The sequence below is a fragment of the Rattus rattus genome, chromosome 13 (genome assembly GCF_011064425.1).
Source record: "Rattus rattus isolate New Zealand chromosome 13, Rrattus_CSIRO_v1, whole genome shotgun sequence".
Taxonomy (NCBI): Eukaryota; Metazoa; Chordata; class Mammalia; order Rodentia; family Muridae; genus Rattus; species Rattus rattus.
The window spans coordinates 77,785,310-78,073,667 of record NC_046166.1 but is presented as its reverse complement, the minus strand read 5'-3'; the positions used below and the strand labels follow the sequence as shown (position 1 = coordinate 78,073,667).

The 288,358-nt window shown below is 36.2% G+C and overlaps 1 non-coding gene across 1 annotated transcript; it reads left to right on the top strand.

The window, feature by feature from the left end:
• Window positions 1-194,247: 194,247 nt before the first annotated feature.
• LOC116915172 lies at window positions 194,248-194,355 on the top strand. The gene has a single exon (XR_004389833.1). It is a non-coding gene; the product is annotated as a U6 spliceosomal RNA (small nuclear RNA).
• The last annotated feature ends 94,003 nt before the right edge of the window (window positions 194,356-288,358 follow it).

Here is a 288,358-nt window from a genome sequence, read left to right as displayed (position 1 = left end):
ACAACACGAGGACTGTATTTAAAAGGTCGTAGCATGAGGAAGGTTGAAAACCAGGGGCTTATTTAAGTATTCACTTATTTACTTATTCTTTTAGTGGGTGTTTGTTGTTATTTATTTCAGATGACTACTTGGGTTTTACAAAGGTATGGAATCCCTAGGTCTCACTCCTCTAAAATGAAACTTTTTCCCTATCATGTGTTCTTAAACAAGTTCCTAGTCCCTTTTGTCTTGAAAAGCTGAATCATTCTGAATCCCTTAGGACCAGACTATTGGCATTCAAATAAATTTGAAAATTTTTTTATTAAGAAATGTTCGATAAATATAAATACAGAAAAGTTATAATGGATGATGCAGAAAGCTAATGGAAAAGATTTAGTGAACAATTATCCTGAAATAGAGAGCTATGAAATCATAGTGAATATAGACTGATAATGTATGCTACTGAACCCAATAATAACTTTCTAGCACTAAAGGCTTCAGGAAGTAAAGGTATATAAAGGGTCTTGCATAAGATGAATTGTATAAAGGAATTCAGCAACATGGCTGCTCTGTGAAGGGATCATATCCGAAAACCTTCTAGGTTTCTGTGATATGGTTCAAATAACAGAGATGCCCTTAGTACACACCTTTAATCCCTCTGGCTGTAACACAAACATGCTTTATTACACATCTTTATTCCCAAACAATAGCTTCTAATAGAGGGGAAAAATGATGAATCACAGAAATATTTGACAGAAGGAGTCAGAGATAGAACATTCCCAGCTCTCAATAGGACAGAACAGGAAACAGAGAGGACTTAGGAAAGCAGCTCAGAGAGAAAAAGAATGAGGAAGCAGTTTTACCGGGATAATTTTATAGAGACAGGTTACAGGTAAAGACAGAATGAGCCGGAGAATGAGAATGAGTCAGAACAGGTTGCTAGAGTTGTTTCGAGGCCAAGCAGAGAAATTCATTCAGAAGCTGAGAAAAGTCAGTTTGGATCAGGCAGGTTGGAGGGAAATTTGTCCCAGAAGAGTTGAGTTAAACCAGCCAGCCAGAGTTCAGAATGAACTTGAAAGGGTAAGCTTATTCAGCAGTAAACCTCTGAGATAGCAATTACATCTAGACAGTAAAATTCACTTTTATAGAACTGAGTCAAAATGAGGTTGTTATTGTAGGATATAGACTTTTCAGATATGAGTCCTTCCAAGAAATAATTTAGACACAAAGACTCAGAAAAAGAAGGTGATATAAAGGCACAGAGAAGATGACAATCTACAAGTTTAGGGGAACCACCTTGCCAATCTCATGACTTTGGATGCACAAACTCTCAATTTTAATAAAATACTTGTTTTATTGTTGAAGCCAAAAGTCAATAAAACTGTTGCTGAGCAAGGTATATACTTCTACCATTATAGTAACTCCGAAGTAGGAATTAATTTATCAAGACAGTAAATGGCTAGAAACTCATTTTTCAGAGAAGTAAAGTGATCCGATGAAACACACACACACACACACACACACACACACACACACACATACACACGCACTAACATGGACAGAGAACACTAAAGTCAAGTGGCAATGGCCTTTATGATTGGTGGTAGGCATTTAAACATTATTAGAAGTCCTAGTAGTGATGATGATTATGTTGATGATAGCAGCTGCTTATATTGTGCACCATTTTTTGTGTCAGACATAATATTACTTATTATAGTACTTTGTTTGCTATCTACTTTTCTGTTATAGTTGTGAACCTGAAACTCAGAGAAATTAAGTCTTTTATTTGCTGAAACTCTCACAGCTAGAATTTTCACCATAAATGTACCTTAACTCAAGTATAAAATTGTGAACCAACACGATGGCACATAAACCTGCTGCTCCTGAAATGGGTGGTGAATTTATTCAAAGGGTCCAACAACCTTTTTAAGAAAGGTTACTTTTTTTTTTAATATGGCTGGTCAAAGCTCTTGAGTCTATATTAGGTCTTGATATCTTGTGATAGCTCTGAAATCCACTGTAGTCCACCAAGCTATCCTGGAGACTTTAGCACTTAAACCTAAAAACATTCCTCTGTCTTAAATGTCTCATATTGTTATGAAGTTACTTAGTCTCTCCTGCAACCTTGCTCAATCACATAGAGAAAAGCTCACATTAGACTCTTTCTATACCTAACAGTTTTAAAACCAAAGTAAGGAACAGTTGCTAAGGTCTCTCCAAGGTCACAGCCAAATATATAAAAAAGTCAGGAGGGCCACATATAAATTTGCATAAAATATGCCCCAAATTTGCATTCAAATGCATTTTAATCTGCATAAAAGACTATTATCATGTCTTAAGAATATAAATTTTATAATTGTTCTTTTAACGCTGTCATTAATTTTTCTTGTGTAACCACACCTCTTCTTCAATCCTTGCCAGAATTTTTGTGATCTCTGGAAAGCTTTCTTGGGTGAAGTAACCAAGGTGTAATGAAAATTCTAGCATTGCTTACTGGGAGAGCACACCACAGGAATTAGCTACCATTTTTTTTTTATTTTAATTAGTGTGTGTGTGTGTGTGTGTGTGTGTGTGTGTGTGTGTGTGTGTATTGGCATGCAGGTCAGAAGACAACATTTAGGAGCCCTTTCTCTTTTTTGTAAACTGGGATCCATGTATTGAATTTAGATCTTTGGGCTTTTTCAGCAAGCTCCTTTATCCAGTATACTATCTTACCTGTCCTGATCATCCATTCTTTTCTTCACCAGAAAATTCATTACAAGTTTGTCTTCTTTTTCTTGACTAATGCATGTCATCCTTAAGAATTCCTTTCTACTGCTGATGAAGAAAAATTATATAAGACAGAATAAAGAGACAAGAAAGACTTGGAGGTTAGTGAAACAAAAGGAAGAAGCTGAACCTTTTTTTTGTTTGAAGTTTTACAAACAAAATGGGGGTGAATTTTAGGTGCTAGAGTGAGCTGAGAAAAACTGCTAAAAGTATTAATGGGAGATCAATGGGCAGGATCAATCTCTTTATGTTCTTACTTATTAGGAAAGTTAGGCACAGAGACTAGGAAAAAGGATTCTATCTTAACAGCTGTGTTTCTGAAATGGCTCCCAGGTCTGCTACAAAGTTGTTTCTCAATTGTCCATCTGGGAAGGTGCTGGAAAGCAGAAAAAGAATCTTGTAAGATTTCTAAAGTTATTCCGTGAAAAGAGCTGCCAGGGGTGTAGTGTCAGGAATAAATCTAATCACATTTAGGTAGGCCAAAGGTCTCAGTCAAGCAGGCAGAAATATAGGCATTGGTAGTTTTATTTCACAGTCATCTAGTCTCTTTCCACAGGAGGCCCAACCTAAGTTCAGTGCTTACTCCAAGTATCAACATTTGACTCAGTCAGCTCCTGTCTGCAAGCACAGCATAGCATCAGTAATAGTGTCAGGGTTTGGTACCCACCCGTGAGATAGATCCCAAGTTCAGCTGGCCACCAGTTGGCCATTCCTTCTGTCTCTGCTCCATTTTTGCCCTTGCATTTCATTTAAAAGAGGAACAATTCTAGGTAAAAATAAATTGAAGGTAGACTGGTATCTCCATCCCTTCACTGGGGAGTCTGTATAACTACTGGAGTTAGTCTCTTCAGTTTCCTCTTATAAGGTTATTATTGTATTAACAGTTAACAAAGGTGAGTTATATTGTATTAGGCATTATTGTGCCCAGGTTATTGTTTACATTTGGACATAGGAGATATGAATATGTGACAAAGGATGGATTGTGATGACTGCTTTTGGTTGTCAACTTGACTATATCTGGAATGAACTACAACCCAGAACTTATAAAAATACTGTGGAAAGACAAAGAAAAGCTTAGGTTCAGGCATGGTGGTACACACCTTTAATCCTAGCACTCAGGAGACAGAGGCATGCAAATCTCTGAATTCAAAATTTGTCTGCAGTGCAAGTTCTAGACAGTAAAGCTTAGGCCATAAAAGAAATACCTAAAAACAGAAAGCTGATGATTATGTAATAGAACAAGGGGCAGGGTGATCCAGCTCCACCAAGCAGAAGAACTCTGCAGTTCCATTCATACAGCTCTGGCTTTGGAGTCAAAAGTAGAAGGGTTTACTGGGACAATTGATGCTGGTTAGTTGGGACTAGAAATTAGTGATGATTAAGAAGAGACCAGCATCCCTGAGGTGAAGTCTTCTTGGAAGTGATTTCTGAGAGCATAAAGAAGCTGTATTCCAGAGATAGACATCATGCTAGCAGATAGACTTGGCAATATGTAAGAATCACCCAGGTTGTATTGGTTTTGAAGGCATGAAAGGGTCATGGAGAGGAGCTGAGACTTGGCACTGTGAGAGGCTAGAAAAGGCTGCAGGTGAAGGTGCAACCTCAGTTGCTGTTGACTGCCCAGTACTAGAGAGGTCATACAAAGAAGTTTAGGCTTGGAGTCATGAAGAATGCTAATGAAAAGCTATTTGTGAAGCCTAGTTACAGTGGGAGTCCCCATCAAATTGGAGATACCAGTACCACAGGATGGCCCCTAAGAACAGCAACAGCAGTGAAATGGAGTCAACAAGAGCCTAGTGTGCTACAGAGGGCAGAGGTAGAGGTGTGACTCAGCCTTCTGGAGGAGCCCAGACAATCATGAGTGAATCCCAGAGATTAGAACAAGAAGTTGTGAAGTTGAAGTTGCATTAAACACTCACCTTACAGATGCCAAAGCCTTGGGAAACCTGAAAAGGAAAGCTGTTAACACGGAGTACAACAAGCCCAAGAGAAAAAAAATGTGTTGCAATCAACAAAGCTAAAAGGATTTGGACTTCTGACATGGAGGTGCAGAGTTTGGATTTTGCTAAGCCAGTATTTGATCTTCCTTTGGTTCAGTATTTCCTCACTGTAACAGTTTGGAATGGTAATGCATATCATGTGATGTTGGAAGTTTGTGATATATGTTTTGATTTTAATTCTACAGGGGGTTACAGTTAAAAGATTGCATGATTTTCAGAAGGGACTTTGAACTTTGGACTTTTAAACATTGTTGAGACTGTAATAGACTATGGGGGCTTTTGAAGTTGAACTAAATGCATTTTGAATTATCATATAGCCAAAAAACTATGGAGGCCAGGGAGTGGAATGTGGTGGTTTGAATTGGTTAGAGTCATGTGTTTTAATGCTTGGTCCATAGGAAGTAGCACTATGAGGGAGTGTGGCCTTGTTGGAAGAAATGTATCACTGTATGGGAAGCCTTTGAGGTTAACTATACTCAGATTCTGCCCAGTACATGAGAAAGACCTGTGCTGGCTCCCTGTGGAAGGTAGTCTCCTGGCTGCCTTCGGATCAATATGTAGAACTTTCAACTCCTTTTCCAGCACTATGACTGCTTGTAGGCTGCCATGATTTCTGCCATGATGATAATGCATTGAACCTCAATACAAACATCCTGTTAATCATTTTCCCATTATTTTTAAATCTTCTAGATATTCCTACATAGACAGGGGAAGAAAGTCATGTCTTTATTATTTTGTATCTCTTTGTGTTTTACAAAACCACAGTAAAGTTTGGTCTTCTGGCTCTCCATTTTCCAGTCCACAACTCTGCCTGCATTGCTGGAGGCCTGCTGGTACAAGGGACAACCAAATGTCTAAAGACCACTGTAAAAATACAATCAATGACAGCAAGGACAGTGTGGTACCACTAGAGCCCAGCTACCTTACAACAGGAATTTCTGAATATGTTAACATACCCAAAGCCCAAGAAATGACTTATGAAAATGATAAAGGCTTTTAAAGAGGAAATGAATAAATCCCTTAATGAGCTACATGACAATACAATCAAACAGGTGAAATAAATGAATAAAACTGCTCAAGACTTGAAAATGTAAATATAAATAATAAAGAAAACATGAACTGAAACAGTCCTGGAGATGGAAAACCTAGGGACTAGAGAACAGAAACTACAGTTACAAGCATCATCAATAGAATACAGGAGTTGGAAAAGAGAATCTCAGGTGTAGAATATAAAATAGAAGAAATTGTTATATCAGTCAGAGAAAAAGTTAAGTATAAAAAGTTTATGTTACAAGATATTCAGGAAATCTGAGATTTTATGAAAATGCCAAACCTAAGAATAATAGGAATAGAAGAAGAAGATTCCTAGATCAATGCCTGGAAAATAAATGCTTACAGAACACAAAGTACATTAGACCAGAAGAGAAAATCCTCCCACCATATAATAATCAAAACACTAGTTATAGAGGAAAAATGAATATTAAAAGGCTGAAGGGTAATTGGCCAAATAACATACGAAGGTAGACCTGTTAGGATTACACCCAATTTTTCCACAGAGCTTTAAAAGCTGGAAGGGCATGGTCATATTTTTTTTTTCTTTTCTATTTTTCGGAGCTGGGGATCGAACCCAGAGCCTTGTGATTGCTAGGCAAGCGCTCTACCACTGAGCTAAATCCCCAACCCGGTCATATGTTTTTTATCTCTAAGAGACTATAGATATCAGTCAAAACTATTATACCCAGCAAAACTTTCAGTCACCATAGATAGAGAAAACAAGATATTTACTACATGACAAAATGAAGTTTAAATGATATCTATCAGTATATCATGCCATATAGCACAGGGTCAGATGATTTTAGTGTAGCATTTTACCAGACCTTATAGGAGGAACTATTATCAATACTCCTCAAATTATTCCAAAAAAATGAAACAGAAGAAACACTGCCAAATTCATTTTATGTGGTTACCATCACTCTCATACCTAAACCACACACAGACTCAACCAAGAATGAGAATTTCAGATCAATATCTCTTATGAACATTGATAAAAAAATGGTCAATAATGTAAGTATTCACAAAAATTCAAAATTCAAGAATACATTGAAAACATCATCCATCATGATCAAGTAGGCTTCATCCCAGGGATGCAGGGATAGTTCAACATACAAAAATGCACCATTGTGATTTACCATATAAACAAACTGAAAGAAAGGAACCATATGATCATCTTATTAGATGCTGAAAACTACTTTGACAAATTCAACACTTCTTCATGTTAAAAGTCTTCGTGTAATCAGAGATACAAGACACAAACCTAAACACAATAAGACAATATACAACAAGCCAAAAGAAACCTTTATATTAAATGGAGAGAAACTTAAATCAATTCCACTAAACTCATGGATAAGAGACTGCCCATTCTCTCTGTATCTATTAAATATAGTACTCCATGTTTTAGCTAGAGCAATAAGGCAACTAAAGATGAAAAGGAAACAAATTGAAAAGGAAAAAGTCAAGGTATCACTATTCACAGATGATATGATAATATAGATGAGTGGCCTCCAAAATTCTAACAGGGAATTGCTACAGGTGATAAAGACCTTCAGCAAAGTGACTGGATACAAAATTAACTAAAAAAACAAATTAGTAGTGCTTCTTTATTCAAACAATAAAGGAGCGGAGAAAGAAATTAGAGAAACAACACTTTTTACAAAGGTCACAAATAAAATAAAATAAAATGAAGTAAATTAAAATAAAACATCTTGGTCTAATCCTATCCATACAAGTAAATATCCTCTATTACAAAAACTTAGTCTTTGAAGAAAGAAATTGAAGAAGATATCAGAAGATGGAACAATCCCCTATGATCTTTGATCAGTAGGATTATTATGTTAAAAATGCCCATCCTACCCAATGTAGTCTATATATTCAATGAAATTTCTATCAAAATTCCAACACAATTCTTTACAGAACCTGAAAAAGCAATACCCAACTTCATGTGGAAAAACAAAGCAACCAAAATAGCTAAAACAATCTTGTACAGTAAAAGAACTTTTGAGGCATCACCATTTCTGATTTCAAGCTACGCTACAGAGCAATCGTAATAAAATCTGCATGGCATTCACATAAAAACAGACAGGTTGATCCATGCCATCTAATTAAAGACACAGAAGTAAAACTACATACCCATGAACACTTGATTTTTGACAAAGAAGCCAAAAGCATCCACTGGAACAAAAGGACAGCATCTTCAACAAATGTTTGTGATTTACCTTGATGTCTGCATATAGAAAAATGCAAATAGATCCATATAAAAATTCACAAAACTGAAGTCTAAGTGGATCAAAGACTTCAACATGAAACTGGGTACATAAAGTCTGATAGAAGAGAAAGTCTGCAATAGTCTTGAACACATTGGTATAGGAGACAACTTTCTGAACAGAACAACAACAGCTCAGACACTAAGATCAATAATTAATAAAGGGGACCTCATGAAACTGAAATTTTCTGTAAGGCAAAGGACACTGTGAAAACATAAAATGGCAGCCTACAAAATGGGAAAAGGTTTTAACCAACTCTACATCTAACAGTGTGCTGATACCCAGCAACTGATGGATATTGATGCAGACAGCCACAGCCAAACTTGTGGAGCTTGGGGAAATCTTGTGGAAGAGGGATAGGAAGGCTTGAGGGAGTCAGATGAGGCAAGGACTCACCAGAAGAAAACCTAAAGAAGCCACTAATCTGGGCCCATAGAGGCCAATAGGGACTGAACTGGCAACTTGAGAGCATTCATGGAACAGACCTAGACCCTCTGCACGTACGTAATAGGTGTGTCGCCAGGTCTTCATGTGGGACTCCTGAAGTGGAAGGAGTTGGTGTCTCTGACTACATTGCTTTCCTTTGGATCCTTCTCCCCTAACTGGGATGCCTTGGCTAGCCTCAGTAGATGTGACTAATCTTTCTGTAACTTGAAATACCAAGGCTGACTGATATCCAACAGACTTCTTCCCTTTCTGTGAGAAGGGGAGGAGAGCTGGATGTTGGGAGAGGGAAGGGAGAAGGCAAGGACTGGGAGGAGAGGAGAGGTAAATAAACAACTTAGTAAAATATACCACATTAATGTTTGAAAATTTTATCTTGCTTTTTGAATTTGTATTTCCTTGATCATTTGGACATTGTCTTGCCTATTTGTAGCTGTGAATTTGTCAAATGGTAAAAATGGGATTATATACCCAGGGGAATTTTGAAGAGCATATCAATTTAATTTCTTTTCTTCCCAAGTGCAAGCCTCCTTTATGTGTGATGTTTTAAGAAAATGAAGTGACTAACTTTAACATGCCGATCTTTAATATAAGCAGTTCAAAGTATCTCAAAACAAGCAGATTTACATCTCAGTCGTTGTAATGATTCTGAATGCTTTGTTTGCTTTTGCATATGTGGTACTGTTAATTTCTTCTCCTGAAATGAAACACAAATGGAAAGGGGTTATCAGGCACTAACCACTGTCACTTAGCCTACATGGTATTTTGGGCACTGTTCCAAAAAATCATAATCTGTAAGATAATGACACTGCGTCCACTTTCCCCAGCTGTTCTTACGAGTTGGAACAGCTGCTATTGTTATACTTGAAAACTCCATGTTGGCAGAGCTGCTGATGGAGTCTGAAAATGTGGCTTTTTGTTTGTGAATTTCTTCTCCATGACAAAATTATGCTCAGACTTAAAACAGGATTAACACATTATTTTCTGGTTGACAAGAACACCTATGAGAAACTAGAGGCATTCAATCCCTCTGAACACATATTTCCTTGGAATCTGCTTTATTTTAATTGAATGAATCATTTGTGGCATACATTTTTCAGTCATCTTTTCTTCTATGAAAAAAAAGACAATGGAAGAAAAGAAAAACGTTTCAAGGACACAAGCAAGTAACTATGTCATATTGTGAGTCAAGATTAACCAATAATTTCCTGACACATTTTCTAAATAGCGACTTCTCATCAGAATCTCTTCTCTCTCATCTGTTGCCTTTGTGACTGACACCAACCTGGAAAGATATCTGGATTAGAAGTGACTATAAACAATACTGCTCTCCACCAAATGGAAGTTTTTCTTTATGAGGATTCTGTCACCTAACAGGACCAAACAAGCAAAACATTTGCTTCATTAGCATTGAATTATCGCAGCTGATTCTGGAAGAAATTAATATTCACCATCGACACATTTCTGTAAATGACTAAAAATAAAAAAAAATGGATTTTAATCTAAGTGTCTTTTTGACTTGAATAATACTGCATTGAGTATTATTAAAATAAGCCATATAAATCATAACAAGAACAACTCACTTAATATTAGATATCTTAATGTAAGGCACCCACTTTCAGCAGCACTATATCACCCAGTGAGACTATTTGACTGTGGCTTTCCTTTTATATTATCATTTTTTCCCAAGGACTTATTTTTTTTATTTCTTAAACCATTTGTTTAGCTTATTTAGAAAATAGTCCAGTCTTCTCTTTTGTGAGAATAACAGAAGAATCTTGAATAGAGACTTCTTAAAAAATAAAACATATTCTAAATCCAACCAGGGTGGGCACTTCTAATGACTCCTTGTTGTTTAATTCCTTTTTTTTTCTCTCTCTCCTAGACTTTTGGGCTAAGAAGAATGTTCAAACTGCAGTTTGGTAATCCTTCTTAAATGCCAGTTACTTATGCTCTCATTGATGATATTTCAATATGTATAAAACCTTCATTCCATAAGGTTGCAGCCTATCTCCTATCAAAGACATTTATTTTAAAATGTCTTTCCTTTTTGACTTTGGTGTCTACTGGTGATTTTTTTTTTGGCTCAGTCACTCTGGCTTTAAACCTAGGTCACGAGTGCCTGTCAGTTTCTTTCAACGGGCTCTATGCTCCCTAAGTACTGGGATTGTTGTTCTTTATTCTCCTACGCCTGATGCAGCTTCTGACACAACAGAGTTGTTGAATAAACATTTTTGGAATGTTTAGGAATATGTATGTTTTAACCGTTACTTGCTCTGCTACTCATCTTGTGATTAAAGAAATTGAATAGGTGATCAAAGAGCTTGAAAATAAAAATCAAAAGATAGAAAATGTACTGGAAGAGCAATCTTGGAGTCCCAGTTCTCCCTCTTCTGTACAGCACTCCCTTCCATCCCAATGTTAGTAACTGAGGCCATCATTTCTTTGTGCTGACTTCCAGTTTTATACATGAGGTTCGATATATAAAAGTATGTAGATATGTACTCTTATTTTCTTTCTTGTCAGTTCATATAGTACCTGTAACGTACCATAAATGTTTCAATGTTTATGCATTATTTGAAGTATTTGGGAAATAAATATTGTCACATTTAAGTGTAAAATTTTAAAGTCAGAAGAATGACTTGTGAAGTTGTGTCTTCTACCATTCAGTCATACGTTGTAGCAAGTAACCTTGTCTGTTAGGTTTTCTTGCCAGACATAGACATAGTTGGTTATTTTCATCCTTTACTTTAAACCTTGTAAGGTAATGACACTATTTATTCGCTAACCTTTTGGGTTATGTGCTGTTGCTAGACATAATGGTTGCTTCATTTATAATCTTACATGATGTAACTTTTTGCACTTCACAGTGTTGCCACCTCCAAGCTGTTAAGAAGGATGGTGCTAGACAAACAACTTGTCAAGACTAATTATCAAATTATAGGCTTTCTTTTCTCCATAAAAATAATAGTTTGGATGACTCTATGGTTCCAGCTACATATGTAGTAGAGGTTTGCCTCTGGCATTAATGGGAGGGGAGGCCCTTGGTCCTGTGGATGCTTGATGCCCAAGTAAAGGGAGAATCGAGAGAGGTGGGGCAGGAGTGGGTGAGTGGATGGGGGAACACCCTCTTAGAGACAAAGAGAGGAGGGATGGTATGGGGAGTTTGCCGAGGGGAGACTGGGAAGCGGGACAACATTTTAAATGTAAAGATAAAATAACCAATAAAAAAGGTAGTTAGTATTTCACTTACCACATATAAGGCTGAACATCTCAATCACATTTTCACTTATTTGTGCACATTTTCTTCCTTTCTTTGTATTTATATTCACTTGACTTGGTTTTTGGGTTCATTTGTTGTTAACTGTATTAACTAGGTTTGAGCCTTCTCAATGCCTGATGTTTATTAACTAATTTTTTTTTTCTGTGTGTGAAACTGTATTTTCTCTGTTCTTTAGTTTCTAGATAGGATAAAAGATAATATTAAAACCTATTTTATTACATTATGTTATTTAGGGTTATTTTTGCTGTTTCACCCCTTTTTAAAAAAATCAAGGTTAAAAACAAAACAAACAAATAAAAATATCAAAACAAACCCAAAACAACATACACAAAATACATGGATTCTATTCCATGTTACCCAATAACTCCTGGGCATGGGTACCTTCCTGGAGTGTAGTTGGTATACAACACATGTCTCCTGTTCTCCAGACATTGTCTAGCTGTGTTTCTTTGTGTTAATTACTAATTACTAAACAAAGAGGTTTATCTGATGATGTTCACATTATCCACCATGTTTAGCAATATATTATTAGGAACCATTTTATTGATATGTTCCATTAGCAAAATAATATTAGTAGATTTTCCTCCAGGGAATCTATCTATTCTAAAGTTCTTGGCTACTTTAATCAGGTATGGTTTCCATCTCATAGTGTGGCTCTTAATCCAATTCAAAAGAAAAATAATATAAAGGTCAGGAAGAAGAAAGACTAAAATGTGGATGCATCAGTCCTTCTTAGAAGGAGGAACAAAATTCTTACAGGAGGAAATAAAGGGACAAAGAATAGAGCAGAGACTGAAGGAAAGGCTATTCAGAGAATGCTCCACCTGGGGATCCAACCACCAAATCCAGTCACTATTCCTGATGCCAAGAAGTGCTTGCTGACAGGAGCCTGATATGAATGTCGCCTGAGAGGCTCTGCCAGAGCCTTACTGATACAGATTAAGATGCTTGCAGCTAACCATCAGACTGAGCATGGGGACCCCTAAGGGAATTAGAGAAAGGACATAAGGAGCTGAAGGGACTTGCAACTCCATAGGAAGAAGAACAATATCAACAAACCAGACCCCCAGAGCTCCCAGGGACTAAACCACCAACCAAAGAGTACACATGGGGGGTCGCATGGCTCCAGTCACATCAGAGGATGGCATTAGGCTCTTTTCCCAAGTGTAGGCAAATGCCAGGATATTGAGGTGGGAATGGATAGGTGGGAGGAGGATCATCCTCATAGAAGCAGGGGGAGGAAGATGGGAGAGGGGGGAACCTGGAAAGGGGATAATATTTGAAATGCAAATACATAAACTATCCAATAAAATAAAGAAAAAAAACTTATTTACTACATAGCATTTGTGTCACTATTGTAGTACCTTGCAGGTAAATCTCTGATATTATAGGTGGCATGCTTTATAGCTGGGTGAGATTGATGATTACTTTTCTTCTTTGTCATCTTGAGATGACTTTTCTTCTCTGTCATCTTGAACATTGCCTTCTAGCACCATGGATACTAGTTAGAATGGACAAAGCATCTAGTTGGGAACCAGTTTGATTTCTCCATATTCACTGATATGAAAAAGTAGTGTCTTTAGCACTATGGCTTTATTATTTGGTTGTAGAAGATAGCCAATAGTGTTAGCAATAAAGTGTAATCGTTGATGCCCATTTGTGGGGGCCTATTTGGCCAATGACTCAAGAAGATGTAAACTATTCTAGGAACTTGAAGTTTTACTTTTGGCATAGCTATCTGTTTTGGGACATTTTCTCCCTCATTATATTGTGACTCAATTTAAATTTCTTTTGTATGTGTATAATAGTGGTTCTCAAAACATAGGTCATGACCCCTAGGGGATCCAACAACCTGTCTGTTAGGCATCCTACATATCAGGAATTTCCATTATGGTTCATAACATTAGTAAAATTTCAGTTATGAAATAGCAACAAATATTTTTATTGTTGGATATCACCACAACATAACAAGCTGTATTAAAAGATCACAGCATTAGGAAATGTTGAGAATCACTGGTATATAAAATTTAGAAAACTTCTATGTGAATAAGCCAGTATCTCTGGAGTAAAATATCAAGTCATTTGGCTATAAGACTAAGAGTGGTATTAGGCATTAGGTAGGTAATTTTTAGGCTTCCTGAGGAATCTCCACACTGATTTCCATAATGGCAGTACCAAGTTTACACTCCCTCCAGCACTAAATAACTGTTTACATTTTTTCCTCATCCTTTTTCAGAAGGTGCTATCATTTATTGATCATTCTGATGGAGATGGGATGAAATCTCATTGTAGTTTTAATTTACATTTTCTTTATAACTAAGGTTGTTGATAGATTTGAACACATTTTTCAACTATTTGTGTTTTATCTTTTGAGAACTCTATCTCTATATCTCATTTTTCTGTTGAGTTATTTTCTTGAAATTCATTTGTTGTAATCCATTATATATTCTATAAAACCTCTCTTCAGTGTGTAATTAGTAAACGTTCTTTCCTATTCTGTAGACTACTGATTTAATAGAATAACAGTGTCCCTTGCTATATAGAACTGTTTTTGTATATGAGATCCCATTTATTAATTGTTAGTCTAAAGGCCTGTACCATTGCTATCCTGTTTAGAAAGTTCTTTCCTGTGCCAATGATTTCAAGTCTACTGCTAAACTTATTTTCTGTTAGATTCCAGGTATTTCTTTTGATGCTGAGGACTTTGATGCATTTGAAGTTGACTTTTGAGCAGGATTTAAATGTTAATCTATCTGTATTCTTTTACATGCCACACCATTCAGTATGCTGATGGTACTATCTTTTCTCCAGTGCATATTTTGTCTTTGCCAAATTGTAAGTATCTGTAGGTAAATGCGATTATGTCTGACTCTTCAATTCTATTCCATTGATTAACATGTCTGTTTCTATGCCAATACTAAGCTGTTTTTATTGCTGTAGATCTGTTATAAATTAGAATCTGAGATGATAACACTCCAGTAGTTCTTTCACTTCATTTATTATGAAAGGTTTAGCTATCATCTTCTTTCCTTTTCCTTTTTCCTTTTTTCTTCTTCTTCTTCTTCTTCTTCTTCTTCTTCTTCTTCTTCTTCTTCTTCTTCTTCTTCTTCTTCTTCTTCTTCTTCTTCTTCTTCTTCTTCTTCTTTTCTTCTTCTTCTTCTTCTTCTTCTTCTTCTTCTTCTTCTTCTTCTTCTTCTTCTTCTTCTTCTTTTCTTCTTCTTCTTCCTTCTTCTTCTTCTTCTTTTCTTCTTCTTTTCTTCTTCTTCTTCTTCTTCTTCTTCTTCTTCTTCTTCTTCTTCTTCTTCTTCTTCTTCTTCTTCTTCTTCTTCCCCCTCCCCCCTCCTCTCTCTCCCTCCCTCCCCCACCTCTCTCTATATATACATAAGGAGTGGAATATTATTATTTCAGTATCTATAAAGAACTGTGTTGGAATTTTAATTGGGATTGCATTGAGTCTATAGATTGCCTTTGGTAATATGGCCATTATTCACAATATTATTCCTACCAAACTGTGAGTGTGTGAGATTCTTCCATAATCTGGTGTATTTTTTAATTTCAGTTTTATTCTTCAATATCTTAAAAGTTTTTTTATCATGCAAGTCTTTAATTTGCTTAGCTAGAGTTATCTCAAGATTTTTAAGGTTATTTTGAGAGGCATACTTTCATTGATTTCTTTTTTCAGAATGTTTATCAGTCATTTCTTAGAAAACTAACAATTTTCATGTATTAGTTTTGTATTGTGCTACATTGCTGGAAGTATTTATTAGTTATAGACATTTCTTGGTGAAGCCTTTGATTTCCTTTATAAACAAAAGTTATATCATTTGCAAATAAGGATACTTTGATTTCTTCCTTTCCTATTTGTATCCTTTAATCTTGTTAAGTTGTATTATTGCTCTGAGATCTTAAGTACTATATTGAATATGTATGGAGAGAGTGAGCATTCTTGTTTCTGGTTTTATTGCTAATGAGTTGAATTTCCTTCTATTTAAAATGAGATTAGGTGTGGGCTCATTGTAAATTCCCTTTAATATGTTAAGACATGTCCCTTGTATCTTTAGTTTCTGTTTTTTAAGGGATATTTTTATTTCCATTCCATTTATTTGGAGTTCTGTAAACTTCTTGGATGAGTATGGGCATTTCTTTCTTTACTTTAGGGAAGTTTTCTTCTCTAATTTTGTTGAAGATAATATTGGTCTTTTATGTTGTGAGTCTTCCACCTCTTCTACACCTATTTTCCTCAGATTTGATCTTCTCATTGTGTCCTGGATTTCCTGGATGTTTTGGGTTTGGAGTTTTTTGTAGTTAACATTATCTTTGATGGTTGTGTCAATGTTTACTATGGTATCTTCTGCCTCCAAGGTTCTTTCTTCTATCTCTTGTATTCTGTTGGTGATGCTTGCATCTATAACTTGTGATCTCTTTCCTAGGTTTTCTATCTTCAGGGTTGTCTCCCTGAAGTATTTATTAGTTATAGACATTTGTGATTTCTTTATTGTTTCTATTTCTGTTTTTAAATCCTGGATGGCTTTGTTCAATTACTTCACCTTTTTGCTTGTGCTTTCCTATAATTCTTTAAGGGAATTTTGTGTTTCTTCTTTAAGGACTTCTACTTGTTTACCTGTATTATTTATGTCCTTCTTAAAATCCTCTATCATCCTCCTGAGATGTGATTTTTAAATTCATATTTAAATTTGCTTTGGTGTATTTGTACACCATTGTATTTGCTTTGGTGGGAGAACTGAGCTCTTATGATGCCAAGAAGTCTTGATTTCTGTTGTTCAGGTTCCTGTGCTTGCCTCTTGCCATCAGGTTATCTCTGGTTTTAGGTTGTCTTTCTGTCTCTGACAGTGACTTGACCCTCTTGTAATCTTGTGTGTCAGCACTACTATAGACCTGTTTTCTTTCAACCAGATCTGGCTACAGAGATCTGTGGGATTGGTTCAGCTCCTTTTACAGGTAGAGACTGGGAAGGTCCTGTCCCAGATTGCTCCTGAGTTTGTGTGTTCTGTTGCCTTTTGGTGAGTTGCTTGGAACAAAAGAGTTGTTCTGAAAATCCAGCTCTTTCCCCCGTGGAATTTGAGTATAGAGACTTGTGGAACTGGTTCAGGCAGAAACTGCCCCTGACTGCTTCTAGGTTCCTGTATACAGCTGGCACTAGGCAGGTTCCTCTTTGGCCAGGAATGTGAGCAGAAATGGCAATCTCCCTGATCTCTCCGTATTGTTCACACTTCTGAGAGTCCAGGTTTCTCTCCCATGGAATTTGGGTACAGAAAGCTGTGGGACAGTTCAGCTCTGGGTGCGGGCAGAACCAGAAGTGTCCTGTCCCATACTGCTCCTGTGTTTGTGTGTCCTAGGCCACCAGGAGAGTTGCTAGGAGCAGAAGAGATGGTCTTACTTCTGCTCTCAGATGTGTTCGTGCTCCTGGTGACTGGCTTTCAGCTGTGGGTACAGGCAGAAACTGGAAGGTTCTTGCCCTTGACTGTTCTTAGGTTGCTGTGCCCTGAGGGCACAGAGGGCACTAGGCAGGTTCCTCTTGGGTCAGGAATTTTGAGCAAAAGTAGTCGTTTCCCCTCAGCTCTCAGGATTTTCTGCACTTCTGAGAGTCTAGCTCTGCGACCCATGAGATTTGGGTACAAATAGCTATGGGTCTAGGTCTGTATCTTTAGTTTCTGATTGAGAGATGTTTTGGGTATTGAAGAGTCAAAATGGAATGACGATGGGCTAGCATGAATGGGTTGGGACCTAGGCATGCATAAAAATCTGAATCTCTAGATGTAAACAGTTGGAGAGGAGGGGTTCAAAATGACAGCCTTCAGTATGACTAGGAGAAGAGACTGGAATGACTGGGATGCCGGTCAAAGTTCACCTACATAAGTCTTACTCTTGTGTGGTACTGTAGTTTCCTGGTAGAGAGTGGTACTTCTGGTCAGTAGAAAATAAAGGGAATGAAATGTGTTATAAGGAAAGGTTCATAGGGGAAGAATTAGGGGGATCCTCAATCTGAACCAAATTACAGTCCCTAGTGGATGAAGAAAGGCACCAACATGAAATATTAAGAACAGATTTTTGGTGAAATTTTCAGACACAAATTCAGTGTGGGAAAAGCTGCTGCCAAATATGGAGGTTTTTCTTTTTGGGCAGATGAAGACATTCCTTCTATAAATAAATTTCAAATGCATAGTAGTGAAAAGCAATTTTTCAGGGTTTGCTGAGAGAGTGTATCAACCTACAGACATATGTATTAGAGATAAACAAATGTCATTTGTTAATTTTACCTTCTAGAAAACACAGAGGAAGTGTCAAGAAACTATCTATATTATATTTTATGCATTGAATTTTGTTTTTATTAAATTCTAACTTCAGAAGACTTCATTGGGGAACAATTTCCTCTTATAGAAGGTCTGTTTCAGACAGAAAATGGCCTAGAACAGGGCACATAGAGCAACCCATCAGCTCCTCATGCTGGTACTCCTGCTGTGACAGCTTCTGTCTCCCTAGAAACACAGTGCCAAGAGCCACTTGTATTGATGCCAGGACATTCTCTGGAGTTGTGGGTCAGAGAGCACATCCTGTTTATTCATATGCCAGCATGAGGAACCCTCAAATTAATGTTCCAAAGGTTGGTCTAAGCACATAGTGGCCCCGGGCTACCCAGCACATTAGAGAGTGGGAGAAAATGATGCACATAGCAGCCTTTCTGGAATTATCCATTTATGATTTCACTCTTGTGTGGAGAAAAGGATCTAGCGTATCAAGGTAGCAAAAGTCATGGCTTGCATGAGGTGGTTTCAGACACCATCTTGTTCATGCAGTTAGAGGCTTTTATTTTAATTGTAAGGAAACAACAACAACAACAACAACAACAACAACAACAACAACAACACCCTGCAACTTAGCTGCTTCTGCTTCCTCACTATTTTGTTATAATAAGTAAAACACAGGTATTTTATTGATAATTCACCCATACTAATGATTTTAATCAACATATAGCTGTACTTAATATTTTAGTAGCAATAGCTCTAATGGCATTAAAATATTAAAACATAAGCTTGCCCAGTATATTAAAAAACAGTTAAGGGAAATAATTAGCCTGGAGAAAACAATAATTATATCATCTGAAAAGTTTCCAAATATGTCTCTAGAAGGTATTTGCCATTACTGGAACTGGCCAGTTAATGTCCACATGGCACTTTACTCATTGAAACACTTCCAGTCTATAATAAAAAAGTTTGTAAATAAAAAGCTAATTGAGGGGCCGCAGACATGGTTTGCTGCTTAAGAGCATTTGAAATTTTGACAGAGACCCAAGTTCACTTCTCAGCCATGCACATTTGGTAGCTTTCAACCAGTTTAACTCCATCCTTGAAGAAAGAGGCTCCTGTCGACAGGAGCCGGATGTAGATCGCTCCTGAGAGACACAGCCAGAAAACAGCAAATACAGAGGCGAATGCCAGCAGCAAACCACTGAACTGAGAATAGGACCCCCATTGAAGGAATCAGAGAAAGAACTGGAAGAGCTTGAAGGGGCTCGAGACCCCATATGTACAACAATGCCAAGCAACCAGAGCTTCCAGGGACTAAGCCACTATCTAAAGACTATACATGGACTGACCATGGACTCTGACCTCATAGGTAGCAATGAATATCCTAGTAAGAGCACCATTGGAAGGGGAAGCCCTGGGTCCCTAAGACTGAACCCCAGTGAACTAGATTGTTGGGGGAGAGATGCAATGGGGGAGGATGGGAGGGGAACACCCATAAAGAAGGGGAGGGAGGATTAGGGATGTTTGCCCGTGGGAAAGGAATAACACTGGAAATGTATATAAGAAATACTCAAGTTAATATATATATATATATATATATATATATATATATATATAAATTACACAATCAAAAAAAACATAAAAAAAAAGAAAGAGGATCTAATGCTTTCTTTAGGCCACCATGGACACTGCATACATATCCATACATATGGTTACATACACTAAGGCATACATACATCTTAACATAAAATAAAACAAACGAATCTAAAAAAAAAAAAGAATCATAAAACTGTGATGTTCTGTGCTCCAGCCTCAGTCCTTAAAAGTAGAGTGCACCAGGAGAGTGCACAAACATGTTGGCCACACAGTAGTTACTTTCTCTCCAGAGAGACATCTATTATAAGCAAAATCTCTCTTCCTTAGTAAACTTGACAACAGAATACACACACACACACACACACACACACACACACACACACACACACATACATCCAAGTTCTCCTGTGTGTATTCATTGTTGCTCGTCAGTCATTCAGTTATGGTATAGGGGTTTGAGTTTTTCATTTAATTATTTGATCTTTTCAAAGCATTCACTTACATATTTTTCTTTCTATCTGGAAGATTTCAAGAATCTTTTTCTAACGTATAAAAGAAATTCCCTCCCAAACTAAACAAGAGAAGCTTCAATGCTCTGTTCAATCAGTACTTCCCACAGTCTCCTATTATAACAGCTGTGCTTTTCTAAAAGATTATAGCACTGCATATTTATCCCTTAAGCTCCTTTGAGAGCCTCTGAACCTGTAGAATTCTGTTAATCTTCTCCATGTAGATCATTAATATATGCTGAGTACTCACATTGCTAATGAATCAGCAAGAAGGCTAAATAACAAACCCTGAACACCACAGAATACACATTGGCACACACTATCCACTCACCTGATTGCCTTTTTCATGTTGATTACAGAGAGTCAGTCATTTCCTGAGGGTTAATCAGAGGTTCCCATCTGAGTTCTAGTTACCTGGCTTTCTTCCACTTATTTTTTGTGTTATATAAAATTATTATTACCATAAAAATTTTCAGACTTGATTACTGGTGAAGTTAACAGATCTATATTTAATCACCTGCTTTTTCTACCTGAAAGGAATTCTAGTTATTTGTTAGTTAAAATGCTATTTCATTAATTAAGAGTATTCTTTATTCACATGTGAATCAAGTTACAATTCAACAATGATATGTTCCTCACTAAATACTCATGTATATCAGATTTGCAGAAGGCTCCCTCCTTCCTAATGCATAGTGGCATGAATGTTTGCCCTAGAAGCACTGAGGTTTGATTTCCAGTATAATATACATCATCACTTATTTGCTACTTTTTCTTTTTGGTTTTAAGTTCATTTTACTTTTTTTCCATACCAACTTCTCTAATCATTTTCTCAATTACTTAAACTCACCTTCTATCTTCCTACATTCCCCCTCCATTTCTTCATTGTGATAATGCACACATATCACACTCAGAATTTAATTGGTTTTTAATTCTGCATGTGATGGTTTTTCCCTTCATTCTGTCATCTCTTCACTACTTGAGTTCTGTCATCAGTGATTCCTGATACCTTCTTTGAGGAAATGCCTGGTATGTTCCTTATTCATTTTGCAATATATTATTTTCTTTTCTAGATATTAGTTCTGTGTGGGTTCTGAATTCCAGTTTCTTACTAATTGCAGGATTTGTGTATATCCACTTATTTTATAAATTATAGTTTACTCTGTAGATGATATTTCTTGGTGTACATTTAAAAATTTTCATGACATCTGTAAAATATCTGATAACCTTTGTCATGTATAACATTGGTATCATATGTTATTTATTTTGATATCTGTGAGAATATGATTTTACCCTTAATAATATTGTCTTGTTTTTGGCCATCAACTCACATGTTATTCCTTTAATTTTGCCATAGACCAAATATCAATGTCTGTAGGTCTCTCCATCTCCCTCTTCTCTCTCTCTCTCTCTCTCTCTCTCTCTCTCTCTCTCTCTCTCAATCTTTCTTTCAAGTTAACTCATAAATAACATTTCCAAAATAATCCTCAAAAATGAGTATTCAAGTCCCTAGATCAAAAAATATTGTTTAATGTCCAAATGAGTGTATGATACCACTGTCTACTTTTTGTCCAGAGTAGTGACAGAAATCTTTAATTGTAAACAATTCTTTATCCTCTCTCTGACATATGGGTGATGAGAGATCCATTTTGACATCTTCAGTTATATCATTATGATAGGAAGGAAGAATTTCAAAAGATCATGTGTTCTCTTTCCATAGTACATGTTGAATGATTAACTCTTAATTCCAGTCCTTCAGGATATTCAGGCTAACGTGGCTGTTGAATCTAAATGTATCTGACTAATTGCCTTTCATGAAAATACTTTTAAACATAAAGTTTGACAGGTGCATTTGGGGTTAGAGTGAAAGAACTTTTATCAGCAATGTGTTCTAACTATTTTCAGGTATTGGACATTAATTAGCACAAAGTGAATTATAAGGCTGATCACTACATGAGATACACCCTATGTCCTCTTTATTCTTTAGACCCTTATAATATTTAGACAGTTTTGAGAAAATTAATATATATCAAATAAAATATTTTGTTTATACATACATCTGTTAGACCAAAAATTAAATATACCTTACAGAGTCTGATAACTTGCATATCACAACCATTTTCTCAGTAGATAATATTTTCAAACTGTTTCTAATATCTATCAAGAGTTTGCTATTGTTATTAGGTCACTCTGTCTTTCATGTTTACTTATCTAGCAAATTACATTTTTCCTTTTCCTCATCCTTGGTCCCTTGCTATAATATCTAGACATAGTTTGCCAAAACGGCAATCTTACAATTTATCCTCTTGATGCAAAAATCTCTCAAATGATCTAGCACTAACCATTCACCATGGCATTGAACACAAAAGTACTTGGCTCCTCATACCAAAATATTTTTAACATTTGTGTCATGTAAACCCAAACACTATTTATATCTGTTTCTGCATAGCCAGAATCCTTATGAATCTGTATATATACACTTAGGTTTCACTTCTTATGTACCCTTTTTAATCCCATTATTTTCCAATTTTTGATTCTGTCTTAAAATCAAACTTTGTTAAGTCTCTTCAGCTTCAAGTAGCAGAGTTAGAAAATGTTTTCTGTATGCTTAATGACATTTTTTTCCATTAGACTTCTCTTATGTGTTCCTTCTGAATTTCTCAGCAGATTCTGTGAAACCTTTAAGGCTAGCACTTACATTACTTATATCAAAATTCTTATATATACATATAATCTTATGCATACATATATAATATATAATATAACATTTAAAAATGACATCTTCTTAGGCCCTCACTATATTATATATAACAACAATATAAATATATATTAACAATTAAAGAAAAAGAGGCAGTGACATGAAACAGACTGAGGCTTTAACAAAATTTCAATTATATATTTATTATATATAAAGTTATAATTATATAAATGGGATCTTAGTTCCTCAATTATATCTGTGTATATAATTTATATATTATAAAATTTAATTTTATATAATATATACTTAATATATAATTTATACATAAAATAACATCAATTAGAGTAGAAGAGGCAGAGGCCATATTCAGAGAATAGGAATGGACACACTGCTCCCTGCTCCCAAACACTGTGGGAGAGAGAGCTGATCGCCCAGATATGTGGGCAATCCTGAGACTGCAAGGCAGGAGAGACTGCCACTTCTGCTCACCTTTGCCCACATCCCTGGCCCAAGAGGAAACTATATAGGGAGGGTGTCTGGGCACAGGAAGATAGGGGCAATCAAGCTGCTGGAGCCCTGCGGTTCAGACTGTGCCCGGATCTGAACGACCCAGTCAAACAGCTCCCTGCACCCAAATTCCATGGGAGAGAGAGCTAGACTTTCACCTGGGCATACATGCCTGGAAAACCAGAGGAGACTACTCTCTGCCCACATTTCTGATTCTAGAGGAAAACGCATAGCACCATCTGGGCTCCCTGCACACAGTGACCCAGGAGAAGTAGGGGCAGGCCCTTCTGGTTCCTGCCTACAGGGACAACTGAAAGCCAGTGGACAGGAATGACTGCATGCCTGAAAGCAGAATACTCTGTTCCCATAATTGGCTGTGGGAAGGTGGGAAATCAGGTCTACAGCACTCTTGATACACAAACCTGTAGGACAGATGGCCAAGCCTCTGTCAGAAATAGAAAAACAAGGTAATACCAGAGACAACCTGATGGCGAGAGGCAAGCACAGAAACCAAGGAGCAGAAACCAAGACTACATGGCATCATCGGAGCCCAGTTCTCACACCAAAGCAAACACTGAATATCCAAACACACCAGAAAAGCAAGATCTAGATTTAAAATCACACTTGATCATGATGATGGAGGACTTTAAGAAAGACATAAAGAAATTCTGTAGAGAAATGCAGGAAAACACAAGTAAACAAGTAGAAGCCCTTAGAGAGGAAACACAAAAATCCCTGAAAGAATTACAGGAAAACACAATCAAACAGGTGAAGGAATTGAAAATGAAAATAGAAACAATAAAGACAGCACAAAGGAAGACAAACCTGGATGTAGAAAACCAAAGGAAGAGATAAAGAGCCGTACGTAGATACAAGCATCACCAACAGAATCCAAGAGATAGAAGAGAGAATCTCAGGAGCAGAAGATTCCATAGAAATCATCAACACAACTGTCAAAGATAATGTAAAATGGAAAAAGATACTGGCCCAAAACATACAGGATACAATGAGAAGATCAAACTTAAGGATAATACGTATTGAAGAGAGTGAAGACTCCCATCTCAAAGGACCAGTAAATATCTTCAACAAAATCATAGAAATAAATGTCTCTAACCTAAATAAAGAGATTCTCATAAACATACAAGAAGCCTACAGAACTCCAAATAGATTGGACCAGAAAAGAAACTCCTCCCGTCAAATAATAGTCAAAACACCAAATGCACAAAAAAAAAAAAAAAAGAGAGAGAGAAAGAATATTAAAAGCAGTAAGAGAAAAAGGTCAAGTAACATATAAAGGCAGACCTATCCGAATTACACCAGACTTCTCACCAGAGACTATGAAAGCCAGAAGATACTGGATAGATGTCATTTAGACCCTAAGAGAACACAAATGCCAGCTCAGGTTACTGTATCTTGCAAAACTCTCAATTAACATGGAGAAACCAAGATATTCCATGACAAAACCAAATTTACACAATATCTTTCTACAAATCCAGCCCTAGAAAGGATAATAAATGGCAAAGCCCAACACAAGGAGGCAAGCTACACCCTAAAAAAAGCAAGAAAGTAATCATTTTGCAACAAAACAAAGAGAAGACAAGCACAAAAAACATAATCTCATCTCCAAATACAGAGATAACAGGAAGCAACAATCACTATTCCTTAATATCTCTCAAAATCAATGGACTCAATTCCCCAATAAAAAGACAAATATTAACAAACTGGATATGTAATGATGATCCAGCATTTTGTAGCCTACAGTAAGCACACCCAAGAGACAAACACAAGCACTACCTTAGAGTAAAAGGCTGGAAAACAACTTTGCAAGCAAATGGTCTGAAGAAGCAAGCTGGAGTAATCATTCTAATATCGAATAAAAACAATTTTCAACCACAAGTCATCAAAAAAGATAAGGAAGGACACTTCTTATTCATCAAAGGAAAAATCCACCAAGATGAACTCTCAATCCTAAATATCTATGCTACAAATACAAGGGCACCTACATACATAAAAGAAATCTTACTAAAGCTCAAAGCATACATTGCACCTCACACAATAATAGTAGGATATTTCAACACCCCACTCTCATCAATGGACAGATCATGGAAACAGAAATTAGACAGAGACATAGTCAGACTAACAGAAGTTATGAAGCAAATGGACTTAACAGATATTTATAGACCATTCTACCCTAAAAGAAAAGGATATACCTTTTTCTCAGCTCATGGTACTTTCTCCAAAATTGACCATATAATCGGGCAAAAAAAAAGATCTCAACAGATACAGAAAGATAGAAATAATCCCATGTGTTCTATCAGAAAACCATGGGCTAAAGCTGGTCTTCAATAAAAATAAGGAGAGAACGCCCATTTATTCATGGAAGTTGAACAATACTTTACTCAATGATAATCTGGTCAAGGAAGAAATAAAGAAAGAAATTAAAGACTTCTTAGAATTTAATAAATATGAAGGTACAACATACCCAAACTTATGGGACACAATGAAAGCTGTGCTAAGAGGAAAACTCATAGCTCTGAGTCCCTGCAGAAAGAAACAAGAGAGAGCATATATCAGCAGCTTGACAGCACACCTAAAAGATCTAGAACAAAAAGAAGCATATACACCCAGGAGGAGTAGAAGACAGGAAATAATCAAATTCAGAGCTGAAATCAACCAAGTAGAAACAAAAAGGACTATACAAAGAATCAACAGAACAAAAAATGGTTCTTTGAGAAAGTCGACAAGATAGATAAACCCTTAGCCAGACTAACCAGAGGACACAGAGAGTGTGTCCAAATTAACAAAATCAGAAATAAAAAGGGAGACATAACAAAAGAATCAGAGGAAATTCAAAAAATCATCAGGTCTTACTACAAAAGCCTATATTCAACAAAACTTGAAAATCTGGAGGAAAAGGACAATTTCCTAGACAGATACCTGGTACTGAAGTTAAATCAGGAAAAGATAAACCATTTAAACAACCCCTAACTCCTAAAGAAATAGAAGCAGCATTAAAAGTCTCCCAACCAAAAAGTGCCCAGGTCCAGATGGGTTTAGTGCAGAATTCTATCAGACCTTCATAGAAGACCTCATACCAATACTATCCAAACTATTCCACAAATATGAAACAGACGGAGTACTACCGGATTCCTTCTATGAAGCCACAATTACTCTTATATCTAAACCACACAGAGACCCAACAAAGAAAGAGAACTTCAGAACAATTTCCCTTATGAATATCGATGCAAAAATACTCAATAAAATTATTGCAAACTGAATCCAAGAGCACATCAAAACAGTCATCTGTCATGATCAAGTAGACTTCATCCCAGGTATGCAGTGATGGTTAACCATCAACATAATCCACTATATAAACAAACTAAAAGTTGAAAACCACATGATCGTTTAATTAGACTCTGAGAAAGCATTTGACAAAATTCAGCACCCCTTCAGGATAAAAGTCCTGGAAAGAACAGGAATTCAAGGTCCATACCTAAACATAGTAAAAGCCATATACAGCAAACCAGTAGCTAACATTAAACTAAATGGAAAGAAACTTAAAGAAATCACAATAAAATCAGGGACTAGACAAGGCTGCCCACTCTCTCCCTACTTATTCAATATAGTTCTCAAAGTCCTAGCCAGAGCAATCAGACAACAAAAGGAAATCAAAGGGGATACAGATTGGAAAAGAAGAAGTCAAAATATCACTATTTGCAGATGATATGATAGTATATTTAAGTGATCCCAAAAGTTCCACCAAAGAACTACTAAACCTGATAAACACCTTCAGCAAAGTGGCTTGGTATAAAATTATCTCAAATAAATCAGTAGCCTTCCTCTACACAAAAGAGAAACAAGCTGAGAAAGAAATTAATGAAATGACACCTTTCACAATAGTCCCAAGTAATATAAAGTACCTCGCTGTGACTTTAACCAAGCAAGTAAAAGATCTGTATGATAAGAACTTCAAGACTCTGAAGAAAGAAACTGAAGATGTTCTCAGAACATAGAAAGATCTCCCATGCTCATGGATTGGCTGGATTAATATAGTAAAAACGGCCATTTTACCAAAAGGGATCTACACATTCAGTGCAATCTCCATCAACATTCCAATCCAATTCTTCATAGAGTTAGACAGAATAATTTGCAAATTCATCTGGAACAACAAATATCCCAGGATAGCTAAAACTATCCTCAACAATAAAAGGACTTCTGAGGGAATCACTATCCTGAACTCGAGCAGTATTACAGAGCAATAGAGATAAAAAAAATATTGTATGTTATTGGTACACAGACAGGCAGATGGACCAGTGGAATAGAATTGAAGACACAGAAATGAACCCATACATCTATGGTTACTTGCTTTTTGACAAAGGAACTAAAACCATCCAATGGAAAAAAGATAACAATTTCAGAAAATGGTGTTGGTTCAACTGGCAGTCAGCATGTAGAAGAATTCAGATCGATCCATTCTTATCACCCTGTACAAAGCTTAAGTCCATGTGGAACAAGGATCTCCACATCAAAACAGTCACACTCAAACTAATAGAAGAAAAAGTGGGGAAGCATCTCAAACACATGGGCACTGGAGAAAATTTCCTGAACAAAACACCAATGGCTTATGTTCTAAGATCAAGAATTGACAAATGGGATTTCATAAAACTACAAAGCTTCTGTAAGGCAATGGACAATGTTGTTAGGACAAAACGGCAACCAACACATTGGGAAAGATTTTTACCAATTCTACAACTGATAGAGGGATTATATCCAAAATATACAAAGAACTCATTAAGTTAGACTTCAGGGAGACAAATAACCGTAATAAAAAATGGGGTTCAGAGCTAAACAAAGAATTTGCAGCTGAGGAAATGGCTGAGATGTACCTAAAGAAATGTTCAACATCTTTATTCATAATGGAAATGCAAATCAAAACAACCCTGAGATTCCACCTCACACCAGTCAGAATGGCTAAGAATAAAAACTCAGGTGACAGCAGTTGCTGGTGAGGATGTGGAGAAAGAGGAACACTCCTCCATTGTTGGTGGTTTTGTAGACTGGTACAACCATTCTGGAAATCAGTCTGTAGGTTCCTCAAAAAATTGAACATTGCACTACTTGAGGACCCAACTATGCCTCTCTTGGGCATATACCCAAAAGATGCCCCAACATATAACAAAGACATGTGCTCCACTATGTTCATAGCAGCCTTATTTATAATAGCCAGAAGCTGGAAAGAACCCAGTTACCCTTCAACAGAGGAATGGATACAGAAAATATGGCACATCTACACAATGGAATACTACTCAGATATTTAAAACAATGACTTTATGAAATTCATAGGCAAATGCATGGAACTGGAAAATATCATCCTGAGTGAGGTAACCCAATCACAGAAAAACACACGTGGTATGCACTCATTGATAAGTGGATATTAGCCCAAATGCTCAAATTACCCTAGATGCACAGAACACGTGAAACTCAAGAAGGATGACCAAAGTATGGATGCTTCACTCCTTCTTTAAAAGGGGAAAAAGAATACCCTTAGATGGGGATAGGGAGGCAAAGTTTAGAACAGACTGAAGGAATGCCCATTCAGAGCCTGTCCCACATGTGGCCCATACATATACAGCCACCAAACTAGATAAGATGGATGAAGCAAAGAAGTGCAGGCTGACAGGAACTGGATGTATATCTCTCCTGAGAGACACAGCCAGAATATGGCCAATACATAGGCGGATGCCAGCAGGAAACCACTGAACTGAAAACAGGACCCCCGTTGAAGGAATTAGAGAAAGGACTGAAAGAGCTGAAGTGGCTTGAGTATCCATGTGAACAACAATGCCAACCAACCAATGCTTCCAGGGATTAAGCCACTACCCAAAGACTATACATGGACTGATCCTTGGCTCTAGCTTTATAAGTAGCAATGAATAGCTTAGTCAGGGCACCAGTAGAAGGGGAAGCCCTTGGTCCTGTCAAGGCTGTACCGCCAGTGAACGGGATTCTTGGGGGGATGTTGGTAATGGGGAGAGGATGGGGAGGGGAACACCCATATAGAACGGAATGGGGAGGGTTGAGGGAGATGTTGGCCTGGAAACTGGGAAAGGGAATAACATTTGAAATGTAAATAAGAAATACCCAATTTAATAAAGATGCAAAAAAATAATAAGAACCATAAAATCTAATTATGAGGGTAAACCAAAGGGTAGTAATAGAAGATCTATTATAAGACAAATTTGAACAATGTGAGCCAGGAAATATAAAATGGTTTTAGATATCACAAAAACCATAAAATACACATCAATGAGTATATACTGATATAAATAATTGGATGAATGCACGAAAACCTCCTATGTAAAGAGGCACCAGATCATTTTCATTGATACTCTGCCCTCAAGAGGCATGCCTCCCATGCCATGGGCTGTATTTAGAGATTTCCTTCCATGAAGCAGGGCGTGAGGGAATCACTTTACATTGAACAATCACAACTTCATTCAAGTGATCCCTGCAAACCCCAGCAGTAAGGAATTATGTGTACAGTAAATGCCCAAGATACACGGTGACCACACCTCTTGTATGTCCTGCATTCCCAACCTCAAACTCACAATCTACCATGACAAATCCCAGACAAAGCTATTCTAGAAAACTCCTGGTCAGTAGTCTTCAAGTCTGTTAAAGTTATAAAAACAAAGAATGCATTAGAAGATGGCGTGGACAAGAAGGACTGAAGGGGAGACAACTAAACATGATGCGCATCTTCAAAGGAATCCTGGAGCTAGCGCATCAGACAAGCTGTGAGGACCAAGGGAGGGACGAAATTCACCCGATACTGATGTATCAGCATCCTCTGTAATGAACACGTTCTACTTGTGAATATCAACAGAGAACAGAGGAATTTCCATACCATCTTTAGCATCTTTGTCTTTGAAGATTTTAAGCCTTTAAGTTGTTCTTTTGAATAAAATAGGGCATATTTAAAAATAAAAAGAACATCTAGAAACATTTCTCATGGAATTTTACCACAGATTGTTTTAGTGGCTGGATTGTAAGTAATTTTATTTTGCTTATCAATATTGTAAATTAATACTATTGTATCTCGGAGTTTAGCTCTCAGAGATTTGACATTAAACTCACAATTGGAGAAAAAAAAAAGGACTGGAAAGAGTTGGAAGGAGGAATGATGTAACTGTATCTAATTAAAAAATAGTAAAGGAAAACAAAATGTACACAGAAAATATCAAAATGCATGTGACATGCATACCTGACTCTCAGAGGGAAGCTTGTAGTAGTATACACTCAAATTAAAAAGAAGGAGAAGGAGGAGGAGGAGGAGGAAGAGAACAACAACAACAGCAAGGACAAGAAGGATATCAAACAGAAAAAAAAAACTTGTTACAGCCTGAGAAATAACCAATAAAGCAAAGAGACAGCACAGGGATTAAGAGAGACCCTAAGAAAAACAGTATATCTGCTAAGAAGGTTAATAACATTCAAAGTATACAGGAATGTTAGCATTTTGGTGGACAGAAAATATAAAGCATGATTTTTAGTACAAAAGTCTCCAGATTGAAATTTTTCAAGGAAAAGAAAGAAAATAAACAAGAAAAATACATATACATGTCTAATGTGGTTTTGAAAGAAATGCTTGACAACATTCATTCTTATAAAAATTAAAAATAAAACTCAAGCCAATCATATCTGTGAGAGTCACTATTACAAAAATAAAAAGGATAATGTGTGTCAGAGAGAAAATAAATTAAAAGAAATTATACAATATTGGAGTCAGGAGAGATATTATGGAGAAAAATAAGATTTTCCAAAATTTTAAACTAGATTGATTAATTAAAATGATAATAATAAACATTGAAAATGTCATATAACTGTTTTATTTTTAAGTAGATATTATCTTATATAGTTTGATAGAAAAGTGTCTTTTGTATAAACCAAGACATATATATGTTGATAATTTAAGACACCTTATATATAAGTCATTGTTCATGAGTTGTTGGTTTATATTTGGAAAATAACCAGAACATTAGCACAGAAAGAGCACTCTGAGCCAAAAAATGTTATTTTTAACTTTATAATTGCTAGAAAAACAAATTTGGGAGAAAAGCAAATTTGTTAACTGTAACCAACTTACTAGAAGATTTGGTAGACAATACAACAAAGAAAAGCTCACTACATCACTTGGTAAAATTCTAGGAGCTGCTTTGAAGATAAAATTGAAATATTTTTTAATTTTTGATATTTTTAATATTTAGATATATGTATTTTTTAAAAATGTTTTTAATACCCTATATTTGATATATTTTACTTAAATTTAAGAACATATTAGGAAGTTTTGAATATGTCAATTCTAATAAGAAATCTTAAGGAAACTGTAATGTCTGCAATGGTCCTTTAAGAAAAAGTAGAAATATAATTTGTAGTTAAATTTATATCACTAAATGTCAATTAACAGTCCCCTTGAATCTTGGTGATTCATTCTTTAATGAAATCATAAATGTTTCTGTGTAGCAAACCTTACCCTCTTCCCAGGAGGCAGCCAAAGTGTCGGGAGATGGATGTTGGAAGCTGGCCATAGCCCACCTGTGGCAGTAGGTTTATAATTTCTGTGGCAGCAGTGGACAGGTGCAGGTGGGATTCACAGGGCATCTGGCTTCCACATCACGAGGTGTGGACATCTGGAGAATTGTCAAAGCCATAATTAACACACCAGCATCTTCTTACACTATATTCTGTAGCCTTTGAATTCCCAGAGCAGAGCACACCACCATTCTTTATTGAAACCCAACTCTGCAGTACTGAAAATAATGTTGACTTGAAGAACTGTTACTAGCAACTCTTCTTTAGCCACGTGCAAACCCAATAAAATATTTAAGTGCAAACAATTACATATGACTTGGTTAAGAAATTTAAATTCTGAGAATATTTCAATGTTTTAAGAAAAAAATGTGAGAAACCAACTAAAATAATTGGATGTCTTGGAGCAAGAGACCAAAGGGCTAAACTAACTTGAAAAATCATGAAAAATCTAATAATGTATAGACTGTATTTTAAAAAGGATAAGAAAAACAAACTTCATTACCTCTTTATCTCTTTTATGTTTCCCTCTGTGTATATCTGGCTGGCCTGGGACTTGCTGTAGGCTAAGGTGCTTTCAAACTTGCAATCATCTTCCTGCCTTTGAATGTTGGAGTTATGCGTGTGTGCAGTGCATAATATATGCATCTGAAATCAGTGAAAATACAAATCCAGGGACAGTAAAGGGGAAATGCAGAATGAGAAAAGACAAGAGAGCACAAGCAGAATTCACAGAAGCTAAACAATGGCATTTAGAGACACAATGCATGAAGAAGCTGTCAGCAGAAACAACAGTACAGTTTAAATAGGAATGACAAAATAAGTTTCAGGTTTAGTAAGTGTAGCAAAAGCAGACATAGAATGGACTGGTGGAGTTCTGTGAAAACAGAAAACCAGAGCTTCAGCTCATTGCCTTACAGAAAAACAAGAGAATCTCAGTACAGCTAGAGTCAAAGAGCAACACCAAGGCAGAGGCCTGGGGCTAGTCCTGGTGACTCTAGGATCAGGAGATGAGTCTTTAGAAAACAAGTATGTGCTATTTGTTTATTTTATTCTGTTATTTCATTTATTTATTTATTGTATTTTACTTAATCATTTTATATCCTGCTTATTGCCCCTTCCCAATCACCCCTCCCACAACCCTTCCCCCTTTCCCCTACCCCTTCTCATCTGAGTGAGTAGGAGTCCCTTGGATATACTACACCCTGGCACATTAAGTCTTTAAGGGTAGGAGTGTTACTTCAGTCTGTGTTATTTAAACCAGACCCCAAAATCTTACACAAAAGTAAGCTGCTGCTGGAGTATGGAAGGCATTTTTCAAGAAGGCTTATTTATGTGCAAACTAAATAAGCAGCTTTATAATGAAATGCAGCTATGGATGAGTCAAAATATACAAAGCTTTAAAAGATACATGGGAAAGTGGTAGAGGCTGACAGTTTAATTTATCTAAATAATCAAATGATACATTTAAAGTAGATGTAAGTGCAATAGAACCCGGTAAGAAAATGGACATCCCAGAGAAATAATAAGCAATGGGATACAATGGAGGATAAAAGAAAGACATGACTACTGAAAGTCTACCTACATGGTATAATATCAATTTAATATTGGTGAGAACGTAAGCCTGTGAAGTAAATACGATCAGAAGGATTTCAAACTCTTTATAGGCATCAGAATATTTTCTCCAGTTTAAAGAGGTTTGAAAGGGAATGATATCTTCTGTGGGGAAGCAATACTTAGATAGACTTACAGAACCTAGTCAATATAAATTATTTTCTTAAATTAAACTGGAATTTAATACTATTTAAGAATACTTAATTAAGTTTGGCATCATAAAATGTTTCTGTAGGTCATGCTCAACCTCTTTGTTCACTGTTAACACATCCCCAATCACAGTTCTGGACGTTTATGACACCAAGGCATGAAGACATCATTCAGGGTTATCTAAAACAACTTTATTGCTTTTCTGCTGGTCTCCTTTAATGGTCTGCTTTCTAAAGATGGTTTATATTGTGTTGTGATTCAACTCACTCTTTCCAAACACATTTAGTCTTATTATAATTTGTTATGCCTTGTTTGGTTGATATCCCTGGGAGTCCAGCTCTTTACTGAAGGGAAAGAGGAGTAGATCTAGGGGAGAGGGGAGGCATGGGGCTGAGGCTGGGACGAGTGCAGGGAGAGAAAACTGGTCTGGATGCAATATATGAAGGATAAATTAAAAATGACAGTAGACAAATAAGGAAAATGAATAAGCAGAATAAAAATGCAGAATCATAAATAGTAAGAGGCACTGTCAGGGAATTTTAACATCTCTGATAAGAAAACACCATTATAGAAACTTCCTCAAAGGTCTTAAGGTGATCATATGATCTCATTGCTTAAATACCATCTAAAAGGAGTGATGGTGACAATTGCTATGGAGAAGACATCCTGTGGCAACTGGGAGCAAGATGATACAACTTTTGGAAATCTGAGGTCCAAATGTGGGACAAGAGTTTCATCGCTGGAAGAAAAGTTAGATGCAGATACAGAACCAATGCTGGTTGATTCTCACCCTTGCATTCTACATTTATAAAATAGATGACATGTAAAGGTTTATTTTTAATTATGATTGTATGCTGTACTGTGGGGTATGTGTGTGCTGTGTTAGGGTACATGTTCTCTGTCTCTGTCTCTCTGTCTCTGTCTCTGTCTCTGTCTCTCTGTCTCTCTGTCTGTGCATTTGTGTGTGTTTGTGCCAATGAGTTTAGGTTCCCAGTGGAGTCCAGAAGAACGCATCAGATCAACTGAAGCTAATGGTTGTAAAGCCACCAGACATGGGTACAGAGAACTGAATTCAAGTCCTCTAGAAAATGAGGGAACACTCTTAGTTATTAAGCGAACTCTTCAACCTGTTTCCCCCACAAAATACTTTAAATTAACAACATTTTGCATTTGTAAATACTTACCAGAGAGATATTAGAGTCAATATCTCATTTAAATTAAAATAAAAACAATCATTGAAATGACAAGTTAAAATGTGTATTCAAAATCACAGAGTGATTAATAAATATATGGCTAATATATGTGTGGGGATATCAATTCAGCTTGAAAGTGCTACTATTTTATAGTGCTGTCTTCCCAGAGTTAGTCTTTCTTTTGTGCCTTGTACAATTATAAATTTTGTTATGCCGGTGACGTTGCCATTTTTAAATGTTTAGTTGTGAACTTTATTGTTTTAGTAGATAAAAATAAAAGTTATATCTAAAAAAGACCTAATGTATTTAATTATTTTGATGCACTGTGTAGATACTTTTTGAGGATAAAAAATTATGTTTTTAACAATTCCATCTCAGGAACATACTTTCTCTTAAAATGCATTTTGATGTTCTTTTGTGTTCATGACATACTCTGTACATCATTATATTTTGGTGGTTTTTAGATTTAGTTGAAAAAAGTTTCATGGCATTGTCAATATAATGACAAACACAGCCTAGCTATAGATGCCTGTACACAATCAGACCCAGAATTCTATTATAAATAGAATAGATGTCCAAGAAGTCTTGCCCAATCTGTAAGACACAATGTATCTTAATATCTGTTGAAAGAAGGGGTGGGTGTCACTCTTTCTAATGATGCAACTTCCAGAGGGCTAAGGGGAAAAAACAGTTTGGAGAGAAAGAAGGTAAAAAAAAGGTGATAGAGATGGAAAGATAATATATTGTATATATTATATATAATATCAAATATACGGATGAAACTGTCAAAATACAAATAAAACTGAATTAAAATCAATATAATCATTAAATATAATTAATAATAATAATTCAGTACTTAAAGCTGGTGCTTTTTTGTGACCCATGTCAGTGACTTTACTTCAATAAACCATTCTTAAAGATAATAAACCCTGACAGCAGAAGAACTTACTTAAAGTCAAAGGGTACTACTTTTTACTTTTAATTCAACAGAACTGTAACTGTCTCATAATTTTCCTTTGTAAGATGATTAATATAGTTCTTTTTTTACCTACATAGCTTGCAGGGATGCAGTGAGGATTAATAAGATCACGCCTACAAAAGATTTTAGCTCCTTGGAGATGAAATGTAGCAGAATGCTATTTTTACTCTGCCATTCACATATTGCCTTGCTCACTCTTTCAGGACCTAAAGGTAGAATAAAAAAGAAACAAATCCCGATCTATAGTGAAAAATATTTAATGAGATTTTTTTTCACATTTTCCCCATGTTTAATACCTAACTTTTCCAGTGTTTGATATATTGCATTTATTTCCAAGATCATTTTGCATACCAATTTCATGTCTTTCATGTAGAAATTTGGTTGCTTTGGGTTAGGTTTAAAATGGATTCAGATGTGCATTATTTTTATTTGTTTGAAATGAAGTCCACTACTTGGGACTGAATTAATGCCTATTCAAATGTATTAAATTAAGGCTTAATATTATAGTGTTAAATGATAAAGAGCAATATTGGTTAAATTATGAGTTTCTTTGTTTTCTTTTGTTATTATTACTTCTTTTTCAGTGCTTTCTGATTTCATGTTTAAGCACAACCATTGAATTATCTTTCAGCTTTAAGAAATGAAAGATGTCTTTCTTGAGAAGATAAAGAAATTGCTAAAACTTACATTGTAGCTCATTTATGAGATCTAAACTGTAGTTTCCAAGTGTTTATTACTCTCTCACAAGACAGAAAGTAACTTTTCAAACCTTAGACACACAGGGGCAAACAGTTTTCCAAATTGTATTGCTTCACTTACAATTATGTTACTAACTCATCACAGACTTTATTAAATTTCTTAGGATAGATGGTTTTTATATATGATGTTTGTAAATAGTAAATTCATTACGATTATATTGGGAGATAGCTGTGTGCATTTTTATGTCTCTGTCTTTTTAAGAAATGTGCTCATAGTGGCTAAGAGGTTGTTGAGTTAAAACATCCAACTTATTTTTACAATCTTAGCAGAAAATTAAGATAATTTCTTTTTCTTTGTTTTTGTGAACATATGGGTATCTATCTATCTATCTATCTATCTATCTATCTATCTATCTATCTATCTATCTATCTCAGCATGTGAATGCCATGACACACATATGGAGATTTTCACCTCTAATGTCACTACATGAGCATTGAGATTGTAGACTCATGTGGAATCAAGTAATTTTTTATGAATTCCAAAGCTAGGAACCTAAGTCCTCACACTTGAGCTGTAAGCCCTTTAGCTGCAAAATCATTTCCCCAGTCATATACTATTTCATTAATACTATAAGAATTTATGTTGGCCAACATTTATGCCACTGTGTAAAAACACTTGAAGACCAGAAAACGAGTTGTAAGACTGTTTACAGAGAATAGAATAGAAAAAATAAACATTTAAGTTATTAAAGATTGGATGTGCTGAATGGGTGAGGTGTGGGAACCAAGATAATTCTCAAATATGTTTTGGGGGAATAAACTTAGGTGACTAGTGAAAAAAAGAAGACTAAGAGGATTTCCAAGTTAGTCATTCTCTCATTTTGGTGTTGTGATGAAGATTAGTGTAAATATATGTTTATGAGTATTCATCTGAGAAACCAGATTAAATATCCAATAAGAAAAATTCTATTAGAGGAGATGTGTTGAGTGAGTAGATTGATAATCATTAATTAGAAATGGGTGAGATCACAGTGATCATTAGGAAGTCCTGAGAGCCACAGACTATGAATGAATGCAGAAGCAGGACCCAGGTAGCCCACCTGAAAATCCAGATCTAGTGTTAGAATGACATATTAGCAAGCCTGCTTTTAAAGTTTTAAATGTGATAAAAATTAATTTGATGATAAACATTCCTGTTGACCCCTCAAATTGACCTTCACTGTTAGCATAGTCCATGTCATAAAGTACAACTTTTAAGTATATTTATATAAAGAAATTCTATTTCAGCAGGCAAATGTTTCCAAAGAAGAGGGTTTTTGAATAATAAATATAAAATGATACTTATTTTAGAATAATTTCAGCTTCAATATGAAAAAAATTCAGATCTTCTGACTGTAGTAATTTCTCATTTTTCACTTATTTGGAAATCTTCCTGTTAATTTTAGAATTTTGCCAGGCACTTGTCTTTCAATGGCAGACTTTCACACCTACAACCTATACCTATACCTATACCTATAATCCAAATGGAAAATATGTGTTCCTGAGTACCTCAACATATCTCCCTAACACTATACAGTGAAGGCATTCAGGAAAGCAGCTAGCTTGGTTTGGCGGTGAGAAGCTTAGGAAATTTTATTCTTCTCCACATACCTGCATCTTAAAGCAAAATTGACAAACCCTAGCTAGTTTCATTTGCTCTTCAAGAGAATTTATCACACCCTGTGTCTCCCAATACTATTTGAAAGGAAAACTTTTAGAATTCAGAGCTTTCCTTGTGGAAACACCTTACACTTGTAAACTACAGGACTAAAATGCTTTACAAGTTTGTTTTCATATAAAGTTTTGTTTCTGCAATTGATAGTAATTTTCTGTATTTGTAAGAAAATTTGAACTTTTGTCTTTTTCTGATGCTCTGATAGTGTTAAGACTTGCTTGATCTTATGAATTAAAATTTATGGATAGAAACCCAAGTTTGAGGATTATATTTTTGTTCAATGTATATACTTTAGTTGTATTTCTTTTGCGTGATAAAATAGATGGTTAAAATCAATTTATAGAAGAAAAATTTTACTTTAGCTTACAATCCTAGAGGAAAGAGTTCATCATGGTGGGGAAGCATTTCTGCAAACAGCAGGCATAGTAGTAGCAGCACAAAGCAGAGAGAACAAACCAGGAATAGAACAAGGGGTTTAAAGTCAAAGGCCAACCACAGTCTTCCTCCAGCAAGAGTGTACCACCTAAACCTCCTGAAGACCTGCTCAAACAGCATCATCACCTGGGGACCAAATGCTCAAAACTATGGGGGTTATTTTTTGTTTAAACTATCATATACTACATATTACTCATGCATTTTGCCTTTAATGCATATTTTTGTTTATAGAACATTTTCATTGATACATTATTGTTTATTTTCTCTATTGGAATTAGGTTTGAGGCATTGAATGTGGTTTTTAAGTAGCATTAAAATAATCAGTTTTGAACTAGCACTAAGAATCACTTGGACGTATACAGACAGACTTGCTGTATTCTTATGGAATTATAAATTCATATGCAGTTAAAGTGGTTGTCTTTACAGACAGTTCTTAGTTGAAATGTACAGAATAAATGAGTCAGATCACATAATTTAAGATTCCTGTTTCTAAAGAATTTTCCCACTTTGCCAAATAATTCTGCTACAGTGGGAAGTTCGGCCTTGATTGGAGGTTGGGAGGCAGGAGAAGAAAAGCATACTAAGGAATTCTGTTGTCAAACTCCCAGCTTACTGAATATACATGTGTTTAAAGATGGGCATTTTAATCTCCCATAATAGGCACTTTGTATATGGAGGAATAATTCAGTGACTTCTTTCATAAATAGCAAGAAGACAAAACAATGGAGAGAATAACAGGAAAATTTAAGAATTTTTCAGATAGCCTTGTATTGGTAATAATTTGAAATATAAGACGAAAAAGAGAATACATAAAAGAAAAATTTATAAATAAAAAAGCAAAAATTTACCTAACAAAAATTTATGATTTTGATGTAAAAGGCAACAAAAAACCAGTCTGGATCAGTAATTGGATAGCATTAATCTTTCAATTTTATGAAGTATTACTAATTTTCTTTGAAATTTTACATATCCGTTTGTGAGCTTGTGAGATACTCTGGTGCATGTTTGGAAGCTCTGACCTAATATGATCATGGATCAAATTATCTGAATTTAATGTAGAGGTTAGGGAAGCGTTTTTACAAAACAATACCATTGGCAGTTTACCACTCTGGACAAGTCAATGGCACATGTCACCAAGATGATTAAGTAAGTAGGCTAATACACAGTTTAATAATAAAGATTAAACCAAAAGAACTCACTATTTTCCCTCATAGATATATAAAATTCTTTAGAAGAAGCTGATCTAATGAGATAGATCTCATTATTATTTTGTTAGATGATAACCAGGATGACTTTAATGATAAGCCTGAGGAGGGTGCTGAGAAATTTGCCTGCAGGATTTTTTTTTTAATTTCTTCCATATTGAAACTGGGAGAATATGAGTGAAAAGCTCACTCTGATGACAAACTGGACCAGTGACATCCCTGTGGCCAAATCTGATTCTTCACCTTTTCAAAGACAAGTACTTTGGAGCTAAGCATTGCCCACTTATTTGATAATTTGCATGGTTGTCTTTTGGGCCAACAACAGTAAGCAAGCTTAACCTACAATATCTTTTATATATTTTAATCTGGAAATTTATTGAAAAAACTTTTATTGGGAATTTTATGTACATTTCAAATGTTATCCCTTTCCTCGGTTTCTTGTCCATAAAAACCCTCTATCCATCAGCCCCTTCTTCTGTGAGGGTATTTCCCCACTCATCCACTCCCCCCTTCCCAACTCCTCATCGTTCAATTCCCCTAAACTGTGGGTGGGGAATCCAGCCATGGCAGGACCAAGGGCTTCTCCTCATATTGGTGTCCAACAAGGCCATCCTCTGCTACATATGCAACTGGAACCATGGGTCTGTCCATGTGTACTGTTTGGATGGTGTTTTAGTCCCTGAGAGCTCTGGTTGGTTGGTATTGTTGTTCCTATGGGGTTTCAAGCCTCTTCAGCTCCTTCAATCCTTTCTTGAACTCCTCCAATGGGGAACCTATTCTCAGTTCAATGGTTTGCTGCTACCATTCACTTCTGTATTTGGTATGCTCTGGCAGAGCTTTTCAGGAGACAGCTTTATCAGGTTCCTGTCAGCTTGCACTTCTTGGCATCAGTAATATTGTCTAGTTTTGGTGGCTGTATGTATCTGGACTGGAATCCCAGGTGGGGCAGGCTCCGAATGGCCATTTCTTCAGTCTCTGCTCCAAACTTTGTCTTCGTATTTCCTCCTATGAATATCTTTGTTCCCCCCTTCTAAGAAGGACTGATGCATGCACACTTTGATCATCCTTCTTGAGCTTCATGTGGTCTGTGGATTGTATCTTGGGGTAATTCGAGCTTTTGGGCTAATATCCACTTATTAGTGAGTGTATACCATGTTTTTATTTTGTGTGTGTGTGTGTGTGTGATTGGGTTACCTCATTCAGGATGATATTTTCTAGTTCCATCTATTTGCCTATGAATTTCATCAAGTCGTTGTTTGTAACAGCTGAGCAGTATTCCATTGTGTAGATGTACCACATTTTCTGTCCATTCCTCTATTGAAGGACATCTGGGTTGTTTCCAGCTTCTGGCTATTATAAATAAGGCTGCTATGAACAGAGTGGAGCATGTGTCTTTGTTATATGTTGGAGCATCTTTTGGTATATGCCCATGAGGGGTATAACTGAGTCTTCAGGTAGTACTATGTCCAATTTTCCGAGGAACATCCAGAGCGATTTCCAGAGTGGTTGTACCAGGTTGCAATTCCACCAACAAGAGGAGTGTTCCTCTTTATCTGCATCCTTGCCAGTATCTGTTGTCACCTGAGTGTTTTTATCTTAGCCATTCTGACTGGTATGAGGTGGAACCTCAGGGTTGTTTTGATTTGCATTTCCCTGATGACTAAGGATGTTAAACCTTTCTTTAGGTACTTCTCAGCCATTTGATATTCTTCAGCTGAGAATTCTTTGTTTTTGCTCTGTACCCAACTTTTTTCTTCCATTTTTATTAATTTGGATTTTTCTTATTAACATTTCAAATGTTATTCCCTTTCCCAGTTTCCTGTTCACCAGCCCCCTAAACCCTCCCCTTCCCCTACTATATGGGTGTTCTCCTCCCCATACAGCCCCCATTACTGCCCCAACAATTCCCTACATTGAAGGTCCAACCTCGGCAAGACCAAGGGTTTCCCCTTCCACTGGTGCCATAACAAGTCTATTCACTGCTACCTATGCAGTTGGAGCCCAGGGTTAGTCTATGTATAGTCTTTGGGTAGTGGTTTAGTCCCTGGAAGCTCTGGTTGGTGACATTGTTGTTCTTATGGGTTCTGAGCCCCATTTTTAATAGGGTTATTTGATTCTCTAGAGTCTAACTTCTTGAGTTCTTTGTATATATTGGATATTAGCCCTCTATCAGATATAGCATTGGTAAAGATCTTTTCCCAATCTGTTGGTTGCTGTTTAGTACTAATGCCAGTTTCCTTTGCCTTACAGAAGCTTTGCAATCTTATGAAGTCCAATTTGTGGATTCATGATCTTAGAACATAAGCCAATTTTTTTCTGTTCAGGAAATTTCTCCAGTGCCTATGTGTTTGAAGATCTTCCCCACTTTTTCTTCTATTAGTTTGATTGTATCTGGTTTTACGTGGAGGTCCTTGATCTATTTGGACTTGAGCTTGTACAGGAGTGCACTAAAGTATGTGAATTTCTGTGAACGTGTAACTCTATCATCTACTCTTGTTCTGAAGTAATGAAACTGAACCAGGAAAGCTAGGGAGATGACTCCCTCAATGTCCTCTACTGGTACTTATATGTAGTCATGGCCAATTTTCTATAAAGTCACTGAAAATAAAATATCAAAGTCACCTTGTTGACATGCAGGGAGAAGAGATGGAGGGACTCAGTTCTATATACATCTATTTCCACCACACATATCTGAGCCAGTGGCCTCCCTGAAGCTGTAAATGGAGAGGGCTATTGTTGAGGCTCATGATTCTTGCAACAGAGTGATCACCCTTTCTAAGGCTTTAAGGACAACCACAAATTGACCAACCACAAGCACAGTGGATATGTAGACAAGGCCACAGTACAAAAGAGATAAAACTACTTTAAGAAGCTGTCTCCAGGTAGGTAGGAATAATTTCTGAAACTTTTTGTAGAGATGAGCACTTTTAATACTTTGGCCCTATTTTCCTTGTTCAAACAACTGACTGTGAGCTGGTTTTTTAAATATTCACATTTACAGCAGATGCAAGATTGATAGGATTTTCTTTGACCAACATCCCTCTTAAATTTTCTAGTAGAAACAGCAATGTAGTAAGAATTCCACTCAACCTTTGGGAGAATGTCTTACTGGAAGAAATCTGTGTTAAAATTCAGAGGGTGTGAGCTGGAGACTCAGCACTCTGAATCTTGCCTAACAAGGCACAAGGCTATTTCTTTACTGAACACAGATTAATTTGCAGTTCATTAGAGACTCTATTTCACTGAGTACTCTAGGGAAGTCTCACAAATGGTATGTGGATGCGGCTTCTATTGAGGTATCCTCTGGGCCCTGGAATTTTACAGTCTATGCTGCATTTTAGATAAATAAGATAGTTGCTTGGGAAGGAAGCTTCTGGATACTGGTTTCTCCTGGTATTGTACATATACAATGTCCTCTTGTGTAAATAAAATTTCTATATTTTCTGTTCTTCCCTTATGCTTTCTTGGTGCCTGTTTTTTTTCTTTCTGCTTAATGGACACAAACTCAGTGCCTATTGGCTAAAAGAAAATAGTTTTGTAGAGGGATGGAGTGCAAGAGTTGGGGCATCCTGTAGTGCCCCCAAATATACATGTAAAATGATTAAAATAATGTTTTACTATGATGTATTTTATAAAATTTAAAATAAAAGGGTTAAAGAGTTTCAACATAAATTATCAGATACTTTTATGCTACAAATCATTTTCTGCAGGAAAAAAAGTTCACAGAAGAGCAGAATAAAAAAGAAAAGGAAGCAACCTCAGGGTGGTCAGAGGCCCCCAATACATATACAGCAGAAGACTGACTGGTCTGGCTTCAGTGAGAGATCAACCTAACACTCAAGAGACTTGAGGCCCGGGGTAATGGGGAGGTCTGGTGTGGGTAGATTGGGTAGGAGGGTGGGGACTTTCTTTTGGAGACAGAGAGAGGAGGAATGGGGTGTGGGACTGTGGGAGGGTAGACTGGTATGACACAATGACTGGACTTTAAAAAAATAAAATTTAGAAAAAGAAAAAGAAATCTATCTTTAATTATTTTATGAAACTACCATATACTACTGATACCAAAACCAGATATTAAGGATAATATGAAAAAAATCAATACTTATGGGGCATCCTTATGCATTGCCATAGCATGTAATGAATGAAGCAGATTATTCTTCATGAGTTAGTCAAGATTGCTTCACAAATTCAGGGATGGACTAACTTTAGATAATATGAATATTACTACATGTATTACTGGTATGGACATTTTTCAAATGTCTTCTATATGTATAATTTATTAACATATCAAAGGAACATTTAGGATTAGAAATTAAAGTGTCTTCTTTAAAATTCTATTTGTTATTATTTAATGGGCATATTGCATATGTGTGCATGCTTCAGTGTCTGTGTGCACACATGTGAGTTTTGCACAGTACACCTGTGGAGATCATCAGAGAACAACTTGTTGAATTAGTAACATCATGTCTAAGTTACATGAGAAACTACTATTTAAGAAAGTGGATGGGATTCCACTTCTACAGTTAGGACAGTAGGAGTAGGAGAGAGAATAGAGTTACAACATTGAGAAGAGTCCTTGTGAATTGGAAATGTGATATCATGTAAATGAGGTACTCAATACCAGTCTGTACATATTGTGGCCCTCATACCCTCAGTATGCTCTAACTATTGTAATGAAATAAAACTAAACCTAGGTAGCAAAATGTTACCAACATAAATAAACAAAAGAGAGGTGACAAGAGCTTAAATGGAATGTAAACTGAAAATTCTGTCATGAAAGACTGATTGTTGCCTCAGAAAGATTGGCAGAAAATGTGGTGAAAGATGAGGATCTTCATTCAATACAGAAAATTTAAAGGCAAGGAAACAATGTATACTAGAACAAGACAGAGGGACAATGCCGAGGTGTGCCTCTGCTAATGGAAACTCAATTTGATTATAAATAATAGTGCAAAAATACATTGATATGTAAACATCTCTGATGTGTTCAATCAAAGCCCTTTGGAAGAAGAAAAATGTCATGTTTGTCTTTTTCTTATTTGTGACTCATTGACTTTATATAAACACAAATAGCAGGAAGACTATTCTAATGATTAAAAACCAAACTTGAGGCTCCTACAGATAAAGGTAATGTTCATGGGTAAGAATAAGGTAACCTAGAAAATAATTGAATAACCACAATGTAGACTTACAGCAGTATACCATTTTCCCTAGTTGCAATACTCCCAAAAGAATGTTTAATTTTGTCTTTTTTTCTTTTCATAATAATTTCATTTGTTTGCATTTCAAATGATAACCTCCTTCTCTGTATTCCCTCCACAAACTCCCTCATCCCATTTCCCTGTCTCTATGAGGGTGCTCATCTACCCATTCACCCAACCCTGTCTCAATGCTCTAGCATCCCCCCACACTGAGGCATCAAGATTCCACAGGACCAAAAGCTTCCCCTCCCATTGATGCAAGATAAGGCCATTTTCCGCTACCTATGTAGCTGGAGCCATGGATCACTCTATGTACACCTTTTGTTTGGTGCTTTAGTCTCTTGGGGCTGTGGGTGGTCCAGTTAGTTGATACTGTTCTTCTTTTGGGGTTGCAATCCCCTTCAGCTACTTCAGTCCTTCCTCTAGCTCTTCCACTGGGTACCCTCACTTAGACTGATGGTTGCCTGTGAGTATCTGCATCTGTATTAGTCAGGTGCTGGCAGAACTTCTCAGGAAGCATCTACTCCAGGTTCTTGACAACAAGCGCTTCTTGGAATCAGCAATAGTGTCCAGATTTGGTGTCTACAGATGGGATCATCCCCAGGTGGAGTGACCTCTGGATGGCCTTTCCTTCGGTCTCTGCTTTATTTCTTGTCCCTGTACATGTGTTAGATAGGAACAATTCTGTGTAAAAAATTTGAGATGGGTGGGCGGCTCCATAGCTCGACTGGATTATGTGCTTATCTACTGGAGGTGGTCTCTACAGGCTCTATCTCCCTTTGTTGGGTATTTAGGCTAATATCATCCTATGCATCCTAGAAGCCTCTTGCTTCTTTGGCATCTGGGACTTTCTGGTGGCTACTTCTGCACTCTACATATTTCTATTCAGTTTCCTGACCCTCTGTACTTCTGTCCTTTCTAATACCTGATCCTGTCCCCCTTATTTTCCTCACCCTCCTCTCTCCCTCCAAGGTCCCTCTTTCCTCTACCTCTTGTGATTATTTTATTTCCACTTTTATGTAGGATCGAAGAATCTACTTATTAGACTTCCTTCTTAAGCTTCATATGGTTTGTGGGTTGTATTGTGGGGATTCTGAGCTTTGGGGCTAATATCCACTTATCACTGAGTACATACCATGTGTATTCTTTTGTGATTGTTTTACCTCACTCAGATATTTTCTAGTCCCATCCATTTGCCTGTGAATTTCATGGAGTCATTGTTTTCAATAGCTGATTATTCGTACTCCATCATGTAAACGTACCACATTTTCTGTTTTCCTTCTTTTCTTGAGGAACATCTGGATTGTGTCTAGCTTCTGCCTATTATAAATAAGGCTGCTATGAACATAGTGGAGCATGTGTCTTTTTTATAAGTTGGTACATCTTTTGGGTATATGACCAGTAGTTGTATAGCTGGGTATTCAGATAGAAAGAACTATTTCTAGTTTTCTGAGGAACTGCTGATTGTTTTCTTAATGGTGACTCTCCCACTGTAAAATGATGCTTTTCTGGTGAGGAGTATTGTCAGTAAATGAGAATGAGCCTGTTTATGCCTGGAGTACAGGGGAGATTCCAATCCCCTGTACTCAGTGTTTTTGTTGTTGTTTGGTTGTTTGGTTGTTTTTTGTTTTGTTGCTGTTTTATTCTTCTGTGAACCTGATATTGCTTAATAATGCTTATGAAGTTCTTCAGTCATCTAAAAATGCAACATACCTTTTCTTTATATGCCTCGTAGAATGAATAAATATTGACCAATATGTAGTTTTTCTATTTAATTTTATTACTTGTAAGCTAAGATGAAATGTAGCTTGTCTAATTAAGATAATTTAACATTGGAAAATTCTTATGTTTAGAAAAAATTCAACTTTGAAAGATTAACATCTTAGAACTTTAATCTTTTATTTGGATTGTCTGTCTTTTTTGAAAAGATGAACATTTTACCTCAATTCTGAGACTTTTTTCCCCATGGAGACGTGACTATGAAAGATACGTGACATTTATTATCAGTTGGCAAAAGCAAAGGTCTCAGAAACTGCAGAGGGAGCTCAGCAATAAATCTAAATACCTTTTCAACACCTTTCAGGGGCTGTTTTTCTTTGACTATTTTTGTTAGCCCTGCAGCTAACAAGGAAAAATTATTTTAATGCCATTAAAATGTTCTTTGCACTTGAAATGTGAATGCATATTTGTTCTTACTGTTTCTCTGAACATAACAATTGTCTCAAAATGATGTCTGGCTTGTCTTTTCAGAGAAAGGTTAAAGGAGAATAGATTCAAAGCACAGACAAAATTCTATTCTTTGTATTCTTCACTTTGGAAAACAGTTTAGAGTAGTCGAGCTACTTAAAAAAAAAAGAATGTGACAATGACAACATTCTTTAATGTATATTGTTTAACCAGTTGTGGTATTACAGGATGAGCCAAACATTTTCCCCCAATTTAAAAGATACCAAAATAAAATGGTAACCTTTTATTAAAACAAAGTGATAGTGAGCTTTAGAACTTTCTGTTCTTCAGAGAGTGTTATCAGTTTTTAAAAGAGATCATTAGATTTATTTATGTTAGATGTGTAAGTATTTTTTTTTTTTTTTACAGTATGGAATAGAGTTTATTCAGGGCATGGGAAGGGGAGTTGAAGGGGTAGTAGAGGGGTTAGAGAGAGAGAGAGAGAGGTAACCATGAAACACATGGCGGGGGGGCAGAGAGGAATGGGAGAGAGGAAGAGAGCAAGAGAAGGAGGAAGAGTGATGTGTAAGTATTTTGCCTGCAGGCATAATGACCAGGTGGTTCAGAACAGCACATCAGACATTTTGTAAATAGAGTTTCACATCTTCGTAAGCCAACATGCAGATTCTACAAACTGAACCTAGGTCTTCTGGAAGAGCAACAGGTGTTCTTAATCACTCAGACATCAACCCAGTCATCATTTTCTCCTTCATGTTGAGTTAAACATCCTCAAATTTTTCCATAAGTTCATCTAATTTACTGAAGAAATTTTCCACAGTAAAATGTTTTCCATTCTATTCACAGCTCTAAGACTGTCATTTAGAAATATTAAATATCTATCATTTATTTCCCGACAGGTAACTATTGGAAGAATTTTGAAGATGGAGACTCTGTAGGTGGTAAACAGTATTTTCATCCAAAATTGCATAGTAATTATTGGTATTATTTACTATAGAATAACCAATCACTGCCTTTTTTTTTATTTATTTATTTTTTTTTATTAACTTGAGTATTTCTTTGTGTACATTTGGCAAACATCCCTTCCCCCCCCCTTTCTTCTTTATGGGTGTTCCTCCCCACCTCCCCCATTGCCGCCCCCCCCACAGTCTAGTTCACTGGGGGGACTTAGCAGGACCCAGGGCTTTTTCCACTGGTGCTTTACTAGGATATTCATTGCTACCTATGAGAGGTCAGAGTCCAGGGTCAGTCCATGTATAGTCTTTAGGTAGTGGCTTAGTCCCTGGAAGCTCTGGTTGCTTGGCATTTTGAATATGGAGTCTCAAGCCCTTCAAGTCTTCCAGTTCATTTCTGATTCCTTCAACGGGGGTCCTTCTCAGTTCAGTGGTTTGCTGCTGGCATTCGCCTCTGTATTTGCTGTATTCTGGCTGTGTCTCTCAGGTTCGATCTACATCCGCTCCCTGTCGGGCACTTCTTTGCTTCATCCATCTTGTCTAATTGGGTGGCTCTATAAATACATGTGGGGCAGGCTCTGAATGGGTGTTCCTTCAGTCTCTGTTTTAATCTTTTGCCCTCTCTTCCCTGCCAGGTATTCTTGTTCCCTTTAAAGAAGGAGTGAAGCCTTCACATTTTGATCATCCGTCTTGAGTTTCATTTGTTCTAGGCCACTAGGGTAATTCAAGCATTTGGGCTAATAGCCACTTATCAGTGAGTGCATACCATGTATGTCTTTCTGTGATTGGGGTTAGCTTCACCAGAAATGATATTTTCCAGTTCCAACCATTTGCCTCAATAATTCCATAAAGTCGTTGTTTTTGATAGCTGAGTAATATTCCATTTGTGTAGATGTACCACATTTTCTGTATCCATTCCTCTGTTGAAGGGCATCTGGGTTCTTTCCAGCTTCTGGCTATTATAAATTGCGATGAACATAGTGGAGCACGTGTCTTTTTTTTATATGTTGGGGGCATCTTTTGGGTATATGCCCAAGAGAGGTATAGCTGGATCCTCAGGCAGTTCAATGTCCAATTTTTGAGAAACCTCCAGACTCATTTCCAGAATGGTTGTACCAGTCTGCAATCCCACCAACAATGGAGGAGTGTTCCTCTTTCTCCGCATCCTCGCCAGCATTTGCTGCCACCTGAGTTTTTGATCTTAGCCATTCTCACTGGTGTGAGGTGAAATCCTCAGGTTGTTTTTCCCTGATGACTAAAGATATTTGAACATTTCTTTAGGTGTTTCTCAGCCATTCGGCATTCCTCAGCTGTGAATTCTTTGTTTAGCTCTGAACCCCATTTTTTAATAGGGTTATTTGTCTCCCTGTGTCTAACTTTTTTGAGTTCTTTGTATATTTTGGATATAAGGCCTCTATCTGTTGTAGGATTGGTAAAGATCTTTTCCCAATCTGTTGGTTGCCGCTTTGTCCTGACCACAGTGTCCTTTGCCTTACAGAAGCTTTGTAGTTTTATGAGATCCCATTTGTCGATTCTTGATCTTAGAGCATAAGCCATTGGTGTTTTGTTCAGGAAATTTTTTCCAGTGCCCATGCAATCACTGCCTTTTATATAAGTACATTTAGGAATATAAGCCCAAAGACTCTGATTTTTAATTTTTTTTTATTATTTCTTAACTTTTACACATTAATGTTGTTTTGAAATAGTCTATGTTGAGTTTTGTCACCTCCATCACACAAAAAAGTTCTTGCAAAGCTTCAAATACATACCACAGTGAAAGTTCTGAAGCCTTTAAAGCAAAAACTTGCCTTATTTGAAGTTAAGAACAATGCTAGTACTTTAAACTTTAAAACACATAGAATCATCAACATTATCTACTTGAAAGTTTATTTTTTAGCAATTCTATTTTTTGTTACATTGCAGCAGAAATAGTTAAGAGCCTTCACTTTGTTTCCAATATGAGAAAACCCTAAACTCACTTAGGTGACTGTTTTAGTCAGGGTTTCTATTCCTACATAAACATCATAACCAAGAAGCAAGTTGGGGAGGAAAAGATTTATTCAGCTTACTTCCATGTTGCTGTTTCATCACCAAAGGAAGTCAGGACTGGAACTCAAGCAGGTTAAGAAGCAGGAGCTGATGCAGAAGTCATGGAGGTATATTTCTTACTGGCTTGCTTCCCCTGGCTTGCTCAGCTTGCCTTCTTATAGAACCCAAGACCACCAGCCCAGAGACAGCACCACCCACAATGGGCTGGGTCCTCCCACCTTGACCGCTAGTTGAGAAAATGACTTACAGCTGGGTCTCATGAAGGCATTTCCACAACTGTGGCTCCTTTTCTGTGATAATTCCAGCTTGTGTCAAGCTGACACACAAAACTAGCCAGTACAATTGACCCCTTGTCAACTTGACACACAAACACATCACTATTAAGCCTCAACCCTTACTTTCTTATTCATCCCCAAGATCTAAATATCCTTGAGTCACACTGTTTTTGCATATTAAAAGTTCAATCCATTTAAAATATCCAATATCTTTTAAAATTCAAAGTCGTTTTAAAATTCAAAGTCTCTGAACTGTGGACTCCACTAAAATACTTCTTACTTCAAGAGGGAAAAATATCAGGGCACAGTCACAATCAAAAGCAAAATCTAACTATCCAACACCTGGGATCCATTCACAATCTTTTTTTCTTTTTTTTTTTTTTTTTTCTCTTTTTCGAGCTGGGGACCGAACCCAGGGCCTTGTGCTTTCTAGGCAAGCACTCTATCACTGAATAAATCCCCAACCCCCTCACAATCTTCTAGACTCCTCCAAGGGCTTGGGTCACTTCTCCAGCTCTACCGTTTGTAGCAGACACCTTATCTTCTAGGCTCTTGATGCCTGTTCTCCACTGCTGCTGCTGCTCTTGGTGGTCATCTCATGGTACTGGCATCTCCAAAATGCTGCTCTTCCACTGCAGCTAGGCTTTACCAATAGCTTCTCACAGGCTTTCTTCATGGTACCAGGCCTCAAGTCCTTTGCATGACCCCTTCAGTCCTGGGCCATCAATTGCAACTGAGGGTTCACCTTCACCATAGCCTCTCACAGTGCCCTGTCTCAGCTGTTTTTCATGCCTTCAAGACACATACCACCTGGGTGACTCTTACACACTACTGAGTCCAGCAACAGCACAAGGTACAACTGTGGCTATCTCTGGAACACAGTCTCTTTGTGCTATCAGAAAACACTTCCCAGAAGATTTCACCTCAGTGATGCCGATCTCTTCTTAATCACTGCTAATTTCTTAGCTTCAGCTGACCAGCATCAATTGTCCCAGTAACTCAAAGGTTTGCTTTAGTAGTTCTGGTATCTTGTTAATCACAGCTGATTCTTCAGCCCCAGCTAACCAGAACCACAGAATCTTCACAATCCAAACAACATGGCCCGGATAAGAATCTTTAATCTTCCCTCTGAAATTTCACAAGCCAGGCCTCCATCTTCTGCACTGTTCTCAACATTATCTTCCAAGCTCCTACAGAAGTCCTTAATATCCCAATAGCTCTTCTAGCTCAAGGTTCCAAAGTCCTTCCACAGTCCTTGCCAAAACATGGTCAAGTTGTCACAGGAATACCCCACTATGCTGGTACCAATTTGTCTTAGTAAGGGTTTCTATTCCTGCACAACATCATGACCAAGAAGCAAGTTGTGGAGGAAAGGGTTTATTCAACTTACTTCCACATTGCTGTTTCATCACCAAAGGAAGTCAGGACTGGAACTCAAGCAGGTCAGGAAGCAGGAGCTGATGCAGAGGCCATGGAGGGATGTTACTTACTGGCTTGCTTCCCCTGGCTTACTCAGCTTGCTTTCTTATAGAACCCAAGACCACCAGCCCAGGGACGGCACCACCCAACATGGGCTGGGTCCTCCCACCTTGACCATTAGTTGATAAAATGCCTGGCAGCTGGGTTTCATAAAGACATTTCCACAACTGAGACTCCTTTTCTGTGATAACTCTAGCTTGTGTCAAGTTGACACACAAAACTAGCCAGTACAGTGAATAAGATTTTACATGTCCTTTGATAACCTAATTTGTGTCCACTCCAAAAATTTTTTTTAAATTAACTTGAGTATTTCTTATTTACATTTCGAGTGTTATTCCCTTTCCCGGTTTCCAGGCAAACATCCCCCTAATCCCCCCCCCCTTCTTTATTGGTGTTCCCCTCCCCATCCTCCCCCCATTGCCCTCCCCCCAACAATCACGTTCACTGGGGGTTCAGTCTTAGCAGGACCAAGGGCTTCCCCTTCTACTGGTGATCTTACTAGAATATTCATTGCTACCTATAATGAGAGCAAGAAGCAGTGAAATAGTATATACAAAAGAATAGTTTTTCTTTGGAAACATACCAGTTCAATCCCATTGTCAAAATTTATTTTTACTGTTGCTATTCTTATTTTTAAATTTTTATTATATCATTATTCTTTTAGCTTATGGTAGGTAATATATATATAGTGCTGAACTACATTCCTAGCCCTACAATGACAACTTGCAAGAAAAGCTTTTATATCGAAAGGAAATTAATTAGCAACAATAGTGCCCACAACATGTATGCACACACATTAATTAGTTGTGGCTATTTTTAACAGGAGTGCCCACACAGTGTGCCTTGTTGTTGTTGGTGGAGTGATCTGCCACCCTCACAGAGGAGAGCTGCAATGCCGCTGTGGGATTTTCCTCACAGGTTCATCCTATTTGCTGCAGTTGTAGGAATCCTCTTGACCAGACATGCCTGCTTCTCACAGTCATCATTATAACAGATCAGTTTCTTTATGCTTTCTATCCCCAGAATGGTTCTTTGAAGTTTCATTTTTTCCCCCAACTTCAGGAAAAATATTTATTTATGTTTTATTTATTAACCATTAGTTTACATTTCAAATGTTGTCCCCCTTCCTGTTCTCCCCTTCAAAAAACCCCCTATTCAAACTCCATTTGCCTCTAAGAGTAGGCTCCCCCACCATCCATTCCTGCCTCACCCCTCTATAGTCCCTTTCTCTGGGGCATCAAACTTCCACAGGACCAAGTGCTTCTCCTCCCACTGATGCCGGATGAGGCATTCCTCTGCTACCATATGTAGCAGAAGCTATGGACTAACCAGGCATACTGTTCGGCTGGTAGTTTAGTCCCAGGTGCACTGGGGGATCCTGTTAGTCCATACTGTTGTTCTTCCACTGGGGTTGCAATTCCTTCAGCTCCTTCAGCCCTTCCTTTAGCTTTGCCTTTGGGGTCCTGGGACTCAGTCCATTGGTTGTCTGTGAGTATCTGCATCTGACTTAGTTCCTGGCAGAGCTTCTCAGAGGACAGACATACCAGGCTACTGTCTGCAAGCACTTCTTAGTGCCAACAATAGTGATGGGGTTTGGTGTCTGCAGATGGGATGTATCCCAAGGTGAGGCGATCTCTGAATGGCCTTTCCTTCAACTTCTGCTCCATTTTCTGTCTCTGTTCCAATTCTGGATTAAAGAACTCCTCAACTGGCGGTCATATCAATCTACTAGGGATAGTTTCCTCAGGTTTTAATGTCTCCTCTATTGGGTGTTTTAGCTAATGTCATCCCCATTGGGTCCTGGGACCTTCTCTTATCCATGGTATCTGGGACTTTCTAGTGGTATCACCCCTCTGCTACATGTTTCTATTCATTCTCCTGTCCCTCCTTATCTCCTGTCTCTCCTGAGATCAGATCCTAGCCCTCTTTTTTCTTTATTTGGGGGGAGGTGTCTTTTTATTGATTATTTTATTTATTTACATTTCAAATGTTTACTCACTTCCAAGTTTCCCCTCCACAAACTCCCTATTCCATCCTCCTTCCTCTTGACTTTATGTGGGTGCTCCCCCAACTACCCACCCACTCCTGCCTCAATGCCATAGCCTTCCCCTACTCTGTGTCATCAAGCCTCCACAGAACTAAGGGGCTCCCCTCCCAATAGGGAAATCCTCTGCTACAGATCAAACTGAAGTTGGTCCTTTCATGTTTACTCTTTGATTGGTGTTTTAATCCTGGGAGCTTTTGTGGTTCTAGTTGGTTGATATTATTGTTCTCCCTATGGGGCTGCAAGTCCCTTCAGCTCCTAACAGTCCTTCTCCTAACTTCTCCATTGGGGTTCCTGTGCTCAGTCAAATTTTGGCTGCCCCTCTTTTTTCTTCCTCTCCCCTTCTCAGAACCAGGTCCCTCCTTTACTCTGCCTCCTGTGATTATTTTGTTTCCCCTTCTAAGTGTGTTTGAAACATCCACAGTTTGGCCTTCCTTCTTGTTAAGCTTCATATGGCCTGCAAGTTTTATCGTGGGTATTCTGAGCTTTTAAGCTAATACCACTTATCAGTGACTAAATACCATGTATGTCATTTTGAGTCTGGGTTCCATAACTCAGAATGTTATTTTCTAGATCTATGTATTTGCTTACAACGTTCATGAAGTCCTTATTTTTAATAAGCTGAGCAGTATTCTATTATGTAAATGTACCCACATTCTCTCTATCCATTCTTCATTGAGGGACATCTTGGTTGTTTCCAGCTTCTGGTTCATATAAATAAGGCTGCTATGAACATAGTGGAGCACATGTCCTTGTTATATGTTGGAGCATCTTTTGGGTATATGACCAGTAGTGATATTTCTGGGTCTTAAGGTAGAACTATTTCCAATTTTCTAAAGAACCACCAGATTGATTTCCAAAGTGGTTGTACCAGTTTGCACTCCTACCAGCAATGGAGAAGTATTCCTTTCTCTACATCCCCACCAGCATCTGCTATTGCCTGAGTTTTTGGTCTTAGCCTTTCTGTTGGTGTAAGGTGGAGTGTCAGTGTCATTTTGATATGCATGACTAAGGAAGCTGAACATTTCTTTAGGTGCTTCTCAGCCACTGGAGATTCCTCAATTGAAAGTTCTTTGTTTAGTTTTGTACCCATTTTAAAATTGGGTTATTTGGTTTTCTGGAATCTAACTTCTTGAGTTCTTTGTATAATTTAGATATTAATCCTCTATCAGATGTAGGATTGGTAAAGATCTTTTGCAAATTTGAAGGTTGCCATTTTGTCCTATTGACAATGTCTTTTGCCTTACAGAAGCTTTTCAGTTTCCTGAAGTCCTGGGATTGGCTAGAGTTATCCCAAAATATCTTGGTATAACTCTAACCAAGAAAATGAAAGATCTCTATGATAAGAACTTCAAGTGTCTGAAGAAAGAAATCCAACAAGGCCTCAGAAGATGGAAAGATCTCCCATGCTCATGGATCAGTGGAATTAACAGTAAAATTGGCCATCTTACCAAAAGCAATCTACAGATTCAATGCAATCCCCATCAAAATTCCAACTCAATTCTTCTCAGAGGTAGAAAGAATGATTTTCAAATTCATCTGGAATAACAAAAAAACACAGGAGAACAAAAACAATTCTCAATAATAAAAGCACTTCTGAGGGAATCACCATTTCTGACCTCAAGCTATACTAGAGAACAATAGTGATAAAAACCGCATGGTATTTGTACAAAGATAGACAGATCAATGGAATAGAATTGAAGACCCAGAAATAAACCCACATATATGGTCACTTGATCTTTGACAAAGATCAAGTCAAAATCATACAGTGGGAAAAAAGATAGCACTTTCAACAAATGGTGCTGCTTTTACTGGTGATATTTGTTAAGAAAATGAAAATAGATCCATATTTGTCACTTTGTACAAAGATCAAGTCTAAGTGTATCAAGAACCTCCACATAATACCAAATATGGTGACTCTAATAGAAGAGTAAATGGGGAAGAGATACAGTGGCACAGGGGAAAATTTCCTGAACAGAACACCAATGGCTCAGGCCCTAAGATCAACTGACAAATGGAACCTCATGAAACTGAAGTTTCACTTTTTCATCTCATATGTTAGAATTGGTCATATTTGTACAAAACTGGCAACCTGAATACCTTGTCTTTAAGTACCTATAATAAAAAGGAAAGGACTAAAATACAAGGGCCTGAGATAGTACATTGTTGGCCAATTCTTTTCATTCTGAGCCCAGGATAGAAAATTAAATCTAGGAACTGTTGCTTGTTCAGCATATGTTCCACCATTGGCCTAAATCCCAATTCCTGGTTGCCAGTTCTGTGCCCACTATGAAATTGTCTTCAGAATCAGGGTGCTGACTTAAAAATTCAGTTTCTCTACATCTAAGGTTTTAGTTGTAGAAGGCTTGTCCCCAAACCAGTCTTTCTATTTTTCTCTTTTATTCCATTTTTTAAAATACAAGTCAACTGAAATGATTAGGGAATAAAAGAAATAATGGTAATGGGGGAGAAAAAATGTTTATAGAAATATAAGATAGAGGTATATTTATTGGTATCTTTCAATGGTTATAATGTTGATTTCCATGCTTTCCATAACAACATGTTATGAGCATGTTGCCTTCCTTATTGTTAACCACGCAAGGGACAGAATAAACTTATAGCCTAGGGATTTCACAAGATACTTTTCCTTGACATCCTTCGTGGGCAATCAGATTAATGAGATGAAGCTCTTCCTTCACCACTATTGTAGGAAATTACAATAATGTACGAAAATATTACTACATAGAATTTATGCAATATATAGTGTTAAATTTTAGTTGTTTCAGCCAATATTTGCCAAAGTAAAATGTAGCAGATTATTCAAAAATGCTTAGAGAGTTGCCTTCATGTAATATTTTAGAATGTTTGGATTTAGATCCAATGCCTCGATACATATATAGTAGAGGCTGCCTGGTCTGGTCTCAATGAGAGAAGATGCACCTAACCTTTGATTGACTTGAGGTCCTAAGCAGTGGGAAGGCCTGGAGGCATGGGGTGGAGAGATCCTCTTGAAAATGGGAGAGGAGAAATGAGATAAACTGTCAGAGGGTGGATCTGGAAAAGAATAATGACTGGACGGTAATAAAAAAGATTAAAGATAATTTTAAAAAGTATATATATATGTATGTATATATAGTGAAGAATAGAATATATAAAACAAAACAAAAAGAGCTACCTTCATGTCAACTATATTTGAATGACCTTCCCACAATGATTTCCTGCCAAAGAGTTAGGAGTATGATTATAATCCTACCAATTTAGCAAGAAATCAAAAACAATAAACAAAAACATGTGTATTTGATTTGCTATGCCTTCAAACTGACAGTCTTTCAAATTATACAATAGAAGGACTCCTCTCCAACCCTCCAGTCTGGGCATTTTGTTTTTGTTATTTTGCTTGGTTTTGTGAGACAAAGTACCATGTAATCCAGGCTAGCCTCCAACTCTGAATAGTTCTGTCTTCACCTCCCCACATTTGAAATTACAGGTATATACCACTAGACTTGGGTTCAGTTCAGTTACTTGAATTAATTTTAAACTGAGAGATAACAATCCCATATGTAACTTAACACTACCCATTAATTTTAAACAGCTTTCTTTTTGTCTTTTCTGTTGAAAATACTTATTCATAAAATAAGACATTTGAGATGGAAGTAAAAACACTATACACAAGCACTTTGATAGTTTGATAGGGAAGTGTGTGCACATACACTCCTCACACACAGGCATGGGCATGAATTGTAGCTAGTATGTAGGCAGAAATTAGTGAAGAGTAGAATTGTTCATACAGATGATAAATGGTGAGAGCACTGAAAGTTTAGGAGTAGAAGAACCATACAGTGCCATCTCACTGTGCAAGGAGAAACTTTCTCAGGAATTCATTGTGCATCTTGACCTTAAATTTGACCATTAACACACAGGATTATTGGGCAAAACCTTTGTATATAGACATTGTCAATGATATAAAATAAAATAAAAAGAAACTGAATATAAAGTGCTAATAATCTCATATTAGAGAATGTTTAGATTTAAAGGTGAAATAGGATATATATATATATATATATATATTTATATATGTGTGTGTGTGTGTGTGTTTGGTGTGTTGTATGTGTGTATGGTGTGTGTGGGTGTGTATGGTGTGTGTGTGTGTGTGTGTGTGTGTGTGTGTGTGATGTGATGGCTTTGCATATGTTTGTCCCAGACATACATTCACAATCATAGACATTTTCAAATGGTGTCCCAAATCCCAGCAGAGATGCTAAGTGAAATATTTTTAGCCAGAATTAAATTGATGCTTATACACTGATAAATTAATACTTGTATTAAAACATGTAAGAAATATAACAGAATAATTCAAAATGATTTTTAGTAGGCAGAATAAGGTAAACATAATAGAATGGCTCAATCTCCCAGTCAAAAAGCCAATATGATTCTATTTTCTAGTGCATGCTATGTAGACAAGTTTTCTACTTAGGTGTAAAAGTGGTTAAGCTGTTGAGGCTCCTTTTAGAGACTGCTCCTGCACAGAGACAAACAAGCAAACAAACAAACAAAGCCACCATATTAACATACTAACATCCGCAGAGATCTCTGATGTTATGATGTATTAATTTTTCAGTTTTTAAACCAATATATAAGACCATGTTCTAACCCCTCATGCCATACATGTAATTTGTTTGATACTTTGGACCCACCAGTGTGTGTATCGTATTGATGTGGATGAGATGTATGCACCAAGGGATTGTGAAGGAAATTCTGCCCTGACCATCCCTCCAAAAAAATAGACATTACAATGGAAGTTTTCTAAGGTGACAAATTGTAAGATCCTTTTATAACAAGTAGGAGGTATTTGCTTTCCCTATTGAGATTTGCTGGAAGTGCTTACACATATTTTGTGGTTTGGGATGGATAATGTGCTAAATGTTTGAGAAATTCTGCTGTCAGACACCCTTTATAGCTAGTAATTTCTCCTTTCAAAGTTGGAGGTCTCTGGGAACAGTTCTATCTGCAAATTCCTATCCATTCTCCTCTGGGCCAGTTTAGCTCTGACCAACACTATTTCCTTTAGCAGGTCTGCTGGGATTTGAGACATCTTTAGAAAAACGTGTGTGACTTGGACGAACTAGGCCACAAACCTTCACAACTTTATAAAATATGTACAGGATTAAAGCTAGATCTTAGTTTCTTGCTAGATTAAATTCAGTTTTAAAATATTTTTGTTTTTGAAACTAAAATATAATTACATAATTTCCCCCTTCCTTTAATCCTGCCAACATTTTCCATGGACCCAATTACTCTCACTCAAATACATGGCCTCTATTTCTTAGTAATTACATATACATATATTACTAAATACATGAAAGCAACGTATTAGGCTATTATTTGTACTTTATAAGTAAAACATTCTCATGTGCAAAAGAAAATTCTCACAGGAATATTCCAATCATTTTTTGTCATTTTGTTCTTTTTCATATTTTCATACTTTCTCATTATTATTATTAAAATTAGCTGCTTTAGTAAGTAATATACATTATAAGACAGTTCCAATACATATCTAAATTATTACCTTATTCTTCTGGTTATTGAATAGATTGTAATTTCAAAACCTTTCTGGAGCATTTTTAAATTGTAATAGCCAACTATTAATAAGCAATATGTTTACTTCCATATAAGGGAATAAAATAAATACTTTAAGGTTAATTTCTTAGATAATGGTTTCTTATTTTATATTTGCAAATATTTTTAGATTGTATGATGTGCACAAAATGTATTGTTTATCTGGATTGTAACATGTTTGTTATTTTCTATGGTGAGTTAGGAAAAGCTAAATATTTCGGGAAAATTCAAAGATTCAAAATTTAAAGTGAATGGCTTCAACCTAGAACCTTTCTGATCCCTGGTAAAGCCATGACACATGAGTAAATCTATGGCTTATTATTTTATAAATTTGCACTTTTTATTTTTGTACAAACACAATTTCTAGATTATCCTTTGAAATAATAATAATAATTCTATTTATCTTTTTTCCATCTTTATTAAATTGGGTATTTCTTATTTACATTTCAAATGTTATTCCCTTTCCCTGTTTCCAGGCCAACATCCCCCTAACCCCTTCCCCTCCCTTTCTATATGGGTGTTCCCCTCCCAGTCATCCCCACATTAAGTATTTGGTAAAGTAAAAGCAAAACCAAACAAACAACAAAACAACAATCAGATAAAAGCTGAGCAACCATAGCACTTGGAAACTAGAAACAGTGTAGAACCATTTGAACATAGATGATTTATTGAATAGTAATTTGGATGATGGAGTTGATACAAATGTTGCTACCTGGTAGTTTTATATTATTTACTCGCCTGCATAGATTCTGTTTCAATCTCATAGTTGTCATGGACATACAAGGAACAGCATAGTACTAAGTTATAATGATATACAACAGATTCCCATCCTAACTCTGAAAAGCTCAGGAAATTTGGAAAAGAATATTAGATTTAAAACAATGGAAAGTTGAAAAATAGACAAAATCCTTTTGAAATATTTACATTTATTTATGTGAATATGTGTGTCTGTGTTTTGTATATCTGGTTGCCAGGTGCTCAAGGATGCTAGAAGAATGTGTTGAATTTCTCAATATTAAACTAAAGTTTGTACTGAATCTTTCTGATTAGGGTGCTGGGAGCCAACCTCAGGTCCTTTACAAAAGCATCAAGGATGCTTAAACACTGAGCTATCTCTTCAGGCTACAAATAATCAAATGTTTTGCATTATTTTCCTAGTCTAAAACTAAATCTACTAGAAAAATAAACATGAGATACAGATTAAAATGCTTGCAGCCAATCAACAGATTGAGCACTGGGACCCCAATGGAGGAGTTAGAGAAAGGAGTGAAGGAGCTGAAGGGGTTAACAAGCCCATAGAAAGAACAACAATATCAACCAACCAGACCCCACCCAGAGCTCCCAGGGACTACACCACCAACCAAAGAGTGAACATGGGCTCCCATGGCTTCAGGCACATATGTAGCAGAGGATGGCATTTTCTGGCATCAATAGGAAGACACTGTTCTTCATAGTGTGTCAAGTATTTTATAAGCTGAAACCTATAATGTTTGTTAAAATGCTGTATCAAATTCAATTTTGGTTTTAAAATAAAAATAATGTTTCTACCTTGTTAGTGCTATAAGCTTTCTCTGTTTGTTCATATCATTGCTTAGAAAGACTTTTCATATAGTCTGTCAGCTAAGTATTCATACTTTAATTTTTCAAATATATATATATATATGCCATAATAATGTTTGGAATTTAAAAAATATAAAGCAGAAAATGTTATTTTATTTTTTTCTGTGTAGTTAATAAAGCATTTCCATGCATCTTACCATGCTTAATTATCTATGTACATGTTTAATATGAGTAACTAGGCATGACCAATTATAATTTCTCCAAATTGAATGTGATGTAACTATCAAAAATAAATTCTAAACACAAAACTGATAGCAATAACCATCATTCTTACATACAAGTCTGTGGATTTTTCTGTGGTTTGTGTAAACACATTGTTCTATCTCATTACACATCATGTCTGACATAGGCCATACATCGTGCATTTTTCATCACTGTTCAAATTAAGAAAGTATATGCTTCTGTCCGTCTTACACTACCTAAGATAAGTATGTTCACTATGTATTGGACTAAAGTAATCTCATCAACTCTAGTAAGGTGCCTGTGGGCATATGGAAAACAGCTTTGTTAACAGGGTTCATCAGATTTAACTGCATGAAGATAGGCCATTATAGATATCAGTGGTTTAAGTTCAAGCTAGCAACATGTTTCAGTCATTATTTCAGTGTAAATTCTAAGACACACTCAATGATACAGGTGAGCAAAGTATTTCATCTATAGATATTTTATATTCATTGGTAATAAAGTGAAGTATTTGACATGAGAACTAGGTTATCTTTCATATGATTAACTGATGTCTAAAGTTCTTAATTTAGTATTTAGAACAATATTGTAATGCAAATAAATTACAAATATAGATATAGATGTTTTCAGATGAGATTCATAGAATTCACCAGTCTACAGGTGAGTCCATAAACAAAGGAAATAATAATCCTCAGTAGATTTAGATTATTTTCAACTATTTATGTCACATATTTTATTGATCAGACACATGCAAGACATTTTATTTTGAAACGCAGCAGAAATACAAATGCCAGAATGTGGTGAATTTTGGCCAAAAACATTTTAAATTTTAATTAATTCAGTAAAAGACCACCAAAGAAGCATAGTAAAAAACAAGTATGTTTTATCTTGCCATTTTGAAGATCAGAAGGTAAAACTCAATGTAAAATAGTCAATGCTTTTATTTGGAAATTCTTTCCCTTAGAAGGTCCTAGAAATTTCACTACTCCTCTTCTGGGTCACTATACTTCTAATATACTGGGTCACATACTTCTAATCATTTTCCTCTTTCCTTAACTTGAAAACCAAGTGAAGCATCTATCTGAGTCTTCCTATTCCCACATACCCGCCCCTTTTCCTTACCACTTAAGATTTACACTATCTTGACAATGTGCCTACCTGGGTAATTAAGATAATTTTCACCTCTTTATACTTAGAAGATAATTCTATAAGCCACAGCTGTTTGCTGTATAAGGCAGCATATGCACAGTGCTCTAGTTAGGTTTCTATGCCTGTGCTAAAAACCACAACCAAAAGAACCTTTGAGAGGGAAGGGTTTGTCTTAGTGTACACTTTGAATGTATGATGCGTGCATGAGGAAAATATAGGCAGCAGTTCCAGTGTGGAAGGATTCCGGTGGCAGGAACTGAAGTAGAACCCATAGTTGAATGATGTTTTGCATAGCTCATCCCCGTTTGTGCACTTCAGGACCATATGCCCAGGGGTGGCACTGCCCACAGTGGGATGGGCCCTATATTAACAGTTAATCAGAAAATATTCCAAAGATTTGTGTGCAGGCTAATTTTATGAAGATAATTTTCTAAGTTGAGGTTCCCTTCCAAGATAACTTTAGCTTGTGTCTAATTGAAAAAAACAAAACAAAACAAAACACAAAACAAACAAAAATCCAACCAATTAAAATATATAAGTCTAGATAGGGACAATATTGGGGTACTACTTACTCTAAAATATGACATGGGAAGGCTACCACAGACAGCCACTACTACTTCTAAGTAATATAAAAAGCATTAGCAATGAATGAAACATAATTAATATTAAAATGTACCCCTATGTACATCATATGACCTGGTCTTTTCTATTAGAAAGATACCCTGAGCTCAGAGAGACACAAAACCTGTTGGCAGTATGTCTGTTGTTGTCCTCTTCTGTGTCCATTTTCTTCTGTCAGAACTTTCTGTTAGGATTCCAATTTTATTTAGATTTCTAACTGTGAGTTACATATTCAGAATGGCTCATCTATCTACAGGATGGAGTAGAATGAACCTGTCAGAGAAATAATATTACAGAATCTTGGTGTGCATCTAGTACAATTAACATTGTACATCATTGAATTGTGGCTTAATTTGTACAAATTCTACCTCAGAGCTAATTTAAACCAAGTAAAATCATTTTGAGGAGCTTGTTAAAAAAACACAGACATTCTCATTCAGTGTTCTGTGGGGAAGCAATTTGTATTCCATTTTAAACAAGTGTCTGAAGTGACCAGAGGCAAGTACCTGACATAGCCCATGGCACACTTCTCCAATCTGTGTACATGATAAGGGATAATCCTGATACCTTGAAAGTGAGGATGCCTTTGGCTGACAGGATTGATTCCAGACGATTTAAAGATGATCCAGAAATATCTTACTCTCTTCCATGTCAGCTGAGTATACAATCACACACTTCAAACCCACAGTTCTGCCAGATAAAAAAGAAGACAGAGAAAATCCCAATAAAAGCTGAAAAAAAATATAAAAGTGGTCCAATTGAGGGGAGGATTTTCTCAGGTTCTGGAAGGTACCTTGTTCTGGTTTTTGTTGCCACTTAAAGGAAGAATTCCCAGGATGTGGGGGTTCTAAAATTTGGTCTTTACCAGAAGTTGCTGGTGCTACACATGTTGCTATTCTTGCTTCTGAGGTGTTTGAGAGAGTGAAAGCTCATTTTATAAAGGGAGCAAGCATGCATAGCGTTTCTTCTACAGGAAGTTGTCATCTCAGATACAAGAAAATCAATCTGTCTATTGCTCTTAAGCCTTCCCCTTCCCCTTCCTGCTTTCCATCATTCCTTCCTTCTTTTCCACTTATATTTCTTCCCATTTTCTCTCTTAATTCCAGTCAAACTCCTCGGGTGGATACATTTAACTGTTGTTGGTTTACTACATTTCTGAGGACAGAGATTGAGCTGTTTATATGTCCCACTTTGAAACGCCCATATATGATAAAACAATGTCACTGTGATTGGTTTCATAATTATATCACTTTGAACATGTACACTGTTTGTATCTATTTTTCTTATCAGAGACAAAATATTTTCATATTTTAAATTTTTTTGAAGTTTTTGTATATTAGTTTTAATTATTCCAACATTTTATACATTTTCTTTAAGAAATAGCTATTCATTTCTCATTATAAACAAGATACATTATCAGATCTTATATTGTAAAAGTATAAAGCCTTTTAAGGTTATAAAGAAATAAATATTCCACTCCAATTCAATGCTATTGCTTATGCTATGGTATATGCAGGCACATATACTTAACATTATTCAGGATTTCTGAAGTCTTACTTGAAAATATTATATATTGTTTTGATTTCTGGATAAGCCAATTCATTGTCTGTGTACCAGTACTAACATGGGTGCTTGTGAATTGAGAAATCTTTGAATAAAAACCATAGAGTTAAGATAATAAAGTAGAACAGTGATTGCTGATAACTAACTGATTAAGCCATACTGTTAGTAAGTGGACCAAGGATCAAGATCATGAAGGGCTCCATAAAATTCAATGAAGTTTCTACTTCATTATGTCAGCAAATTAAGAGCTAATTTGCCTCTACAATTGTAAAGTGAACCAGGGAGGAGTGAAAACATTCAGGGAATCTATAATCATGAACATACTTCAGGGATCAAATAAAGTATCAGTAGAAATGGAGAGACGTGCACATGTTTGGGACATTGAGCAGTGCAGAGGCCGAATTGATGATAGTAAAATATTAAAGATGGTGACAGGAAAATGTTATGGTTGTTCTGGTTCCTTTTCTAGGATACTAGAAAGCCACCATTATTTAGTATGTTTTGTTATTTAGTATGCAAGCCTTGTGGGTTTTCTGTTTTCTTTCCTAGGTTACTAAATTTGTATGCTATCTTTATTAAGATGGGGACACAAAATGAAGATATGGTGGATTTAAGTAAATAGTCTCACTTTTCATAGATTTGTGAATGAATTGTCCAAACGACAGTCTTCCTATATTTGAGATTTTTAGGCTATTTTCCACAAGAGTCAACTTTTGTAATAACCAATGGGTTAAGCAGAAAGATTCAATATTTTTCTGTGCTTCTTCCTGTGGTTTAAATAACACCATGTAATGAAGTCTCTTTTTCAAGACAGTCTCTGCAGGAGATGAGAAATGTTGACAGCTGTGAAGCCTAGACCCCAGTTGGATTCATGTGTCATCTAACCCAACCAGATTCGAATTGCACTAAACCAGTCTCTATTTTAAATAATATAATAATTTTGTTTTCAAGATCTAACTTTTAAAATAGTGAACCCTGTTTTAATTTTTACTTATTTTTATTGTTGGTGTTGCTGCTGCTGCTGCTAATATTGGTGGTGGTGGTGTATGATCTCTCTCTCTCTCTCTTTCTCTCTCTCTCTCTCTCTCTCTCTCTCTCTCTCTCTCCATCTCTGTGTGTGTGAGTGTGTGTGTGTGTGTGTGTGTGTGTGTGAGAGAGAGAGAGAGAGACAGAGAGAGAGACAGACAGAGAGAGAGAGAGAGAGAGAGAGAGAGAGAGAGAGAGAGAGAGAGAGAGAGAGATGTGTGGGAATCCATTTGTCACAGTGTAGGAGTGCAGACCAGAGGACATCTTTTGGGAGTATTTTTTCACTTTCTACCATGAGTTTTAGAGGTGAAACTCAGGTCATCAGTCTTGCCCAGCAAGTGCTCTTACCTGCTGATCCAGCTCACAAGTTAGCCAGTTTCCATTTTTATTGTGTTCTTTGCCCTGAGCATTTTTATTTCTGTATAGGGTTCTTCTTTTCTCAAATATTCTTGCTATCTTTATTAAATAATTTTGTTATTATTGAAAGGATGATAGCTTTGTATCATAGTAGTTTTTATGGAATTATTGTTTTTTATTTTACTGATTTATATATTGTTCTTATTAGTAAATTTTTGCAACTGACAATCCCATATGTAGGTAGGTATATGGGCAAATCTTTAAAAAGCCAATAAAACAACATGGTACAGATAGCCCAATAATTATGCTAGATGAAATTAAGTAATAAAATTAGGCTGGTTCAAAATTTTGTCAAACTGTTTGGATGATAAGATTTCTAACAGGATAGGGTCAAGTAAGATGGGTGTGTCGCAGACTGACTAATCAGATCTGTGCTGACCAGCTTTCCATTCTGACTCTTAAATTAAGGTTCATACTAAGAACTACTGAATCTCCTGTGTCATTTATTTGTCCAAAGGGTGCTAAGTATATGCTGTGAAAGAACACAGTAAAATAACTTAACGTGCAATTCTCAACCTGGCAATTTAAAGAAATTAAGTAGTTCCTCACTACCATGAAGCCAGTTACTGAAAGAACAGGACCTGTGTCATCTGAGACTCAGAGTGTGCAGATAATTTCCCAAATCAGGAGATTACTAATTGTGTATAGGAAAGGGATAAGTAGGTAATGTAATATGTTAGCAAGTCTAGTGGGTATACTATATTTTTTTGTGTTTCTTGGTGTCCTTTTGTCCTTATCAAGGAAAGAGAAAAAACGGTAAGCTCAACTGTTGAGTTAAGTTGATAGCCAAGTTGATAAAGGGCTTTGCTTGTAAGTATAAGGATATGAGTTTGATCCAACAGAGCTTATTTCCTTTTATAAAGCTTGAAGTTATGACAGGCATTTGCAAACTCAGTAACAGAGGAAGAGACAGGTAAATCCTTTCTGGCCACTCATCTTAGTCTATTAATTACTTCCATACCAATGAGAGACCTTGTCTATAAAGCAAAGTGGATATTAATTAAATAATTACAGCTGATATTGTCCCACAGCCTCCATACAAATGTGCATTTAAAGTTTCACATAAGCATGGATCTGTCCATATGTGAATATATGCAAATAGACAACCTAATAGCATTTTCATGAAGGAAGATGTATGTAATTTCATAGGGTTTGCCTGCAAAGTCTTTCATTGCTTAAACATCATTACAGGGAAGCATCTGACATCTGGTCTTCTGTTGGAATGCCCACTGGGTACTTTATGACCCTATAAATCACAATATGCACTGATCTATACAAAAGTAACACAGCAGTAGTATCTCTGTGAAAGAAGAAGGTAGCAAAGTATTTTACTGGTGCAGACTAAACCAAGGCTGCAGTGTGTTATACTCATTGACCCACATGTTAAGCTCTGCTAAGTGAAGAAGACAAGTACTGTCAATGCTTCCTCTTTCTTCTGTCTGGCTCTGCATGAAAACATTTTTAATGATATATAAGATATTAGAAGTTCCTTCAAGTTGTTTAAATTCTATAGCCTTTCCCTCTTTATTCCACAACTTTGGCCTCTATCAGTATATTGGGTTTTAGGTATTGCAAGGTCTATATACACATAATTCAACACAAAGAAGATTATTCTATCACATTCATGAGTGAATTTTGTAGTTTCCTACAAACTCTGCTCTGTTCTTTAGCAGTGGAATGGTAAGGAAAGAAAACAAAGAACTGAGATAGATCAAAGATGAAGATGAAGGGGTTCAAGACAATTCTGGTTTTGTTGTTGTTGTTTAGCAACAACTATTTCAATGTCTATAATAATATGTGAAGAAATTTGCTATTCTATTTGTGTAACAGAGACTTTAATGCAAAGATCAACTATGGGTACTATTTTCCTTTATATTATCATCATTAAATAGTTAATATCCATCAACTCCTCTCTTTACTGCTTTGTGATAGGAATGCCATGCAATTGGGTATATGATTTAATGTTACAGACTCTGAATCCCTTGGACCATCTGTAAAATTAGAAGGATAAATGTATATGAGTACATAGGAATGAAAGTGTGATGAAGCTGAAAACTGTACTTTTCTGTAATGTAGATTTAAGTCATGCTATAGAAAGTTAGTCACCAGATAAAATGTTAGAGTTGAGAAAAGAAGTTATAAGTGAAATTTTGTAGCACAAAAAATGACTATTACTATTATCCTGTTTGATTTCAAAGAAAGAGAGAAGAAAAAAGATTAAGAAATAAGAATACAAAAGAAGAACGAGGAGGAGAAAGCCTAATAAAAAATGAAGAATATTGAAAATGTTTTATAACCAACAAAAGGCTTGAATACTAAAAGAAAAAGCAGCATAGTGAAGTGGCAACCTGGTAAATCACAGATAATATTTGTAAACCATTTATTCACAAATGGATTAGTAGCAGAAATGATAAGAAATTCAAATACTTTCAACACTAAATACATAAATAACTCAATTTAAATAAATATATTATCTGAACGCAGTATTCAGTGGGAATAGGATTCCATGTTGGAGACTTCTCATGCTCATTCATGTTGCTGGCTGAACTATTCACAATAATCGATTAGAGTTGTATCAATTTAGATGAGTGGATAAAAGTAATTCATCAAGGTATAAAATGTGATCTTATTTGGCCCTAAAATCCTAGGCCCTGACATGGGGAGCAGCATTAGTGGATGTTTATGCTTAATAAGAAAAACAAGGCATTAAAAGACAAGCAACACATTATTTTTACATACATCTAAAATATGAAGAATTTGATTCCATCAAAATTATATATATGTTGATATATGTATATATGTGTGTGTAATTACAATCTATGTATTTATTGTCTGTATGTAGTTCTTTCTATTTATATCTATTGAATACATTAATCAAAGTGCTTTGCTTTCATTCAAAGTAGAATTTGATGAGCGATCTCTAATAGTCACTTGAAAAAAATCTGACTTCAAAACTAAAAGTCACTTGAAGCAGTCCCTCCGCAGTGTACTTAAGTTTTCAAGCACAATGAATGATACTACTTCAAGCAATAATAACTGACAGCACATGAGCTGGAAATTCACTATCCCAGTGTCATCTAGGAGATTGTTTACACTGTTGATAAACAGAGCTTAGACATTGAGTGGCCCATTTCCATGGCATCAGTGGCTGAAACATGTACACTACAAACTGATAGTGTTTGATTGTTCTAGTGTCCAAGATCACAGTTCTTTATCTAGTGACACATGTTGAGAAAGGATAACCTAAAAATGAGAGTCACCAGAACTGATGAATCCCAGGTAACTAGGGCTTATGAACTTTTATCTAGCAGGTATATCTGATGTTTTGATAGTTTAATATAATATTTATCATCTATAAAATTAACCCTCAAAATCACAAAACCAATGTATAAATTAAAAAAGTCTTGAAAAATATTGTAATTTTTTGAAGTTTGCTATTTTACTTCAGGCAGCATCCATAACCATTTATGGCTTCATGCTGCCAAATATGGACTACAGGCCATAGGCTGAATTCATCTGCTCAACGCAATTAGCTTTGTTTTCAATTTACCCAGGAGTTAAGTTGTTTTCTGTTTTATAGGGAACTTATCAGTTCCAAAGTTTTTTTCTTTGTATATTTGCAATAGTTGGAGGGAGACATGATAAACTAGAATAAGATCAGGGGAAAATAATAGCCTAGATTTTTAACAGAGATCTTTGATGCTTTAATTATTACTATTATTATTATTGACTATATTAGCTCCATGTGTCAACTTACAATCAGAAATCTGCTTTAGCCATGGACTTTTCTTACCTGAGGTAATATAGTAGCTCTCTCCTGACCATAGTCAGAGGATATTCTAGCATACAGTGATAATTGCTGGCTAAGGCAAGTCAGAACTAGATGAAGGTTTAGATTTTTCAAAACTTACTTTAATAAGGGTTCTCAAATGCTTCAACCTCCCTTCTAGCCCACTATCCAAAGGTAGGGGAGAAAAGAAGATAAATTGGACAAGGGGTTGTAAACATGTTTAGAAGTAGTTCTTTGGGGTTATTCCAATCTCTGTTGTCAGGATACCAGCAGTCTAGTTCAGTAATGGTAGGATACGAAACATGAGTCAGCAATGGTGTCACAATTCAAAAGAAACAACTAGGCCTCTGTGGAATGAGTCGGCGAGAGCAACCAGAAGCAGCTGGGATGCCAGAAGTTCTCTACTATCTCTGTAAATGAAGATGGGAGGTCAAGAAATTGTTTCAAGGCTAGTTGTGCAAGTGCTATAGTCACTGCCAGTTGAGTGATACTTATATTCTCACCAAACATCACATGTTCTCTCATGGGTCTTGCTTCAGCAAAAACATCAAGCGAGTCTGCACCACATGACACAATGAGCAATTTTCATCCCTGATTTGTTACTAGCTTGTAACAGTGCCTCAAGTATAGATCCATGATGTTCCCTTCAAATTTAATTTTATAGTCATTTACACTGTATGTGTGTCTGTGTATGTATAAGTTCATGCATGCATGACTGCATATGTGTGTGGATGTCAGAAACAGGTTACAAGAGTTCATTTCTTTCTTCCACCATTTGGATCACTGGGCTCAAGCTCAGGTGTTCAAGTTTGGCAGAAGTATGTTTCTCTCTGGGTCATTGTGCAAATCTGCTGACATGTTTTCTTATTGCCAAATAGAAAATGTTACTTAGCAAATTTTAAAATTGGCATAGAAATCAAGCATTTATTTGTGCTGAGGATAGAAGAATAATTAAAACAAACTGGTTTGCGCATCCTATATCAGAACAATCCTATTATAAAAATATTATAAATAAATATTAAACACTCACAAGTTTGATGTTTTCGATTCTAAATAGACTTCCAGTCTTCCTGAAACACACAAGTGAAAAAAAAAATGGAGTTTGTGTTAGCCTCGTGTTTCCAATGTCTGAGTAGTTGGGGTAGACATCCAAATTGTATATGATTGCAATGAAGTTTTGTTTTTTTTTTTTTTTGTTTTTTTTTTTTTTTTATTAACTTGAGTATTTCTTATATACATTTCGAGTGTTATTCCCTTTCCCGGTTTCTGGGCAAACATCATCCTCCCCATCCTCCCCCTCTTGCCTCCCTCCCCCCAACAATCTAGTTCACTGGAGGTTCAGTCTTAGCAGGACCCAGGGATTCCCCTTCAACTGGTGCTATTACTAGGATATTCATTAGTACCTATGAGGTCAGAGTCCAGTGTCAGTCCATGTATAGTCTTTGGGTAGTGGCTTAGTCCCTGGAAGCTCTGGTTGCTTGGCATTGTTGTTCATATGGGATCTCGAGCCCCCAATGAAGTTTTATTCATAAGGTTTCTTATATTCTAAAATTGTTTGATTCTTACAAAACTGTCAACACTATTGGAAAATAAGATTTTAGATGGGAACAAAACTTACAAGAGGATCTTTGTGACATTATCCTTTTATTCATTTTGGTACTGTAAAGAGTTAATTTATATTTTAAACATAATGTCATAAATGAGATATGTTCTGTCTGTGGACATAATTCTTTGTCACCTGCCCCTGCTGCACAAGCTCAGAGTTCATTTTTATTGGTATCACTTGCCTCATTTGGCATCTTTGTCAAATGGCCCATGATTTATTACCTATTTCAGAGCCAACTTCCCCACTCACTGTCAGCAGTCCCAGAAGACTCTGGAAATTCTACTTGGGCTTAGTGTTTTCTAGGTGGTCACATTATGAGTTTAATATTAGCTTCCAGACTTTTTATATTGTGAAGCATTTCTCAATAAATTTAATTATACTTTAGTCATTATTCAGCATGGCTCTGTGACTCCTGTGAACAGAGGAAACTAGTAAATTGCTGTTAGCCACTCCATGACAATACTCCACTATGGGTTTCAAGATCCCAGGCACCTACATTTTCTTAATAGTTACCCAAGGCTAATTTTATTGCTAAAGCCACATAGTATATTCAAAAGAGTGCATGAAAAATGTGCATATCAAGGAGAAAAGGGTTCTTTATCAAATGAGTTTGAGAAATTCCATGTGATGTATACCTAACACCCTGTGCTGATAGCAAATGAGTTCATAAATTTAAAACCAAACACACCTTTGTTATTTTTGCCTCTTTAAACGTGAACGTACCTCATTTTCATATGTACTTCTGTTTCTATCTGGATGAGTTATTCAGATAGACTTTGGAATTAGCAAATAATCATTTTAAAGTTTGAGATCTGGAATACGACTTTTCTCAATATTACTTTTTGAAATCATTATATTTTTTCAGAAACAATTTTTACTGGTCAAGTTGGTGAACTGTAGTATGTGATTGCTCAATCTGCTGTTAATAAAAGTCAAACCAGAAAACTGATTTAAAAGCATTTGACTCTGTTTTGAAAACTTGAGAGACAGAGTACAACACAACAGTGTACAATCCAACACTAAGGACTGTGCGGCATATAAAAAGCTTGCTTCTAGGAGGTATGCACAAGACACTTTGGTCATATCTTACTTCACAAGCATTATAATTCTTATAAGTGCAAGCTACAATTAAATGGATGTTGTGCGAAAATTCTAAAATTTTAGATGTGAGTAGGTAACCCACTGAAGAATTAAATCAATGTTCACTGCAACTTTGTTGATAAAACAGAATAGCACTTTCTAGAAATTCCAGTGTGTTCTCTCTCTCTCTCTCTCTCTCTCTCTCTCTCTCTCTCTCTCTCTCTCTCTGTCTGTTTCTTTCTCTGTCTCTCTGTCTCTGTCTCTGTCTCTCTGTGTCTGTGTCTGTGTCTGTCTGTGTCTGTCTGTGTCTGTCTGTCTGTCTGTCTGTCTCTCTCTCTCTCTCACACACACACACACAAGTGCAGAATAAAGAGCATAATTTGGTGAAGCTTATAGATAAATTTTTTACATTTTACATAGTTTGAGAAGCAAAGATACTTTACTGTTCTTTTGGTATGAAATGGTCTACAGATTGGGGTGCCATTTTCAAAGGCTGTGGAGCCTTAGGAAGGTGAAACCTTGCTGGGGGAAATCAGAAACTGGGAGTGGGCCTTGAGGTTCTAAAATCTAACTCAACTTCCAACAACCTTTCTGCTTCCTTATCAGTGCAATGTGAACAGCTAGCATCCTGTTCCTGCTGTCATGCTTTCTCTGCCTGAAAAGTATTGTTTTTCCCATTATGAAAGATCCTCTCAAACTGTCAGCGGTAATAAACCCCCTTTCCCCTTAAATGCCTTGCTTTTGTCAGAGCATCTTATCAGCAACAGGGAAGATAAGGAAGCCACAGTCCTTCAAGTGGGTAGTACCATTCCACTGGCTGGGTGTGAAAGGAGCAAGGAGGGATAGAAAGTCTCATCAACATAACTGCTCAAACATGAACTGAACAAGGACATCACCAATAAACTTGTCAAAGGGCACAATAGAAAAGCCCATTAGCTTCAACACTGCACAAAGAATTACATGCACCTAAAAAATACTGAGAGTGGGTGAAACTATTCATCCCCAGGAAAAAGCACCCAAATTTGTTATCCAGTATCAAATTATCAGGCCTAAAAGCATACATACAAGTAGTAGTACAGAGAACTGAACAAGTTATATTAGGGATGTATAGGTATATGCATATGCATATAGGCATGCTATAACAATGAAAAAAAGAGGCCATGAATTTGAAAAAAGAGTAAAGAAGGGTATATAGAAAGGTTTAAAGGGAGGAAAAGAAATGAAGAAAATTATATAATTATATTACAACCAGGGATATAAAACAGATAAAAATAAGATAAACACACTCGCTAAAGAGTTCCCAAGTACTTTCTGTTTCACATTGGGTGAGCAGAGAGGGGAACATTGACTGACTCTGTCACTTAAATACTGTGTGTCCCATGAAATGAGTTGGGGAAAAGCAATCAAAGCTATATATATATATATGCCATATTAGACACTAAAGTCACACAGAGAAGACTCCATTTTTTTTTTTACTTTCCTTAGGAGTCCTTCTACAGCTCTGTCCATCCCTGCAAGAGAATCATGGAATGGCAGGAACAGGGCATGCTGGGAGATTTTACTCAACTCTCAATTGTGTCTTTTATATTTACATTCTTGAATTGATGATGGTTTAGAAAACAAGCTTTAAACTGGCTTTCAATTTGTATGCATAGACTAATGTTGTTGATGCCCATTTGGAGATGAGCAAAAACAAATAAATAAAGGCATTTGGCTGTTAACATCACTCTGAGGTGCACTGTAAGGAACGGAGGTTTAAAGCAATGTTTACATTTGATTTCCTATGGGGAAGCTCTGAGCCAAACAAGGCAATGATTAGACCAGATTGGAACTTAATGCTAATGCTTCTAGTTAGAATTGAAAGTAGCAGGTTAAAATATCTGGAGACCACTGAGAATTGCTTTTCTGTACAGCTAAACAGCTTTCTCTACGATGACACACTAACTAAATTGAAGTGGCACTCTTAACCCTCCCCGGAATTGATAAGGAACCTTAAGAGTAGATCCAGCATGCTGGGAATTAGCTAAGTGGCACAAAGGAACAGACCATGTAAGTAAGAACCATACTCAACGGTGGGATGAGACAGTGAGTAGGTCCACACTGGCTAACAAATGAACATAGTATGATGTATTTTCATTTTTTCTGTCTTTTATTGAAATGAATAGATTATCAGATTATAAAATAAATCCATAGCACATTGTCATAATGTGGTCATTTTAATATTTGTAAATTCTACAAATATATAGAGAGCAGTATAAAACTGGGGAGAGATGAGCCTATAGGAAACCGTAGGAAATCTTCAAATCTTTAAAAAGCTATCCAAACATTAGGATGCTTACTTTGCTTCTCTTTGTGTCAATGTGAAAATCAAGGAAAACTTTTTTTTTTGATTCTTGACCATAGATTAGAGAAAAGTGCTCCATGGTTTGATCTATATCATAAACACATGCAATCAATCAAGGAGTGTAAAAATCACAGTGGTTTGTCGCATTTTGAGTTATTTTAATTTCTTAACTCCAGTTATGTTTGTTGCTAAAATAAGAATATCAGGTCTAGAGAGATCGTTCAGTGGTTAAGAACACTGGCTGATCTTCCAGGGATCCCAGTTCAATTCTCAGCACCCATATAATGGCTCACAGCCACCTGTAACACCTGTTCAAGGATATCTGATGCATACTTTGGCTTCTGTAGGCCCTAGGCATGCACATGATGCACAGAGTTGCATGCAGGCAAAGAATTTATACCTCTATAAATAAAATAAATTTAAAAAGTTGAAAGTGACTATTACCCATACTGTTGTTCTAAAGAGAAATGAGACATAATGGAAAGATGCAGTTTATATTGTTGCTGTTTTAGTTTAGCATGGTTTTATCCTGTGTTATTTTAATATTCAAAATTAATAAAAACTGATAATGAAAAAATGTTCATTTATAAAGAAAACGTATACCTGTGGTTATGAAACCAGAGCTATGCAAATTAGCTGATCCTCTATTTATCCTAAACTCTTTTGGAATAGTGAAAGGAAAAGAAAACTGTCCTCAGAAGTTAACTTGAACTTGGATTAAAGTGTGGCTAATATATTCTGTGTAGTTTAATCCCATGAAAATTAATAATTTCCAAAACCTGGTATATTGCAACAACAGGATTGTTTACTAATGTGCAGTCAAACATTTCTACACTAAAACCACAAAATACAAAATGTTTCTTTAAATTTTTGAGTACATTAAGATGTAACAAGTGAGGAATTCTACCCCTGAATCCTTGTGATAGGACCGGATGAAGACACAAACACACTAATAATAGTGTGTAAAACTGTCCCAATCTCTTGGATATAGTGTACAGGAACTGAGACTGAATTATCATCTTAGACTTGTGTTTACTCCCCAAAATAATTCATTTCATCATGTATTTGAAAATATTCTAAAAATTAAAACATTTCACATATCTTGTCTTCTTGGTTTTAAACATTCTAAACAAAGGTGGGCAGAACTTACCCTTAGCTTGACTCTTAAACTGAATATTCTACAGAGGTCAAAATAACTGCTTCAAATGTAGGTTGAATTACAAGTGACCCCTAAACACATAGATTTAATTACAATATTCCATGAACCCTTTATGATCTTTCTGGCAAACTGATAAATTTTTGATTCATTAACTTACCTGGATAAAATCTTTTTTGGAAATGAGTCTCTAATGTTTATCTATGCTAACTATTTGGAAAATTGTTACTCTCAGGCCAACCTTGCTGATCAACAAGTCATATTAAAATGTAACTATACATACACATCAGTGTGCGTTTTGTACTGAATAAACCGAGTTGAGTATTTCTTAAAGAGATTGTATAACTCACCAGGTTTAACATAGTCATCAACCAGACTTTCTTGGATAAAGTTTGTCCAGACTTGTTCTACATCAAATAATTGACAATGTAGTGTTTAACGAAAGACACCCATTTTTTTTATTTATTGCTCTTTGTTCACCAGCTTTTTATCGCTATAACAAAAGTATCTGAGGTGATCAGTCTAAAATATTAATTATTGACACAATATTAATACTAGAATATTGATTAAAGTCTACTTCACAGCTTTGAAGTATTCAGTTTAGGATCGTGTTTCCCTTTTCTTTTGGACTTGTGGGAAGGAACGTATCATGCTTGAAACTGCATAGGAAGCTACTTGCCTAGGTGCAGCCTGCAAGCAGAGAGAGAGAAAGTTACATAGGTAATGAGTATCTGAAATCCATCTCAAGGGTGTGTACACACCTGATCAAAAGACTTCCTAATACACTGTCTTTTAAAGAATGCAGCGGCTCCCAACATTTTGAGATCCCAGTTTCTCCCTTTTTTTTTTCTTTCTCTCTCTGTTTCTGTCTGTCTGTCTTTGTCTCTGTATATCTGTCTTTCTCTGTCTCTGTTGCTCTCTGTTTCTCTGCCTGTGTGCTATCTGTCTCATCATACCATACCTGGAAATACTTTGAAGTAATTGTCAATGGGTCCTCAACTATTTTGTATTATATAATTTATAATTTTCAAACAACGATAAAGTCATTTTACTTTAATTTATGTAACATAATTCTTCAACAGAGGAAAAACCCAGATACAAAACAAAACAAAACCCCTTTCATTTCCACATTTGCTGAAGTTTTCATTCACTGAGACTACCTGTAGCAATCAATCATCTCAGTTGTGAATACCATGTTTCCTTTTTTGGTTTGTATCCAGCTGTCAGCATCAGCAAGAGGTGTGTGCCCAGAAAGCTCTTTCTTAGAGGATAGTAAGGATACATTAATACTAATTTCATTTTCACTCAAGTGATATCACCACAACTATATTTTATTGTTTTTTTTTAATTTTTATGTTGTCGTCATTGTCATCATCATCGACATCATCATCATCCCCATCATCAATATCATCAATATCGTCGTTCTCATATTTTGAAACAGGGCCTGATACAGCTCAAGCTGTCCCTGAACTCTTATATAGCCAAGATGACCATGGATGTTTTTTAATCTTCCCTATGCCTCCACTTCCCATGTGCACGTACTACAATATCCAGCTAATTCTGATGATTATAAAATATTAATTCTTTTCAACTCTAACTGGATCAGTAAACAACAATGAAAAGATTTTGGTTTTTGTTTGTTTACTGATTCATAATCAGTGTTTTATTTCTCTTGGAAATAGTTTGGCTATGAATGTGCTAGAACATTAAACAACAGGTCAATAATTTCCATCACCTCATTACAATTTTATTTGCACAGTAAATAAAAAACATGTTAAATAAACATGTAAATAAAGAACACATTCTTCTATATTTCAATAATGAGAAATATATTATATCATTATATCATTTGTCTTCCTCCTCCTCATCCTCATCGTCTTTATTTGTGTTTTAACAGAGAACTTACTGAAACTTAAAACACTCCCAGCTTAAGTAGAAGGGATAGTGGTAGGTTGTAAATGATCAAATTACACGGCCCATGTATCAGGAAGTGCAGGTTGTGGTTTCACAGCTATTTTGACCCACGTTGCTAATGAAGCAATTTGCTCTGCGTCCAGTTCCATTTCACTTCCTGTCATCAGCCAAGACAGGATGCCACAGACAGGCCACTCTGTATTAGCACTTTGTCTTTGCTGAGATTCCCCACTTAAAGCAAAACTATTTTTATCTCTGCGGTGTGTGATGCCACAGGTGAAAGACAATCAAGATGAGCATTTCTAAATGTGTTCATTAGGAAGTTATCATTGAGAAGGACAAAGGAGAGAACGTTCCCAGCTGAACAGCCTATTTATAAGGCTTAGAAACTTAGTTAACATGGGGTCAGGCATATGGCTTAGCAATATCCAGAGGCACAGAAAGTGAACCTGGCACACTAACAGAATGCAACAAGAAGACAAAGGCAGATGTGGGAATTGCAGTACTGTTAGTAAATATTTAAGGAAAAGAGTTGGTGGACTCACAATGAATGGCCAAGATGAGGGGAGACATTCAATGCCCGTTGGCTTTAGATGAATGGATGTTACGATTTAAGCAAAAAGCAACAAGAATCTCTTCTGTCTCTGCCCCTTTCTGCTCTTCCTTTGAGTCATTCGTAATAATTTTATTTGTCTACTTTATCACAAAATACTAAAAGTATTCACAATCAATCATACAAAATGGAACTGGTAAATATCAAAACTATAGAACATTAGTGACAATGAAGTATTGGATTAACTTATTTGTCAAATGAGTTTAATATTTTAGAATTTTTATCTAATAGTATGGAAAAGACTTCTTATCAGTTCTTACTCCTTTTTTTCTGATTTGATAAAAATAGATTTAATGGTTTTCTGATAAAAAAAATCATATGTTAGGGTACATGGATAAAAATTTCTTGTATAACACTGAAATTCCACCTCACACCAGTCAGAATGTCTAAAATCAAAAACTCAGGTGACAGCAAATGCTGGCGAGGATGCGGAGAAAGAGGAACACTCCTCCATTGTTGGTGGGATTACAGACTGTTACAACCATTCTGGAAATCAGTCTGGAGGTTCCTCAGAAAATTGGACATGGCACTACCTAAAGGCCCAGCTATACCTCTCTTGGGCATATACCCAAAAGATGCTCCAACATATAACAAAGACACGTGCTCCACTATGTTCATAGCACCCTTATTCATAATAGCCAGAAGCTGGAAAGAACCCAGATGCCCTTCAAGAGAGGAATGGATGCAGAAAATGTGGTACATCTACACAATGGAATATTATTCAGCTCTCAAAAACAATGACTTTATGAAATTCATAGACAAATGTTTGGAACTGGAAAATATCATCCTGAGTGAGGTAACCCAATCACAGAAAAACACACATGGTATGCACTCATTGATAAGTGGCTATTAGCCCAAATGCTTGAATTACCCTAGATGCCTAGAACACATGAAACTCAAGACAGATGATCAAAATGTGAATGCTTCACTCCTTCTTTAAAAGGGGAACAAGAATACCCTTGGCAGGGAATAGAGAGGCAAAGATTAAAACAGAGACAGAAGGAACACCCATTCAGAGCCTGCCCCACATGTGGCCCATGCATATACAGCCATCCAATTAGACAAGATGGATGAAGCAAAGAAGTGCAGGCCGACAGGAGCCAGATGTAGATCTCTCCCGAGAGACACAGCCAGAATAGAGCAAACACAGAGGCGTATGCCAGCAGCAAACCACTGAACTGAGAACAACGGGACCCCCATTGAAGGAATCAGAGAAAGGATTGAAGGAGCTTGAAGGGGCTTGAGACCCCATATGAACAACAATGCCAACCAACCAGAGTTTCCAGGGACTAAGCCACTACCCAAAGACTATACATGGACTGACCCTGGGCTTCAACTGCATAAGTAGCAATGAATTACCTAGTAAGGGCACCAATGGAAGGGGAAGCCCTTGTTCCTGCCAAGACTAAACCCCCAGTGAATGGGATTGTTGGGGGAAGGGCTGTAATGGGAGGAGGATGGGGACTGGAATACCTGTATAGAGGAGGGGAGGGGCTAGGGGGATGTTTGCCTGGAAACCGGGAAAGGTAATAACAATTGAAATGTAAATAAGAAATACCCAAGTTAATAAAGATCGAGAAAAAAAAAAGAAGAAATAGAAAAAATTTCCTGTATATATATTCGTGTATACATATAATTAATACAATTGATAGTATTGGCTACTTAATAGTCATCAAGCACAACTTATAAAAGTTCATATTTATTCTGAAGCACATAGTTCAAATGCTGTTGGCTTTGTTTTTCTTTTCCTTTTTTCATTAATTTATAAGTGTATTATTTCTACCACCTCTTCCTTCCTTTTCTTTCTTCTGCCCCTTTAATGCCTTCAGATTTCCATTAAAAACATGGCTAAAAATTTAAGGAACTAAAAAGTCATCCCCTAAATATTAAGTAGCTTTTTGTTGAGGGCTAGGACATGTGATATTTCCTTTATCCTTACTGGCAGATTGATTGGTGTTGTCATTGTTCTGGTTTTGTTAATATTATTTGGATCTTGGGTGTTGATTTCACTAGTAAACTTAGAAAATACAATTTTGCAGCAGACTTGGTAGTTCTATGGCTCTTCTAATAATTCTGCCCCTCCTTTTCCATGTGCCCTGAGCATGATGTAGAGGTTGTATTGAAGATGTACCAGTTGAGGTTGGGCAACTGATTTCTATTTTTTTTTTTTTTTTTTGCATTTTGAACAGTTGTGAATTTCCAACTGCTACAAAGCTTCTTTGATGATGGGTGAGACCTATTTATATCGGTACTATTAGTTTTTAGAATGCAATAAGAAATTATATTAGCTGCTTTTGTAACTTTTAGGCTTTGTATACTGGAAGTTGGAGGAGCTAGCTGTTAAGTTCTTAAATACAAGTTGTTTCAGGTCCCGTTTTCTTTGGGTAATCTGATTAGTCTTTTAACCACAGTAGTTACCTAAGAAGACAAGGTTGACATTTGCTTTGCTAACTGGTAGGTGGTCAGGAAAGCAATTGATACAGGTTCATAGACTATCATAAAAGCTTTTATGCTAGTTCAGCGCTTATCAGTAGAATGCAAGAGAGGTCTACATGGCAAAAACTATTTAACTTAGTATGTACAAGGTACCATACATTGGCTTAAGACATCAATATTAATTATTTCATTGAATCTTTAGAAAACTCTTCATGGTTGACTTAATATTGACTTTCCCAACTATGATAGAATGAAGGAAAATTCTCAAAATAAATTTTGACCCAGGAACTGAATCTTAGGACAAAGCCAACTCGTGCTTTCACTGATCTGTTATGTATGGAAAGTGGGTACAGCAGACATTTGCTGGTTTTGAACAAACATTTTCAGCTGACCAATAATCTAAAATATTTGCAAACTACCTCCCTAGTCAAGGATGAATATTTGCAAACTGAAGAAGAAAATGATTGGCTCTTCTTTGGTGTTCCATTGTATTCACAACACACACACACACACACACACACACACACACACACACAGAGTTATATGTACCCATGTTCTCACACTCATGCAGGCAACAAATACATGCATACACAGGCATGTTTCCACACACACATATGTACACATCAAGACAAGTAATTTTCATTTCTAAGAATTAAGAGCACAGAGAGGGCTATCCATTATTTGTTTCTGTGTCTTCTTGACTCATTCAAAAACATGATTTATAGCATATTTTGAATAGGCCCTTGAACAGAAACATCTCATCATCTAAATCACTAAAGTAAGATATTAGAAATATATATTTATATTTCATTATCAAATTTAAAAATGTCATAGAAATATTCTCAAATAAATTAATGTTTATAGATGAAAAGAGAGAGATATAAATATTTACCAAAATGTAATATTCTAAACTCTGAGTTCGATGATAGGTGACCATACACAGGTTTGAATGTATGAGGTAGAGATATATTTTTAGAAATATTGCTTATTTTTAAATGTGTTCATTTAATTTAAAGTCAAAGCAATATATGAAAAGATATGATATCATGAAATGGATGCCCTAAGCCTTTTTAGCAATATAATAATATAATGAAAATCACTGGATTCTGTGTCAATAATTTTATGCATTTAAAATACACCTCCTAGTTTGTACACTTATATTAATAATTTTGTAAAAAATATTACATTTTTATTTTAACTACAAAATCCAATTCACCTTTCTTAAATCCATAACAAGTGTGCAGATGCACACAAACATACTTGCATACACAGAAAAAGAACATGCATATACACACATTTCCTGATGTTAGAGTTAGTACAAAGGAATTTTGTGCTAAGTCAATAATACATGTCTTTATTATATAGCGATACAATAATACATGTCATTCAGTCATGCTGAGTCTATGATTATATATCCCTTTCTAAAGATGTACCTTCTCTAGAATTAATATTAGGTTTCTGTTTTCATTTGCTTAATTGCCTAGTACATACCAATCAACAATTCCACCAATCTCTCTAAAATATAAGTTGTTTTGAAATACTTTCATGTCACATTCTTTCTTTTTTTGTCTTAGAATGACTGTCTGGGTTAGACCCTGTGTTTTCATTATCCCTGTGGCTTTTATTGCTGAATATACCTTCATACTTCTTTTTTCCTTTTTAATTTTTTTATTAGATATATTTCTTTACTTACATTTCAAATGTTTTTCCCTTTCCTGGTTTCCTGTCCATAAGCTCCATCCCCTCCCCTCCCCCATACGGGTATTCCCCCATCTACCCCCCTTACCACCCTCCTGACATTCCCCTGCACTGGGGGTCCAACCTTGGCAGGACCAAGGGTTTCACCTTCCCCTGGTGCCCCAACAAGTCTATTCTCTGCTACACATGCAGTTGGAGTCCTGGGTCAGTCCATGTATAGTCTTTTGGTAGTGGTTTAGTCCCTGGAAGATCTGGTTGGTTGGCATTGTTGTTCTTAAGGGGTTGCAAGCTCCTTCAGCTCTTTCAATCCTTCCTGTAATTCCCCCAAAGGGGGTCTTATTCTCAATTCAGTGGTTTGCTGCTAGCATTGACCTCTGTATTGGACATGCTCTGGATGTTTCTCTCTGGAGAGATCTATATCCGGTCCTTTTCAACATGCACTTTTTAGCTTCATCAATCTTACCTAGTTTTGGTGGCTGTACATATATAGGCCACATGGGCTACCTATCGGGCAGGCTCTGAATGGCCATTCCTTCAGTCGCTGCTCTAATATTTACTTCCATATCCCCTCCTATGGATATTTTTCCCCTTTTAAGGAGGAGTGGGAGCATCTGCATTTTGGTCATCCTTCTTCTTGAGCTTCCTGTGGTCTGTGGATTGCATCTTGAGTAATTCGAGCTTTTGGGCTAATATCTATTTATCAATGAGTACATACCAAGTGTGTTTTTCTGTGATTGAGTTACCTCAGACAGGATGATATTTTCTAGTTCATTTCATTTGCCTATGAATTTCATGAAGTCATTGTTTTTGACAGCTGAGTAGTACTCCATTGTGTAGATGTACCACATTTTTTGAATCCATTCCTCTGTTGAATGGCATCTGGGTTCTTTCCAGCTTCTGGCTATTATAAATAAGGCTGCTATGAACATAGTGGTGCATGTGTCTTTGTTGTATGTTGGAGCATCTTTTGGGTATATGCCCAGTAGAGGTATAGCTGGGTCCTCAGGTATTACTAAGTCCAATTTTCTGAGAAACCTCAAGACTGATTTCCAGAGTGGTTGTCCCAGTTTGCAATCCCACCAACAATGGAGGACTGTTCCTCTTTCTCCACATCCTCACCAGCATCTGCTGTCACCTGAGTTTTTCATATTAGCCATCCTGACTGGTATGAGGTGGAATCTCAGGGTTGTTTTGATTTGTATTTCCGTGATGATGACTAAGGATATTGAACATTTCTTTAGGTGCTTTTTGGCCATTCGATATTCCTCAGCTTAGTATGTTTTGTTTAGCTCTGAACCCCAGTTTTTTGGATTGTCTTTTTGGCAAGAATAAATTTTTTGCTTTGACATCGTTCTTATTCATAACTAAATGACCTATCTTTGTAGCTTCCATAGGAATCAGTAACTTTAAATATTCAAAATTTTAATGCTTTGCATAGAACTTATATGATTTTCAAACATTTAAAAATGTTTATGTTTGCTCTGTACCTAAATCCTATGGGGGAGAGAGTTGGACTCTTAGAAGTGTGGACAATCCGAGCACTCAGGGGAGACCACCACGTCTGCTCACATTTCTGGCTCAAGAGGAACCTGCCCAGTGCCCTCTGGATACAGGATCATAGGAGCAGTCAGCAGCAGGAACCAACTGGTTTCCGCCTGTGCCCGGAACTGAACCAGTCACACAGCTCTCTGTACCCAAATCCCATGGGAGAGAGAGCTGGACTCTCAGAAGTGCAGACAATCATGAAAGCTCAGAGGAGACAACTAATTCTTCTCATATTCCTGGCCCAAGAGGAACACACCCTCTGTGTCCTCTAGGCACAGGAACCTAGGAGCAGACAGAGGCAGGACACTTCCGGTTTCTGCCTACGCCTAGAACTGAAAGCCTATCTCCAGGAGCACTGATATACCTGAGAACAGAGGTAAAACCAACACTTACGCTCGAAGTGACCCTCCTGGTGTTGTTTCATTATGGGATCTTTGGTAGGATTATCAGTTTTTCCAAAGCAGTTTACTCCAGTTTTTTCAAAAAAACATATTTTACATAAGCATTTCTTGGATTAGATCAATCTGTGTCTCTCATAGAAGACTTGTTTTTTCCATCTGGGAATAGAATTATTTCAATCAGGTAGTCCAAGGCAACCTCTGCTCCCAAAGACCTTCTAATTTTGATTAGAGGAGAGACAAAAGAGTATAAGAATTAGAAGTGGGATATTCAAGGTAGACATGAATTTCTACCTATATCCCATTGGGAAAAACATAAGCTACCTTCCACAGTGGAAGCTGTAGAATCATTTTGCCCTCAATACCCATAGCTCAGACAGGATTTAATGGACAGTTTCTGGTATTTAAGTAAAAATAAGGATGGTATATATTAACTATCAGTAAGCCCAAACTGCAGAAGTTGAGAATTTCACCATGAAGAATAAAGGTTTTTATGTATTTTTCTTACTAGGATACATGAATCCGAAATCAGTTCTGAAAGTTCCTTTTCTCATTGCTATGACCAAATACCTCCCAATAATCAACCTGAGGTAGAAAGAGTTTATTCAGGTCTCAGTGTCATGAAATATGACAGATCATAGATAAGGAGATGTGGTGGCAGGAAAATGAGACAGCTGATCAAATTGCATCTGTGGTCAGGAGTTGGAGAAACTACAGGAAGTTTCCTATGTTACAAAACCCCAAGGCCTGCTCCTGAAACACTTCCTCTAGCAGTATTTTACCTCCTAAAGGTTCTATAAGCTTCCAAAATAGCTCCACCAGCAGGGAAGCAAATATTCAAACACAACACACAACTCAGTTCCACCTGGTGTTCCCAGGGAACAACCTTTCAGTTTTCTTGTTGGGTGTTTCTTTGTTCAGTTTTCTGTTACATTTTAAAGTCTTATTTTGTACCTTAGAGCAAGTATTTGCATTGTTCAAAGGTTAAGAAAGAGATACAGTGCCTTAAATCTGTTTGTTACTTGTCTTCATAGACTCTCCTCCCCCCTTTCCTATAGGAAAACTGATTATTTTTCATGCATCTATTTTATTTTATTTTTACCTGATCTGGGATTCCGTGCTATGAATAACTGACTTATTCTGGGTTCCTTCAGAAGTTTTTGGATAGGACCAAATTATGGCTTAGGCATAGCTCTCCCTAACAGGTTGTTTTTCTGCTTTTCAGTGCACAAACTTTGTAGCAGCCTTTTCAATTTGCTTCGTCTTTCCTGGTGTAGGCCATAAAAAATCATTTTATTCTATTTTTATCTAAGTCTTTAATACTTGACAGGGTATTGTCTTGTTACCTATCTGTGTAGCAGGTAGCGATAATAGAGTACCACAAAGTACAAAATAGATTCTTCTCTGACCTCTTTTCCAGCAAAATTAGACAAGAGAGAATAGAGAAATTGAAGCCTAAGAAAATAAATTCATTTCTGTGTGGCAAACATATTGCATTTTTGACCCAAAGCACTTTTCTTTCCTTATTGGCATGTCTATGTAATTTTGTTCCAAAATTGTGTAAATATTGGAGAATAGTAGATGAGCTGAAATGCTGATCTGAACAGGGGAAGGCAGAGACTAACTTACACAGGCTGAATTTACATAGCAGTGGCTTTTGTGCTGATGAATAGGTCAAGGACATGGTGTAAATGCTGGATTAGTCTTTGCAGTAGAAGCTTGGTGCTTTCCTAAGTGTGAAAATGGCTGCTTACATTGACAAACAAGAAGGTAAAGAGGCATGGAATCTGATGGGGACACAGGTAAACGGGAAGGCAATTCTGAAAAAGCTAGAGTAAGGGTTCAGAAGCCATGTCTCACAACTAAAATAGTAAATCTTATACTTATAATAACAAACAGATAACTTACATATCAGGGTAGGCTAAAAAAACAGTCCAGAAGAAAGGCACCTGAAAACTTGAAACAAAACAAAACAAACACAAAATCTAAGTCTCATTTTCTGTGGGAATGGAAATAAAAAGCTTTCAGAATGGTCAAGAAGTATCAAGGTTATTATTTCAGAGTCAGTAAATAGTGATGTAATGTAGCTATTAGACTTAAGAGAAAGATAAAATATGACTCAATGGCAGGACTAGAACACATATTCATCTATGCGCTGAGGATAAAATTTAGGTTGATTCTAAACCACTAAGCAATTGTACTAAGCTGAATAAGTATAGATTTAGTGCCAGGCTTTAACCCACTTAGTCTATAGATTCCCATTTTGTAAACTCAATGAAAATAATTACAGGAAGAACATGTGTTAGAGCCAAGGAAATTACATGCTTCACATATGCGAGGTGATATACCACATTGTTATCCAAGTGTTAAACTATTTTGTGTTACCACAATCACTATGGTGTACAGATCCAGGAAGAAAATATAGTTAATATGTGATTTCTTTATTATTTTCTACTCAGGATCACAGTATCAGCTGGAGATACCTCAACCTGGATTTTCTCAGTCCCAAGCAACTAATTAATAAATCAAACAGAAGGCTGATTCTCTATTTTACATCTTCCTCAGTGAATGAGCACTGGCCTTGTTTAAGTACATTTTAATTTCTCATGCATTTTTTTTGCTTTAGTCTCCAACCTTGCCCTTAGGAGGATAAAAATGGTTCCAAAATATAAGAATATGACTTTCAGATATATCGCCCTTTAATAAAGGAAGTCTTGAATGTTTTGATTTTCATCTAAAGCTATACATTTATCTTTCTATGTTTTAAATTCTTTTTGATTTATTTATTTATTGTTTTATGTTGATGGGTGTTTTGTCTGCATGTATGTATATGTATATCTTCCAAGGCCAGAAGAAGCTATTGGATTTCCTGAAACTGGAGTTTCATATGGTTGTGAAACACTGTAAAGGTGCTGGTAATTGAATCTAGATTTTTCTAGAAGAGCAGTCTATGTTATTAACCTATGAGCCATCTCTCCAGCCCCTCAACTTATCTTTTAAAACATTATATCCATTCTAAATAAAGTATTATGTAAAATATTAACACCTGTTAGACTGAGTACAAAGTACCTCACAGTGTCTAAATTATCTGTACTGTATCAAGATGTATGCTATGAAATTTTGGTTGGAATAAAGGTGCAATTGATAGACACACTGGTGAAAACTTCTTTAAATGTGAATTGAGTTGATAATTTCTGGAGAAAGTATAGAATTGTATTGAGGCAGAAAGGCAGAAAGAGGAGATAAGTTTGGACAGATTGTTATGCAAAGGATGACCTTTATATTGAGGTATGCATTAAGATCTACAAATTATAGTCTGTATTTCATGAAGTATACATAGGAAGCAACTAAGGAAAATATTCAAAAAGAAAACTTTTCTATCAAGTTACTTAGATTGGCAAAATCTCAACACTAACTTCTTTGACTGTATTTCATTTACTTTGCATGTAAATCTTACTGACTGAATCTTAAAGAGAGAAAATTTAGAATTGTCTATATACAATACTGCCATAAAAACTGGGGATTGTTGAAACCCTTCCCTTTGATTAAAGAGAAGCCTCTCTTGCCTTTCTAGATCCTCATTAAATGTACTCCCTTTCTATGCATACGTGAGTAAAGAGAGCTGCCTGGTACTTCAGACTGCAAAATTACTTTCTCCAGTAAGCTTTTCAGAGTGAATCCTGAATCCTTAAAGGAAACTTGATGTGATACCATTCATATTCAAAATCTTCTCAGTATAAGCTTCCTTACCTCATCATGAACATTCTGCAATGCACCAGGGTGAACCCGACTGAAGAGTTTACAAAATGTAGTCATGTTCAACACAGAGGATACCCACTGAAGATACCACATGCACAGCTTTTTTTGTTCTGGGCAATTTTTTTTCCTTCAAGAAATTGAGTAGCCACATAGTTTCTGTTTTCTATTAACAACAAATAATTAGAAAAGTGGTAAGGGAGCAGGGGGTGTCACCATGAATACTTTTTTATTTTTATTTTTTTTTAGATTTTTTTTTATTAACTTGAGTATTTCTTATATATATTTCGAGTGTTAATCCCTTTCCCGATTTCCAGGCAAACATCCCCCTAATCCCTCTCTCTCCCCTTCTTTATGGGTGTTCCCCTCCCCATCCTACCCTCATTGCCGCCCTCCCCCCAACAATCTAGTTCACTGGGGGTTCAGTCTTAGCAGGACCCAGGGCTTCCCCTTCCACTGGTGCTCTTACTAGGATATTCATTGCTACCTATGAGGTCAGAGTCCAGAGTCAGTCCATGTATAGTCTTTAGGTAGTGGCTTAGTCCCTGAAAGCTCTGGTTGCTTGGCATTGTTGTACATATGGGGTCTCGAGTCCCTTCAAGCTCTTCCAGTTCTTTCTCTGATTCCTTCAACGGGGGTCCTATTCTCAGTTCAGTGGTTTGCTGCTGGCATTCGCCTCTGTATTTGCTGAATTCTGGCTGTGTCTCTCAGGAGCGATCTACATCCGGCTCCTGTCGGCCTGCACTTCTTTGCTTCATCCATCTTGTCTAATTGGATGGCTGTATATGTATGGGCCACATGTGGGGCAGGCTCTGAATGGGTGTTCCGTCTGTGTCTGTTTTAATCTTTGCCTCTCTATTCCATGCCAAGGGTATTCTTGTTCCCCCTTTAAAGAAGGAGTGAAGCATTCACATTTTGATCATCCATCTTGAGTTTCATTTGTTCTAGGGATCTAGGGTAATTCAAGCATTTGGGCTAATAGCCACTTATCAATGAGTGCATACCATGTGTGTTTTTCTGTGATTGGGTTACCTCACTCAGGATGATATTTTCCAGTTCCGACCATTTGCCTAAGAATTTCATAAAGTCATTGTTTTTGATAGCTGAGTAATATTCCATTGTGTAGATGTACCACATTTTCTGTATCCATTCCTCTGTTGAAGGGCATCTGGGTTCTTTCCAGCTTCTGGCTATTATAAATAAGGCTGCGATGAACATAGTGGAGCACGTGTCTTTTTTATATGTTGGGGCATCTTTTGGGTATTTGTTCAAGAGAGGTATAGCTGGATCCTCAGGCAGTTCAATGTCCAATTTTCTGAGGAACCTCCAGACTGATTTCCAGAATGGTTGTACCAGTCTGCAATACCACCAACAATGGAGGAGTGTTCCTCTTTCTCTGCATCCTTGCCAGCATCTGCTGTCACCTGAGGTTTTGATCTTAGCCATTCTATTCCACAAAATTGAAACAGATGGAGCACTACCGAATTCCTTCTATGAAGCCACCATGAATACTTTGCATACCCTAACTCAAGTTTCTTCTGGTTGCTTATTGAACACATCACCTTCAAAACATATAGGAAGTAGTGACTAAAACACACATGTAATGAAAATTTCTGCTTATGAGTGCTCTGGAAATTAAATATAGTTAGCTAAAATATTGGAAGCTCCAGATACCAGGAATGAATCATGAAAGAAGCGAAATATGAATATAAAGATTCCTAGAAAGTATATCTTATGTCTTATTATTCTTAGTCTATCATAAGTTTGGGGTAAGGCATACAGCCTTTGCAGAACACTTCATAATCAAAACCTAGTGTACTCAGGAACCCAAAGCACTTGGATATTTCATAATGCAAAATGTACTTAGTTTATCTTATTTTATACTTAATTTGAGGTACCAAAGTTTTAACTATTGTAACAATATTCAAAAGCCTGGGTTCTCTTCTGAGACTTATGGCAGTTTCAATTGCTAGCCCCTGTGAAAACTCACCCTACATACTTTGAATATAAAATGGCACTGACTAACATTTTCCATTGCAAATGTCAATAATATAATAGAAAGGAAGGCATAGGCCAAAGAATGAAAACCAGCAGAAAAAAAAAAACATCAAATCCTATGAATCCATGTCTGGCAATCAGAACAGGTGATATTTTAATGTGAAACCCAATAGTTTGGGGCCCCTCAGACCTATGTTCTTGTCATTTGCAGTTCTTATGTCATTAGTTTTAAGACTGGTTCTACTCACTGTGTGAAGCTTTCTACAGCAGGACTCTGAATTCCTGACATCTGAATAGACACATGACCACACCACACACACACACACACACACACACACACACACACACACACACACACACACACACACACACACACACACACACACACACACACACACACACACACACATTAACACCACCCACTAGATATTAATCCAACTTCATCTTGAACACTAGTTTCAAAAGCTTCTAAGACACATTTTGGGTAGTGTCAGTGATGACATCAGCTCTCCAAAACTAGGTTATCTTGTCAGTTACTTTTCTCATCACTGTTTTTAATACATGAGCAACTTAAGGAAATCAATTTTTATATCATTTCATATTTCTAGTCATCAATGTTGACAAAGGTGGCAAAGGCAACAAGAATAAGATTGCATCAAAGTGGATGGGAAGATAAGCTACATATAACATACAGTGGTAGACAGGAAGGAGAGTGGAATACAGGAAAAAGGTAAAGAAGATTCTAGGCACAACCTTCCTTTGGCAACCTGCTATTCCTAAATATGTTTCACATCTAAATATTTCAACTTCCTTCCCAAGTTACATCACCAGCTGGAATTCCAATGTTTTACACATCAGCATTTATTAGGGAATTTCATATTCACAACAAAACAATATCTACCACCAAAATATTGGTTGCTTTCTTGTCTTTTCAGAACAAAGATTTGGGCTATATTCCGACAATCTTCTCTCATAGAGGAAGCCTTCTGGTTAAACTTGGATGACGAGGATTTTGCAAGTGTATTGATGGTAGAGGAAATAAATAAACACATAAATAAATAAAATAACAAACAAACATGATCACAAATTCTATTAGTGATTATAATGTGAAATTTGCCTCTTGTGCTGATGGAGTAGAGTCACAAAAGAGCGGGATCTTCAATTGTGTTTATTTTTCCTAAAGTTTTTTAGAAAAACAAACATTTTTGGATATATTCAACCTTGTTTCAAGTTCTCTCCCTGCATTGTATTTTGCTTTTGCTTTTGGTTTATTGCGTTTTTCCAATGACCCTTATTGCTATGAACATAATCAAGTGATACAAAAAATGCAAAAATATGCAAACTATTATAATTGGCACAGTAGAGAAAATATCATGTGGCCCTTATGAGAAAAGTCACTAAGTGAAAGCCTTTGTATTTCTTTTTATTTTTTTTCCTCAAAGATAAAAATTTGGTACACTCATAGCACATGCAGAAAATAGATTTTCATCACATCTAGAGTGAGAAAGTAGAAGCAAGGGGAAAACAACAGGGTTCACATTAATAGGAGATGACAACTTGACCAAACAGGAGGTGGCAGCCCTGCCGGCTGCATGGCTCAGTGCCTGTGACAGTCAATTAAGGATCAGAGCCCCAGATGTAATAGGAGGCAGCAAAGATTCACTGAGCAGTTTTGCTTTCTTTCCTGCTTCTATCAATCATATTGTTTACAAAGACAAATAAACACTAATGCATACTTTAAAAATACAAGGAGAAAGGAAAGGGGGAAGGCAGGAAAAAAAATAAATCATAAGGCCAGAAAAGTCTCATTCTCTTGAAAATTAAGAGACTCTCCCTAGTTCACAGAATAATATGAAAACGAGTCTCATCAAATTACATAGCAGATCATTAAATCTGTGGCATGATACCACAAAATCTCAAGTGAGCTTTAGAAGTCACCTGGTAGATTCAACGGAAAACACTCATGCTCTTCCAAAGATGTAGGGGTTAGTCATGTTCTCTCTTAATAATTTCCCTTTGTAATTCTGCCTCAGTATTTTTTTTTTTATTAACTTGAGTATTTCTTATATACATTTCAAGTGTTATTCCCTTTCCCGGTTTCCGGGCAAACATCCCCCTCCCCCCTCCCCTTTCTTATTGGTGTTCCCCTCCCCACCCTCCCCCCATTGCCGCCCTACCCCCAACAGTCTAGTTCCCTGGGGGTTCAGTCTTTTTTTTTTTTTTTTTTTTTTTTTTTTTCCGGAGCTGGGGACCCAGGGCCTTGGCTTCCTCCCCTGAGCTTTCCACTGGTGCTCTTACTAGGATATTCATTGCTACCTATGAGGTCAGAGTCCAGGGTCAGTCCATGTATAGTCTTTAGGTAGTGGCTTAGTCCCTGGAAGCTCTGGTTGCTTGGCATTGTTGTACATATGGGGTCTCAGAGCCCCTTCAAGCTCTTCAGTGCTTTCTCTGATTCCTTCAACAGGGGTCCTATTCTCAGTTCAGTGGTTTGCTGCTGGCATTCGCCTCTGTATTTGCTGTATTCTGGCTGTGTCTCTCAGGAGCGATCTACATCCGGCTCCTGTCGGTCTGCACTTCTTTGCCTCATCCATCTTGTCTAACTGGGTGGCTGTATGTATGGGCCACATGTGGGGCAGGCTCTGAATGGGTGTTCCTTCAGTCTCTGTTTTAATCTTTGCCTCTCCTTCCCTGCCAAAGGGTATTCTTGTTCCCCTTTTAAAGAAGGGTGAAGCATTCACATTTTGATCATCCGTCTTGAGTTTCATTTGTTCTAGGCATCTAGGGTAATTCAAGCATTTGGGCTAATAGCCACTTATCAATGAGTGCATACCATGTATGTCTTTCTGTGATTGGGTTAGCTCACTGAGGATGATATTTTCCAGTTCCAACCATTTGCCTACGAATTTCATAAACTCGTTGTTTTTGATAGCTGAATAATATTCCATTTAAATATTATTTATATTTAATATTATTCCAATTATATTAATATTAAATAATATTCCAATTAAATAAATTAATATTAATTAATTAAATATATTAATTAAATAAATTAATTGATTAAATTAAATTAAATAAATTAAATAAATTAATAAATAATTTAAATTTAATATTTATATAAATAATAAATAAATAATTTAAATTTAATATTAAAATTAAATTTAATAAATAAATTAAATAAAATAATATTCCAATTAAATTAATAAATTTAATTGGAAAACATACAAAATAAAATAAAAGTGTAATAAAACTTTGAATTTTCTTAGAAAGCCACCTAGTAGAGAATATACTGCTTTGAATCTATATGAACTTTGAATAAACACTGAAATTATTACTGGAACACTTTGCATAAATTTAGCTACACAGCAAGCTATTGCTGTTGCTATATAGTATATTTTGGTCTAAAATGTCTATAGCATATTATCTTCAGGACTGTAGTTACATCAAAAGAGGTTGAGAAATTTTCCATAAAGTAAGTCAGGACTTTTGTCTATAGATACAGAGTGAGCATATGCACATGATTCTTACTTTGAAAAGATAACTTAATGAAACATATTAAATCATTGAATGCTTAGATAAGCATCACCACAAAAGTTTGAAGACAGTAATAAAAGGAACATTATGAGGTAAGATCAGTAGCTGGCAATATTGATAGATTATTGCAGCTTGAACCGAAATATATGACAATATTTTCAAGTATCACAGAGTCAGTACTGCCATGTGCACAGGAGAAAGACAGAAACTGTGAAGTTGTTTATGCATGGGGCAGCTACACTCAGAATGTGTCCACCATTGTGTGACCATCCTGTGGTGGGAAGCAGGTGTTTAGAAGTACTCATTTAGTTAGAAATGGAACACAACAAATACAAACATAGAATCTTTAACTCAAATGTACAGTCTATGAAAATGCATCCAATAATGATACATTTATTAAACCTGTTCCAAATAATTTCTCTAAATATGTCAATATGTATTATGACATTATGGAGCTTGGAAATTTCAATATGAATCAGTTTAGAAACTGTCTCTAAAAAGTCTATCTTTGAATTTTAGAATACATCTAGGAAAAGAGTTGTTAGCAAGCTTCTTAATTTACGAACAGGAGAAGATGAGTTCAATTTCCTGAAAATACCTTTAGTAAATCTGATACATTGGGACATATTTGTAATCCAAGAGATAGGTAGTCAAAGAAGGCAGGTTCCTGGAGTTCCCTGGTCAACCTAAACTCACTTACTAGGAACATTTAGAACACTGAGAATCTCTGTCTCAAAAATATATTAAAAGTTTATGAGACACGAGGAATGACTGTTCTTGCCCTCCAGACATATATGTACATATATGTACATGTACTTATACCTACCCATACACAGACAAACACACATGTGCAGACTAACATGAATACCTACATACCTTGAAGGTCCATAGTATTGCTCCATGCCATATTTAATTTTTAATTAGAAGTTCAGTTTTAAATTTTAAGTTTCATTTAGATGGAATTTCAATGAACAGTTATGGCTAGGCTGGAACTTACTTGAAGAATAGGCTGGCCTCAAATTAACAGAGATCCACATGTACCTGTCCTCTAAGTTTCAGAATAAAAGTTGTATACTACCATACCATATAAAAGTTACTTAGTAATTTGATCGTTTGTATCAGCCTAAGCTAGATTTTAAATATTTTATGTATTTTTCCACAAGGGTGACCCCATAGAAAGCCCAGCAGTCTCAATTAACCTGAACCTCCAAGATCTCTCAGACAGTGAGCCACCAAACAGGTAGCATACACTAGCTGATATGAGGCCCACAACTCATATACAGCCGAGGGCTACCTGGTCTGGCCTCAGGGAGAGAAGATGCACCTAACCTGTGAGAGACTGAGGGACTTGAGTCCCCGGGGAGTGGAGAGGTCTCATGAGGTGGGGAAATCCTCTTGGAGATGGGGGGTGGGTAGGTGGGAGGAATTAATATTAAACACTATGCTAGCCAAGATAAATAATCATAATTATAACAATTGAATCTGTATATTGACACTGAGCCTCTAAGAAAATACTTTTGTTATCCATAATTGGTTTGGCTAGGACCCAAGAACATAAGAACTCATTAGTTCATCCCATATCACAGATGGTGCAAGCAATCATGGAGCCCAAAGCACAATACATCTAGAATGTCTTCTTTTCACCATGATCAGAAGATGATTTGCATCATCACTAAATCTAGAATGCTTGGTGAAATCAGAAAATTTAGAAACTTATTATATATATCGGGATTAAAATTCAAATGACTTCAAGAAGAAATTAAAACAAATAAATTTAAAGGACAGATGTAATGAGTTTATATTGCTACTAAAACAGAAAACTTTTGAGAAAGAATTTGAAGTTAGGTGTACAGGCCAGTGAGAAGAAAATTTGGACAAACTTGGGAAGGAGAAAATATTATCAAAATATACTTAAATTTAAAAAATGTTTAAGTAATAAAATATAATAAATTAAAAATTATTTTCAAACTATTTAACTAAAGACTTTAATAACTTTCAAGCCCTGCTTATTTAGCAATAGTTATCTGTGGTATAGGAATCATATTGGATTCAATCTATAAGTGAACACTGTTATAAGTAAGACCAATTAAAACCTAAACTACGACTTACATTCTAGGTTGTACCTGGCCTCTAGGTTATACCTGGCCTTGTTTTTGTTATGTCTCTTTTTTCCTTCTCTTTCATGTTTCAAACTACATTTTTATAGATTTAAAGGAAATCACATTCTAATGTTACAGGTATGAGTTTTAGGTAGACAGAACTTTGTATACTATCAACAAAATTTCAAATGCTTCAATTTATGTGAGAAAATCTTAGATCTCTGGAAGGGTATTAGAACTAAGTATGAATTTTTAACTGAAATTCATATAGAATGTATACATTGATTAAGAAAACTTATCATCTTAGAACTACAATTTCATGAATGATTAAAATAATAAAGTAGATGGCTTCTAAATACTTTTGTGAATTTGTAGTCTTTTGTATTACAATGTAAATAGAGCAGTTCAAAGTCAAGACCAAATTTTCAAAAATGAAACATTAGCTTTTCAAATTACTTTGTGTAATACAATCAATTCATATTATTTATTGTTATTTTTTTTAAAAAATAGGTAAGATTAGTGAAAGCAAAATAAATGTCATAGCAGAAATATGTAATTAAATAAAATGTATAGGTTATGTTATACAAGCAATTGTACTATCAGAGTAAATGTAATGTACTTCAAATACATTGTCAGACTTATGGATGATAAATAAAATGAATATCTCATTCATGTAATAAAAACCTTTGGTTTTAGGATATGTGTCACCTAAGGGGTATACACTTAGTCATCAAATTTAAATTTCTGTCAATAAAGAGTGTATTAAATAACATGTTTCCTAATATGTGATGATCTGTACAAGTCTGGGCATAGTTGCAAATACAAATATCTTTTTCTCTTATTTCAAGATATAGGTGTTATGTAAATGTTATATCTAGAAATTACAGAGCTGGTATGATCTGTGTCTATTTTTTAGTAACTCATGCTATTATCATGATTAAGCTATGTGAAACTTGAAAAAATGAGTTTTCTTATTTATGCTCATTGACATGCAGTGTGGAATACTAATATACTCAATATTTTCAGTGCAATCTTCTTCCCACCTCGAGCTTTTCCATCTTTTGAGAGCACCAACCATTATCTCTAATAACAAATTGATACACAGAAATAATGATTTTTTAAAGACTAATAGATGACATAGATTGGTTGTGAAAATATGCCAAATGTGAAGTTAATGCTAGAAATATTATCTGTTACTCTAAAAGATATTTAAACTAATGAAATAAATTAATAATTAATTAGGTGTCTGATTTTCCTTGTATTAGTAATAATGAAATATAATTCCCTTAAATATACTAGAAGCTTATTTGTCAAAGAAAATGATGAATCATTAAAATAGAAATTAAAGTGTCAACATGACTTTGAAGAACATATGTGCCCTGTCATTACCTTCTTAAATAATGTTGACATAAGTCCGGGGCTCCTAAAGATGAATGGCCATTCAATGGATGCAGGTTTAATCATCATCTAAAACTGATCTGAAAAGTCAATACAGGATGTTTTATTTGAAGCATAATAAATTTCTGCCTCCATAAATTTAAAAGCATAGTGATCATACACTGTATACACACTAAATATAATAGAATAAGACCAGAATACATAAAAAGAAGATTTGAAAAATATGCATGTATACAGGACTAGAACAGCACACCCTTAAATTACCAAAACATCAAGGAAGGCATTCCATGAAAAATAGAAAACACATTGTTGATCAATGTAAACTTCTAAGACAGAGGTAAAGTAGATTGTGAAACTTAAAATTGTCAGGCTCATTAAAGACAATGATAAAAATGATCTCTGTATGAAAGATCACTGATATATTAAGTAGAGATTTAAAAATATTTTCATATTAATGATACAATTAAAATGACAAATACTAAAACTTATTCATTCAAGAAAATGCATAATTTCAAAAATAAAGCAAGAATATATAGAAAGGTTTTAATTACAAAACTGTAAATTTTAAAATAAAAGGAAATTTAAAATGTTACTTAGAAAGTGACACAGCTCTCTGTACCCAGATCCTGATGGGAGAAAGTCGGGCTCCATGATTGCTGACACACAGGCTTACAGGAGGGGCAAGCCATTGTCAGAGACAGCAGCAACAGCTAACACCAGAGACAACCAGAGGACAAGAGACAAGTACAGGAAAATAAGCGACAGAAATCAAGACTACTTGGCATCAAGACAGGACAGAAAGAAAATACTGAATATCCCAGTACTCTGGAAAGGCATAATTTGGATTTAAAGTCATATCTCATAATGATGATAGAGGACTTTAAGAAGGGTATAAATAACACACTCTTAAAAAAGTATAGGACAAACACAGGTAAACAACTAGAAACCCTTAAAGATGAAACACCAAAGTCCCTTAAATAATTACAGGAAAACACAAGCAAGAAGGTGAAGGAATTGAACAAAACAATTCAGGATCTAAAAATGGAAATAGAAACAAAAGAGAAATCACAAAGTGAGACAACCCTGGAGATAGAAAACCTAGGAAAGAGATCAGGAGTCATAGATGCAGCAGAATGTATAGATGCATAGACCAACAGACTAAAAGAGATAGAAGAAAGAATCTCAGGGCAGAAGATACCATAGAAAATATGTACACAATGGTCAAAGGAAATGTAAAACTCCAAAAGCTCCTAAGCCAACCCATCCAGGAAATTCAAAACACAATGAGAAGATCAAACCTAAGGATAAAAGTATAGAAGAGAGCAAAGACTACCAACTTCAAGGACCAGTAAATATCTTTAACAAAATTATAGAGAAAACTTCCCTAACCTAAAGAAAGAGATGCCCATAAACATACAAGAAGCCTACAGAGATCCAAATAGATTGGGCCAGAAAGGGAATTTCTCCTGTCATATAATAGGCTAAACACCAAATGCACAAACAAATAAAGAGTATTAAAAGGTAGTAAGGGAAAAAGGTCAAATAACATAAAATGGTAGATCTATCAGAATTACACCAGACTTCTCACCAGAGACTACGAAAGTCAGGAAGATCCTAGGCAGATGTCATACATACCCTAAGAGAATACAAAAGCCAGCCCAGACTACTATATCCAGAAAAACATTCAATTAACATAGATGGAGAAAACCAAGATATTCCAGGACAAAACCAAATTTACACAGTATCTTTCTACAAATCCAACCCTATAAAGGATAATAGATGAAAAACTCCAACACAATGAGGGAAACTACACCTTAAGAAAAGCAAGAAAGTAATCTTTTGCAACACACCCAAAAGAAGAGAGCTACACAAACACAATTCTACCTCGAAGAACAAAAATAACAGGAAACAACAATCACTATTCCTTAATATCTCTTAATATCAATGAACTCAATTCCCCAATGAAAAGACATAGACTAACAGACTGGATATGTAAAGAGGAATCAACATTTTACTGCATACAGGAAACACACATCAGTGACAAAGACAGACACTACCTCAGAGGAAAAGGCTGAAAAAAAAATCCAAGCAAATGGTCCCAAGAAACTAGTTGGAGTAGCCACTCTAATATCTAATAAAATCAACATTCAGCCAAAAATTATCAAAAAAGATAAGAAAAGTTACTTCATATTCATCAAAGGAAAAATACATCAAGATGAATTCTCAATCCTAAATATCTATGCTCCAAAAGCAAGGGTACCTAAATTCATAAAAGAAACCTTATTAAAGCTCAAAGCACACATTGCATCTCACGCAGTAATAGTGGGAGACTTCAACACCCCACTGACAGCAGTGGACAAACCATGGAAATAGAAACTAAATAGAGACACAGAGAAACTAATAGAAGTTAGGAACCAAACGGATTTAACAGATATCTATGGAATATTTCATCCTAAAACAAAAAATATATCTTCTTCTCAGTACCTCATTGTAACATCTCAAAATTGACCCTATAGTCAGTCGCAAAAGAGGCCTCAACAGATACAAGAAGATTGAAATAAAACCATGCAGCCTATCAGATCACCATGGATCTTCAATAACAACAAAAACAACAGACAGCCCACATACACATGGAAGTTGAACAATGTTCTACTCACTGATAACTTGGTCAAGGAATAAAGGAAAAAATTAAAGACTTTTTAGAATTTAAAGAAAATGAAGGCACAACATACCCAAACTTATAGGACACGATGAAAGCAGTGCTAAGAGGAAAAACTTATAGCTCTAAACGAAAAGGAAAATGGAGAAAGCATACACTAGCAGCATGACAGCACACCTAAAAGCTCTAGAACAAAAAGAAGCAAATACACCCAGGAGGAGTAGACTGCAGGAAATAAACACATGCCTGAAATCAACCAGGCAGAAACAAAAAGAACTATACAAAGAATCAACCAAACCAGGAGCTGGTTCTTTGAGAAAATCAACAAGAGATAAACCTTTATCCAGAGGGCACAGAAAGAGTATCCAAATTAACAAAATCAGAAATGAAAAGGGAGACATAACAACAGAACCTGAGGAAATTGAAAGAAATCATCAGCTCCTACTACAAAAGCTTATATTCAACAAAACTGAAAAATCTGGATGAAATGGACAATTTTCTAGACAGATACCAGGTACAAAAGTTAAACCATCTAAACAGTACCATAACTCCTGAAGAAAAATAAGTAGTTATTAAATGTCTCCCAAAAAAAAAAAAAAAAGCCCAGGACCAGATGGCTTCAGTGCAGAATTCTATCAGACCTTCATAGAAGACCTAATACCAATACTGTCCAAACTATTCCACAAAAATAGAAACAGGAGGAACACTACCCAATTCCTTCCATGAAGCCACAATTATGCTTATACCTAAACCACACAAAGATCCAACAAAGAAAGATAACTTTAGATCAATTTCTCTTATGAATATTGATGCAAAAATACTCAATAAAATTGTCGCAAACTGAATCCAAGAACACATCAAAATGTACTTCCATCATGATCAAGTACTCTTCATCGCAGGGATGCAGAGATGGTTCAATATATGGAAAGCCATCAACATAATCCACTAGGTAAACAAACTCAAAGAAAAACCAACATGATCATCTCATTAGATGCTGAGAAAGCATTTGTCAAAATTCAACACTCCTTCAGGTTAAAAGTCTTTGAACGAACAGAAATTCAAGGTCCATACATAAACATTGTAAAAGCAATCTACAGCAAATCAGTAGCTAACATCAATCTAAATGGAGAGAAAGTTGAGACATTCCCAATAAAATCAGCGACTAGACAAGGTTGCACATTCTCTCCCTATTCATTCAAAGTACTCCAAGTCCTAGCCAGAGCAATCAGACACCAAAAGGAAGTCAAAGGAATACAAATTGGAAAGGAAGAAGTCAAAATATCAGTCTTTGCAAATGATATGATAGTATACCTAGGTGACCCTAAAGGTTTCACCAGAGAACAACTAAGCCTGATAAACAACTTCAGCAAAGTTGCTTGATATGAAATTAACTCAAAGAAATTAGTAGCTTTCCTTTATGCTGCAGATATACAGACTGAGAAACAAATTAGGGAAATGACGCTTTTGACGATAGTCACAAATAACATAAAATTCCTCGGTGTGACTGGCACCAAACAAGTGAATGATCTGTATGACAAGAACTTCACATCTCTTAAGAAAGAAATTGAAGAACATTTCAGTAGATGGAAAGACCTTCCAGGCTCATGGTTTGGCAGGATTTGTATTGTAAAAATGACCATCTTGCCAAAAACCAATCTACCTCCAGCTGTATTATAGAGCAATGGTGATAAAAACTGTATGGTATTTTTAAAGAAACAGGCAGGAAGATTAATGGAATAGATCAAGACCCAAAAATGATCCCACACAACTATGGTCACTTGGTCTTTGACAAAGGAGCTAAAAACCCTCCAGTGGAGAAAAGATAGCATTTTAAACAAATGTGTGCTGGTTCAACTGGAGGTCAGCATGTAGAAGAATGCTTATCAATCCATTCTTATCCCCCAGCACAAAGTTTAAGATCAAGTGGATCATGTCCTCCACATAAAAACAGATACACTCAAAGTATAGAAAAAAAAAGTTGAGAAGAGACTGGAATAAATGGGCACTGGAGAAAATTTCAGGAATAGAATGCCAATGACTCATGCTCTAAGATCAAGAATCGATAAATGGGACCTCATAAAATTGCAAAGCTTTTGTAATTTAAAAGACACTGTCATTAGGACAAAATGGAAACCAACTGATTTGGAAAAGATCTTTACCAATCGTGTACCCGGTAGAGGGCTAATATCCAATATATACAACTCAAGAAGCGAGACTCCACAAATCAAATAAGCCTATTAAAAATATGGTACAGAGCTAAACAAAGAATCCTTAGGTGAGGAATATTGAATGGCTGAGAAGTACCCAAGGAAATGTGCAACATCCTTAGTCATAAGAGAAATTCAAATGAAAAACTCAGAGATTCTACCTCACACCAGTCGGTATTGTTAAGGTCAAAAATGTAAGTGACAACAGATACTGGTGAGGATGTGGAGAATGAGGAGCACTCCTTTATTGCTGGTGGGATTGCAAACTGGTACAACCACTCTGGAAATCAGGCTGCAGATTCCTCAGAAAATTGGGCATTGCACTACCTGAGGACCCAGCTATACCATTTCTGGGCATAGACCCAAAAGATGCCCCACATCCAACAAGGACAGATGTTCCACTATGTTCATAGCTACCTTATTTATTTAGCCAGATGCTGGAAAGAGCCCAGATATCCTTCAACAAAGGAATGGAAACAGAAAATGTGATACATCTACACCATAGAGTACTACTCAGCTATTAAAAATGACTTTATGTAATTCATAGGAAAATGGATCAATCTAGAAAATATCATCTTGAGTGAGGCAACCCAATCACAAAAAAAAAAAAATCTCAAATGGTATGCACTCATTGGTAAATGTGTATTAACTGAAAACACAGATTTCCCAAGACAAAATCCAGAGACCACATGAGGAAGGATGATCAAAGTGCAGATGCTTCAGTCCTTTTTAGAAGGGGAAACAAAAAATATTCATAGAAGGAGTTGTGGAGACAAAGTTTGGGGCAGAGACTGAAGGAATGACCATTCGGAGTCTGCCCCACCTGGGGATCTAGACCATATACATACAGCCACCAAACCCAGACAATATTGCTGATACTAAGAAGTGTATGCTGGCAGGAACCTGATAGCTGTCTCCTGAGAGCCTCTGCCAGAGCATGACAAATACAGAGGTGAATGCTAGCAGCAAACCACTGAACTGAGAATGGCATCTGCATTGGAGAAGTTAGAGAAAGGATTAAAGGAGTTGAAGGGGCTTGCAATACCATAGCAAACCGGGAAAGGGAATAATATTTGAAATGTAAATAAGAAATACCCAATTTAATAAAGATGGGGAAAAAAAGAACAACAGTATCAACCAACATAGCTTCAAGGGACTAAACCACCATCCAAAGTGTACACATGGACAGACTCATGGCTCCAGCTGCATATGTAGCAGAGGATGGTTTTCTTGGGCATCAAAGGAGGAGAAGTACTTAGTCCTGCCAAGGCTGGACCCACCGTAATGTAGGGGAATATATAATGCTTAGGCATTAAGGATTGGGTGGTTGGGTTGGGAAAAGGGGATAACATTTGAAATGTAAATAAAATATCCAATAAAAAAATAAAAATTAAAAGAAACACAAAAGAAAGCTGTTACAAAGCAGCTTATCATTGATTATCAGTTTCTACAATGGAGTACATTTTATTTTAATAGAATGATCTAATAAATATAAAGCTGAACAAATTAAAACACCCCTAAGATTTCTCCTTACACCAATCAGAACAACTAAGTTCAAAAACTCAACAACAGCACATGCTGGTGAGGATTTGGAGATGGGATCACTCTGCTATAGCTGGTGGAATTAGAAACTGATACCATCACTCAGGAAAACAATATAGCAGTTTCTCAGAAAATGGGTAATAGCTTGACCTGAAGACCCAGCTATACCATGCCTAGGAATATATTCAAAAGATGCTCCCCGGGGTTGGGGATTTAGCTCAGTGGTAGAGTGCTTGCCTAGCAAGCGCAAGGCCCTGGGTTTGGTCCCCAGCTCTGAAAAAAAGAAAAGAAAAAAAAGATGCTCCCCAATATCTCAAGGACATATGGTCCACTATGTTCATAGCAGCCTTATTCATAATAGCCAGAAATTGGAAGCATATCAGATATCCCTCAACCAAAGAATGGATACAGAAAATGCAGTTCATTTACACAATTGAATATAATTCAGCTATTAAAAACATGAACATCATGAATTTTGCAGGCAAATGGATGATACTAGAATACATTATCCTGAGTGAGGTTACCCAGACCCAAAACGACATGCATGTATGTACTCATGGATATGTGGATATTAGCTAAAAGGTACAAAATATCCACAGTACAACTCATAAACCAAGAAGTCAAACAAAAATAAAGCACAAGTGAGGATTCTTCAATCCTACTTAGAAGAGTAACAAAGTAATCATAAAAAGGAGAGTGATTGAGGGAAGAAATAACATAATATTTATAATAAATAATATTTGAAATCAAGAAACGAAATATTAATAATGTAAAGAAGATTTAGTTGCAAAGAAAGAAAATTGGTTAGGTTTTTTCACTGCAATAATAAATTCATAAGAATTGTTGGACAGTGATTTTAAAAAGCTAAAGAGAATAATTTCAGAGATCTTTTCTCAAACTTTTGAAAAAGCAAGAGTTAATTTTGGGCATTTAGAAAATATTTGTTTAATTTGAAATGCATATCTATACATGAAAACTTATTGATGGTGATGAAATAAAAGACAATGAAAAGGTATCAGAGAACTTAGAAAAAATAATTAATCTAAATTCATCTTAAATTAATATTGAAGACTTTCACAGAGTTGCATTATTTTGCTAGAGACCACCAGAAATGTGCTAAGACCTGTGGCAATATCAAAGTAGGAGTCAGTTACTCAAATTGTGGTAATATATACTGTATTTCATATACTTTTGTGATTGGCTTTGTTGTCTTTATATAGCCAGTAATCTCTTTCATTGTCTGGTGTCTTTGGCGCTTCTTGGCTTGCTGCCGCATACCTCCAATCTCCTTTCATTTTTCTCTTTCCTTCCTTCTTCCTTCCTTTCTTCCTTCCTTTCCTTCTTTCTTTTCTTCCTTCTTTCCTTTTTCTTTCCTTCTTTTTGTTATTTTAATTCTTTGATTCTCTTGTGTCTTTCCTTTTTAATTTAATTTATTCTATTTATTTACATTTCAAATGTTATCTCCCTTCCCAGAATGCCCTACACAAAGCTCCTATCCTCCTCCCTCCCCTTGTCTCTATGAGGATGCCCCCCCCCCCCGCCCAGCCACTTCTGACTCAGAGGCCTAGCATTCCCCTATTCTGGGTCATCAAGACTCCACAGGACCAAGGGGCTCCCCTCTCAGTGATGCCAGATCAGGCAATCCTCTGCTACATATCCAGCTGCAGCTATGGGTACTCCCTGTGTACTCTTTGGTTGGTGATTTAGTCCCTTGGAACACTGAGGAGTCTGGATTTTTGATACTGTTATTCTTCCTATTAGGTTGCAAACCCCTTCAGCTCTTACAGTCCTTTCCCTATCTTCTGCGTTGAGATCCCCACACTCAGTTGAATGTTTGGTTGTGTACATCTGCATCTGGATTGGTGAAGAGACTCTTAGGGGACAGCTACACCAGGCTTTTGTCAGTAAGCACTTCTTGGCATCAGTAATAGTGTCTAGGTTTGGTGTCAGCAGATGGGATGGATCCCTAGGTAGGGCAGTCTCTGGATGGCTTTCCTTCAGTTTCTGCTCCACTCTGTCCCTGCATATTCTTTTGACAGGAGGAATTATGGATTAACATTTTTGAGGTGGCCCTGCCTATCCCCTGGATATGGTCACTATAGGTTCTATCTCCCCATTCATTAGGTATTTTAGCTAACATGGAAATATTGGGTCCTGGGAAACTCTTGAGTCCTGGCATCTGGGACTTTCTATTGGTTATTCTAGTTCCCTCTCCCCCACTTCTACCCACCTACTTTCAAATTCCTGATTCTCTGTACTTTTCCCCATCTCCCACCCTTATCTGAACTGCCCCCCTTTACCCTCCCTCTATTTCTCTTTCCAAGATCCCTCTCTCTCTAGTTTTACAACTGGCTGCTGTTCTATAATCACATCTCCTTTTCTTTTTAGGCATACTTTTAATAGGACTTGGAAGATTCTGCTTGGACAATGCAAACTAATCTATCTTTCAGTAATTTAATTAAATCCATAATAGCCCTTTAAATGGCACTCATATTCCAATGGAGGGATTGGAACACCAACCTGGTCAAAAAAACTTTGACCTGCAATTTGTCCTGCTTACAAGTTGTGCAGAGCAGGAACCTATCATAGTCATTATCAGAGAGGCTTCACTCAGCAACTGATAGAAACAGAGGCAAAGACACACCAGCTAAACTTTAGGTAGAGCTTGGAGAATCTGTGGAAAAGGGGAGATGGATTGTAGGAGCCAGAGGAGTCAAGAATACCACAAGGAAACCTGTAAAATCAACTCATAGTGGTTCAGAGACTGAATTGACAAGAGAGCACGAATCAGGCTGACCTAGAACCTCTGTACATATGTAACAGTTGTGTGGCTTGGTCTTCCTGTGGAACTCCTAACAACAGGAGCAGGGCTTGTCTCTGATACTGTTGCATGCCTTTCAGATCCTTTCCTACTTCTGGACGTCCTTGTCTAGCCTCAATAGAAGAAGATGCCCCTACTCTAACTGTAACTTGATATGTATGCCAAGCCCGGTTAATAACCATGGAAGGTTGCCCCTTTTCTGAAGACAAAGGGAGAAGAAATAGATGGGGTGGGGATAAGGACTGGGAGGAGAGGAGGGAAGAGAAATTGTGCTCAGTATGTAAATTAATTAATTTAAAATGACATTCATAGTTTTGGGTATGTGGACCTATCACACCACTACAGATGATGACTTTAATTTATTTTAAGACACCCATGCTCAGTCTGTTTTCCGATGTATAATTACCAGTATTGCAACCACAAGAATTAAGTAAGTCAGAACTGGCCAATTACATGATTCCATCTTTTTGTCATTGCAGACTCACAGGGCACAAAAGAGCTAATGATTAGAGGGAAAGTTCTGAGTTAACTGTACAAAGTGAGATATTGCCTAAAGTGGCATATTAGAAAATGCATCTAATTATTCCCAGTGTATAGACTTTCTTCCAAAGCTTATAACAAATTTAAATATATACCCTTTCTTTGATAGTATTTATTTCAAAGTTTTGCTGATATTTCTCTTAAGTTTCTACTAAATATACATGCTCAATTCTTTTTATTATTACTACTATTTCAAATATTTACTGCTAATTTTTATTGAAATTGTATCATAATTATCTCAAAATTTGTAACTTATTCTCAGCTCCAACAATATTAGTTTGATAATTTATTATAAAATAGGTGTATTTAGTCATTTAACTACAGAAATAATCTTAAGAAAATAGTTTGAATAGGGTTACTGTACAATTACTTCAAGTAGATAATTCAAATATTTTGTCAATTTTACTGCACATTAGAATTCATGCAAGTAAAGTTAAGAAGAGTAGAAGGATGAATTCCATAGTGGGCAATAATGCAATATAAATCTATTTGCATATCAGGTTCTTAGGTGATTTAAAGGCTGAGACACATTTGATTCATTGACAAAATACTATTTCAGCCTGAGTCAATGAAACACGGGCTTACTCAAATACTTCCTGAATTCAATCTATCTGAAGCCTAAGGAAATGTCACTGAAGGTAAGAGCTGTAACTGCTTGTGGAGTCAAGCATGTTTCAGACTGGAATGGTCTAGTAAGTTTTCTCTTCTCATTTCAGGAGGAGGCAGCAAGCAACATGAAAAATGAAAAATGCAGGGTAGCATACCCTGACATCCCATAACCTATTACACAAGATATCTGTCATGGCTGTAGAAATGTGGATGAATGTCCAACTCATGGTATCCTGATATCCCTATCCATTTTCAACTACATGGCAAGCCTGAGACATGCTGGATGGACAGAAGGGGATCCTTTGATACTACCAATAATTTTGCATAATAGCATAGCTAATCTGAGCCTCTTGGACTTTTTGGATTAAAGAAGGGAAAACATAAAATAATAAGAAAACTGGAGAATGATGGTGTGAAATGCATATAAGTTATAGACTCATTTTAGAAATGTTTGAATATAGAGATAGAGTCTATCTAATAGAATAATATAATGAAATTTCTATTTTAACCCTAGGTATATTAAAGTAGAAACTAATTGTAACATGAGGAAGAAAATAATTTGAAAAGGATTAACTTTTTCAAATAAAATTTTCTTTGAATTTTTGGGAGGCATAAGAATTTATTGAGAAAATATTTTAAAATACATTTACTTATTGTAATATAGATTTATATAGGCAAATCAAAAGAGAAAATAAGGAGGAAAGGAGAAAAACTGAAGAGAGAGGGGGAAGAGAAAAAGCAGAGAGAGCGAGAAAACACTGGACTAGTTGTGAGTTACTCTTTTTATCTATAAATATAGGTAGAGTTTAGGGACAGGCTGACATTATTTTTTTTTCATCTGATGCTAACATTTTCATTAAGAGGGTAGTCAACAGGATTATATTTTAAAAGAGCAAAAATTCTTTACCAATGCCTAGTGAAACCATTCTACTGAGAGCAAGGTAGAGCTGGACACATTTTCCAACATGGTGCATTCTAGCTGGAAGCTGACCTAGGCTTGGTGAAATTCCAAAACAACCAAGACAGCTGCCACTGTTCTGTTCCAGTGGTGTTTTAATACATGAATGGTTTCTGTGGAGGATTTTCTGGCTAAATGATTGTCAAAAAGATACTTTCTATGGTAAATTTATTCCATACATGAATGTTAGGACTATGCTCACTCCGTACATGAGACACGAGTAAAGAAACAAAGCCAAGCATGCAGACATACTGTTAAGCAGTCTAGAACTGCTGGGCGTCATGGAAAGTTTGACACAAGGAAGAAAAGGTTTACAATATCATATTTGTGAGAGATCTAAACTTGAGAGATATCAAAATGCATTTCCATTTGCACTCTTTCATGGATAACAAAGAAAGAGCAGAGATGGACTTGGTGAGAGCAAAGCATAGAATATAAAAACATGCATATATCCATACCCCCGACAGAAAACTCCGGAACTTGGAGCTCAGAACTATGGGTTTTAGGAAATGCATGTTCAGGCAGCTACAAGAGATGACTGAACGGTATTTGACAACATCAATTTTTTATGAATTTTAAGACAGGCATGAAGACAAAAGGGACATATATTCAGGAATCAGGTAATGTATATACATGAAGCCGATGTTCTGTAAAAGTGGGATATATTGGTAATGGAACACGGTGAGAAGGACCTAGGAAATTTAAATGAATATCAAATCAAAAATATGTTGAAATATATACAAAAATTTTTGAGTCCACGTTTACTTATAATCAGTTATAAAATTGAATACAATAGCTAAATACAGACGATAACCAAGAAGTGCAATCAGTCTCAGAGAAGAGAAAGTCTTTTGTACAAAAATAGTGAATTAGAGTGAGAGTATTTTTATTTTAAAAATGGATGAATTAGTGATTGCATAGACATTTTAAACTGTAAAAAATCTCATTCCTGAAAGCATACAAACAAATAACATTATACACACAGAACAAGGTGTATTTATGTATTTTATGATATATTTATGCATATGCAAATGCATATGCACATATAATTGTGGATATATGATTGTAGGAAGGATGGTAGCATATACAGAAAGATGTCATGAGCATTGCCTAAAATTGATTGTGCAAACTGGGTTACTTCAAGGGAGGTATGTGAAATCTTTAGATGTCTCACTATCAAGTGGTATGAATTTATGCTTACAAGGTGAACAGGACAAATATTTGATCATATTCTTAAGTTTCTCTGAATAAAACTATGCACTTTTATTTGATTGGTCTTGACTCCCTCAAGTCATTATACATTAAGGAGTGCTTTTCTTAATAGAAACTAGTTTCAAGGGTGACTTGAAGATATATGTGGTGGCACAAACCCACATACCCAAACCTTGAGAGGTGCAACAGAGTGATCAAAAGCTCAAGCTTGAGGCTAGCTTGGTGTACTTGAAGACCTGTCTCAGAAAGAAAAAATAAAATAAATGACTCTACTACATAGTTGACAAGTTGTGGTTATCTTGTGCCACATGAGGCCATCTCAAACAAACTAATATGTCTAAAAATTTACAAGATTGTAAAAGCAAAAACAAAAAACCTTCTAAAATCCCCAAAATTGAACTAGAACAAGTTCAACTAAAGAACAAACCTTACCAAGTTCTTTTATTGTTGACTATCAATCCTAAGATTAGGGAAAAACAAAACTGACTTCTACATCACATCAGCACACCTATTACCCAGTCCAGCATTCATCTTTGCAGGACAATAAACTGTGGGATAAAGTCTGAAGCAGAGAACATAGTCCACAAAGACACATGAAACACCTGGAATAAGGAAGGAGTATGAAATGCTACTTTCATTACTTTGAAGTATATTTAATATGCAAAAATATGTTTAGACAGTAAATTTGAAGACTTTCATTAAGCAGTAAACTATATGCAGCAAACTAACCTTAGGGGTAGCCTAGTAGGGTAGAGGTTACTTTTATAGACAAAAATGAATTGTGACTTAATTCTGAATAATTTTATTTAGTAAATCTAAATAAAATAAATAGAATTATGAATTATTAAACGAATAAAATGTTCTTTTTAGAAGCATAGGAATGCTTCTGTGTTACCTGTGCTGCACACAATGTCATAGAGAATTGGATTGATGAATTTTAGGTAAGCCTACCTGTCACACACCTTGCTTGCTTTGAGATTTAAATCTCTATTCTAATTTTTAGGTCAGATATTTTCTTGTGCTCATTCTAACTACCTGCCACTTTGCTTCAGGGCTGGCCTGAAGGTTGACATGCTTTTGTTTTTCCTATAATATTCATATAATTAAAATATAATTTAAAATAAAATATATGAATTGTTTCGACATTTAAATTGTTCCAGGCAATTTATAGTAAAATATAATCTTTATTCTTATTGACAATTTTTTGGACTCAATATTTAATAGGATGGCAGAAAATAGGAAACAATTACAGAGCTTTGGGAAATCATTTTAGACAAAGAGAGTTTTACATATAAAATAAAAATAATTTACTGTGACACTATATAAGTGGGTATTCATTATTTGCAAGCTAAAAGGAAGAGTTCAAAATACGGTATTATTATCTCAAATTCAAATGCAGACTATAAAAACAAAGAGTTTGAGTGGTTGAAAAACATTTGCACAGTGCAATTTCTAAATATAGGATAGGTCAAAGCATATTTAACATTGGAGTTACAGCTTATAATAGTTCAAATGTCCTTGTTACATGTTGGAGCATCTTTTAGGTATATTCCAGGAGTGGTATAGCTGGATCTTCAGGTAGAGCTATTCCCAATTTTCTGAGGAACAACCAGATTGATTTCCAAAGTGGTTGTACCTGCTTGTAATCCCACCAGCAGTGGAGGAGTGTTCCTCTTTCTCCACATCCTTGCCAGCATCTGCTGTCACTTGAAATTTTCACCTTAGCCTTTTTGATTGGTGTGAGGTGACATCTCAGTGTCATTTGATTTGCATTTCTCTGATGACTAAGGATGTTGACCATTTCTTTAAGTGCTTCTCAGCCAATTGAGATTCCTCAGTTGAGAATTCTCTGTTTAGCTCTGCACCCCATTTTTAATAAGTTTATTTGGTTTCTGAAGTCTAATTTCTTAAATTATTTGAATATTTCAGATATTAGCCCTCTTTTCGATTTAGGGTTGGTAAAAATCTTTTCCCATTCTGTACGTTGCTGTTTGTCCTATTGTGTATGTCCTTTGACTTATAGAAGCTTTTCAGTTTCATGCGGTCCCATTTGTAAATTGTTGATCTTAGAGCCTGAGCCATTAGTATTCTGTTCAGGAAATTTCCCCTGTGATGATATGTTCAAGGCTCTTTCTCTCATTCTGGTTTTATGTGGAGGTCCTTGTGATTTGCTTGAACTTGAGTTTTTTATAAGGAGATAAAAGTGTATCAATTTGCATTCTTCTATATGCAGCCCACTCATTAGAACAGCAGCATTTGTTGAAAATTCTGCTTTTTTTCCACTGTATGGTTTTGGGTTCTTTGTTAAAGATCAAGTGACCATAGATATATGGATTTATTTCTGGGACTTCAATTCTATTCCATTGATCTACCTGTCTGTCTCTGTACCAATGCCATGTGGTTTTTTATCACCATTGCTCTGTAGTATAGCTTGAGGCCAACTGAATAGTTTTCTGATTGTTTTATTCTTATTCTCTTTGTTCTATTCATTTGCATTACCCCCATTGTATCTAAAAGGAAAAATGAAGCTAACACTGGTAGTATTTTTAGATATTATTTCATGGTATGAAACTATATTTTAATCATTGAAATTCTGGGAAAATAGAGATTTTTTTATTTTTCTACCAAAATGAACCATAAACTAATGCTTCATATAAATAACATATGAGACTACTATGTGACAACAGAGAGAGCTCTCTTTTAGACTGGTTTTTAAACAGAAGCACAATATGCTCCTGTGGCTTATGTTTAATGTTGTCCAGAGAAAGAAGAATAAACAAAATATAATTTGAAAGTAACTTTAATAATTTGACAGCATTGCAGTTTGTTTGTTATTTATTTAATTGTGTATAATAAGAAATTGTCTCTTCATTCACAGTCATTTCTCTGTATATAACAGAGAATAACTTATGAATGATTAAAATGCAGGGTGCAGATTTGGATAAAAACTTTTCACGATATGCTAATTGCTGCTCTAATTTAATTCAACTGTACTCAGATCTCACTGAGTACTGTTTTCTTCCTTGTTTCATATTGATTTTTACACTAAAATTCTGACACAGTTATCATTTCCCCATGGAGAATATTTCACACGCTTTTCTGTATCTGTCTGACATAAAAGTCTCATTCACATCTTACAACACATATTATTCCATAGTTGACAAAACTTTTCCAAGAAAATATTCATATTAACATATAGATATTAACATATCCATTAAAACACCTGGAACTGGAATAGGGAGATGATACAGTGGGTAATATGCTTGTTCACAAATGTAAAGATTTGAATTTCTCTCCCTATAATCTGTATAAAATTGGGTTACATATATATGTAATCTCAACCTCTCACATTGCTACAGAAGGATTAGGTAGGAGCACCTCAGAAAGCCTGCTGGACACAAAAAGCAAAGAAAGAAGACTCTGTCTTAAGACAGGAGGCATGGACAGATACCCAAGCTTGTCCTTTGACCTCCACACAAACACCTATACTCATGTACATCAGTGCACAGACATATGAACAAATATATTTTATACACATAGACACAAGGAAAATCAAATAAACCAAACCCAAATTTAAAATATCAACAGGTATCATGTGAAAATTTTTCTGTTTATAATACTAGGGTTTAGTTCTTCATTTGTGGAGCATCATTACTCTCATTTTTATTAAAGATTCCATTCCAAACCGCAGGCTTAGATCTAATTAGATATTTCTGTAGGTTTTAGCTTTCATCACATGCAAAGCAAATGCAAAAAGTCACTATTCTGTGCACCCATTTTGGTTGCTTTTTCTACTTACATACCTTCATGAGTGAGGAACATGCAGAAACATGAGAGTAGGCCTTCATTATGCCTGCATTCATACTTATGTACACATGATAAAATACACAGAGACACAAACACAGAAACACACACATACACACACACACACACACACACACACAGAGAGAGAGAGAGAGAGAGAGAGAGAGAGAGAGAGAGAGAGAGAAAATATTCCAGATCTCTATAGCTTCAAACGGATGTGAATTTTACCAGAAAAATTGAAGAAAAATGCCATTTAGCAGGCAACTTTTGGTTTCTTTTACTTTATTCCAAGGGAACCTTATACATAAATACGAAGGACCCAAGAACATCAGAGCTTCAGGTCCCAAATAACTGCATGAATACAATAATTAAGGAAACAAACTTTGCCCCACTAAACTGAAGAACACATCTCATGGCTGCAGTCGTTGATCAAGCCACCTCCAGGCTGAATGGCATGCTCTGAAGTGCTTCAATGATTTATCATAATTATTTTTAAGCACTTCCAAAATTTAGACCTAGAGGGAATAAAACGAAAATGTGTTTTTTTGAAGATGGATGTTGATGACAACAAACTCTCCAGTTTGGTCACAGCTTCCATTAGCCCCATATTTATCCTGAAGTCAGTGAGTGTTACAAGTGCAATCACAGATAAATGCACCTAGTTCAGGTCCCCAGATAATGCTTTTAGAATGGACTCCACATTTTACGTGGCAGTTAAATCTTCATCATACACAGTCTTTTCGCAATGTAACTGGAATATACAGACTCAGCAGGAAGCTAAACAGAAACAATATGTCCTACAAAAAGTGTCATAGGTTGACAGTTACTTCAAAATGCTCTCAAAATAAAAGTGCTCATTGATAACTTATGTGTAGGATTAGAAGAGTTTCTTAAACGATTACTAAGACACATGCAACTTTCATTATATTATGCAAATATTTTGCAACATAAAACAACTATACTGTGTTTTTTTTTCTTATGAAGTTTGAAATTAAGATAAGTATTTACAGTTTGCCTTATACATTTCTTCAAGTTGTTTACTATGCAAGGATTCTGGTTTCCACAATATATGTTTTATTTTACAGATTCTTTCTAGTTATGAGAGATATAATTACATTTGTGTTGATGAATCAAGATTGCTTGTTACAGTTTATTCACAATATACAAAGAGTTGCAGCATATAGTAAAGTTGGAACAGGGGAATGCAGCTACATTCATCTCTGTCATTGACTTTGAAGGTAGTTTTGGGGTTGCTGGTCCCAGATAGTTACACATTGATTTACAATCTACTTATAATCTAAGCTACCCTTTTGGTGGTCACACCCATGTATCAATAGCTATTTCATTCAGTAGACGCATAATCAAAACTCTGATAAAAAATTAGTTTTGGGTTGTGAGCCTAGCCTTTAACAGCTAAGCCATCAATAAGTAGATATTAGCCAAAAAAGTACAGAATACCCACGATACAGTCTACAGAACTCAAAAAGGTTAACAAACTGAAGGACCCAAGTGAGGACTCCTCAGTCCCTGTTGGGAGGGAGAAGAAAACAACCACAAAGGGGTAGATATGGAGGGAGAGGGGACAGAAAGGGTGATGATCTGGTATTGGGTGGGGGGAAAAGTACTGAATCCCCGAGGGCCAGCAGAAAGCATGGAAACAGGGGATCTTGGGAGGAAGGAGGTTGGGAGGACCCTCCAGAATGTACCAGAGACCTGGGAAGTGAGATACTCTCAGGACTCGAAGCAGGGAACCTTAGATGAAATGCCCTACAGTCCTACAGTAGGGAGAGGGAATTTGTTGAGCCCACCTCCAGCAGAAAGACAGGGCATCAAGTGAGGGGCGGGGTTGTTATCCCACAGTCAAACTCTTGACTCATACTTTTTCCTGTCTGGAAGACATGCAGGGATGGAAATGGAGAAGAGCCTGAGATAAAGAAGGTCCAGGGACAGACCCAATGTAGGATCCAGTTCAAGGGGAGGTCCGCAACCTAACACCATTACTGAGGCTATGGGGTGCTCACAAAAAAACCTATCATGACTGCCCTCCAAAAGACCCAACAAGCAGCCCAAAGAGTCAGATGGAGATCTATGCACCCAGCCAATGAACAGAAGCTGCTGAACCCTCTGGTTGAATTAGGAAAAAGTTGGATGAAGCTGAGAAGGAGGGCAACCCTATAGGAGGTCCAGCAGTCTCAGTTAACCTGGACCCCAAAGATCTCTCAGACACTGGATCACCAACCAGACAGCATACAGCGGCTGAGATGAGACCAACAACACACATAGAGCAGAGGACTCCTGGGTCTGAGTTCAGTTGGAGAAGATGAGCTTATACCTTAAGAGAATCCTCACGGAGGGTGGGGTAGTTATGGGATATGGAACAGTTAGAGGGTGGACTGGGAGAGAAATAAGATCTAGAGTGTAAAAATAAATGAAAAATTAAAAAAAAAACAAATGGAAAAACAGAAATATATAATTTGAAGACTTAGAAAAAAATAGTTTTTGATTTGCATCGTCCAGATATTTACCATCACAGTTTTCTAGGGGTCAAGGCCCAAATCCTACACTTTGTCTAGGAATTTATTTTTATGTAGTATTTAACAATTTAATATTATTTTACAGAACATTCCTTTAAAAAGTCTATTTTTGATGGTGCATAGATGACTTAACTTTATAAGCACTTTCTGCTTTTGTAGAGAACTCAAAGTGACCTCAGTTTCAGCATACGACTTGAGCAGTTCAAAGCTGTGTATCATCTGTGTGGGTATCTGTTTTCCTGAACATCCATCTACAGAAATGTACATTTTTAACAAAAACTAAATCTTTAAAAATATAGTTTGTTCAATATATTGGAAGAACCGTGCTCTTGGGGAAAACATACATCTTTGTAAAGTTATTTAACCAAAAAATATTTAATTTTTAATATTTGTAATCTTAATATGCATTGATAAATTCAACCAATATCACAAATTGTTAATGAACTCATTTTGACCATGTAGTCTCCTAGGTAAACTACATTTATGGCTCAAAGAAATAATTTTTAAATTCTTTTTAATATTTAAATAATTGAGAGCATAAATTTGCCTAAGATTTTATTATTATTAAATATTAACATACTGTTAAATAATTATTAAAATATATTTAATAAGTATTATTTTGCTTTTATGAATAAAGATGAGACTAATTTTACATATTTTTTAATTCTAACAAACAGCATTTTATCATTGAGCACTGAAATTTTTGATGCTCGATTTTTCTGTAATATCTACAAGTGACTTTGACATGAATTAGGCAATATCTCAGCTTTTTAAATAATAATTTTGTAATTCATGCTTTGAAGAAACTTCATTATGTTAATTTCCTAAGTATTTCAAGCATATTATGAAAGCTTTAATTATCAGAACTCAATGTGTATATATTTGTGTGTTTGTGTATGTGTGTGTGTGTGTGTGTGTGTGTGTGTGTGTGTTCAGGCACCTGTGAGCCATCATGTATAATTACAGGTATAATAACAGTCTTACCTTCCACCATGTTTGAAAAATGATTACCTTCAAGTCATTAATATTTTGAAATTTTTGCTAAGTCGAGACTGTGATAAAATAGGAAATTTTCATTGGTGTTTACTTTGATTAGGTTTTAATATACAGTTTCTCAGAATTTCATTTATCTGGAATTTTATTCCAGAAATTTATCTTGGAATTAAACCTGAAAATTTTCTCATACTTCAAGTATTTACATATTCATTACAAAAGAGCTCGTATCCATTACACTGTGGTGAGTTTTCCTATTTTGAATGGCTTGAACAATGTTTGTATATAAATGAACTCTAAGTTAGCGTGTGTCTAAAATGTGAAGCACGTATGTTAATTATGGACTTTGCAATTTGAAAGCTTTTCCAAAGGCTTTCCTGTTAGGTGGTTCAACACAGTGACCTCAAGTAGTGTGCTATGAAATCAGATTCTTATACTGATCTAAATGTACCTTACTTGGTAAACACAAGGACAGAGGGCGTGTTAGAGAATGCCTATACAATTAGCCACTGTTTTCACCTAAATGATTTACTTCAATTTGTTCTAAAGGTCATTCAAGTAATTTCCGTTAACAGTCAGCATTCCAAAAGTTATGTTCATAGCTTTTATGATTTTTCAGAAATCCCTCACCATATTGCATAGGCATACCAGGCACTTCTCTACTACTTCATCCTATAATTGTTTTTTAATATACATAAAATTTATATTAATTATTTGGGAATTTCAGATAAGGCACCTGATCATCCTTACTTTCCAGTCTTTCTAGGTCCACCCCACATCCTTGTGGCCTTTCTTCTCAAAAAAAAAAAATAAAAAATTGGAAAGAATGAAGAAAGAAAGAACAAAAGGAAGGAAGGAAGGAAGGAAGGAAGGAAGGAAGGAAGGAAGGAAAGGAAAGGAAGAAAAGTCCAATTTGAATTGTCTATATAGTCACTAGAGAGTGGTCAAACTCAAGGTGGCCAGGTCTGTAAAGAAAAGTGAGTTCTTTCCCATCCCGATCCCTGCCTGAAGCCATGTATTGTGGAGAGATATAAAGTCCATTTTCCTTATCATCAATTTTAAGAGGTTTTTTTATTGAATGTCTTTCTGTTTAAGATGTTACCTTTGAGGGTTTGTGGAGATTGTCACAGAAGCTTTCTAAGTCTCTCTTCCTTAAGTGTGAGTCTACAGTCATCGATACCAGTGCCGAAGAATTTTTACAGTCAACAGGAGCAGAGACCATGAACTTCCACATGATATCTGGTGACACCATGGACCACAGACATCCACAGACATCCACTTGGCCGTTCCTTTAAAATAAACCTTGGAGTAGTGATAAATATTAGTAAGCCTGAACAATGGCACACAGGTATGAATATACACAATGAAATAAATATCTGCATAACCAAATTTGTTTTGCCTTATTTAATATTTCAAAAATTAAAATGAAGTAAATAATTACTTCTTATACATACATTAATAACTGTATTTTTGTCAATGTATTTACAGAAGTTTTAAGAATCATGAAAAAGGATGTAATCCCTAGAAACTATTATGCTTATAATAAAGAACATTGGTACTATTTATTTTTATATTTATTTGTCATATCTAAATGAGTCAATGAACTTTAGACACTGCCAATTATAAGCTTTAGATGTCTCCTCATGGGAGAATTTAAACAGGATTTTATTTCAATGTTATCATGAAGTTCTATGATAGATGCTTAAGGTGAAAGATTCTAATATCTTTCTCCTAGACACAACTGGAAATTACATGAAAGTCAATAAAAAAATGCTGAAATATAAAACCTTTATACTACTTCTAACCTTGAATGTGGAAAGGAAATAATATTTGGTAGATGACCTTAAAGCTGTTTGAGTGTTGGGGTTAGGCTGGGTCCCCACAGTGAGAATGTTTCCACAGCTGCATACAGGGACATAGCTCACACTTCATCAGTATCTGGATCTACTGAACACATGCTATCACAAACAACATCCATACAAGCCCTCAGAAGGGGAAAAGAGAAGCCACATATTGTTATAGCCAAAATAATGCTTTTTAGGAATATGTATTTTCTGTTATTTCAATTTATAGTACTTATATTATTTAAAAGAAAGAGTTGAGTTATTATTAATTTATGAATTAATTTGAAGACTATAGGTAATTCAAGTTACAGTAGACTATTCTTCAAATGTACAAATTATTTTAAAAATAGATTACAAATTGAGTACATTTATTCTCTTTGCATGATACAAAAATCTTAATTCTAATTCATTTCACTAAATTAACATTTAGTATTTTATAACTGCAATTTATATTATTTTAAAATACAAATGATAGAAAGTTGAAGTCAATATATACAATATTTGTGATATCCTATCCTGTTGTGATAAACTCAAAGTACTTTCTTAATAGCTCATGTAGGGATTTAATACAACTGTTCCTTACCACCAGATGGTTTTTCTATATGGAGACCAGGAAGCATGGCTACTTCTACATTGAAATAAGGATTTAAGACTTTCATATGAAAATCTACTGTGTGAATTGAGAAATATTATTACTGTAAAACAAGATCTGGGTTTCAAATACTTTCTTAAATAATGCATAACATCTAATTAGTATTATGTGATGTTTACACTAAGATTACACTAAGATATACCAAGCATAAAGCCAAATTTAGTTTAATCTTTTTATTGGATTTTTTTATTGACATTTCAAATGTTATCCCCTTTCCCAGTTTCCCATCCATAAATCCCCTATCCCATTCTCCCTCTCTCTTCTTATTTGAGGGTGTTCCCCCACCCATACACCCACACCTTCCTGCCTCCAGACCCTGTCATTCCCCTACACTGGGGATCCAGCCTTGGCAGGACTAAAGTCTTCTCCTCATATTGATGCCAACAAGGCCATCCTTTGCTACATATGCCACTGGAACCATGGGTTTGTCTGTGTGTACTCTTTAGATGGTGGTTTAGTCCCTGAGAGCTCTGGTTGGTTGGTATTGTTGTTCTTATGGGGCTATAAACTCCTTTAGCTCCTTCAATCCTTTCTCTAACTCCTCCAATGGAGACCCCATTCTCAGTTGAATGGTTGACTGCTAGCATTCGCCTCTGTATTTGTCATGCTATAGCAAAGCATCTCAAAAGAAAGCTATATGCTGGATCCCAATGGGGCAGGCTCTGAATGGCTTTTTCTTCACTCTCTGCTCCACACATCTACTCATGAATATTTTTGTTCCCCCTTCTAAGAAGGACGGAAGCATCCCACTTTGGTTGTCCTTCTTCAGCTGCATGTGGTATTTGTATTGTATCTTGGGTAATAGGAGCTTTTGGGCTAATATTCATTTATCAGTGAGTGCATACAATGTGTGGGGTTTTTTTTTGTGATTGGCTTACTGCACTTAGAATGATATATTCTAGTTCTATCCATTTGCCTATGAATTTCATGAAGTCATTATTTTTAGTAGCTGAGTAGTACTACATTGTGTAAATGTCCCATATTTTCAGTAACCATTCCTCTGTTGAAAGATATCTGGATTCTTTTCAGCATCTGGCTGAAAAAGGGCTGCTATAAACATAGTGGAGAATGTGTCCTTGTTATATGTCAGAGCATCTTTTGGGTATATGCCAAGGAATGGTATAGCTGGGTCATCAGGTACTACTATGTCCAATTTTCTGAAGAAACTTCAGCTTGATTTCCAAAGTGATTGTACCAGCTTGCAATCTCACCAACAATGGAGGAGTGTTCCTCTTTCTCCACATCATTACAATCATCTGCTGTCACATGAGTTTTTTTTTATCTTAGCCATTCTGAATGGTATGAGGTGGAATCTCAGGGTTGTTTGATTCCTTTAGGTACTTCTCAGCCATTCTATATTCTTCAGCTGAGAATTCTTTGTTTAGCTCTGTACCCAATTTTTAATAGGGCTATTTAATTCTCTGGACTCTTTCTTCTTGAGTTCTTTTTATATATTGGATATTAGCCCTCTATCAGATATAGGATGGGTAAAGATCTTTTTCCAATCTGTTAGTTGCCATTTTGTCATAATGTCAGTGTCCTTTGCCGTATAGAAGCTTTGCATTTTTATGAGGTCCCATTTGTTGATCCTTGCACTTAGAGCATAAGGCATTGTTTTTCTGTTCAGTAAATTTCCCCAGTGCCCATGTATTTGAGACTCTTTCCAACTTTTTCTTCTATTAGTTTGAGTGTATCTGGTTTTATGACAGTCTATGATACAATTGGTCTTGAGCTTTGTACAAGGTGATACGAATAGATTGTTTGCATTCTTCTACATGCTGACCGCTAGTTTCCAGCACCATTTGCTGAAAATGCTATCTTATTTTGCACTGGATTGTTTTAGCTCCTGTGACAAAGACCAAGTGACCATAGGTGTGTGGGTTAATTTCTGCATCTTGAATCCTACTCCATTTATCTACCTGCCTGTCTCTGTATCAATACCATACAGTTTTTATCCCTCTTGCTCTGTAATACAGGTTGAGGTCAGGGATGGTCATTCCCTCAGAAGTTCTCTTATTGTTGAGGAGAGTTTTCTCTATCCTGGAGTTTTTGTTATTCCAAATGAACTTGCAAATTTATCTTTCTAACTCTATGAAGAATTCAGTTGGAATTTTTATGAGGATTTTAATGAATCTATAGATTGCTTTTGATAAGATGGCCATTTTGACAATATAATCCTGCCAATACATGAGAATGGGAGATTTTTCCATCTTCAATTTCTTTCTTCAGAGACTTGAAGTTCTTGTCATACAGATCTTTTACTTGCTTGGCAAATCCATGATACAATTGGAATTAAGCTTTTTACATGGTGATAAGAATGGATTGATTTTCATTCTTCTACATGTTGACCTCCAGTTGAACCAACACCATTTGTTGAAAATGCTATCTTTCTTCCATTGGATGGTTTTAGCTCCTTTGTCAAAAATCAAGTGACCATAGTTGTGTGGATTCATTTCTGGGTCTTCAGTTCTGTTCCACTGATCTATCTGCCTGTCTCTGTACCAATAGCATACAGTTTTTATGACTATTGCTCTATAATACTGCTTGAAGTCAGGGATGGTGATTCCCCAAGAAGTTCTTTTATTGTTGAGTATAGTTTTCATTATCCTGGGTTTTTTGCTATTCCAAATCAATTTACAAATTGCTCTCTCTAACTCTATGAAGAACTGAGTTGGAATTTTGATGGGGATTTCATTGAATGTGTGGATTGCTTTTGGCAAAATGGCCATCTTAACTATATTAATCCTACCAATCCATGAGCATGGAAGATCTTTCCATCTTCTGAGATCTTCCTCAATTTCTTTCTTCAGAGATTTGAAGTTCTTGTCATACAGATCTTTCACTTGTTTGGTTAAAGTTACACTAAGATATTTTATATTATTTGGGACTATTGTGAAGGGTGTCATTTCCCTAATTTCTTTCTCACCCTGTTTATCCTTTGAGTAGAGGAAGGTTACTGATTTGTTTGAGTTAACTTTATACCCCGACACTTTGCTGAAGTTGTTTATCAGGTTAAATAGTTCTCTGGTAGAACTTTTGGGGTTGCTTAAGTACACTATCATATCATCTGCAAATCGTGATATTTTGATTTCTTCCCTTCCAATTTGTATCCCTTTGACTTTCTTAGATTCTTAGTATTATGTTTCTGTGAAGAGACACCATTAACAAGGCATCTTATAAAAGAAAACATTTAATTGAGGGCTTGCTTACAATTTCAGAGGTTTAGTGCATGTGACCATCATGGTAAGGAACATGGCAGGAAGCAGGCAAGAATGATCCTGGAGCAGTAGCTGAAGACTTGCATTTTACAAAAAATTGTCCTATGATCAAAATGTATGGTGTCTTCTATGGTGGGATTTTATAATCAAGTTATGGTGGGTAACCAAAAACAATGTTTCAAACTCTTTTGTGTGTTTCCTGGGCTTCTCTGAGTGATGTCTTATAGGAATGTAACCTGTGCCTGTACTGAGAGATTTTAGTTAATAACACTTCTAGGTCACATTTTAAACTAAAAGTAAGATAAAAATAATTAAATTTAAATTTAAACATACGTAGTATTTTGAAATGATTAAAAAATCATACTTCTCCAAATATAGAATATAAAATACAGAATTAACCATTGATTATAAAGTTAAAAGGAACAGAGAAATAACAGAATTTAATGTTTGGATTTGTAGTAAGAACTTTTGGTCAACAGTGTATAAAAGTTTCATTAATTTTTCTATCCACCTTCTAGTTTTGTATCTTCAGAAACAAAGATAGATTCTACAGAATAAAAGTCCTTAGTATTTTATTTAAGATCTGATATTTGTCACAGAAAGGAATTTGCATGTCCCTATCACTTTTAATTTCTGTCTAGTCCTAATTCAGGTTTATATTACAGTATCTTTAAACCATATGCTTATTTTACTCTGTCAATACTGCCTTTATACATTTTTAAAATAAATTATTACTTTCTTAGTGACTCTAGAAAACTTGTTTTGGAAGTAGATAATCACGTGCACATATTCAATCCCTTCTCTCCCCCCCCATCTATATGTAATGACAAAAACGTGTATGAAGAGAAAAGTTTGACATATTATTTCAATTTATTTTTAAACAACAAATGACTTACAGCATCCAAAAGTTTAGACAAAATATTCATCATATTATATGATATTCAATAAAAATATGTCATGAAATTATGTAATAAAATATTTCCTCATATTTATAAAAGTAATTTTATAGAAATACAAAAGTGGTATTAAATTTTTAATGTATACAGAAATATATTTAATATATTTTGACTAGTAGATATGTGTAATTTATTTCTATTGTAGACATTACAAAATTTACATCTTATATACTATATCTGAATATATATTAATATTTCTAATTCTAAATTTTGAATATTCAATCTTACAATGTCCACATCTTTTTGACTGAATTAAGGTATTTTTTTTAATTTGGTCACAGAATTCCTGCTAAAAATGTATCAGAAATAATGAAGAGTTGGTATAAAGCAAAACAACAGGCTCAGAAATGTACCCTAGCTTGTCAAAGGGAGTAAATGAATTAAACAAATAAAGTCAGTTGCATTTTTACATTTCAAGTAAACAACTCCATCACAGGCTGAACTCATTAGATGTTTTCCATGAGGGACAGAAACCACTAGAAGTTTGAGAATGGAGTGATTATATAAAATCTTTGACAAGAGAACCTTAAGGGCTTACATAGTGTCTTGATGGAAAACTAACTCTGGTAGTAGGGAAGTCAGATAAAGTCATAAACTAAATAGAAGCGGATATGCTGATGGAATGACTAAACAAGCAATTGTTCAGTGTAATATTTTCAATTCATAATCCAGGAAAAAAAGAAAAGAGGTAATGAATGATTATTTTGTGAAGAAATGAATCAATATTATATGGTATAATCTTAAGAAGCTTGCAGTCGCACTGCCTTGATAGACATAACAGTGTTACACTACTGATAATGTCTTGCTTTATATCACCATTGTAAACTGGAAAGCTTGCAAAGAAAAATTCGCTTCTCATAAGTTGGAGGCTGGCAATTCAATTTCAAATTGCTGATGTATGCAGTGTTTGGTGAGAGCTGCTTGTTCAGTCACAGATGGAGGCTTCATGTGATGATCTCACATAATGGGAGCAGTATGGGTAGGAAGTACTCTTAGACCTCTAAAATGAGAAACTAATTCCTTAGATATTTGTAGCTTATGACCTAGTCACCTTCCAAAGGTTAATTGTAGAGTGCTGAAGACTATAGCTATCACACATTGGATGGAAAATGAAATCTCAGAGATATTGTGAATTAAAAATCATAAAATGTGATTATTGTCTTGTGTTGTGGTCACAAGGTCCCTAAATGAGAAATTAGAAAAACAAGAGTGACTTGAGGATGGATAATAAGAGTTCAGTGGGTAGATTCTGTGCTGCTGGCCTTAACTGGAAGAAGGGGGTCAAGTATCAACATGACAGGACACTGAAGCAGCTATGATTAAGATAATATCCTAGAACCTCATAAAGTAGTACAACTCATTAGATTCATTGCAGGTGTGTCAATCAGATTTCTTTTTTTCCCTTTTTTTCTTTTATTGGATATTTTCTTTATCTACATTTCAAATGTTATCCCCTTTTCCAGTTTCCCTCTCGAACCTCCCTATCCAATCCTCCATGCCATGCTTCTATGAGGATACTCCCCCCTCCACTTCCTTCCCACCATGGCATTTCCCTGGGACATCACATCTTGCCATCACAGGACTAAGGGCCTCTCCTCCATTGATGTTCAACAAGGCCATTCTCTGCTACATATGCAGCTGGAGCCATGGGTTGCTCCATGTGTACTTTGGTTGGTGGTTTAGTCCCTGGTAACTCTGGTGGGTCTGGTTAGTTGATATTGTTGTTGTTGGTGGTGGTGGGCTTGTTAATCCCTTCAGCCCCTTCAATTCTTTCTCTAACTCCTCCATTGTCATTCAGATTTCTAACAGGACATAATTGTGTTGCTTTAAGACATCAAGCTCTCCCTATGTGTTTCATCATCAAGAAAGAAAATGTAATTGCAAGTCAAATGATTGAGTGGTGAATGGGGCCAGAGTTTCAGTTGCTCATTAGGAAAATATTTGTTGAACACATTAGTCTAATTATTGGCCTTCAGTGAAAGAGATAATGAGCATCTGGTTATAAGAGTTTCACAACAAACAAAGCATCACCATAAATTGTGAGACATATGGTGGATCCAGAGGGTCAGGAAAAGGTCATTGATTTGCAGGTGGGTGATCTTCTCTGTAGAAGACACAGAGTTCTGAGATATGTACAGGAACCATGTGAGTAGTGCTTCTTAACCTTCCTAATCTTTTGACCCTTTAATACAGTTCTGCTTGTTGTGGTACCACTAACCATAAAATTATTTTTGTTGCTACTTCATAACTGTAATTTTGCTAGTTATGAATTTTAATATAAAATTCTGTTAAAGGCTACTCCTGTGAAAGGGTTGTATATCACCCACAGGTTTATAAATGCTGACATAAAGGAAGAGTATGACAGTGTAAAAAATTAGTGGAGAGAACACAGGAAGAAATAAAGCATCTTAGGTGGACCAAATAAACAGATTGCCATTTCTTGAGTGTAAATTACTTTGTAGGAAGTAACCTAAAACAAGACCAGAGAACACAATGTTAGTGATATTAGTGTTTGCATGTTATCTATATTTTGTGTTACAGGAGATAGGAATTTAGTCAAGACTTTATAAGGGTGAAAATATAAAATTTGATTTTTGTTCCAGAGAGAGGAATGTCTCAATCATACTGGGAGCTACAAAAGCCAAATTCAAGACTTCAGAAGTTGTGCTACTTAGGCTTAATAAAAGTATGCATTAAAACAGTGGTGATAAACAATATGGAACATGATGACTGTGGAATGAATAGGAATTGTTGGAAGGTAACAATAAATTGGAAGTAATAAATGTTAGGACATAATACAGTTTATGGGGTGGTAATATGATGAACCCATCACAATGACTTTTATCACATTTTATAAGCCAAATTAAAATGTAGTGATTCCATTTCTCTTATTTAGTTATATACATGCATAATTGATGTGTAGTAAAGCACACATATTTATTCTATATAATTAGATTGACTTGAATAAGGCATGTTCTCTAAGATCATCAATACACACAAGGTAGAAGATAACTCTAATATCTCCAAAAGTTATTTTTGCCTCATTTTTGATTGTTTATTTCTGTGAAAAAATATTTAATATGAAAACTCTTTTTGATAGAACTTTAAATTCATAATATACATTACATACTATAATATTGACTTCAGAAAGCACTGTGGTATAGAATGGATCGTTTTAAGAAATTTATTCTGTTATGCTAAGTTTGAACCAATCATTGCATATCCAAATGTAGATTCTTGATAAGCTCTTATATGTATGAGTTCAAACTTTTATAAATATATCATGAAAGTTGTACATAAATATTTGATATAAAAATAAAATTTGGTGTAATTTTTTAAACTTAAATATTTGAAGGAATCCATAGGGGAGAGGACAAATTCTCTCTATATTCATCATATGGAGAAGCATGGGATGCACTAAGGAAAAAATATTCAGAAAGAGGACTGTAATTTAATATAAAAAAGATATTTGAGAATTTAGGAAGCGCCAAGGCCCAATATAAAGAATAGAATGAAAGGTACAAATTGTATAAGTGGTACAGGAATCCACATGCTCTGAGGAACTGCATCATTTCCTTATGCTTACTCTGCAGTTTGATGTGAAATGTACAAGGCCAATGGCTAAACTGTAAATCAGAAATGTAATCTGCTCCATAGAAATATTATAGTGGAAATAATTTGGCTGGATTTGATCAAACAAAACATAATCAAGGTATCTTGTTACCCTTTAATTGTGTTTAATCATGGGAAGACTTTAAAAAGACTAATATAAAATAATCATCCAAGTAAAGAAATCTGAAGCAGGAAGAAAAATTAAGTCCTCAGAAAAGAAAGGGAAAGTAGACAGAGCAATACTGCAATTGGCTAGATGAGAGTGACTTTAAAATGGAGGCAAGGAGAAGGTATTGTTGCTTCTGATGGGTCATGGTCAGAAGTAGAGTTTTTCAGTGTTCTCTGAAGGAGAAAAAAGATCATCTATGTTAATGAATATTATAGTGGGGGAAAACTAGGGCCTCATTGAAAACAAAAGATTTAAGTTAGTGATGAAGGAATCACATAATGACAAAAATGTCTTATGTGGATGTAGTTAAAAGTGGGGTTGGTATAACAGTGGATGGAGTTATGGAAAACATCTGATAATTTAACTGTAAAAGAGAGGAGGTAGCTGATGAGATTGGTTCAAGGTAGCAGTTCTGTGTAACTGGCTATTCCTGGATAAGTTTCCACTACATGACAGGAGTACCTAAAACTAGAGTGACAAAACTATGCGGACCAAGAATACGAGGTGTCTAGAAGTTTCTGGATAGAATTTAAATGCTGACACAATTACATAAGACTCAACTTTGTGCCCCTTAGAGGGACTGCTTCTCAATAGACAATCATCAGCACTGTCTGTGCAAAATCTACACAATTGTATTGACAAAAAGTCCAAACACAGAAATTACTGGGTGCGTGAAGTCATCTTCACATACCTGTTTCTAGAGGTCACAGATGAGTCCATTGGCTAGTGAGGAAATGTCTGACTGAATAAGATCCCACAAGAGCCATTTAGGAAAAGCTGAAGGCAAATAAGTAAGTCTTTTATCTTTCTAGTTTGCATGGCCTATGATGGGTGAGCTCTGAGAGAAGAGAGTCTTCTTGCTGAGTCTTACTGCTGATATGCCTTTTCCTACCACTATTATATTGCCTAATGATTCCTGGACATTAGCCAACCCTATTGGGCAGATTCTTGAAGGTCAACATAAAGATGGATTAACGCTGTTTGGAAGAATTAATGATATTTTAGAATTCCTGATTTGATTCAAATAATTTCGAAAGAAAGTTTTAAGAGATGGCTGTATTGAATAAAGTTTGAATCAATAATAGAATGTGCCCATTCCCATAGAATAGTAAGTAAAGGCTGCATAATAAGGAATACAATGAGATTTCACTATTGTGCTAAAAAAATAGAATGCTTGCCCAGAGGGAAGAATTGAACAACAATGCCAACCAACCAGAGCTTCCAGGGACTAAGAATACCTAAAAGACTATACGACGGAAGTGACCTCATAGGAAGCAATGCATAATGGAAGGGAAGCCCTTGGGAATGAACCCCAGTGAACGTGATTGTTGGGGGAGGCGGCAATTGGGAGGGAAACACTAAAGAAGAGGAGGGGGAGGGATTAGGGGATGTTGCGGAAACCGGAAAGGGAATAACACCGAAAAAAAAGAAATAGGCTTGGGGCAATTTGTGATCAAGGGAAAACAGCCATTCTAGGTTAGATTCAAAGATACACAGGTGTGCAGTATGATAAAACAAGCCTATGTGAAACCATTGTTTCAACTTGTAATAAACTTATAGAATGAAATACTGTTTTGATCTTAATAGCAACATTTTCTATAATTCATTTTTATATAATAATTTATATATGAAGTAATTTTCTAAAGAATTTTTTTTTTTGGAGCTGAGGACCGAACCCATGGCCTTGCGATTACTAGGCAAGCGCTCTACCACTGAGCTAAATCCCCAACCCCCTCTAAAGAATTTTTTAAAAGAATCTATAGAAAGTTCAGAGAAAAGAAATGAGGTGATAGTTTGGGAGGCTCTGCCCCATTCATCCAAATGTGTATATGTGTACATTTGTTTGTATGTGTGTGTGTGTGTGTGTGTGTGTGTGTGTGTATGTATGTATATGTTTGTAACATGTATGAATACTTGTAGAGCTGATGATACAGTTGGGCCTGACCAGAAGGTGCATGTGGGTGTATAAATGTATGAGTATGTGTACATTTGTGCATATTGCCTGCATAAAAGATTTTCTTTCTGTGTGAGTGGTTTCTGTTCCTTTTTCCTCTCGTTTAAAAAGAGTTAAATCAAACTCTGAACCCTTTGTAGATCAGTAAGGAGCTCACAAGTAAACCAAGAAAGAGTTCCCCCAAAACTAATTTCTTCACTTTACTTAATTCCCATTGCTAAATACCAGGTGTTAATAGTCAGAAGCCAGGGGTTTCTGGGCACAGAATAGTGAAAAGTTAAGAAAGATAAACACTACAGAAAGTAAGCAACTTTTAGCTCACAAAATTAAGTTTTTGCCCCCAAAACCTTTCAACACTACCTCCGATTTCTTCCTTCCAGTGAGAATTCGAATCAGGCAGGTTCCTGGCAATGGCCTTAATGTTGACATCTGGACGAAAATTAATTGGGATATTTTGTGGAAAGAAAAGAGGATGGAAATGGAAAAATACGTGTGTATTTTTTACATATTACATATTAAACTGGCAAGATATGGCCTTAGTTAGATATATTACCTATAGCTGAAAGGCGAAGACAGTACCATGAAATGAGTATTATACCCGTCCATGTCTAAGCATACTGTTAAAAATTTGAGCAACTATTTTGGTTTTATTTGAATGTGTCTATTGACAAAGTCTTGAATTTAAATATTTCAAACAATCTGATAAATATTGGTGAGTAATATATTACTTATTCTCTTCAAAAATGTATTTTGAAATGGACCCATTGATGAGGTCTTGAATTTAAATATTCGAAGCAAGCTGATGAATATTAGTGAGTAATCTACCTTATTTTATTAACCAAGGAGGTCCCCATTTTCCTGAAAATGACATACTTTCCTTCTTCATGGCTGAATAAAGCTACTTTGTGTACATTTATCACCTTTTCATTCATATGTGTACTGGCATTTACACTGGTTCTATGTCTTCACTGTTTCAAATAGTTGTACCATAAATACAGATGTGAAAGTTTCTGTGAGCATATGTACTACAAAAATGAACTAGTGCTGATTTTTTTTATTTAGCAAATGTTGACCAGATTATTTGAGATGTATATAATTCTTCACCTCCTTCATCTGTCTTATTGCTGTAGCTAAATTTCAGTTACTATATCGAATAGATATGCAGAGAATGGAAAACATTGTCTTGTTCCAGATTTTAGTAGAATTGCTTTGAGTTTCTGTCCATCTAATTTGATGTTAGCTATGAGTTTTCTCTAATTTTCCTTTATTATGTTCAAATAAGCCCTTTATATCCCTAAATTTCTCTAAAACTTTCATCATAAAGGAGTGTTTGATTTTGGCAAAAGCTTTTTCAGCATCTAATGGGATGATCATCTGGTTTTTAGTTTTTCTTCAGTTTATTTATATGGTGGATTACATTTATTAGTTTTCATATGCTGAATCATCCCTGTATCTCTGTGATGAAGCCTACTTTATCATAGTGGATGATCTTCTAAATGTGTTTTTGGATTTGATATACAAGTATTTTATTAAGTAATTTTCATGTGTTCATGAGAGAAATTGGTTTGTAGTTCTCTTTATTTCCTGAGTCTTCATGTTGTTTAGGTATAAGGGTAACCGTGGCTTCATAAGATGAATTTGGCAATGCATGCTTCTTCTCTTTCTGGTTTGTGGAATAATTTGAAGAGTATTGGCATTTACTGTCATTTGAAATCTGTTAGAATTATGTGCTAAACCATTGAGGCCCAGACTTTTTTTGTTTGGGAGCATCAGAAAGGCTTCCTCTTGTAGCAAATGGAAAAGTACTGAGACCCAAAGCCAGACATTACTGCAGGTAGAAAATACAGATTGGAAATCTCCATTGAGTCGGTCACTTCAGAGATTGTGGAAGCTCATGGGAAAAAAGAAAAAAAACTGTAGAAAACAGATGGGATGGAGAAAATGGCCCATCAAATCAAGGAAACAGTGATCACATGGACCCACACAAACTGCATAGCAAGTGTGGGGAACTGTCAGTATCTATACTGGGTTCTCTGATATATGGTTATGTCTGTTAGCTTGGTAATTTTATGGGATTCCTAACAGTGAAAGCAAGTGTAATTCTGACTCTTTTGCCTGATCTTGAATTTCTTTTCCTCTTATTGGGTTGCTTTTTCTAGCCTGATATGGGGCCTTTTACCTTGAATTATTGTATTTTGTTATGTCCTGTTTTGCTGTCATCTTTTGGAGGTCTACACTTTCCTGGAAATGAAATGAAGGGCAAGAGGTTTTGCGGAAGGAGAGGGGACTTGGGCGATGGAGTTAGAAAAAGTGAAGAGAGGGGAGGGAAACTGTGGTAGGAATGTATTGTGTGAGAGAAGAATCTACTATATATAATTAAAACATTATACAAAATTAAAATATACAATAAAATAAAATGCCTGGAGACACGAAGTTGTTGGAAATAATGATTAACATGTAAGATCTCTTCCATTCCAGAAAGTCCATGTTAGTCACATTGTTAGAACCATTTAAAAATGATTCTGCATGGTGTTAATGGAATTTAACTTAAACAAAACACAGACACATGTGTATATAATTTATTTGTATGTTAATTCCCCCATTGAGACTCTTAGCTCTTTAGAGAGAGGGGGTGTTCTGTGTATGTTTTGTTATCAATATTACTTAACAGAATATCTTACAGATAGTAGAGGTTTACTGTGTCCTCAGCTTAAACAATCAATGTCCTATACTTTGTTAACTATATTACTGTGTGGGTAAGGACTATAGTAAAATCAATTCAGTAAAAAGCAGTCTATGTTTTATAGGTTGAGGAATAAGGGGAAAGAACCACACTGCCACTCAAACACAAATGAGACAAAGATACTTTGTGTAAAAGCTTCTATGGTGAACTACACAGCCATATGACTTCACGCTATCTATGATGGACACATTTGTTTACTATTCCTTAGTGCCCATTATTCAAAATGCAACATCCCTTCTGTTCTGAGAGCCTGTACTCCAGGGAACAGCTTGAAATGTGTAAGTGCATTTTAGAATACAAACAGTATTTTAAAATATATGATTTCTTTCATCTCTTCCTGTAATGCATACAAATGCTTCTTCAGTTTTATTGAAGAAACTGCTCTGACTTTTTGCAATATAGACTGTTTTTCCTTAAGGCCACTGACTGAGAGAAATGTTATAAATATTCTATGACTTTTCTTTGTAGTGCATTAATGCAATGCTTTTTGTATCAATTGAGTTGTATTAATATATTTTTACAGTTATTTAAATATTTTCTTTGCATTTTTTCAAATTCACTTAGCCTTGACAGAAACTTGTTTTCTGAGTCTTGTTTTATAATGATTTTTAAAAATTATTAAATTATTTTATTTATTTACATTCCAAATACTGCACCCATTCCTGGTCTCCCCTCCCAGAGTTCTTCATCCCATCCACCCTTCCCTTTGCACCTAAGAGGGTGCTCCTCCACCCAATCACCCTTTACCCCCTCATGCACCCATTCACCACCATCTCACCTTCTCCCAGCATCCCTCCTTCCCTGAAGCATCAAGTTTCTACAGGATTAGGTACATCCTCTCCCACTGAGGCCAGAGAAGGACAGTCCTCTGCTACACATGCCAGGGACAGCCTTGCCTATGTATGCTCCTTGGTTGGAGGCTTATTCTCTGGGAGCTCTGAGGGGTCCATGTTAGTTTATACTTTTGTTCTTTCTATGCTGTTGCCATCCCCTTCAGCTTATTCAACCTCTAACCCTCCCATAGGGATCCCCAACTTCAGTCCAATGGTTGGCTGTAAGTATCTGCATCTGTCTCAGTAAACTTCTGGTAAAGCCTCTCAGAGGACAGCCATGCTAAGCTCCTCTCTGCTAGCACAACATGGCATCAATAATAGTTTCAGGGTTTGGTGCCCACCCATGCGATTCATTTCATGTTGGGCCAGTCATTGGATGGCCTTTCCTTCAGTTTCTGCTTCATTTTTTGTCCCTCCATTTCCTTTAGACAGGAACAATTCTGGGTCAAATATTTGAAGATGGGTGGGTGGGTGTTCCCATCTGTCTACTGGGAGCCCTGTCTAGCTATTGGAGATGGTCTCTTCTGATTCATATCTAAAATAGTCTTTGAGAAATTTTAAGACTTAGTTTTTTTCTTGAAAATTTCATACATGTACACAATGAATCGTGATCATGTATACCCTCCAAAACCTCTGGTTTCTGCCCTAACCAGTCTCCCTTCTCCCTATCCCAAATGTATGTCTTTACTTTCTGGCAACTCACTAAGTAGAGGTAGTACTGCCCATGTGTGCTCCAGTGCAGTGGCAATTTATTATAGTGTATGAAATATTCTTGAAGCAAAAGTGAAAGCCACGAGACAGCAAAAGGGCCTTGGTGGTAGAGAGATGTTAGGGAGTAATGACAGTAGGTTACAGGTGAATTAAAAGTAGTGAATTCAGACGAATGATATTCTGTTATGATTGCAGATGTAAGCCTAGCTTAAACTGTCTTTTTTCTAAGAGCTTTAAGTAGCAGCTGATAGAAACAGAGTCAGCGAACCATAGCCAAATAGCAGAGATCATGGAGTTTTATGGAAGATTGGAGAGAAAGACTGAGGGAGTCAGAGGAGTCAAGGATACCACAGTAAGACCAACAGAATCAACAAACCTTGGCCCATGTGAGCTCACAGAGACAGAACCATCAAGCAAAGAACAGGCAAGGGCTGGACCTAGGACCCTTATACATATGTAGCAGATGTACAGCTTGGTCTTCATGTGCAGCCCCTAACAATTAAATCAGGGGCCATCTCTGACTCTGTTGCCTGCCTCTGGATCCCTTTTCCTTAGCTGGGTCCCGTCTTTGGTTTCAACAGGAGATGACAGGTCTAGTTTTGCTGGAACTTGATGTCCCAAGGCTGGCTGTAATCCATGGAGACCCTCCCTTTCTCTGAGGAGAAGGGAAGGGAAAAATAAGGTGCGTGTTTGGGTGGGACTGGGAGAAGGTATAGGTAGGAGTAGTAAATTGGGAACAGAAAGGCAAAGGAGGAAGGGACTTGGGAGTGTTGGGAGAGCTGGAGATAAAAGGAAGATAAGCCCAATAAAAGGGGTGTGAAAATCCATACTGAAACCTACTGTCTCACAATCCAAGTTTGCAAAAGTATGTGGAGGGATGGTAAAACATTTAAAGTGAAAAATGACCACGGAATACTCGGGGTTATAGGACTAAGCATGGATATAGACAGAGAAGGAGGAGGAAAGGAGTTACTAGGTTTGTTTGTAAATGTCTTGAGTATCTCATTTTCCCTTTACTGGGTAAAATGGTAAAGACAGGAAGATATGGTATGTATCTCTTGTAGAAAAAGTGATATGTGTATTAATCTGAGAAAATATTCCCATATGATTTCTAAAATTGAATATACCAAATACTTCTTCATTTTGGAATAAAAGTACATTTGTGTCAATTATTTATATGTACTGGGTTAATTTGTAACATATAAAATATATCTTCTTAATCAATTAATCAGGATTTTCATGTGCTGACGAGAGCCATTTAATTTTCATAATTCACCTGTGGGTATCAAGCATTAAGCCACTAATTTTACATTGAGACACAGGTTTTCATTTCCATGTTTTTGAAAAGCATGGGGTACCTGATTTTACAGTGAGACACAGCTTTGATAATGAATGATAATGCACCTATGTGGTTTTAAGATATTAAGTTTGGGGTGTGTTAAAATAACTCAGGAAATTATTAGATGGCAAATTGGTATATAAATGACTTTAGATAGATGATGCTTGGTCTGGAATAGGTAAATAAATTTTCTACATCACACTGGGCTTTTGAAGTAGTTCACTTTCTAAAGGTTAATACATTTGGTTCTGATAAAATTCCACACAAATGAAATAATTATAACTGTATAGTAAGCCAGAATGTTAGGATATATAATTTTAAATACATATTTTTATTGAATAGATACCTAAGGAGTCCTATTCTGTAGAATAAATACTTTTCCTGTGTAACTACATATAGTGAAGATGAAAATGACAATTTGAATATGAATCCTTTCTTTATTTTCCTGTTAATTGATAATCAATGCCCCAAGTCTATCTTTTGTATTTTCCAGATACCATGCACTAATCTTTTCAAATTGTCTCTTTCCTGTCTTCTGAGAGTAGTGGAGTATCAGTCTGATTGTATTTAATTAATTTAAAACTCTTTGTTCATTCTCTACATAATTATTTCCATCAACATTTCTTAATTTATATTCAGAAGATGAAAGTGGAATATAATTTTAATATGCTTGATTTCCTGCATTTGATTTGGAAAGAAACAATGAAATTTATTCTTCACTGGTTTTTCAAATATAATGTTTCAGCTTTGGTTATTTCAGAAGATGAGTGTGTTTCTAAGAGAATAACAGGACAATTATTCTCTTTTCAACTTAAATGTTTTCTTTTCTCTAGTTATCTGAATGGCTGCATAAAAGTAAATGCTTGGTCTGGAATAGGTAAATAAATTTGCATATAGAAGACTTTTATATCAAGAAATGGAATGTTGAACCTCTATGTTTATTTTACCATCTAATATGACATTTTATTAATTATGAAAAATACTTTTAAATAATTAACTTGGGAAAATTTACCTGGCATAGAAAAACTAAGGAAAACTCACTAAAATCTATTAGTACCTTGCATAAAACACAACAGTTCACTGAATAGTCTGACTAACAGCCCAATGGTATCCAATTCTTGGTATCAGAAAACTGTCAATATTCTCCCTATATGGTAAAAGCACTTTGTGTAAAAATCACGGCTTTTCAAGTGGCAGTTATCCCAATTTATACAGATTATACTTACGTAATTATGACAGCCCTACAAGTACTGAACAGAGTGATCGTAGTTATTAAAATATGAGATTACTGGGCTGGGGATTTAGCTCAGCGGTAGAGCCCTTACCTAGGAAGCGCAAGGCCCTGGGTTCGGTCCCCAGCTCCGAAAAAAAGAAAAAAAAAAAAAAAAAAATATGAGATTACTGAATCAAGCAATGGTCATGAATGTATACTAACATCCAGAACTGAGAGACTGGACCTCAAGAAGAATAAACTGTGCTGCTTCCTTGGCTCTCCTGCCATCAGCTGCCATTGAGAGTGATTTGGGTTACCTGATATTACATCGAGACACAGCTTTGATAATGAATGATAATGCACCTATGTGGCTTTAAGATATTAAGTTTGGGGTGTGTTAAAATAACTCAGAAAATTATTAGAAGGCAAATTGGTATATAAATGATTTTTAGATAGATGATTAAGTTTGTATTAACTTACAGATAAAGAATGTAGGCATAAAATAAATTTACTCACAAAAGTACATTAGTAGTCATTTAAAACTAAAAATTCGAAAATAGATTTTTAGCTAACCATATTTATAATAGGATTTCCAACATGGATTTAAAAAATAACTAATAATGAAGCAAAGTAACTGTTATTAGTTAATTTAGACCATATATCACATATTTTTGTACATTCCACCTTATTTACAATGTATATTTGTAAGTTGGGAGGAGATGGAAATGTGGAAAGGATTGTAGTGGGTGATGTTTATGAAATTGAGAGGGGAGGTGGTAAAGGGGGATAGGAGCGGGAGGGCAAGGAGGAGGGAGAGGGAGAGGGAGAGGGCGAGGAGGAGGGAGAGGGAGAGATCTAAAATTTCTGGCTCTTGACTTGGTAAATAAAAGCAAGAAGGAGAGCTGTGGTGAAGCAGACAGTAAAAGCTACCCCGATTCCTGGTCGAAATAGGTCGAATATCCGGGAGACCCTAAAAGGGGTGGCAGGTGCATTCCCAGTCTCTCAGAATATCAGGGCTTCACATAGCTGCGACCCCCAAAGATCCCTGTAGAGAGGTTTGAGACAGACCAGTCATGTAGAGCAATGCTCCAAGCCCCTCCTCCACAGGTGAAAACGTGACCACAGGTTACATAGCCTCAAGACAGTCACAGAAGACAACACCCCAAACCTCTCCTCCACAGGTGAGGATGTGACCATAGGTTACATAGGCTCAAGACAATGCCCCAAGCCCCTTCCCCACTGGTGAGATGTGATCACAGGTCAGGGCTCAAGACAGATCAGATCGGAGCCCTACAGATAGCCGTTTTTCTTACAATGAAAATTCATATTAACATAACGATTTTACTTAAAATCATCAGGGTCTGGAAGACTACAACCATTTGACTTTTATGGAACTCTTTAGGTTTTTTTTCACATACCAACTAAACATTTATCTAGGCTAACCATATTCTAAGTCATAACACATCTTAGCACATTTAATGGAAAGCACACCATATAAGTCTGTTCTCAAATCCTAAGTGAACAAAATTAGAAATTAACAACGAGAAGATAAGTGACATTTTAACAATTTAAAGTTGCTAAGTAGCTTATTACAAATTATCATGGGGTCAAAGCAAAAGTCTCAGGTGAAATTCAACAATATTTGAACTAAATAGAAAAAGCCCACAGACTCAAAATATGTAGATTCACTACATGCGCTATGGATGAGAAGTTATAATACTGATTATCTGCTAGAAAATAGGAAGGAATTAAAGCAATGACTGCAGAGTGAACCCTATGAAAGTGGCAACGAAGAATTAACTGCAGATCCTAAAACCTAGAAACTGTTTTCCTGAAAATAGATCCATTCTTTGTAAGACATGGATTACAAAAATCTTTTGAGAAATATACAAATGACCAGTTTGGAGGCAGAATATCTCACAGAAACTGCTTTTGCATTAAAAATAAAAACAAATGCTAATTCCAGTCCCAAATTATTTGAGAAGTGAATTCTGTCAAATATAAATGGAAGGCATTTGAGAATTTAGATCTGCAGTTTGTGTGACTGGAGGTTTATATGGGAAGAGATATACATATGTGAGTATTGAGTATGTTGGTGGGCTCTGTGTGTGTGTGTGTGTGTGTGTGTGTGTGTGTGTGTGTGTGTGTGTAAATGCTGATGGAGATCAAAGTATCAAAGGGCAACCTTGGGCATCGAGGTGTCATTCCTCTTGTGTCAACCTATTTGACACTCTAACTGATATTTTACTCTCCTGTGCTCACTGGTGAGGCAAGGCTTGCTCTCTAGCAAACCTCAGCACTCTTGCCCATCTCTACCTCCCCAGTTCTAGAATTAAAACAATACAACATCCTGCTTGGCTCTTTTGTGTGAGTTCTAAGGATCATAATCCAGTCTTTGTGCATGCAACACAAATCACTTTATTGAAAGAGCTGTCAAACTGTTCTATATATTTTCTTCAGAAATCAGAAGGAAACTAAAGATTTTCAACTCAGTTTATGTTAATTAAAATAATGTTGATTATCTTAATTGTAAATGTTGATTACAAATAAAGGGAGCAAAGGGATTGAAAATACAGGAAATTTCACACCCAACCCTCTGAACACATATTTACAAAACACACTTAGAGGAATACCAACAAGTATAATCTAGCAATACATAAAAGGAATAATTCATGACAAGTACAGTGAATCTTTCAACCCTGGAAAGTAAATCAGTATGTCTCCAAGAAAATCTCAGGTTAATTGATTGTACAAGGTGTTTAGCACCATTTTCTATTTTCTTCATGATTAAAAGAGAACATTTCTTCAACAAGTGAGGAGCAGAACTTATCACTAACTCACAACACAACCTATAATAAAGAAGCAATTAAACGGTTTAAAATATAAATGTACAGCAATAAGAATGTCTGAAAAAGCCATGAAAACAAACCTTTAGGTGCTCATAGAGACAAAATGGAGACAAATGTGAGAGCTAAATTAGATCATAAACACACAAAAATAAAGGTCCTGAAGCTTGCACTAATACACATATGGAACCAAGCAGCACAACAGATAACAAACTAACTAAACAGATAGGCAAACAGAAAGAGAAAGGGTAGCTTTGCCATAGAGAACAAATCCAATTAGTATGTGTTAAAAGAATGATAAAAACAGAAAATCACCATTAGGACACTACAGTATTAATTGCCACAGACCAGGTGAGTGACTAGATACTAAATCAGTGCATACAATTTTTAAAAAGCAGGATATAAGTGTATATTTATAGTATTATGTGTTAAATATTTAGGTTTTACCAAGGAATATACAGGAGGCTTATAAGGAATAATTCTAGCTGACTCCATCTTAAACAGGTGTTCAGGGTTAGTATACAGCAATGAACACCTTTGCTTTCTTCACAAGGACATACAGACAGACACTTGGTAAATGGGTCCATGAAAGACAGGGACATCTAGAAGCATTTTTAAGTTAAGAGAGACTAGGAGGATTAGAGGGAAATGCACATGATCCCTTGGATATTTGACTCTAGAAAAACAATTGGAAAAGTATAAACCCAATAAAATCAGATTAAGATTGATAATTTCTCATTATTTTTTACCAATGCTATATTGTTAAATTTCTGTTTTATGATAAATTAAGTTATTAAGTAATAGACAAGCAAGAATAAAGACATTTAGGGATTATATTTATATGCAACTCTGGGGTATTTTGATATTGTTTCAAAATAAAGGCTGAGAAAAATTGATGATGAACAGAGCATGATTCCTTCTAAAGAACTAAACTGACCTCATTGTACCTTTGGAGGTGACCCCTTCGAGGAGCTGCAACTATATGAAAAGATTTGAGAATTAGCAATACCAACATGTTGTATATTAATCTAAAAGCCAAGTCCTCTAAAACTAATTTTTTGTTTGCTTCGCCAAAAGAATAATATGCCTCACAGGTAATAGTGTTACCTTTTTGGTTGCTTTGACCTGGGAGATTTAACTCAAACTGATCCCAATTTGGGCCAATCACTGGACTTCCTTTCCCTCAGTATCATCTCCATTTTTGTCCTTTCAGATCTTTTAAACAGGAACAATTCATGGTCAGTTTTTGACTGTGGGATGGCAACCCCATCCCTCCACTTGATGCTCTGTCTTTCTATTGGAAGCGGACTCTACAAGTTCCTCCCTCCACTGTTGGGCATTTCATCTAAGGTTCTCTCGTTTCAGTCTGAAATTCTCTCACCTCCCAGGTCTCTGGTACATTCTAAATGGTCCTCCCACCTCCCATCTTCTGAGGTTGCATGTTTCTATTCATTGTGCTGAACCTTGGGCTTCACTCCTGCCTTCCCCCCAATACCTACATGATCATGATCCCCTTTTCCCCTCTGCTGCTCTCTCCAACCCATGGCCCTCCCTTCCTCTGCCCTCCCCCACCTCATGATTACTTTTTTCTCCCTCCCAAGTGGTATTGAAGCATCCTCACTTGAGCCATTTGGCTTGTTAACCTGCTTGAGATCTATGGATGGTATTCTGGGTATTCTGTACTTTTTGGCTAATATCCACTTATCAATGAGTGTATACCATGCTTGTCATTTTGAGTCTGAGTTACCTCAGTCAGGATAATATTTTCTAGTTCCATCCATTTGATTATGAATTTCATGAAGTCATTCTTTTGATAGCTGAGTAGAACTCCATTGGGTAGAAGTACCACATTTTCTATATCCATTCCTCTGTTGAAGGGCATCTGTGTTCTTTCCAGCTTCTGGCTATTATAAATAAGGCTGCTATGAAATTAGTAGAGCATGTGTCTTTGTTGTATGTTGGAGCATCATTTGGGTATATGCCCAAGAGAGGTATAGCTGGGTCCTCAGGTAGATCTATTTCCAATTTTCTGAGGAATTTCCACATTCATTTCTAGAGTAATTGTACCAGTTTGCAATCCCACCAGCAAACAAGGAGTGTTCCTCTTTCTCCACTTTCTTGCCGACATGTGCTGTTCACCTGAGTTTTTGATCTTAGCCATTCTGATTGGTATAAGGTGGAACCTCAGGGTCCCTTTGATTTTCATTTCCTGGATCACTACGCTGAACCTTACCTTGGACCTCATGGCCCAGGTGGAAGTGAGCCAGACACTTATCACCAACCTGACAGCACAGGGCCCAGGTAAGCAGTGAGCTTGAGAGAACTCCAGTCCAGAGTAACAGGACCCAGACAGGGTGGTAGTTTGAGATGTTCACTAGTCTGGTGCAGGAAGAGACCATGCTAGAGATGATCCCTGCCTGGTGCCAAGATGCACTTCTGAGACTACTCCAAAGGAGAGTCCAGGCACTGGGCACCACTAAGGGGAGCAAGTTAATGGCTCAAAAGTGGGAAAAAAAGAGAAGCAGAAGGATGTGGACAGAATGAAGAGAGGCAGAATTGGAGACTTAACAGTTATGATGAACAACCTGATGTGAGTAGCTAGGGACGGTGCTGCCAACAAGGAACAGAGTGAGTCCTTGCATATGCTAACACTAGGGGCCATGTCTGAGTCTGGTTTTGGGAGTTTTAGGTAAGCAACCCTGAGAGTATGAGAATGGGATGGATGGCCCTACCACTCATCTCCACTGCAGTGGCAGGATTGAAGGAGAGATATCTCCTTGCCACTTGCCCTAAACCATCTACTCCAGGCAAGAAATATGGCTCTGGGATCATGAGAGCAAGAGAGCTGCCCCTGACCCTCACCAGCTTTAGGATTTGGGATGGTGGACCCTGACCCTCACCTGGGCAGCATAGTAAAGCTGACTCTAGTGGCAGGCAGATGAGCCTGACTTGAGATGTGAGTGTGGAAGAGCTGGCCCCACCACTTGTCCACCAATAGGTGGCATGGGTGAGGGAGTGATGCCCTCCCCAACACACATGCACACATGTACACACGCACACATGTAAGCACATTCCTTTTCACCTATGACAGGCAAGAGAGCTGGCCTGAAGATCATCAGAGTTGGAGTGCTGGTCCTGTCCATCACCTGCTACAGCACTTAGCCTGTACACCATAGTAAAGCTTGCCCTCCTTGAAGGGTGTGAGGGCAGGAGAGCCCTTGTCTTCTGTGGCAGAGATTCCCTTTTACCCTGACCACTTGCAGGGGGATGGAGCTGGCCCAGACAGTGTTATGAGAGCACAAGAGCTGGCCCTGTACCTCACTTGCGCATCATAGTAGAGCAGGGAATAGGCAAGGAGAAGAAAATCTTTAGAGCATGAGAGTGGGAGAGCTGTCACTGCCATTTGCTAGCTGTGACATTGAATGGGTCAGTGAGGACAAGGCAAGAGACCTAGCCGCGGTACAGGAGAATTGACAGACTGACAAGCTCACATACTTCTCAGGCCCAGAGCCAGGGCTTTTAATTGGCCTATCCTAACATCTACCCTATCAGTGAACTGCTAGAGTACATGAAGGGATTGGTCCTACAGACCCAATACTATAGGATCTACATGACACAGGACAACAGCAGGATATCTGAGAGGAGTCCCCGTGACATTCCTGTATTGATAGCATAGCAAAAGCCAGAGGCCTGGAACCAGGCCAATGACTCATTGCAATGAACATTTGTAAGCAATGAAGTGTGGACAAAAATGTGGGACACACTGTGACACACTACAGTTTCCACAAGTTTTGTTTGATTGTTTGTTATGCTTTTTTTAAAGGGAGTTTTCAAGGATTGAGGGGGAGAGTATAGAGGAGATGAATGGGATTGGGGTATATGATACAAAATTCACAAAAAAAAACAATAAAAAATTTAAAAAAAATATTTTCTGTATTGATTCAGAGGTTAAAATAACAAATAGCTATTAGATAATGAAGTAAAGCTTGACCATTAATGAATAAAACATCTTATTTGGTATTTTTCTACAATGTAACATCACACAAACTCTCCTTGAGTGAAATCTTTCAGTTTTATGCCTAACTATCCCTTCTTCTTAGAAAACTGTCTTAATTCTTTTGATATTCATCTCCTTACTTCCTGGTACTTGTGCTAATTACCTTGATATACTCACTAGTGTCATATTTTGCTGAATTAATGATAGTGTTTACAACTTAACAGGAAACATCACAAATATCAAATGTTTTGTTTACCTTTTACTCTTTCCATACTTGTTTTTGTTCTTCTTTTTCTTTATTTTTCCCTCTGTAACCTAACAAAGTCATTCATAGATAATATCCTATACTTTAGGGAGTTACTTACCTATCGTGACATGAAGATCACAAAGTCAGCATCAATAGTCATATAGAATCTCAATTCCTATGTGTACTGTTCACTATGTTTTTGTAGTTGGTTTGTGTCAAAATTATTTCCTTGATTGTTTTAGACTATAAATCTCTTTAAAGCTGCTATTGCATAATGTAATTCCTTAAAATTTATAGTTTATTTATTGAGGGAATTGAAAATCAACAAAGTCACATACATACATATAATTTAAAATTTTACATTAAAGATTTTGAGGTGTGTGCTTATTTCCTAGGCAAGCGCTCTACCACTGAGCTAAATCCCCAACCCCCATGCTTATTTCCATTTTATAGTCTATTTCTTTAATTGCTTATAATATTTTATTTATTTATTTATTTATTTATTTATTTATTTATTTATTTAATGATGGTTTGGCTTATCCCCAAGCTCTTTGAAATGAGGAAGAGTATAGGCTTCTGAGAATGAATAACAACTCAATATGACTTAGAATTAGACACAATTGTTGATTTTGAATGTTTTAAAATAGCAATCAAGAGTTCAGTTGCATTTGGATATACCTCAGGTACAATATACCTACTGTGTTAGGAGGAGAAATCTTACTAATACAGAGAAATATTAAAATATTTAGATGTTAAAGAATCATGTTAAACGAACACAGTAACTACCACCTATTTCTATTGCTTTAACTGAGAAAAGCAATCTCAGGTCCAATCAAGAATGGGAAAGTGGCTTCTTTGTTAGATCAGCTTCTCCTGTCATATAAAGGTCAACAGTATCTGCCCTTTTGAAAACCACTTAAAGACCCTGGGAGGCCATCATATCTCAAGGCTGGCCTTCCTGCTCTGCCTCTAAATAAATCACCTTATTAAGAAGCAAAAAGAGCAAAGAGTTTTGATATAAGTGAAGTAAAGATGATTAAAATTATCTGAGGAAAGGTTTTGGGTCATTTCTAATATGCTGTGAGAATTATACAGGAGTATCCTGTATTAAATTCTCGAACAACATATTTTAAACATATCTTTCTTTTTATGTCCTTTTTGTTTCTGTGCTATAGAAAAGGTTCCATCGTATCACACATGCTCAGGTTACAAGAATTCATTAAGGATTGCTTGAATCATTTCAAATAGATGATGGATTTCTGGTGTGATGATTGAGGAAAAGGCACAAATTGTTATATAATTCAAATGCTTATAAATTAGTGGGACCAAGCATGATTAGATAATAGTGTAATTGTTCAAGATCTTTATTGCAAATGATTTTAGATTTTCACAAGAAAAAATTAAATCTATATTTCTGATGACTTGTTCTCATTTTATATCAACAATAATGTGTTATTTTTACCAGAGACATTTCCCAACATATATATTATAGATGTTGATTTCCTACAAACTTTAAGTGGGAGAATATGATCTGTTTTATTTTATTTAATGTATAAATTATATTTCTTCTATACAATCAATAAATTCTTCAACATATATACAGTTTTATATTCTAAGTTGTGTTGCTCTGCTGATCTTGCAGTTGAAGAGTATGTCATCTTCATATGTGAAACAGATGTTATTTCCCACTGTATATACACAAGCAAGAACTGCAGAGGACAGCAGCACCAATAAGAAGGTAACTAGATATCCAGAGCAATTTAATTTCATACTTTTAAATTTGTATTGTTTCTGTATTTCTGGAAGACAGGCACCTGTTCACTTGGTATACCATGGAGATGGTAGATCTCTTTACTGGCTGTCAACTTCCCATCACACTGTAGTAATTGTTAGCTACTGTTAACTAAGTCTTCATTCAAGTGGTTGACCTATAGGTCACAGGCCTATTACTAATCCCATAAGCACTATAGTCCTTACTAATCATATGTCATTTGGTAGGTTTGATTCATGTGCACATCTCTGAGAAACATCAATAGAACTTCTGTATGGGGATCAAGAGTTATAGAGGGCCCAGACTTTATTGGAAAAAATATAATAGAGAAGCTAGATTAATTTTTAGTTTTCGAAACATGACATCTTGTTGCTTACAAAAAGGAATCTTGTATTACCAACCACCAAGTTGACCAGTGCACAAACCTGACATGAGCCACATACTTGCTGAAGTATAAAAAAAGTCACAATGCTACTTTCATTTATTCTTTAATGTAATGAATGTGAGACATCCTATTTCGAATTATGTTTTCCATAAAAATCTTTGTGTTTCAAATTTTCTACTCCGGAACATGAATTCTCAGGTTTGCTCTTGAAAATAATACTTTATTTATGTGTGAAATACATTGTATTAACTTTGTGAACACTGTTTTTTTTACACAAGTTATAATTACTATTTATATGGCTAGTTTGAAGAAAATCCATGCTACTAGATTGGTTTGGTGATAGAGGAGGAAAGCGATAGTTATTAAACAGTAAGAATATTACTGTTATGAGGAAAAGACATTGAGCATATTTATGTTCAAAGTTGCGTAAGAGAGCAATAGGAGTGATTAATTTGCATTTTCATGAAGATGGCTAGTGTGACTATAGGACAGGAGAAGCAAATTGCTTCTAAAAGAGAAATTGTTAAGGAAAAAGCCACTAGTACACAACTTAACAAAATATTTGCTATAACAGATATTTAAATTTTATTGCCTATAACCATTATTTGACTGAGATTAAAAAAATTAAATATATAACCTGATTTAATATTTATATTTATAGTATAATAAATAATTTAAAATTAAGTATATATAATATAATGTATATATGATGTATAATATAGTACTGATGTTGCAAACATATTAAAGATAAATAAAAAGATATATGAAATATATATTTCTTTAGAACAATTATATAAATAAAACATTTACTGCTAGTAAAACATAAAGAAAGTTTATTTGAATTATTTTCTTGGTATGAATGTAATTATATCATTTAATAAACATGAAGGTAAATTTGCATGCTACTGGGATGGATATGGTCATTTATTTTTGGATAATGAATTAAATCTTGACTGAATATGAGATGCCATAGGATGTAGTGCACCTTCAAAACATTTTTCAGTTTATTTATATTGTTATTTTATTGTCAGTACTGGTAATAGAACTTTGAAAAGATATTTCATACAAAATGGCAGAGATGTGTTCAAGCAATTATAGAAAATATTGTAAATTTTTTAATTATTCTAAGATAGGCATTTTTATAAAATTCAAAATGTCAACACAAATTCACGTCTGAAAGAACTGCAGGGCTGGAAATGGAGAAGAGCCTGAAGAAAAGAAGGTCCAGTGACAGACCCAAAGTGGAATTCAGCTCAAGGGGAGGCCGGAAGGCCTGTTACTATTACTGAGGCTATGAAGCGCTCACCTAAAGGGACCAATCATGACTGCCCACCGAAAGGCCCAACAAGCAGCTGAAAGAGTCAGATGCAGATATTTGCACCCAACTAATGAATAGAACCTGTGGTTGAATTAGGGAAGAAGCTGAGGAGGAGGACGATTCTGTAGGAGGACCAGCAGTCTCAATTAACCTGGACCCCTGAGATCTCTCAGACACTGGATCACCAACCAGGTACCATAAACCAGCTGAGATGAGGCCACCATCGCATATATAGTAGAGGACTGCACGGTCTGGTTTCAGTCAGAGAAGATGCACCTAACCCCCAAGATGCTGGAGGCCCCAGGAAGTTTAGAGGTCTCGTAGAGGGGTTGTGGGGGCAGTGGAGACATCCTCTTGGAGACAGTCAGAGAAGATTCACCTAACGCTCAAGAGGGTAGAGGCCCAGGAAGTTTAGAGGTCTGGTGGGGTGGGTGGGATAGGGAATTCCTGGTGCAGACAGTTGGGGCAGGAATGAGGTATGGGATGTGGAAGAGTTGGAGGGTAGACCAAGGGAGAATAAAATCTGGAGAGTAAATAATAATAATAATAATAATAATAATAATAATAATAATAAACACAATAATTTTAAAAATCAAACTGTAACATCTTCATATACTACATTCTAACACAGTAAGATACTAAAAGTCCTCACTTGATGGATGCAGTGGAATGATATTAGGAGAATATTGAGTACACTTTGTAAATAATTATGCTTCTACAAGAACAGAAAACCTTATACTTACTATAAGACAAGTCCCATTTTCACATCTGAACTCTACTCTTTTCAGGGTTAGTATGAAGTACATATGTGTACTTAAGAGAGAGGGCTAAAGTGAGGTGACATGATGTCTTGGTCATTATCATCAGAAATATGTTAAATTCATTACACATTTGCCTTTTTGTGATTTTTTATTGGATATTTTAATTATTTACATTTCAAATGTTAACCCCTTTTCCAGTTTCCCCTCCACAAATCCCCCTATCCCATCCCTCCTCCCCCTGTTTCTATGAGGGTGCTTGCCCATTCACCCACCCACTCCTACCTCACCACCCTAGCATTCCCCTACACTGGAATCAAGACTTCACAGGACCAAGGGCCTCTACTCCCACTGATGACAGAGAAGGCCATCCTCTACTACATATGCAGCTGGAGCCATGGGTCCCTCCATGTGTACTCTTTAGTTGGTGGTTTAATCTCTGGGAGTTCTAGGTGGGAAGATGGGAGTCTAAAGGTTGGTTGATATTGTTGTTCTTTTTATAGGAAAAACATACTTGCTTTTGAAAAAAGTTTGTCATTAAACATTAATAACATTTTTATTACTGTTTGTTTTGTGACCCTCCCATTCATTTTAATGATAACATCTTGGTGACACAATCCATATTTTAAGTAGCTAGTGTCTAGAAACCTGGCATTTGCCGAAGGTTCAGTAGAAATCATATGTATTATGATTATATATAACAGTGATTTTAAAAGTTTTCTATAAGATTGTAATTGTAATTAATTAAATTAATTGACAATAATGCACACACACATACATATATATACATATTTATATACATACATACATATATACACATATATGTATATATATAAAACAAATAAATATATAAATGCAACATACTCATTCTATCTTTACTGATATGTGAATGATCCTAGAACTGACCATTTGGTATTCAATAACCAATCAGGTAGCCCATTTCTGGGAAAGACTATTTCTCATGCTTTCATCGTTCCTTGATTCCCTGTAGCTTTTTTAAATTATTATTATTTACTGACATTTTGAAAACACTATGTATGCTCCAAAAATTCAAAGTTTGAATTTTAATCTTTCCTTATGATAACAATATGCAATCACTACTTTTTTCTTAATATTGGACATTGGTATAAAGTCTCAAGTCATGAGAAAAGGCAGCTGAGCCCCTACAAGTGCACTGTGACCTCCCAGTTTGAAGGTGATATATTCAATCTTTTGTTGTAGAATGCACCTTGGATCTAATGATTTGGACAAAATGACAGCTAATTTGTGTTCTGAATAAGTTTAAGGCAGGCTATGTGAAGCTATGATGTCTGTTAGGTTACATAACTTAAATGCCTTTTCTCCTCAGGGTATTGTCAACTAATGTTGGCATTATGGGGGTATACTTTCCTAAGTCAAGGAATGTGTTTACTTAAATGTTAAGGGGAATAATAATATGGATCTCTCTGTTACTCCCCAATGCCTGTCATGTTCAATGGTGTTTCACTGGCTTTCATTATATAGTCAGTGACCCTCTCTGACTTCTAAATGGCAAGCGTAAGACAGGCATCTTGCATGGTTATACACTTTTGTTTTATGTTGTCTTAATGAAGTTCTAAATGCTGGATGAAGATATGTTGATAATTAAATAAGTATATTGAATAATTTGTGGCCTTAATTAAAAAATTGCATTCCTGTTCCCTATGCAGCATCTAGAGAGTGAGATGTCTGGTCTCTTCAGGTCATATACCCTGTCTGGGTTGTATCCTTTGCCATACAAGGTCTGTTCTAATTCTTACAATAATAGTAACAAACTCACAGATGACTGCATTTTATCTGGCTGTTGTTCAGCGTCCTTTCCTACCATTGATTCTAAACTTGGTTCAGAGATTTAATTTGCGGCTCATGACAAGATGGGCAGTAAAAACACATGGTCCATATTTCCACTATAGTATTTAATTTACTGCATGGAATATCACAGGTAAGTTAATGAGGTTCATATTTGAGGAGCGGTTAATGGGTCACATTTTATTTTTTCTACTCCTTCCATTCCGTGTCTTTATTAGTAAAACCACAGTTAAAATAAAGGAAACTGAATTGGGTCCCCAAACCACATTCCCCTTTCAACCAAGGCCATGCTGCGTGCCTTATTGATCATAGTAAGTCATTCACAGAACCCGGGGTTACGTTCTTTCTCATGGATTTATGTTCTAGGTGCATCTGAAAAAGATGTTCCCAGCTCCTTAATGTGGAGTATGCTTAAGAGGATGGGTCCTACTTTGAAAAACATAACAACTACTACAACAACATCAGCAACAAAAGCTTATGTATTTTACATAGGTAAAATCAATGAAATCAACAATAATGCCTTCAATTTTGCTGTATTTCTGTGTTATTAAGAAGTGTTCCCAACACTTGTTACCACTGGCCATGCTGAAAACTACCGTTAGTCTTCTTTCTTGCACAGAGATGCTTTTTGTGTATATTTCTTAACTTACTCAAATCTGCTATGGAGAAAAACATTTTATTTCTTTAAACAAATTTTCTACTCTGCCTAAGGTCATAATTTTAACTTTCTCAACCTTAGCTACTTTCTCTTTATTTAAACATCATCTATTAACTAGACTTTTGTCACATAACTTGATTTCTACACATAAACGTATGCATATGCATATACATATACATCTGCATCTAGATATGCCTTCAGTGATGATTTCAAAATAGTGGGGATGGCACCTAGTGCTTTTGTGAGAAAAGGATGTTTTTAATCATTGTAACCTAGAAAAAAATCTATAATATTTAACAACCTTTAAAAATATTTATTAAAATAAATTTTATATAAGCACTGTTAGTATATTCTATAATTTTACCTGTTTCCAGTTAAGGAAGAAAGTAAAGAACAGAATAGCAATAACATGGAGAATGTCTATATATAATAAAATTGTTAATACCAGCATTTATAATAGGATTTAAATCTATCCTTTCAACTTTGTGCTGAATTTTAAGCATCATATACCTTTGCAGAACACCCAGTTTTTACTTTAAAGGAGTTGTATCTCAGTTGTGTGTCAGGACACACGAGAATGAAGGAGAATCTTTTGTTGCAGGGGTTGCTAGGATTATAGTCAAGAACAGTGTGCTAGGGAAGTATGCTACCGTTGAGCTACATCCCTAAGCAAATAGCCAACCCTTTGGTTCAGCATACAGAAAAACAAATGTGAAAATGAATCTTAAGTGGAAAGCAACCATACTGATGGAATTATATGCTGGGTGAAACTATGTAATCTGAGTAATAAAATAAAATATGCCACATGGGTGATGTGATCTGTTTAATGGAGTGTTTTAAATTTAAAAACACTTAATACTCATTTCAGTTCTAGTTACATTAAATACCTACTGAATTACAATATTCAGAAAAATATAATAATTGTATTTATTTGTAGGGATGTAGGGTATAGATAAAGAAGCCAGACATCGTGGTACCTGCTTATTATTCTAGCACTTTGGTGGAAAAGTCATGGAATTTGCAAATTCGACGCTAGCCTGGGTTATAATTGAGACCCTATGCAACAACAGCACTAATTAAAACAAACCCTTGAACAAAACTCTTGCATAGCTATTTCTAATTTGTGGAAGAGAAAAGTTTATAACACTTAAACACTAATGGAATCCAGGAGCTCAGAAAGCTCATCAGCCTCAGGAGACTCCTCCATAGCTTACAAAAGAACAACACATTAGTGGAGCTGCTTGTACTTTGTAAAGGGAGCCCAGCTGATGCAGCTTTTTACCCATGATTTTCTTAGATTTGCTCTTAGTGCCAAATTTGATAATCTGGAATGAATAGAAATCAGTTTACCTCTTCCCAGGAAAAGTCAAACTCCAAACAAAGCAAAGCAAAACAAAACAAAACAAACAAACAAAAACCCAAACATTTACCTTATGTTTGCCAGGATCAAAAGTAAGTTGAAACTTTAGTGGCTTAAATTAAAGTTCACTAAATACCCTATAAGAAAAGAATGAATTTTAAGAGTAGAAATTAAGGAACATCTGAGAAAACTAGGAGTTGAAATCTTAAGAAAATTGTATCTTGGCTATTTCTAGCTTTTGGGCTAATATCCACTTATTAGTGAGTGCATACCAAGTATGTTCTCTTGTGAGTGGGTTACCTCATTCAGGATGATATTTTCTAATTCCATCCATTTGCCTAAGAATTTCATGAAGTCATTGCTTGTAATAGCTGAGTAGTACTCCATTGTGTAAATGAACCACACTTTCTGTATCCATTCCTCCATTGAAGGACATCTGGGTTCTTTCCAGCTTCTGGCTATTATAAATAATGCTTCTATGAACATAGTGAATTGAGCATGAGTCCCTGTTATATATTGGAGCATCTTTTAGGTAGATGCCCAGGGGTGATATAGCTGGGTCCTCAGGTAGTACTATATCCAATTTTCTGAGGAACTGCCAGACTGATTTCACAGAGATTGTAGCAGCTTGCAATCTCACCAGCAATGGAGGAGTGGGAAAGGAGATAACATTTGAAATGTAAATAACTAAAATACCCAATAAAAGAAGAAATCCCAACAGAAGAGACACACACATGTTTACTCTTCCGAAATATTTGTGGGCTTCTCAGATGAGGACTGCTGCAATTAGTGTAGGTGATAAAATAATCTGAATTCAGAAATAGATGCCATGTGAATAGGAGCTTGTATGCATCAGCCTAAGAAGTTTAAAATAATTCATGTCTCACATTCACTGCCTGGCCTCTCTTTCGAGTGCTCATATTTCTTCTCTTGGATGGATGATCAGGAGACACTCCTCAGATTTTACTTTGTCACTCATTTTGCTTATATTAATGAGAAAAGAATTGAGAACTGACTTCTAATATGATTTTACTTTTGAGTAGCTCTGATAAATGTTTGTCTTTCCTCTATTATTCTCTTTGTTTTTAATATGTAACACTATTATTATTTAATAGGCCAGAAAATATGAAGTTTGACCTCTAGCTTGAATTTCACTTGTCATTGTGCTTTGACTTCTGTTTTCTTTACTCAATTAAGACCTGGGCTGGCCATTTCTTCAGAATTCACCTCAACACTCTGTTCTCTGAACACTCCTAATTTACATAACTTGCCGTGTATTTTTACACGTGTACAACATTTCACTCTTGCCATTCTAACAGGTATTTGTCCTTCCTTAACTCTGTTGTCTGACATGTAAACATAGGCCACTTTTATAATTGATTCCTGATATTTTATCAGCCCAAAAAATGGTTTTCATCATCTATATCGTATCCAGAAAATACACGTCAAGTATGTTTTTGCATATTTATGTAAATGAGTTTGTCCATAAAAGTTTACTCTATTCTTAAAGGTGCTGTATGAAGCTACACCATTTGAACTTTAAGAATTGTTTAGTATTTATATAGAAAACATGATAGACCTTAAACTTCAAAGACATTTCCAGGCTCTCTGTAAATACACCCATTTACCAGTCAGCTTTTTAAGTTGTAAAACAGTAAAAAAAATATTGATTTCTTTCATATCAATATGACTAGCTAAAACCACCCTGCAATTGTATATAATTTCATGCTGGCATACAGCATATAGTTTGTATCTTTCTTTCAGCCTCATGCCTTTGACTCTCATTCGTTTTATTGAATGCATCAGTAGTACATTCTGTTTTATGATTTATTCTGTTCCTCATTTTCGTTTCTTATACACAAACTATAGCTTGTAAATCAGAATCACTGGCTTTTGATTTTTCAAAGGGTTTCATTTATCCTTCTAGTCCTGGCTTTGTAGATATGTGCCATTTAGCATTTTTGATACAAGATATGTGCTGATTGACTGTGAACATAGTATTTGAGGTGAGTACACCAGAGTTCTTGGAAAAGCTGCTTCCGTGATTATCAATTTTGCTTCTTGTTTACGTGCTCCATCTCTCAAAGGGATGATGGATGAAAATGTGCATGGATTCATTTAGTTTGCCCCAGCACTTTAGGGCCCTTGATTGTCTTAAAAGCTCCAGGGAGGTTGGCTGTTGGAACGGCACCCACTTTTCCATTTCAGATGCTTTCTGGTATTACACATTTTGCGTAAAAATGTTACTAATCACACTAATATTTTTCATGAGCTCTTGCAATTTTACTCAAAAGGAGCTACACAGTTTTGACAACCTAATTTAAAGTAATTATGAAGATTAATTTTCCATGTAACTTTGGTAATTTGTGATAAACTGATTTTATGCAGAAATTATTTTTATCAGAAAGCTAAACCCAATGTACCATTGTATATAAACCTATGACTTTCACCTGACAGCTATAGGATGGGATTGAGGGTAAGGCTTTTAATGGTGAATTACTTAATAATGTCAATGTATACAGTTTCATTATAATATATAACTTCTTTTATTAAACTGTCTTATATTTATCACATTTAAGCTGGTTTTGAGTTCTATTATATGTATTACATATATGTATGAATACAAACATATATGAATTTATTTATAATGTGTATGTATGTGTTTATGTCTTTTGGTACATGCCCAATAACAGTACACATGTAGAGGTCAGCATTCAGAAATTAATTGATTCATTCCTTCTGTAATGTAAGTTTTGAAAGCAGAGCTCAGGTCTTCACTAGAAAACATGTGCCTTTAAATGCTAATGTATTTTGACAGCACAATAGATCTAAGATAAAGAAGTACACTAAAGTACACTCTCATGAATGGTAAATGCAATGCTGTAAACAAGCAAAAGGATTTTTGTTTGTTTGTTTGTTTTATATTTTCCCAATCTGTAGGTTGCTGATTTGTCTTATTGACTATGTCCTTTGCCTGACAGAAGCTTTCCAGTTTCATGAGGTCCCATTTATCAATCCTTGATCTTAAAGCATGGGCCACTGGAGTTCAGTTTAGGAATTTTCCCCCTGTGCCAATGAGTTCAAGGCTCTGTCCCACTTTATCTTTTATTAGATTGACTGTATCTGGTTTTATGTTGAGGTCCTTGACCAGTTGGACTTGAGCTTTGTGCATGGTGACAAATATGGGTCTATTTTCATTTTTCTACATACAGACAGCCAGTTAGATCAGCACCATTTACTGAAGATTCTTTCTTTTTTTTCCATTGGATATTTTGACTTCTTTGTCAAAGATCAAGTGTGCGTTAGTGTGTGGTTTTATTTCTGGGTCTTCAATTCTATTCCATTGATCAACCATCTCTGTACCAATACCATGAAATTTTCATCACTATTGTTCTGTAGTATAGCTTGAGGTCAGGGATGGTGATTGGCCCAGCCATTCTTTTATTATTAAGAATTGTTTTTGCTATTTGGGCTTTTTTGGTCTTTTCCAGATAAATTGAGAATTGTTTCTTCCATGTTTTTGAAGAATTGAAGTTGAATTTTGATGGGGTTTGTACTGAATCTGTAGATTGCCTTGGTAGGATGGCTTTTACCATGTTAATTCTCCCAACCATGAGCACGAAGGCCTCCATTTTCTGAGATCTTTCTTTTCCTTTCTTGAGGACTTGAAGGACTCTCAGGACTCAAAGGGGGGACCTTAGATGAAATGCCCTGCAGTGGGAAGAGGGCAATTGTTGAGCTCACCTCCAGCAGAAAGACAGGGCATCAAGTGAGGGTTGAGGTTGATATCCCACAGTCAAAACTCTGACCCATAATTCTTCCTGTCTGAAGAAATGGGAAGAAATGGAGAAAAGCCTGAGGAAAAGAATGTTCAGTGACAGACCCAAAGTGGGATCCAGCTTAAAGGGAGGCCCCATCACCTAACACCATTACTGAGGCTATGGGGTGCTCACAAAAAGGGGACTATCATGACTGCCCTCTGAAAGACCCAACAAGCAGCTCAAAGAGTCAGATGCAGATCTGTGCACCCAACCAATGAACAGAAGCTGCTGTCCCCTCTGGTTGAATTAGAGGAAAGCTTGAGAAAACTGAGGAAGAGGGCAGCCCTGTAGGAGGACCAGCAGTCTCATTTAACCTGGACTGCCGAGATCTCCTAGACACTGGATCACCAACCAGGAAGCATATACCAGCTGAGATGAGGTCCCCAACACATAAAGAGCAAAGGACTCCTGGCTCTGGGTTCAGTCAAAAAAGATGCACTCAATCCTCAAGAGACTGGAACTTCCAGGAAGTTTAAAGGTCTGGTGGGGTGGGGATGGGATGGGGATGGGGTGGGGACAACCTGGTGGAGATGAGGGTGGTAGGGGTAGGAGATATGGGATGTGGAACAGTTGGAGGGGGAACCAGGAAGGGAATAAACTCTGGAGTGTAAAAATAAATTTTTTTTAATGGAAATAACAGTTTTACATAAAATAATCTGTCATCCATTTTCAATAAAATATAATTATGGGAAGTGGCTTCTGGTACTTCAATGACAGGAAAGAATTTCCCTTCAAATGAAAACAAGTGATTCATAGAGATTAAATATTGCCAAACAATCTGTTCTGTCCAAGTCATCTTTCAAGTGATAGCTCATAGAGGTTAGCATTTCTCCTTCATAGTCGACTGCATAAACATAAAGCATTCAGTGGTGTAATTTTTTAAGCAGCAAATTTTAAAATTTTACAAGTGACTAGAAAAGGATTTCATCATATGAAGCATTTCTATTTTCAACCAGACAGAACTGAAGAAAAAAGGACAGAAAACAGTTATAATTTCAGCTGTGACTTCAACAGCGAAGATGGAGCATGTACTGCTTCATTTGCTCACTACAAACCTGAATGATTTCAGAAGAGCAGCTGGAAGTCAAGCCATGCAAGTCTGCTCACAGAAGTACCCTTTATAGACCAGAGCCAGGTGGAAGAGAAAAGGCTACAACAGCCAAGTTATAGATACACCCCAGATGTATATCTACAGAGGAATGGATTAAGAAAATGTGTTATATATACTTGACAACATTTTATACAGCCACAGAGAATAAAGGGAGATTGTTTGCATGAAATTTGAATGAACCAGAGATTTCATAGTAACTAAATTAAGTCACACTCAAGAAGATAATTAGTTTTTAATTACTCTTATTTGCAGTCCCAAAATTTATGTAGATTTATAGAAGCACATATTTATATGTGACAGGAACATAGTAACAAAGCTAAGAAAGGAGGGGAGTAATGGGGCTACAATGGAGAAAAGAATGATATGCCATGGAACACATGGGGGAAAATAATAAAAATTAGATATTTATATATGAAAATTTGCAAAGCTTAGTGATATATAGAATGGAAATACATTAATGTGATGGTTTGAATGAGAATGACCACATAGGTTCAAAAATTTGATTGTTTAATTCATTGTCTATACCTCATGTTGCAGAAATCTTTGTGAAAGATTAGGAGGTGTAGCCTCATTGGAGAAGGCGGGTCACTGGGAGTGAGATCTGAGATTTCAAAGACCCATTCTCTTTCTCTTTCTCTCTGTGTGTCTCTGTCACTCTGTCTCACTCTGTCTCTCTCTCTCTGTCTCTCTCTGTTTCTCTCTGTCTTTCTCTCTGTCTCTGTCTCTCTGTCTCTCTCTCTCTCTCTCTCTCTCTCTCTCTCTCTCTCTCTCTCTCTCTCTCTGTCTCTCTCTCTCTCTCTCTCTCTCTCTCTCTCACACACACACACACACACACACACACACACACACACACACACACACACACCTGTGAATCAGGATGTAAATTTTCCAAGTACTACACTAATGACATGCATTTCTGCTTCTTGCAATGATGATTATGGGTTAACCCTCTAAAACTGCAAAAAGCATCCAATTAAATATTAAATGCTTTGTTTTGAGTTTCTTTGGAGTTGTCTTCGTCTTTGTCTTGGTATTATTACACAAATAGAAACCCTATCTAAGATAGCCAATAGCATATAAATAACTAGAGGAAGATAAAGGAAACAGGGAATACAGAAAGGGAAACTTAATGGAACCTCAATACTGAAATGATTGCTGAGGATAGATCTAGAGAGGTAATACTAGTGGAGGATATGGAAATGGAAGAAATATTCTAAGTTGTGAACCAGTTTGAACTCCACTGTAGTGGGTTGGGCCTAATGCTGCATGTGTTAGATAAATTTGGGTTCCCCAAATTATTTGCCTGAAAATCCACAACCAATACATTGAGGGACCCTGCCCCCAATTGATCTGTAAATAAAGTTACTGGCCAGGGACCAAGGGGAAGGAGAGGAGATTTGCCATGCTAGGAGTAGAGGGAGGAAGAGGAAAAGGAGGAGGAGGGGGAGAGGGAGGGGAGGGGAAGGGGAAGGGAAGGAGTAAGGGGAAGGAGTCAGGGAGGAGGAAAGGAGAGGTGCCATGCCTGAGAAGGTGCAGGACAGAGAGCATAGCCACCATATAGAAGCTCAGGACAGGAGGAATTGCCCCAAGAAGGCTCTCTGACTAGGTCCACAGCAGCACAGATGGAATATGGGTTTTATAAATAGCTCAGGAGTATCAGAGGGAGGTGGATTAGCCACATGGAGGTTAGGATGTGGTCCAACCATTGAACTGTTTAAAGCACATAGAAATATAAATGGTGAGTGTATGCTTGTCTTTCATTCAAGAATCCAGAACTTTGTGGCTGGTAGCGAGGAACTCTGCCACTACCAAGATCAATTTAAGTATTTTTAATTGGATACAGCCACAATCCACCATTAAATTTTGTCAGCTCACCAATGGCTCAACTTTGGAGGTACGCAATGAACTTGCCATCGCTCTCAAATATTATCTAGACTTTTGTGAGTAAATACAGCAATTGATACAGTATTTGTAAGCTAGAAAGTTGGTTCATTTGTCCTTTATTGGGACATTAATTCATCATAATTAACTTGCATAATAAAGCTTATTGTGTAGTGATCTTGCAAGTATTCCTTTACCTAGAGAGTCTTTTGACAACTCCAGTATTAGGGGAATCTGCAGTGCTGCACATATGCAGTGAGATTGTGATTATTTTCTGTGATTTTAGTGACTAAATAAATTGGAAGATAACCTTTATCTTTTCATGCTTTTTAATATTCTCTTTAGCTGGTTTATTCTGCAGCTAACATTATGTTTCAGAAGTGCAATTTTTACTACTAGTAAAAAACTGAAAAGAAAGAATAATCATCAACAGAAACATCAAAATATCACAGATGTTAGCATCCTGGTTACCTTTTCACTTGCTGTGACAAAACACTCTAACTAAAGCAACCTTAAGAGAGAAAAGTTTTATTCACTTTCTACCTCTGTGTGTAGTTTGTCACTGTAGTAAAGTCCAGTCAACATGAACTTGGGATAGCAAGTCAAATCCACAGAGAGAATGGGTGTTTATAAGCTTACATTCAGCTTTCTTTCTCCTCATTTGTACCCTTTAAGACTCAAACTGTGCAATGGTGCTGCCCAATTTTAGTACAATGGGAAGATCTTCCTATTTTTGTCAATTAAAAAGTTCAAATGACACCCTAACAAACCAACCTGATCTACAAAACCAGCACTGAGACTCTCTTCCCAGTTGGTTCAAGCTGACACTTAAAAAGTACCATCACAACACAAACTTTTGTCAACTTCACATGCAAACACATCATGTTCAAAACTTCTAATCCTGTCCCCAAAGTTTCATTTGTTTTATCTTAGTGTAATGTAAAATAGTTCAACTTTTAAAGTCCTCATACTCTAAAAATTCCATTTTTCAGTACTCAGAAATATTCTTTCAGCTTTTATCTGTAAGATAAAAGCCCAAAACAACAATAACAAAAGCAAAATAGGGATGTACTCCCTATATACAGTGGTACAGACCCAGCCTGCTTCAGAGACAAGAGTCAGAGCGGCACATGACAAGTATCCTAGTTACTATTCTATTGCTGAAGAGCAACACCATGACCAAGATAATATCTGGAAGATGGCATTTAATTGGGAATTGGTTACAATTTCAGAGGGTTATTTCACATTCATCATGGTAGGGAACATGGTGGCAGTCAGACACGTGTGGAAAAGGAGCAATAAATTTGAACTTACACCATGTTATATAGTCAGGAGACAGAAACACAAAACATGATTGGGTCTAATACGTCTCAAATCAGACCACAGGTTTTTGTTTTTTTTTTTTTTAATTTTAATTGTTATTAACTTGAATATTTCTTATTTACATTTCGATTGTTATTCCCTTTCTTGGTTTCCCGGCCAACATCCCCCTAACCCCTCCCCCTCCCCGGCTATATGGGTGTTCCCCTCCCCATCTTCCCCCCATTATCACCCTCCCCCCAAGAATCACGTTCACTGGGGGTTCAGTCTTGGCAGGACCCAGGGCTTCCCCTTCCACGGGTGCTCTTACTAGGATATTCATTGCTACCTATGAGGTTGGAGCCCAGGGCCAGTCCATGTATAGTCTTTGGGTAGTGGCTTAGTCCCTGGAAGCTCTGGTTGGTTGGCATTGTTGTTCATATGAGGTCTCGAGCCCCTCCAAACTCTTCCGGTTCTTTCTCTGATTCCTTCAACGGGGGTCCCATTCTCAGTTCAGTGGTTTGCTGCTGGTATTCGCCTATGTATTTGCTGTATTCTGGCTGTGTCTCTCAGGAGAGATCTACATCCGGTTCCTGTTGGCCTGCACTTCTTTGCTTCATCCATCTCTTCTAATTTGGTGGCTGTATAAGTATGGGCCACATGTGCAGCAGGCTCTGAATGGGTGTTCCTTCTGCCTCTGTTTTAAACTTTGCCTCCCTATTCCCTGCCAAGGGTATTCTTGTTCCCCTTTTAAAGAAGAAGTGAAGCATTCGCATTTTGGTCATCCCTCTTGAGTTTCCTTTGTTCTAGGCATGTAGGGCAATTCAAGCATTTGGGCTAATAGCCACTTATCAATGAGTGCATACTATGTGTGTTCTTCTGTGATTGGGTTACCTCACTCAGGATGATATTTTCCAGATCCATCAATTTGCCTATGAATTTCATAAAGTCATTGTTTTTGATAGCTGAGTAATATTCCATTTGTAGATGTACCACATCCTTGCCAGCATCTGTTGTCTCCAGAGTTTTTGATCTTAGGCATTCTGATTGGTGTGAGGTGGAATCTCAGTGTTGTTTTGATTTGTATTTCTCTGATGACTAATGATGCTAAACATTTCTTCAGGTTCTTCTTAGCCATTCAATATTCCTCAGCTGAGAATTCTTTGTTTAGCTCTGTACCCCATGTTTAATAGGGTTATTTGGCTCCTGGAGTCTAACTTCTTGAGTTCTTTGTACATTTTCGATATTAGCCCTCTATCAGTTGTAAGATTGGTAAAGATGTTTTCCCAATCTGTTGGTTGCCATTATGTCCTAATGACAGTGTTTTTGCCTCATCGAAACTTTGAAGTTTTATGAGTCCTTATTTGTTGATTCTTGATCTTAGAGCATAAGCCATTGTTTTTTTTTTGTTCAGGGTATTTTCTCCAGTGCCCATGTGGTCAATACTCATCACCACATTTTCTTCTGGTAGTTTGAGTGTATCTGGCTTTATATGGAGATCCTTGATCCACTTGGATTTAAATATATAAAGAAAACAAGAAATTGGACATCAGAAAAGTGAATAACCCAATTAAAAATGGGGTAGAGAACTAAATAGATATTTCAAGAGAGAAATCTCAAGCGGCAGAGGACCACTTAAAGAAATGTACAAACTCCTTATTCATCAATGAAATGAAAATCAAAATAATTCAAAATTCCATCATATCCTCATCATGGCTAAGATCAAAAACTCAAGTGACAGCACATGCTGGTGAGGATGTGGAGCAAGGGGAACACTCGTCCATTGCTCGTAAGAGTGAAAACTGTTACACTACTTTGGAAACTAGTTTGGCAGTCTCTCAGAAAATTCAGAATAGTTTCTTTAAATAAAAATTAGTGTGTTTTCTTTAAAATCAACTTTATTTAATCTCTCAGAATACAGTCATAGCCCTGGCAAAAATATTTCCTGAATGGGTTCTCTCCAGTTCCTAATATAATCCTAGCTCTTCTCTGAAACACCATAGACTCTATTTTTCTTCAACATTCTTAACTCTAGCTCGAATGTCTCACTAAGCTCTTCCCACAGTATGTCCTGGCTTTTCTAATCCAAAGTTCAAAATCATTTCACTTTCTTCCCAAAAACATTTCCTAAAGCTAAAAACGCTATACTATCCAGTTTGTCACAACGGCCAAACTCATCAATAGTGATTTTCATCATGATGTCTTTTCTAATTGCTGTGATAAAATAACTGTGAAGAATCAATTTTGAGGGAGAAAGTAGTTATTTAGTTTAGAATATCAGGTTTGAGTCTCTCATTGCAGGGAAGTGAAAGTGACAATAACTGATAGCTCGTCACATCCTCCATCTAGAACAGAGAATGGATCCATTCATGTATGCATGCTGGTCTGGTTAACCTTGCTTGTGAGTATTCAGTCCACGACACAAAGTCAAGCAGTGGTGGTATCCACTTAAAATAACAACTACGGCAATTGCTCAAACATGCTACAAGTCAACCTGTTCTATACAATCCTTCATCGGGATGTTCATCCATGTGATTCTAGGTTCTATCAAGTTCACAATTAACTAATGATGAGTCAGTGGACTTGGATTCTGATTTCCTCCCTCTTCCACAAGCACAAGCCTAAAGCTAATGTTTTTATAGTACGAATAACTACATTTAGAAAACTCATTTTTCTCCACATGATTATATTAACTGAAAACCTAGTTTGAACAATGAAGAGCTAATCTTTTTAATTTCTTAAATTTGTGTTTATGTCATGAGTATTTATACATATAAACACATACACAACTGATATTTATACAAAATACTAGTCTCTTTTCAAGTAACTTCAATAATATTGTGTTTATATAAAATTAAGGATGAAAATCAAAGTTCAGAATGGAATACTAGGTCTTATGGAGAAGTATATGTGTGTTTTGCTTTTTTACCCAGCTACTTCACTTCTGAAAGTGAAATTTGCTTTTTTATGGGCTCGTTCTTATAGAATCATGTGGGCATGTCAAGGGTAGAAAGGTTAAATTCCACAGTAATTTTGAGATAGATTTAATTGAAAATGAAGTCTAGTTAATAAAAATAGGAAAAGTAAAGAAATGTGGTACTCTTTGAAATTCAGAGTTTGTTCTAATAACCCAGAAGGACCCATAGCCTTTCCTTTGTAAAGAAAGAATCCTTGTTTAAAATATAGTAGTCTTACAGAATCTCATTGCTTCTTGATATCTGTAGTGATGAATAGCAATATGTATGTGTATGAAGAAGTAAATGGTGTGCACAAAATGGCCTTTTAAATCACTGTCCAAAGTTATTGTAAAATATTGACTTTCTTCCAACAATAAATTCACTTTTCAGGTCTCAGCTACCAGCTGAATTCCAATGTGATATACATGGAGAGGTAGCACTTGGTGATTGACATTCTCTTCCTTTCTGCCTGCCTGTGTGTTGACCCTTACACACAGACTTCCATTGATTTGCAAGCAATGCTAAGCCATTCCCTCCTCCAGGAGCAGGGTGGCAGGTGTATTTGACCACAGATTTGTTACCAGCCAGTAATTTCATGTTTAAGTGTTTACTCAAGTGCTTGACTAGTTTTCTTTCACTGTCTTTGCCAATGGCATTGCAAACTAAGGCTGTAAAATCTCTCCAGAATCATCCTTTCTTCTTAATATTCCATTATAGTCTCCTCAGGTTGGTTATAGACAATTGAGTTTCTTTTTATAAGACACATTGTGGTTATTGTTTGACTTTTTCTTATCAAGTACAGCACAAGATGGGCTACATCTTAAGAAATACCATCCTTCCTACTGTCTAAACTTCCTTGTTTATAAAGGCCATCTTGTTTTTATAAAGCCTTTCCCATAATATAGATGCAAAATACCTATATTGAAAATATACTCACAAAATGAATTGTGAAAATAATGAATACAATCTATGCACATTGAAAGTAAAATCATTTCAATGCTAAAGACAGAAAGAACAGTTCACATAATGGTTAAAATAATAGCCAAATGTTTGAGATTTCATTCTCCCATGATAGAATAGAAAAGATTCATTCGTTACCTTCATTTATTTCTTTGAAAAATATACAAAGTTCCAACTTCCTGTACACAGTCATAATGCTTTCTGGGAATTTCTTAATTAAAAATACAGTAAAACATTTTAATAATTTCACTACTCCTAAGTTACTATAGCATCTACATCAAACGTCAATTGAAGGCAAGTCCTGTGTGAGAATAAACTGAAAATTTCTCATATAGCTGGAGTGTCTTGAAAATTCAAACTTTATTATAACATAGAGTCTCAGAATTTGACTTTCTAATAGCTTCAGTCAAAAACAAAAGCAGTGCACATGTTAAGGACTAAAGATGAGCATTGTTAACCTCTTAATGTTTTCAACTTTTTTGTAAATACTCTGATATTCTAGTTTCAGATAAATAAAGAACACTATATTGTTTCAGGCATTACATATTAGTGGTGCAATGCATTAAGCATAAAATTTACAGTCCAAGATCAATTCCTGTTGCAACATTCATAACTAACCGCTGTGATGTATTTGGCTCTTTAAAATGAGCGATCTAGTTGTTCATTCATTGGGGGATTTTAAAATGAGGCTTGATGCTCCATTCATTATACATCACTGCACACATTCCATGGACAATTGCACATTTAAATCTCTCAAAGCACATCTGGTTTACAATGACCCTATATAAGGACTGGCACCTGTAGCAGTGTGAATTTAAAAATAATTTTTTCTGAATACATTACTGAAATTGTTACTGGAAATTGCTGAAGGCATAAAGTACAATGTTTTGTAAATGTCAATATAGTCAGCAAAGTTTATATTCATACTTTTTAGATTCTTCATCAACTACTGAGCAAAAAGTTGTTAATATTTCTTTTTGTAAGTAGTATTTCTAATTTTGTGAGTGTTGTTTCATCTACTTCAGGAGTTTGTCCTTAAGGAAATCTCTATTTATGATAATTTTGTATTTCCGATGAATTGATTTTGGTTTTTTTGTGGTTATGAACCAGACATTTTTGTTACTTTAGCACACTTCTAAAAAGAATCATTTGCTATTTTGGATTGTGTGTATGTCTGAATTCATGTATATGCAAATGTTTAGAAAGCCCATGAACTCTAGAAGTGGACATCAAATCCGTGGAACTACAGTCTCAGACAAATGTACTAACCATGTCTTCCTCAACATTCATTGCCTTCAGTCCCTTATTTTTAATTGTTTTCTCTCCTTTACTATATTCTTTCACTGTCCCCTTCATCACACTTTCTCCCTCTCTACCTAGGCTAGATCACAGCTCTTAAGCTTAAGTTATTCATTTCATCAGTTAGTAATAAAACCTCGAACATCAGATACGGGGAATAAAGAGATATCCATTCCTTAAGTCCACAAAGATTCTAGATGTAGTCTGAAATTAAAGACACCTGAAGAACAGAGACAGATATGACAATCGGTGGTTCAATTTAAGGCTTAAACCAAGTTCAAGTTGGGATTTTTTTTTTTTTTTTTTTTTTGCTTTTCAATTTCTGAACTCATTCTCAGCTATAAAGTATTTTTGTTTAAATTTATACCTTGATAACCCCAACTAACCTATAACCCTTAAATACTTTTCATGATAATATTTTAAATTGTATTCCACTCATGGAATAAAATTTCTGTTCTCTATTATGAACTTGCCTGAGCAATCATAAGAGAGTTTATAGAATATATCTACTTACTGATACTTGAATTTGTAACAGCATTGTCATATCTGCAGCACTGCTGCATAAAGTAAAAAGAAAATGTCATTTGTTCAATAAGTGTAAGTTATTTTTTTTAGTTTTATCTGTAGTTTACTGCTTAAAGAGATGAAAGAATCCTAAGAGCTCATGTGTATGAGCCTGCGGCATTTTATTCTCTCAGTGCAAAGGCCTGTGTGTTTCATTTAAGAGGGTGGAAGGAAGCCTATGGAATGATAAGAAACCTGTTAGAAAGTTTTTGGTTTGAGCATGGTAACTTAGGCCCTTACAGAAAATGTCATGCACCACTAAATAAAATAGCTGAAGAAAGTAAAAAGGCATATAACAAAATTTAGATGTTCTGTGAGGAGATAGGGGCAGAAGTGCTACTTAATCTGCACAGTTAAATGTAAAGAGGGTTTTTCAAAGACAAAAGATCAGCTCACCTCAGAAGAATAAGTAAAGAAAATAGGATGTATTTGAGAGCTGGAGAGTAAAATTTGGCATGATTTAGCAGGTAGTAAGAATCATCTGGAGGTGTGACTTTCAGACTCTAGGTGTCTTTCCCAGGATATTGAGGTATGGTTGTTAGACAATGGGGCTTTTAAAGAGTATGGCAAGAGAAGCTTCTTCACTCAAGAGATTACAGGGCATCCACGACTGTTGAAGTACAGGGTTATACTGGATGCAGGTTCCTCAGAGGCTTTTATTCTTCAGAGCCTATACACCATAGGTCCCACCAGACTTTAGCACACATAGTGGAAGAAAACCAATATTCACTAAGTTAATTTCTATGATGTACTTGTTGTTGTAATAATATAAATATAAAAAAAGTAGTAGTCTTTTACCCCGCTAGCTCTGTACTGTGGTGCCCAGATATCTGCTAGATTATCTTGGCGGAAACACATCCAAGCCACACATTTTCTACACTCAAACCCTCACATAAAAGAACATACAACACAATAATCTTAGATCCAATTGGTAAGATATAATTGCCCACTTAAACATACAAAGCCCAGTACTATCCATCCCTTGAGAACATTAATAACAACCTGTAAATAAACAGAGCAGAATCTTAACATCACCTGCCATCTTGTACTGCCACGGCTTCTCTCCTCTCTCCCTCCTGTCTCCTCCTCTCTGCCCTAGTCTCCTCCTCCTCCTTCAAACTTCTCTCCTGCCCATCCTTCCTTCTCCTCCAATGACAGGCCTCCTTCTATCCTTCACCTGTACTTTACAAATTCAATGGAGAGGTGGTTCTGGTGAAGTCACTTGAGTCCTGAGTATGTGACTAGGCAACTGTCCTTGGGGCAGTGGAATTAGCATCAAAATACAGTAACTTCAGGGCAAATCACAACATGTACTCACTTTATGCTCTCACAGTTCAGAAAACTTGAAATCTCTATCTTGTGTTTTACTAGTGATTTACGAAGCACTTCTTAGTCTTACAAGCTTTGTGAATGACTAGGTTGGACCCTTTTTTAAATGTACTGTATAAATACAATTTATTAGTTAAGATGGCGGAGTTGTGATCTGTGGATGTCAGCCATGTCCCTGTCTGTGCTGTTAATATACTTGCATGCACCTTAGACTTGGAGTGCAAAGAGCAAACAAATGCAATCTGGATTGAATTTTTAATTAAGACAGTGCACCTTAGACAAAGTCACATGATAATCAATGCAGTCAGTACAGAAAAAAAAAACATTATACTACAGAAATTAATTGGAAAGTTCAGTACACTGTACCCCATAAAAATGGCAGCAAGTGTTTGATCATATAAAGAAAACTCAAAGATGTTCTTTTCTTGCTTCTAAGCAATTATCAGTATTGTCTGAGGTTTTACACCTTGAGCATCAGGATTGTGCAACTGGGTGAAATATAAGATCATTCCTTCAAGACATGTCTGTATGTGTTTATTTCTTCTAGCACTGCCCTTAATCTTGGCAAGCATCGATTTCTTTTTTTCATTTTCTTTCTTTTTTATTGGATATTTTTTACTTACATTTCAAATGTTATTCTGTTTCTCAGTTTCCCGGCCATAAGACCCCTATCTTATCCCCTTCACCTTCTTCTATAAGGGCTTTTCCCCTCGGCAACACCCCCCTTTCCCCGCCTCCTCCTGACGTTCCCCTACACTGGAGGGGGATCCAGCCTTGGCAGGTCCAAGAGCTTCTCCTCCCATTGGTGCCCATCAAGGCCATCCTCCGCTAAATATTCAGCTGGAGCCATGAGTCTGGCCATGTGTAGCCTTTGGGTAGTGGTATAGACCCTGGGAGCTATGGTTGGTTGGTATTGTTGTTCATATGGAGTTGCAAGCACCTTCGGCTACTTCAATCGTTTTTTTCTAAATCCTCCAATGAGGACTCTGTTCTCAGTTCAGTGGTTTTCTCCTAACATTCACCTCTGTATTTGACATGCTCTGGCTGAGCTTCCAAGGCTATATCAGGCTCCTGCCAGCATGCACATCTTGGTATCAGCAATATTGTCTGGGTTTGGTGGCTGTATATATATGGGCTGTATCCCCAGGCTCTGAAGGTCATTCCTTCAGACTTTGCTCCAAACATTGTCTCCATATCCTCTCTTATGAATATTTTTGTTCCTCCTTTTAAGAAGGACTGGGGCATCTGAACTTGGGTTGTCCTTCTTGAGCTTCATGTGGTCTGTGGATTGTATCTTGGGTAATTTGAGCTTTTTGGCTAATATCCACTTATCAATGAGTCCACATCATTTTTTTTTTTTGTGATTTACCTCACTCAGGATGATGTTTTCTAGTTCAATTAATTTGCCTATGAAGTCATTGTTTTTGATAATTGACTAGTACACCATTGTGTAGAGGTACCACATTTTCTGTATCCATTCCTCTGTTGCAAGGCATCTGAGTTCTTTCCGGTTTCTGGGTTCCAGCATCCAGAGGGCACTAGGCAGATTCCTCTTGGGTCATGAATAGAAGAAGTGAGTAGAAGTGGAGGTCTCCCTGAGCGCTCAGGACTGTCGGCACTTCTGAGAGTCCAGCTCTCTTCCCCACAGGATTTGGGTACAGAGAGTCAATTTATACATGACAGTCAGATTTTCATTTCCCTAAAATTTATTGTCTGAAAATGCATGATGCCAGTGGCTCTGATCAAAGAGAATTCTCAAATATTTTTCTAAGGTAATTATTTATTTCTACTATAAGACTAATGAATAAAAATAAATCATGAAAATTTCCAAATATTTATTTACTTCATTAATCTGGCTTCTCGTCCCTTTAACTTATATATTTAATTTAAAATAATAGCCATGTGGACTCAGTGTTAGCCAAATACTTGCTTTTACTATTTTATTATGTCAACATGAAAAGCCCTGGACCCTTCTGGCTTTGCTTGTTCATATACTAATTTTCTTCAGACATTAGAAGTGAAAATGTTTGAATAAAGGTGGTTGCTTCAATTACATGTATCTCCCTGGGTAACATGCAGGCTCCACATTAGCACACTGGAGACTTCTTCAGTCATCTATGTACCTTAATGCACCGCAGGTACATAGTATGGCAGGGTGCCAGCATGTGCCAGTAAAACTCTTGTGATGGAGATTGACAAGGAAAACATACAAGAGTTTTTTAAGGCAGTAAAGTACAAGCTCTACACATCAGTTCTGTGTAGAATTGATTTTTGAAGAGTTGACTGCAAGGTCTATGAGTAGTCACTGGGAGAAATAGACCTTTGCCTTAGATAAAAGCCTGCCATAAATTCTGTACCACTCTATTATCACAGAAAATAGAATGATAGATTTGATGATCTGTTACCTGTTTCTGAAAAAGTACTTTTTAAATTGTTAAAGTTTGATTAATCCTTATTTAATTTTATTTCCAGTCATATTTTTGTATTTTCAGGCATTTCATAAGATATCTCAGAAACATGTCTATATTTTATTTTGTGTATGTATATGTATGCTTGTGTGCATATATTCAGTAGTGCTTACATATATATGTACATGCATGTTGAGCCTAGAGATTGTTAAATTTGTCTTTTGCAGTTTTTCTGTCTTAATTTTTGAGAAAGAGTTCTCCCCACCACCTTGAGTCTAGATCTCATTGGATTGCTTAAACAGGCTAACCATTCTCAGTTTTTTACCAAAGTTTTGAACTCAGGCCCTTGTTCATAAGAAGCACATTACTAATCAAGCCAAATCTTCAAAGATTTAATGTGTGTGTGTGTGTGTGTGTGTGTGTGTGTGTGTATGTGTGTGTGTTAATAATGAATTTTGTCATGTATAATTTTGAAAAACATACATGATTATCCACACAATTCCTGCTACAATGTTCTGTTATAGGCTGAGATGATAATACAATCCTGCAAATCTACCACTCAAGATGCTGAAGTAGAAGGATCTTAAGTCCAAGATCAACATGGCTTGTACCGTAAGAATGAAAAGTCTGTGGCTTACTAACCTATGCATATGTAAATAATAGATGAATATACCATTATTTCAGTCAACTAATAAAATGAGTAAGTAACACATCATGTTCAGGATGAAATCTCATGATATAAATTGAATATCAAATAAAAATTGAGTAATCATGACAGAGAGTGGCTTGTTATGTGCTGAAAATGCAACACTTCCTTTCAAAATAAATAATCTGGAAAACTGAGTGTGAGGTTTATATTCTAATAGTCAACACTCTTGAAAACTCAAGATTTTCCTAAGACATAAAATATATAGAATGAATTTGTCCTAATAAGTAAAAACTGGCAGCTTTATTGCAAGCAAGATTTTAAAATAATGAATAATAAAAAGTGATTCTTTCTTGCAGTAAAACTATCTCGAGAGGGCATAATTTTAATGTTCTGATTCTGATGAGAAAAATTATGGGATAATTTTATAAAATTAGCCTTTTGAAGATTACAAGAAGAAAAAATGATACTTGAAACTAAATTTTAAGTTTTTAAAGTCTCATGTTATTGATGCTCTGTGTGATACAGCTTGTCTGTAACACCAGTACTTAAAAGGTGGTAAAAGCGAGATCAGGAATCACATAAAGATTGGTTTGCACTACCTGTGACACTGTATCAAAAAAGCAATAAAACTCTCATTCTTAATTATAGATCGTTTTTCTACACATTAAATTAAAATATAAATTCTTCATGAAGAAGAAAACTATGGGTATAAATACACTACTCTCTCTTCATCAGCTTCAATTATTTGTGTCCCATTATTACAACATTTACAAACAAAAAATCATATCTAATCTCTAAATAAACAAATAACTATAAATCCAAAACATAGTTTATAAATTATATATAAGTTCTATGATAAAATAACAGCCAACTAACAAAATTAATGTAATTATACATGTGCTGGCTTGGCTTTGCCAAACTAAATTGTTAATCCCCAAATAAACACACTGAATTTATACTAATGAGCCAATTGTCATCCAACTCTTTCATAGTTCTGTTTCATTTTTCATTTAAACAACTCTGAATTTTTCATCACATTTGCTATGACACCATTTGGCTCTGACTTTTGGCATGAAGCATCAATCTCCATAATTAGGTCTCCTTTGCAGCTGAACTCAGAATGAATGACAGTCCATATAATATGACTTCACCTTGAGATTATAAATACATATATATATATATATATATATATATATATATACACACACACACACACACACACAACTCACGTTGGATAGCGTTAATCTTTATTTTGATTGGTTTAATAGTCATACACTTGATTTAAGGAAATGATAAACAGTGAAAACATAAATATAATTTTAATATTTTTGAGGAAACTGAAATCAAGGAATATAAATCTATATGCCTCAGAATGATGATTATTTTCTAATGGGTCCTATTACTCCAATGAATTCACAACCTAATAAACTCATCCATAAAAGTGTCAGTTGCTTACCTTTAATTAGATTAGGCTATTGAAAGTTCAAAAAGGATGAGAAACACTGAACCTGCAAACAAGCAGAACTCAAGTGACAAAGGAAGGGCTGGGAGCACATCTCACTCTTTTAATGCATCAATAGGGACTACTAAAGTATTTGGAAAGTGCTTCTAAAAGCATTATAAAGAAACTGCTGCAGTCATGTATTTATATCATGAAGAAAAACCTAGACATATTGTCTAAGGTAGGGTTTTACCGCTGTGAACAGATACCATGTGGAACTCTTATAAGGACGACATTGAGTTAGGACTGCCTTAGAGTTTCAGAGGTTCAGTCCATTATCATCAAGGCAGGAGCAAGGCTTTGTCTAAACAGACATAGTATAGGAGGAGTTGAGAGTTCTACATCTTGTTCAGAAGGCAAACAGGAGAAGACTGACTTCCTGGTAGCTAAGACTAGCATCTTAAAGCCCATGCCCACAGTGACACAACTATAACAATAAGGCCACTACTAATAGTGCCACTCCCTGAGCCAACCATCACAGATATTGAAGCTAGGTCACAGGCCAACCTAATTTCAGAGACTAGTGAGTAAAATTTAAAGTAGCAAGTTGGGTGAAACCAACATTTCCTGGTAACTAAGTTGAAATTGTAATGTTGACATTGATATTTAGGTTTAATACTTCCAGGATTACCAGAAGTATTGTTGGCTACAGAATTATATTTCTACAACTACCTTAAAGTACCAAGAAATCTAAAGCTTAAAAATTAAAGAATATCACCTTTGCATTTCTGCTTATAAACTGTCCACACCTTGATTCAACTTTCTATTCAAGAATCCAATGAGCAGAGCACTGTGGTTCTCATCTGAACCAAGCTTTTTTTCTACCTAGCATGCTTTTGAACAGAGAACACTTTCTAGTATTTGTAGGGTGAGGAGTTTTATTTTTTCCTAGATTTCTGCTGGGGAACACATTCTATCTGTATCACAGTTCTTGGTTGGTTGGCCCTTGATGTTGTTCTCAGTGGCTACTCTGCTGTCCTCAGACAACAACAATGCAATTGCCCACACACTCCTCTCTTGTCTGTCAGATAAATAACTAACCTAGAATAAAAATCTCATTACATTGTACCAAGCCTACCTAGATTATCTCATGTTTAATTAATGTTTTAATTAACATTTCATTAATTCTATGAGAATTTTGTACATTGTATTTTGATCAGATTGATACTCAGATCCATGTAAGATCCTGCTCCAATTTCCCATACCCTAATTCTTGTCTTCTTTTTTCTTTTAAGTTAATAACTCATCAAGTCAAATTTGTGCTGTCTTTACATTTCTATGTCTGAGGCCATCTACTAGAGCATGATGGACCTATTATGAGTTCCTCCGTTAATGAGGACTGTCTTCTAATCTTCTAGAATGTATCACTTTTTCATAACTTCTCAGTTGAGAGTGTGGGCTCATGAATTTATTTCCACTTCAGAGGTCAATCAAGTATTACTGGAGCAAAAACTGTCTACTAGACTCGCCAAAAGATACTGATGAACTCATAACAGCTATCGTTTCATGACTATGTCAAGATTCATGCTCCACTTGAGTCTGTAGGAGAAGGGATATATTTCTCAGGAGCTGTATCTACCATTCAGCCCAATAGATATATTAACAAAGAAATATGAAGTACAGATTCAAAAGCTGACATTCCCAAACAATCATACTTCAAAGAACATATCAAATAAGTAAAAGATACTACAAAGATAACATGAATGAATAAAGGTAACACAGAGCTTTGAAAATAAAACTGTAGTAGATCAATGAAAAAAAAGGAAGCAGAAACATGGGGAGTTTAATGCCTTAAAATTAACCAGTTACCATCAGAACTGCCACAAACGAAACATTGTCAAACATGCAAAATCCTCAACCCATTGAAAAGAACTGGGAAGCCAGGTTTAATGCATCTCTCAATTTTTAAATGTTGGCAATTGCCAAGGGCCAAGCAGGAGAATGGCAAATGCCTTTAGATATCATGGAATTTGGCTCACCAATTAACTCAGCCCCAGTGGCTTGGCATAGGATAGGCATAGCCCTGAGAACTTCATGTCCTCAGGACTTCATGCTGTTATAGAGTTTTGTTCTGCCTGTTGCCTTCACATCCCTCTTAATCTAAGAACTGTATGAAATTCTAAGGGGGCTTCTTGCCCATCACTGAGCAGTGATTCACAATAATAATGCTTGATGTCTTTCAGGCATTGTTACTGGGGCAGATTAATGATTTAATCACCAACCTAGGAAGGAGCTTAGGAATATAGATGGCCAGTACTGACCACTACTGTTAAAAAGAATTTAGTAATACAATATTGTTAGTGAAGATAAGTTAAGATGTTTTCGTTAGTGGCTCTGATGTAGAAAAACTTAGGGAACAATTTGAAATTCAGAAGGGCATACTCCTAAAAATTGAGCTAGGGAAGTTTTAAGATCAGGTAACAAAAATGGCAGCACTGGCTGATGTGTCTATCAATGAAGATAGACAGATGAAGATTAATTTTTGGTACACATTTTTGCCCTTAGCTTCACTATATGACTTACTGATGAATAGATGTACATTCTGAGGATTTAAAATAGATTACTGATTTCTTTCACATAAAAGTTTAGACTTGTGATTCTTTTTTAAAACTTGTTTTATTTTATTGGATGTTTTATTTTACATTTCAAATATTATCCCCATTCTACCATCACTTACCCCTTCCTGCCTGCCCACCTTGACATTCCCCTGCAATGGAGAGGTACAGTTTTGGTAGGACCAATGGCTCCTCCTCCCTTTGATGCCCAACAAAGACTTCCTCTGCTACATATGCAGCTGTATCCATGAGTCTGTCCCTGTGTACCCTTTGGATGGTGGTTTAGTCCCTGGGAGTTCTGGTTGGTTGCTTTGCTGATGGGGTTGCAACCCCCTCAGCTCCTTCAATCCTTTCTCTAACTCCTACAATAGGGACCTCATTCTCAGTTCAGTTGTTGGCTGTGAGCATTCGTCTCTGTATTTATCATGCTCTGGCAGAGCCTCTCAGGAGACAACTATATCAGGCTTCTGTCAGCATGGATATTTTGGCATCAGCAAATTGTCTGGTTTGGTGGCTGTGTGTATCTGGGCTGGATCCCCAGGTGGGGTAGGCTCTGAATGGGCCAAACTGCCCAAACTTTTTCTCCATAATTCCTCCTGTTGAATATCTTTGTTCCCACTTCTAAGAAGTACTGAAGTATCCACACTATTGTCTTTCTTCTTCTTGAGCTTCATGTAATCTATAATTGTATCTTTGGTATGCCAAGCTTTGGAGCTAATATCCACTTATCAGTGAGTACATACCATGTGTGGATTTGTGATTGTTACCTCAGTCAAGAAGATTTTTTCTAGTTCCATCCATTTGCTTATGAATTAGATGAAGTCATTGCTTTTAACAGCTGAGTAGTACATCATTGTGTTGGTGTACCATATTTTCTGTATCCATTCTTCTGTTGAAGGACATCTGGGTTATTTCCAGCTTCTGGCTATTATAAATGAGGCTGCTATAAACATAGTAGATCAGGTGTCCTTGTAATATGTTGGAGCATCTTTTGTGTATAAGCCTAGGAGTTGTACAGCTGAGTCCTCTGGTAGTACTATATCCAATTTTTTGAGGATCCTCCATACTGATTTCCAGAGTGGTCGTGCCAGTTTGCAATCCCACCAGCCATGGAGGAGTGTTCCTCTTTTTCCTCATCCTTGCCAGCATCTGTTTTCACCTGATATTTTTATCTTAGCCATTCTGACTGGTATGACATGGAATCTCAGGGTTGTTTTGATTTGCATTTCCCTGATGATGACTAAAGATGTTGAACATGTTTTATGTACTTCTTAGTCACTGAATATTCCTCAGCTGAGAATTCTTTGTTTAGCTCTGTACCCTATTTTTGATAGGGTTATTTGATTCTCTGGTGTCTAACTTCTTGAGCTCTTTGTATATATTGTATATTAGCCCACTTTCTGATGTAGGATTGGTAAAGACCTTTTCCTAATCTGTTGGCTGCTGTTTTGTCCTAATGACAGTGTCCTTTGCCTTACAGAAGCTTTGCAATTTTATGAGTTCCCATATATAGATTCTTGATCTTAGAGCATAAGCCATTAGTGTTCTCTTAAGGAAAATTTCCCCACTGCCCATGTGTTTGAGGCTTTTCTCAATTTTTCTTCTATTAGTTTGAGTGTATCTGGTTTTATGTGGAGGTCTTTTATAAATATCTGAAAGAATTCTCCACATTTAATAACTGCTTTTATGGGAATGTTTAGATGATTTTTCTGATCCTGATTTAACTTTTGTACCTGGTATTTATCCAGAAAATTATCCTTTTCATCCAGATTTTTCCAGTTTTATTGAGTATAGGCTTTTTTAGGATGATCTGTTAATGTTTTTTTTAATTTTCTCAGTTTTTCTTTTTATGTCTCCCTTTTCATTTATGATTTTGTTAATTTGAATACTCTCTCTGTGCCCTCTGTTTACTCTGGCTAAGATTTTAACCATCTTGCTGATTTTAGCAAAGAACCAGCTCCTGGTTTTGTTGATTCTTTGCCTAATTCTTTTTGTTTCTACTTGGTTGATTTCTGCCCTGACATTGATTATTCCCTGCCTTCTACTCTTTTTGGGTGTTTTTGCTTCTTTTTGTTCTAGAACTTTTAAGTGGGCTGTCAAGCTGCTAATGTTTGCTCTCTCCAGTTTCTTTTTGGAGGCTACTCTGAGCTGTGAGTTTTCCTCTTAGTACCACTTTCATTGGGTCCCATAAGTTTGGGTATGTTATGCCTTCATTTTCATTAAATTCTAAAAAGTCTTTAATTTATTTTTTTTTATTTCTTCATTGACCCAGTTTTCATTGAGGAGAGCTTCCATGTGTATGTGGGCTTTCTGGCATTTTTGTTGTTATTGAAGACCAGCCTTAGTCCATGGTGATCTGATAGGATACATGGGATTATTTCAATCTTCTTGTATCTGTTGAGGCCTGTTTTGTGACTGATTATATGTTCAGTTTTGGGGAAGGTACCATGAGGTGCTGAAATGCATTCTAAGGTGCATGAGGTGTTTTTGTTTTAGGATGAAATGCTCTATAGATATCTGTTAAATATTTTTGGTTCATAATGTCTCAGTTTCACTATGTCTCTGTATAGTTTCTGTTTCTTTGATCTGTCCATTGCTGAGAGTGTGAGGTTTTGAAACCTATTATTTTTCGGTGAGGTGCATTGTGTGCTTTGAGCTTAGTGAAGTTTCTTTTATGAATGTAGGTGCCCTTGCATTTGGAGCATAGATATTCAGGACTGAGAGTTCATCTTGGTGTATTTTTCCTTTGATGAATATGAAGTGTCCTTCTTATCTCTTTTTGAGAATTTTGCAGGAAAGTCAATTTTATTCAATATTAGAATGACTACTCCGGCTTGTTTCTTTGGACCATTTGGCTTGGAAAATTGTTTTCCAGCTTTTTATTCTGAGCTAGTGTCTGTCTTTGTCACTGAGATGTGTTTCCTTTATTCAGCAAAATGCTGGTTCTTCTTTCTGTATCTGGTTTGTTAGTCTTTGTCTTTTTATTGGGGAATTGAGTCCACTGATGTTAAGAGATATTAAGGAAAAGTGATTATTGTTTCCTGTTATTTTTTTCGTTAGAGGTGGAATTAATTGTGTTTGTTGCAAGATTATTTTCTTGCTTTTTCTAGGATGTAGTGTCCCTCCTTGTGTTGGAGGTTATCCATCTATCATCATTTGTAGGGCTGGATTTGTAAATAGACACTGTGTACATTTGGATTTTTTATGGAATATCTTGGTTTTTCCATCTATGTTAATTGAGAGTTTTGCTGGATATATTATCCTGGGCTGGCATTTGTGTTCTCTTAGTGTCTGTATGACTTCTGACTAGGATCTTCTGGCTTTCACAGTCTCTGGTGAGAAGTCTGGTGCATTTCTGGTAGGTCTGCCTTTATAACTGACTTGACTTTTTGCCCTTACTGCTTTTAATATTCTTTCTTTGTTTTGTGCATTTGGTGTTTTGACTATTATGTGATGGGGGAATTTATTTTTCTGGTCCAATCTATTTAGAATTCTGTAGGCTTCCTGTATGTTTATGAGCATCTCCTTCTTTAAGTTAGGGAAGGTTTTGTCTATAATTTTGTTGAAGATATTTACTGGCCCTTTAAGTTGAGAGTCTTTGCTCTCGTCTATACCTATTATCCTTATGTTTGATTTTCTCGTTGTATGCTGGATTTTCTGGATTTTGTGTTAGGAACTTTTTGAGGTTTACATTTTCTTTGATAGTTGTGTCAATGTTTTCTATGGTTATTCTGAACCTGAGATTGTCTCTCTTTCTCTTGTATTCTATTAGTGATGCTTGTATCTATGTTGCCTGATCTCTTTCATAGGTCTCCTATTTCCAGTGTTTCTTTCCTTTATGATTTCTTTATTGTTTCTATTTCCATTTTTAGATCCTGGGTAATTTTCTTCAATTCTTTTAACTGTTTGGTTGTGTTTTCCTATAATTCTTTAAGGGAATTTTGTGTTCCCTTTTTAAGGATTTCTACTTGCTTACCTGTGTTGTCCTGTATATCTTTTTTTTTTTTTTTTTGGTTCTTTTTTTCCGGAGCTGGGGACCGAACCCAGGGCCTTGCGCTTCCTAGGCAAGCACTCTACCACTGAGCTAAATCCCCAACCCCGTCCTGTATTTCTTTAAGGGCATTATTTATGTCATCTATTATCATCATGAGATTTGATTCTAAATCCTAATCTTCCTTTTATGGTGTGTTGGGATATCTGGTAGTTGCTTTGGTAGGAGTACTGGGCTCTGATGATGCCAAATAGTCTTGGTTTCTGTTGCTCAAGTTCCTGTGTTTGCCTCTAGCCATCCGGTTTTCTCGTGTGTTAGCGGCTCTTGCTGTCTCTAACAGTGGCCTGACCCTCCTGTAAGCCTGTGTGTCAGCAAGCAATCTTGAAGACTGGCTTTCTACCAGCAGGATCTGGGTACAGAGAGCTGTGTCACAGGGTCAGCTTTTGACACAGGGGAAACCAGAAGGTTCCTGTCACAGACTTCTCTTCAGTTCCTGTGTCCAGAAGTCTCCAGGTAGTTTTCTCTTGGGCCAGGGATGTGAGCAGATGTGGTGATCTCCCCTCTGCTCTCAGGATTGTCCATACTTCTGATAGTCCAGCTCTGTCCCCTGGAGATCTGTTTACAGAGAGCTGTGAGACCCAGTCAGCTCTGGCCACATGTGGAAACCAGAAACTGTGATTCTTTTAAGATCTTTATAATATTACTTTTAAAAATAAATAATAAAATAATTAGTCCTTCTTTTGTAACTGTAAATTACTGCCTGCTTGTAAGAAAAAACAGGTTGACAAAATTATCTTGCTTGTTCACATTGTGTTAATCTATAATGATTTACTTAGTTATGAATGTACATGGGTTCTTGGGAATAATTTGTTTTCTTTACTTGTATTACATAATGTTTTTTTCTAAAGTAATGGAGAACATACTGATTTTTCATAATCATTCACTAGAAGAAATATAGAATATAATAGATTTTAATAGGATATATAAGATATAGAAGATAAAGTTGTTGGAACTTTGTTCCATCCATCCACCAGATATATGTTTATATGTGATTATGTGTATTTGTGTATGTGTACATATTTGTAAATGATGAATACATGATTTATATATGAAGTATATAGGTATAATGCATATATGCATTTATGTATACATGTATTTATGTAGCATGTAGATATTTAGATATGTAGATATGTGTTTGTGTGAAACGCTTGGGGCCTACTTATTGGAGCTTTCCTCCAGCCATTCAGTGTTTGAATGTGTACATGTTTATATGGGTATACGCATGTATGTATGTATGTGTATGTATGTATGAATGTATGTTGTATATGTTTATTTGTATGTGGGAAGTTGTTGGAGCCTACTTTTAACCACTCAGTGTGTGTGTGTGTGTGTGTGTGTGTGTATCATTTGTCAATTTAAAAGTCTATGGCCTATAGCTTAGGCAGAATATAGAAGGTGGGGCATCTGGGAAGAGAGAGTATTCAGGAATAGAGCCAGGCAACAGACTCACCAGGAATATGTGATGAGACAGACAGATGGTACATGAGTACAGGTAGCAAGCCATGTGGCCAAAGGTAAGCTAAAACAAATGGGATATTTTAAGTTATAAATAGTCAGAGACAGCCTAGCTACATAGAAAACACATTTTGGGTCTGAGTCTTATTTCTGGGAGGAAGAACTAGGCCTGACTTCAACAGGCTGCCAGAAGCGCCACCCTCTCTCAGTTGCTATCAGTACCAACTCCTGTCAGGTGCCATTAACACTGACCCTGTTCACCGATGCCATACTTTTCCACCTACCATAGTTTACTCTGTTGTGTCAAAGGTGTTCTTTGACACCTTTCATAGGTAATTATTACTAAAGATTTACAATGCTAAACAAGCAAACAATATGTGAAACAAATAATATATCTCATGGCAAAACCTTGCCTCTTGCATGTCAAATTTTGACCTCTGCTATATAATATAAGGTTGATTGTTATTTTCTTATTAAATCACCCTCATTAGTATATAGTCATACCTCAGGCTGGTTTTGAGAGTTAGAGCCTTTTTCCCATAATTTCAATTATTTACAAATTATACTTTCAAACTTTCCTAAGTTAATATAGCTTTGTATTTATATTTGTAAGTTTTTATAGAGTTTGAAATTATAAATCATGCATTAAAAATAATTGCCAGGTGTTTTTTGTAAATTTAATTTAATTGTTAATATTAGTGTGTTACTCTTGATGGAAGCATAATTGTAGACTTTTCATACAGTTTAATATAGAATTAGGAATAAATGAAAGAAAGAAATAAAATAACAAACTGAACTCATAAGACAATTATTCATGAAAGGGGGCTTTAAAGAACATCTGCGTTGAGGTGTATAATGTTAATGTGTGTGTGTGTGTGTGTGTGTGTGTGTTAGTGCATGTAATCAAGATCATATGTATGTGTATCTCCTTTTGAATGCATATTACACATGCATTTTCAAACTGATTTAGACTTATTAGAATAAACAATAACCTACATCATGATATGACTAAGGATCTCATGCCAAATTTACTACATTCATGATTATCCTATTTCATTTTTATAGATCTAACTGACTACTCAGGGTACTTATTAATGATAGAATTTTGTTTAAATCCCAATTCTTTAGTCTTGCAAGCCACAAGCATGTAACTAGCATATCATAAGGATGGATGTGTTATATAATGCCATGGTAGAAAGGTGGGAGAAACAATAATATATGGTACATAGAGAGACACAATGGGAAGATAGCAGACACAAAATTTTCTTAGTTACTTTTCTAGTGCTGTGAAGAGACAATATTTCAAGACATCTTTTAAAAGAAATAATTTGACTTCTGGTGCATGATTCAAAGTGTGGTAGAGTCCATGACAATCATGGCGGTAAACATAGCAGCAAGAAGGCAGATATGATGCTGGGACAGTAGCTGAAAGCCTTGTAGAGACAATTAAGAATTGGGGTGGAGGATGAGAATAGAGTGGAGTTTTGTAACTTCAAATCCCACCTCCAGTGATTAACTTTGTCCAACATGTCCCAATTCTTTCTAAATAATTTCATTAACTGGAATCTAAACATTCACATATATAAGCCTATGAAGATTATTCTCATTGAAACAACCCTATCAATCCTTTCATCAGGATACCACTTTGAGAGATACTCAGTTTTAAAATATTTGCACTGATATACTCATATTGGCAGTGGTTTCTTGATCAGAATTCTTGAAACATTCTTCAGCACTGTTACAATGTCAACTGAATTTGAAGATGAATTTTGGATGGGTAATCTAATCAAAAACAACTGCCTTTTCTTTGGTGTCGTTTTACCCTCTGCACTTCATCTTATTCAATATCTAATGGCAGTAATACAACTATCCTCTTAGTATTTTGAAAAAAAATGTTGAATGTATACAAGCACTGAAAATGTGTTTGGCCAGAATAACATTAAATGAATATTAGATAACATAATTGAATTTGTACATGTATATCAATTTAGATGTATATACATTAATTCATAGTTATGTTTATCACAGCAATGTATCATTTAATATAATTAGCCATATCAAAGAATAAATTTATGTGAACATATTATTTATTCATTGCTTTCTACTTTTCAAATCAACACAAACATTATTATGTTGACTCTTTTGATGAATGACTAGAGCTAGAGAAAAGAACAGCTGAAGGAGAAAGGGTATTTTCAAGGTCATTCTGAGTGATATTTATTGGAAAAAATGAACCAGTGCCCTATTCCATTATGTGAAGCACATAATAAGAAATTGCAGGCAGCATATGTGGGTGGCATCCCTGAAGAACATGACATCAATGCATAGACTTTCAGCTGCAGAAAACATCTTCCTTTAATACAGTCACAAATTAAGGGCTTCTATTAGTGACCATCACACTAACTGAGTCATTGGGAAAGATGTAAGTCTTACATATTGTGTAACAAGGCACTTAAGATATTGTTTCCTAGCTATTCAGTAAGTCACTGCCTTCATCCTTGGCAGGAAGCAGATTGTTTGGCACAGAGGTGAAATACAAGAAAATCTAAGACAGATGATCAGGGTGCTGGGTACAATTCTGAAGTGACTCAAGGTCAAAGTTCTATAATGGTAAAATGTCAATTTCAAAAGATGTCTTCACATTTTGCTTTCTATTACTGTTTTGTGAGATTCTTTTTGGTGAATCTGTTCACTTGTATTCAAAAAATGTATTACTGCTTCTCATATGGGTCATTATTTTTTCCTCATTTTCTCTTTGTTGGTCAGGCTTTTACCATCCTCTTCTTGAATTCTTTACAGCTTTTCAATTGGTTTTCCTGATTCACTCATGTCTACCTTCCTTCTATTTGCTATTGGAACCACTATTTGAATATACAGTGATCACCATGCTGTTTGCTCTCTAACATCCTGAGTGGCTCATTACGGACAATAATATCATCAACACTAAAACTGCATGATCTCCTCTCGACATGCATATGTGTTTAACATTTACCAATATTTAAAACTTAATCTTGGAGTTTTGTAAACCTTTTTGATTTCATGCCTTAGCAGGTTTTGATCCACTGTGACCTATGACTCACTTCCTCAAGGGTAATCATTGTTTGTGTAATGTCTGCCATAGGGTAGGCTCATGGGTTTCATCACTTGCTCGCCAGTTGCTGGTATTGCTTTGAGATGTTATGAGAATTGGTTGTCTAGATGGCATACATAGGCTACTAGGAGCTAGCCTTTGATGACTTCTTGTGAGCCTGTCTAGCGCTCCCTGGATTGTAGCATCAGTAATGGTATAACTTTGTCCCAGTTCTGCCAGCAAGTGCCATGTGCTATACATTGTGGCCATGATAAAATGAAATCACTGGCATTCACTAGCTAAACTAAATACTACCTACATCAAGTAGGCCTGCATCATAGTGAGAAAAAGGTAGCTAACATATCAAGAATAGTTATTCTTTTCTTTTCTTTTTTTTTTCCAAGAGCTGAGGACTGAGTCCAGGACCTTGTGCTTGCTAGGCCATAACTCTACCACTGAGCTAAATTCCCAACCCCAGGAACAGTTATTCTCATAATTGACAATAATAGTAAATTTTGGTATGTTGAAGAATGTTACAGATCATACACTGGAAAGTGCTTTGAGTAAACTATTTATTTGAGATATATGGCATTCTATTGAAGACACAGTTAATTGGCAATAAAACTAATTTTGGACTATTCATAATTTATCCAACAAGTGACTAAGTGGCAGAAGCATAGCGTACATCCATGTACTTGATAGTGAGATCTTTGATGATATCATAGAAGTCTACTTATACATTTATAGAGATATATTTCTCTCCTTAATCTTTACTGATGTATATAAGTGCTTCTGTTAATTTATCAGTTGAAAGATGCATAATCATTATTCTTTCAGGGAAGTTTGACCACTGATGGGTTAATCGTGCTCTAGTATATGGTCCCATACCAATGCACGTTTTAATAGCACTAGTAAAACTTACTGAGTAATTTGAAATTAAAAGAGGACATGCAGTTTTCCTGGAGATATAAAGTGAATCTAGGTGAATGTAGAGGAGATAATGAAGGTGGCTATGGCCATATTTTACTGTATACATGGATTAACTTCTCAAAGAATAAATTACACATGATTGACTATCACAAGATAACATCTAAAGACAAAATAAATGATCTTTTCAATTGAGAGGGGGAATTAACTGCTAATTAATTGAAACACTGAGCAAAGGTCACATTAATAACAGGCTACCCACTGAAAATTGCTCAGCAAACTTATTAGTTATCCTAACAATAATAATGTATAGTAGGTGATTTAGAACACTTTAAATTATTAAAAATATATGTTAAAGATAAAGTATGAAACAACTAATAAGATTAGTGGCTGTAATAAACCACAAAGCAATCTTATTAGATTGAAACATTGAATCTAATGCTTAAATGATGGATGCATGTTTTTCATAAGTTCATCAAAACCTATAGATGGTAAAACTTAAAGAATAAATCCTAATATAGCTATACATTTTAATCAATAATTGCATGTAAATGTTGTTTCATGGATTATAAAAATCCTGTGAGCAATTCTTGTGTGGGGCATCTAGACGATGCTGGAAGTCATTTGGATAACAGAGGGTAACACTGACGATTCTGCTTAGATTTTTGTCACTGGATAAGGCTGTTCTAAAAATAAACCCTCTTTTCTGGAAGAAGCAAATATATTTTAATAACATCCACTTTGTAGAAAACACATATATTGCAAAGGAATTTGAGAAAATCGTGAAAAAGATATCAAGGAAAGTTTTGTTCTAAAGAGGAGGTGAGATGGAATGGTAGCTAGTGGGAGACACGTAGTCAATGAAACTTTCTTGCTTCTATTCCAAGATGGAATCAGTTCATGCAGTATGAGACCAAAAGGGGGAAATGGAAATTACAAGAGAGAGTGCAGCATTTCCAAATCAAAAGTTCAGATCCAGCTGAGTAAGCAAAGTTTCATGTGAAGAAAGAACTTCCCATAGAATCAGCCATTTATATTTGGTCAACAAAGAGTAAAAATACATGAGGGGTTATTTTACTAGAAAAATATTCATGCCATTTGTCTTCTGAGTAATTGATACTCAAAGATGAGGACACAAGAGAATTTCCAGATTGCAGAAATATGATTATCTTGGTAAGATATTGATATATTTTAATACACAGTAAATTACAAAAAGTGATAAATTATATTTATTTGTTTTGAAATGACCCTATAAAAAGAGACATGTTATAGTATGCTCATTTATAGTGATTTACCAGTTTTTAGTCTTTCAGCTGACCAACAATTAGCCTCTTGACAGGTCTAAATTCTGTCAAACATGATTCTTCACTTTCAATCAGATTCATTAACTGTCCAAGCTACGTAACATTGTTAATTTCCTTTATTATTCTTCCCTGTTTCACAGAATTGGCCAAAGGAAGGAACACCGTGAAACACAAGAACAATAGAAAACATTATTGTTTGTTTCAGTGGAAGATAAGTCAGTCAGTTTAAGGGGATAGAGTGCCAGTTCAGCTGGGAAGTGGTGCGATGTGATGCAGAACTTTGAAACACATTTTATACTTGACAGTAATAATATTGAATTAATATGTCTCTACGAAGCTTAGGAAATCTGGTTCAAATTTAGCCCAATTTATCAAGGTTTAGCAAAGTTATAAGAATTAACAAGTCATGCTGTGACTTAAAATTAGCATTATGAATATTTAGGAGCTGTTAAAACTGTGGGCTAAATATATAAAATGTCACTGTCACCATGTAAAAACAAAGTTTCAAACATAAGAAGTGAAGGCTTATTACATAGTCCAGTATGGTTAAAAATAATATAGCATTTGATTTTGCTTTTGAGTTCAATGTCTATCAAAATGTTTTCTTTTTAGCAATAAATATCCTCGACATCTGCTTCAAAGATGTGTGTTCAGAATATCTTTCTGTGCCAGAATCTGGCCTTCCATTTCCTTACTCATTTCATTAAGCATGCATATAATCATCTGTTTAGCAAGCAATGTAAAGATGCTTCTGAGAGTTTTTCCTCTTCCTTTGCTGCAGAAGCCATGAGGATGATGAGGATGACATTCATTGGTTTTAACACTAAGTGAATAAAAGTTACAAGTGAACTTCTGACAACTAAACGCATAGAGCATCCATTTGTCTCTTGAAAGTCACCCATCTAGACATTCATATCAGAACATGGTGCAACTTTCTTCTTTTTAAGTCTCTTGATCTGCATTTGAAAATAAAAATAGAAGCCACCTAAATGCTTAGGGTGATTTTCATTTCAGCAGAATGAGGTCAAGTACACTGAATGATGTGGTGAATGAGTGGTTGTGTCCACAGAGAGCTTGTTAAAGGTTACTTATGATGGGTAATGAGGATTGAGAGCCTTGTGAAAAGCGGATAACTTCATTCTTATTTAAAAATACTTTTAAGTGGAGTTTTGTTCTCACGAAGAAGCTTTGTCTATTTATAAGGACAAAAATTAGGCCATTAAAACAATTTAGGCAAAAACGGTTTTCTTGTTCTGATTGACCATTACATATAAAGTATTTACCCCATCAAGTCTGAAATATTTAGACAAGTTAAGTTTTCAATTGTGCAGTTTGCATAGTTGAAAAATTGTTGAAAGTTTGGCATGGCATTTTCAAGCATGTGAGGAAAACTCTTCAGCTTGTCTCAAATCTTACAGTATTTCACATGTCAAAAACTGGTGGTGACTTTCAAATTACTTCCCTTTGGAGGTACATTTGTAGAACAATCTTTGCTTTTATAAGAATCATGTAAAGTAAAAGAAAAATAAAATAAATCTGCTATTAGAGATGCTGCTTTTAAAAGTCCAGAAAGAGAATAGTGTGATACCCAAAAATCTTAGCACCTATGAGTTTTAGGCAGGAGGTGATGTTAGGAATTCAAGGGCACCCTGGGCTTGATATGGCGTTCCAGGCTAGTGTGGGACCTTGTATTCAAAAGTCAATTAAGAGGGGAATAGAAAGATGGCCCAATGTTTAAGAGCACTGACTGCTCTTCCAGAGGTCCTGAGTTCAAATCCCAGCAACTACATGGTGTCTCACAATCATCTGTAATAAGATCTGATGCCCTCTTCTGGTGTGTGTGAAGACAGCTACAGTATACTTTTATATAATAAATAAGTAAATATTTTAAACAATTACGAAAAAGTAAAGTACAAATTATAATAATAGTAATTTTACTAATATAAAGGTTTTTTTTCTGAAATCACAATGATCTCTAAATTAGAAATCTAGTGAGTAGGTAAACAGCGAACCCCCCCCCCAAAGTATTCCTAAATTTTTCTGCTAATGGCTAATATAGTGCTGATACATTGTCATAAAGAATAAAATGTTGTGCCAGAATTGATGCCAGGAATCTTAGGCAACCAGTCTTAGATACATACCCTAGAAAATTCCATTTCAAATTAGGGTAGAGAGGAGGAGCTATTTCTGTTCATTTTCAGTGTTTACTTAAGAAAGAAATGGGAATAATTATCTTCTAACTCCTTTATGCACTTGGTGAATGTGTGGATGCAATCACTTGCTGAAGATGCTTTTTAGAATTTCATTGGCTGCTTCTTGGTGATAGAGAAGGGAAATACAGTCACATGACTGTCAGTTTTACAGAATCAGATGTTTTAATGCTACTGGCGACTGTCTCCTTCCTAAATGTCTCTCCTTGCAGAAAAGTTCTGGATATTTACTGGGAGGTATAAAAAAGGGAATGTTCTTGCTCTTAAAGTAGTGACAATAGGGCAGAAAAGAGCTGGAAAGGAATAGCTTAAAAATGTTACCTTCTGTGTGGCACTGATTAAAGTTGAACTCTTGAGTCTATCTTTTGCATAGAGGAGTAACTTTTATTAATGATGAAATATCATATAAAAATTTGGAACTGTCCTACAATATAGACCTTGTGAAAAACCAGAGATTCATGATGTTGTCTTCCTTGGACTTGAGCATAAAAACAGCTTACTTTTAACATGTCATTTTTGGTGATCAATTTTATTGATTGTAGCCTTTCAATATGTTTTATAGGCAAAAAAAGATATATAATATTGTCATAATTACAAAAATCTGTAAGATTATACAATTCTATTGTTATTTGAATTTTATGTTTGAAACTCAAAGGCAATTTAATTTTAATTTACTAATTGGAGACTAACTGTTAAACAGATCATTCAAAACATATACTCAAATATAGACTAACAGGATTTGGACAGCAAATAAAACTGAATTCATAGATTATTAAAGTTGAAAATTGAAAGATTTAATAAGTATGTTAAATATTACAACAAAACCTGAAGTACATTTATATTATCTTTAATCTATATATGTTTATTTTTAATTACAAAGAAATAGAGATGGAAATTTAGAAAAATAATTGAAAATGTTACTAAATTTTGCATAATAGTGACTTCTTTTTACAACATCTAAAATTTTATTAAATACATAAAACATAATATTAATCTGTCATTAAAAGGAGAGGATCCTGTCAAATATGACAGCATGAGTGAAACTTGCATTATGCTATGTAAAACAGCCTGTCTTGGAAACATAAATATTGTATGATTGGCTGTGTGAGCTATCTAACTAACATAGTCAAAGTTATTTAAGCAGAGAGTAGAACTGAATGTCAGCAGTTGTAAAGAGGGAAAAATGTGAAAATACCATTTAATGTGCAGAAAGTGAGTCAGTTGCAATGGTACATGCCTATAATTCCAGGGCATAGAGGCTGAGGCAGGATGACTGTTGTAAGTTAGAAGACAGTTCATATAACAAAAATTCAAAAATGAGTAAATAAATAATGAAAATGTTAATCCTACAAAGTGAGGAACTTTATCAAGATATTATTTAACATCATACTTATAATGCTTAAAAGGGTTCACTAGTAACTGGAAACTTATTTGGATACTAGGTCTCATTTTGTATGTCTTGTTCTACAATAATAACAGCAAAAAAGACAGTGATGAAAAGTAACGATAAAACAACTGAAACAATACATAATTTCCACTCTTAAATGCCTAACATTGCTTCTAATCAAATTCTGAAATTGTTCCTATTTATCTTCCAAGTTTCATATTGAGAGGATCACAATAAACAAGGGGATAGCTTTTAAACTGGGGAGAAAAGAAATTGAACTTCTTGGTGTGTTCTTCACGCATCCCAAAATATTGCCATTACTCCATCGGGGGCCATCTTGAAATCCAAGTTAAATAGAGTCAAAAGTTTTGCATTCTGAGACACAGTCTTATATAAGATGGAATTCTGAACTTGTGAAAATGTGTATCAGAGGATTTTGGAAGGGTATCTTCCATTACACACTTTAATATCATTTAATATCTCTTTCCCTAAATTTCTTTGAATGTGTTTTGAGAGCAATACTGCAAAAAAAAGTGTGAGTGTGTGTGTGTGTGTGTGTGTGTGTGTGTGTGTGTGTGTGTGCATGTGTATTCAACTTTGGAAGCATGCAGATGCATAGAAATTAAATATAGTAAAATTATGCAGGAAATGAAATATATGATATATAAATAATATACTAATAATACCTTCATGTAGCTCAGTAATAGTAGGTATGTATTATCATCTTGAACTTCAGATTCTTGTTCAGCATTCACCCTGACTAGCCAGACTCTCAGATTCCCTCAGTATTTCTTATTCATACCTCCTTGTTCTTGGTTTCACTAGTGTCTTGTTGGGCTCACCAAAAAAGTTTTTAAGTGTATTATTATGCTTCTTATATAAAGAACAGAGGTAGTAATTCCAGTGGCTGGGTACTGGAGGTACAGTCCTTTTAGGAACTTGGTTCTTGGCTTTCATCTGTGGTTATATTTCCTCCTGTAATAGACTGTACTCCCAAGGGAAGTCTTACTTTAGTGTCTAATTCCACCCAGCATTCCATGTGCCGTATACACCCAAATCTGCCTTTCATGATGAATTCTGAATTTTAGCCCTTTTACAAGTGCCATTTCTTTATTTTCAAGACGCTTTCATTTTCAATGTAGATATGCTATGATAGTGCCAGTTAACTTAAGGAATATGCAGCCCTTTACACAATAATTGCAAGGAGAATATTCTTTCTAAAAATGAAATACTTACCCTGCTTTAAATTCCTTCAAATATTTTATGTTACATATTTGCATTTTACTACATGGCTTCCTCCGGAGAAGAAGCATGGCTGTGCAGTTGCACAGCTTGCAAATTCAACATGAGATTCCTCTGTGGAAGCTTGCAGATGCACAGAAATTAAATAAAGTAAAATTATGTACAAAATGAATGATCTGTAAATTCATTTGAAATGCCCATAGGTACCCCCTTTCCAAAGAGGGGATACTTTCAGTGATATGCTGCATTGATTTTCTTGTATGTCACATTACATTGGGTTTGTATGTCTCATTATACGATGTTATCACTTTATGGTACTGTGGCTTATGTGGTGACACTGAGAGCATAATGTAATGTGATGCACCATGGCTGTGAAATGCCATTAAACTATGACACTCCAGAGAGCCTGTGAATTATGCTCTGTCACCACCACCACTTCAGAAACCTCAGAGAGCTGCAGGAGGCACTTGCTTGCAGGATTATTTGAATTTGTTTATCTACTTCATTTGAGCTTTGCCAAGCAGCGTGTTGATAGAATTAACAATACTACCGATGCCCCTTCTATTTGGAATGCTTCTAAGAAAAGCACCTGTTTCTAAAATAGGTTGTCATCATGCTTTGTTTATTTGGAAACTTTGGAGCAATGATGTAAAACAGTAGCTTCTGTCACCATAACCAACCCTTTCTTCAGGTTATGCTCACTTTTTTCTAGGGTGAGAGTCTTTTTTCCCTCCTTGAGTTCTTGCCTGGAAAAGTTCACTCAGAATTATTCGGAAATGACTTGTGTTATCATTTTAACTGTAGTTTGTTTTCCAGTTTGCTTTTTAGTTTGTTTCTTTTTTTTAGATAAATCATGAATCTTCTTGTCCAAAGACACTTTCAACGTAGTATAACCTTGTGTTTTCTCTCTTTCTCTTTTTTTTTCTTTTCCTTTTGATACCACACTGCAGTGATTTGTTGCCTGAGGGTTTTCACATCATGATAGTACTGAGTTGGAAGAAGACAAATAACCTTTTGGGCTCATCTTTGGTTTTGGAATCTTATAATACAGGACGATAATCTTTAAAGGCTTTTTTTTTATTGGGAGTCTTTCAACATAGAATCCACAGTGAAAATTCTCAGTAGTTACAATTTACATCAAAGGTAACATGGTTTCCCTTAGAGATTGGATTGCTTTAAAGAAACAACACCTAACAATGAGAAATTCTACATTCTGTGTAATAAATTTATTTTATTAAGTGTAATTTAGTTTTATTCTGACAATAAGTATGTGTATTATTATTTAATTTAGTGTATATAAGGAAAACAAAAATTATTTGACTAACCTTTCCCCTACTTTTTCTTTTCAGGCTTTTTTGAAATAAAGTCTTTATTGTTGTTATCATTCTACATTGTCAATGCTTATTATGGAGGGTTTTTTTCCTAATACTTTATTTATTTATATGTTTGCTTAAGTACAATAACAACTAATTGATTTCCATCACAACATTATGACACATTTATATAAACAAGACGGTTAATGTAAATGCTGTCCCATATTGCATCATTGTACCACCTAAAATTCCCTTAAATACTTGTATATTTTGTAACAATACTGTCACTAGCTCTCACTTGAAAATCTTCATTCCACTTGGACTTGATTAGTTTCAGAGGGAGGGTGTAGCTCCTGTGGATGCTGCTGCCTTCATCATGCAATTATCCTTTTGTTTTGTTCAAAACATTTTTACGACCCAGAAATATAGCTCTTAGGGTTAGGGATACTTCTTTTGTGATGATCATCATACTGTTTCTTCATACTTAAATACAATTACACTGAAACATAATTTTTTAATAAACTTAAATTGCCTTTCATTCTGGCAGTTTGTAAAACAAAGGAAGGTATAGCTGAGACATACATGTTGTTTAAATTTGGTCATGGATTTTAAATGATTCAACTGTAACAGGGTTTCCCTGGGTCCATTTAATTTGATCTTATTCTTGATCAAGGAATAGTCACATCCTCAGTTTCCATGTACCTGTGATATTTGCTATTTATTATGTTAAAAGCTTTACAATGTTTGCAAGTCACATAGAGATTACTAATACATGGATGTTATACGAGTACTGCCAATTACAAAGTTTATGCTTAGTAAACTGGCTAAGTTGGTTTCCATTTATCCATGGACCATGTTTAAATTTTTTTTTTTTTTTTTGGAGCTGGGGACCGAACCCAGGACCTTGCATTTGCTAGGCAAGCGCTCTACCGCTGAGCTAAATCCCCAACCCCTAAAATTTTTATGTGGACATATATTTATTGCAAACCAGTTGTGAATTGTCAGTTGAGTAGTAAAAATGTATTTTTGTTGCTGTGATTAGTTTTGTTCTCCTAGGAGTCAGTATATGGATGTGTATGTTAATATTTTTGTGAAATCAGATTATATGATAGTTGAATCACACAAAAATAATGGGTGTTTGACCCATACAAATTGTTTATATTCCGTATCCCCTTGATAATTCTTTAGCTATCTAAGGTAAGTTCTATTTTAAGGTCACTAGTGATGCCATTGGCTAATCTTTTGTTTTCTCTTGTTGCATACAAAATTGTCACATCCTCAGTGGCTTTTCCTAAATGTACTTAATATTTTACAGTGTCTTTAGGTCAGAAAAGGCCTAACTAAATTTCTTGCTCAGAGCATCTCCAGTTAAACTTCAGGAAATTATATGGCCTCGGTTCTAATTTTGAAGTTTAACTAGGGAATCATTCACTTTCCAAAGTACTTCCTTGTTTTTAATTGTAATTTATTTATTTACATTTCAAATGTTATCCTCTACCAATTTCCCCTCACTCTCCCTCTACTCCTATGCTCCTCTCCCTGCCTCTATGAAGGAGCTCCCCAACCCATGGCCACCCACTCCTGCCTCAGCACACTAGCATTTCTAACCCTGGTTCATTGAACATTCAACAGGACCAAAGGATTCCCCTCCCAGTGATGCCAGATAATGTAATCCTCTACTACATATCCAGCTGGAGCCATGGGTTCCTCCATATGTACTCTTTGGCTGGTGGTTTAGTCCCTGGGAGCTTTGGGGAATCTGGTTGGCTGATATTTTTGTTCTTCCTATGGAGTTGCTAACACTTTCAGCCCCTTCAGTCCTTTCTCTAACTTCTCCATTGGGGTCACTTTGCTCAGTTTGGCTGGGTGCATCCACATATGTATTTGTCAAGCTCTGGCAGAGCCTCTCAGGGGACAGCTATACCAGCTTGTCAGCAAGCTCTTCTTGGCATCCAGCAATAGTGCCTGAGTTTGGTTCCTGTAGATGGGATGAATCCCTAGGTGGGGCAGACTCTGGATGGCCTTTCCTTCATTCTCTGCTCCACTCTGTTTCCCTGAATTTTCTTTTGACAGGAGGAATTCTGTATTAATATTTTTAAAATGGGTGGGTGGCCCCATCCCTCTACTGAGGCCTGTCTCTATTCATTGGATATGATCTCTATAGGTTCTGTTCCTACTTTGTTGGGTATTTTGGCTAATGTTCTACCTCTTGGGTCCTGGGAACCTCTTAGGTTCCTGGCATCTGGGACTTTCTAGTGGTTACTCCTATATCCCTGCTCCACTGCTACACACCTCCTTTCAAATTCCTGACCCTCTAACTTTCTCCCCTATCACTTCCAGTATCAGAACCAGCCCCCCCTTTTCCTTCCACCTCCTCTCTCCTTCCCAAATTCCTCTCCCCCTCTTCTTCCCGAGATTATTTTCTTCCCCCTCTGAGTAGGACTGTAACATCTACACTTTGGTGTAGTCTTCATTCTTCTTGGTTCTGTGAATTGTATGATGGGTATCCCAAGTTGCTTTTTGACTAATATTTACTTATCAATGAGTCCATACTATGTGTGTGATGGTTTATATATGCTTACCCCAGAGAGTGACACTATTAAGAGGTGTGGTTTTGTTGGAGTAGGTGTATTTGGGTTTAAGCCCCTCACCCTAGCAGCCTTCAGATGAAAGTTAGAATTCTCAGCTCTGCTTGCACTGGGCCTGCCTAGATGCTGCCATGCTCCTCCTTGATGATATTGAACTGAACCCTCTGAACCTGTAAGCCAGCCCCAATTAAATGTTGTCTTTATAAGACTTGCCTTGGTCATGGGTGTCTATTCATATCAGGAAAACCCTAAGACAGGAAGACACCATGTATGTTCTTTTGTGACTGGGTTACCTCACCCAGGATGATATTTTAAAGTTCTATCCATTTGCCTGTGAATTTCTTGAAGTCGTTGCTTTTAATAGTTGAGTAGTACCCCATCGTGTAAATGTACTTGCTTCAGCAGCACATATACTAAAATTGGAAAGATGCAGAGAAGATTAACATGCCCCCTGCGCAAGGATGACACCAATAGTACTTTTGGTATTGGAAGAATATCATTATGGCTGAAGATCTGTAACTTACAAATCATGTTTGAGGTTATCCCAGGCTTTAAGACCTTGACTTCCTTTTTTTTTTCTCGTTTTACAAAATACATTTATTTCTTTATAAAAATATACCTTAATATTCAGTATATAATTACATTCTAAAATATTATCTAATTTAGTGAGAAAGAATTTGGTGCAAACTAGAAACAGCTTATACAGAATATCAAAAATAATGTATGGACTTATTACAGTAAGTAGGAAACAGAAGTATAGTCACTGTGTTTTCCACAGCATAACATATTTATTTATTATTTGGGAATTTCTCAGCCTATACCCCAATCACACTCAGTTCCTACTCCTCCCAGGTCTACCCCGCTCCCCACCTTGTGACCTTCCCTCCACAAATGAAGAAAAAACATGAAAAAAATCATTAACTAAAAGCATTCCTTTTAAGCTGTTATATCTTTCACTTTGTTATCTTTGGAATCAATTGCAAGATAACAAAAATTCCAAAATTTTTTTTCCAGCTGGTGAAATTTTGATAAATCTTTTTTTTCTTTTTTTAATGTTTTATTTATTTATTTATTTTTTAACTTGAGTATTTCTTATTTACATTTCGAGTGTTATTCCCTTTCCCGGTTTCCAGGCCAACGTCCCCCTAATCCCTCCCCCTCCCCTTCATGGGTGTTCCCCTTCCCATCCTCCCCCCATTGCCAATCACGTTCAGTCTTAGCAGGACCCAGGGCTTCCCCTTACTGATGATCTTACTAGGATATTCAATGCTACCTATGAGGTCAGAGTCCAGGGTCAGTCCATGTATAGTCTTTAGGTAGTGGCTTAGTCCCTGGAAGCTCTGGTTGCTTGGAATTGTTGTTCATATGGGGTCTCGAGACCCTTCAAGCTCTTCCAGTTCTTTCTCTGATTCCTTCAACGGGGGTCCTGTTCTCAGTTCAGTGGTTTGCTGCTGGCATTTGCCTCTGTATTTGTTGTATTCTTGCTGTGTATCTCAGGAGAGATCTACATCCAGCTCCTGTAGGCCTGCACTTCTTTGCTTCATCCATCTTGTTAATTGGGTGGCTGTATATGTATGGGCCACATGGGGCAGGCTCTGAATGGGTGTTCCTTCTGTGTCTGTTTTAATCTTTTGCCTCTCTATTCCATGCCAAGGGTATTCTTGTTCCCCTTTTAAAGAAGGAGTGAAGCATTCACATTTTGATCATCCGTCTTGAGTTTCATGTGTTCTAGGCATCTAGGGTAATTCAAGCATTTGGGCTGATAGGCACTTATCAATGAGTGCATACCATGTGTGTTTCTCTTGACTTCCTTTTCTTGTGGTCACCTTCAATAGGTGTCTTTCTTGAAGTTCAAATGTAATCCTATACACTATGATAAAATTGCTAGACTTAAATGTCTATTTAGCCATCTCTTTATTTGTTAGGTTTTATTCTCATCTGTATCTAAGGAGATGATAGAACTTTTCAGGAGTCACTGAAGGGCATCTACAGTACAACTTCCCTGATTACATAATATCTGTATATCTATCTATCTATCTATCTATCTATCTATCTATCTATCTATCTATTTTTTATCTATCTATCTGTGGTGAGAAACACTTCAAATTGTTTATATCATTTTTCTTTGACTTCTCTAGAAGATTTCCTTTGCAGCTGTATCCCAAACTGTGGGTTGCTGTCTATATGCAAGTGAGGACAGGAATAAGATAAGGCAAGATCCTGTGATTGGGCGGTGGAAAAGGAAGGCAGGCTGATTATTTTTGAGCTGGGACAGAGAGACTAAGAGTAAATGGGATGGAAGATGGAGGAAGATAAAGACAATCCAGATACCTCGTGTCTTTAAACAGCCACAGGTAGCTATAAGTATCTTATAATGGATGGATAATTACAGGACAATTTGTCTTATCTAGGTGGGCAGTTTATATCAATATCAATTGGCTCTGAGTTCATTGTGTGGATGTTTTGTGGGGTGAGAATTTACTGATATAAATCTGATTGATAAATTACAAGCCTCTAGAATTTTGATTTACTGGGTTACAGGGGTTTATGACTGCTAACCACAGAGGGCAGATGGCTGGTAATGTGAGCAGAATCCACACAAGAGAACTGTGAGATGGGCAGCAATCCATGGGGCTAGCCATGGAGACGGTAAGATGCCTGAGGCCCAAGAGTAGATGGCACTAGCATGGGGTGGTGTATTTTTTATTTTACATAACACCAAACCTTTCTGAAATTAACAAAATCAGGAAATTCTGAAAAAAGCATAATACATTATTTGTGCATCCTTTCACATTGGTTATTCAGTAGGACATTATCAGCATTCCTTAGCCCTTTCAAATTTTAATAGCACAGTATTTGAGTGTTCCCATAATCCCATCTAAACTGTGATAGTGATGGCAAGAACTATGCAGGCCAGTTCTGTTAGTCCTTTTTCCTCCTTCTGAAAATTACACCTTATTTCTTTATAACATTACAGAAGTGGAAGCATGCCTCTGTTCTCTGTATAAAATGAAAAATTAAGACTGTAATTTGATGCATTTGCCTGAAGTAAAAGCTAATAATGAGAAAATGCATTTTAAGTAAAATCTGGGTGAAATAAAAGTATTTATACTCATTATAGGTATTTTGATTTGATATATAAATGTCCATAGTAGAAAATTATCTTATGATTTCTTTAAAGAAATCTTCATGAACATTAGGAAAAATATGTTTTGTGCAGGTAGATTTTGGAACATAGTTATTATGTGTAATTCTAGAACCTTTTATAAGAGAGTAGTTCAAATTTCACTGTTAAGATTTTGAGCTTGGTAATGATTTGTCATGGGGTGAGGATGAATTCTGTGCACTGAAAGGTAGTGGACACCATCATCTGTTTCTGCCAGTATTAAACTCATAATTATTTTATGAAGCTGGTAAATATCTTAGAGGATGGGACCATCTCTAGAACCACTTAGGGTAGTACCCATGGATCTACTCTATGTTCTACTCTCTAAAACTATCTTATTCTGAACCCCTCTCCATTTGAAAGTTCTAAAGGATTATATTTTTATAAGTGTGACAGGAAATACTCTACCATTTTCCTTACACCGACACATTTTTAATGTCATAGTTTTGTTTCATTATTTAAGGCGGCTTTCCATTTAATGAAATAACATGCTTTACTTGTCAGGTACTCAAATTTTGATTTTAAATATCGAGTGACTTTAAGATCTGAGCTGGTAATTGTGTGAGGTCAAAGACTAAAATGAAAGAGTTTATCTGCACACAAATAAGTCATTGTTTTCTTCATTAGCTTAGCCAGTAAAAAATTTATATGTTAGGTAGGAAATGAATGTATCAAAATGGGTAAATAAAATGGTGCATATTCACAAGCTAGAAATACCATATATTTGTAAAACCAAGCAAAATCATGAAATTTACAGGAAAATACACAGATTTATAATCTATATATTAGTAAAGTCACCCTAACTCTAAAGGTGGGAAGCATCATATTTGCTCTCATATGTGAGTATTAGCCTATAATGTATTCATATATTTGGCTGTAAATGTGAGCAAAGCATAATTTCTGTAAAGGAGACTAAGAAGGCACAACACTGTGACAAGGAAGTATTGAAAAAGCAAACAAAACAAAATAAAACAAAACAAAAAAACCCAAATCATGAAAAATATATAAAGATAATTGTTTTCCAAGTTTCAGTTTCATCAGAGTATTTGTGTGTGCATGGTGGATAAGTCAGGAAGAAAGTAACTTATGTGTAAAACATCAAGCAATGCTCCATGGCTACAGAATAGCCATTCCAAGTTTATAGAAATTTACTGAGATTCATAGATTTGGGGATTGAGCAAGTATTTGAGTGGCTACTTTAATCTAGCTATGAGATTAAAATTTCAAGATGATTAAAAATTATGAGTGAAAAAAACAATAAAAAACACAAGACAAACAATTCCATTGCAAATCAATGACTTTCTGTAGAAGTGTTTTAAATAAGTTTAATAAAAATGTAATGGGGGAAAAAAAAGAAGACTCAGAGACTTTAAAGGAGAAAATGGCATTTAGAGATATTACACTTACCTAGTAGTCAGGATGTGGTAAGTGGGGACCTCTATTTCTCTCTCTCTCCTCTCCTCTCTCCTCTCCTCTCTCTCTCTCCTCTCCTCCTCCCTCTCCCTCCCTCCTCTCCTCTCCTCTCCTCTCTTTTCCTCTTCTTTCCTCTTCTCTCCTCTACTTGTCAGTGGATGAGCATTGACTTACAGACTTTGCTTTCCAGAATGATATTCCTCTACCAAAACTTTATGGTCACCTTTGTTTTAGTTTTTCTATTTTCTAAAATAAAACATGTATATTTAACATTTATTTCTATGTCATGTTTATTTGTTAGTCAAGCTATTTTTAGTAATTTTATTTTCTTGGATATTTTACGTATTTACATTTTAAATGTTATCCACTTTTTCTCCCATACTGCCTCCCCCTACTTTTAGAAGGATATTCCCATTCCCACCAACCCACAACAACCTAAATGTCCTGGCATTACCCTGCATTGAGAAAAAGCTTCACAGGCCCTAGGGCTTTTCCTTCCATTGATTCTGGTCAATGCCATCCTCTGCCACATAAGTGGCTGAAGTCATGGATTCCTCCATGTGTACTCATGGTTGGTGGTTTATTCCCTGGGAACTGTAGTAGGGTTTGGTTGATAGAGTTGTTCTTCCTATGGTGCTTCAAACTACTTCTGCTTCTTCAGTCTTTTCTCTAACTCCTCCACTGGGGCTCCCTTGTTCAGTCCAATGGTTAGCTGCAACCATCCTCATCTGTATCAGTAGGGCTCTAGTAGAGCATCTTAGAAGACACCCATATCTGGCTCCTGTCAGCAAGCACTTCTTGGCATCAGCAATAGTGACTGGGTTTGGTGGGCTGCATATGGGATGGATACCCAGGTGGGGCAGTCTTTGGATAACCTTTTCTTCAGTCCCTGCTCAACATGTTGTCCCTGTATTTCCTCCCATGAGTATTTTGTTCTCCCTTCTAAGAAGGATTAAAGCATCCACATTTTGGTCTTCTTTCATCCTGGGATTTATATGATCTGTTAATTTTTTCTTAGGTATTCCAAGCTTTTGGGCTAATATCCACTTATCAGTGAGTACATACCATGTGTGTTCTTTTGTAACTGGGTTACCTCACTCAGGACGATATTTTCTAGTTCCATCTATTTGCCTAAGAATTTCATGTAGTCATTGTTTTTAATAGCTGAGTAGTACTCCATTGTGTAGATGTACCACATTTTCTGTATCCATTCCTCTGTTGAGGGACATCTGGATTCTTTCCAGCTTCCAGCTATTATAAATAAGGCTGCTATGAACACAGAGGAGCATGTATCCTTGTTATAAGTTGGAGCATCTTTTGGGTGTATGTCCAGGAGCACTCTAGCTGGGTCCACAGGTAGTACTATGTACAATTTTCTGAGGAACCTTCAGACTGATTTCCATAGTTGTTGTCCCAGTTTGCAATCCCACCAACAATGGAGGAGTGTTGCTATTTCTCCACATCCTTGCCAGCATCTACTGTCACCTTAGATTTGATCTTAGCCATTCTTATTTGTATGAGGTGCTATTTCAGGGTTGCTTTAATTTGCATTTCCCTGATGATTAAGAATGTGAACATTTCTTTAGGTGCTTCTCAACCATTAGATATTCCACAGCTGAGAATTCTTTGTTTAGCTCTGTTTTCTATTTTTAAATAGGATTATTTAAATCTCTAGAGTCTACCTTCTTGAGTTCTTTGTATATATTAGATATTAGCCCTCTACTGGATGTAGGGTTGTTAAAGACCTTTTCCCAATATGTTGGTTGCCATTTTGTTCTATTGACATATGATTTGCCATACAGAAGCTTTGAAGTTTTATGAGGTCCCATTTGTCTATTCTTCATTTTAGAGCATAAGTAATTGGTATTCTGTTCAGGAAATTTCCCAATGTGCCTGTGTTCGAGGCTCTTCCCCTCTTTCTCTTCTCTTAGTTTTAGTGTATCTGGTTTTATGTAGGTTAGCTGCAGTAAAAAGTTTTCAGTGTACAATGACAAAAACCTAAATTTATTATCAAACATTTAGTGACTCTGAGGTGTTTATGGCTGCAGTCCTTGACTTCTCTGCAGGTTTGGGTACTGAACATGCCATTTTTGTACTGTTCATACCATCTCACAGCCAACATCAATAAGCACTGTCTGAAATACCTAAACTCAGATGCCAGATTATTGTTATCAATTACAGTGAATCACATTTTATCGTGCCATAGAAACACAATGATTTAATTATGAAAAGCAAAGACGATATTTTCCTACTGGCACTCTTCAGAATGTGTCAAATTATTATATCTTTCTATTGAATTGTGTTAGAATGTGTGATGTTAAAAATATTGTTTTAGTTGCTGATGAGTTTCATAAGATATTATCTAATGAATTTGGATAGGTTTATTGGAAGCCTCATTCTCAGCACTGATGATTATAATAACATATTAATTAAACCCCAAAATGTGGAAGATCCAATATACCTTGAAGTACCAAATATTCACCTAAGCTTTACTTCTTTATGTCAAAATAAATACGCACTTCCACCTCATTAGAATGCAAATTTCCTATCCTTAATAAATACTATGCACAATTAAGTTGTTTTAAAATAATTTTTATGGTTTAAGTAAATATTTGATTTGCATATTTATTTTCTACCCTTAAACATTGAGATTATGTGAAATCTTGGTGGAAAATGTCCTCAGTAAACCCTATCTAAGGAGCTGTGGTCTAGGATATATATAGTGCAATCAAGGTAACAGAAGCCTGGTTGTAATTGTCTAAAGCTACATTGCTTTCCTCCTTGAGCCTGCAGTACTTCAAGATGTAACAGGAGTTCATCCTTGATTCTCACACTGTTTCCTTTGCTGGTAGAGCAGTTATTTGTGGTACTATGTATATCAGGATTCACAACAATGACTCACACTGCTTCTTCTACTTATGAAAAGAAAATTATTTTTTTTAATTCTGTGTGTCCATGTGTTGGTACTTATGAGGATCAGAAAAGGGAGCTGGGTCCCTCAGAATCTGGAGTAGCACATGGTTCTGAGCTGCAAGACATGGGTTCTGTCAACCAAACTTCAATCCTGTGAAATAATATCAATCTCCTTCTCTGACTCTTTATCTTTATAGAAAAAGAGACGTGGCATTTCTATTACATTATACCAGTCCAATAATTAAACACAAGCTACAAATGTATTAAACCTTCTTTAAAAGTCAGAAATATTACTATTCACCTGAGAAGCTGGGAAATAATATGTTAACTCTTCTTCCTTATAAGGTAACTTATTTTTAAGGTATGAAAAATCTTATCATATCTCAAATATTGCTTAAAATAAAACATTAGAATAGGCCCAGTTCATGAAACATGTTCTTAAACTCAACTTTGGAACAGTGAAAATGAAATAAATTTTCTCTTTCCGTATATCCTTTCTTTTTTAAAGCTATAATGGTAGAGTAGGCACAGGGTTACCACAGTAAAGATGTAGCCACTAGCCAAGAGCTGTATAGATTCTCACTGAGAAGGGGTATTCGTTTCTATGCCCTCAATATGAGAAGTATTCTCTGATGAAGTCCAAGCTACTTTCTAAAATGAGCTTCCAGGTGTTCTGTTTTCTAAAGCGTTTTCCTTTCCATCATCTTTATCAGCTACACCTGAAATTGGAGTGTATGTCCTCGGGTGAGGAGGTGGGGAGGGAGGAGGATGAATAGCTTTCTCAGGTTGCTTCCCAGTTGTCAACTGCTGGAAGTCTCGGAGTCACATTGTATTGCTAATACTCTACTTTAGCTTTTGAACATGGCAGGTTCATGAGTAAGTTAGTTTGTTAATCTGGTATCATTCTACCTCATATAATAATTGGTGCACTTACAAAACCAGTTTAGAAATGAGTCACAAATGTACCTTAATTTAGCCCTTTGTTGCAATCAAGATTCTCCAACTTTTGTATTTAAGACAGAAGAACCAGCTTGCATTCCCACTAGCAATGGAAGAGCGTTCCTTTTCCTCTTCATCTTAGCTAGCATCTGCTGTTCCCTGGTTTTTTATCTTAGTCATTCTGGCTGGTGTGATCTGGAATCTCAGTGTCATTTTGATTTGCATTTTCCTGACAACTAAGGATGTTGGAATGTTGAACATTTCTATTTTCTTCTTTTCTTTGTATAAATCATCCCATTTGTTTATTTCTCAGATGATATCCCACTTCCCTGTTACCCCTCCACAAAATCCCCTCTCACATCTGCCCTCTTTCCCCTTCCTTTTGCCACGATGAGGGTACTCCCCCACATATAACCTCCAACCCCACTGCTTCAGAATACCCCTATGCTGGCATCAAATCTCCACGGGACCAAGGACCTCCCTCCTAGGTTAGACAAGGATATCTTCTGCTACATATTTATCTGGAGCTATGGATCCCTCCCTGTAAACTCCTTGTTGGTGCTCTAGTCCCCGGGAGCACTGGGTGGCCAGCCAACATTGTTCTTCCTATGAGGTTGCCATGATATAACCCACAGACCGTATGGAACTTAAGAGGAAGACTGGGGTGTGGATGCTTCAGTCCTGCATTGAGGGGGGAGCAGGATGATTATGGGAGATGGAGGGAGGAGGAGCCGGGGAGGCAGAAACGAGGGAGAGAAAATAAGGGGGCAGTATCAGGTACTAGAGGGGATGGAAGAGAGGTGTGAAGGACCAGGAAATGAAATAAAATTATGTAGCAGTTGGGAATGAGGAACAGGGGGTAGCCACTGGCATGTCCCAGATACCTTTCTCAAAGTTTATAACCCAGAAATGTTACTGTCTAAAGGAAAGACAGAGACAAAAAATGGAGCAGAGACGGAAAGAAGGGCTATCCAGGGATGCCCCGTCCTCCCGGGGGGATCTATCTTGTGTGCAGACACCAAACTCTGACACTGATGCAGTTGCCAAGAGGCACTTGCTGACAAGGAACCTGGTGTGGTTGTTCCTTGGGAGGTTCTGCCGGCAACTAACCATTGCAGATGTAGATGCCTGGAGCCACCTATCAGACTGAGCTCAGGGACCTGGATTGTGAAGCTGGCAGAAAGCCTGAACATTTCTTTAGGTGCTTCTTGGCTATTTGAGATTCCTCAGTTGAAAATTCTTTGTTTAGATCTGTACCACATTTCTAGTGGGGCTATTTGGTTCTCTGGAGTCTAAGTTCTTGAGGTTTTGTATATATTGAATATTTAGCCCTGTATCAGATGTAGAGTTGGTAAGGATCTTTGCCCAATCTGTAGGTTGCCAATTTGTCCTATTGATAATGTCCTTTGCCTCACAGAAGCTTTTCAATTTTATGAAATCCCATTTATCAATAGTTGATCTTAGAGTCTGAGCCATTAGTGTTCTATTCAGGAAATTTTCCGTTTTGTCAATGTGTTCCAGGCCCTTTCGCACTTTCTCTTCTATTAGAATCAGTGTATCTGGATTTATGTGGAGGTTCTTGATCCATTTGGACTTGAGCTTTGTACAAGAGGATAAGAATGGACCACTTTGAATTCTTCTACACTCCATAGCTGGTAGGAATGCAAGCTGGTACAATCACTCTGGAAAAGAGTCTTGCAGATCCTTAGAAAATTGGAAATAGTTCTACCTGAGAACCCAGATCTACCACTCCTTGACGTATGCCCAAAAGATGCTCCAACATATAACAAGGAAACATATTCCATTTTGTTTATAGCAGGCTTATTTAATAATAGGCAGAAGCTGGACACAACCCAGATGTCCCTCAACAGAGGAATGGATACAGAAATGTGGTAGATTTACACAATAGAGTATTACACAGCTATTAAAAACAATGAAATGATGAAATTCTTTTTTTCCATGTTTTTTCTTTTATTGGATTTCTTTTTATTTACAAATGTTATCCCCTTTCTTAGTTTCCCCTCCAGAAACCTGTTATCTCCCCCTGCTTCTATGAGGGTGCTCCCCCACCCACACACTCATTCCCTCCCACCTCTCTGCTCTGACATTCCCCTACACTGGGGCATCAAGCCTTGACAGGACCAAGGATCTTTCTTCCTAATGATGCACAACAAGGCCATCCTCTACTACATATTCAGATGGAGCGATAGGTCCATCCCTGTGTACTCTTGGGATAGTGGTTTAGTCCCTGGGAGTTCTGGAGGGTTTGCTTGGTTGATATTGTTGTCCTTCTTATGGGGTTGCCAACCCCTTCAGCTCCTTCAATCTTTTCTCTAAATCTTCCATTGGTGACCCTGTTCTCAGTTCAATGGTTGGCTGTGAGCATCTACCTCCATATTTGTCAGACTCTGGCAGAGCCTCTCAGGAGACAGCTGTATCAGGCTCCTGTCAGCATGTACTTCTTGGCCTCTGAGATATTATCTGGGTTTGGTGGCTGTATATAGGATGGATCCCCAGGTGGCCCGGACTCTGGATGGCCTTTCCTTCAGTCACTGTTCCAAACTTTTTCTCCATATTTCCTCCTGTGATAGTTTCTCAGCTTCCATGTATATGTGGGCTTTCTGTGGTTTTGCTGTTATTGAAGACCAGTAATTCTAAGTAAGGTAACCCAGTTACAAATGAGTACACATGGTATTCCCTCCCTGATAAGTTGATATTAGCCCCTAAGCTCAGAATACCCACAATACAACTGAGAGACCATATGAACCACAAGAAGAAAGAAGACCAAAGTGTTGATGCTCAGTCCTACTTAGAAAAGGGAACAAAATATTTATGGGAGATAGATGAAGGGAAGGTTTTGGGAGGGTGAGAGGCAAGGGAGGAAAAAAGCAGGGGATCAGGTGTGGGAAGGGATAGGGGAAGAGAGAGGGTCTGGAAATTGAATGGAGGTGTGTAGCAGTGGGGGTTGGGGAACTGTGAGTAGCCACTAGAAGAAAGTCTCAGATGCTAGGGAAGCAAGAGATTCCCAGGACCCAATGGGAATTAATTTATCTGAAATACCCTACACAGGAGAGATAGAATCTGGTGAGGCCATACCCAGTGGATAGGCACAGTACCAGTTGAGGGATAGGGCCACCTACCTACCTATCTCAAAATTTTTAACCCAGAATTGTTCCTGTCTAAAGAAAATATAGGGTTTAAGAGTGGAAGAGAGACTGAAGGACAAGCCATACAGAGACTTTTCCACCTAGGGATCCATACCATCTGCAGAACCAAACCCAGGCACTATTGCTGATGCCAAGAAGTGTTGCTGACAGGACCCTGGTATAGTGGTTCTCTGAGAGGCTCTGCCAGAGCCTAAGGATTACAGACACAGATACTCACAGCAAACCATCAGAATGAGCCATGGGGTCCCCAAGAGAAGAGTTAGGGAGAGGACTGAAGGAGTTGAAGGGGATTGCAACCCCATAGGAAGAACAACAATATTAACTAGACCAGAACAGCCACCCCCTCTCCCAGAGCTCCCAGGGACTAAACCACCAATACACATGGAGGGACCCCATGGCTCCAGCTGTATATGTAGCAGGAGACTGTCTTATCTGGTAACAGTGGGAGGGGAGGCCCTTGGACTTGTGGAGGCTCAATTCCCCAGCGTAGGGAGATGCCAAGGCTGTCAGGTGGGATTGGTTAGGTGGGTGTGAGAGGCATCCTAACAGGGGCAGGGGGAATGGGAATGTGATAGGGGACTTGCAGAGGGGAAACCACGAAGGAAACATTTGATTGTAAACAAATAACCCCAACCCACCCCCAAAAGAAGAGTATATATGGACTGGACCAATCTATGGCTCATGCTACATATGTAGTAGAGGACTGCTTCATTTGATATCAGTGGTAGAAGAAGCATTTGGACCTGTGGAGGCTTGATGCCCCAGAGAAGGGTAAATGGTAGAGGGATGTGGCAGGTGTGGGAGGGTTGTTGGGGGAGCTCATCTTAGAGTAAAAGGGGAGGGAGAGAGGTTTGTAGGTTCATGAAGGGGAGACAGAGAATGGGGATAACATTTGAAATGTAAACAAATAAAATGATTAATAAATAAGAAAAGAAACAATAATGAGAGGGGGGGGAAAGAGGGTAAGAAGAAGTGGGAGAGGCTTTTCCTTTAGACAATTTGCCAATTGGAATGAACTCCTACATAATAATTGATTGGTTTCATCTTTTCTCATGTTTTCTTTATGAATTCAATCTTGTAACATGTGTGCCTACCTAAAATACCATTTTAATTGCTGCAGATGGGGAATGAATGAACACATTAGTAAAGGTTCTTTAGTTCTAAAAACAGAAACTAAATCTTATTGATGAAGCAGACATGGTTTCTATCAAAAGAATACTAGGTAGCTTACAAACATTTTTTGTTCAGTCTGATCATCAGACAGGTATGCAAACTGCAGGTATTCACCTCTCCTTCCTCTGCTCAAATTACAGTCACTTAGACCTCATTCTCAGCTCTATAGCAGGAATCCCCTATGGCCTGCCCTTACTCTCAGCCCTCACCTCTAACATATCAGGCAGATTTCCTCTAAACTTCTTCCCCCTGATCACTTTGTCCCAGCCACAAACTCTAGCAAGCATTCCCTGGGAACAAGCTAAGACTGCCAGGGAAGCAGACAGGCTAACTGAAGATCTTCACCTCTACATCCATTCTTCCAAATAAAATCCTCCAATTTCACCCCTAGATATGTTGGAATAACCTCCTGCAGCATCTCCATTCTCTCTACTTCCATTCCAAGGTGACTAAGCAGATCTTAGTGTAGCATCCAATTTCTCTCCCTCTTGTGACACCCTTCTGTTTGGGTTTTCCTATTCCAATGTGTTAGGTTTGTTGTATCTTTTTTTATATTTAAGTTAATTTTGTCCCTTATAAGTCTATCTGTTTTCTAATGAGGGACAGAAAGAGGGTGGATCCAGGTGGAGGGAAAGGTGGTAAAGAACTTGGAAGAGTAAAAGGAGGAGAAGATATAATCAGGATATTCTATGTGATAAACAATCTATTCTCGATAAGAGAAAGAAGAAAGGAAAAAATGCTGGCTTGAAAAAATTACCCTTAAGGCTACGTTTCTAGGAATAATGCCAGTTCTCTCCTGCAGAGTTCACCTGATGAGGTATTATTGCTGCTACTACCACTCTAAGTAAGGAACAATGTCGGTAGCACAGATTTCCAGATGGAAGTTCTATTCTGCCAAGAGACATTACTGCTGCCTGGCTTATAATTTGATACCCTCGGGGCTACTGTTATTGAAAATAGAGTACAGTTTGATGGAACAACTTTCTTGAGCTTTCTTTTGAATACTGGTTCTTGAGATGTTTTGTAGGTTTTCCCTCTGGGGGAGTCAAATTTTAAGTCTGGAAATTAATCAACCATAGAGAAAATGATCCAAAGTGCTTGACAGAAAATTAAGTGACATCTATAATTTTATCTTCTTTTCAGCAGACACAGCGAAGTTTAGATGTTTACAAACATGGAAAGTTTTCCTAAATACAGCAAGTGGGCTCTGGATGTTTTGACATGATTGTAACTTTTTTGCCTGGAAATTTCAAACTCTAATTACTTCTAATGATATCAGTATGTGAGCATAATGCAATTCATATTAAGGCCACGCAACTTCTCCCTTTCTTCTTAACTTTTTCTAGGACTCCTCCATATGTCACTGTTATAGCTGTCACCTAATAGTAAGGGAAAGAAGTACAGATGTGCTTTTCACTTACTCCACAGTTAGTTCCCTATATTTTACAATGAGACCCGAGTCTATCTTCTGGATTTCAACATTATGTGTTCAAGATATTAATTTTTAACTATCGGTTGATCCTAGAAAAGGAAGTTCAGAACAGAGTTCCAGGAAGATTCAACTTAGCACTGGGATGTGGGTTCCAGCCAGATTAGAAATCTGTATACCTGAAGATGACAGAGTATATAGACTCTCAGATTAGATGGCTCATAATAAAGGATCACAAGGAGTATAATGTCTGTGAGGAGACAAAGTTGTCTACAGCAAATGGCTTATAGTAAAGACTTCTCACTCCTAAAATTCATACCACATTCATTAAGCTTCCTAAGTCCAGCAGAAGTATCTTCTTTCAAATCAACTCTGCTGACACTGCTTACATTAGTGATCTGAATATTAGCTTTGTTTGACAGTAGCATTTGTTGGCAGCAATATATCACATATATCATACATTGAAACCATGGTTTTAAAACATGTTGACTTTGTGGCAGTCATATTATGCCCATCAGCAGTCTTGATTTAGTCTCTTTTCCTATTGCTATACACTAATTTTTTTGGTGCTGTGGTAGTCTCCAATTTAAACCCTTGTGTTGATGATAAGTTCATAATTTGTTTTTGAGAATGAAAATGAACTTAGTTACTTCATTCCTCAAATATATTATACTTGTTTGTTCCTTGGGAGAATGAAAATTTTGTCAGATGGCTACTTATAGAACCATCAGAATTTCCTCAGACATTGCCATATAGATCTCACTTGCCTCTGTCAGGTCCTACAGTGTTTGTTAATACTTCTGGTGTACTTTTATAAGCCCAAGGAGTATAAAGGTAGCAACATATAATGTCTATCCTTTTGTATTTCACTCTGTCTTCTGTAACAGCTTTTAAAATGTATTCTGCCCTCTAAGAAGAGCATTCCAATGTCCAGTTAATCCTTTGGAAGAGATTGTATGCTCACCAATGCCTTCAATGGTGCAGAGTACTCCTTGACTTTATAAAATCAATCAATAAAATCATTTTAAACTTATCTATTCTTGAACAAGAATGTAACTCTGTGTCCTTCTTATACTATATGCACTGTACTTTACTCTTTATAATAGATTCATGTAGATATGGGATCAATTAAATCAAAATATAAGTTAAAAGTAAAATTGAGATAGATATTTCAAGAAATTTATTATACAAATCTTTCCACAATCTATATCTTTGTATGTGATTATATGAAATATATTATATGTGCGTGAGATTTTTACATTTCTTCATATCCCTATTGTAATTTCAGACTCAAAGTATCCTGAATCTTTTCAGAAACTTGTATACATAAATCTCTTTTTATCTCTGCTTTTGTCTCTGTCTCTTTCTCTGTCTCTCTGTGTGTATGTGCATGCATGCAAACATGCCTGTGTGTGTGTATATACTTCTCTAGAGAAAATCTTGGGTTTTTTTTTTCTGTTTGCTTTTGTTTGTTTGTTTTGTGGATATTTGATTTGGTTACATTGGTTTTACCATTAGACCTTCTCTAGCATCTCTGCCCCATTTGTTTATCTTATTCACCATAAGGATACACTGTCTTCTTCACGCAGATGATATGCTGATTTACCTCTCCCAGTCAACTTTTCTACTGTAATTTCAAAGCTCACAGGCTAAAAGACTAAAGATTAAAGACAAAAAAGTCTGTATTTCTACAAAAGAGGGTGTACAAATACCACAGCAACAGGAGAGCTTCCCTTGATTTAGTGATGTTATAAAGTGAAAGAAACTGTGGAGGACGTGCAGAGCCAAGGTCATAGAGAAATCAAATCCAAGGTCTTCTGGAGCAGTATTATTCAGTTGTTTCTTAAATGTTTAATTTAACTTCTAAGGACCATTGATCAAGCATGACCATTGTTCTTTGAGACTGATTTATAAGTAGAGAAACAGCTTGAATGCACACATTTGCTAGGTTAAAATCACAGCAGGATGAGTGTGAAAAGTTTTAAGAGAGTTAAGAAAGTATAGTGCTCTCTCTCTCCTCTCTCTCTCTCTCTCTCTCTCTCTCTCTCTCTCTCTCTCTCTCTCTCTCTCTCTCTCTCTCTCTGTACAGGAATCATGTCTAGGTAATCCTGCTACTTACTTTTCATGTATGTCTTCTCATATCAATGAAATGAGTTAATATAATTCTAGGTAGGCATGCCCAGACGCTAATCAATCCCTCATGGGTATATTTAGAGGATATTCCAAGGTCCTAACTGATCATTAATAATAACATAATGAGCTCAGTTCCATTTCTCTCCAGATTTGATGTATTTGTTTTACATCAACATGACATAGATCAACCTACCATATAAAATATTTCAAATACTTTCTCATATGATTTTAAAAATTTCAACCTTGCCTCCAGCTGAGGTGTTTTCCATACATTGAGAAATTTGTGAGCATGAAACCTTAGTCAAGTGGCAGGTCTCTTTTCTCAATGTCCTCCAGACGCAGTGTGTTTAGACCATCTCTAAACATAAATCACCTGAACTTTTCCTCTGGTTCCATCATCTCCATTTCTCTCTGTGTTTCTCTATTGATCAAGTATATTCAAATTACTCAGAGTCTTTCCCTTGATCCTGCTCACTTGAAGCATTTTATATTCATGTGTTTCTTTCCCTACCCATCTTCCAGCATTCCATGACAATCATTTTATTGGCAAATATTTCTTTGGCCTTGTGTTAAAACTTAATATAGATTTAATAGTTTATATCCCCTTGTCTGAATCCACATTTTTTTCTTTAACATACATCAAAACATTAGATTGCAGGTTATTCAATTATTATATTATTTGTTTCCTCAGGTATATAAATTCCATTGTAACAAAGATTATATATATAATCTTTATATAATAAATATATATATATACATATATATGATTGTATATGGTATATATATATATATATATATATATATATATATGTGTGTGTGTGTGTGTGTGTGTGTGTGATCATGCATGAGTTTAATGCATGACATGTATGTATGTGGCCATATTGGTCAGAAAAAGCTTTAATCTCTAGAACTAGTGTTGCAGGCAGTTGTAACATTCCTGATAAAGGTCCTGAGTTTTAAGTCTGTGTCCTCTGTAGGAATAGTGTCTCTTAGGCAGTCATAGACAATAATGACATCTATCCTTAAAGTCAAAGTCTCTAAATTAGCCAACCATTGTATGAATTGTGCGTATTTGTTTCAAAACTAGTATTCAGTTCCATTACTTTAAAGTATTACTCTTATCAGAAAAATCTTATTTGTTTTCAATTTAAACTAGGTAAACTCTAAAAGCCTAATTTAAGGGAACAAGTATATTCGTTCACTAAATTGTAGAACTTGCACACTGCTCTTTTTTTAATTTTGCTTTATCTATTTTGGGTAATATGAAAGAGTGGCATGAAACCAGTGTCAATTCTGATGGAAATCTTAATTTTAAGCACATTGAATGTGGATAAAATATACTTATTATGTTTGTATATTGCATGAATGGGACCTTTATTTCTATTAACATTTCTTTTTTTCAAAACACATGATCATTTTACACACTTCTTAAAATGTATCTAACTTTAGACATTACTACTTAAAATGGTATGCTTGGAGTTAAGCAGAAGTGAAGTTAAACTCTCACTTGGCATTTAGTAGCTGGGCCAACAAGGTCAAACTATTGTAAGTGTTATTTACTTCACCTGTAATATGGAGATTTTGGTGATACTCTAAGGATATAAATAAGATCTATGCATTTCTTTGCAAGAGTCCTCTCACAAAACTCCACACAGTTGGTTCCTGTTTTGTTGGTCAATCTCTCTGTGCATGTCGCTGCCTCATCTTTCTACCTCTATATATGTTTATGTTATTTGATACACAGATCACAAGTATATAGTATGCTATATTATGAAAGAAACAGTACTCACTTTTATCACCACACTTTTATGAACTGCAGTAACCATGAAGTTAGAAATAATATTTAACGCCAGGATGGAGGCTGAATCTCAGGCTCATGATGATAATCTTTTCTCTAGAGGAAGGTTTTACTTACTTTAATTCTTTAGTTTTTGCATGACAGTGGGAGACCTGGAATTCATTTCTCCCACCCCTCATACTCAAAACCCCACTCTGGGATAAAGATAGTAATCATCGGGCAGCATAGGTCTCAGAACTGATAATTTCTTTGCCCCCACTTACACTCCCTTTGGTGCTGCATGTACTTGCAATCATCAGATGCAGCTCAGGACATTTTTGCAATTCTTCAGACCTTGAACTTTCTACTTGATGGTCAGTATCTCATCCACTCTAATTGCTTTGTAGACCTGGATTGTCTCCTTAAAGTCTATCTGACAAATGCATCTGGAATGACTAGACTTGATTACCTTGCTATGACTCACCAGTCTTTTGTTATAATGTACAGCCCAAATAAAGATCTAACCAATAAGACATTACATAGCCAGGAGATATATTTGTCCCCTTCTCTCGTGTCATATTTTTTCCTAAATTGTAACTATATACCTTACTTTGTGTTATACTTTAAGAGATAATGAAAAGGTGTGAAAAATAAAACATACACTAGGAATTTTAGTAGAAAACCACTTTACATTTGATTTACAATGCAGAGCAGTGTTCTATTGCCCTTTGATTTCTGGTTTTTAAGTTAAAAGAGAAACCTTTTTCTTTGAGTAAGAAATTGAAATGTCTGTGAATGTTATTTTGTTGTTGCTTCTTTGTAGTACTCTGGATAAAAGGATAGTTTAAAAGACTTTTAAAAAATGTATGTGTACTTGAATGAGATTTTGTACACCAGGAAGATACAAGTGCCCCAGGAGAACAGTCAGTATGAAATCCCCTGGTACTGAAGTTACCACCTTGTGGGCACTAGAGCCTCTTTACTACTGAGCCATTTCTTCAGCTCCATACAAAGGTATTCTTAAAGATACTACTTCAAGGTGGAAATTGCTAAGAAAATGACAACAGAAAGAAACAAAAATCAGTAATAAAAAACGAACTTTGCTGTTCTTTCATAAAGCGATATGAGGTTCATAAGATATCTCTGGGTGTTTGACTAACCTCTTACAGATCTCCTTCAAAGAGGCTCTAATGAAATAGAAATGGAGCTCACTCTGATGCACAGCATCAGAGGATATGTAATGGAGAATACTTCCAATAGAAATGACATTCTCTTTTAGAAAACATGAGGCTCAGTAGGTAAGGATTTGAAAAATTTAATGCAAAGAACACTAATGATGAAGATGAATAATGGGAATAAAAAATTTAGAGTAAGACTTAACATCTATAGGGAAAGAAAGAGCTCCAATCAACCTTGTGGCTTTTACCTCAAACCAGGACCACTGCTTGTGAAAGAAACCACAAAGGCAGCCTTAGGCTGCGTGAGACAAGTTAACTGATTCCCAGAGAGGCCAAAGACTGGGGAACTGATAATAAAAATTTAATATTAATTGTCTGGGGAAGGATTCTCAAAGATGGCAAGAAGCCAAAAATAAATTAGTTTTAAAGAAGTCCCTGAACCTTTGCTCTCAGTTGCTTTTCTTTGGTGTCTTGTCAAATATCTTCAGTCTCAGAGCCCACTTTATATTGAGGCTGGTACATCCATAATGGATCTTGGGACTGACTGACAGTTAACATTCTCCATTTTACATCCCATTTGGAAGTCTGCCTAAATTCTAAGTTGAAACAAATAGCAACACCTCACCTCAGTCACCAGTCAAGTTCTCATGTATATTTGGTTTAGCCAAGAAATGCTTGCAATGGAAAAATAATGACTACAGACACATAGCCACTGTTACCTCTACTCATCTATTTTTCATTCTATATGGCCCACATTGGGTGCTCTGTAGTGGTAAATATTAAAAAAAAGAATTCAACACATTCATTAGATATGGCCCACATTGGGCAGTTAAATATTAAAAAAAAGAATTTAAAAACCCATCTTAGTGCCATCTCCAGCTAGCCAAATGGCCTCTGTGGGGTATTTTTATCTTAATCAGCAAAACATCTCAAACCTATTCACCAAGCTCCCAATCTCCATCCCATGCTGCTGCAGGATACTCTGAGTCTGGCAGCAATCTTGCCAACCATCTAGTTTCCAAGGCGAATTGCTGCCTTGCTAGTTCCATACAGAAACCTCCTATCTCATGGCTCTCTTGTTGTAGAGTCATATTCCCAGCATCCGCTCCATGTGGTTATAGTCACAACTCACAGTAACCTGTTAAAATCAAAACTCAATAAGCTTATAATTTATCAATCAGATTTTTATCTTAAGTTCTCATTCCATACTATGTCTGCACAATAAACTCACAACAAATTGATGATAAAAACTGCCCACCTAAATAAGACAAATTGTCCTGTGAATTTCCATCACTTTATGGCATATTCATAACTACCTATGGCCCTTTATGGCCAAACAGATCTGGGTTGTCCTTCTCCTCCTCCACCTTAGTTCTTCTCCATCTTTCTCCTTTCTCTCTCCTCCCTTCAAAACTCTGTTCTTACTTTTTCACTGCCAAATGACAGGCCTTGCCTTATCTTGTGCCAGTCTTCACCTGCATAAAGACAAAATCTATACTTCACCCTTTCTATCTAACTAAAACAGGTAGTTTTCTCTCAAATGTGTGCTGAGCACAGCTATTACCATTCTGTAATTTATAAAGTATAAAATACACTAATACCCACTGTATCATTTTTGTCAACTAAATAGTACATTCTGTTTTCCATCTTGGCTTAAGAAAGGCTTAAAATTTATGTGTTAAGTCTTGGTGAGCTTATATACTATCTGAAAACTATCCAATTAAATATATATTCTCAATGTTAGATAGCCTGACTGGGCTATGAGACTACAATTAGTCTTCAACCTTGTCAGAAATCTGAGAACAACCAATACTATCTGAAAATATAGGAAGTCTAACATGGCTTCCCGAACTGAGACAAGTTGAAGAGAAAACTGTCTAACTATACAATCACTTTTTTGCTACGCGTAAAATCATCAGTCTTTAGCCTTCTGGTTCAGTATCATCTAACAGAACTTTGTAACACAGAATGTTGAAGGACTGATCATTCTGATTTGGAAGAGATTACCAGTTGACTATTCTGTAAGTGTGTCCTTACCTGGACAGTATTTCTTCTGCAGATGGAATAGGCAATTTCTGCCCAGTGGCTACCTAGCCACAATGTATTACCTCACTTAGAGGTAGAGACACTCAATTTCTTTTTTGAATCTACAAAAGGGGAGCTGCTAGGAGAAGATGTGTCTCAACACCGAAAGAATAAATAATATTAAATGTCATATTTTGTGGATTTCTGACATTTTTGAAAACCATCAATCTATGTAAAGTAATATGGACTGTTTTCCATTAACCACCCTTAGCTATTTCTAATAAATTATCTTGAAAATGCCCTAACAGTAAACTTAGAGCCATGAATTTGCTATCTGACCCTTAACTTATATGTTTAATCATCTCAGCTCAGTAATAATAGCAGTTATAGGACTGGGTCTAATCCTTATATTCTTAAATGTGCTGTATAAGCCCAATGCTATATGAGAGTAACAATATCGATCTCAATTATTTTATATCAGTAAGAAGTTTGTATCAATGAAAACTTTAAATTTGTATCAAATAAGTTCTATACCAATGTAAGAGATTATAACTTCAACTTATTAAAAAATATAAGGATTTATGCCCAATGAGATTATTACTGTACACTTTTAGCTATTTCCTCCCTTTTAAATTATGAACATTTCTTTTTTTTAATTTTTTTTATTAACTTGAGTATTATATACATTTCGAGTGTTATTCCCTTTCCTGGTTTCCAGGCAAACATCCCCCTCCCCCCTCCACTTCTTTATGGGTATTCCCCTCCCCATCCTCCTCCCCCCTTGCCGCCCTCCCCCCAACAATCTGGTTCACTGGGGGTTCAGTCTTAGCAGGATCCAGGGCTTCCCCTTCCACTGGTGCTCTTACTAGGATATTCATTGCTCCTCAGAAAGACAAACTCAGAACACCTACCCTCAGCCCTTGAGGTCCAGGACATTGGGTCAATGACTCCACAAATTTTTCAGGCTGAATATGTGTGTTGAGGTATCTTTAAGGGGGTGAGTAGGGAAAATGAGGGAGTTTGTTTGGTATTTAAAAATCCATCCAATCACCAGTTGTTGCAGTCTCTGATGTCTATCCTGACTGGATCTGGATGAAAGTCCCTGAGATCAGTTCAAACAGGTCAGTTCAGCAATGTTTGATGAAGAGACTCACCAAAGCTGTGTATTCTGTAATATGTAAATCTCAAAACAAAATTTTAGCATCATCAAGACATCTGTATGGATTGTATCAGTCTGTGTAGGGTGTGCAGACTAGTTAGGATACAATTTTGTTCTTCATTTTTGTTTTATTTTCTTGACTCTAGATCTTCAGGAGGTTTTCCTCTGTCAAATATAATCCATACAGCTCTTGATGGTGTCCAGAGCATAATCACCTTTTCTAAAAATGCAAAGACAAAACTCTTTTCCCAAATCAACATATCCTTTAGTTGGAAACCAGAAAAGTTTATATTCACTCCCAGTGAAATATTATTATCACAAAACTCAAAAGTCCACCCATTTTGAAAATTAAAACAATTCAAAATAAATGAAGTAAACTAAACAATACTGTATGAGTCTATTTTAAGCTTCTCTAATCTGTCATGCCAGGAAATCAACCCGAAATTCCCACAGAGTCCATGTTAGAAAGAATGAGCTTCCTGCAGACCAAAATATACCATTTGTTTGTTAAGCTCTCTATCTGGAGGTCAGACTTCCACTCACAACTTCTATAATATACATATGTTATGCCCTCTGCCTGCCTGGTACTACAGACTTTTATTTTTCCCTGTACTCATTGTGAATTGCAGGCAGAATTTCCCCCATGACGCAGGCAAAATCTGCACTCTCTCCTTTTAACTATAAAAACAATTTAATCACACTTCTATTGATACCTGCTAATAAGAAGCAGGCAGTTTGTCAACCAAGATTTTAACCCAAATTTCTCGTGGAGCCCACATTAGAGAGAATATTAGTTTCCTGTAAGACTTATTAGTGCATTATACCTTTATATCATTTATCAGTTAAGCTCTCTGACTGGAGCCTCAGACCTCCACTAGTAGGAACTTCTATAATATATGTCTGTTATGCACTCTGCCTGGTACTACAGACCTCTCTTTTTTCCATCTTAGTTCAGAATTGTGGGCAAAATTCCCCATGTGATTCAGACAAACTCTGTATATAAATCTATTCTGAAAGTAAATAAACCAGTCTTTGAATCAGGCAGCCTGTTTCTTTTCACAGCAGGGGACCTAGAGTTTGAGAGCAGAGAATCACCCTCTGTTCCTTTGTTTCAAGGTCCCTGTGCTTGAGTCCAAGAGGCACCACCTTTTTTGACTTAGAAAATAAAACTCTATCTCTCAGGCTGATAATATTAAATTTTTAATAGATTCTTACCTAACATGTTGGTTCACCACCTGTATCGGTAAATATTAAAAAAAAAAAATCCAACAACCCATGCCAGTGCCAGCTCCAGCTGGCCACATGGCCTCTGTGAGGTATTTTCATCTTAATAAGCAAAACATCTCAACCCTACTCACCGAGCTCCCAATCTCCATCCATGCTCCTGCAGGATACTCTCTGAGCCTGGCAGCAATCTTGCCAACCATCTAGTTTCCAAGGCAGGTTGCTGCCACTCCAGTTCCGTAAAGAGACCTCCTATCTGATGGCTCTCTTGTTGCAGACTCTGCTGACATTCCCAGCATCAGCCCCCTGTGGTTATAGTCCCAACTTCCAGTTACCTGTTAAAATCAAAACTCAATAAGCTTGTAATTTATCAATCAGATTTTATCTTAAATTCTCATTCCACAAAAGGTCTGAACAATAAACTCACAACCAGTTGATAATGATATAAACTGTCCACCTAGATAAGACAAATTATCCTATAAATTTCCATCCCTGTGAAATAGTCATAACTACCTATGGTCCTTTATGGCCACGTAGATCTGGGATGTCCTTCTCCTCCTCCATCTCAGTTCCTCTCCCTCTTTCTCCTCTCTTTCTTTTCCCTTCAAAACTCGGTGCCCGCTTTTCTTTTTCACTGCCAAATGGCAGGCCTTGCCTTATCTTGTGCCTGCCTTCACCTGCATAAAGAAAAAAATCTCCAATGTTTGTGGCAGTCTTAAAGTTTGAAGCTGATTTCAAACTTTCTGCCCAGTCTATCATGTTCTTTAATTCTTAAACATCCTGCCCTTATGATGCTGTAAAGATCTGTGTGTATTACCACATTAAACTGGAATATAGCTATTTGAAGGAATTCAAAAAGATGTTTGCCTTATTTTTAAAATTATAACTTAATTACATTTCTTCCTTTCTTTTCCTCACTCCAAACCTTCCCATATACACTGTCCCATTTTTCTTCAACTCCATAGCCTCTTATTTTAATAGTCATTATTGCATGCATATATATTTAAGTATAACATTCCTAAATATAAACTGTTCAGTACATATAGTAACTCTTATGAATGTTTTCCTGACTTCCATTTGGTTCTAGAAGAAATTCTTTCCAATTTACTCTTTCTTACATTTCTCAGAATAATTCCCTTAAAAAAAGGAATAAAAATATAAAATATCCGCAACCAAATAAAGGTCCCATAACTCAAGAGAACGTTAAAATGGCATTTCCAACATTGTAAAGTATTTATTTGTTATTACTTTATGGATTTGAGTGGTGGGCAGCATGTATGTATGTGCACCATGTATGCATGGTGCATGGTATATGTGGAGTCCAGAAGGTAGGTCATCCAAACCCCTGGAAATAGAGTTACAGATAATTATGAATCATTATGTGGGTGCTGATGACAGAAACAGAGTCCTCTGCAAGAGTTATAAATGCTCTTAACTGCTCAATCAACTTTGTAGTCCTCAAAAATGTTATTATCTGACTTAGAGGAAGAGGATGGTAATTTGCAGAACAAGATGATAATAATAGGAAAAGTGATTAGTATAATATTTAGAACCCAGTAAAAAGTATCCCACAAAATTTTAAAAATCATTATTAGTAATAAATAGATAAACGTTAGCACTGGGGAAAGCAAAAAATATTCCAAAAACACTGTAACAAAAACTAACAATGTAAAAAGTTGACTAATTTAAGTTAATTATTGAATGCCATTATGAGACCCAGTATAACTTATATTATGTAACATTACTGTTTTTAGGTTTAGTGGGAGGGTAAATTAAAAAAATACGATCACAAGACCCAATGATATATAAACCCAAGTATGACACATATCTAGGGTTCACAATATTTATGTATTTTAATTAATAAAAGATGCATTGTTCCTTCTTTTGTTCAATTATGAAAGCCTCATAAAGTGCATAAAATTAGAAAATAGTATTACAAACTATGGTGATGTAAAAGTATATATATATATATATATATATATATATATATATATGTCACAAAGGTTGAAAGAAGGAGTATAATAAAGATCAGACCATCAATTGGCATCTCCTCTTGACTTCTAATCCTCAAACATTATGAGGGAGTCAGATATTATCTGAAGTTATTAGAAGTAAAAATGTTGACCTGTCACCAAAAAGTATGTTGTACTATGTCCCTTAATCACCACATTTATCTTTAGACCAAAGTAAAAAGGTATTAAATTGAAAATGGATAATTGCATAGAAAATTGCATAGAATTTCATAGGCCACATATAGGAATTTTAGTGTAGTTAAATTTTATCAATGCATAAAAATTTTCTTTAGTAATAGGTAATGACCACCGACTTTTGACTACCAAAGTTTATTTTTATATAACCCCAGGAATAAATATGCACTAATTACTTTCCATAGTCTATTTTTTGTTATGTATGATAAACATATATAACTTGCTAGATGATTTGCTGTTCCATTGAGCTGGTTTTGTCTACATCTTTAATTATACCTTAATCTTATGATATTTTACTTTGTAAACAGGTTTGCTATTTTCATAAAAGTCTAATGTATTGAAAAATACTATTGTGTTTGCTAAATTAACTATGTCATACTCATAACTGTTTAGGTAAATCATTCTTGGAACTGTAATGGAATATGTCAGATGGAGAAACAGATATTTCCATTTTCCTCTGAGATGTGACCTCTCATATCACAAGCAGAAAGAGAAAATAGATTACATCTGCCCATGCCAATCTGTGTGAATATAACTTAATTTGTTGATAGAATTTTTTTTCCTCCTTTAAAACTGTAAGCACAAGGGAGTTAGATTTCCAGTGTATGATGTCTCTGGTGCACTATTTTCTTTCCTACTCTATGAGACTAAAATTAAATGCCTACTTCTATATGTCTATTTAGCCCCTGGGTAAACCATATCTGGGGAACCTGGGAAGGCCTGTGAGGATTTCCTGGCACAGTATACAATGCATTGATTTTTCTTTTCAAAAAAAATGTTTATCACAATTAAAAAATCATACTTTTCTTACAAATAGTATACCATTGTCATAATAAACATTTTAAATAGTGTTGTACTTACTGTATAACAATTCTCCTCAACTAAATGAATAAAAGTACAGACAACTTTCTAAAACATATTTTAGAATTTAAGTAAGTAGACACATTTTAACCAAATTCAGCTCCAGATGTAGTACTTAAAACAGACAGTTCACATTCAGGTCACTGATACCTTTAAAATAAATGTTTAGTTTTTTTTATTTTTGAAAATAATTTTCAAAGACTAACCAAATGCATTTCAAAAATTTTAGTGCAAGAATTTAGAGTGTTCAAGTCATTACTTTTTTTACATTATTCACAGTAGGAGAAGCTATAATAAACTCTATTATAATTTGAAAAGGAAAAAAAAGCAAGGGTTCTCTCTCTCTCTTCTCTCTCTCTCTCTCTCTCTCTCTCTCTCTCTCTCTCTCTCTCTCTCTCTCTCTCTTTCCACATAACTGAAGCAGCAGCCCAGGTAGGCGTGCATCCTTCAGCCATCATTTCTGAGAAACAGAGAGGGGGAAACCATTTTCATTCATACTTCCGTATACACAGGTATATAGAAAAATGGTCACAGAACTTACACCCTGGCTATCAGGGACTTTGCCTCAAAATGATAGCCGTTATTTCTTCCTTCATTCCCTGGTCACATAAATCCTGTGACTCTTAGCAGTAGAGATTTGCCATTTTAATCTCTTCTTTGAGTGTTTTCCCAATAATCTGATAGAAGAATCTGGAGTATGACACACCAGTTTCTTCAGACTTATTGATATTGAGAAATATGACCATGATGCCTATTGTCCAAAATCTTAGAATCTACCTTTAACCTACATCTTTAGCCATAGCTCCATGGTAATACTGAAAATGTCAAGAGTCACTGCTTTTATAATTTCTGACATTTTCTTTTTCCCAAGAACAGTTGAGAAATATTTACATTAATAATTTTATTATTAAAAATATAAGGTACATATTTTCTTAACACCTTTTTATGCACTTTAATGTTTGTTAATCATATATTACTGGAAATTCTCTAAAAAGGTTTTTTTCTTTAAACATGGCATTATTTTAACTTTATATTAGTGGATAAAAAACAAATTTTGCTAGTAAATGAATGGTTTGAAGCACTAGTGACTATATATAAAACTAATATAATTTAAGCTTTTGCAATGTCTTGACAATTTATCTGACTTTTACATAGAAAATATTTTTATTTTCTATGTAAGGATAAGATATATTGGTTGTAGATTGAAATGTTACTCACCCCCCCCCATATCTATTTACCATCCAGTATGATCTATTTTGTTTGGCATTCTCAGAAAACTAATATAATCTGAGATTGAAGGTGAACAAAATTAAATTAACACAACTGGAATTTGATCTTAATCGCCAGTCATTCTTACAGTAACAGGTGAAAGTGTATCTTTTAATTTACCACATGGTTCTACACAGGCCTGATTCTTCTAAATACTTGCCTTTGGTACTCACGCACACTACCTGTTTATGAATTATTTTCCTTATGGCAGGAGGGCATTATTACTAGAGTTAAAGACCCTCATTGTTCTGGAAAATTAGAACAATTTAAAGAAAAGAATTTATCATCATTTGTTAATCAATGCAACTGAAAGCCACATAATTATACAAAAATATGTTATTTCCTTTGGTTTGGGTCCTTGCTGATGAAGAAGTTTACTGAAAAAATTTATCAACTATACAAAAATATAAAAATAAGTTACAGATTTTGAGATTATGTACTCTAGAAATTTGCTTGTCTTGCTTGTATATAGATGTTTTGCAGATAACTACAGCTATAAAGTTTTGATAGTGACAGACACATCATGTATAGCAGAAAGCATTTCAATGTCCTTGAAAAAGGAGAGCAACAAAAGATCATGACAATAGTCTCTATTGGTTCTGTGACCTTTGGAATTTTCCTGACCAATAGGCTACAGAAAAATGTCCCATGCCATTTTCATTTAAAAACTCCTGTCATCTGAAAACAGCATTTCTACTCAGGCAGTGTATTTCTATTACAGCTGTCTGTTTTTTAGGCTGGGTTTTGAAGTTAGCATACAAACAAACTTTTATATATGTCCTTAGTTTCTGTTACCCATCTACTACTACTTCTCTCTCATCCCTTGGCACCACCCCAGTTTAATTATTTAATACTCAACCTCCTCATATACTGCCTTCTTTCTTTAAACTCAGCTTTGTTCTACTATCCTGTCGTTTACTTTTTAAGTTGGGTTGTAAAGTAACAGAATTTCACACGGCCTTTCACAGACCTTTCCACTGGATTAACTTTTTCTTGCACCTCTTGGTTTTACCCATATTCCCATCCCCATCTCTTCTTTCACTTCGTATATTCACACTTATTGTCTTCATTTTACCTAAAATGTCTGCCATTCTTCTTTTACTTGTTTGCTTTACCACAGAAAGGCAGTTTTCTAGTTTCCAAGGTTCAACTATATTTTCCAAGTTAAACACAGAGAACAAAAGATTTGAAGCTAAAATCCACATTAGAGAGAACACATGTTTTTATTTCTCATTTTGAGTTACATCATTTGGTACACCTTTTCACTTTGTTCCAAGCACTTATCCAAAATTCCATTTTTTGTTTTCTGTTATAGATAAATAATGTACTCTAACTCTAATAATGGTTTACTCGCAGTGATTAGTTCTTGAGAAAGGAAGAAAAAATATGATCATTGGTACATTTTCCATGTCACTAATATTTTCTACATGTATTCACACATGGACGGAAATAGCTCAAAAGAAAACCAACCAGAGCTTCCAGGGACTAAGCCACTACCCAAAGACTATATACAAGGACTGACCCTGGGCTCCAACCTCATAGGTAGCAATGAATAGCCTAGTAACAGCACCAGTGGAAGAGGAAGCCCTGGGTCCTGCCAAGACTGAACCCCCAGTGAACTTGACTGTTGGGGAGAGGGTAGTAATGGGGGGAGGATGGGAAGGGGAACACTCATATCGAAGGGGAGGGGGAGGGGCTAGGGGGATGTTTGCCTGGAAACCGGGAAGGGGAATAACAATCGAAGTGTAAATAAGAAATACCCAATTTAATAAAGATGGAGAAAAAAAAGAATACATTAATTAAGGGTTAAAAAAAAATTTAGCTCAAGGAGGTAAAGCGCTTGCCTAGGAAGCACAAGGCCCTGGGTTCGGTCCCCAAAAAAAAAAAAAAAAACCAAAAAAAAAAAAAAAAAATAAAAAAAAAGAATGGATTATCCAAAAGTTTTTAAAAAGGAAAGAAAGATATGAATTTGAGACAAAAGCACATTTAGAAATAGAGGAATAATGTATTTGTGCAGTATGTGAAGATTATTCTTCTGTTATTCAAATGCTGATTTCTCTGCCCTCACATCTTATTGCAAGTCAGACATGACGTTACAGTACTTATTTCAAATATCTCCTGTTTCAAGTTTGTGCAAATGATACTTGCCATTGTCAATAAAAACTGATCCACCAATGTCAGAAGAAAGAATAGTGCAGGACTTCTATCAGTCAAGGAAGGGGAAAGAGAGAAGAGTAAGGGATTCAGCCATGAGCAGTGTGAGAGAAGACATGACAAAATACATCTGACCCCAGAGAGCCAGACAAAAATGCAAGTGTTTTGAGGATTTTGGTTGTGATGTAGCCAGAGTAATTTAGAAGATTACAATGGATCAATGACTGCCCGGGTACTGTGTGGAAAAGCTTGATTGATCAATCTTGTTTTCTTCGTGTTATTATTAGGGAACTAGCTAGGATAAAGAAAAACAGCCAAGATATTAATTTACTGTATACATTCATACTATTATTAATTGTTACAAAGAAATATGGAATGATTGAAGAGACAAAGATGATAGGTAGGATTATGTATTTTGGGGGTCCAGTTTGTTGCTGTGTACTTTAATGCTGAATTGTACATCCCAAAGTACAGTTGCCTCAAGACAAGTGAATGCTTATGTATGCCAGCTTTTGTGGTGCAAACCTTGCTCCTTAATTTAAAAATATTTGTTGAGTAAAAATAGCTTCAGCTAATTATTGGAAGGAGTAAGGTAGACTTTCAGTTACTTGGTTGGGGGTCACAGATAGAAAAGAGGGGAGAAGGGCACAGGAGAGAAGATGAAAGTACCATGAGAGCAGATAAACCGTGAGCACATGACTAGGAGACAGAGCAAGTATTTGGGGTACACTACTGGGGAACTCATGAATCCTTCATAAATACCATACTCGTAACTTCCATTCTTTCTTTTCCTTTCTGCTTTTACTGAAAGAGACACAATAGCAAAGTGCATCTTTCAGGGCATAAACTGGAGCTAATATTGACCAGTTAGAAGCAGCATTAAGTGTGTTTCTTATCAAATGCCAAGAGTGAAAAGAATTACCTGTTCCAGAAGTGTACATTTTACATTTGTAATGTATATACATATATATTTTAAGTTATATACATATGTGTGTTTAAGTTACACTAAGTTTTGAATTATATATATGTTAAGTTATATATGGTTTTAGGTTACACTGAATAGGACAGGGTTATGAAGAAAAAATAAGTGACAACACTGGTGGGGTTTTCAAATTTAAAGACATCTTAATATGTGTATATGTTAACTTGCATATGTTATAAGTCTGATCATACAGGAACTTTCAAATCTATCTGGAGGGTTTGAATGCTTCTGTTTACATATATATATATATATATATATATATATATATATATGCATGAAAAAGAGTTTCAAGTCTCAATCTTTTGTAATAGCAACATGATGAATAAGAAAAAAAAGATACTAGATGTACCACATTTTCTGTATCTATTCCTCTGTTGAAGGGCATCTGGGTACATCTACAAAATGCAATATTACTCAGCTATCCAAAAAAATGACTTTATGAAATTCATAGGCAAATGGATGGAACTGGAAAATATCATCCTGAGTGAGGTAAGCCAATCACAGAAAAACACACATGGTATGCACTCATTGATAAGTGGCTATTAGCCCAAATGCTTGAATTACCCTAGATGCCTAGAACACATGAAACTCAAGACAGATGATCAAAATGCAAATGCTTTACTCCTTCTTTAAAAGGGGAACAAGAATACCCTTGGCAGGGAATAGGGAGGCAAAGTTTAAAACAGAGGCAGAAGGAACACCCATTCAGAGCCTGCCCCACACGTGGCCCATACATATACAGCCACCAAACTAGATAAGATGGATGAAGCAAAGAAGTGCAGGCTGACAGGAACCGAATGTAGATCTCTGCTGAGAGACACAGCCAGAATACAGCAAATACAGAGGCGAATGCCAGCAGCAAACCACTGAACTGAGAACAGGACCCCCGTTGAAGGAATCAGAGAAAGGACTGGGAGAGCTTGAAGGGGCTCGAGACCCCATATGAACAACAATGTCAAGCAACCAGAGCTTCCAGGGACTAAGCCACTACCCAAAGACTATACATGGACTGACTCTGGGCAGTCATGGCTGACTGACTGCATAGGTAGCAATGAATAGCCTAGTAAGAGCACCAGTGGCAGGGGCCCTTGTCCTGCAAGACTGAACCCCATTGAACGATTGTTAGGGGGGAGGGCGTAATGGGGAGGATGGGGAGGGAATTCATAGAAGGGAGGGGAGAATAGATGTTGGCCTGGAAACTGGGGAAAGGAACAACGAAATGTAAATGAAATACCCAAGTTAAAAAAAAAGAAAGAAAGAAAGAAAAGAAAGATACTAGATTTTATAATGTGGTTTCCTCTGGTCACCCCGTGAGGAACACTTTTTTCAGAAAAAGAAGGTAAAACTTTAGAAACAAGGGATGCAAAGAAATTGATAGATGGTTTAAAAAACAACTGCCCTAAATACCCCTTAAAATATACATCTATTTTATTCATCTTAGAGCAAAGTTATTTTTTCTTAACTCTATGTCTACAATTCTATTTCCCAGCTTCTCCCTTCCTTTCCTTTCTGTCCCTCCCTCTCTTTGTTCCTTCTATTTTCACTTTATCCTTTCCTTCCTTTTTCTAGCAATTTAACCCAGGTCCTAGCACAGGTAGAAAGCTATCTATCAGTAAACTACACTGTATATTCTGATCTTCCCACCTTGATACAGCCTCTCCTTTTGTTTCACTGGAGTAATTAAAGTTTCTAAGATTACAGTGATGATTAGGTTAAAAAGAGAAGTTTTAAAGACCTAAGATACTATGTGGCAGGTAAGAAATATTCAGTAAATTATAATTACAACCAAAATTGTAGTCAAGTGTTTGGTAGGTAAGGGATTTATTTTCCTACTCATTATAGTGAAGTGGGGTATATTGTTACCTCTCACATATGCTAACCATCCAATATGTTTAGGGGAATTCTCTATGTTTTTGTGGAGTCAATCATATAAAGTTGTAAAACTTTGTTTTCAGAGTAACTGTGAAAGTGGCATCTTCATGTCTATCACTACAAATTCATGTTTCAATAATTTCTTTACATTTTTGAGTTTATAGTATGTAGATCATTCTTACCTTTCCTTTCCTTCCACTAGACTGTTTAACACACACACATGCACACATGCACACACACACACACACACACACACACACACACAATCAAATAGGAATTGGAAGCAAACACACACTCCTACTCAGGTTTGGTTTGTTGCTTTGTATTGCAAGGCTAACTTCTGCATCCAAAGGTCTAGTTGCCTTTAAAAGAGTGAATTCTCACATATGCCAACTTTTGTTGTGAAAATTTGCTCTTTAATTTAAAACTATTTGTTGAATAAAGATGCCTATAGCCTGTAGCTGGGCAGAAGCAAGGAAGGTGGTGCTTTAGTTCCCAGGCTTGGGTTCTGAAGAGTGTCTATGAGGAGAGAGGAAGAAGGAGAAGGAAGAAGTCACCATTGGGTTGTTAGAACAATGTAGGGCAAGAATTTACATTTAACCCATATTGAGATTTCAGATTCTCAGATAAAAGTTGGACTGTCTCTTTAAAATAGATCATGGTAGCTAGGAAGGTAGAAACAAATGGTTCCTTTGCAAACTTTTTGGTTTTTTGTTGTTTGTTGTTGTTGTTTTGTTTCCATTGTTGATTTTCCCTCAAACTATGTGAAGTTGTGGATGAGAGTCAGAACGCACAACAGTTTGGCACATATAAATCCAAAAGGTAAGAGCATGGGCTAAGTTACCAATGCCCCCACGCCCAGGTGACGACTCACCAGGTTGCAGGCTTAAAAACCGGCCTGAGATCGTCTCACATGCTTCTCTGCTATGTGGTAGAAGCACAGCTCTCAATGCTTAGGCTGAGTGGAAGCCTAATAACAGATGCAGAGAATGCCCCTGTAGTACAATTAGGCCAGGGAAATATGGTTTGAAGAAGAGGCAACATGTCTCCCACTGCCAAGAGTTATATAGAGCTAGCATGAAGTAAAATATAATGCTTCTTTGAGCAGCCAACAAAGTCTCCATAAAATGTGAGGCTCCCACAGGAAAACTAATGGCAGTTCATGGAAGCAAACATGAAATAGGGTAATGCACTGCTTTGAGCAGCCAGTCTCCTTAGACGTGAGGTTCCCACAGGAGAACTGATAATAGCTCAGCCTAGCTACCCATAATACATATCTCAGGCCAAGATTTCTAGCAAATACAATATTACTTGAGAGTATGCTTATGCACTAAGGTGGAAAGGAATTTAAATAAAGTAGAATAAAGAGAAGTTTATCAAATAAGGTGAGAAAATGGAAGGATAAATAAATCCACATAGATAGTAATATCTAGATAAGAAAGAAAAGAGATAAGAACTAATATAAACATTTTCAAATATATAGGTACTAAGTAAATAAATGCATGCCTGTGATTCCAATACTTGGGAGACAAAAGAGAGACAGATAGGTTCCTTGTAAGTTCTGGGTTGGCCTGAACTACAGACCAATTTCAAAACAGGCTGGACTATACAAAGCTGTCTCAATAAATAATAATAAATATATCATTGTAGAGCAGGATATTTGGGCTCCATATAGTCTTGTTGGGTATAGAATTATCAGGACTTATTAGTACATGTCACCCATTCATATGACATGAATGGAGATTTGAATTATAGTTTGGTTATACAATCCAAATTAACTTTTATAGAATGGCAAATAGTGTTCACCTGCTGAGACAGGGACAGAAAATCATCTTTATTTGATCCGTGTGCACATTCCATACAAGCGTTTTTATAGAACCCTATATTGCTTGTAAATGTTTGTATGCTGCAGAATGGAAGGATGAAACAACAAGCAAGAATACAGTCCTGACAAGATCCACCCTCAGGGACACTGAGAGTTACTCCTCCAGCTTTCTGTCATATCCTACCTCAGACTACACCAGTGTTATTTCCTATAAATGCTTACTAACAGGACAACTTCTAAACAGCTAGCTCACTTGATTTAGCAGCACAGACTGTTCCAGTCAGGACTTCAAACAAGCCATACACTTACTTGGCACATAAGAGAGAGCAACAAATGCTACAGCTATCTTTCTTAAGATTTTTTTGAGTTTCTTGGATCCCCCTCCCCCAAAAGAATCCTACATCTAAAATAAACAGGAAGCAATTATAAGAAGACCATCATTCTGATTCCTTAAGAGGGGGTGGATGGTTTTGGTCACATCTCGGGATTACTGATAGAGAAGTAGACAATCTTCAACCCTCTGAGCTAATTTCTGCTAAGCGCTAGTGCTTTAAGGTTTATTATGAAAGATTTCTGTCTTTTATTTGGGAACTAAATGAGCTAAAGCGGGGTAGAAACACCCAAATCCTATTTAGTATAACATGCCCCTATCCTAATACCAATGAAATAGAATTAAAACTAAAATTAATCATAAGAGATAAAGTTGAACATATCATTTTAACCAAGTGGAGAGTTAACCAAGAAGATATTACCATCCTAATTATACATGTACCAAATTCTGGTACACCCAGTTCCAAAACAAAAATAAAAAAACCGTAGTGCATGAAAGGTGGTGAGAACATATATCTCATTTAACTGACAAACTAAAAGTGAACATGTGGCACATAATACATTATGGAATGTGGAGATGTTGGATATTATATCTATACAACTTTAATATGAAGCATTATTGTATTCGATTGTATAGAATAATGAAATCTTTTCTTTCTCTTGAATCTGAGGCTCCTATCTTTAAACTTTCACATGTGGAGTAACTACAGAAGCAAGCAAGCAAACAAACAAACAAACAATAAATAGATAGATAAATAAATAATTGGCAAATCTATGGGCCAGAGCATGGGGGGAATAATACAAATAGATCTGATTGGGGAAATGGGAAAACTGATAGTTCTAACTAGGGAAGGGGAAGGAAATAAATGCACAGGAAGAAGGAAGGGTATCTATAGCCCAGAGAGGAAAGGATCAGACAAAGTCACTGGTCTGGATTTTTAAAAAGGTTGTTTACAATCTTTCTTGGTAAAGAGTTTGGATGTTAGTATGGGAGGGTCTGTCAGTTAGGGCAGGCAGAATCCGTTCTTACAGTAGCCTAGAGGTTGATTGGGATGCAGGCAGAAGTGGTGAGACAAGACCAGAACATCGTATGTAGGACTCAGACTATGTCTGATGTTTGGGGAGAAGCAACATCCTTATGCTAGATCCTGTATAAGGAAGTGTTCAGTCAATATTCAGTGTGGGAGGTTGAATAATATAATTTTAATATGAAACAAATTATTTTGAAACACAAAAGTGCCTTTGTCTTTGAAACATCAGGGATTTGTGACTATGAGTCTCAAACTTTGCAGTACTGAATAGAGCACATTTTAGTAGCATTTTAAGAGACAACTTGCATATTTAAATAATAAAACTTAAATATTTTAACAAGTGTCCTTCTAAAACATCCTAGGATTTTTTGTATTCCTACAAAGTGTGGAATTTTGACTTGTCTTTCACATAATCTTTGTTGGGAATTGCCTTTCAAAATCACAATGCAAAAGCATTGATTTTTGTACTTATCTTTTTTTTTTCTTCTTGGTAGTTTTTCTTTGTTAGATTTTAAGTCTACAATTTGCAAAAATCAATAAAAACACAGCTCTCCCCTAGAAGAAATGTTCTCAGGAGGCTAACCTGAAAGAGTCTAGGGTAAAATTCTGTGACCTTGAACTATTTGTAACGTACTAGTGGTGACTTCTCAGAGTGTCACATCAAAATTGCTTTTGTGTCTCCAAGGAAGGTTCAGCTTGTAATGTCAGTAACAGCTGGGTAACGGCAACAATTATATGTCAGCTCCACTTTCTCTTCAAAGAGAGTATTTTCCCAGGCTGACACATTGCTTGGGAGAAAAAGCACACATACAAAAGTTTGTTTTCATTTTCAATTATTTTTGGAGATATGAAACCTATGACAAGCCAATAATAGTAAACAAAAATGACATGAATTGACACTGCTGACCACAAGATCTGGAAGTTACTGTGGTCAGCAGACATTTGGTTTGACCACTTTCAATTTTCTGTATTTGAAGAAGGAAAAACAAAATCCAGAAAAACCATAACCATTTAATAAGACTTTTTTTTCCCGGGTTGTAAAAATACACACTTTCTCCTGCCTTTAAAGGTTCCACCTTTTAGGGAAAATAAAAATAATTGCTCAGCATGAAATCATTGCAAAACATTTTAGGTTGACTCAGCCAGGAATCCATCCTTTATTAAACATGAGGCTATGCCATTGTTCACACATTATAGAAGTTTATTTGTGTTGTTTGGGAACTAGCTGTAAAAAGATCACTGTAAAAGGCAGAACTTGGCTATGCTTAATTAATGTTTAATCTTCACTTTATAAAATGGAAAATACTGTTTCATTTATTGAAAATAGTTTGGGGGAGTTGTTGGCAGAAAGAAGTGCTATGTTATTTTGTGAAATAATCAGAGGAAGAAGTCAACTAACACCCCTTTCATTACACTTAAAGGAGCCTTTCTAATATCATAAGAACCTTGAACAGAGCTTGCAGACAAAAAGCAACGTAATTAAGTTGCAGTTAAAGACCTGTCAGAAAAGGGTGAGATGAACAGTGCTATTATTCTTAGTAGATTCTGCTGCTGTGGCTGAACCTACGTGTAAACACCAATCAATGAAAGCTTTCTTTGTTGAGACTTTGGCTGTTCAGGATTTTAGGTATGCAGTTGCAAACTATAGATTTTAAACATGAAGGTAAAATGTCATGATTTTACTGAGAAAAAAATTTAAGAGCTATAGTATAACCACTTGTATTAAATATTTCTAAACTATATACCAGAAAAATAACCTTTTAGAAGGGAGACAATAAATTTAAGTTTTCCTTGGTTTGTCTTATATCAAGCCATTATTTTATTATTTGGTTGGGTTTTTGACAAATTTTCATACTGCTTTTTTTCCAAGTCAAGTATCATTTCATTCTTCTTATGTAACTGAAGGAGTTAGAGGTGGATGGGAAGATGACAGAGGGCTACAAGAATGTGGACCAATAAAATTTTTCAATAAGACTACCACAGGTGGGCAACCATTAGGTCAGAAGGGAACAGGTCTTTTATCTCCTTTTGTACATTGGGGAGTAAAACCCCAATAGCAAAAGAGGCAAATTCAAAGGAAAAACAACTATAGCTGGAAAAAATGTTAAGTTCTCCAATAATCTTGAGTGTATTTTAGAAAATAAGCAATTACTTTAAGACAGGCAGTGGACAATTGAATGTAAAACTCAAAAGAAACAGGAGCACTTTGGGTGAATGGAACAGGAAAGATTAATGGGGAGATGCCCATAAACAAAATATTTATACTTTTTCGGATTGAACATTCAGATGGAAAAGGACTGCAAATTTTTTCCTTCACTAGCCTGCAGCAAACTAGAATCCTGCAAACCCTGTCGTTTCAGCTGTAGACAGAGCTTCATGGAAATTGTGATCCAGACATTTTTCCTGTAGGCATTGACCAAACATCTCCAGCAGAGATATATTTAAAGATACTTCTGTGAAAGGAAGGAGAAATAAACACTGCTATGCATTGTAAATACTCCCACTAATGAGATCTGTGTTCCTATAGATTTTCCCTTGGAAATGTGTTAACTGTTGAACCTGAGAACACTTGTAATAATGTCTTATTCTAAGCCTAGAAAATGTCTGGATGCCATGAGAAGAAAAAAAAAATCGTTTTGGGGTATAGAATCAGATAAAGTGGTCCTGAGTCAACGTTTCATGTTAAAAGATTATCTGGACCCAAATCTCTCATTCCATTAAGCAGAGAATTTTGAGGAATATTTTAGAATAGTGGCACCGGTATTTATATCAGAGAAAGTAATAATCATTGTGTTGGAAAAATTGTTAAAAACTCATATATGTGGTATATATTATATAATATGCACAAAATTTTACATATATCTCAGTATTCTGCTTTAAATTACCACATTCCCATATGTAAATAAATCTCTAATGAGAATTTTAGTGTACTTGATGAATAATTCTTGTATTTTAAAAGTCCAGATAACTGATTTGTCCATGTATTTTTCTATGTGCTTCTCCTTCTACAAGTCTAACAAGAATATTACAAAGATAAATCTGCAATTTAGTAGTGATATCTGTAGTTCCTTCTTGGAACATCCGTTGTAAACAGGTTTTTCCATTTGTCTGTAGAACAAATGTTCTCAATACCTGCAAGACTATATCAAAATGTTTTCCAGTCCTTAAAACCTGCTGTTTACTTTGCTCTTTGTGTGCAAATAACATCTTGGGAGCTAGTTCCTTTATTCTGTGCCATTAGATTGCATTATAGAGATAAAGGAAGTAGTAGAAACTGGTTCTAATTTTAGCTATTTCTCTGGCTTGCACTGTATCCCTTCCCTCTCCCCTCCCCTCCCCTCTCCTCCCCTCCCCTCTCCTCTCCCCTTCTCTCCTCTCCTCCCCCTTCTTCTCAATGCTTCCTCTTCTATGCAGTATAGAAAAATGAATATATTCATTAAGCAACTACTATGAAGCCAGTGACTTAGAATACTAAGAAGTGGTACTAGGCTCATTTTCAGAGTAACAAGGAAGACAAGTGAAATAGGTTGATTCATGTGTTACAAAATGGTAAATACTCAGACATTTTGAAACATTGAAACCATCACACTAGGGAAGACCTACATTTGTATCTTGTTGTTTCCTTAAGGTATACAGTAGATTCTAGTATTCCTCAGTAGGAGAAGGCATGCTTAACTCTTGAGGTCCCAGGGAATGGGGAGCCCTGGTGAGGATTTGGGGAGGTGGGGACGTCCTCTTGGAGAGACTGGAGGAGGAATGGGGTGAGTAACTGTCAGGATAGACCAGAGAAGGATAATTACTGACTTGCAAAAAAAATTAAAAAAAGAATCAAACTTGCTAGCAGTTGTCAAGGTAATTAAAAACATTTATCTCCTTGCTATGTACCTACTATTGTACTAACTATTGCACATGTATTTTATTTCTTTTATTTTCATTTTGGCTCTAGAAAGTATGAAGTACTAGCTTTTGTATTTTGAAGATGACTGAAACTTTGGGAGTTAATTAGATGGTTAAAGTCACGTACCGTATATAATGGTATCAGTACTAAATATATATTTGCTCAATTCTTGCAGGAGGACTAATAGATGCTCTGCTAGTATGCTATTCTTTTCATACAAGAATTTCATAATTTAAGTAAGAACTGAAAACAAATTTCGGAAGTACTTATTTTGATATTTGTACCCCACTGATAATCAATTTGCTTTCTTACAGTTTCTCATTGTATTTTAGTGAAAGTCAAGATATCTTAATTCTAGATTTGATTGAACCACAATGAAATTATTTGTGGCCTGGATGAATTCAATAACTACTAGGGACTCATGTCTGCATATTTGTTTCTTATAAAATATTATAATATTCTTATAGAGCAAATGTATCAGATACAGAATACTCCCTCATTCTAATGGTAAATGAATACCTATATGCTCAAACATGCTAGATTCTTAAATATAAAGAAAAATTTGTACAAACATGTATATGCTATGTATCTTTGCTCAATATAAAAAAGATTTACAGATTTAAATATAACACAATTATGTTATGTTGTACTGTTAAATATGAGGTTGGAAGAATTTGGCGGGACAAGGAAATGAATAAATAAAAAGAACTTCAACACAAAACCATACGTATTAATGAAAAATGGACAAGCTATTTAAAAAATATACTTTGCAGGGATGATAAACAAGTTTCAGCTAAGACCATGGAAATTTTATAAAGGACGCCTGGTGTATGAAGAAAATTGCAAATGAATACTAGAATTAGGTATCACCACTACTTAGCTACAACTCACAATTTTTCATTGTTAAATTTGCTTTTTCTTTCTTTTTTTTTACATAAATAGCTTATTTCTGTCATTTTAACCCTTCATCTTTATTCTTACTCGATCTGTGGAAATCCTTCTTAAGTTCCCTCACTTCTTTCAAGTCTTCCAGTGTGAGTATTTAATTAAGCTGAGTTTAATTCAGGATGTGTTTATACATATGTATGTGAGGATATTTCCTGGAGCACCTTAACAGAAGGTTTACTACTGATGAAACTGATGTATTTTTCTTCTCTTAGGTTATTGCTGTTTTTTAATATTTTTAATCAAATGTTGAACATATTAGACAGTAAAACACATAATTTGATAGGAAAAATTTATATTGGGTGCTCTACATTGTCAACCAGCTTCATGGTTACATAAAAAAAACATTTATTGAGATGTTCAGAATGTCTATATACAGATATTTAACCAAAGAAAGCTGAAATCTATGCAAAGATGATGTGTAGCCAAATGCTCAAAGAAGATCCAATCACAATAGCTTCAAGGGAGAAATAACCCTACAGTTATCAAAAGCTACTAGGTAATTGTAAAATAACTATTAGTAGAATGTTCAACTATAAACAGCAAAATATTAAACATAAAACTAGAGTATAGATAGAGAAGGAAATTACTAATACATTGCTAATAACAAAGTATTTACACAATATCAGAATCCAGGCACCATTGAGTAAACTCTGTAATTATTTTTTTTTGCTTTGAAACACGCACACACACACACACACACACACACACACACACACACACAAACACATACAAACATACACATATATATGCATGATTCACAGTGTTATATTTAAATCTATAAATTTTATTTACATTGAACAAATTAGTTCAATTAATATTGTCTTTTTATAACAATATATTAAAGATGAAAAATTTTGCAATTTTACTAATTAGAAAAATATGGTTAGCAAAAAATCAAGGATTAATGTTAATGTCAATTAATTTTAATAACTTTATTCAATTACAATTAAACACTTTATCTTTGTGTCATATTATTAAAAGATTTCCTTACTAAAAATGCATACAGTTCATGTTCTTATTGATTATTGAACTTGAAGAATCATTCTTATGTTTATATACATATCAAAATGATATATATGAAAATGTTAGCCACTACTCTGATTGCAATATTACATATTGTATAAATGTGTAATCATCATAATATGTACTGTCAAAATAACTACTAATAAAAATTAATAATATGCTACTAAATAGTGAAACATGCAAATATAAATCTTTACTTGTTAGTGAAAGGAAAATTTACATGTTCCCCTGAGAACATTTGTCAAAAAATTACAAAATCCTTAAATTTGATTGTTGATAGGGTAACCATATTTCTAGACAGGGAATAGAGCTTGTACTTCTAGGTAACAAGAGGGAGTCTGATACATACAACTAGGAACCAAAGTGCTGACCATACTTCAGTGTGTTTGCTGAGAATGAGGTATATGGGAAGTAAAAATCATTAAAAAATATAGAAAATATGACAATTTGATTGGACAAAATTTCTATTCTTTTGGAAATTTTTGCAGGTACTTGTGAAGAGCTGCATGGCCCACAGGGTGCACTTCCTCCTATGGGAATGATGGAGTCGCTGAGTGAAAGATAAAGTGAGAAGCAGAGCATATGAATAATAATAAAATAGGATATGGCACCAAAGAATATTTTGTCTGGATGACAAGAGACACAGTATCTAGGGCTTTGGTTTATTTGGGATATTTAAAGTTAAAAGAGGATATAAATATCTATCTGCCTTTGTCACAATTGCTACTTTTCTGTGTCCCATTGTGGGTGGAATTCAGGGCCTTGAACATGTAGGCGGGTACTCTGTCATTAAGCTACAAGGAACCATATCCTTTTCAAACCACAGAGCCAGTTTCAGTGTCCAAACACACTACTCTATACAGGATATCTCACATTGAAACTTCAACACATTCTATGAATAGATTTGTATGTGGTTCCAACAGTTCATCTCCACTTCAAGGGAAGTTCCAGAGTCAAGGAAAGGAATCTCCCCACTGACATAAATGGCTGCCTATCCATTATACTGAGTAACAGTGTAGAAGCAGCCCTGTCTGGAAGGGATTCTAATCTTGATTGTAATACTATCTGTAAACACATACTGGCAATGATGATCTTTTGCTTCTCCTTAGCTGATTGAGATGATTAAACTAAAATATCTTACATTTCTTCCCTTCAAATCCCAAATGTGTAAACTTCTAGACAAATACTTAATTGCTGATAGTTTTTTACTCTACCATATTTTCTTGTCACAATTGTCTGTTCATGATACCTCATACCTGTCATTAACCTTTAATTGGAACTTAACATTGGAATGAACTTGTCCCATCCATTCTGTTCCCCCAAACATTGTATGCCTTCTGGCAAAATCCAATACAATTTTGAGACACTTCAAAGTCCACTGTGTCCAGCCCTTCTGATATTGTTCCCCTGCCTGGGACAAGATGAGTCATGCCATCGCTTGGGCTTGGCTTGTAATTATAACATGTCTCTGAAAGAATAGTTGCTTTATCCTGGAGCTATTTTTTATATCTGGATACTTATACAATTAGATTGTGAGCTCTTAAGAGTGAAGATGTGACATGTTAATGTTTTCAACCAACCACCATATGCAGTATCTGTCATTTCCAATAGCCTAGATATACCTTTTCATACTGACATTAAGAAAAATGGGAGTTGTCACAAAAGCAAAGTTGGTTCTCTGAAGAAAGAAATGATACAAAGGACAGAATATAAACTTTGTTGTAGGGTTAAACTGCCTCTACACAGTAAATAGGAAGACAAATAAACTAAGTTCTTGAAGATACAGAATTGAGCATGAAGGAAGATAAGCAGAAAATTTTCTGAGTATTCATCAGGAGCTCACAAATTCTACTTCAAGGTGTTCTTATGTTGGGTATGACACTGGTCAGTGCTACACTGGTAGATGCATAAGAAAGAAATGAGAAAACTCAAGTTCTAACACAAGACCCATGAGATCAGTTTCTAATTGAAGGTAAAATGACAAGAACATGCTAATACCAGAAAAACGAAGCACTGGGTGATGCTATATGCTAGATACTTTTGCTTCCTCCAAATGCCATATTCTGAAATTCTCCCCAAGTAATAATACTTTCTGTAAATGTGGCCTTTAGTGAAGTGATTAGGTAACAAGATTACTGGTTCACAGATGTGTTTAGTGGTTCTGTAATTGAAATATCTGAGAGTTCATGGACCTTTTCACCATTTTTATTTGTTATTTTATTTATATTTCAAATGTTATCCCCCTTTCCAGTTTCCCCTCCACAAACCTCCTATCCCCTATTATGCTCCCCTGCCTCTTTTTTGAAGACATAGCAATGAGAGGTAACCTCGGAGCCAGTAAAATGAGTCTCAGTCGGCAGTGCATGCGCTGGTACATCTTTGACTTCACCATTTATTTAAGTTTGAAGAACAGCAGCTGAAAGAGTCAGATGCAGATAATATACCCAACTAATGGACAGAAGATGTTTATCCCTGTGGTTGAATTAGGGAAAAACTGGAAGAAGCTGAGGAAGAGGGCGGCCCTGTTAGAGGACCAGCAGTCTCAATTAACTTGGACCCCTGAGATCTCTCAGAAATTGGACCACCAACTAGGAAGCATACATCAGCTGATATGTGGCCCCCAGCACATATACAGCACAGGACTGCTGGGTCTGCGATCAATCAGAGAAGATGCACCTAACCTTCAAGAGACTGAAGACCCCCGGGAGTGGGGAGGTCTGGTATGGTGAAAGATGGGTTTGGGGACGTCCTCGTAGAGACAGGATGGGGAGATATGGAATGTGGAACAGTCGGAGAGTAGACTAAGAGGGAGATACAATCTGTAGTGTAAACAAAAGGTTAAATAAAATTAAAAAAAAACAAAATTATCACAACAGAATAAAAAAAATATCTGAAGAATACAAGATTGCAGTTTGACACCCACTCAGTCTGTGGAATTTTCTAATGGCAATTCACAATACAGATGGTTTTGAGTCATTTGCCACTAAGAAGGCTATAGACAGCCAAAAAGTAAATAGATTGAAAATAAAAATATTACAAACAGAGGGAAATAGGTAAAATTAAGCTCCAAAAACCTTAAAAATGTTCAAGGATAATACCTTAGTTGCAAAGAGGATGGGTGATATTATGCTCTAAATCCTTAACGCATAAACGATGCTTTGGGAGTTTTTTTTTTTTTTTTTATTAATTCAAACTGTTGAATTTAAAGGTTTGATGTCACCATGTAAGTAAGAAAACTGTAGACGCTTGGGAAATACCTAGATTCTTTTCATTTTATTTTGCAGTAAAACTAAGTGTGTATTTTTTTTTTAATCAAACTGTTGACTGAGCTAGAAAAACGTGGGTGAAGTATGAGTAAAAATGTGTATTTTCTCAGTTTCCCTCTCTTTAAAAGTAGCATGTGAAAACATTCTAGTCTAAAATCCAAAGCAGTAAAAAAATCTCTTGGGTGATAAGTAAAAACATGTTTTAAAATAGACTTTGTGAGTCAGACGGTAAATTAAGTTCAAGACATGTATATTATACTTCCATTTTCAGCCTCTGTGACCTCAGGGCAAGGGGCTCGGTGTTTCTTGGTTCAGTGGCCTCAAATGGGAAAGACAGCTTCTGATCGCTTTTATGACATAAACCTATTGAGATCCCAGAGAAAGAGGAACATGGAATATAAGTAAATAAATTAAAAGAATAACTTGTGTGGATTAAAGTTTCTAAGAATATGGTCAGTAGAGTATCTCTTGAACTTGGTGAATTCAGCAATTTGTGAGTACTCGTAGAGGAAAGCTGGCGAAAAATTTGTAGTGCACTTGAGCTTGCCTTAGTTCCAAGTGTCTGAAAATTTTTGAGTGATGAGTATTATGCCCGGGTGACTTTATATTCCATATCTTATGTGTCATACTATCCTTCCAAACTCAGTAGCAACCACTGGATTCCTTTCTAGTAAATGACTAAAAGTTACTTTGTTTTTTTTTTTTTTGTTAGTTTGTGTGTTTGTTTCTATTACATACATAAAGAAGTAAGTCAACATAATTCTGTCCATTCATCCACCTATCTACTTCCATACTGAGGAGGTTGGGCAGGTCCTGCTCTGAGTTATGCTATGCTGTATGAACTATAAAATTGCAGGCAGAACTCACTTTGAATGACTCCATTTTTATAAAGTAGAATTTGACTCAAGTTATTTCATTTGGTGTACCTGTGCCAAGAAGAATGGCTCTTCATTTTGACACAAGTAAACAACTGCCATATGCCAGCACGCCAGAAAGCACAAAATAATAAATAACTTATATGTGGTGATAGATAATGATGTGGAAATAGATCAGATCAACTGAGACACATGGGCTTATCAATCATAGTATCTAGACTATCTCCATCTGGGCCTATGGAAAGAAGTACTTGAAGATCCAGATGTGGTGGGTATGATGTCTTGTTATGAGCCTCATTTAGGAAAATTGATCTAGAGAAGAACATTGTTTCTGACCACAGCTTGAGTGCCCTTCAGTGTCTACTTTAATTGACCCTCTACTGGCTTGTACCTGGGCCTGCATTTAATGTCTGCCCAAATCATACGACTTCTTTCTGGGTCCTATATATTCTTACCTGTGCTTGTATCAGCCCTGCCTCTGACCTCTGTAGCCTCTACTCATCTATACACAGCATATGAGTATATTGTGAGAATTGCAATGAATATCGCGAACTGATACTGGAAATTAAAACTGGAGTAAAGTAGTCTGATTGCCAAGGCAGCAATCAAGTGATATCATGACATTTAGAGAATTTTAACCAACAAAACTGACATAACTTTTAAATATTTTAATTTTTTAATAATTTCTAACATTTGGAATACAAATATGCCATCTGGGTTTCTGACACAAGACAGTCACAACACATATTTGTTCATCCATCTGTCCATCCATCTTTGTTTATCCATTTATCTGTGTACTCACATTTTCATCTGGATCTTCTCGCTGCACAAACATGAACACCTTCCTCCTAAACTACACTTCTGTTTGTGCATTTATGCATTTCTATGTGACATTTCTTAATGATTCTTCCATATTACTTGCTAAAAGTCTTTTACAGGGTGTAGTTCAGTCAATTGTATAAATAAAATCTATTATTAGAAAACTGACTTTTATATTTTGCAATTATAAGTAATTCTACATATTAATCTTATACTTTCATTATTTTGTAACATTGTAATTAGAAAATGTTAGATTTAACTAGAATATATAAGAATGAATTTTATACCTTCTAATAAAAATAAATTTTCTCAATTTTGGAAATTTGTATGATAAATAGGAAAATGGTTAGCTCAGTGTATTTTAATTACTAACATTGTGGTTGTATCTAGTATAATTTCTAATATTGAAAAATATTTTTATGAATCAGTTTGACCCATCAGATTTATCTCTACAATTTAGAGAATATAAATATTATTTCTAGGTTTTTATGGATTGGTGTAACAATATTTGCAATGATGTAAATACATAATTTTAAATCATCCTTATAAATTGAGCCCTACATTGAGCATTTTTTTCATTTTTTTTAAAATTTACTCAAATGTTTATTGATAGATACACAGAATTTACATATTGATATACATGTATACTACACACACATGTACATGGCCAATGTAGTTTCAACATATAATTTTTTTTAAAGATTTATTTATTATTATGTGAGTACACTGTTGCTGTCTTCAGACACACCAGAAGAGGGCATTGGATCCCATTACAGATGGTTGTGAGCCACCATGTGGTTGCTGGGAATTGAACTCAGGACCTCTAGAAGAGCAGTCAGTGCTCTTAACCACTGAGCCATCTCTCCAGCCCGCATTTTTTCATTTTTATCTGTCTCACCGCTTCTTAAGGAATTCATACCTACAACAAATTAAAAATGCATAACATTTTCTTTTAAATAATTTTACAACTATTCCTATATTTCCTCTTTGTTCTCTTTCCAACATGTGTTTCAGAATTGGATCTGTCAAGCTTCTCTTCATTCCTCTACAGCATTTCCCTTTATTCCATGACAGCTTTATTATTTTCACACCTTTCTTTCACTCTGTTTCAGTATCCATTCCTCTGGTTCTTTTGCTATCCTTTCTGCTATCTGGGATGCTTTAAGTTATAATTTATCCCTGATAATAATTTTATTACCAGTCTAAGTTCACTTATAAAAAGACTGTGCTAAGGACACTTAGTCTTATTTTTAACTCCTATTCTTTTTTTCAAAATATTTTATTTTCAAATTGTAAGTCTAGTCATCTCTCATTATATGTTCTTGAAAAGAATGAATGCTTTGCCTTTCACATGTAGTTACAGGTGATTTGTTTTGGAGAGTTGCTAGGACACGATTCAAAATATTTGCCATTTTTACTGTTATTTTGTGATTTTTTTTAGAAATGGTGTTTTTATGATTATGCTCTTTTTTTAGGTAAATGAAATAAATATTTCATTAAAATATCTTCCATAAAATGCTTCTATTCCCTCTTACCCTTATGGATGCAAGTATGAGTTTTCAAAACCTGGCACTTTATTTTCTCTTAAAATTTCCCTTTACTTCTGCAACCCTCCCTTTTTAGGATCAATGATTGGGTAATAGAACTTGTATTTTTCATGGTCAGTGTTCACTTCTCACTCTTTTGAGAGTTTCACTTTTTTCTTATGTTTCCTTAACCAAAACTGAGTGTCAAATTTTGGTACCTTAATTCAACTCTTTCTCCTGTACTTGTATATATATATTATATTTTTCTGGTACCCTTTTTCATCTGTTTTTGGTGCCTAAGATACAAGGTCACCTATTTCCCTTAAAATAAAATTATTTTTATTTGTTACTTTTCTATGCCCTTTAAAATGATGAGAGAAAATGTAACTGAAATCTCCATGTTCAAACTGACAGAAACCATGTTTTCTTAATTAAATCTACCATGCAACGTATCAAGGTTCTCTGCTTTAGAGAATTATATCATAAAATTTGTTAATGCCCCTTAAAAGAACATATACTTTCTACTATCTATAAAATGAAAGTCTGGATAGATAAGCCCAGATGTCCACAACTTGATTACCTTCATATGTCTATTTTATATTGTCACAAAGAAACATGGTGACATAAATGAAACTACTGCAAGGAGGAATAGTTAAATACTGTATTGAAGCAGATTGCAAATCAGGAACTATTTAGAATAAAATATACATCTTAAGTCATATTTCCTATGTAATAAGACAAAATGTGTAAACATATGCACACACACATACACGCACAAGCACACACACACACACACACACACACACACACACACACACACACACACCATTTTATACTACATTTCTAAGGAATAAAACAGGAGAAACTTGGCCCCGGGGATCGGAATATGCCACCTTGCACTTGTCTTCTGTGATCAACTTATCTTGGCATATATATAACAAAAACACATGACAATATTTTACATTTCCTAATTTTCAATTTAGAAACAAACTTGCATTTAAGACAGATGCTGTTTCAAAAGATTTGCATATCAGGAAATCATTTTCCATGGCAAAGCATTTTGAAGCAATTTGACACAACAGAGAAAGAAAGAAAGATGAAAGAAAGAAAGAAACAAAGAAACAAAGAAAGAAAAAAGAAAGAATAAGATAACACACTATCAAAACTTAATGAACTGCAGTATAACTTCAGCATGAACTCAGAGACAATAGTAAACAATGGAATGATGCAGATAATGATCATGAAATCCAGCTGGGTTCACAATAATATGTGTAAGCTTAGATGTTTTTAAAACATACTTTTAATAAGTGTTCTCAAGTGCTTCAAACCCCACCCCCTAACTTCTAGCCCACTGTCCAAAGATAGTGAAGAAAAGGTGGTAAATAGTACAAGAGGATATGGACCTGTTTAGAAGTAGTTTTTTGAGGTAATTACAATCTGTTTGTCGGGATACCAGCAGTCCAGTTCAGTAATGTCAGGATACCCAGCACAAATCAGCAGTAGTAGAAACAGCCAGGCCTCTGTCCAATCCCCACAAGACAGACCAAACAAACTGCTGTGCCTCTCTCAATGAACTGAAGATCAGCAATGTGAGACCAACAAAGTGTTGCAAGGCTAGCTATGCAAGTGCCACATCACTGTCTTGAGTCCTATTTATACTGTCTCCAAACCTCATTTGTTCTCCTGTGGGTCTTGCCTCAGCAAAGTGCCACTTGAGTCGGCCTTAGCAAGACACCACGTGAGTCTGCATCACATGACACAAAAAATTTCCACCTCAGGTATGTGTCTAGCAGTTGCAGTGTTCTTATATTGAATACCTACAATAATGCATAAAATTTGTAAGCTTTTTATCTTGCCTATTCAGAGTGATATACACCCCCATGGAGATACCCCAGGAGTCTAGGTGAGAGAAGGAGATATGACAAAAGGGCAAACATTTCATTAGAGACACTACCAGAGCAAGGCCATTCAAAATATTGTCCTTAGTGGCCAAGTGAGTGAAATGTCATTTGAAGTAAAAATTTAAAATTCAAGGCTGTAGCATTGGAGTCATAGTATATAGGCTATAGAAAATGTTCTCTGTAAATTGAATATGAGTCCTTTTCTTTTTATTTTATTGCTCTAATTGCTTTTTTTTCCTGAGGCAAACTTAGACTTTGGAGAGGAATTTTATACATGGAACACATTCTGTGTTTTGATGCATGGCAATGATCACAATAATGTGACAGTTACACTGTAACAGTAAGTAGGCAGATAAGGTATGTAGCATTGAGAAACCCTGGAAGCTTGGAAAGCATTTAAATTAATTAAGCTTTATTTTATTAAGGGAGAAATGAAATTGCTCAAAACAGCTAATTTCTTATTAAAATAGAACTAATAGTTCTCTGCACATACATATGTACAAACATATGAAATTTGTCTCAGTATAATCACATTTGTGTATATATGTATGTGTCTCTGGAGAGAGTGAAGGAGACAGAAACCAAGGCAGAGACAAATACAGAAAGATTAATAACCTGAATTGGTTTTGGGTTATTAGACTTGGTAGGGTCATACTTGTGGAGATTGTGGTCAACTTTAGTTTGAAGTGTGGTAGAAAGATTCTCTTGCTTTATATAAGAGTCTTCATTATTAAGATCTTTAACTGTATACTGAAGTCAAGGATATTTTTATATAAATTCTACTGATTCAATAAATGATAATCTCATAAAAATAATTTCTTCAAGAAACAGTGCTTGGATAAATATTTGGATGCATAATCCTGAGTGTCTGGGTAAATTGGAGTATCACCTACAAGCAATGGATAGTTTATTTTATTTGTGTGTGTGTGTGTGTGTGTGTGTGTGTGTGTATGTTCTCTGTTTACTTGTGTGAGCATAACCTTGAAAACTAGAGATCAACTTTTGATGTTTGGTATATTTCTTTGACGTTTATTTGTCTATGTTTAGGACGGATTCTCTCACTGCATGTGGGCTCACTATTTAGGCTAGGCTGGCTGAACGGTAAGCCTCCAGGTTCTACCTTTCTCTTTCTCTTAATTCTGTGATCTGAATTCAGGACTTGATGAAGGTATGGCAGTCATTTTATTCCTGATCCATCTCTTCAGATCACCAGTGCGTTTTGAACTCGACCATATACTATCTGTAGGAACCTCCAAATCCTTGTCCATCACATTTAGCAGGTGACTTTCATCATCTGTGTTGACTTATGGTCAGTATATAGCTGTTGAATTTCATTCAAGATTACTGTGAGTCCAGACAAATGAGAAGGCCAAAGCAAGCAAACCAAAAATTTGAGTCAGGATCTCATGTAGACCAAGATGGCTTCTCACTTACAAGGTTGATGACCTTGATTTGATGACTTCTTCCTACATCTCCCAGATACTGGGATTACAAGCATGCACCACAATGACTGGTTATGCATAGTGCTTATGATGTAGTCCAAGACTTTTTTCATTCTAGCCAAGCACTCCACTGACTACTAATTTATTCCAAAAAAATATTCTTTTATTTGGGCATATTCTTGTTTTTTTAGATCCTCCCTTCATGACATTTTACAAGTTGCATAGAGTCTCTTTGGGCATATATGTTTCATCTGGTAACCCAGATCTGAAGAATATTTGGGAACACAGTTTTGAACAGGCATGATCCATCTTTTGACAAAAATCCTGTGATATTATTAGTTCAAAGAAAGGAAATTATACACATGAGAGAGGCAAAAAGCAGCCTACACAGCAGCATAATACAAATTATTATCAATGATATTTATATGCCAGATAGTCTACAGGGCACTTTGCTGCCTTGGAAGAATTGCTTCCAACAACCACAAAGAATAGAAACGGTTATATTCAGCCTCACATAGAGTGAGCAAAAAACAGGCTTAAAACTTTAAGTAATTGAACCAAACTCTAAGGCATACTTGGAGGTAAGCTCTGGAACTTATCTTGACTGTGACCATTCTTTATCTTATTGTTGTTTGTTCCTTTCAGTCAATCAATGAGCACACTTTATCTCTTTAAACTGCTAGGAACACACTCCATTTCTGTGGTTTACAGCACTAGGAACATACTCCACCTCTGTGGTAGAAAGAACTAGAAATAAACTCTCATTATTCTTCAGGTCTAAATAACAGGGTCAGAAATCTTTCTAAAACTCCTAATATTGTATAAAATATTAGCCTGAGTAGTTGCATTTAGCTTTTAGTATATGTTATATGTAGTATATATCATGCACTAGCTCTTGTATTTCTAATTTTGTATGATTTCAGCTGAAAGTATTCATAGATCATAGTACTATTTTAGATTGTATGTCTGAGAACATATTGTGCAATGTGACTCAAGTGACAGAATTGCAGATAGTACTTGATACTTTTTACCCATTTGGCTCTTTGGGTGGCAAGTCTTAATAATATATAATACAGGAATAGAATGTGATATTGTAATATATGCACACAATTCAGAACAATTACTAACTTCAAGCTAGTTAACATATCTACCACTGGACCACATACTATTCTAAGTTTGAGAGTACATATCTACTCTTAGAAATCTTCGGGTTTGCAAAGCAATAGTGTTAACTCTGACCATGAAATTGTGCTTTTACCCTTCATAACTCATTGTTTTTAAATAACCAAGTCATCAGGCAATAACGAGCCTTAGTTTTCCTCTTTGGTCCTACATTTACTCGATGAATCATTATTATCCCTCAGAATGCTCTTTACCATCTTGGCCTGGCATCTATTCAAGTTTTTCAAACAAGTTTATACCTTTATGTCTTACTTCTGCAATGTATGGACTTAGGGTATTTCTTGAGACGCTAAAGCAAGGGGAAAGGTAGACACTATTCCCAATTAGACAAGATGGATGAAGCAAAGAAGTGCAGGCCGACAGGAGCCGGATGTAGATTGCTCCTGAGAGACACAGCCAGAAAACAGCAAACACAGAGGCGTATGCCAGCAGCAAACCACTGAATTGAGAATAGGACCCCCGTTGAAGGAATCAGAGAAAGAACTGGAAGAGCTTGAAGGGGCTCGAGACCCCATATGTACAACAAGGCCAAGCAACCAGGGCTTCCAGGGACTAAGCCACTACCTAAAGACTATACATGGACTGACCCTGGGCTCTGACCTCATAGGTAGCAATGAATATCCTAGTAAGAGCACCAGTGGAAGGGGAAGCCCTTGGTCCTGCTAAGACTGAACCCCCAGTGAACGTGATTGTTGGGGGGAGGGCAGTAATGGGGGGAGGGTGGGGAGGGGAACACCATGGAGAAGGGAAAGGGGAGGGTTAGGAGGATGTTGGCCCAGAAATCAAATCGGGAAGGGGAATAACAATCAAAATGTAAATAAGAAATACTCAAGTTAATAAAGATGAAAAAAAAAAAAGAAGAATGTCAGGTTTCAGTCTATTGCTGAAAATAAGCAGCTGGTCATATGACATTTATGGTCAAAAGCAGAGATAAATTAATTCACCCATCAGCCTACTGCTTCTAATCAGCAGGCTTTTGTCAATGTTATATAATTATGAGTTCTGACACTGAAATGGTACTGCTTACAGTGGGGTGTCTTCATCTACATCAATTGACAAGACAATCTTTCATACAAATGCTCACAGGCAAATTTGACCCAGCTAATTCTTCATCAAAATGTTCCTCCTAGATGATTCTACATTGCAACAACTAGACATTCCAATTTAAGAGCACAAGGACTATGGTTGGTGCTTAGTTTGTGGCAGTATAGTATATTATAGTAGAATGGCATGATGAAATAAAACATCTTACCTCATGTTATTGAGCAGAAAAAATATCTAGAGACAAGTTATATTTGTCAAAAGCAAGAGATAGTGACCAACTTCTCTGAATTAACAGCCTATACAGGTAGAAAGTCAGCAATAGATAAACCACTAATGAAGTTACCATCATTGTGATCCACTTGTTTCTCTAAAGCCCATGAACTGACCATTCTAACTCATGAATCTTGTGGGAACATTTAAACATTCAAACTATAATAGATTTTCTTTCTCTATTGGACTACTCTTGTAGTCTTTTACTTTAATTGTATTTCTTTAGGATGCTTATCCTAGCTTAAGTAGACTGTTTTGCTCCCTTCTTATTAAAATAGTTATGTCACCAATGTGAGCTGAACACAATTCATGGTAATTCTAAGTCAGCTGTCAATTCTGTGGCTCCTAAAAGTCAATTGTGTCCAAAAGGCATAGAATTAATTCTACTTTGATTTGTCCTAGAGGTGTTTACTGCTTTATTTAATTAAACTCCAAAGGATGCTAGAAAGCAACTACTCTTCACACTTTTCATTATATGTGTTCTTTATACCCCAATGATTCTCCCTGACTCGAAAATGCATTACACCTTCTTCTCATAGGTGTCAGCACTTGAGATTCAACACCACTTCCTGTTCATTCTTCTCTTCAGAGTGATTAATAATACTAACCAATTTTAAAACTCAGGGAAATAAAGACTGCACAGTATCCAAAAGATTGAGTTGCTGAATTATTTTCTAGGCATTGGTTATTCCACAGGTTTAAGGAGACACAGAATAAAAGTGTTCGGTAAAGTCACTTTCTCACTCCCTTTAAGAAAACTTGTCTTGGAAGGAAAACATAAAAAAATGAATGTTTTTCCCTATTTATCACACACACACACACACACACACACACACACACAGAGAGAGAGAGAGAGAGACAGACAGACAGACAGACACAGACAGACAGAGACAGAGACAGAGGAAGACAGAGAGACAGAGACAGAAAGACATAGAGAATCCAAGATCTTACCAAATATAAAGTAGAATATCTTTTTTGTGTACAACAGATTTTTACTGATCTAGCTAGCTCAAATTTCCCATAGTTCAGGGTTTCTCTCAAAAGCTTAGCTACACAAAGTGAATCTTCTGTCAATTGCATACAGAGATTCAACTTAATATAAAATGCATTATGATAGGAAAAGTAAAGAAATCCTTTGGTCTGAGACATTTGTGTGCTGACATTAGGCAAATAAATTTAACTTTCAATGTTCAGGACCAGAACACATATTACAGTGAGTTTTGGGATTGCTAAATTATCACCTTTTATGATCAAGGAACACTTGGAAATTAGCTATAGCTTTGAAATTTCCCTTAAATAAAACTTTTCTTCTTTCGAATAGAAACATTGCATTTTATTTCAGAGTCCTAGAAATCCATGATGTTCTTAGATAAGTTAGAGGAATTTATGCACTAGTGAATTGAATACTCCACTAGCAATGATACTTGTCACTTCTGATCCTGATTCTCTCTTCTGTCTAAATAAATGTAGCAAATTACCCTGAAACTCTGCCTGGTAAGATAGGGAGTGAGGAGTCTCAGTAAATTCATCATTTCAATGGAAGACATAATTAAGCCTGCAGAATGCAGTCAATTACAGTCACTTTTAGCCAATAACATTTTAATGCATTTTAATAAACTTTAAGGGATGTCTGGGATTTCTCAGCAAGAGAAGCCCAACACAGAGAATCTCAAGTCAGACTATTAGAAAGCTATAAAATGTATGTGTATGTGTGTGTCTACACATGAGTGTTCATGTGTGCTTGTGCCTGCATGCAAGAGAGAGAGAGAGAGAGAGAGAGAGAGAGAGAGAGAGAGAGAGAGAGAGAGAGAGAGAGTATAATTATTTGCTCTGGGACTTTCCTTTATAATGTGTATCCTTTTATTATTTCAAGATCTATTTTTCTCATCTAAAACATAAAGACACTAAGTCATTCCAGAAATATATACATATGTTTCAGCCCTAAAGGAATTCATTTTTAAGGGCCTTGAAGCTTTCCAAATCATTATGCCCATATATTAGTCACAATCACTATGAACTCTGTTTCTTTTTAAAATCATTCACTCTAAGATAGATACTCTTCTTATATGAGATGGAAAATCCATGAGCATGGGAAATGCAGGGTCCCAAACCAAATTAGAAAATAATAAAAAACATTATAAATATAAAATACTAATAAATATAAATAAGTGAAACTAAATGATATTACTTTAAATATTAAAACATTAAAAATGGTGGATTACATTGAATAACCCACTAATAGCTTTTGAAATGTCCACATGAACAGATACCTAAACCAGACAAACATGAGTCACAGCAAACTGTCTTCCTAATATACAGAAACAGAATAGGAGGCTAGAAATTGTTTGGGGAAATGAACTAGGCTAAATGACATTTAGTTTGGACTTACATGTCTTTCTTCTATTTTCTCCTTAAGCTCATTTTTACTTTCTTTCCTTAAACTTGGTTTATGATTATTTTTTATATTTTTCCTTTATTTAATATTTTTATTTACATTTTAAATGTCATCCCCTTTTGTGCAAATGGACATGGGAACTTGAAGATAATTCTGGAATTCTAGTTCATGTTCGTGTAAAAAAATATGTTACTTTGGTCACCGATGATTAGAAGGGCCAGTCATAGATCACCAAGGACCAAGTCAGTGTGGTTTTCATGAGTCAACAGCAAAAGAAGTATGAAGAATTTTAAAGGCTTTATGTTTGCAATGAGTTTATTGCATGTGGTGAAGATATATACTTAAAAGTAAATCCTAAAACACAAGTCTCATTTTTTTAGGTTTTTACATTCAGTGCTTAACCATGGAGAGGCCTAATGTTTTTTAAAGTATTTATTCTAAGATCTCCCATGCTCATGGATTGGCTTGATTAATATAGTAAAAACAGTCATTTCGCCAAAAGCAAACTACAGATTCAATGCAATCCCCATGAAAATTCCTATTCAATTCTTCATATAGATAGAAAGAGCAGGGGTTGGGGATTTAGCTCAGTGGTAGAGCGCTTGCCTAGGAAGGGCAAGGCCCTGGGTTCGGTCCCCAGCTCCGAAAAAAAAAAAACCAAAAAAAAAAAAAAAAGAAAGAAAGAGCAATTTGCAAATTCATTTGGAATAACAAAAAGCCCAGGATAGAGAATACTATACTCAGCAATAAAAGAACTTCTGAGGGAATTACCATCCCTGGCTTCAAGCAGTATTACAGAGCAATGGTTATAAAAACTATATGGTATCGGTAAAGAGAAAGGCAGATAGATCAATGGAACAGAATTGAAGACCCAGAAATGAACCCACACACATATGGTCACTTGATATTCAACAAAGGAGCTAAAACCATCCAATGGAAGAAAGATGGCATTTTCAACAAATGGTGCTGGTTCAACTAGAGGTCAGCATGTAGAAGAATGCAAATCGATCCATTCTTATCATCCTGTACAAAGTAGATAAAATACCTCCACATCAAACCAGATACACTCAAACTAATAGAAGAAAGAATGGGGAAGAGTCTCAAACACACGGGAAAATGGGAAAATTTCCTGAACAAAACACCAATCTCTTATGCTCTAAGATCAAGAATCGACAAATGGGACATCATAAAACTGCAAAGCTTCTAGAAGGCAAAGGCCACTGTCATTGGACAAATGGCAAGCAACAGATTGGGAAAAGATCTTTACCAATCCTACAACTGATAGAAGACTAATATCCAAAATACACAAAGAACTCAAAAAGTTAAACTCCAGAGAACCACATAAAAATACCACATAAAAAATTAGGGTACCAAGTTAAACAAAACATTCTCAGCTGAGAAATGTCGAATAGCCAAAAAGCACCTAAAGAAATGTTCAAAATCCTTAGTCATTAGGGAAATGCAAATCAAAACAACCATGGAAACCTTACACCAGTCAGAATGGCTTAGATAAAATCTCAGGTGACAGCAGATGCTGGGGAGGATGTAGAGAAAGAGGAACATTCCTCTGTTGTTGGTGGGATTGCAAACTGGTACAACCACTCTGGAAATCAGTCTGGAGGTTCCTCAGAAAATTGGGCATTCCACTACCTAATGACCCAGCTATACCCAAAAGATACTCCAACATACAACAAAGACACATGCTCCACTATGTTCATTACAACCTTATTTATAATAGCCAGAAGATGGAAAGAACCCAGATGCCCTTCAACAGAGGAATGGATTCAAAAAATGTGGTACATCTACACAATGGGGTACTACTCAGCTATCAAAAACAATGACTTCATGAAATTCATAAGCAAATGGAATGAACTAGAAAATATCATCCTGAGTGAGGTAACCCAATCACAGAAAAACACACCTGGTATGCGCTCATTGATAAATGGATATTAGCCCAAATGCTTGAACTACCCTAGATGCACAGAACACATGAAACTCAAGAATGTTGACCAAAATGCGGATGCTTTACTCCTTCTTTAAAAGGGGAACAAGAATACTCTTAGGAGGGAATAGGGAGGCAAAGTTTAGAATAGAGGCTGAAGGAACGCCCATTCAGAGCCTGCTCCACATGTGACCCATACATATACAGCCACCAAACTAGGTAATATGGATGAAGCAAAGAAGTGCATGCTGAAAGGGACTGGATATAGATCTCTCCTAAGAGATACAACCAGATCATGTGAAATACAGAGGTGAAAAACCACTGAACTGAGAATGGGACCCTTTTGGGGAATTAGAGGAAGGTTTAAAAGAGCTGAAAGGGCTTGCGATCCCATAAGAATAACAATGCTAACCAATCAGAGCTTCCAGGGACTAAACCACTACTGAAAGACTATACATGGACTGACCCAGGGCTTCAACTGAATATGTAGCAGAGAACAGACTTGTTGGGGCACCAGTGGAAGGGCAAGCCTTTGGTCTTGCCGAGGTTGGACCCCCAGAGCAGGGGAATGTCGGGGAGTAAGGGAGGTGGAGGTGGGAAACACCTGTATTGGGGAAGGGGGTGATGCAGGCTTATGGACAGGAAACCAGGAAAGGGAATACCATTTGAAATGTAATTAAATATTTAAGTGATCCCAAAAGTTCCACCAGAGAACTACTAAAGCTGATAAACAACTTCAGCAAAGTGGCTGGGTATAAAATTAACTCAAATAAATCAATAGCCTTCCTCTACACAAAAGAGAAACAAGTCCAGAAAGAAATTAGGGAAACGACCCCCTTCATAATAGACCCAAATAATATAAAGTCCCTCAGAGTGACTTTAACCAAGCAAGTAGAAGATCTATACAATAAGAACTTCAAGACACTGAAGAAAGAAATTGAAGAAGACCTCAGAAGATGGAAAGATCTCCCATGCTCATGGATTGGCAGGATTAATATAGTAAATATGGCCATTTTACCAAAAGCAATCTACAGATTCAATGAAATCCCCATCAAAACACCAATCCAATTCTTCAAAGAGTTAGACAGAACAATTTGCAAATTCATCTGGAATAACAAAAAACCCAGGATAGCTAAAACTATCCTCAACAATAAAAGCACTTCAGGGGGAATCCCTATCCCTGAACTCAAGCAGTATTACAGAGCAATAGTGATAAAAACTGCATGGTATTGGTACAGAGACAGACAGATAGACCAATGGAACAGAATTGAAGACCCAGAAATGAACCCAAACACCTATGGTCACTTGATTTTTGACAAAGGAGCCAAAACCATCCAACGGAAAAAAGATAGCAATTTCAGCAAATGGTGCTGGTTCAACTGGAGGTCAACATGTAGAAGAATGCAAATCAATCCATGCTTATCACCCTGTACAAAGCTTAAGTCCAAGTGTGTCCCGCGCTACGTCTCGCCAGCAGGAACGACGCGGCACACACAGGATCCTTCTACAGAAAAAGCTTTACTGCGTCTTGAGAGGGAGAGCATAAGCTTACAATGCGGAGACGACGAGTGAGGAATAACCGCCCTTATATAGGAAACTATCCTCGCGCCTAGGACGTGTCACTCTCTGACTGGTCGCTGCCAATTATGCCAGATGACGCACATAACGCACGTGTCCCTTCGAAAGTAGGGAAGTTACCAGGCGCCCTGCGTATTGCCCTTTTACTAGGTGCTGTTCTGCCAGATGCTGGTGCCATCTTGTAATGGAGTATGTAAGGACAGCTCCTCGGACAGCTCCTCACATCTGTGAGGACAGCTCCTCGGACAGCTCCTCACACAAGTGGATCAAGGACCTCCACATCAAACCAGATACACTCAAACTAATAGAAGAAAAACTAGGGCAGCATCTCGAACACATGGGCACTGGAAGAAATTTCCTGAACAAAACACCAATGGCTTATGCTCTAAGATCAAGAATCGACAAATGGGATCTCATAAAACTACAAAGCTTCTGTAAGGCAAAGGACACTGTGGTCAGGACAAACGGCAACCAACAGATTGGGAAAAAGATCTTTACCAATCCTACAACAGATAGAGGCCTTATATCCAAAATATACAAAGAACTCAAAAAGTTAGGCCGTAGGGAGACAAATAACCCTATTAAAAAATGGGGTTCAGAGCTAAACAAAGAATTCACAGCTGAGGAATGCCGAATGGCTGAGAAACACCTAAAGAAATGTTCAACATCTTTAGTCATCAGGGAAATGCAAATCAAAACAACCCTGAGATTTCACCTCACACCAGTGAGAATGGCTAAGATCAAAAACTCAGGTGACAGCAAATGCTGGCGAGGATGTGGAGAAAGAGGAACACTCCTCCATTGTTGGTGGGGTTGCAGACTGCTACAACCATTCTGAAATCAGTTTGGAGGTTCCTCAGAAAATTGGACATTGAACTACCTGAGGACCCAGCTATACCTCTCTTGGGCATATACCCAAAAGATGCCCCAACATATAACAAAGACATGTGCTCCACTATGTTCATAGCAGCCTTATTTATAATAGCCAGAAGCTGGGAAGAACCCAGATGCCCTTCAACAGAGGAATGGATACAGAAAATATGGTACATCTACATAATGGAATATTACTCAGCTATCAAAAACAATGACTTTATGAAATTCATAGACAAATGGTTGGAACTGGAAAATATCATCCTGAGTGAGGTAAGCCAATCACAGAAAAACACTCATGGTATGCACTCATTGATAAGTGGCTATTAGCTCAAATGCTTGAATTACCCTAGATGCATAGAACACATGAAACTCAAGACGGATGATCAAAATGTGAATGCTTCACTCCTTCTTTAAAAGGGGAACAAGAATACCCTTGGCAGGGAATAGAGAGGCAAAGATTAAAACAGAGACAAAAGGAACACCCATTCAGAGCCTGCCCCACATGTGGCCCATACATATACAGCCACCCAATTAGACAAGATGGATGAAGCAAAGAAGTGCAGACCGACAGGAGCCGGATGTAGATCTCTCCTGAGAGACACAGCCAGAATACAGCAAATAGAGAGGCGAATGCCAGCAGCAAACCACTGAATTGAGAATAGGACCTCCGTTGAAGGAATCAGAGAAAGAACTGGAAGAGCTTGAAGGGGCTCGAGACCCCATATATACAACAATGCCAAGCAACCAGAGCTTCCAGGGACTAAGCCACTACCTAAAGACTATACATGGACTAACCCTGGACTCTGACCTCATAGGTAGCAGTGAATATCCTAGTAAGATCATCAGTGGAAGGGGACGCCCTTGTTCCTGCCAAGACTGAACCCCCAGTGAACTTGATTGTTGGGGGGAGGGCGGTAATGGGGGTAGGATGGGGAGGGGAACACCTGTAAAGAAGGGGAGGGGAGGAGTTAGGGGGATCTTGGCCCAGAATCCGGGAAGGGGAATAACAATGGAAATGTAAATTAGAAATACCCAATTAATAAAGATGAAAAATAAAGAAAATGACTTATTCAAAGTACTGTACTCTGAAAATTATTTTACATGTTAAAAATGTCAAACTTTGATATGCTTGGAATCTTATTTGAATGAATGAGCTCATATTCTGAATAGAGAAGAGACCTTGTTATTCACATATTTTTGAGACAATTAATATTTAAATACTTTCAAATATAGTGTCTAACACAAACAAATGAGATATCTATATCCATATGCCTAAGTGATAATTTCAAAATAAAAAGATTAAATACAAGTAAATTTTCTGCTTTGCTTATCTATGTTAAAACTAATTTATTTCAGAAAAGGTCAGCTCAGTGACTGTATATTAACCTAATATTACATCAATGTATCCAAAAAGCTATTGATATATGACTTTCAAGTCTTTGACAATTTAAAAGTTTATTATTATTATGTGTTTATTTTTGGAATCAGACATTTTAGGACAAGTAATAAATTAGTGAATGTGCTTGCATTTCATTTGTTTCCAACTCAGATTTAGGCCATGATATCTCTAATTTAGTAAATTGATAAAAAAGCATTTCTTATGTGATAAAATATATTTATTCTAGTTTATAAGTGGTTTGCTTGCATGTAGTCTAGGTTCCACGTACCTGTCTAGTTCCCACAGTAGTCAGAAAAGTCATTAGATACACTGAAACTGGAAATGTAGATAGTTGTGAGCTGTAGCATGGAAACTGGGAACCCAATCTGGTTTCTTTGCAATAGCAACAAATGCCTTTAAGCACTGAGCAATCTCTCCAGCCCCCAAGGAGACTAATTTGGATTAGAGCAATATGTTATGTGACATGAACTGAAAGCTCACATTACATAAAATTTGAGGAATCTGGAACGGCTGACAAGCACTTAAAGAAGTGTTCGACATCCTTCATCATCAGGGAAATGCAAATCAAAACGACACTGAGATCCACCTCACACCAGTCAGAATGACTAAGATCTAAAGCACAGGTGATAGCAGATGCTGGTGAGGATGTGGAGAAAAGAGGAACACTCCTCTATAGCTGGTGGGAACACAAGCTGGTAAAACAACTTTAGAAATCAATCTGGTAGTTCCTGCGAAAACTGGAAATAGTTCTACCTGAAGACCCAACTATACCACTAATGGGCTTATACCCAAAAGATGCTCCAACATATAACAAGGAAACAAGCTCCACTATGTTTATAGCAGCTTTGTTAGTAATTGCTGGAAGCTAGAAACATCCCAGATGTCCCTCAACAGAAGAATGGATACCGAAAATGCAGTACATTTACACACTAGAGTACTACTCAGCTATTAAAAAAAATGACTTCATTAAATTTGCAGGCAAATGGATGGAAATAGAAAACATCATCCAGAATGAGGCAAGTCAGACACAAAAGATCACACATGGTAGGTACTCACTGATAAGTAAATATTAGCCTAAAACTCAGAATACCCACAATATAACCCATAAATCATATGGAATTTAAAAAGAAGGAAGACCAAAGTATGGATGTTTCAATACTACATAGAAGGGGGAACAAAATAATCACAGGAGGTGGGGTGGGGGTACTGGGAGGGTGTAGGGAGCCGTTCTGAGCTATACAGTCACAAAGGATGTGGGGAGCGGGAGTGGCAGCAGTCCCAAGATGGCGCCCAGGACTGCAGCTAAGTCTCATGACTAGCACCTGACTTCCTCACACACCTGAAACTAGCCAAGTCCATTGTGAGAGCTGCGCAGGTGCACCATGACACAAGATCAGGCCATGTGACATGGACCTATGAACTGAGACTACGCAGTCTGGACTGAGGAGGTGGAGTTGAGGGAGGATATAAGGGAGTGTGCTCGGGAAGAAGAGAGAAGAAAGGGAAGAAAAGGGAGATTGCTGCTTGCATGCAGAAAGAAAGGTTCCTGAGTAAACTGCTTTGAGAAGAACATTGTGGTGTCTCTCCTTTCTGCGAGACAGAGACGGAAGTGACAGGAGGGAAAGAGGAGGGGGAGAACATGGTTAGGAAATGGAAGGAACAGGAGACAATTACAGAGGGCCAGGAAATTGAATAGAAATATGTAACAGTGGTGGATGTGGAACTAGGAGTAGCCACTAGAAAGTCCCACATGCCAGTGAAGTGAGAGGCTCCCAGGACCCAACAGTGATGACTTTAGCCAAAATACCCAATAAAGGGGAGATAGAACCTGTAGAGACCACTTCTAGTAGATAGGCATGGGCCCCAGTTGAAGGATGGGGCCACACAACCATCTCAAAATTGTTAATCCAAATGATCCTGATCAAAGGAAAGACAGGGACAATAAAAATGGAACAAAGATGAAGGAAAGGCCATCCACAGACTGCCTCACCTAGGTATCCATCCCATCTGCAGACACCAAACCTGGACACTAGAGCAGATGCCAAGAAGTGTTTGCTGACAAGAGCCTGGTATGGCTGTTCCCTGAGAGATTCTACCATCACCTGACCAATTTAGCCAATCATCAGTCGGGAAGAGCTGGGGACCCCCAAGGGAAGAGCTAGGGGAAGGACTGAAGGAGCTGAAGAAACTGCAACCCCATAGGAAGAACAATACCAATTAACTGGACTACCCAGAGCTACCAGAGACTAAACCACCAACCAAAGACTATACATGGAGGGATCCATGGCTGCATATACATATATAGAAGAGGACAGCATTATATGACATCAATGGAAGGGGAGGCCCTTGGTCCTGTGGATGCTTGATGCTATAGCATAGGGAGATGCTAGAGCAGTTAGTGATGAGTGAATGAGTGGGAGAAGGAGCACCCTCATAGAGGCAAATAGGAGGAAAGATGGGGAATGGAATGGGAGGTTTGTGGCAGTATTACTGGGAAGGGGGATATCTTATGAAATGTAAAAAAAAATAATCAATAAAAAGGAAAACAAAAAACAAACAAAAGGAAAGAAAGAAAGGCTATAACACATAGTGAGGTTTAGACAAGGCTGTGAAGGTTGGGTTACCATTGATAATAAGGATCTCTATTATACTGAACTCCAGAGAGCTTACCTGCTCACACACTGACATGTCCTAAATAAATGAAGAAGCAACATTGTTTAAGTGAGGAAAAAAGCCTTAACATTACTTAAGTGGCATAGCATAATAGTTTATGTAGAGGCAGCCTAAGGAAAGAAATATGCACATGTCCTATGAGTTCTACCAGAAGTTCAAAGATTTCCAGGGCTCTGGAAAGTAGAAATTTGTTGTTTTGCCTTGACTATTTACATATATTCCTGGTTTGCAAATGTAACTTTTATTCACCAGATGGAATTGTCCCCTTGGAGGCTTATGCCTGAATAAACTTTCTCATTTTAGTTCTTTTTGAACTCTGGATTGGTGGTTCAACTCAACTCTTCTGGACCAAACTCCTCTCCAAGCTGACTGATTCAAACTGACTTCTTTTCAGGTATAACTGAATTGTTCTTATGACTTCAAACTAACCCTGGTAATTTGTTCTAATTTTCTGGCTCTGTCTTGTTTTCTGGTTCAGATTCTCTTCACTTGCAACCTGTTTATCTATAAAACTATATAATTAAAACTGCGTTCTCTCTCTCTCTCTCTCTCTCTCTCTCTCTCTCTCTGTCTCTCTCTGTCTCCTCCTCCTCCTCCTCCCTCATCTCTTTCCTGTTTGTCCTCTTAAAATTTCTGACGTATTTTGTCAAATCTTTGTCTAATTCATTACTTTGTCTGCCTTTCAGTCAGACATCACTTTTAAACACAGCCGCTTCTTTCTACAAACTTAACCTTCATAGTTTTTCAATAAATGTGTGTCCTAAGGGTGTACATGTATTCAAGCCAGAGGAATTAAACATGTGTCATTCCATCCATATCACAGAGCCCTAGAAGATCTTTGGATGTGATAACTTGCCAGCACAGCCACATTGTTGGATTAAAATTCTTCTGAACTGGTACCACCAGAAATGTTAAAGATCATAACAGGAGAACTGGTAAGAATGTTTAGTGGTTAAGAAGATTTTACATTCATGCAGAGGACCCAGGTTTGGTTCCTAGCACCCATGTCCAGTGGCTAACTATTGACTATCATTCCATTTCTAAGAGACTTGGCATCCACTTCTGTACCCTGCAGACACTGTATTCAGGTGTTGAACATACAGACAAGAAGGCACAGAGACAAGTAAAAAATGTCACTGTAGCAATAGCAGATGTTATCATAACACATACTATCCACCTTCTACTTCTTTTCTATGTCCATACATTCAAGAACTTTGGATAGAATTTTACTTCTCCTTTACCACCATATTTACAGGTTCTCTGCATTCATATCAGCAATAGGTCCTTTCTTGTTCACGAAAACTTTGGGTACCAAGGAGTAGAAGGCTTCCAGGGAGCTCTTTCATGGGAAAACAAATTCCAAGTCCCCACTGGGGAGAAGACTGGTGGTTTTTTTACCTTGACTTGAGCTTTACTTGATGGCTGTTTTGAGTTTTCTCTTAGCACCATAGTTCCCACTGTTTATTCATGGGAAGATAAAGAAAATCTTGCTAAGTTTTGACATCTCACGTAAAGCCATGAAGTAAAATGGGAAATCATAAGGACAATTATGACCCACAATAGTAAAGCATATCTTGTGGTCACTACAGGAGTAGTGAAAGGATGGGAGAAATTTGTCTTGGTTATAAGTATCTTACAATACATATACTTTCTGAGAAACCATTCATGATGTATTTTAGATTGTGTCTAAATTCACATTTTTAATGCTTCTCAGAACATGTTGTTTGTTTTTGAGGAATATCTCCTCTCATACATTGGAAAATTTTTATTTTCTTCGTAAATTTTTGCAAATAATTTCCCATTTGAATGAAAAAATTTAAAGTTAAATTATTTACTTGGGTAGTTTTGCTGATTTTTTGATGGTATGCAGTTATGGTCTAGAAAACATAACCAACTTTAATGAACTGACTCTTTTGACATTTAATGTAGAGGATCATATCATTTAATGAATATTCTGTAATTGTGTTCCACACCACTAGTTCTTTAAAGTATTCAACTGGATAGCGAATCCACTGTAGTCCTGAATTAGGTGAAATTGTGAGACATGTTTCATATTCCCCACCTATAAAATAATATGTTGAAACTTTTACAGTTTACAATTTCTAGGGGTCACCAATATTAGATTAATTACTATCATGTCTAGCCTACCCATCCAGTATTCTAATACTCTAATTGTATAAAACACATTTAGACATATTAGTATGAGCATTTCGTTTCTACCTATTAATGAAATATATTATGTTCATTAATTATTTAATTTTAGGCAATGTATAGTTGAGTAGGGTGTTTTTAAAAGTATTACTGCATTGAAAAGGATGATTTTTGGCTAGAAGAATGTTCTCTTTGGCATGCAGAAACTTAAGAAATTGAAACATGTGCATAAATTGAGAACCCTGCTTTTTGAGTGATAGAAAAACTCAGGTAACAGAAATGCTGGCAAGGATGTGGAAAAATACAAACACTCCTCCATTGTTGGTGGAGATACAAGCTGGTACAATGACTGTGAAAATCAGTTTGGCGGTAAATTCGACATAGTACTATCTAAGGACCCAGATATACCACTCCTGGGCATATACCCAAAAGATGCTCCAACAATAAGAAGGGCAAATGCTCCATTCTGTTCATAGCAGCCTTATTTCTAATAGTCAGTAGCTAGAAAGAACCAAGATGTCCTTCAACAGAGGAATGGATATAGAAAATGTGGTAAATTTTCACAATGAATTACTACTCAGCTATTGAAAACAATGACTTCATGAAACTCTTATGCAAATGGATGTAACTAAAAATGTCATCCTGAGTGAGGTAATACAGTCACACACACACACACACAAAATCGTACATGATATGCACTCACTGATAAGTAAATATTAGCCCAAAAGCTTGGAATACCCAAGATACAATTCATAGACCATATGAAGCTCAAGAAGAAGGAAAAATAAAATGTGGATGCTTTAGTACTTCTTAGAAGGGGGCAAAATACTCAAAGGAAGAAATACAGAGACAAAGTATGAAGCAGAGACTGAAGAAAAGGCCATCCAGAGAGTGCCACACATGAGGATCCATCCCACACGCAGTCACAAAACCCAATCACTATTGGAGATGCCAAAAAGTACATTCTGACAGGAGCCTGATATAGTTGTCTCCTGAGGACCTCTGCCAGAGCCTGACAAATACAGAGGTAGATGCTCACAGCTAACCATTGGACTTAGCATGGGGTCCCAGTGGAGAAATTAGAGAAAGGACTGAAGGAAATGAAGGAGTTTGCAACCCCATAGCGGAAGAATCACAATAACAACCCACCAGATACCCCTGAACTTCCAGGGACTAAACTACCAACCAAAGAGTACACATGGAGCAATCCATGGCTCCCACCACATATGTAGTGGAGGATGGCCATGTCCTGCTTCAATGGGAGGAGAGGCGTCCTGTGAAGCCTCAATGTCCCAATGTAGGGACATGCTAGTGTGCAGAGGCAGGGGTTGGGGGAAACACCCTCATAGAAGAATGGGGAGGGGGATTGGGATAGGGGTTTTCTGGAGGAGAAACTGGGAAGAGGATGACATTTCAAATGTAAATAAACAATATATCCAATAAAAATAGATTTTAAAAATTTAAATATACAAATAATTTTTACTATGTCCTACAAATGCTTCTTTTTGCAGGCCTTCAGGGCTTCAGTGATTTTTTTTCCACTCAATATCAGATCATGCTCCCCTCTTCCTCTTCTATTTTTTTTTTTGGATATTTTTTATTTATTTACATTTCAAATGTTACCCCATTTCCCCATTTCCTCTCTATAACCTGGCATCACTACCCACCATCCCATCTCCTTCTTCTTTGAGGGTATTTGCCCACCCATCTACCCACCCATTCCTGCCTCCCTGCTCTGACATTCCCCTACACTGGGAGGTCCAGCCTCGGCAGGACCAAGGGCTTTTCCTCCCATTGGTACCGACAAGGCCATCCTCTGCTACATATGCAGCTGAAGCCATGGGTCTGTCCATGTGTAGTATTTGGATGGTGGTTTAGTTCCTGGGAGTTCTGGTGGTTTGGTATCATTGTTCTCATGGGGTTGCAAGCCCCTTCAGTTCCTTTAATCATTTCTCTAACTCCTTTATTGGGGGCCCCATTTGCAATCCAATGGTTGGTTGAAGAGCATCTGACTCTGTATTTTTCAGGCTCTAGCAGAGCCTCACGGAAGACAGCTATATCAGGCTTCTGTCAGCATGCACTTCTAGGCATCAGTGACATTGTCTGAGTTTGGTGGCTGTATACTTACATTTTTTTTTCCTTTTTACCTTGCATATCATTGTTTTGTACTTTAATATTGACATTTTGTTTGGTTGACGGTTATGGGGCTTATTTACCTTCTTTTTATTATAATCTGTTTGCTGTTATGTTTATTATACCTTTTAGGTATTTTTTAACTTAATATTTTAAGGTTTCTTCTTGCACTAAAAATTTACATAAGGCTATACATTTTATTTCAGCAACACAGTAGCTAACATGGCTACAATCCGTAGAAAGTATTGTGCTCCCAATTAATTTTAAAAAAAAAATTGTAGTTTTCTTAGGTTACCATTTAGTCTTTTCAGGCCCAAAGTAATTAAATTATGTCTACACAAAAGAAGAAGAAATTATTTTCTGTAGTTATCTATTGATTCAAATTCTAGTATACAAAGACATCTTCATGGATATACTCAAAAATACTGCCTTGCAAAATGTCTGCTCACTCCCAGGAAGATATATAGATATGGCCTTTGTTACTATGTATCCTTGAAAGCAAGTACTATCTGGTTTATAGAGAGCTCAGGGAACTAATGAACTAATTATCATTGATGATAATATACTCACTAGTCAATGATAATAAAATTTTGGTGAATATTTAGATTCTCTTGTGGTAAAAATATTAAATGACTTATATAAGTACGTAATGCATTAAACCAAAATTATAATTAATTGATGAGTATATAATTATGCTGACTTTATTAAAAGAAACATTTCTAAATAAAATATATTTATTAAAACAATAAAATAAAATAGTTAAAGATGCACTCTACAAAATATTATCAAAATACATATATGTTTATATTTATGGTGATTAAAATTGTACATATATATGACTAGTAAAATTTTATCATATATACTTATGGAATATTATATTTTAATCTATTTAAACATACATTCAACATACTTATATAACAGATTATAGTTTGGTTAGAATGTTTTAGTTCAGTTATTTCATTCCAATGTACAAAATCTGATTTTATTAAAATTTTAATGTCTTGAGATAATTTCTACTCATTTCTCACTGATTAAATTTTATAGATAATATTAACTTGACTTTTTCCTGAAATATAACCTCCAAATTGTAAAATATCATGCAGATGAAGAATGCAAGTTTTTCTGAATGTCTAGAGAACATAACTTTGGATTTTAAAGGATAATTCAGTATTAAGTAGCCATAGTCTAGTTCAACTGTCTCATTTATATGACTTTTCTGTAGAAGCTTATTTTAATCGGTGGTGTTAAAAATTCAAAACATGTCAAGTAATATCTATGTATGAATATCTACACCTATACCATCAAGGCAATATGAAACAACACAGAGTTGATTACTATATGGAACACTTAAACTTTGAACATCTGTGCTAAAAATAATTGTTTACACACATACATACACACACACACACACACACACACAATTTTTTTTTAAGTTACAGCTCAAGATAGCCTCTTTTGCTTTACTTTGTTGTAAACTTATGTTACCATGTTGTAATTAGGTTTGTCTTAAAATTTTTCTGTGGATTATAAATTTATTTTCATAGACTTGCTTCACAGTCAAATTGTCTTTAGGAAAACAAAACTTGAACCTAAAATATTTTTAAAATCATTGCTTTTTTAAACTGCTAGCTTCCACACTCTAAATTCTAGGGTCATAAAATGGAGATTTTTCCCAACTACACAATAGCACAAGCAGCTATTCAATGACTTCCTTAGTATCACATTGGGATCTTTTGTTTTTCTATGTTTATTGAAAATAAATATATTTTCTTACATGATATAACCTTATTATAGTTTTATTTTCTTCTACCCCTCCCAGTTGCTCTCTTTCCTATCCCCCCAAAAATCTGAATCCACTCCCTTTATATCTATCATTAGAAAAAAAAATCAGATTTCTAGTGAATGATAAAATATAAAAATAAAGTATAATAAAATTACATAAACAAAAACTGTTATGTCAGAGTTGGAAAATTCAAAAAAAAGGAGGAGAGCCCAAAACAGAGACAAGATTCAGAGATCCACTTGTTCACACACTCAGAAATTTCATTAGAATACTTAATTAGAAGGTATAATGTTTCCAGAAGTAAACTGTGGACTTCCTACTTTGTTGCTTAAGTATGTGCTGAGCACCCATCTAAGACCATCCAGAAGATGTTAGCACTCATTCTTTGGAAGGCCTGAGTCGAGGCTCAGCATTTTTATTCTTATATAAATGCTCATCCACATATCTAGAGTTTATGTGTCTTTTATCCTGTTTATCATAGGGAGAGAAATATGCAATAGTTGATGGGGCAGGTTGTAGTGACGAGATTGTAGAAATCTCTATCAGAACTACTTAGAGAAGACATTCAAACTAAATCCACAAGGCAAAGCCTAAAATTTGTAGTATCTGGAATAAAATTAATTTTCACAAAATTATGGAGAGAGAGAGAGAGCTATTATGAATTTCTATTACATAAATGTTCCCTATTGTCACTGAATTCACACACACACACACACACACACACACACACACACACACACAGAGAGAGAGAGAGAGAAATTAACATAAAAAGAAATGAATAGACATTTCAGTAAAAAAAAACCTTTGTATTTTGTAGCCCTAGAATTTTATGTTTTATGACTATTTTGATATGTCCTATTGATTATCCATTTACCTAAAAATAGAATAAAAACACGGTTATCAAACTTATTCATAACCTGTGCCTATTAATGAATATTCAACAGTAATGATTAAAAACTTTTAGAGATCTCCCGCTATTTTATAACACAAAACTTTACCAAAATTTTCCTTAAGTTTTATGCCTTTAATATTGTATAGTGATTAATAAACATTTTTATTAATGTAACTCTCAAGAGAAAACTCAATGTTGCCTAGAAACATTAACTCTACTCATGTGCTAAGAAATTCAGATATTATAAAATATTTTCATATACATTCTCACTTTGCTTTTAGGAAAACCTTTCTGTGAGTAGGAATTTTTACAAGCTGAATTGGACATGTTTATTCCATTAGGAGATTAGAGAGTAGAAAGTAAAACCTGCCCTTTCCTGCTTCAGTGCCACTACAACTGTTCTATTCTAGCTAGGGGCACGCAAGCAAAGAAGAATGAAATGATTCTTTTTCTTATAAGTTTTTTCTCAGATTCATCCTTATACAATCTGAACCAATATGGATTCAAACAAAAAATTTAGTCAAGTATATGTGCATGTGTATTCATGGATGTGGGGCCATGTATGTTTGGGGGTATTTCTACATGTGTAAGCATGTACACCTGGAGTTTAGTGGTCAACTTTTGATGTTAATCCTTTGGTAGGATCTTTCTGTTTTTGGAGATAGAATTTTTCTCTGGGACTTTGCTCTCACAGCATAACGAAGTAGTCTAAACTCTCTGGAAAGTGAATTAATGGATCCATCTTCTCTGTATTCCAAGTGCTAAGGATTAAGCACAACCAATAGCAATTGTTTTTTCATGGTTTCTGAATATTGAATATCCTCATGCTTCTGCAACAAGCACATTACCAAGCAATCTATGTCTCCAGGGCTCAAGTATTTATTTTTCTTACTAATCATCTGAGATACCTTAAGATATATAGTTTTGGGAGATGTTTTTTGGGATGGTTACATTTTTACTGTGAAATATTTTTAGAATATATTTTGATCATTATTTCTCTTTCCTCCAGATGCAATTCATCTAACTTTATGTTTTTCTATCCTTCAAATAAACAATAAAAATAAAACCAACCAAGAAAATAAATCAAGAAACAAACCCAAAACTCCCTGTAATAACACAAAAACAGAAATAAAACTATAGAAGAAAAAGACAAATAAAACAAAAAACAGCCAAAGCAACATAGGACCAAAATGTCTGAAAAGAAAAAGAAAAAAAAAACAAATAAAAAACAAGCACTGCATTTGTTATTAGCCAACTATTCAAGGCATGAGTCTATCTTAGTCAGGGTTTAATTCCTGCACAAAACATCATGACCAAGAAGCAAGATGAGGAGGAAAGTGTTTATTCAGCTTACACTTCCAAATTGCTGTTCATCACCGAAGGACATCAGAACTGGAACTCAAGCAGGTCAAGAAGTAGGAGCTGATGCAGAGACCATGAAGGGATGGATGTTACTTAATGGCTTGTTTTCCCAGGATTGCTCAGCTTGCTTTCTTATAGAACCCAGGACCACCAACCCAGGGTTGGCATCACCCACAGTGGACCCTCCCACCCTTGATCACTAAATGAGAAAATGCCTTACAGCTAGAAATCATGGAGGCATTTCCTCCACTGAGACTCTTTTCTCTGTGATAACTACAGCTTGTGTCAAGTTGATATACAAAACCAGCCAGTACAATTGATCCCTTGTCAACTTGACACACAAACACATCATTATTAAGCCTCAACCTTACTTTCTTATTTATCCCCAAGATCTAAATAACTTTAAAAGTCCCACAGTCTTTACATATTCTTACAGATTAAAATTTCAATCCCTTTAAAATATCCAATCTCTTAAAATTCAGTCTTTTTACAATCCAAAGTCTCTTAACTGTGGGCTCTACTAAAATACCTTTTTCCTTCAAGAGGGAAAAATATCAGGCATAGTCACAATCACAAACAAAATCAAAGTCTTACCATCAATTGTCTGGGATTTATTCATGAATTTCTGAGATCCAAGGGCTTGGATCACTTTGCCAGCTCTGCCCTTTGTAGCACATACCTTGTCTTCTAGATTCCAGATGCCTGTATTCCACTGCTATTGCTCTTCTTGGTGGTCATCTCATGGTACTGTCATCTTCAGAGCACTGCTGTCTTCCACAGCATCTAGATTTCATCAATAGCCTCTCATAGGTTCTCTTCATGGTAGCAAGTCTCAACTCCTTTGCATGATCCCTTCAGTCCTGGGACGTCAACTACAACTGAGGCTGTACCATCACCAATGGCCTTCCATGGCCTCTCACAGTACCAAGACTCAGCTGCTCTTCATGACCACGTCATGTCTTCAAAACCGGTACCACCTGGGTGACTCTTACACATTACCAAGTCCAGTCACAGCACAAGGTACAACCTTAGATATCTCTGGAACACAGTCTCTTTGTGCTCTCAGACAACACTTCCCAGAAGATTTCACATCAATGATGATGTTCTCTTCTTAATCACCACTAATTTCTTAGCTCCAGCTGACTAACATCAATCGCCCCAATAATGCAAAGGTTCTCTTTAGTAGTTCTTGTATCTTGTTAATCACAGCTGATTCTTAGCCCCACAACTATGGTCTTTTTTGTCTTTTAATTTTCCCAATGATTGTTTTAAGACTGAATACTCTGCTCCCGTATCCAGAAAGTCTATAGGGGTCCCCTTCACGTTTAGGGTTACCCTAGGCTCGGGAAGGGGGTCCGAGCCCCGTTTCCCCTAATCATCTTCAAGAGCCAGGACCTAGGGGTCCTGCCTTTCTTCTTTGAGCAATCTTGGGCCCAATGTCCTTTTTCTTTGCAATACGCACACTGGTCTTTCTCCAACAGACATCTCTGCATCTCTCTGCTCCCATTCGGTCTTGGTCTTATATTGCCCAGGTTCCCTGTCTGTCTAGATCCTGCCCTCTCTCTCTATCTCCTACTACTGTGGCCAGTATTCTAGTCAAGTTTCTCTCTTGCTTACGATCTACCTATCCTCTCTCTATTTCAGCCCCTCAGAGGCCCACCATTGGAGCCTGGTGGTAGACCAGGCACTCCCTACCGTCAGGTGTATTGAAGTCAATAGGCAGAAGTGAGGACCTTCCATCCGTGTAACAGCTACTAACAAGCATCTCAAGTGGGATGGTGAGAAAGCAAGAATAGAGTCCAGAAAATAGAGGTCCGCCGAAGAGGACAAATAGCATTCAGTCACACAGAAAGACAATCAATAGATTAACAGACAAAACAGAAGTGCTCAAAAACAACAAGACTGCCATGAGATCATCAAATACAAAACTGAACTGATTCAGATGGAGCTCCATGAGCCACCACAGACAGATGAAGGGAAGCAGATTCCACCACTCCCCTCCCTTGCCAAGGGGAGCAGACTCAAAAAACAATGATTAAGTCAAAGGTGCCTCTGGAGGCCTGCCAACATCAATCGCCGGCCACTCCCAGGAGCAAAAAGTCTGCCATGGTCCTTTCTTAATCTTAACTGACAGGTTGTGCGCTCTAGCCCTAACTTCAGTCCAATGGTCTAAAGTCAAACTCGGAGGAGTCTTCACAGTCTGTACCATTGTCACAAATAATACAAGACACAAGCACAGAAAACAGACAAATTAACAGATCTAAATTCAGTCCAGTGGTCCAGGGTCAAACTCAGAGGGGTCATCACAGTCTGTCCCATAGTCAAAGTCATAAGTAACACAAAACAGAGACCTAAGACACACAAAGACTAACAGATGCTTGTCTCCACCTAGACAGACAAGACTACTCTGGAAAAACAGATGGCAGAAGGACATTTTCCTTCTCCAGTCCAGAAGAACTACTGTGTCTTCACCAGCACCCAGAAAGCTAGGAGGGCGGGCCTTTTCTCCAACTACAGGAGAATCATAGAGTCCTCACCAGCACCCAGACGGGAATCTCCCAGGCGTCTCTGGGGACCTACAGACTTCCCAGGACATCTCCCAGAGTGACGCAGTTGGTGAGCCCCTGGCACGTCTACCAATACTCACATCTCACCTCTTCCCAAGACGCAAGTCTCCATCTCTACCTGAGACCGTAAGCGTCTCAGGTCTCGCAAGCAAATACAGACCCAGAGTTCAGCCGACAGAAACACAAAGACACAGACAACATCCCACCTCCAAGTGAATCTTGGGAGATGAGGGTGGTCGCTTATCCTGGATGAGCCTCCAAATGAAAGACTCCTGAAGTGGGGAGACCTTCACTCAAGTCTCGGGATGATGGGACCCCCCAAGAACTCACAAGAGACCGATCTTGATGCAATCAACAAGAGGTTTATTGATAGGGACAACAGAAACCAGTGCACTGGGGTCGAGACTTGTATCCCACACAGGGATAGAAGAGTTCGACCTCAAACGGTTGGAAGAAGGGGTATTTAAAGGAAAAACCATACCGAATCACAAGGAAGAACCTCCTGTTTCTCATGATTGTTCTTTAAGATTTTAATCTAACTTTATGGTTAACCAGTTCCTGCTACTATGGTCAGCTGCTACTATGGTCAGCTGCTATTATGGTTAGCTAGTTTCTGGAACGAAGTGGCTGAAGCTGCTGGTGCAATTACTCTTTCTGTGATCAGCTAGTTTCTGGAACAGGCAGTTCCAGGGCCCGCTTTTGGCTTCAACTTTTGTCTAGGGGGCAATTTTAAACTTTTTCCTTTCAATAGAGGACTTTAAGAAGGACATAAATATCTCCCTTAAAGAAATACAGGACAACATAAGTAAATAAGTAGAAGCACTTAAAAAGGAAACACAAAAATCCTTAAAGAATTATAGGAAAACACAATGAAAAAGGTGAAGGAATTGAACAAAACCACCCAGGACCTAAATATGGAAATAGGAACAATAAGGAAATCACAAAGGGAGATAACCCTGAAGATAAAAAAAAAAAACTAGGAAAGAGATAGGGACTCATAGAGGCAAGCATCACCAAGAGAATACAAGAGATAGAAGAGAGAATCTCAGGGCCAGAAGATGCCATAGAAAACATGAACACAACAATCAAAGAAAATGTAAAACACAAAAAGCTTCTAACCCAAAACATACAGGAAATCCAGGACAAGATGAGAAGATCAAACCTAAGGACAATCAGTATAGAAGAGAGCGAAGACTCCCAATGTAAAGGGCCAGTAATAGCATTAACAAAATTATAGAAGCCTATAGAACTCCAAATAGATTGTACCAGAAAAAATTTCTCCCATCACATAGTGTTCAAAACACTAAACACAAGAAACAAAGAAAGGATATTAAAAGCAGTAAATGAAAAAGTCAAGTAACATATAAAGGCAATTCTATCAGAATTACACCAGACTTCTCACCAGAGACTATGAAAGCCAGAAGATCCTGGAGTAGATGTCATACAGACCCCAAGAGAACACAAATGCCAGTCCAGGCTACTATATCCAGCAAAACTCTCAGTTAACATAGATGGAGAAACCAAGATATTCCATGACAAAACCAAATTTACACAATACCTTTCCACAAATCCAGCCCAACAAAGGATAATAGATGGGAAACTCCAGCATAAAGAGGGAAACTACACCCTAGAAAAAGCAAGAAAGTAATTTTCTGGCAAAGGAACCAAAAGAAGAGAGTCACACAAACATAATTCTAACTCAAACAACAAAAATAAAAGGAAACAATCATTATTGCTCAATATCTCTTAACATCACCTACTTCATAAAAGAAACCTTAGTAAAGCCCAAAGCACATATTCATTGCACCTCACACAATAATATTGGGAGATTTCAACAACCCATCTCATCAATGGACAGATCATGGAAAGAGAAACTAAACAGAGACATAGAGAAACTAACAGAAGTTATGAACGAAATGAATTTAGCAGGTATTTATAGAACATTTCATTCTAAAATAAAAGAATACACCTTCTTCTCAGCACCTCATGGTACCTTCTCCAAAAGTGACATATAATTGGTCACAAAACAGGCCTCAATAGATAACAAGAAAATTGAAATAATCCCATGCATCCTATCAGATTACCATGTACTAAGGCTGATCTTCAATCCCAACAAAAATGATAGAAAGCCTACATATACATGGAAGTTGACCAACGCTCTGCTCAATGATAACTTAGACAAGGAAGTAATAAAGAAATTAAAGACTTTTTAGAAGTTAATACAAATGAAGGGAAAATATACCCAAAGTTATGGGACACAATGAAAGCAGTTAGTAAGAGGAAAACTCATAGCTCTGAGGGCCTCCAAAAAGAAATAGGTGAGAGAATACATTAGCAGTCAGACAGCATACCAATAAGCTCTAGAACAACAAAAAAAGCAAATATATTAAAGAGGAGTAGACTGCAGAAAATAATCAAACTCAGGATCAAAATCAAACAAGTAGAAGCAAAAAGAACTATACAAAGGATCAACAAAACCAGAGGCTGGTTTTTTGAGAAAAACAACAAGCTAGATAAATCCTTAGCCAGACTAACCAAAGGGCACAGAGAGAGAATCCAAATTAACAAAATAAGAAATAAAAAGGGAGACATAACAACAGATGCTACTACAAAAGCCTATATTCAACAAAACTGGAAAATGTGGATGAAATGGACAATTTTCTATACAGATACCATGTACCAAATTTAACTCAGGATCAGATAATCCATCTAAACAGTCCCATAACTCCTTAAGAAATAGAAGAAATCATTAACAGTCTCCCAACCAAAAAGAGCCCAGGACCAGATGGGTTTAGTGCAGAATTCTATCAGACCTTCATAGAAGACCTCATATCAAACTATTCCACAAAATAGAAACAGACAGAGAACTATCCAATTCCTTCTATGAAGCCACGATTAAATGCTTATACCTAAATCACACAAAGACCCAACAAAGAAAACTTCAGAACAATTTCCCATATGAATATCAATGCAAAAATACTGAATAAAATCCTCACAAATCGCATCCAAGAACACATCAAAACAATCACCCATCATGTTCAAGTAGGCTTCATTTCAGGAATGATTCAATATACAGAAATCAATCAATGTAATCAAACATGTAAACAAACTCAAAGAAAGAAATACATTATCATATTACTAGATGCTGAGAAAGCATTTGACACAATTCAACACCTCTTTATGTTAAAAGTCTTGGAAAGATGGAAGTCGAGGCCCATACCTAAACATAGTGAAAGTAATATAGAGCAAACCAGAAGCCAATATCAAACTAAATGGAGAGAAACTTGAAGCAATCCCACTAAAATCAGGGACTAGACAAGGTTGCCCACTCTCTCCCTACTTATTCAATATAGTACTCAAAGTCCTAGCCAGAGCAATCAGACACTGAAAGGAGGTCAAAGGGATACAAATTAGAAAAGAAGAAGTCAAAATATCATTATTTGCAGATAATATATTACTATAAATCACCCAAAATTCCACCAGAGAACTACTAAGCCTGATAAACAGCTTCAGCAAAGTGGCTGGGTATGAAATTATTTCAAATCAATCAGTAGCCTTCCTCTACTCAAGGAAAAACCTGTTGAGAAAGAAATTAGGGAAATGACACCTTTCACAATAGTCACGAGTAAATTAAAATACCTCAGTGTGACTCTAACCAAGCAAAGATCTTTATCTGTATGACAAGAACTACAAGTCTCTGAAGAAAGGAATTGAAGAAATTCTCAGAAGTTGGAAAGATTTCATATGGTCATGAATGGCAGGATTAATATAGTAAACATGGCCATTTTGTCAAAAGCAATCTACAGATTCAATCCAATCCCCCTCAAAATTCCAATTCACTTCTTCAGAATTACAAAAAGCAATTTGCAAATTCATTAGGAGAAACAAAAAGCCCAGGATAGTGAAAACTATCCTCAACAATAAAAGAACTTCAGGAAGAATCATCATCCCTGACCTCAAGCTGTATTATAGAGCAATAGTGATAAAAAACTGTATGATATTGGTAAGAAAAAGTCAGGTAGATTAATGGAATAGAATTCAAGACCCAGAAATGAACCCACACACCTATAGTCACTTGATCTTTGACAAAGGAGCTAAAAACATTCAGTAGAAAAACTATAGCACTTCATCATATGGTGCTGGTTCAAGTTGTGGAGAGCATGTGGAAGAAGGCAAATTGACCTAATCTTAAAACCTGTCCAAAGCTTAAGTCCAAGTGGATCAAGGATCTCCACATAAAACCAGATACACTCGAACTAATAAAAGAAAAAAGTGGGGAAAAGCTTTGAGCACATGGGAACTGGGGAAAATTTCCTTAACAGAACACCAATAACTTATGCTCCACAAATGGGACTTCATAAAATTGCAAAGTTTTTGTAAGGCAAACGACACTCTCATTAGGACAAAATGGTAAACAACAGACTCAAAAATGTCTTTATTAATCAAGCTCAAGAAGAAGGATGCCCAAAGTACAGATGATTCAGTCCTTCTTAAAAGGGGGAAGAAAATATTCATAGGAGGAGATATGGAGACAAAGTTTGGAGCATATTTATGTGTGTGTGTGTGTGTGTGTGTGTGTGTGTGTGTGTGTGTGTGTCTATACAGTCACAAAAACTGCACAATATTGATGAAGCCAAGCAGTGCATGCTGACAGGAGCCTGATATTGCTGTCTCTTGTAAGGCTCAGCCAGAGTGTGACAAATACAGAGGCAAATGCTAGCAGCAAACCATTGAACTGAGAACAGGGTCCCCGGTGTAGGAGTTAGAGAAAGGATTAAAGAAACTAAAGGGGCTTGCAACCCCATAAGAACAATACCAACCTACCAGAGTTCCCCGGAACTAAACCACTATCCAAAGAGTACATATGGACAGACCCATAGCTCCAGCTGCATATGTAGCAGAGGATGGCATTGCTGGGCACCAATGGAGGGAATGCCCTTGTTCCTGCCAAGGCTAGCCCCCCCCCAATGTAGGGGAATATCGAGGGCGGGAGGCGGGAAGGAGCAGTGGTTGGCGAGGGGGAACACCCTCATAGAAGAAGGGGGATGGGGAAATGGGATAGGGGGCTTATGGATGGGAAACCAAGAAAGGGAATAACATTTGAACTGTAAATAAAAAATATCCAATAAAAAATTTAAAAAACAACCCCCAAAATACAAAAATACAAACAAATAATACAAAAAAAAGGGAATTAGCATATGGTTATTCAAATGTTATGTCATTGAGCAAGGAAAGAACAAAGCCATGTTACCCAGCTAGGAGACTGAAGCCATCCTGTTCTTTAAAAAAAAAAAAAGTGATTCTCAATAGAAGTCTCTTCTAAGCCTGAGCAATAGATTGAAAATGCTGGGCTGTCAATCCTTTGCTATATTTCAGTAGTTCAAGGACTCTGTGTCTTAAAAGATGTTAGAGATTAACTGTAGCCCTTGTATGAAGTCTCAGTCTTCAAAGATATGCAATCTTTGTTACACCCAGATACTTAGAAAGAAGTATTAGGTAACTTACTGAAATACTGGGTTCCCTTTACATGCCAAAGAGCAAGAGTTGTGGTTCCACCAAACACCTCATATTATGCAGTGTGCTTAATCCTGTTGGAATGTACTTTCTTCTGAATATAACTAATTAATTTCTGTAAGAATGATGACATATATTGATGATGTACTTAATTTCCATGCCTTCCATTCTAGATATAATTTCTCTTCTCTGTTTTTTTCATATTATTCTAAGAAAGATGAAAAATATTATTTTAGAAATTAAGTTATATTGAATTTGACATAACACTCATATATTAAAGCACATTCAAAGAGCATGTATTAGCTTAAAAGGTGAATCCATCTAGATCAATCTTGTATTGATTTAAACAGTTTAACTATAAGAGTATATTGATAGTAATTAGCTATGTGTCACATGCTGAATAAAATAGTTATAAAATAATGAATCCAGTCCAAGAGAAATATAAAAATATGTATATATAACCTAATTAAATGTAAGATAGTGCTGATTATTAATTCACAAGTCTAGATTTATTTAACCATAATTTGATACATGAAAAGAGTCCTTCAATCCATAATAAAGAACTATGAAGAATTTTGCAGGAGTAGGATAAGATAAGATGAATGAGTGGGTTTAAAACAAAGTAATAAAACTAAGGCAATCTATTAAATTATCAACTGCCCTTAAAAATGAAAAGGGGACCTTACAATTTAACTCAAAAGTATAACTCTGAGATGCTATTATACCTGTACAAGAAAAAGCAGTTATCTGCACAATTTTTAAAGGTCAAAGACTTATTCAGAAATAGGTTGGTGAGAACTATGGTGGCAGGAAGCCACACTGACCTGCAAAGGGGTTATACTATTCTCTTGTCCCGCAGTCCACACTTGTGAATAATAATAATAAGCCCAGCAAAAATATTTGAGAACTGGTCGAGGCTCTGGTCACTGCAGGGCAAACAACATGCTCCATGTTTGCAAAAGGTTGCTGAGCAGAACAAAGTTTCAGTATGTCCCGGCAAAATCGAGTGATGGTAGGAAGAAATCAAATTAATAATACGTGTATCTAGCAAAAGTCTTTTTTTTTATTGTGATTTTTTTCACTCTTTGCAACAAAGCATTCTCATTAGAGCAATTAATAATGTATGTGTCAATAATGCTAATTCAGGGGGGAAAGCATAGCAAAAAAAATGTGGTAATTAAGAAACTTTGTCATTTAGTATTTGACGTGCAGAAGGCAGTTCTTCAAGTATGCTTTGTAAATTGCTGTTCAGTTATGTAAGAGTCTGTATTTGTTCTTGAGGCAAGTACTACTTTTGAAATGAAAGAACTAAGACATAAATGGGTTGTTTATGCAGTTCCTTACAGTTATAAGGTCCAAATATCGGACCTCAGAACTTTGGTCACTTCATCATTAAATAATAATTAAAAGTGAGATGAGAGGTGTCAGTAGAAAATTCTACAGAAGAACAGTGTACTAAAATAAATCTCTCTCTCTCTCTCTAGTACAGTGGTCCTTTCTAAACAGCAAATTGACATTGGGCTTCTCCAGATACCCAGTCATTATGCAGCAAACCTGCCAAGGATTTTTTTTGTCCTTTAATTTATATTGGCTGGTTTAAAAACAGAGGCTCTACATATGAAGATATACTAATTTTTAAAGGAATTGCTATTATGAAACGTAACTTGCCTATTGAAACTTCTTCCTTTTCCATTAATTTCTTTATTTATTCATTTTGCATCCCTATCTCAGTCCTCTTTCTTTCAATCCCACTCACAGTACCTCCCCTCCCCCTCCCCTTCACCTTTGAGAAGGGGGAGGTACCCTCTGAAAGCCTTATACACCCTGGTTTCTCAAGTCACTGCAGAACTAGGCACATTCTCTTCCACTAAGGCCAGACATGGAAGACCAGTTAGGGGAACAAGATGCATAGACAGACAGCCAAGTCAGGGTAATCCCCACACACCAGTTGTTGAGGAAGACATGAAGACCGAACTACACATCTGCTACAAGTGTGTGAGGGGCCTAGGTCCAGCCCTTGTATGCTCTTTGATTGGAGGTTCAGTCTCTGGGAGCCCCCAAGTGTACAGGTTAGTTTATTTTATGTGGAGTCCCAAATCCCTCTGACTCCTCAACAGTTCCCCCAACTCTTTCACAGGATATCTTGAGCTAATATTTGGCTGTGGGTCTCTCTGTCTCTTTCAGTCAGCTGCTTAGTGGAGACTCTCAGACGGCAGTTATGCTAGGCTCTTGTCTGCAATCATAGCAGGATATCATTAATAGTGTCAGGGACTGGTTATTGCCCGTGTGCTGGATCTCAACTGTGGCCAGTAATTCATTGGCCATTTCCTCAGGCTCTGTGACATCTTTGTCCCTGCACTTGTAAGCAGAACAAATTTTGGGTGCAAGGGTTTGTGGTTGAGTCTGTGTCTTTCTTCCTCCACTGGGAGTACTACCTGGCTACAGGAGGCGACCATTGCAGGGTCCTAGAAGTCTCAGCTAGAGTTTTCCTCATAGACTCCCTGGAGTATCCCCCATCCCAAGTCTCTGGTGTATCTTAGAGATGCCTCCCTTCTGCCAATTTCTGTTCACTGTCCTGGCCCTCTCTCCTTTTGCTCTACTCATGTCTGATTCCCCCTCTTTCCATCACTATCTCCTCTCCTAACCACCTGACCCCCTTTATCCACTTCAGATTACAATTTTATTTCCTCTTCTGAGTGAGATTAATGCATCTATAATTGGCCTCTATTTCTTATTTAGCTTCTTCGGCTTTGTACATTGTACTATGTGTATCATGTACTTTATGGCTATTATCCACTGAAAAATGAGCACATACCATGCCGGTCTGGGTTAGCTCACTAAATGATGAATTAATTCCACCCATCTACCTTTAAATTTCACATTGTCCTTGTTTTTAGTAGATGTATACTATTCCACTGTGAAGAAGAGCCACACTTTCTTTATTCATTCTTTCGTTGTGGGACATCTGGGTTGTTTCCAGTTTCTTGCTATTACAAAGGTTGTTATGAACATACTGGAGCACATGTCTTTGTGGTATGTTAGGACATCTTTTGGGTATATGCTCAGGAATGGTATAGTTGGGTCTTGAGGTAGATTTATTCCCAATTTTCTGAGAAAATGCCAAATTGATTGCAAGAGTGATTGTACAAATTTGAACACCCACCAGCAATGGAGTACTGTTCCTCTTGCCCCACATGCTCACCAGCATGTGCTTTCCTTTTAGTTTTTCATCTTAACCTTTCTGATGGGGGTAAGGTGGAATCTCACAATCATTTTGATTTGCATTTACCTGATGACTAAGGACATTGTACATTTCTTTTAGTGCTTTTCTTCATTTAGAAATTCCTCTGTTGAGAATTCTGTTTAGCCCTGTACTCTATATTTTAAATGAGTTGTTTGGATTGTTTGTGTCTAATTTCTTGTGTTTTTCATAAATTTTAGAGATCAAAGGAATACAAAGTGGAGAAGAAGAAGTCAAAGTATCGCTATTTGGAGAGGATAAAATAGTATATGTACATGACCCCAAATTTTCTACCAGAGAATTCTTACAACTGATAAATACCTTCAGTTGATTAAACACCTTCAGCAATGTTGCTGGATACAGAATTAACTCCAAAAGATCAGTAACCTTCCTTTATACAAAAGATAAATGATCATAGCAAGAAATCAGGAAAAAACCCTTCACAAATAGCTACAAATAATAAAAAAAATCCCTTAGTGTAATTCTAACCAAGCATGTAAAAGACCTGTATGACAATATCTTCAAATCTCTGAAGAATGAAACTGAAGAAAAAATCATAAGATGTAATGATCTCCCATGCTTATGGATTTGTAGGATCAATATAGTAAGAATGGTCATCTTAACAAAAGCAATCTACAGATTGAATGCAATTACTATCCAATTTCTTACACAATTCTCGGCAGACCTTGAGAAAACAATTCCCTAATTCATACAGAAAAACAAACAAACAAACAAACAAAAAAAAACCCAAGATAGCTAAAAACAGTCCTGAACATTAAAAGAACTTCTGGTTGCCTCAAGATCTCAAGCTGTACTACATAGCAATAGTAGAAAAGAGTACTTAAAATACTTCAGAATAATTATTAGAAAAGAAAGACAAGATCTACCATAGTAAGTAGAGGGAATGAGATGACACCGGAGGAGCAAAAAGAAAAGAAGCAATGAGGAAGACTAGAATATATTTGGCATGAATTTTTCTAATTCCTTATTATCTGAGACATTGCTTAGAATTGCAAATCTGAGGTAAAAATAAATGCAACTCTTTGTCTCTAGTACACCCCTTCCTTCTCTTTTCAAGGAATCTGTTCCACCAGTTAAGATAATTTCTAGAAACTGCTACATGATTATAGATGCAAGAACAGAAATCAAAGTAAGGAAAGGAGTGAAGATCATAGAGTAATTTGCTAGTGTCCTGGGACTTTTCACTACGTTAGTCACTTAGTGAGACTGTAGCTCATGGATACAGGAAGAAAAGAGAAAGTAGAATTCCTCAGCCCTTTTCAGATTATAACTATAATCATGCAGACACTGTGCATGGACAGCCAGCTTGGCTAATGATGCCTCATCTGAGTATTTGAAAGTTAAGGTTTTCATCTTATGGTGTTCTACAACAGAGCAAGGTCCTAAATCAACTAAGCACAAGGGATTGGAAGCCTTGGAGACAGTTCTAAAGGTTTACTATATGTTGCTTAGTTGGGGCTAGGAGATGTTTCCATCTTCTGAGATCTTTGATTTCTTTCTTCAGACACTTGAGGTTCTTCTCATACAGATCTTTCACTTGCTTAGTTAGAGTCACACTGAGGTATTTTATTTTATTTGTGACTATTGTGAAGGCTGTCATTTCACTAATATCTTTCTCAGTCTATTTATCCTTTGAATATAGGAAGGCTACTGAGTTGGTTGAGTTAATTTTATATCCAGCCACTTTGCTGAAGTTATTTACCAGATTTAAGAGTTCTCTGGTGGAATTTTTGGGGTCACTTAAGTATACTATCATATAATCTGCAAATAGTGATATTTCATCTTCTTCCTTTCCAATTTGTATCCGTTTGACTCCTTTTGTTGTAAGATTGCTCTGGATAGGACTTTGAATGGGTAAAGAGAGAGTGGGCAATCTTGACTTCCCTGATTTTCTTAGGATTGCTTAAATTTGTTGTTGGCTACTGGTTTACTATGTTTAGGTATGGGCCATAAATTCCTGACCATTCCAAGACTTTTATCCTGAAAGGGTGGTGAATTATGTTAAATTCTTTCTCAGCATCTAATGAGAAAATCATATTTTTTTTCCTTTGAGTTTGTTTACATAGTGGATTATGTTGATGGATTTCTGTATATTGAACCATCTCTGCATCCTGAGATAAAGCCTACTTGATCATATTGAATGATCATTTTGATGTGTTCTTGGATTCTGTTTGCAAGAAATTTATTGAGTAATATTTTTGCATTAATATTCATAAGGGAAACTTGTCTGGTTTTCTTTCTTTGTAGTGTCTTTGTGTGGTTTAGGTACAAGGGGAATTGTGGCTTCATAGTAGGAATTGGGTAGTGTTCCTTCTGTTTCTATTTTGTGGAATGCTTTGGATAGTATTGGTATTAGGTCTTCTATGAAGTTCTGATAGAATTCTGCACTAAACCCATATGGTCTTGGATTTTTTGATTGGGAGACTTTTAATGACTGCTTCTATTTCTTAAGGAGTTACTAGAATGTTTAGATGGTTTATCTCATCCTGATTTCTGATTTTGTTGATATGGATACCCTTTGGTTGATCTGAGTAAAGATTTATCTATCTTCTTAATCTTTTCAAAGAACCAAGTACTAGTTTTCTTGATTCTTTGTATAGTTCTTTTTGTTTTTACTTGGTTGCTTTCATCTCTGAGTTTCAGTATTTCTGGCTTTCTACCCCTTTGGCTGTATTTTCTTCTATTTGTTCTAGAGCTTTTAGGTGTGCTATCATGATGCAAGTGTTTGTTCTCTGTAGTTGCTTTTTGGAGGCACTCAAAGCTATGAACTTTCCTTTTAGCAGTGCTTTCATTGTGTCCTATAAGTTTGGGTATGTTGTGCCTTCATTTTCATTAAATTCTAAAAAGTCTTTAATTTCTTCCTTTATTTCTTCCTTGACCAAGTTATCAATGAGTACAGCATTGTTCTTCCATGTGTATGTGGGCTTTCCATCATTTTCATTGTTATTGAAAACCACTTGTTGGTAATGCTTGGGCATATGACTCCTGATCTATTTCCTAGGTTTTCTATTTCCAGGGTTGTCTTGCTTTGAGGTTTCTTTATTCTTTCTATTTCCATCTTGGACGGTTTTGTTCAATTCCTTCACCTGCTTGGTTGATTTTTGTGCTTCCTTTTTAAGGGCTTCTACCTGTTTATCTGTGTTGTCCTGTATTTCTTTAATAGAGTTATTTATGTCTTTTTAAAAATCCGATAACATCTTCATGAGTTGTGATTTTAAACCAAAGTCTTGCTTTTCCCGTGCATTGGGGTATTCAGGGCATGCTGTGGTGGGGGCCACTGGGTTTTGATGACACCAAGTGGCCTTGGTTTCTGTTGCTTAGATTCTTGCCCTTGCCTCTTACCATCTGCTTATCTCTGGTGTTAGCTGTTCTTGCTGTCTCTGACAGTGGCTTGACCCTCCTGTGAGCCAGTGTGTCAGCACTATTGGAAGACTAGCTTTCTCCTAGCTGGATCTGGGTACAGAACTCTGGCACAGGGTCAGCTCAGGGCACAGGCAGACCAGAAGTATCCCGCACCAACTGCTCCTTGTTTCCTGTGTCCTGTGTGCTCCAGAACGGTTCCTGTTGGGCCAGGAGTGTAAGCAGAAATTGTGGTCTCACCTGTGCTTTTGTGTGTGTCAGTTCAGTACTTCTGAGTTTTTCCCAGCAGGATCTGGGTACAGAGAGCTGGGGCACAGAGTCAGCTCAGGGTGCAGGCAGAAACTGAAAGGATCCTGTCCCAGACTGCTCCTCAGTTCCTGTGTTCTGAAGGCTCCATGATGGTTCCTCTTGGGCCAGGAGTTTGAGCAGAAATGGTGGCCTCACCTGTGTTCTCGTGTGTGTCAGTACTTCTGAAAGACCAGCTTTCTTCCCTAAAACTTTTAGTAATAAATCATGTTATGTAAAAATAGTTGACACCAGAATGTGTGGATTCAAGAGAAAATTAATCCCCTTTTATCCATACCTAAGGATTTTGTCTGCCAGGAGGGCATATGTCACTTATACATTTCAGTCTACCTTGAAATATTCTCCTCAGCCTTCCTGCCCTACCATCACTTCTTGTTGCATCACAATCATGCATTTTTCTACTAAAATGGCTTTTACAATTCTACTCACCAGTAACATACAAATCAAGTGATATGCCTTGCATGTTTCTCTTTCATTTTCAAAACCATTTAAATATTAAAGTCAGAAAGGGAGGGGGGGAGAGAGAGAGAGACAGAGGGAGAGGGAAAAGGAGAGACAGAGGGAGAGAGAGAGGGAGAGGGAGAGGGAGGGAGGGAGAGGGGGAGGGAGAGAGGGAGAGGGAGCGGGGGAGGGGGGGGGGGAGGGGGAGGGAGAGGGAGAGGGAGAGGAGAGGGAGAGGAGAGGGAGAGGGAGAGGGAGAGGAGAGGAGAGGAGAGGAGAGGGAGAGGAGAGGAGAGGGGAGACAGAATGTATAGAAGGATGGGATAGAAAAGAAGACAAAGAGACCAGCAAGACTTAAGTGCCATGTTTTCTTTTACTTCCTTTTAAAGTAGTTAATACACATTACACAGTGAAACCTGATAAATATATTTCATGAAAGTCTTCAAATAAATGCATTTGTGCTTGGAGGAAGAATTGTAAAGCTAAATAAACATAACAAAAGTTTTTACTTTAGAGTCTCTGAAACATTTTGAATCTTATACTTACTAAAATTTGATATTCTTGTAAAAATTGTATAGAAAGTTATTTAGTAATCACCCACAGTATCAGATCCCTTTCCAAAGAAATAAAGTAGCATCTGCTATGTATTTATGCACAAGGAGAACTTTTGTAATGTCCTTATACTCCAAGTAACTGTCTAGCAAATAATATGGGTTATTTGGACAGAGATTTAAAACCTTGAAGTAGAAAAAAGTAATTGGAAGGGACAGTTAATAAAGGAGATGGCCAAGGAGTATAGAATAAATGAATGAAAGTTGCTTATTAACAATTTCTTTCTGTAACCTCACCTAACCTGTCAGGCACGTTTTTCATCAATTCAATATTACTGAACTCTTTCTTCATATTTTAAGAAGCAAACTCAAACAGATTTTCTTTGCTTGCCACTGCTTAGTGTCTTTTATCTTATTTCAGATTAAGACCATCTCCATTTAAAATGATACTAGCCTCATGGACATTGCTGGTGGAGCTCCATTATTGATCACAAAGTATTACCTGATATCTTTGTGCTTTGTTTTACATAAGCCTTTAATGTTGGAGTAGTTTTGTCATCTTATATTTTTATAACATATGTAAAAAATGAATGTATGTAACACATACATCATTTATTTCAAACAATATCCTAATGAGAAATCTTAATGCTGTAAAATATAGACAAATAAAAGATGTAAGATTTCCTCTTTGGAGTAGAAATTATTAAATGGGGGTTTCTACCCCACCTTTGATCATTTAATCTCCAAATAAAAAACATAAAACCTTTATTTTTATAATAAGCCTTAAAGCATTAGAATTGGGCAGTATCAACCCTTTTGCTACTTTGTCTACTTCCCTGTCAATAGCCCTGAGATATACCTTGCCATTTTCTGCCTGGATCACTACTATTTCGCTGGCCAGTCCTCATGGCCATGCTCTGATGAGTCACTTCCCATAGCATCTTCTTACTTCTCCTCACTCTTATTTTCCTCTTCTTTTTTTTTCTCAAACCCTAAGCCTAGGAACCGATGCCATGTCTACCTCTCTTTTGCCCTGCCACAGGTTGTAGGAATCTTAATTGACCCTTTAGGGATAACTTGAGAGGCAAGGTTGCATAGCATCACTTGGCATGTGTGAGTAGCTCCTCCTCCCTGAGGATATCCTCCTGGCAGCAGCCAGATCTTGAGGGCCAGTATTAAACATTACAACACATAACCACAGACCAAATCTCAACAGCTCTTTTATAGTTTATATTTCAAATAGGAACTCAGAAAAATATAGACATACATGGAATGTCTTAAGGAGGAATACAGGAAGGAATGGGAAAGACTGTACCTTATAGGATGTTTATAAGTCTAATGTAATTTTATAAGCTGACAATTAAAATAAATCTGTTACTTCTTTTATATTATGAGATTACAATATAATTACATGATCCCTCCTTTTCTTTCTACCTGCCAACCATCCCATATATTCCTCTTTGTTTCTTTCAAATTCATAGGCTTTTTTTCATTATCTGTGGAATACTACTTGTATATGCTTTTGCATATATATTCCTAAATACAAACTATCGGTCTATATAATATTACTTATATGTGTGTTTTTGAGTCTGATCATAAACAGGGAATAACCAATTGATATGCCCTAAAATGTATTGAAGATTTTCAAAAGCATGAATTTCACTCTTGGTTTTCACTTTTCTTTTCTCTTCATTATTTTTCAGATGAGTCCTGTGTTCATGTCAATACTACCTATAGCCAACATAATGGGTGGTGCTGAAATGATGAATGCATATATGAAAGATATAGAATTGGTAAGAGGAAAATATGAAATGGGAAGTATAAGGAAATGTATGTATTGCTATCTTTAAATAATTCAAGAGATTGTTGTATGGAAAAGTTTTTATTCTGTAGGCGAAAATATAGGCATGATGGCCTGCTCCTCGGCCAACCTGGTACACTGTGCTTCTCATTAAGAAACATGCACACTGTGCTCCTGAATATTTCCAGAAGTCAAGACACTGATTTCTAAAGTAGCATGAGTAGCAGTAACTGGCCTGCCCTTTCTACAACTCCTTTCATGTACTTCTTCATAGAAACCGTGATGTTATGAGTACTCACTGTCCAATCTGAGGTAACCTATTAACCAATAATAGTCAACAGGTTTTCAGTAAGTAAATAGTAGCTCATGTGTAATAAAGCAGATAATGTTCCCTGAAACTGTCTCTGGAGTGGTTCTTTATGTACTTTATTGACCAATGAGCACTGTAATCTTGTTCAATGACAAACAAGTGACAAATGCAAAATAGTTTGTTCATGTCATGATTATTCGATATGTAAAACTGATAGAGGTAAGATAAAACAGTCAAAATATTCACATCAATATAAGATCAATATTGAGTGCAACGTAGCAGTGTTACAACCTTTTTCTATCAGAATATGGGACATCAATACTTTTTTCTAAGTCAAGTATTAAAACTATGTACAGTGTAATTAATAAGTGTATGTAAAGAAGCAAACCAACATAATAAAAGCAAATGTGTTATAAAAAGTTCCTTTTAACATTTTTTACTCTATATGTTTTCAGTACACTGTACCCCACAAGTCAAAAGAAGATATTAGGATTTGCAGGTGTTATAAGCAGATAGTCACAAATGCTAGGAGCCTATCTCTTGTCCTTTGTAAGAGAAACAAATGCTCTTAACAGCTACACCCTCAGTCCAGACTCAACCTCCATGAATTTTATAGGTGAATTTCTAGACAAGACCAACATTATCTTTTGCTTGTTATTATGTCTTACAAATAAACATACAGAACAGTTTTTTTCTCTCTGTTCGTACACCTTAAGGCATGCCAGATATTGCATATATATGCCAAAAATATTTGTAGCCATTTTCTTAAATGTAGTCCTAATGATGTTCTATAATATCACATTTTTAAAAGTCTTCTAAATACAGAGAAGAGAGGGGATAAATGAGGCATTTATTCACTCCACGTTCTATAGGAAGAAGTGGACTTTGATATATTACTTTATTCTGTTCCTAACATGACAGTTTACATAACTACTTACATGGGACATCCATCTTGTTGAATTGAAAAGAATATAGTTTGCCTTTTAAGAGAAGGCTTTTTGTGTCCATTCTGCTGAAATGGCTAGCATTTGACTCTTGGATAATCAATAGTCACTGATACACAAAATCCCTGTAAGTCACATGGCATACAAAATAGGAAAGAACAGCTGTGTTACTTGTGTTTGAAGGAGAGACAAATGAAATCCATATCTGTAATCACTGTTTCATAACTATGTTATTTTATCTGAGTAAACACATAATATTCAAAGAGCAAATCCCATTTTCTTATATACTTGGCAATTTATATGAGTATATGATTTTATTTTCCAATCTGACAACTTTGGGTGTCTGTGTGTATATAATAAATAAAAGTGTTTTAATTAATTGAATATTTTCAGTAACTAAATGAAGCACTGTAAAGTAGTTTGCTAAACAAATACCATTTTGAAAAACTTAGAATAAGCAAAAGGAGATAGATTGCATTTCTAAATATAAATTGATGAAGACATTGATACATGTATATTTCTTTAAGAATTTATATGTTTGTTTCATTTGGATTTTTGCAAAATATTTATTACTTGCATAGCCTAAGGCTTAGTTATGGATGATTAACAATGAAATATTTCAATATATCACTAATGTAAGTATTACAGTCTTTTATTTATGAAATGGAATTTTAACTCTTTCTTCCAATTGTTATAAATTTTCATGACATATTTTTGGGAAAACTCCAATAGTGGAATTGAAACAAACTGTCATAATTTCTTAAACTACTAAGTTAGCTCAATTTAATATTTACCTATGGGATACTATTACATAGAATATGATTATGAATAAGAAATGAGGGAAGGAATACTTGACGAAATACACATAAAGATATACGGACTCAGAATCATTCCTTCTGTATTTCTGCAGGGCTGGATGCTACTTTGTTTATCCATGGAAAGAAAAATTTAAATTGTAAGGTGGAAATGCAAAGTATGCAGATGACTCAGGGAAAATTGTTTAGAGTTGATTTTTAAATGCTCCATATAAACGAGGCTTTTACTTAAAGTTTACTTATAGCTTAATAGAATCAAATGGGCTTCTTCACTTCACTTTTTATAAATGAATTGTCATTACTGTTGGGACTAGCTTTCCCAGAACTCATTACTTAGTTACCATATTTTCATGAATCATGGACTTAAAGGCAAGTATATAGCACTGCTCTCCTTCATTTTGCCAGTCAGGGGAGGAACTATTTTCCATACTTGAGGATAGGATGAGCAGACATTTTAAGAGACGTTACATAAATGTAATTGGCTGTTAGAAGAGAAAGTGATGAGCATGGCTGCTGTGAATCTGCAGCAATGCACTGTAACTCACTCACACACCTGCTCTGACATACAGCTACAGTTAAAAATGTAAAATAACTGATATTTTAAACAAAAGCTGTACAAAGTGCTGCTTCCTGTAGGAAATCACCGTAAATTGTTATTCCATATTACAGAACATTTCTCCATTATCTCAGATTACTCACTTTGAGCTACGTAACTAAATTAGTATCAGTAGGGGCTAAAATGATGGCTCAGCAGTTAAGGGCACTTTCTGCTCCTGCATAGGACCTGGTTTAGATTCCAAAAACCCTCATTGTGGCTCACAGCAGCCTGTACCTCCATTTATAGGATACCCAACATCTTCTTTTGATCTCTGCAGGCATGTTGCACATATACAACTCAACACACATTCACAAACCTATATAAAATAAAGTAAGTTTTAATAATGTAAAAGATGTCCTGTTAATTTGTATAAATGCAATGCTAGCATCCTCAGAAGTGAACTCTCCGTAAAAATTTCATGGGGTAATT